This window comes from Haemaphysalis longicornis, unplaced genomic scaffold, assembly GCF_048455015.1.
Source record: "Haemaphysalis longicornis isolate Haplotype H1 unplaced genomic scaffold, Haemaphysalis longicornis Haplotype H1 scaffold_10, whole genome shotgun sequence".
In the NCBI taxonomy this organism is placed as follows: Eukaryota; Metazoa; Arthropoda; class Arachnida; order Ixodida; family Ixodidae; genus Haemaphysalis; species Haemaphysalis longicornis.
Window position 1 is genome coordinate 21743559 of NW_027526204.1, and position 288358 is coordinate 22031916.

General features: G+C 48.0%; 3 protein-coding genes across 8 annotated transcripts; 2 read left to right on the forward strand and 1 right to left on the reverse strand.

Moving 5' to 3' along the window:
- The first annotated feature begins 17794 nt into the window (after positions 1–17794).
- Positions 17795–182138, forward strand: LOC144157653 (choline transporter-like protein 1). The gene is made up of 19 exons (XM_077688469.1): positions 17795–18119; positions 25861–25922; positions 41342–41455; positions 56691–56839; positions 59834–59893; positions 83481–83559; positions 83672–83735; positions 90326–90434; positions 115810–115933; positions 118719–118766; positions 122749–122820; positions 123460–123591; positions 126897–127003; positions 136634–136777; positions 157433–157545; positions 166597–166763; positions 173239–173331; positions 178597–178689; positions 181999–182138. The coding sequence occupies exons 2-19, from the start codon at positions 25881–25883 to the stop codon at positions 182062–182064; spliced, it is 1776 nt and encodes a 591-aa protein (XP_077544595.1). The 5' UTR covers positions 17795–18119; positions 25861–25880; the 3' UTR covers positions 182065–182138.
- Positions 182139–213413: 31275 nt separating this feature from the next.
- On the forward strand, positions 213414–257648 carry LOC144158291 (uncharacterized). Of its 3 annotated transcripts, none has more exons than XM_077689093.1 (12): positions 213414–213690; positions 217899–217999; positions 218060–218116; positions 221179–221297; positions 222579–222674; positions 227354–227480; positions 229531–229815; positions 232343–232384; positions 232454–232510; positions 236777–236850; positions 236922–237135; positions 257275–257648. In XM_077689093.1, the coding sequence occupies exons 1-12, from the start codon at positions 213653–213655 to the stop codon at positions 257478–257480; spliced, it is 1416 nt and encodes a 471-aa protein (XP_077545219.1). In that variant the 5' UTR covers positions 213414–213652; the 3' UTR covers positions 257481–257648. The 3 variants fall into 3 exon arrangements, with proteins under 3 accessions (XP_077545219.1, XP_077545217.1, XP_077545218.1); XM_077689092.1 differs by adding an exon at positions 215673–215764 and having other exon boundaries at positions 213415–213690; positions 232343–232510; positions 257275–257647; XM_077689091.1 differs by having other exon boundaries at positions 232343–232510.
- Positions 257649–260349: 2701 nt separating this feature from the next.
- On the reverse strand, positions 260350–274971 carry LOC144158290 (uncharacterized). 4 transcript variants are annotated; one of them, XM_077689090.1, is made up of 5 exons: positions 274673–274971; positions 272535–272680; positions 271599–271661; positions 268619–268703; positions 260350–264734 (listed from the first exon to the last, which is right to left on the reverse strand). In XM_077689090.1, the coding sequence occupies exons 2-5, from the start codon at positions 272659–272661 to the stop codon at positions 263675–263677; spliced, it is 1335 nt and encodes a 444-aa protein (XP_077545216.1). In that variant the 5' UTR covers positions 272662–272680; positions 274673–274971; the 3' UTR covers positions 260350–263674. The 4 variants fall into 4 exon arrangements, with proteins under 4 accessions (XP_077545216.1, XP_077545215.1, XP_077545214.1 ...); XM_077689089.1 differs by lacking the exon at positions 274673–274971 and adding an exon at positions 273368–273474 and having other exon boundaries at positions 260352–264734; positions 272535–272693; XM_077689088.1 differs by having other exon boundaries at positions 260353–264734; positions 272535–272693; positions 274601–274971.
- Positions 274972–288358: the final 13387 nt, after the last annotated feature.

Genomic DNA, 288358 nt, shown 5'->3' on the forward strand with positions numbered 1-288358 from the left:
TCCGCAACCACATGCAGCATATTTTCCGCGCTTTCACACCTCGACGTCGCTTCGCGTTGACGGCGCCGGAAAAATGGGTGGCGACGTGAGCTGACGCGGTAGCTACGTCGACATCTATGCTCGCCAGATGTCAGCGTCGACGCAGACCCAGCAAGCATCCGAAAGTAGGTGGAATCATCCGGAATCCATGTTCATCTCCAGTTTTGGGGTCATTACGTTCACAGAAAACATTCATTGTTTAGCCTGCTCTAATCGACTGCCTTGGGGCAAATTAGAAGCGATATCTGTTGGAAAGTGCGTATTGCTTTGTGGCTTACTTGGTTTTCATCAGGGAGATCGGGAGTTTGCGATAGCTTTTTGTGAAATAAATACGAAAGCTATGGCCACATCGCTTGTAGCGTTAGCATGGCGGGGCTTGTCTGCAAGATCGGTGCGTAACCAACAAAGGTTATGAACCTCAAAATTCACGGTACATTCCGTTCCATCCCTGGCTACCGTAGCTTTCGTAGGGGGATCGATGATGTGCGATAGGTTTTCTTGGCTCAAATAAGGGAGCTTTGGTTACGTCGCTTGTAGTATTACCATAATTGGCCTCGCCTCCCAGATTGGTGAAGAAGAAACATGCGTTATCACTGCCCAAATTAATCAAATACAGCCAGAAAAATAAACACCCCACAATGCTCGTTGGGAACCTCGGTTAGTATACCAAGTTCTGCATTTACGCTGTCTCCTTTCGTGGCGGAGACGTTCGGTATTGAGCAACTGTTTCGGAGGTCAATGGTTTGAATCTTGAAAATACTCTCAGAAATGCTTCTTAGAGCATTTCTAAGGAGCCATTAGAAGCATTTCTAAAGAGCCACAGCGCGTAGTCTATCGCCGTTCAAAAAACCTACGGGACATGTTAACCTCTTCCACGATCGCATCGCCATCTTCGCATGGTTCTGATGGAGCAAAAACGCCCGTGTGTACGAGATTTCGGCGCACGATAAAGATCCACAGGTGGTCAAAATTAATCCGGAGCCCTCCACTACGGCGCGCCTCATCGCCTGCGTTGCGTCGGCGCGATAAACCCCACAATCAATCAATCAATCTTCGCATGGGTGTTCTCCACGTCAAAAATCCCGTTGCAAAGTGTGCGCTTATATGACCACGTCACTAGCAGTAAACAGCACAGCTTCTGAATTTTTCTTAAAAATTAAAGGCGCTTCTAATTGCGATACGTCGAGTGTAGTATACCTCCTAGAATGTTCCATCTGCCCACTCCAGTATATCGGCCAAACAAAGACGTCTTTCAGGCTCCGATTTATAACCACCGAGCGCACCCACGTTCCTCTTCTGGAATTCCTTTTTCTAAGCATGTAAATATTCCCCGGTCACTCTTTCAAAAAAATTAGGCCCACTATACTGGAATCAGGCTTTGTTCGCATCAGGAAAGGGAAGTACGTGAGTCTTTTTTAATTCATAAATTTATTACAGTTAAACGCGGTATCAATGAAAGGGTAGGATAGTTAACGTGCTTCTTGCCGTGATATGCCGGTGTCATTGCATTATCCCTACTGGAACCATATAAGCAGGGCCACCAATTTCAATGCGGCTTTACCGATTTGTTTTATTGCATACGAAACCGATATGAAACATTTCCAATAACGATGACATCTTTGCTTTTATTTTATATATATATCGCTCCTGATGTGTTTCCCTATAAAGTGTTCAGCTGCCATCCCCCAACGTTATTATTTTGTCTCAAAAGGGCAGGTCTTGACCCCCCTTGATCCGATATTCCATACAAGTTCTGCATTTGAAAACGTCATGTTAATTCACACGCGTACGAACACTACGTGTGCTGTTCCTATTCTGATTCGCTACATGCATAGCGAGGGCCTCTGTTCTGGCTGTCACGGTGCCATAGGGTGCTTAAGGGGGTTCAACGCTGATCGACCACTCTCGACATGTCGTAGACACTTGTGTCATGGCCCGGGGGTTAAAAAGAAGGTCCCCTTCACCCCGAGTAGTCCGAATGGCGCTGGATACCACCCCGAAGCGCAGGAAACAAAAGTACCTTAACATAAATACCCCAGAAAGTGGAGGGGAAATAGCCCCGCCGGTAGCGTAGTGCTCAGCGCACCAGACCGGTATTCTGGAGGTAGTGGGTTCGGATCCCACACAGCGGGCATTTTTTCTCACTTTCTTTCTGTCTTTCCAAATTCTTTATGTTTCAATGACCTACCAAATCCTCCCCTTTGCTTTCCGGGGTTTTCTTGGCTGCCAACCATTATTTTGATATTTATATAGAAGGCCGGTTCCTCGGCCAAAACGTTATTAAATCTGTTCTCTTTTTTTACCGTGGTCGAAACAATTTTTGTGTATATTCTACCGGCGTCCAGGAAAACTTTGTTCATATATATATATATATATATATATATAGCCTGGAAAGATAAAAACTCACACAGAGCGCGAAAAAATAAAGTGAGGTTAGTAGAGACAGAGACACACGAGAAAGACGTAGAAAATAGAAATAAGTTTACTGACGTTTCAGGAAGAGGACTTCCTTCCTCTTCTCTTCCTCTTCTCTTCTCTTCCTCGTCCTCTTCCTGAAACGTCAGTAAGTAAACTTATTTCTATTTTCTACGTCCTTCTCGTGTGTCTCTGTCTCTACTAACCTTTTATATATATATATATATATATATATAAATCGAGAGAAAGATAAACTCACAAAGCGCGCAGAAATAGTATAAGTAAAGAGTCGGATACACAGCAAGAACAATAACAAACAATGTTTACTTACGTAGCGGCAATGGGACTTGCCTTCATCAGAGTAAAGTTACATGACCATAATCATGTAACTTTACTCTGATGAAGGCAAGTCCCATTGCCGCTACGTAAGTAAACATTGTTTGTTATTGTTCTTGCTGTGTATCCGACTCTTTACTTATACTATATATATATATATATATATATATATATATATAACGTGTGTGTGCGTGCGTGCGTGTATCGTTTTGCCTGGATGGAAGACGGCGTGTGGTACACAGGAGTTATGATGGCAAACAATAGAAGTTCCGTGGAGCTGGCTTAATATTGAGTTAAAGCCCACAGGGGTTCTATGGAGAACTAACTGTAGAAATTCTATAATCTTTTTGGTGGCTTTGATGAGTGGAAGCTTAAGAAACTTTTATGGTGAAGTCACAACAAAAATTCTACAGAGTCTTCGTTGAGGCGTTGAGTTGTTTAATTTCACAGAGCTTCTATGGAGAAGTGACTGTAGAAATTCTGCAGAATATTATTAGAGGTGTTGAAGAGTTAGCTCTTAATATATTTTTGTGGAGAAGTAGCTATAAATGTGTAGCTTTTTTATAGGGACAACTCCATAAGCTCAGAGTTCGTGATGTGTTTCTGTCGTGCTGCTTGTGACTCCATAAGATCTCCATAAAAACTCCTCAGAAATTCGCAATCCATTTTTGTGAGGATTACTTCACACGGCTTGATTAACGTCTTCGATAGCACCACCTCGGTAACCCGGACCCAACGAAATTAGGCGGTCTTATGGCAAAGATACGTTAAGGATTGGTTTGTACGGCGGGAAAACAATACGTAGAGACCAATTAGAAACAGCTGGCTGCTAGTGAAACGCCACCTTTTGCGCACTGCTTGTCGGGAGTGGGACTGCGTTTTCGGAACTGCTGAATACCAATTCGGGTGTGTTTAGCCGGCATTACAAAAGACTAATGGAGCAAGTGGTTCTGATAAATAGCGATTATAAACGTTCCCTCAGCTTTCTCGCAATTCTCAAGCTTACTAAACTAACTATAGATTAAATCGGTATAAATATGAATTACTAAGCTCACATGCCGAATTGTTTCGGTGTCTGCGCTTGTGTGACGCGGTGGCCTAGCCCCAAGATAGCACAACAGTATGGCTAGGTTCCGCTGTCTCACTTTTTCAGAGACGCTCCTCCGTTTTTTTTCTCCTGGCTCATGGCAGGTAGGCTACAGCCGCGGCGTCCGCCACTAGATCCCGGCTGTGGCTGTGGTTGCTGTGTTCGGGTCGGCACTCCGGCGAGTAACGGATGGCAGAATCTCTCGTTTGTCGTTCAAGAGACACGTGTGCGAATTCAAGTGACGTCGCATGTAGAATTGTTGTGGGGGCATCATTATCATCATCATCTTCATCATCATTATTAATAAACCCTTAAGGACCCCAGAGTGGTATTACATAAGTGGGGGACAGAGTCATCGTAGTACATATTCGACATAAGAAAAATATGGTTCGATACATGGTTCGATATGGTTCGATACAGAAGAATTCAGGATCGCACTGCAGAACCGATATTCAGCTCTTAACGCGGAAGCCGAGCTTACGACACAGGAAGTCAGTGACAACCTTACACTCATTATCAGGGAGTGTGCAGTAGAAGTCGGGGGCACTATGGCTGGACAGGATACTGGTAAAGTTTCACAGGAGACGAAAGATCTAATTAGGAACGGGCAAACCATCACAATCTCTACCGCAGTTGACAGAATAGAACTAGCGGAGCTTTCGAAGTTAATAAATAAGCGTAAGACAGCTGACATACGGAAGTATAATATAGAGAGGATCGAATACGCTGTAAAGAATGGAGGTAGCCTGAAAGCAGTGAAGAGGCGTCTTGGCGCGGGGAAAAATCAGATGTATGCACTTAACCCTGTAATGCCCAATGTATCATATAAGATACGCCATCTTTCGGATTTTTTTACTCATACCTGGTCATTCGACCGCCAAGAAATGCCCACTGTATCTTTTGTGATACCTCCGGAGCCTTTTTTCAAAAAACTATAGCTCGATAATTGGCTGCATGCGGTCCCGAAGACAGTTTTAAGATGGGTTCCTCCACCGTAAGCGCGTCCGGCGGTTCAGCACCTACTTTAATTGCGTGTATGAGGCACTTTTTTACTGGTTATATGGTAGATTGTATACCTACTTCATAGGTAGGAATACATATACCTACATGTAAATAGGTATGCGCTATATTATACACCTACAATATCTATGTAGGTATATATATACTTACTTTTTTGCGTTTATGATACATTTTGTTATTTTATAACCCTGGGGGAAAGGATTTTCCTTCAGCATTTCTTTATTGTTTGAGTCGCAAACTAGAATGTAATAAAGCATTAGAATATTTATCTATTGGTTTCATTGTTTGGGCATTACAGGGTCAAAGATAAGCAAGGCAATGTCATCACAAATAGGGATAAAATAGTCACAGTGGCCGAGGAGTTCTATAGAAACCTGTACAGTAGCCGGGACATCCAGGATAATGCCGAACGAGACAGTAGTTCAGAGGAGATAGACATCCCACCAGTAACGACCGAAGAAGTAAGGAAGGCTTTGAAAGAAATGAAAGGGGGCAAAGCACCTGGTCAGGATCAGATAACAGCACACCTCTTGAAGGATAGCGGAGAAATTGTACTTGAAAAACTGCCAAACCTGTATACGCAATGCCTAATGAACGCAAGTGTACCGGAATCTTGGAAGAACGCGAACATCATCCTAATCCATAAGAAAGGCGACATGAAGCACTTGAAAAATTACAGGCCGATCAGCTTGCTGTCAGTCGTTTACAAGGTGCTTACCAAGGTAATCGCTAACAGAATTTCTGCAACCTTAGATTTCAGTCAACCTAAAGAACAAGCAGGGTTCCGTAAAGGTTATTCAACAATGGACCATATTCACACGACCAATCAGGTGATTGAGAAGTGCGCTGAGTATACTGAACCCCTATATATAGCCTTCATAGATTATGAGAAAGCATTTGACTCGGTCAAAACCCTAGCACTCATTCAGGCATTACGGAAGCAGGGGGCAGATGAGCATTATGTAATAATACTAGAGGATATCTACAATGGGTCCACAGCTACCATCATCCTCCATAAGGAGAGCAGTAAAATACCTATAAGGAAGGGTGTCAGACAAGGAGACACAATCTCTCCAATGTTATTCACAGCATGTTTACAAGAAGTATTCAGAACGTTGGATTGGGAACAGGTGGCAGTAAGGGTTAATGGAGAATACCTCAGTAAGCTCAGATTTGCTGATGACGTTGCCTTGCTAAGTAACTCGGGGGACGAATTGCAAAACATGCTTTCCGCACTGGACGAACAGAGTAGAACCGTGGGCCTGAAAATTAATATGCAGAAAACTAAAGTAATGATCAACAACCTCATGGCAGCACAGCGCATTGAGATAGGTGGCGAGGCAGTGGAAGTGGTAAGCGAATATATCTACTTAGGCCAAGTTGTGACCCCAGATCCCAACCATGAGGCAGAGATAATTAGAAGGATAAGAATGGGGTGGGGTGCATATGGCAGACATTCTCAGATAATGAATAACAGCCTACCATTGTCTCTGAAGAAGAAAGTGTATGGCAGCTGCATCTCACCGGTACTCATCTACGGGGCAGAAACCTGGAGGCTCGCTAAGAGGGTTCAACTTAAATTGAGAACGACTCAGCGTGCAATGGAGCAGAAAATGATACGTGTAACACTAAGGGACAAGAAGAGAGCGGAGTGGGTCAGGGAACAAACACGTGTTAAGGACATATTAGTAGAAATTAAGAAAAATAAATGGACGTGGGCAGTGTATGTAATGCGAAGGCAAGATAACCGCTGGTCATTAAGGGTAACAGAGTGGATCACTAGAGAACGCAAGCATTGCAGGGGGCGGCAGAAAGTTAGATGGGCAGATGAGATCAAGAAGTTTGCGGGGATAAATTGGTCACAGTTGGCACAGGACCGAGGTAATTGGAGAATAATGGGAGAGGCCTTTGCCCTGCAGTGGGCGTAGATAGGCTGATGATGATGATGATGATGATGATGATGACATGGTTCATTAGTAAATTTATACATGAACTTTAATTTGAGAATTTAACAACTAAAATAATAATAAACTAGAAAAGGCAGCAGAGGCAAGTCGTGAGGATTATATATGATTAAAGGCTGAGGTGAGATAACAATTATTCTTTGAATTTGGCCGGATTGCGTTCGCGGACAAGTCTGGCAGCTTGTTGCATTCTTCGATGGAGCTTGGGAGGAATGACATTTTGAATGCGTTAGATGAGCCATGTAATCGTTGGATGCTCATGGAATTGAAGAGACGGCGTGAGTAACGGGATGTTGTGAGCAGGAGGGAAGTGCGGAGATGGTGAAAGTGATAATACAGATTGTGGAAGATGCATATCTGTCCAATTTCACGTCTAATTGTCAGGGAGGGGAGGGAGAGGGGCGCTATTATGTCGGTTACGCTGAGATGCCAGTCATATGTCAGTTTTACCTCTATGTCAGTTTTACCGCGAATCAGTGATCACTCACTAATCCAGTTTAGTTTAACTTTTCCAGTGTCACGCTTAAAAAAGCGTGTAAAGTACATCCGTGATTATGCAAAAGCGGACTACGACTCGATTAACGCGGAATTATCGTTCTTCGTTGACGAATTCTTGGAACATTTCACAAATCACTCTGTAGAAGAAAATTGGAATAATTTCAAAGCAAAAGTACTTCAATTAACAGATAAATATGTTCCCATGCGCACGATAAAAAATAATCGAGCACCCTGGTACAATAGGACACTATCTAAACTCGCCAACAAGAAAAAACGAATGTTTCGCGTTGCCAAGCGTACACAGCAGCCGGAACGATGGCGAGCTTATCGCCGCGTCAACTCGAATTACATTCGTGTTGTGCATGAAGCTAAAGATTTCTTCTTTAAACGAACATTACCGTCGATGCTCCGTACTAATCCGCGCCAATTTTGGCGTGTTATGGGAGGGGAAAAGGAGGACGATATCACTATCAGTCCTGTTGATGGCGACACCTTGCCTGCTTCTGACTGTTGTTCTGCTTTTAATGATTTTTTTTCGAAATCCTTCTCAGTTAGCGATTGTTCTGCTGATGCAAATGTTAGTGATTCTAAGTTTTGTTCAATGCCTCCTATTGTTATTGACCCAGTTGGTGTTTCTAGAGTGATTGATACCTTAAAGCTGTCTTCTGCTTCCGGTGTCGATAATATCAATTCAAAGTTTCTCAAAAACACCAAAATGTGTTCATCAATTATCTTGACTAAAATTTTTCAACAATCTCTCGAACGTGGCACTCTTCCAAGAGATTGGAAAATCGGAAAGGTGATTCCGGTTCATAAATCCGGTTCTAAGCAACACATGAATAACTACCGACCTATTTCTCTAACTTGCATCTCATGTAAAATCCTTGAACACATTATATCATCTCAAATTGCGGCACACTTGGACGGTCATTCCTTTTTCCACAGATCACAACATGGCTTCCGCAAACATTATTCGTGCGAAACTCAGCTAGCATGCTTTACTCATTCCCTCCATAGCATTCTTGATCGTGGCGCTGCAGTTGACTGCATATTTCTTGACTTCAGCAAAGCGTTCGACAAGGTCTCACATAAGCTTTTGTTTCTGATATTAAGTAAACTAAACCTTGATACTAGTGTACTTGCCTGGTTGCGTTGTTTTCTTACTAACCGCTTTCAATTTGTAACCGTTAATCATTTCGACTCTTCTTTGTCCCCAGTTCTTTCGGGAGTCCCACAGGGGTCGGTCCTTGGTCCGCTCCTTTTCCTAATTTATATTAACGACCTCCCATCTCGTGTGCATTCTTCTATTAACCTCTTCGCTGATGATTGTGTCATTTATCGTGAAATAAGAAACGCTAACGATTCTCTAGCACTTCAGTCAGACCTAAACGCTGTATCTTCATGGTGCAGCGAATGGGTGATGACATTGAACATTAATAAATGCAAAGTAATGCATGTATCACGCACCGATGCACCTTCCTCCACCTATACCCTACAGAAACATACTCTTGACGTCGTAAGCTCTTACAAGTACCTAGGAGTCTATATTTCAAATAATCTTTCATGGGATCCACACGTTACGTATGTATCAAACAATGCTAACCGCTTATTAGGGTACTTGAAGCGCAACTTTTCGTCAATTTCTTCTAGCCTCAAGCTACAACTCTATAAAACACTTATTCGCCCAAAGCTAGAGTATGCGGCCTCAATATGGGACCCAGCCCACGAATTTCTAGTTACCAGGGCAGAAGCAATCCAGAACCGCTCGGCTCGTTTCATACTGTCGAACTATCATCGCACTGCTAGTGTGTCTTCTATGAAATCAATATTGTTTCTGCCTAACCTGTCGTTGCGCCGCAAGATGCTTCGATTATCTTTGTTTCACAAAATTTATTTCCACGCGCATCTTCGCGATTTTCTTTTATCTGCCCCGTCTTACATATCACGCCGCGTCGATCATCGCTACAAAGTTGCGCCGTTCTCCTGCAAAACAAACGCATTTTATCATTCATTTTTACCCCGCACGGTGAGTGAATGGAATCACCTTCCTGAACCGCTAGTGTCAATACATGATAACAAGCTATTCAAAGCTGCCCTTCTTGCGCATTTTTCTGATGTTTCATAGGTCTGATTTTCATGTTTAAAACGGTAATATTTTCTTGATTGTTTTGGGCATGGTTTTATGTCCGCATCATATGCTGTGCTACTTGTTTATTGTACAATTTTCCCCACTCCACTCTGTAATGTCCCCAGTGACCTTGAGGGTATTTGAAAATAAATAAATAAATAAATAAATAAATATTTAGAAGTGATGAAGCGGGCAGCGCGGTTCTGAACTGATTCGATGGCATTGATTAGATACGTCTGATGAGGGTTCCAAATAGCAGATGCGTATTCAAGCGTTGTTCGGATTGAGGTCTCGTATGCCATTTCGCGTATGGCTGGGGGCGATAATGAAAGTTTTCTTCTAATGTAACCAAGCGCTTGGGATGCTTCCATAACGGGTTTTAGTATGTGGTCGGACCAGGTTAGGTTTGTGGTTAACAGAATTTCCAGGTATCGGTATGATTCTACTAGTGAAAGGCAAGTTGACATTAAAGTGTTTGTGTAATTAAGTTCGGAACCGTTGCCTGTTACGTGCATGAATTTACATTTGGATAAGTTGAGTGTCATTAGCCAAAGATAGCACCATTTTTGTCCCGTTCCCATTAACACGGGTGTTAATGGGAACGGGAAACGAGGTTATGCAAGATTTTATAAGAACTCAGACGCCGCCTCCCCTCCGTCCAATTCTGTCAGCCCGGTACATGGTGAAATAAGATTGACTGTGAAGCAGTTCATGGTTGGAGATGTAGCTGCTGAGCCAAGACTTTGTTACTACGATGACGTCGGTGTTGTTATCGTCAATGAAGGCTTCCAAAATTTCCTTTTTAGGAAGATAGCTCCTGACGTTGGCGAGTGTGGCGGTCAAGGTGTGACATGCTGGTGATGTACGAGGATGTGCAATGACAGGAGAGGATGAGGAGATGAACCCGGAGGCAGGGAAGCCTGCGATAACCACTATGCCTTTAACTCGATTACGGTATCGCTTTCAGCATAGTAAACAAACTGTTTCTTGTTGATGTGTAGCCTCTCAAAGGGAATTTTGAATTGATTTTTTATAGGCTCGGCGTAGAGATACAGCTTCTTTCGACAAGTCTGACGCGTGCTTAGTAATCTTCACGCGATGCGAACTCGGTTTCTTTAAGATTGGGCGTTGCAGACAAAATTTTAGATTTATCTTTGAAGCGGGCAAGATTTACAGTTATAGCCCGCTTTTTATTTTCTTGAAAGCGGCCTAACCTATGTGCACGCTCGATGTCAGAGCTATTTCTGGCGATTTCAAGCTTGCTTGAGCGAAGTTCAGCTACCTGTTTTTCCGATTCGTCCCACCTTTCTTCCTTTGAGTCGGCTATTCCGAAGAATAGCAGGTTCGTGCTCCGCAAGCGGTTCTCGGAATCATTGCATTTTTCACTGAGAAGTTTTAGTTCGGATGACAGTTTGGAAATAATTGGAACAGAACTGGAGGGCAGCACTTCGCTTGAGGGTGGGTTGCGGGGGTCGTTAGGCTTTTTGAGTGCATCGATTCCAGATGATAGGAGGGTGACTTTTTCGTGTAGGTCCGATTGAGCTGTGCGTATTTGTTTAATATGTTCTAACATAGATTTATGGCTTTCTTCTAAGTTGGAAATGAGTGTCTCAAGGGATTTAAGGGTGACAGTTGGGCCGGGGTTTAGTTCGATATCTCCTGAGAGGAGAAGCAGAATACAGGTGACGAGAGAATTGGCGTAAGAACACAGCAGTGATTGGCACAGTGACCTACGCCATGCATTAAACATGTCAGGGGGGCACGACAACGCTAACAGAAATGGGTCGTTTGAATGGAAACACGTTGATACCGGTAGGTACCTAACCTGCAGTGGGAACGGAATGTGAATGACCACGTTCACTGCGGTGTCGTGCCCCAACTGACACCCGATGGCCGGTGCTCTAAGTAGTCGATACGGATCCCCTGTGGAGATAGTGGCTTGTCGTTGGCAGATAGCGTGGTGCATCCGAGCCAAAACTTGCGGATAACGGTTGTCGTCGTTGTCGACGGACGAGGGAGAATGCCAGGCTTGAAGGGGCTTGAACGGGCCGGAACCGGGCACCAGAAACGGGCTGTTGTGGCTGAAGGGCAAGGCCACTGTTGCCGTCCATAACAGGGGGACCTGCAGTGGGAACGGAAGGTGAATGACCACGTTCATTGCGGTCGTGCCCCCCCCCCCCCCCCCCACAGCTTTGCTTCCATTCACAGCTTTGCTTTCCAACCCCCTTCACAGCGTAGATTAGAGCCAATTTTTTTCTTGTGTGGCTGGAGCCTTTCCGCGGGATTTCGAACGTGCCATTTTTTTCTTGCGCGGCTGGAGCTATTCTGCATTATTCCGAACACGCCATTTTTTCTTGCGCAGCCTCTTTTTTCGCTTACTGTCGTAAAAACCAACCCAATGAGCGTTACCAACTGAAGGAACGCGGGGGCTGCCGGTTATAAACGTAGATTTCGCCCGAAATGTATCTGCAGTTTTCTTTGCGCTAAACAAAGGGGAGATGTATGACAAGCGCCAGCGGTTCACGAGGTTGGAACAGTTATGACTATTTAAACCGCGTGGTTTTCGAAGCCCCAGCGTACCCAGTACTCAGTATCCTGACGACGGTACAGAAGGCTCTAGTTGGGTCCGTTATCTCTCTGCGCCGTCTGTTTCCGGCAGTCGCATCGACCGTTACCGAGCTACGACGACAACCCTGGACATCGAAATGTCTGTTTCTGGAACACACGTGTGTAGGACGTACCACCAAAGAGTTGCAATGGATCTTTTACATTAGCACATTAGCAGTCGGTGCAGTGAAAGACCGTGAAAAGAGGTATTGCTGCAATGTGCTTTAGTCTTCTCTTATGAAGTCATGCTCGCATAGAATGGTTTCAAAACCCTTGGTTTCTAAACCAAAGTGTCCCGGTTGGACGATGCAGGCTTCCCATGTACGACCCTGGTAGAGGTGAGAAAAACACTTCTCCAATAGACAAAAAGAAAAACGCGCAAAAGGGTTTCAAAAGAAGGTGCGAAGCCAGTGGTGGTACCATACATGCATGGTAGCCCCCAATTTGAAAAAAAAAACGGGTAACTAGGTACGGAATACCTATAGTGTTCTCTGCTCCTGTGAAGCTGAGACAGCTTTGGTCTCTCAGTGCAAATGAGAAAACCAGGAGGAGCGGTTGTGCCAAACAACATTCCAAGTCCTTTGTAAAATGCGCGAAAGGCGTCGTGTACGAAATTCCACCGAGACCCGGATACGCCTATATTGGCCGAACTGGGCGCTGCGGGAACGATCGTGCAGGGGAGCGTGAGCGCACATTGGGAGGTATAGATAGTCGAACTAACTTGACGGAGCATTGCAGAAATTGAGAAAAAAGTTGGTGCAGGCCACGCCTGAATGAGATTTAGATTCCTGGCCGGGGCAGCAGCGATGTCGTGCGTGAAAATATGGAATCCTTTTTGATAAAGAATGCGCACGATTGCGTGAGTGACACATGCTTGGCGTTGTATAAAAGATAGTCTGATTTGTTAAAGTCGATAGGCTGTGACGATGGAACATGCTCTTTCAATTCGTTTCGTATATGCATGCTCGGTGCATGCGCCAACTTTGTCTTATATTACAGGATGTAAGCCCTTGAATAAATCAGTAGGTTAGTAGGTTAGCAGCAGGTTAGTAGGTCAGTAGAAACCAAGTGTGTCGTCCTTCTGCGCAAACCTCATAGCTTTTCAAGCCTCTAAAGTGCTCCGCCCTTCAAAATTGGTCGCCATCCCGCTCTGTGAAAGTGGATGTCCAGCAAAGCTGATGGAAAGCACCACGAATAGCGGTGGAGGGGGGTATGAAATGTTTCTGGTCGTCTAGGCGGGCTTGTCGCTCCCGCTAGGCTAGTCTCGCTAGATAAGGTTACAGAGTATCGGCAGCCTTTTCTCCTGTTCTTTCGTGCCGCCGCCATGATCATTGGTCAGTTCGCATTACGCGACATTTTGTTACGCTGCGACGGTTCATGGGAGCCGTCATTTTGTTGTTTATGCGTTTTAGGGCCCTATTCTCGACTGTACAAATCCACAGTTAACTGTGAATTTTCCGGAAGTCTTTTCTTACTGGCTTTCAATTTTGGTCTTGTGCTACCGGTTGACAAAGCGTTTAAGTGTGCTTCCGTCATTTTGACGTTTCATAACGTTTGCTGACACCAGTTCTAAAGTTTCTCTTATTTCTCGTTACTCAAGGTCCATAACACTTGGCCGGAAATGAAAAACTAGACTAAATGCAGCGGACACTACAACGTACGTCTGTCATTGCTATTCAACAACAATACGGCTTGTATGTTTCGCGCTCTTTGTGATTGTGTATGTCCCGCACTCTTTGTGGTTGGCTGAGAAGGCTGTACGTAATTTAAACAATTGGCAGGAACGGTTGCGTCACACATTGGCAACTTCAGCCTGTGCAAAAGTGACGTAATGTTACCTAGCAGCTTGAAAATGGTGGCTGCTGTCGCCGTGAAATAGGCGAAAACTTTCACCGACCTTCGGCGCCGTGAAAGCCCCGTGAATCAGCAGAAGGCGCTTTTTTGCATTACGCGCGATTTAAAACATGTTTTGTAGTCTAGTGCTGAAAGCATGCTTTGCAATTCGTCCCCCGAGTTACTCAGCAAGGCAACGTCATCAGCAAATCTGAGGTTACCGAGGTATTCTCCATTAACCCATACTCCCACGTGTTCCGAATCTAATGTCCTGAATACTTCTTGTAAACATGCTGTGAATAACAATGGAGAGATTGTGTATTCTTGTCTGACGCCCTTACTGCTTTCCTTATGGAGGATGATGGTAGCTGTGGACTATTGTAGATACCCTCTAATATTTTTACATAATGTCCATCTACAATCTTGTTCCGTAGTGCCTGAATGACTGCTGAGGTTTCGACCGAGTTAAATGTTTTCTCATAATCTATGAAGGCTATATATAGGGGCTCAGTATACTCAGCGCACTTCTTTATCACCTGATTGATCGTGTGCATATCGATAGTAATTCTGCGTACATCATCAAAAACAGCATTTCCTCGCATCTGCTATCTGTGACGTTCAAGGAGGAAATGTTCAATATTTGAGTATTTGATTTTAATTTTTTGCAAAACCAAGGGGAGGCTGAGACGAAAGGCGGACGACGCCTGACAGGGGCCTCAGCCACCCGGCATTGCGTGTAGTTGTTCCGCTCCCTGCGAGCACTAACGTATTACAATGGAATGAAAACCAGCGGTATACACACATGACACAGAAGAAAACGACGGGACAAGCTGGCACTAATAACTGCATGGACACTTGAACGACTAGAAATACCTTCCGGCAACAGCACTGCGCATGTGTGAAGAGTCATGCGTCGCATGAACGAAATGTTATCGAGCAACCACAGCGTTTAGAAAATTAACCTCTTTGCTAGACAGGAGCAGTGACGTGTCACTGACTCAATTGTTTCCCTCCATCATCATATAGAAAGCTTGCAACATTTCCCTTTGGGTTCTTGTACTTCCCCGGCCTAATATTGTAGCGTTGCCAAAGACAGGAGTGCACCCGCAATGCCTACACTTTGGCAGATGAGCACCGTCACGCGTGGAAAGGGGAGCCTTGTACTCTCTGAGGCGATCATTAATACAGCGGCCTGTTTGACCGATCTAAGCTTTGGCACACGGGGATAAGTGGACGTGATAAATCACACGTGTAGCGCAAGGCTCGAATTTCGAAACATGATTAGTGTGATTCATGCCGTCCCCTTATCCGCATGCATGCATGCGGCGCTGGGTCGTATCGGGCAACGTGAATGGTCTTACGCCCGGCTAAGAGAAACGGTGCGTTCGCCCGGCCTCCTTCTGCGAGCGTTGCACGGAACCGAACGGCTTTGAGTCGTGGTCGGCAATACAGCTAAATCAAAGGTTAACCAAGCGAAACCAAGACTCAACCAGGCTGAGCTAAGCTTTTGCTTTGCATATCCGAGGTGAGCTGAGCTAAGCCACTGCCATTTTTTCGAAGGCTGCAGTTCCGGTGAGGTCGGCTTCTTGGTGTGCCGCCTCGCACTGTTTGGAGACGCAGGCTGCCTTCTTTGTTCTGTCTGCAGACGTTGTTCTTGCACTACCTTGTCCTCTAGAGGAGTATTTGGGGCACTCAGTGCAAGGAGTGGGGAACACCACTCCGGGTGCTTCGCCCACTCTAGCATGGTCCTTAGGGCAGGGGGATTAGATGTCCCATCGGCGCCAAAGGCTTGTGATCATGTGAGTACGCAGGCCGGCAGGCCGGCGCCTTGTTGGCTTCTGGTTCGTAGGGCACGCGCACGCGTTTCAAAGGTCAAACGGTTGATTCATCAGTGAGTTCATTGCTTTTGTAGCGTGAGCTACACTGGCCGAGGTTGAGCAGTTTCGCACGGCTCCTGGAGAGCCGTGATGAGCATGCGCCAGGAACAGTGACGTCACACGGCCCACAGAACGTTGCTCGCTGGCAGGCGTCTCTCACACACCCCCCGTTCCAACGTCTTCGCCGACCTCCGTTCCGCACGTAGCGGCCCGGTCCACTTTGTGATCATTGGAGGGGTGGCCGGGTGTGGAATCAATTGCTCGTGCATCGCAGCAACACCGGCGTGCGCCTCCGGAACGAGCTTAGCTCTGGAGCGATTGGTGACGATGCGCCGGAGTCCCTTGATAAATGTACATGTGTCGCATAATGCGTATTTCCGTGTGTCATTGAAGCAGCTGTAAGTATGATAATCATGCTAATACTAGACAACGAGGAAACCTAAGAATAACCAGCTGTACCTTGGCTCGCGCTACGTATATCCTGGCATAGCCGAGCTAGGCCACTGCTAATTTTTGTTTTGCTTTTTTTGTGCGACGAACTAGGGAACGGATAACTTCTTAGAATAGCTGATTTATCTCCCTCGCTCTTTCTCTCTCTGTTTCTCTTTCGTTTTTTGAAGGTTGTGAAACTCAGTGATCTTAACTACGCAACAACTTTTCATGCCCGTACGTCTTTGCTTTCTCTACACGTATGCATGTCCGAATTGTTGTCTGTATTACTGTCTGTATTCTTGTTACGTGGGTACTATTGTTTTGTCGCCACCCCTTAAGTAATACTTAGCAAGGGGCCCTTAAAGGTATAATAAATGATGATGATGTCGAAGATCGTTCTGCCCGCTTCTGCCTTGGTCAAGTTTTTCTTCGCTGGTAACATATATTCAAGTCAGCACCACCTAGCCACTCTTTCATCCTTACCCAAGGCCAGCATGTTCCGGTTACTTTTGCCGCGAAGCAAGTGTAAGGTCAACAACGTTGCACTTTTTACCGATGACGCGTGCGTGGCTTCGGCCTCAAAAATAACTCACAGCAAAAAGTTGGAAGGAATACACGAGTGCTGGCAGCTATCACGGCGGCCCAGCCTGCCTATCTGGATACATTAAGCACACCTGCTGCGCTGTGAATGCATGCTTTGAGGGTGGACCACTTCGCTCCGGTCGCGTTGACCTACGGAGCCCGAGATGGAGTTGCCAACGTGCGTGCCGACATCTGGCCGGACCAGTCAAACGGTTGCTATTGCTTTGCCCGGCAGCCAACGCCATACCTTGGCAAAGTTGTCACGGCTCACTCAAATTCACTCACAAATTTATTTTCGAATCGCCAGTCACTCAAACTCAGACTCATAGCTGAGCTGCATATGTGCGCTCACTCAAGCTCAAACTCACAATGGGCGCAAAACGCAGAACTCACTCGGACTCAAAACTCAAAATTCACTCGGAACTCAAAATGTACTCAAAGTCAAAATTTACTCAGAACTCAAAATGTACTCAAGCTCAAAATGCAGTCAAACTCAAAATGGTCTCAGAAAGCACTCGGTCTCAGTCGTACTCAAACTCAGTCGGGCTGAAACTCGCTCAAGCTCAAACTCACCATTCCACACTAGCCTCGCGCTCACTCAAACTCAAACTCACGGGTGAGTTTGAGTTCAAACGAGTCTGAGTGAGTGGACTAATGAGTGAGTCCACCGAGTTCTGGCTAACGCAAAATCTGAATTGCTGGTACAATCGAAGCCCCTGTGAAAAAAATGTACCCGCGTTGAAATAGGGGTTCTTTTTAGTGGCAGGGACCGATGATTATGTGGCTTCATGACGCGTCACTTTCCAAAAGTGGGGGGATATTTGAGGCCTCAACGCTTTACTACGTACCCAGTGAACTCGTATAGTGTGTAAAAAATGTAGCCCACCCGGGCGCCTTTCAACCTCTGCGTGGGTGGGAATGCGGCAGCGCCGCTCCTGGTGCGTGCTGAGCCCCTCGCGCCGCCGAGAGAACGATTAAGCGGAGCCGCGACCGGGGCTCGCCGTTGCCCAGCCGCAGTCGACCCGCTCGACGACGCGGTGGCCGCATCTCAGGCACGCCATCTCGGACTACAAAGGAACTACAGCTACCGCGACAAGGACCGCCTGTGCTCCACCCATTGGCAAGGCCCGCGCGGGGTTTGCCTAGCGCACGCGCCCGCAGGTTATGCACCGGCAGCCAGCGACACGCCACTCACTGCCACCGGTTACGACGCGCGCCTCGAAAGCGTCGCCGCCCCGCGGGTACGACAAGGCGCCGGCGACGGAAGGGCTGTGATACGCGCTTGTATACGCACCGTGGTGGTGAGTGGTCCTGCAGTCAGATTATTTGCATCTACCATTTATGAGAACCCCGATTTATGCCTCCTTGGAGAACTGTGTACTGCCTTCTTGCGGGCTTTACACCTGTCTTCCTTGTTATTTCCGAAAACACACTATATATCCAAACGCCGCGCGTAATTGAACGTCTAATGCTACGGGCGCATGCAATTGCTGCTGCCCACAAATAAAAAAATTCGCTACGCCCTTTAGTTTGAACTTCCTACGCCTGTTGATATTTGTTGCCAAATTCCCATAACCAAATTCATGCCGACGTCTGTCACCGCCGGTTAAAATCTAAAAAAAAACTAACAGCGAAGATTTAGGTTTCGGTGTGCTGCAATTGGAATGCACTCTCGTGTTCGATGCACAAGATGCATGCTTCTGATTTATAATAACCTGATGGCCACCATTGAGTGTTCGCGTCAATCTGCACTCTGCTGAGTAATTATTGACCGCACTGTTTGGCTCTAATGCGGAACTTTAATATCTTTTTGGTGTAGGAAGTGTGCGGGTTTTACCGATTGACTGAAATTACAAACGTGATAACTGTTTTGGAAACCTGAGCAAATTTCATTGGTATGGAATACTCTGATGCTCTGATGCTTTGTTTGAGGGACATAGGGACGCTACAATTTTTCCCCCAGGTGTTAGCAGTTATGCTACGAGTTTATTGACACAGGTTGCTTGTGCATGACATCGCACCTACGCAAAATAAACGGAGAGTACGGCCTGGTTGATTGGTTTCTGGCTATCGTATTTGTTGCATATAGCTCGGTGGATTCCTTATTTGACTGAAACTGCTTACGTCCCTACCTATTTTCAGCTCAACTGTGAGGTTGAGCACTATGGACCTGCTTCCGGTGGGAGGTACAAGTTCAATAAAAAAATTAGTACGCGATGAAGCAGCGTCAAAGAAGCTGTCATCGGTGCGCATATCTGAAAACCGGCATTTTAATAGTGTGAAACTTAGAAATGGCAGGTAAATCAGATTACGAAGCCCATTTAAAGGGAGGGCACTTTAAGCGGTAGACATGCAGAAATGTCGACACAATAATTACACCTCACCACAACGTGTCCTGAAACGCCTGATAGCACTGCTCTCTCACTTCCACAGACTGTATTACACCCCATCGTCCTTTACAGCAACGCACATCAAGACCGCGAATTTCATTTTTTCCGCCACTCGATCATCCATTCAAAGTCCGCCCCATGTTTGCACGCACAAATCTTCTTCGACAATCGCCGCTATTTCTTGCCATTTATAATTGCAATAAGCTGCCACCACAAATTGCATGTATTAAAGATCATGACTCGTTTGTCAACCATTTGAAGGCAGTTTGAACGTGCTTGTTTGGGAAAGTAGGGCTGTTGTGCTTTTGACAAGATTCACTACGTGCTTTGTATCGTGTGATTTTCAGTCTTGTGTTCCTTTTGTTAGTGTTTGCTAACCCCTACTTCGTGTTCAAACTCACGCTTGCTGTTTATTTTGAGTAACTGTGTTAAGATGTTTTAACTAATTTGTAGCTCCTCCATCCCCGCACCCCTATGCAATGCCTGCAAGGGCCTTTAGGGTATTTGAATAAAAAAAAAGGACCCCAGGAATGCGGCGAATCGGTTGCAGGGATCAGATCCCTAGGCGCACAGGAGAGCCTGGGGATGACGTTGGTGATGATGCGTTTGTTAACACTATCGAAATACTGAGCGGCCTGGTCATGATGATACAAGGTTGATTTTTTACCTAAGTAACGCCAGAACCAAAAGTAATTCAGCCCTACATGACGAACTATAGCTGCCACTATTCCCAGAAAAGAATGCATGCACACAGTGAAAAATCGCAAGGTCGCTAAATGTTCTCACGTACCAGAGGAGAACGAGTGGCTCATTGAGTAATGTTTATTGGACATAATACTGCGAAAACACAAGCGTCAAAGAAGCAGTCACCAAAGTGACATGCGCAGTTCAGCGTTGGCAAATACAAATTCCCCGGCGTTTGCCCTGCAAGCATTTATCCGGGAACGCCCCTTCCAGAGGCATCTATTAGACCGAGCGCATTAACGACCAAACAGGAACAGTCTTACTTAGCGACTACCTTTTCCCTATTAGACAAGACTTCCAGGCGGGGAGTGCGACAAGAGGAAACGGGCGCTAGCCTCAAGACTTATGATACGATAACCCGGCGCGGACTCGAGCTCGAAACCAAGTATAACCAAAACCGATCGCAAAGAATAATTCGTCGCAGTATATTTTGGACACAGCTCGCGAAACCTTACTAAGCCATAGAGATATCTTTTAACCTATTCCCATTGTTGTGTGATCTGTGCACGTAGTTCAGTAGTATTGGCAACCGTTTACTTGAAGAGGTACATTACGTTGTGGTGGCTCAGTGGCTACGGCGTTGAGCTGCTGAGCCCAAGGACGCGGGTTTGATTCCCGGTAACGGCGCCCGCTTTTCTAATGGAGGCTAAAAGCAAGAACGCCTGTGTGTGATTTCGGACCACGTTAAAGACCCCAGGCTGTCAAAATTAATCCGGAGCATTCCACTGCGGCGCGTCTCATCGCCTGCGTTGCGTCGGCGAGTTAAACCCTTTCTTCCTTTAATCAATCAATCAATCGATCAGTCAGTCAGTCAGTCAGTCAATCAGTCAGTCAGTCAGGCAGTCAGTCAACCAAGCAGTGGGCTACACTTGCACTTTTTGCAGTGCTCAGAAAAGTGGCCACCCGCATCGTTCACAACTGTCCAGTTGTGCTCCCTCGTTCGCTCATTGAAACACCTTATTGTGCAGCTTAGGGCAGCAATTTCGTACAGAAGCTCATGCTGCAGTCTGTTTAGCGAACAGCGAACCACTTTCTGTACATTTTGCCAGGATTTATATGGTATGGCGTGCACCGTGGTATGACGTGCACCATGTTTTTCTTTTCTGCCTTTTCCTATTTTGTGAGAGCTTCCTTTTGGGCGAATGTTCTGCATGAGAAGTTCGGACACGCTGGAGGTCAGAAAAGAAGGAAATAAAAAAAAGAAGGAAATCCTGCACAATGTAAAGGAAGTGTAGTAACGATATGGTGTAACTGTGGTTATCAGTGTCCCAGCTAAGCTATCAAAAATATGCCCTTTGACGAAAAGGAATAATAAAAAATCTGAACGGTTTGGCAAAAAAAAAAAATAAACACGCGGTTCACTACACAGACTGCAGCGTGGAGGTTGTGTACGAAGTTCTCCAGAGCTGCACAAAAGTGTCTATAGGGCAGACTGTAAGGTATTTCAATGAGAAGACGAGGGAGCACAACTGGACAGTGTCAAACAATGCGGGTGGCTATCTTTCTGAGCACTGAAAAGATGCATCTATAGCCCCCTGCCAGATCACACAGTTTTTAAGGTACGCAATTGCGCGGAACGCTTGAGCACGAAATTCTTGAAACTCATTTTATCAACATGCCGGAGATAACTACATTAGTACTCCGTCATATACTCCGGCTTTCACATGAAGGAGAACCCTTTTAGAAATGTGGTTCACTTTGAAGTCACATTGTTTTGAGTTTGTTGCGTGTATAAGGAGCGTCGTTTCTCAGTAAAATCCAGTCGGAAGTTAGGCACTCTGCCCGCCGCGGTGGCTCAGTGGCGAAGGCGTTGTGCTGCTGAGCCCGAGGTTGCGGGTTCGATTCCCGGCCGCGGCGGCCGCTTTTCTAATGGAGGCGAAAAGCAAAAACGCCCGTGTGTACGAGATTCCGGCGCATGTTACAGATCCCCAGGGGGTCAAAATTAATCCGGAGCCCTCCACTACGGCGCTCCTCATCAACTGCGTTGCGTCGGAGCGTTAAACACCTACAATGAAAATCAAGTTCGGCACTTTGTTGTTCTACGTGTTTCGTCTTCGTCCCCGTTTTACTGCGCCGTAGTAATTACTAAGCATAACATACCAACTGAACCATATCAAGCTTTTATAGCTTTAAATTAACCTTGCAAAACAAATTCGCGCATGTAACCAGGGAGAACGAGCATAGGGCAGGCATGCTAAATGGCAACCTAACAACGGCAATCTCAGAGTCTTCAGCAGCTGAGGGAGAAGGCGCATGGAGGAAACAAAGTGGAAAACTAACTCACAATATTCACGCATCTCCACGAAGTGAATCATGAATTCTTACCGTTATTCTTACCGTAAATCACCCGTCGCATTGCCACTAGCATATGTAAATGAGTGACAACGCGTGTGTACAGTATATACAATTACAACCCGATACAATTCAATTTATTTCAATATAATCCGCTACAATCCATTTCAATCCAATCCAATGTGATACAATTCAATCTAATCCAATCCAATCCAATCCGATACAATCCAATCCAATCCAATGCAATCCAATCCAATCAAAATCCAATCCAATCCGATTCCATCTAATCCAGTCCAATGCTCCTCGCGCATGCACAACACTACACGGACGCCAAGCGTCAGACAAAGCAAGGTCCGAAGGTGCTTCGCCCCTAAAACAACATAAATAATTTACAAATGTAAGAACATCAAAATGCCTTGTACTATTGCTAGTACCGCGGATCCATTTGGGTTACGACGGCTCTTGAAATCGATGAACAAATGTAAAACGAACGACATTGTTGCTACAATATTGTAGTGATCACGGAAACGCATGAAAAAGTTGGAAACATGGAAACAAGTAAGAGGGAGCTAGCTATCGCTACAGACGGAATTTACGCAATTAGTGACGAGTATGGTAACATTACGCACAGCTTAGACGATGTGACGAAAGTAGCTGAACAGTGATACACCAGGATGTACGCCAGCTGCGTCAGATCAGGGAAATCTACTGAGCTCACAAACTTGGATGAGATGTCCAACTGCTGATAAACGACGAATTAGAAGGTGTAAAGGGCATGAAAATAAGCAAAACTGCAGGTGACGACGGCATAATCGGTGATCTTTTAAAGCAGCGAGGAGATATTGTACTGGGAAAGCTTGCAAGCCTATTTTGAGATTGCTTAATGAATTAAAGGAGTTCCCATAGCCTGGAAAAACAACATAATCCGGATTCACAAGATGGGAGATTGAAAAACCTTAAAAATTAGACATAGCAACCTACTCTCAGTTGTACACAAGCTGTTTATGAAAGTAACAGTTGACCGCATAAGTCACACCTTATACTCCCAACAACCCAGATGACAGTCTAGGTTTCGGAAAGGATACTCAAGAATCGATCAGATCTATGTCGTTATGAAAGTAGTAGAATTATGCGAAGGGTACTCCAAACACTTTTACATGGCATTTATAGCCTTTGAGAGAGTGTCTGACTCAGTATACTCCTCACCTGTGCTTGAAGAGTTAAAAGACCAGGGAATAGAATACGGGATTCCTAGACGGCACATAAGGGGTACACGGGTAACGATACTCCTTCACAAGGAATGCGACAAATTGCCGTTCCGAAAGGGCGTACGACAAGCAGATACCATCTCGCCAAAACTGTGGACAACATGTCTGGAGGGCGTAACCGGGAAGCTTGATCGAGAAAACGTAGGTTTACGGGTTGATGGAGAACACTTGAGCCATTTGAGGCTTTCAGGCAACATAGTGTTGATAAGTGAGTGCTTTGAACGCCTGTGAAAAAGCCTGGAAGTTCTAAAATCCAAAATAATGGCCACGGGGCTAGAAATAAATATAAAAAATCAAGGGTAATGATGTATAACTGTGTCAAAAGCGCCTTATTCGACATATGTAACGAAGCTCCTGATCAAGCAGGAGAAAACAACTACCTCGGACAAGTTGTCAGTGGTGACTCAAACCACGAGAAAGGCATCCGGCTCAGAGTAGGTATGCGTTCGGGTGCACCGGGCAAACTCTCCAAATTAATGAAAAATGAAGTTGAGATAAAGGTAATGATAAAGTATATATGACCCTTCATTACGTCGGAAGGGCCTAGGAAGAAAGATGCCAAAGCAGTCTGACGGGCACACCAGCTCCTCGGGTACAACGCAGCAGCAACCAATAGAAACATGTAGTTGCAGGCAACTGCAGCAACCTTGCTACACACACACATACGAAAACAAAGATTTTGTGGTACAGCACATACAGTTTCGAGCATGACAACTTTCGTACATTTGAAGTTTGACAAACTGCGCACTGCATAGCAGCCAGAAAAAAAGAAAAAAGGGAAACAAAAATATGCGCAACAAGCAAAGCCGACTTCATAGGTTGTGTTGGAAATAGACGTCGTTCCCTGTAAAATAAAGAAGCATACCGTAAATACTCTTATCTATCCAACCAGCGGCCTATGTGACTCATACCCTGACACAGCATGATTTTCGGTGCAACCTTTACAATTTGTTGTGTATGACAATAAAAATAACAACAACAAAAATTCGTATATGTAAAATGGTGAATACGAGAAGAAAAAATACTGCATGACAAGCGTTAACATGGGCATGTATTCTTACCTCTCCTAAAAACGTATTTCGGAGTTACTCTAGGGGATGAGATTTATTTGAAAGAAGCGGCAGCATGGTATTGCAAATCGTAATCCCGGCGAGAATTAGGCACCTGTCAGTGTTTCGTGTTTCCGAAGGCATAAGCAGGTCCAATGACGCATAGGCCGGCAAGTGCGCACACATTATCACACCCCTTTTTTGGTCTCTTTTGTGTACGTGTCGATCACTTTCTGGTGTACATGTCAAATACCTTTGTAATGTTATGCATTTTAAACTGGTGAGCCGTGTGCGCCGTATAAGCAATATCGTTAATGGAGAGTAGCACTCTCTGAAGCCAATTTTTGCTAAGTTACCACAGTTGTTGTACCCCACATTAGTGATTGTTCAGATGAGACATAAATAATGGATTATACAACCGCAATTTAACTTATTTGGTAGTAGGTAACGGTGCCGGCTGATGATTCCTGTAATTTTAGAAAGCTTATAAAATACTTCATTAACATGTTCCGCCCAGGTTAAGCGACTGTTGAAGATAACAACTAAGAATGTACAACCAATGCATCCTGCCGGTGATTACATACGGAGCACAAACTTGGCGCTTTACCGGCCAACTGGAAATCAAAGTAGGTCAGCTCAACGGGACGTGGAACGAATAATGATAAATTTGATAGAATAATGATACAATGATAGAAGTTGATATAATAATGATAGAATAATGCTAGACAGGAAACAAGCTTCTTGGATCATGAAGGAAACTCGAGATGAAACCATAGTTTCAATGAAGAAAGAAATTGGCTTGTGCTAGCCATGCAGTGAGGCGATGTGACAACCGGGGAACCATATGACTAACGGAGAATACCGTGGGACGTGTCTAGAACAAAGGGAAGGCTGATAACTCGATGGATGGACGGAGGAAGATCAGAGGCACAGAATACACTCGATAGGACTTGGTTGCTGGCTAATTGGTTCATGACGCAAGAAGTAACAAGTGTGTGCAAAAAGCGAGGATGAAAACAGAGAGACCGAAGCCTTGTCCTCTGTCTTCATCTTCGTTTTTTTTTTTGCAGAGACTTATTACTTCGTGCGACTGGACTAGAGCCGCGCAGGAAAGGAGCGGTTGGAAGTCAGTGGCAGATGCCTCCGTCTTGCAGTGGACCTATCTAGCCAGTTCATGATTATGATAAAAGGCCTGTTGGGAAGCCCTGATTACGGCAATTCAGCAGCGAGAGAGCGCGGAGCGCGCGATGAATATGCGGCGCTCAGAGATCACTAACAGATACTTCGCGTACATTTCAGCCCCGCTTGCCCCAAGTGCGATGGATTGTTGCAGGCCGGAAACAAGGACGCCATCGACAGCGGTAATCATTTAATCATTTCAAACACGTAGAGCTTAATGGCAGATGTGATTAGTTATTTTATTTATTTATTTATTTATTTATTTATTTATTTATTTATTTATTTATTTATTTATTTATTTATTTATTTATTTATTTATTTATTTATTTATTTATTTATTTATTTATTTATTTATTTATTTATTTATTTATTTATTTATTTATTTACATATACTGCCAGTCCCATATAGGGATGATTGCAGGAATGGCAGATACATTATGAAATGACAAGATTTACACAAAGGATACTCAAAGAGTAACAAGTAAAATATTACAAATAATGAGTGAGACAAAACTGACATCAATACATTGTACGAGTACATCAGTACCATACCAATTAAAACTACATCAATACCAAGTAGTACTGAAAGAAGAATAGTGAGCACTTCAAACAGTGGACAACTAAGTTCATCATTACAAAGACCATAAATAACATTCGAGCAGGGATGAAAAGGTTTCCAATCATTGACTGCTGGTTATACTGATGGGTAAATCATTCCACTCTATAACTGCTAATGGAAAATAATAATATTTGAGGCAGTAAGTCCGGCACTGATATTTATTCAGAGTCTGTGAATGCCTTTGTCGTGTTTCCCTTTTTTCTGTGTATGCTATATAAATTGAACTGTCCATGTTCAGAGGTCAGAGAACTAATCGATATAGCAATTTTTGACGTGCAAGTTCAGCGCGGTTTTTTAATGCAAGAGACCTGCTTTTTTTAAGTTCTGTGGGTGAGTCTGTTATTCTGTACTTGTTGTAGACAAATCTTATCGCTTTTCGTTGTATTCGTTCTTGGGCATTTTTGTGGTTGTTTATAAAAGGAAACCACGTGACGTTTGCATATTCTAAGACGGGTCTGATGAATGTTTTGTAGGGCAGAAGATTTGTTTAATCTGGCGCGAACCGAGACGTCTACATGGCCACTGGCACATCATTGCTTATTGTTCTTGTAATATTGTTGCAAGATAAAAGTATCAGCTCTTACCACGATTTAACATTGGTAGTACAGTTCACTGCTGGATGGGAGCTCCAGCTGGTTCCGTAAAATGAAATTGTTCTGGTATTTTTCGTCATCATCTTTGAATATCGGGCCATTGCTGCTAGAGCAGTCAAGAAATTTTCAAAATGCACCGTGCGCAAAGTTCAAAGCGTACTGTTACGAGGCAGCAGCACGGAGGTCGCAGGAATCATGGATGGTGAAGCGATGAGGATGCAATACACAAGCGGATGCAATGTACGTGCACTTCGGTCATTGGAGCCAGAGCACAGCCTTTGCGCCACCCGTCTCCATCGTCGTCGTCGTCGTCGGTATCCAAGCTCGCCATCCGGTTCTTTTCCTTGTCGTTAAAACCAACAGCAATAGCACGGCAAACCACACTTTCAGTTGTAGTTCGCCCATACGGGATTGAAGGCAGCATAGAACCAGTTTGAGGCAGATAAAACAGCCGAAACAGGCAAGAGAAAAGAACAAGAGTAGATAGTAAGCAGAGCGTTGAAAGCCACCCACCCTCGTTTGAATACTAGGAAATGACTAATGCGGTATATCGGCTGCGAATATTATTTATGTATTAAATCGTGCTTTTTGGCAATGTCCGAAACTCACAGCGGTGAGGCCCTGACATGCAGGACAAGCATACTGGCACAATGTTGTTCACGTGTACATAGTTTTAGATTTGCCAATCGTAGTGCAAAATATTATTACTCTAGACTTACCGATCGTAGTTATTTTCGAGATAACAAAAGTTACGTAAATACCCGTGATCTCAGAAAAACTAAACAATGATTTATGACATTGAGAAAAACCTTCTCCTCCCCTCCCGCAGCAACAATCTTTTCAGTTTTCTCCGTCCTTTAACCCCAACTTCCTCACCCCTTTCCCTCTTCCACTCAGCGATCCCTGAACCGTCGTTTCCCTGCGCGTCACAAACCGAACAGGCTCGCCACTCCATTGACAGACAGACCTACATGCCACAATTATTGCGTTAGGGCTGCCTCAGCAGCTGCTCTCACATTTTCCACTAATACGAAAATAAACGGTGTTATTTAGTGTTTATTCAGCACGGTGGTCCAAGCACACTGTTCCGAACTCAGTCGCGTGCCTGCCGCAGTTCCCGTGCGAGCCAACGTGCTACTTTATTCTGGGCGGACGACGAAGACAACGAGCTCATCGAAGGTGCTTCGCATCGGCTGTGGTTGAAGGATCAAACTCTGGCGGAAATCAACCTCACTGTTCTGAAACAACGCTGCTATTGTGTCCCTAAGTACCCAGGGGCATGTCAATACCCAACTTGATATCGTAAGTGCATTAGTGTACACCTTGCGGCCATTCCAGCCATCGAAGCGGCGGCCGCCTCGCTAAGCCTTACGTGCAAGCGGTGCGGCTTTTTCCGGACCTGGACAGTCACATCGCACCAGATGGCGAGTGCGTCACGGTGCGCTTTCTCTGAAGAAGCAATTATGCTTAGAAAGCCTATGGCTAGGTCTACCCGTCAATAAACATCACCACAACCACCACCTGTATGTATATCACATTTGTTCGGGTTCCTTCGCTTTACATCCGTCTCGTGCAACCATAATGGCGTACTTGCGGACGCCGCATACAGAAAAGAGTTTCAGCGGCCAGCTTTCAAGAAATGTGTCTAAAAACGTAAGCGGGTCTAGTGGGTGCTTTACGCTGGAGCATAAAGCATGCAAGAAAAGTGGCGCTGAACGTTGGAGCATAAAGCACTCAAGAAAAGTTGCTAGTGTTAGCGTATGGTATCGCAGGGGAAGTTGCAGTAGGTTCAACGTCCTTCTGCAGTGAATGTCCTTGCACACGCAATGCGTGGGAAGGGAACTTGACGACGTGCACACGTAGAGTTCTGGCCGAGGAGCTCGGAACAAAACGTTAATTTGTTCTGGAACTTTGGTATTTGAAATTTCTTTGCTTATTTATTTTTAAATATTCTTTTTTATTTATTGTTGTATTTTCTAAAGGTATGTATCGCTAAACGCAAGGTAGCTTACGGAAGGCTTTTAATGACCGTGACACGAGATGAAGCAGGTTCAGCGACGCACAGCTGTCGTCTTCGTCACCAGTGTGTTGTGGTTCGGCAGTCACTGGCGGTGCTGCTTTCACGCTGCTGAGCCTGGCGCACTGTCAGGTTCCTTTGACCATTCGCGTCGTTTACAATTTATTTATTTATTTGTTTATTTATATATATGTTTGTTTATTTATTTATTCTTTTATTTATTTATATATTATATTTTTTTATTTTATTTATTTGAAAGAGGAGCTGGTGGTGGTTTAGTGTGGTCGCTCCGATTATAATTACACGATTTTGTGGCAGTAGCCGCAACGACACGAAAGTGGCACTTTCATTTCCTCGAAAATACCCGAAATTCCATTCAAGTCGTCGGTTTCCTCGTCAATACATTCTTATGAAATAAGCTTGCTGTTGAAAACCGTGCAGTAAGCTTAGCGCTTCAGGTGGAACAACTGCTGCCTCTTCTGGCTACACTCTGTCCTCATGTATTTCTACCGGACGCGATACGCCGCTTCACAGCTGCGGCGACGCCCCCACAGGGCATTTCCGTAGGCCGTAAGCGACAGGCCCCACAGGCGGCCGACCATACAAAAATGGAAACCACAACAGGCACCGGCACAAGTGAGGATGTGGGGTTTACTGAACAGCAACGCAAGGGAGGAATCGCCGATGGTAGTGCAGACGACGCAGATTACACAAGTTCGAAGCGCTGACGCAATGACGACGATGGTCTTCATGCGGCGTGGTCATTGCGCAAAGATACGCTTGAGGCTTTCAGCGGAGTGTGGGAGAAGCCACGCAGTGCTCGGCAACGCCAGATAGAGAAAATGACTCTAGCTATGCCCTCCCCTTAATGACTGTGTGACGAACGTCGTGAGCTTACCACACACGTGTTAATAATCCATGTGATGGAGGACACCTGCATAACGTCATCACCAGTTCATCTCCTGCAGCCGGCTATCTAACACCTCGCTGGAGAGCCCCATTTGGCCAAGTACGTTATGACAAAAACTAAGAAGTGTTCCAAAAGGATTACTGCGACCACATGTGACTGTGCACATGCCGAGCCACTGCTACGATAAGACGTTATCCCGATTACGCACGACATGCGCCTCTGGACTCATGTGTATCAGCTTCCTACCCAACACATTGTATATGACACGCGGTGTCATATACAACTGAGACCCCTAAGCCGACAACAATTAGCTAACGAGTGTTATTAAAGCTGATGGCGTAGATATCTTTGCTGCACGCCCGGGTGGTAAATCTTATTTCGATTATGCATGCGTACATTTCAGCGCTTGTACATTTCGATACATTTCTAAAGGTGCTAATACACTTTGATTTTCACATTGTTTCCCTATTTGCAACTTACCATGGTTTCTTGATCTGCCAACTTACCACGGAGTTGTGATCTGGAATCTTCTGCCTTTAGATATTAAAACTAACGCCAATTTTACGAGATGTGTAAAATAGTTTTTAGTGATGGAAAGTATGCGTCACCATTGTAGCCAAGCGGCATTTCTTTAGTGTTGTCTTCTCTTGATGTGTGTAATGTGATTTCCCACTGAAATGTTTGACCCGCGTACAATGTCATGAAGCGTTTACTGCATGGGCCCGGATACTAGCCAGATTGGCTAAGGGCCCAGATGGTAAAATTGTATTGTATGCAAAGAATGAAATACACTTTCTTTCTTTCTTCTTCTTTCTTTCTTATGTCACGTGCAAATTTACCACGAAAGGTCATTAATCTTCACTCATTGTCATAGGCTAAGGCATAAGGCCTGCAGCTGTCCTTCCACAACTGTTATCTGTAGTGAATGTTGTTGATACCTTGAGCTGAAGGATCCAACCTGTGCCGTTGAATTCTTCAGAGCATTGCAAAAAAATACAGACACATCGCAACTACTCTAGCCTGCCCAGCTCACACTCACATTGTCGATGAATAAAACTCGTCAGCAACAAAACCGCTTTCAAAACCGTTTGCGAAACGGTGATAGCCAACAGCGAATTACACACCCCGTTGGCTCGCCCTTACAAGTTCCGTTGACAGCTTCACCCATGCCAACAAACAACGAATTTTCCCCCTTGCTCTCATGTTTTAAGGATGATTACAAGTCCCAAAAACATACTTACCAATATCAAAATAGCATACCAGAAACACACTATCCTATTCAACCCTACACGACGCTGAAATCTGCCATCGGCTTTGAGAGCGATCCCATATTTGCGCATTTATAACGAGCACAACAAAAAGCAGAGACACGATTTGCTGAGGAGATGGCAGCTCTTCAGGCGCAATTGTAATTTGTCAACCACGAGCAGCAACTGAATGACGTAAAGAAACACCAATACACACAGACGGAATCTCTCCATCAAGCAAGCATCAACCAAGCCTCAAGCACGCAACACCCTTGCAAAGCAACTATCCACCCCACCTGTAAGTTCTCGGCGCCGGGTTGAAACCTAACCGGACGAGACACAGTTTCGGGTTGATTTATAAGCCCGCAATCACCGCAAAATTATCACCATGCTACAAGAAGACACAAAAATCCCGGGCCATCTCCACTAACGTGAAACGTGGGGAGGGGCGAAGCATGCAGTGTATAAGTGTATTCTTGGCGCCTTGGCTTTTTTACCAACGGAAATGAAACAGTTAGGGGGTAGAGGTATACAGGTTTTCTGTAAAATTCTCATGTCTTTGAAGCATGAAGCTCTCTAGCGTGAGGCGTAAACGAGTGCCCCGGTGTTTTTAGTACTTGGTACGTCCTAGAGCGAGGTGTAAAGGAGTGTCCTGATATTTTAGTTCCGTGACTACATGAGAGGACGGTTACGACGGCGACGACATGAGACGCCGACGGCCCGAGCCCCTAAGGGGCTTCACCCATAAAAAGAAATAGAAATACTTTATGTCGAACGCCACCAGGAAATGCAATGCATGCGACAAATAGCACAACAGCCAACTGAGACTGAAGATTCTGAAACACATTACCATGCAGTTAGACGTGACTACCGGTCAGCACCTAGCACCTACACCTCATGGCTTCGTATAAATCGTATTCCCACCCTGACGTTCTTCAACGGAACTGCCATTCCTTCAACTACAGTGCCGCAGAGCCTGGGGAACTTTTCCGGACAATAGGTCAGCCCCTCGCACTCCTGCTTCAGGATACAGGGGAGGTATTACGCCAGAAATTGCACGCTGTCAGTTGAGCTAAAGAAAAAGAAATTGACTTGGCCTGGTCATGTAGTGAGACGAATCGAGAACCGGTGGACAGTTAGGGTAACAGAGTGGATACCAGGAGACGAGTGTACAAAGGGAAGCCCAACAACACGAAGGAGGAATGACATCGGGAAATTCGGTGGGCAACACAGGAATCGCCCGCCGCAGCACAGTAGCTGTTGGAAGTCAATGGGAAAGGCCTTTGCCCCAGGGTGGGCCTGGGTAGGCTGTTGATGATGGTTATGATGAGGATGATGAGGATTTCAATTGAGGCTATTTGTAATGGGGACACTAAGAAACTTCAACTGTGTTGTGCGAGTCATTTGCGTGTTGCCTACAATTTAATGAAAAATCAGTTGCATTTTTTCGTTCGAAACAGTCACGCACCAGTCTTTTTGAAATGCTATTTGATATTTTCCTTCGAGCACCAATTGTGAATTACTTCCAATGATGTATTCGCAATTTGTGATCCTTTATTGTTTTCACTGAGCAGTATAACATACAATCGCCCGCACACAAGCGCACGGCTATATTGGAGCCAGCCACGCCTGCTGTTGTGTTTACTTATGGGCTGTCGCAGCGCCTGGCCGCATACAGCTGTATTACTAATTTAGAACCTATTTAAAACGTTCAGGCGGGGACTAATTAAGTCCCCGCCTGTTACGTTAACGTTGAACGCAAGACATGTCACGAAATACCCCCCTTACGTCGCGTTCGCGAGAAAACCAGGCAGTTACTCATTTCGGGCTTGTCTACGGTCGACAGCCGACGACGATGCTCGACGACATGCTACCAGATTTTGAAGACGACAACATTAACACCGACGGCCAAGGACACCTCCTTCGGCGGAGGAGCCCCGCCAGCTTGCTCGCGTACGTACTACGGACCAGCAGCTGGTGGATGCCATACTACACCCTCCGACGCCGACACGCCGAGTATCACCCAGGTGATCTTGTTTGGGTTTCGACTCCAATTCGATGACGCGGAATAAGTAAGAAACTTCGGCGATGGTATTTCGGGCGCTACTAAACGCAACAATATGTTGCACAACTTATCTACGAAGTCTTCCCCGGTGATGATTCCGGCACATTGCGAAGACACCCCGGCCCGATGTTGTCCATGTAGTTCGCCTCAAGCCTTACTAATCAAGGTGACGGAGTTCTTATGGTTAGGACTTCCATTTAAATTTAGCATCGGTTCGACTCCCTCTTAGAGGGGAGGGGGGAAATTACGCAAACCACACCTTCTGTTGTGCTTACTTTCTTACTTTTCTGTTATCTTTGGCGTCTCGCCGGTCCCAGCTGTCTCATCAAAGTTAAAAGTGAAGCGCGCGTTGTCGTCTGCTTCTTTTGTATGCCGCCCAGGCTGTCGTATTTGATAGCAACAGGGTGTCACCATGAGGTAATTCGAACAGAATATTTGTCCTTTATCATCTATGTTCTACTGTTCTACACACGTTTCGATGGTTCTGGAAGTATTAACGGCTAAAGATAAATGCTCGCAATGCAAGTATTGCGGCACTCGAATCGCCAACGCCAGGCAACACACTTCGCTGCGTTGACTGATTCTACGTCGGTTGTGTCTCGCTACGTTTGCTTCTCACATCTGATGTTCACTATTGCTGAGTAGTCTTGTGACAAGAACGTTCCGAAAAGTGTTTGGTTTGGTTTGTTCTTCAAGCTCTGCTGTAAAATACAATCTCCAATTTCTGTCTGTGTTTTCATGATGCATTGAAATTGCCTATGTTTTGTTGCTTTGTTTCCATGAACTTGGTGACGCTTGATGCCGTGATTTCCGATTTTAAATTTGATGGCCTAACCTTCGCTTTACATGTAGAAAATCTGACTCACATGTTTATACCCTTGTTTTTCTGTATGAACAAAAGCCACGTTGTATTTTCTGTACTTCAAACGACTTATTGCCTTACCTGCAAAAATCCATAAGGTGATCGGCAGTATGTTAAAATAAAAATAATAAAAATAATATACATTTTGAAGAAACATGCGTCCCCTTTGACTTCGTGACAATATCATTAAAGGGACACTGAAGTGATATGTAAACATTGTGGGATTACTTGCGTAAATTGTAGTCCGGAGTCCCCAGACCATGTTTCGACCACCCTGGGCGCGTTTACGCGATTTTATTTAGTAGAAAATTTAATTCGAAAATGCTGTCCTCCTCTCTTTACGCTCGCCCATTTTCTGCGGCGTTTTCGTGTGACGTCGAGAGGAGCCGAGCTCGCAATTGGCTGCGCTACTGCACGGCTCCCCTGCCTTCAGACAGTCAGTCGGCCCAGCGTTTCGTCCGCCGGCCGGCGACGGGTCGTCGCAATTCGTTCGCTCAGTTGAAACGAAGCCAGGACACGTTTGTGAATGGTAGAATCTGCCTTTCTTAACTTGGTTAGTTTGTACACTGTATCTAGCTCCAAGTCAAGGTCGCTTCACACAAGCGCTGCACAAGCGCACATGCGAAGTTTCGCTGACTGGTACGCCAGTAGGAAAATATAAGGCCTCTTGAAGGCGGGATAAGAGTCAGCGAAGTCAATATAGGTACTAAGGAAATAAAATCAACTGATATTTTTACCGTACAGCGTAAAACTAGGGTGCGGGAAGTACTTTTTTGCGCTGGGCGAACAAGCACAGCGGTCAGCAGCACGACTACGCATCTGCGAACGCTTTTCCGTCTACGAAATGCAATTGCTAGACGTGAGCTATTGTGGAAACTCGGGCGACGCTTACTGCACGAGCGCAATACAACAAATAGTCACCTAAGCTGCTTGAAATGCCAAAACTAAATAAAAGTGTAAACTGTTTGTACAATATATACCCTATATTACCAAGGCCACCGGAGCCCGCTCCGTGGCCGAGTTGTTTGGGGCGCTAGATATGCAACTGCAAGTATTTTGCAAGTCAGGAGTTCGAATCCCCGCGGGTACGTGCTTTTTTTTTCTGTTAACTTTTTCGTTTTCCGCCGATGTTTTCTATATTGAGTTCACCTTTTTTTGGGCCGCAACGTTCATGGCTCCACGAACTAGTTCACAAAACGCGCGCAGGCTGGTACTGGCGCGCTAGCGAGTTCTCGTTGGCGTGCTGTTGCCATAAGCACCTACTGCTTGCAGGCAGTGGGCACAGGCCAGAATGAACAGACCCTTGGCCTGGTGCGAACACGCTTTTTACGATACAGGCATGACGGAAGCAAGCTCTAAATATGGGGGAAAAGCGCATGACATTTGGGCGTCTGCGGGTACGCGGAGGGCGTTCATGCACTGCGTAGGTTTCGGCTAGTGAATGCTACGATTCCAAGCCGTCCTAGGAGGCTTATCTTTATGCATTTTTACAGCTGACAACATGGCAGAAGCGCGGTACGATGATTACTGAGTTATTGAGAATGCCCATCCAACAACGCCAACAGTTGTGTTTTACAGAACCGAAACCGAAACCGAAACTTGTTTGGTTGCTCACCTTGGGCATCGTCTAATCACGGTGCCCGCTCCTCCTAACGTCACAGCTTTAGTTGGCGCGGCCGCCGCAAACCGCGCATGGTAGTTTTTCTTCTTTCGCGCTTTGTAAAATAATTACCGATTTGTCAACCGGATAAACGATGAAAAGTGTGCTAATTTGAGCCAGTCTACACAGTGCAAGCAAAAACGGGAGCTTGACAAATTCACTTCAGTGTCCCTTTAACACAAGTAAAAAATATTTTTGGCCCCATATCCACCCCTGCGTTACACCAGGAAATACCGCTAATTTGTAAGAGTGCTGACCATTAACATCAACAAATCGCAGTCTGTTCGACAAGTACTCTTGAGTGGAAGAAATTATTTCCAGGTTTACACCAAGGTACATGGCTTGCTGGTAAGCTTCTTGTGGCAGACCTCACAGAAGGCCTTTGGCATATGCATTGGAACTACGTCAACTTGCATTTTCGAGTTGATGGCTGCTGCGAGCGGGGGTGTGAAGCGTACACTTAGGGCAATAGCAACAGTACACGTCGCTGTTGCAACTACCCTACGTTCCAGCGTTTCACACCCCATCTATGCAGGGCCAACTATACCCGACCACCTGCCGCGGTGGCTCAGTGGCTAAGACGTTGCGCTGCGGAGCACGAGGTTGCGGGTTCGATTCCTGTCCGTGGCGGCCGCTTTTCTGATGGAGGCGAAAAGCAAAAACGCCCGTGTGTACGAGATTTCGGCGCACGTTAAAGATCCCCAGGTGGACAAAATTACCCCGGAGCCCTCCACAACGGCGCGCCTCATTGCGTCGGTGCGTTGAATCCTCCAATCAATCAACTATCCCCTACTGGTGCCCTCTTGAGTGAAGCCGTGGACAGTTGGGTCAGAGTAGATACCCTTCTTCAAAAGCCATGCTGCTGACTGTAAAAACACGCATTACAAATAGGGAAAAATTTCCAGTCTCAAGACTGCTTCCAGATCTGTAACAATTGACTGTTTCCAGGTTTGTAACTGTTTCCAGATTTGTAACAAACCATTGTAACAATTTGAAGTGCGACTGACTATTTTTTTTGAAGGTACGTTGCGCTTGCTGTGTACAGAAAGACTTCATGGGAAAAAGCACGTAGACTTTCACGAGAGGACGGCGCACTAGCAACTGATTTATTCGGAGCATAACAAAAACATATATAGAAAACACAGAATGCAACAACAAATTCCAGATAGATGGGGAGCGGGAGTCAGAAGGGTGAAATATATTGCTAAAAAGAGATAAAAAGATAGCGGTGGTCGAAGCGGGTCCACGTGCAGTCATTAGAAAGATGATTCTAAAAACGTAATCTCACGCTGGGTGAGCGCAATCGAAGGGGTGCTCACGCATTCACCCTCACGTCCTGAAATCATTGAGAACGCTTCGTAAATACGTGAGGGTGAATACGTGAGCACTCCTTCGTTTACGCTCACCCAGCGTGAGATTAAGTTTTTAGAATCATCTGTCTAATGACTGCACGTAGACCCGTTTCGACCACCGCTATCTTTTTACCTCTTTTTATTAATATATTCCACCCGTCTAACTCCTCCTCCCCATCTATCTGTAATTTGTTGTTGCATTTTGTGTTATCTATATATGAGTTTGTTTTGTTCCGAATAAATCAGTTGTTAGTGCGCCGTGCTCTCATCAAAGTCTACGTGTTTTTTTTTTTTTCGTGCAAGTCTTTGTGTTCACAGCAAGCGCAACGTACAGTCATGGACAATTCAAGTGCGAACCGCAAAGCGCATGGCCGAAGATACCGGTGCCGTCACCTGGCAGCGGCCGTGGAAAACTCACGGACATGCGCATTTGAGATGAAGGGAGAAAGGCTGCGTGTCCCACTCCGACATGTTGCCCTCTGCTCGCTCGCATGCTTGCTTTGTCGCCGCGCCGCAAGAGCGCTGAAAGCTGAGCTGTTAGCGGGGCGGCGCAAGATAGTAGGCAACTGCGGTCACTCAGCGCTCCGCGCCCACGATCGGCCGCTCCCCGCCTTTGCCAGCGTCACATAGCTGCGCGTGCGTGGCGCAGTGACTCGAACAAACCACGGCCATTGGGACTGGCCCGAAGCCATGTTTAGTGCAGTCACGAGTTGATCCTGAGGAGTCGCATGCATGCAACAAGACCAAAAGAAAATAAATTAGCCCATTGGCAACGACGTCGTAACTCGGTTTATTTGGGCCAGGTAGCAGCCGCACAGTGCCGAGGCATACAGATCGAAGCAAGTGCTTTGTGCCAACAACAACAAAAACAAGTGAGATGACGGTGAGCGACAACCCGAAAACTGCCAATTAGCCGTGGCATTATTCCAAAAAAATGGTAAAAATGCAAGTGTGATTGCAAACAGTCGCCGGGATAGGCAGCAGCCCCTGGACAACAAAGGCAGTGGCGGCAGCCATTTTGAGACACTTCAATACTTGGTGAAGTCCCCCTTGGCAGACACAACAGCCGCCACACGTCGAGGAATGTTCTCGAAAAGGCGCGCCGCGAAGTCGGTAGCCCGGAGGCGCTGCCACTCCTCTTTGATAGCTTGCCACAACGCGTCACGCGAGCCGCCTTGTAGCTGTCGGCTGCTAAGGGACTTCTTCATTGCTCCCCCACGTTTTCAATTATGTTCATGTCCGCCCCCTGTGGTGGCCACTCGATCACCATCACGCCTCGCTCGTCCAGTAGGTGTTTTACTGACCGAGCCATGTGTATCGGGCTTCGATCGTGCTGCAAATAATACAGTCCATCCGCGAATGGACCATCGAGAGCGTAGGGCATGCGTAGGGTATCACCACGCTGTCAACGATGTCCTCGTAAGCAGCCGCGTTGAAGCGGCCCCCGATACGAACTAAGGGAGCGAGGCTATGGCTTGAAATCGTACCCCACACGCTAACGGCGCACCGGCCGCTACTTGAAATCCGCTGCGGGTTGCACGACTCGAATCTGAGGTAGAAATAAAATCGCAGTAGGTTAGTGCCGAAATCGTTCGGACGTTTGTTTATCTCTGTGCAATTGTCGACAGATGCACCCGACGCATAATTTCGCTCCGGGAAAGGCAGTGCTGTAGGCAGCTAAATGACTGCATATGCTCCGCCGTCGTTTTTCCTATTGCGAGTCACAAAAGAAACTTGGCGCCCAAGCTTGGGAGCGCAATAGTTCTGACTGCTGGCGAGGGCTACGCCGAACAAAGATATGAAATAACTGCACTACAAAACGCGTGGTGAATGGCAACAAACCTCCACGTAAACGAACATGCAAGTAACACGAAAGCTTGTCGTGCCTGGTCTATTAATTATATTCGCGCTATCCCTGTGCATTCTATTACTATTTGGTTTTAAAATAAAATGGAAAACATTTGCATCACTCATACCTGGTGTACCCGGCCCTCGAAATGCGTTGGCGCTGGTCCCAACGGCTTGAAAATATGGAATTCGTCCATGAAGAGAACATAGCTCCAGTCTTCCGCCGTCCAGGTTGCGTGGTCTTCTGCGAAAACCAGTCTCGCAAGCTTGTTCGCTTCAAATGGCTTGGGCTTTCTAGCAGGGACACAATTTCGTAGCCGCACATCATGTAAGCGGCGTCGAACAGTTTTCGTGCTTGCCGTAAGGTCGAGTTCACACTTGATTTGTTTAGACGTCAGGGACGGCTTTACTGCCGCGGCGGCCACGATTAGCATGTCTTGCTCACTTGTGGTAGCCCGTGGTCTGCGTCCTCGGGAAGATTCTCGATCCGGCACTCATCGCGGAACACTTGCAGGATGCGATTCACAGTGCATAGTGGTCGTCCTGTGACTTTCGCAATATGGCGCTGCCTAATACCTTCTTGGAAGAGGTGGATCATGCGCAGTCGGTCTTCCTCCGGAATGCTTGGTATGGTCGGTTTCAAATGAGGGCATGGCTGACGGCCTCTTCGCATTTTATACAGTTTTGTGAACACGTCACCCTTTTGCTGTTGTCGCTGTACCCTACGCCCTCGATGGTCCATTCGCGGATGGACTGTATTATTTGCAGCACGATCGAAGCCCGATACACATGGCTCGGTCAGTAAAACACCTACTGGACGAGCGAGGCGTGATGGTGATCGAGTGGCCACCACAGGGGGCGGACATGAACATAATTGAAAACGTGGGGGAGCAATGAAGAAGTCCCTTAGCAGCCGACAGCTACAAGGCGGCTCGCGTGACGCGTTGTGGCAAGCTATCAAAGAGGAGTGGCAGCGCCTCCGGGCTACCGACTTCGCGGCGCGCCTTTTCGAGAACATTCCTCGACGTGTGGCGGCTGTTGTGTCTGCCAAGGGGGACTTCACCAAGTATTGAAGTGTCTCAAAATGGCTGCCGCCACTGCCAGGCAACCGCCACTGCCAGGGGCTGCTGCCTATCCCGGCGACTGTTTGCAATCACACTTGCATTTTTACCATTTTTTTGGAATAATGCCACGGCTAATTGGCAGTTTTCGGGTTGTCGCTCACCGTCATCTCACTTGTTTTTGTTGTTGTTGGCACAAAGCACTTGCTTCGATCTGTATGCCTCGGCACTGTGCGGCTGCTACCTGGCCCAAATAAACCGAGTTACGACGTCGTTGCCAATGGGCTAATTTATTTTCTTTTGGTCTTGTTGCATGCATGCGACTCCTCAGGATCAACTCGTGACTGCACTAAACATGGCTTCGGGCCAGTCCCAATGGCCGTGGTTTGTTCGAGTCACTGCGCCACGCACGCGCAGCTATGTGACGCTGGCAAAGGCGGGGAGCGGCCGATCGTGGGCGCGGAGCGCTGAGTGACCGCAGTTGCCTACTATCTTGCGCCGCCCCGCTAACAGCTCAGCTTTCAGCGCTCTTGCGGCGCGGCGACAAAGCAAGCATGCGAGCGAGCAGAGGGCAACATGTCGGAGTGGGACACGCAGCCTTTCTCCCTTCATCTCAAATGCGCATGTCCGTGAGTTTTCCACGGCCGCTGCCAGGTGACGGCACCGGTATCTTCGGCCATGCGCTTTGCGGTTCGCACTTGAATTGTCCATGACTGTACCTTCAAAATTGTGTTACACCAACTAGCCCGACATCAAGCTTTACTGGACTGACTGTTAAATGCCTTTCCTATGTATGTAGGTAAAAAGTACCTTGGCGTTTTTTTTTTCTGGGCACGGCAGTTGCTCAGATATTTTCCTTGCTATTTCTGGGCTCTTTGAGCTTTCTATCCCCCGTTGTGTCCCAATTCGCGCCCTCCTATGATTGCCCAGCGGCGCACACAAGCCATGCGGCGTATGCGGGCTGGATAATGTTCTGTATTTTGAAGTCTGAATAAACATTACTATTATTATTATTATTTGAAATTTCTCTTTATCCTTCCTATCAGGCAGTAAGTAGGTATAGCGCCACTATGTAGCGAAAACGTGACATCTTTTCTGTAAAAGCATGCTACCGACTCCGTATAACGTTTTAGAAAAGCGTTTCGAATGTTTTGCGCGTTCGGGGACCTTTTGTCGTCTCGTTTTATCAATTGCGTTTTATAAATCCGTTTATAAATTACGTTTTATAAATTACGTTTATAAATTACGTTTTATAAATATATTTTGGGTTACTTTTGGGCGAATTGTGGCGGCGGGGAAAGGAATGTTCATCTCTCTTCGAAAACTACTGATTTCGTGTTTCCTGGATCGTGGTTACATCATTGCAGTCAATACCGGAAGCCAACGAAGATGGATCGCCGGATTACCGACAACCAGAACAATTGCGGGAATGCAAGGATGTCCTCTCGCTCATGGTCTTCTCCGTGTTCGCCGTGTACATGGTAAGTGTATGGCTGCAACACCCGCGCCGTCATAGAATAACTACTCCTCGGTCCTGTCTGCACGTTTTAAGCTTATTTTTGCTTCATAGGTTCATTGTAATGAAACACCCTGTAGCGTGTACACAAGCACGCTTGGGAGAATGCCTGTTCAGCCCAGCGGAAAAAAGAACTAGCGACGGACATTTAGGGCCCTTCTGCTACTATGAAGATGGCAGAGGACTGAAGCCGACATTTACACTGAAAATTCCCTCATCTTCCGCCAGAAATAATAAGGCATGCACGAAATGCTGTGTCACGCACTGGGAAGCACCGACATCGCGGCGATAACATCATGACCACGACACATGAATAACGCCGCTGGCATTTCCAGTAGTGGCTTGACTGAAGTGTTTCACTTAATTTTCGGCGCATCATCTAATGCAGATGAATGCAGAATGCATTCATCTGCATGAATTCCTTCATCTGCCAGAATGCATTCATCTGCATTCATCTAAATGAATGCAGAAAAAACACAGGTGAACTGCTACCATATGTCTCCATTCACACTCTGGACTGTTCATTTTCATTACCACGCTCCGTAAAACAGCACACCATGTTCAATTTTTTTCAGCTGCTCTTCGGAACTGTTTTAATGGCCGAAATATCTCTTTGTTGTCAAGCATCGACACACGCACAGAACAGCTGGTGGCCGAAAGAGCGGAACGTTTCTCCTCCGGACCACTTGTGCGAATACACGCGGCGCCCGTCCAGAGCCTTATAAACGGGGCGAGGGGCAGATGACAGACGATAGTGCAGTGACTTGCCCTACCGGAACGCGGGTCGCACTCGGCGAGCGTCGCAATAGGAAGTTGTCGACAGCCAGCCGCACGGGCCAATACATCGATCTCCGCTCGGCCACACTGGCGCCCTGGCATGCAAGATTCATTGCCTGCTCCAGCAGCACAAAACATCCATTACGGACGAAAAAGAGACAGGGGGCTTCGTTTACCTCCTTTTTTGGGAAAGGAAACAGCAAGAACGGCAGAGCGCGGGGTAAAACGAACTTCCATTAGATTATCATGTGGCACCGTGTGGTGAAACGAAACACAAAGGGCACAGCGAAGATCACTTGTTCGAAGCCATTGCCGTATGCAGGATGTCATAGCGGAGGCAGACGGGGAAGTGGCCAGGTCCTAAAAGAATGAATGAATGAATGACTTTATTTCAGAGAGGAGGCTATAAAGCCCTGTGGGTAGGGAATGGAAAAGAGGATTGGGAAATGCAACACTAAGTTGTTGTAGTACATTTAAGTAGAAAGAGAAATGGTGAGGACGGAATATGAAGCCGCGAATGAAAAAAATTGCCCCGCATTTCCCCGAGGGGGAGAATGTAAAAGTGCGAATGCACGGTTGTCGGCCCGCTTGCGGCGCTTGCGCTCGGCCCCCGCAGCCCACCGCCTCGCCGCCTTCTCTTCCATCTCTTCCATCGGGTTTGTAGTATCACGTGTACACCACGCAGTTATCAAGCCGCTATAACGCCGCTGAGTCGCCAACGCACGCCGCTGACGACGTAGTTTGAATGCGTTAAAGATATAAGGCGCGTCACTAACACTGATATCAGCGTCGCGTCCGTGGCTTGGTCGGTAGAGCGTCGCGCTGCGGCCGCAAAGTCCTCGGATCGAAACCTGGCGCCGGATGCTGTTTCTTTTTTAAATATAGAGGAGCACTGCGGACGCCGCCGCCGCCGCCGCCGGCGGTGGATGGTTTGGGGTCGCTTATAAAGTGCATTCGCACTTAAAGAAAAAATAAATAAATAACGCAGGAACCAAACGAACGAAAGCGGATTGGAAAGCAAAGAACTTGCGCTTCCTATTGGCGGTGAGCGCGACCACGGGCGGCGGTGGGAAGCGCGCCTCCGTGACGTCGCATTAGCGATTCTCGCATTTGTCGTCTGCTTCACTCGGGCTCGCTCTTCCTGCTGCTTCTTTGCGCTAGGTTGACGTCTGATGCTTGTCCGCACCACATTTTGCGTGTGTGTAACTTTTTATCATAACAATAGACTTCAAATCGCCTACACTAGCTCAAGGCGTGATTTAACGCATAGTTTTCGATACCGCTACGGAAGAAACATTGCCAGCGTCGCCCCATTCTTTGCGAAGCCGGTCTTGTGCGCAGCGCGAAGAGTCGGTGCTAGGCGTCGGCTTCTGTTGCAAGCAATATTTAGAACAAAGGGAACAGCCAGCTGCTAGTAGCCGACAACAGTGAAAATACAAGACCAAAACAAATTCTAGGCCTTCGCGGCTGTTGGCTTTGGCAGAAGGCGTTACGATTCCCGGTAATCGCACGTAATGTAAAGCAGTCTTTGCAACCTTGACGACCCCTAGAAAGTATGGTATCACATCACTTTACGCTGTCATGGCATGAACGTGTGCCGACATGCACTATGGGTCACAAAAACTGTAGGATGAGTTCGAAATAACCCACTGTGTGTATAGGCGCGTGCTGGTTATACAGGCCTCTAACCAGTATGGAGGTTTATTGAGCAAAACGAGCCACGTCTACGGTAAAAATACAGTAACACTATGTCTCTGCGCAGCTGGAGGAATATTTCGTTACATTTCCCACAGCCATATCTACTCAATATTCAGATATGCGTTCCAGGAAAGTTGCACTCAAGAGAAGTAGGAGGTGGAGGAAAAAACTTTATTTAACCGTAAAATCGAGATGGTTAGTGGGCCGGGTCATCAGTCCAGGACAAGAGAGTAAGAACAATTTTCTTCTTTACGCCTGGAAGTAAAAGTTGGAAAACAATAAAGAGCTGCATGTAAATATTCATCGGTTTCGTTTCTTGTTATATATGCACGTGCACTATTTATTGCGTTCGTTTGCGACTACATCAAGCCTTCAACACCGTAACCATCTCGTAACTGCTCAGGTTGAGAGTCAGATCGTTATGATAACAGTGGTTACGATGGAAATTCGGGGCACAAAAGCTGCTTTCGAGTACTCTGGACAACGTTGTCTGAGGCGCGATCGCGGTGGCGTAGCGCAAACCTTCTTTTTGTATTTGGATGTGAATAAACAGCTCACGCTGCAACTATACATTTTCTTGCATGCAGCCATAAGGAAAGCCAATTTGTGAAAAAGGGAATGTATGCCATGTTGGCGGGGAGATGTTTGAGTGGCGCCCCCTGGCTCTGACGTCGGCTTAGGGACTCGCTCCGCTGTCGTCTGCTACACTCCGCTTGTGAGGGGCAGCAGCGCCTGTGCTACAAATCGCCCGCTTTGATGCTGTAGTGCATCAAAAAGCGTATTTCTAGTAATTCAGGTATTTTTTACCAGTCTCTCGCACATCAATAATTTCAAGCTGTATCCCCCACAAGTTTGCAACACACGAGGAGAGACAGAATAACTTTCTTCAGAGCAACGGTGGGAAGATCGTGTGTAACTTGTCCTTTCTAGCTCATACGTGAGGTTCAGCACTCAGAGCTCCTCGATAACTATTCAAAATGCGTAGGCTTCCATACAGTATTTTCGGGATGCTATTATGAAGACTGAACAGTCTAATGCTACGTGCCAAGCAGAGGGCTCCTACACGCGCATTGCACTGCAGGAAATAAAGCGAGAGAGAGAGAGACAGAGAGAGAGAGAGAGAGAGAGAGAGAGAGAGAGAGAGAGAGAGAGAGAGAGAGAGAGAGAGAGAGAGAGAGAGAGAGAGAGAGCGCTCTTTATTTGAGGAAAACAGAGAGGTCTGCCGGCATGTTAACGCCTACATGCTACTCTGCAGGGTGGGGAGAAGGAAGTAAAGTTGCAATAGGAACTAAGGAGGAAGAGAGAGGAGAAAGAGGGATATAAAAGAAGTAAAAAAAGGAGGCAGCGTGTGTGTCGGGGACCGCCAGTGCGACACAGGAAAAGTCTATAGACGGTTGCACAGTGCAGGAGCCGCCTATTTCTTTCGTTGTTGACTTGCATCAGGTTGATGTTTTTTGTTTTTGTTTTACTGTGCCCAACACATTATTTTTCCGCACCGTCACAGACGTTTATTAGTAGGTTTTGGGATGCTGGGGAGGATCACAAAGATCGTGTGGATATTTTCTTCAGGCTGTGTGGCAGACATTCCCTTCTTCACAAATTCTCTTTCGTTATGGCTGCGTGCAAAAGATGCATAGTCTGTGCGTGCGTTGTTTATTTATATGCAAAAAGAAGGCGAATGTTTGTGCTACGCCACCGCCATCGTGCTCCAGACAACGTACGTTGTTCAGAGTATTCGAAGGCGGCTTTTGTGCTCCGAATTTCTACTGTAACCATCGTTATCATAACGAGCTGACTCTCAACCAAAACAATTATGACATGATTACGGTGTTAAAGGTTTGATATACTAGCTAACCAATGCAATAAATAGTATACGTGCATATATTACAAGAATCGAAACCGATGAATATTTCAAAAATCTCTTTATTGCTTGCCACTCCTTCCACGCGTAAGAAACAAATCCTAGACGACACGGGATGGCGTTCTATGAATCAAAGAAAATTACTCTTGCTCTCTTGTCCTGGACTAAGGACCTGACCCACTAATCAGTTCGATTTTACTGTTAAATTAAATTTTCCCCTCTACCTCCTTCTCCTCCTCCTCCCTCTCCTCCTCTGGAGCGCAGTTTTCCTATGACGAATTTCTGAATATTGGGGAGTCTGTGAGAAATGTGCTGAATTTCCCTCCAGGTCTAAACAAACATAGTGTTACTGTATCTTTACCGTTGACGTTACTCCTTTTGCTCAATAAACCTCCATACTGGTTAGACGACTGGTATAAAACCAACACACAGTGGGTTATCTGTAACTCAGCCTACAGGTTTAGCGGCCCATGGTGCATGTCGGCATACTTTCATGCTATTACAACATAAAGTGATGAGATATAATACTTTCGATCGTTCGGCGAGGTTGCAAAAACGGGTATTTTTATTCATATGACTACCGGGAATCGTAATGCCTTCTGCCAAATCCGACAGCCCCGAAGGCCTGGTATTTGTTTTGGTCTTAGATTTTTGCTGTTGTCTGTTATTAGCAGCTGGCGGCTCCCTTTGTTCTAAAGATTTCTGAACACTGAAGCTGACGCTTACTCCGACTCTTCGCGCTCCGCACAGGGCCGGCTTCGCAATAACTGGGGCGCGCCGGCAATGTTTCTTCTCGAGCGCTATCAAAAACTATACTTTAAATAGTGCCTTCCGCTGGTATATGCGACTTAAAGTGTTTTAAGTGCAATGCACTTCTTAAACGACCCTGAACCAGCGTCCACCGGCGATGTCCGCGCACGTGGAGATGGGCGCGCGCAGCCTGGCCGCTGACATAGCACATACCCACGTGGGGGATTGGCCAGGAATCTCTTCGTCTTCCTTGGCAACGGGGGGAGATGGGCGCGCGCTGCCTGGCCGCTGACATGGCACATACCCACGTGGGGGATTGGCCAAGAATCGGGCGTGAGAAGGGCTAATGCACCTGCTTAAAGGAGTACTGACACGAAATTTCAAAGCTGAGATCCGCTCTAGCAATTAAGTACAACGACAACACAAATAGGTGTCTGTGAATAAATGCATCTTTCTTTCTTTGTAGTTGTGTGTGTGTGTGTGAGCTCTCTTTCGCGAACATTACCGAACCGCGCAAATTCAACTCGTGCATTCGCACTTTCACATTCTTCCCCTCGGGGAAATGCGGGGATTTTTTATTATGATAAAAAGTTACGCACACGCCAAATCTGCTGCGAAAAAGCATCAGACGTCAACCGAGCGCAAAGAAGCAGTTGGGAGAGCGAGCCCGAGTGAAGCAGACGACAAATGCGAGAGTCCCAAAGCCGACGTCACGGAGGCGCGCTTCGCAGCGCCGCCCGTGGTTACACTCAACACCAATAGCCTGAAGAAAATATCCACACGATCTTTGTGAGCCTCCCAAACAACCCCGAACCTGTTAATAAGGCGTTCGTAACGGTGCAGAAAAATTAATGCGTTGGGCACAGAAAAAAACAATCGTCTGATATAAGTCAACGAAAGAAATAGCCGACAGCCGCTTTATTTGCTGCTGTGCTATGTGCGAATCGGGGCCCGCTGCTTGGTGCGTAGCATTACAGACTGTTTAGTTTCCATAAGAGCATCTCAAAAGTACTGTTTGGAAGCGTAGGCATTTTGAATACTAATCGAGGAGCTCTGAGTGTTGAACCCCGCGAATAAGCTAGAAAAGACGAGTTACACCCGATCTTCTGACCGATACTCAGAAGAAATTTGTTGTCTCTTTCATCGTGTGTTGCAAACTTGTGGGGGATACAGCTTGAAATTATTCAGATGTGTCAGATGCCGGAAAAAATTATTTAATTATTAGAAATTCGCTTTCCAATGCACTAAAGCATCAAAACGGGAGATTTCTAGCGCAGGCACTGCTGCCTCCCACAAGCAGAGTGTAGCAGACGACAGCGGCGCGAGTCCCTAAGCCGACGTCACAACCACGGGGCGCCACTCAAACATCTCACCGCCAATAGGCAAGCACTGCACATCATTCTGATGGTTTGTTGAGTTCTCTTTTCTTGCAAAATGGTTCTTGCAAAATGGTGCAAAACGGTTGGCGCCTGAAATGCGAACAGCCGCCGAGGGCATGCAAGCGGGCTGCACCACTAAGTGCGAAAAATTATTACGGGGACGTGAAGGCCACAACCTACTTGATCGTTCTGTGGATCTCCTGTTAAACCTTTATTTATTTATTTATTTATTTATTTATTTATTTATTTATTTATTTATTTATTTATTTATTTATTTATTCAATACTGCGGGGTATAGGGGGCACAAGCAGGAGTAGAGGTGTACACAAATTGTCACATTGACAGTATAAATAGACATCAAGGGTAAATATACAGAAGTTCATTGCACAAAAATGCACAGTGGCTGGACGTGGTTCTCACATGCCTGTCTAATGCAGGCTTTCAGCTGAATGCCAAGAAATGTCGTTTCGCATGGAAGAGCATCAAAGTGTTTTGGCATGTTGTTAGTAACGATGGCGTGCGACCAGACCCGGACAAGATAGCTGCTGTTGCACACTTTCCTCGCCCCTTGCACCAGAAAGACCTTGGCAGCTTCCTTACCTTGGCGTCATATTTCCGACGTTCCGTTCAAACCATTTCTTCCCGCCTTCACTAGCTCCTTCGAAGCGGATCTCCTTTTACTTTGAACGATGTGTGCGAAGAGGCATTCCAAAAGCTGAAGTCTGCATTCACGTCAGGGCCAGTCCTGTGCCAATTTGACGAATCGAGGCCCACCATTCTCCACACGGATGCTAGTGCACATGGTGTCGGCGCCGTCTTTCTCCAACTCAATTCAGGCCACCGTGAGCGGGTTGTAACATGTGCTAGTCGTTTCCTTACACCTGCCGAAAGGAATTATATTATCACAGAGCAGGAATGTCTCGCTGTTGCTTAGGCGGTCCAGAAATTCCGTCCCTACCTATACGGGCGCCCCTTTACAGTCGTCCCGGACCATCACGCTCTCTGCTGTTCGTCGTCACTGAAAAACCTGTCACAATGACTTGGCTGTTGGACCTTCCGGTTGCAAGAGTACGACTTTGCTGTGCCTTACAAATCTGGGAAGAAACACATTGACGCGGACGCACTTTCGCGTTGCCCACTGGTGACATCCTCGGGCAGCGAGGCTCCGCCTTCATATAGCAATGACTTCCCGTTGCTCCGGTTGACAATGTCATTCCTGACCTTCCCTGAGACCTTGGAACCGTTAAACGTGGGGACATATACTGTAGGACACTCATCGATCGCCTGACCGGATCTACAGAGCCACCGAACAGCCTGTATTTGTGCCATCAACTTTAAGTTCAAGCTCGTGCGATACATACTGTACCGGTGCAACTACCATCCTTCGGGTGACAAATGAGTCCCAGTCGTACCGTGCTCACCGCACTCAAGAATCTTGGCGGACCTGCATGAGGACGCGACGGCAAGCCATCTGGGCTTTCACACGACATACGATCATGTCCGTAGCCGCCGCTTTTGGCCTGGCCTCTCCACCAGTGTCGCGCGATACCTGGCTTCGTGTAATTCTTGTCAGCGGCGCAAACGCCTTACGTCTTCTCCTGCCGGACTTCTCTAGCCACTACCGTGCTCATCCAAGCTTTTCGAAGTTGTCGGCATTGACTTGTATGGGCCCCTGCCTTCAACTGCTGCTTGCTACCGTTGGACAATTACCGCGTTTGACCATTTGAAGCGATATGCCGAGACAGCTCCCGTTAGCTCTGGCTCCACACATGAGGTTGCCGACTTCCTCTTGCGCACAATACTGTTGCGCCACTGCGCACCACGTGTTCTTCTGAGTGACCGCGGTACGGACTGTGTCTCAGTATCCTCGCAGAAGTACTTCGCGCATCTAATACAATTCACAAGATAACATCCACCAACTGCCCTCAGACAAATGGACCCACTGAACGGTTTAGCGCACCTTATTTGACATGACACCTATCTACATCCAGCCTGATAACCGTAATTGGGACAATTCTCTTTGTCACATTCGCCTATAACACCGCTATTCAATTACTACTGGGCACTCTATGTTTTTTCTTGTCTTAGGCTGGTAATCTTCTTTTCCGCTAGGCGTGCTGTTCTTCAACCCAGAGTCCCCCTCTGATTCCTTGTAAGGAAGCTTTGTTTCTCGGCAACAACACTGCCGTCAACTCGACAGACAGCGTACTGAAAGTAGCCAGCCCGACCGTGAAAGTCGCTATGACGCGACTCACCGTTCAGTACATTACAGACCCGGCGATGAGGCATTGCTGTGGACTCCCGCGCGAGTACCTGGCCACCCTGAGAAATTTGTGCATCGTTTTTTTCGGCCGTTGCATCGTTCTCGAAGAAACGTCACCGGTAAACTACCGCATCACACCAACCATGCGCAGTAGTAATCGCCGCTGTCATGGAACTGAAATAGTTCACGTTTCCTCACTCAAGCCGTTCACCCGTCGACACCTGCTCTTAATGGCGACCAGGAGGTCGGCTTCGTCCGAGAGGGAATTAGTGGTAGAACTGCCAGGTATGCTCCCCAGATTGTCTGCTTCACACTCATCTTCATTTTACCGGTTGGGAAATTCTTCTACTTCATCATCTCCCTATCATCATCATCATCATCAGACATTCGGACTGAAAGCTCTATCGCGGTTGCTCTAATAAACCGTTCTCTGCCGTACCGTGCCTTCGCCTCACAGTATATTGAATAATAAACATGAGACACGCCAATTGGTATAGCTGCATGAACAACAATATTTAAATATGGAACATTACTGGCGCTTTTCTGTTGTAGTTTTGTTGCAGAATCATACATTTTGATCGTATTCGACATGTTTTCCACACAGCATTTTTTAAAATCTCTATAGAGTGAGTGAGTGAAGGTCTTTTATTAACACAAGGAGGGCCCAGGGGCCGGAAGGGGGAGAAGGGGTAAAGGGGAGGGAAGAGGTGGTCACGAGGTGATGTTCATTTGAAGATCCTGGAGAGGAATAGTCAGTTCCTGAATGCACACATAGGGGTGGTAGACCCCAGCTAAACTACTTTTGCGAGGCCACTCTCGAGAGCGAAGCGCCCAAGGGCAGCAAGGAAATCGGGGTCGCTGAGTGTCGTGGGAGGTATCTCGCTTGGATTGGGTAGGGCATTCAACAGGATGGGGCGGAAGGATTGGTACGCAGAGCAGTGCCAAATAAGGTGGGTCAGGTTTGCTATTGTAGCTGTCTTGCAATATGGGCAGTAGGGCGGACGATCGCCGTTCGGGTGGTGCCATTTGCGTGTTATGTGGGGAGTCAATGCAGCGTTCGCGCGAAATTTGTTAATAAAAACTTCGGCAGGACGAGTTAGGGATGGGGCGTTATGCAGGAAACCTACAGGAGTGGCAGCGGCAAGGCGGTTGTGCCTAGCCTGCCGAGCGTGATCCAGCTGTTGCCTGAGGGAGAGCGGGGGAGCAGGGCTGTCAACCAGTGGAGGAGTTACTCGAAGACTCTCCTGCGCTGCCTCATGGGCAGCCTGGTTGCCAGAACCCTGAGCCATGTGTCCCGGTATCCACGCAACACGTACAGAGGTACCATTGCGAGCAAGCAGACTAATCATATGTTGAATCTGATGAACCAAAGGGTGATCGGAGAAGGGTTTCCGGAGCTCACGTAGCGCCATTTGGGAGTCAGTCAGGAACCGAATGCGGGGTGGTAATGGGGCAGACGTCTCGTATGTCAAGTGGTCGAGGGCTGCGAGAATGGCATGTAGCTCAGCGTCCATTATAGAAGTAGTGGATGTTTGTCGAGTTCGAGCGCCGTCTAAACTAGGTATACCTGGACATCACCAAGCCAGTCCCATGCGACTAGCAGACACGCTCGCGTCTGTGTAAATGTCTTGTTCATCAGGGAGTTTAGCCTCCAGAGTGCGAGAAACAGCATGATGGCGAACTCTGGATAGGGATCTTGGGACGCCTATGCGTTGCACGTTGTCAAACCCTAAGGGCCGTTTCCATGGGGGAGGGGGAGGCTGCGGCAGGGTCTGGGGGAGCGCCATTTGCGAGTCCCAAGCTGTAAGAGCCGCACCCTGCCAGGTCAAGGAACGGCGATCTTCGTGCAGCTGTCGGGTTTCCTCGAGGAGCAGTTCGAGCGGGGGTACCGGGGCTGATTGATTCAGGGCTTCCGTGCGGGTATGGCGCGGAAGTCCAGTAATAGTGCGAAGAACGGCCCGATGAAGAACGTGAAGATGCTTCATATGCACTTTGTTGAGCTTATAGACAGGTGCGCCATACGTAAGTCGACTCATTGTTACTGCTCGAGTAAGCGTAAGGCAGGCTGACTGGCATGCTCCGCCGTACTTGTTAGACATGCGCGAAATGAGACGAAGCATGGGTTTCCAGTTGCGCTTAAGCTGGCTGATCCAACACTTAGCGCTATTGTTGCTGGCCAACGGGACTCCTAAAATACGAATTTGCCCACTTTTAGGGGAGACTGGCGTGTCGCCGAGGTAGATGACCTGGCGTACATCCGGTGGGAGCTGATGGCGACCATGAACAAGGAGAAATTCCGTCTTTTCCGGGGCAATCTCAAGTCCTAGTGTCGGAAGGGTTTCATTGAGGCTGTTAGCGGCACCTTGAAGTTCGTCCAACATGTGATCCGGGTCAGAAAAGTCGGCGGCTTCTACCCAAACCGTGAGATCATCAGCGTATATTGCAAACCGAGCGGCAGAGTCCCGTTCGAGCGTACGAGCAACCCGGGCCATGGCTAGGTTGAAAAGCACAGGCCCCAGGATAGAGCCCTGGGGCACGCCCCTATCCAAGTAGTAGGTCCTGGGGCTCCATCCCGGATACGTGCTGCTAAGACGAATGGGCCGGTTCTCAAGAAAATTGCGTACCCAGTTTTGGGCCCTCTGACTAGGGAATGCATGAGCTAGCTCCTCGAGAATAGCAGCCTGACTAACGCGATCGAATGCTTTGCGCATGTCAACTGAAAGGACGTAGTCAGGGTTACCCGCCCCGGAGGTGCGATTTAAGACTCGGCGTAGCAGCCAAAGACAGTCATGAGTACTCAGATTTGGACGAAAACCCGTCTGCGCCGGATGGAACCATGGTGAGACATACTCGAGATGATGTTGAAGGCTATTGAAGATTATTGAAGAATATTAATGAGGCGTTCTATGAGTTTACAAAGCACCGGGGTTAAGGAGATCGGTCAGAGGTTAGATATATTAGTAGAGTCTTTGTGCGGTTTTGGTATTGGATGAATATGCGTAAGTTTGAGTTGTTCTGGAACTTCGCCAGTGGCCCAGTAATCATTAACAAGGTCCAAGAGTGCGGCAATGGTGGAGCCATCTAGATTACGAAGGTGTTGCCATGTGATGCCATCATGTCCCGGGTCCGAGCGTTGTTTACCCTGGAAGAGCGCAGCCTGAAGTTCGGCAAGAGTAAACGGCGAGTCAAGGTCCGCGGAGGGGGCTGGGATGGTGATTACTGGTAATGGCGGATGCTGCTGGAGGGAGGCGTGAGGGAAGAAAGTCGTGATGAGCTGATGCTCGACCGTTGTTGGTGGATCTTTGAGGGTAAGAGAGGCAAACAGAGAAGATTTCGGTTTCGTTTTATTAGAAAGGGCCCGATAAAGGCCCCACAATTTATATAGCCCTCTTTCCTGCCCTAGCTTGTCGCAGAGGCTGTGCCAATGCTCATTTGATAGTACTCGCTGGTATTCCCGGATCAACTTGTACTGGCGCCGTAGCTTTACAAGGTCTGAATGGCGTTTCCCGTTGTGGGCATAACGGGCAGTGAGTGCATGCGCCCGTTTCCATAGGTTGGCCATATGAGCGTCGAGGGCTGATGTTGAGGAGTCGCATTCAATATCTTCAAGTGCACTATCCCGAGCCGTTTGAATGGTATTGATGAGCGTCGAGAGGGTTATCGGACCTGCGAGAACAGCCTGTGCGCGGAAAGCCCCCGAGTCCGTGCGTGTGAGCCGTTGGCGCGTGCGAAAGCGTTTGCCGTGTAATGTAATGAGTATGGGGAAATGATCACTACCCCACGTTGTGGAGTAGGGGGCCCATTCGCGAACGATGCCGTGAGACGCAATGGTGAGATCAGGGGAGGTGTTCCGCTGGGAAGGATGGAGGCCAATGCGGGTAACAAGAGTAGGGTCGTTAAGAATTTGAAGCCCGCAATCGTCAACCATGGTTTCCAACCGAGTTCCCCGGCCATCCGTAGAAGGGTAGCCCCAAGTGGTGCTGCGGGCGTTGAAGTCGCCACCTATGAGCAAAGGAGTTCGAGGAAACTGAGACACCAGGTGTTGCAGCCAATTATACCGAACATGCGTTTGAGAACCACTAACCGGGCGGTAGTAAACCGACGCCGCAATCAGATCTTTACCGTCCGGGAGCCGAATGTGCACGATGACGACCTCGTGATCCTTCGAACACTGCCCAGGAACACTGACACGGCGGCATCCAAGATCTGAACGAACCAGTACAGCTGCTTGTTCAACTACCAGTGGCGGAGAGGGTGGGCGCTTTTTGCTAACGTGAGTAATGGCTGGTTCTGTGAAGGTAGTGTATCCTCGAAGAGATGGAGGAGCGCGGGTTTCTTGAAGGAAAATAAGAAAAGGTAAAATTTGGGAGACACGAGCGGCGAGAATAGGTCCGGCTTGAAAGTAGCTGCGGCAGTTCCACTGTAGAACTCTTAGGGATTGCTTCATTCTGCGGTCGTATCGCGTACTGTTACCTTTCTTGGTGGTTGCTTGTCCTCCTCCGCAGTTATACCTGGAAGGTACTTAGTAATGTACCCGATCATGGCTGAAGTTTGCGTGGCGTATTGGTCAGTAAGCACACGCAGTTTCTCCATATCCGCGAGACGTTCGCGGCGTTCCTGCTGGAGGTCGGCTCGGATGAATTTGAGAACTTGCATGAATTCTTGCGCTTCAGAAGGTGGTTGGGAGGTGGGGGTGCGTTTGCGACTAATGCTACGGTTGCGCCGAGAAGAGGCTGTAGTAGCCGAACGATCCCGAAGGGCCGACTTTTTTGGAGGATCTGCTGTTGCAATGGGCACCGCTGGCGTCCCCTGCCGCGCGGCGGCGAGTTCCACTTTGAGCTGCCGGTTCTCCTCGCGCAACTGTTTCAGCTCTGTGCGCAGGTCGTCGAGCTGTCTTAAAATGTCTTGATTGACAAGTCCGTTTGTGTTGGACGGCGTCGAGCCTTCCATAGCTGGGCAAGAAAGCGGCGCTGCCTCATCTGTGCGGGGGCTGCAGGTGCGTCCAACAACGCGGTCCGCCCACGTAATACCTTCCTGGATACGCGAAGTACTCCGCGGAGGGGTAGCTGTTCGACTGGGACATTTTGGGTCGACAGCCAGGTGGCCATCCCTCTTGCACGCGGCGCAAAAGAGCGTGCGCTCGCAAGGCAGCGTCTCGTCGTGTGTACGGCCACATTTTTTACAGACAGGTTTTCGTGGGCAGTATTTAGACATATGGCCAACCGTGTGGCAGCTAAAGCACACCATCCGCTTGGGTTGATAGGGAGCCACTTTGACGATTGCCATGTAGTACTTCACGACTCGTGGTGGTGTGGGGGAGTCAAAAGTCAAAACTGCCCGATTAGCTTTGCCAATGCGTTGAACTGCTAGTACATCTGCTTGCTCGCAGCGTATCCATTGCAGTATGTCTTCGTTGGTGTCGTTCGACTCGACCGTTATGACGCCACGTGATGTGTTAGTGCGATTTGGTAGGGGTTTGAGCTCAATGGGTACAGTAACCTGACTGCCTGCGTGCTGGAACTGAACACAGTTAGCTGACAATAAGCGTGCAGCATGTTCCTTATCGTAAAGAGTGATCTGAATGGAGTTTCCAGCGAGGTCATACCTATGCGTGGAAAGTTCTGCTAATTCTAAGGTAGGGGCGGTGCCTCCGATGAGAGCAGCTAGAGCTTTCTTTGGAATATCGCGAATAGAGGTTTTAGAGAGTGGCCGAAGCAAGAGCAGTTCCCGGGGTCTACTCACCCTGTCGAAACGGGTGATGACACTTTGCTTGGCCGGCTTGCGACGGGTGTTCGTTACCACTTGTTAATACGTAACATAGCTTGACACGTTTTAGTGAGCGACATTTGATCGTTCTAGCAGCGTAGAGAACCAGGGAATTTAAAGTAGTAATAGTGACTGTCAAGCCTTGGTTACCAGGATGACGTTGCTAACGCCACAGGCGGGAGATGCTATGCCTAGTGTCACTAAATAAGGTATAAGAATACCGCCACGGCGGCACACAAGTCAGCAACAGTGGCCATTTTAATCTTTATCAGTCTTGCGAGATTGCTGCTTCTTCGGCCTCGCCGCTAAGTTCTACCGGGTCGTTTGTTAACAACACGGCCGAAGAGGCATCAAAACTGCATCTTCGGACACGCTTCTGCTTCTGAAATGTTGCTACACGCCTTATCTTTCATTCGCGTTCGGAACGATATCAGTCGCGCGCAGCCGCAGAGGAAAGCGGTAAAGCTAAGTCTGGCAGAGTTGACGGACTAAAACGCATAAACAACAAAATGGCGGCGCCCATGAACCATCGCAGTGTAAACACGTGATGCGAACTGACTAATGACCAAGGCGGCGGCGCGGAACAACAGGAGGAAAGAGTGCCGATACTCTGTAACCTTATCAAGTGACACTAGCTGTGTCGATGCACGCGAATGGCGAAGTCTCTCGCACTCAGTGCCTGCCGCCCCGGGTGTCCTCCGCGCAGCTATGTGTGGCGATAGCGGCGGCCTCGAGGCGAGACTACGCGCGGCTGCTGCACCGGTCCGACAGCTTCGGCAACTTGTGCGGCTTCGACAACCGAAAGGTGAAACTCATCGGCGTGCCCCTCTCCGGACAGGACATGCGCAGCAGGAAGTGAGTGACGCACATTCCGCAATTTGTCGCATGCTTTGTTAGCAGGACAGTACACTAGCCGGCTCGTCGACACCCTATGGCACTGCAAGTTCTGTCGATAAAATTGCTGCAGAGGTATTGCTTGATCAAGCAAAATAAGTTCGTTTAAGCTCTAATCATTCAGTACAATTGCTTGAATAAAGCAAACCATCGCTGAGAAAGCTTGCATAAACTAACAAAACGTTAATCATACCTCTGTATTCTGTTAAACGTGCACGTACTCATGGAAAACACACTTGTTATGTTAAAACACTTCTACTGACGCCTCGCACAGTCCGTTCTAACGTATCATAAAACCAGCTTCGTCCTTGTGCTCATTGACCAGCGAAGCCTAAAAGAGGTGGTGTGTATCTTGAGCTGTATCGGACGGGTACATTGAAGTGTTTCTAAACCGAGTTAAGCAATGATGTGTCCCTTTACGCACACTTTCATGCCGGGCAATGAAGGCACGGGCACGTTTGACTGGGGTCTGTCCGAATGTCTCTTTAAAATGCATGCTGCTTCTCCAAAGGGCTACCCCGAACAGTAGGGTGCAGCCGGCGTTGTAGCCTGCAAACGCGGCGTGGGCCCCGTCTTCCGCAGTGTTGCTTACAGAGTGGCCGTGGCAGACTACCTCTCTCCTCTCTCCCACACACTTGGCGCATGCAGGCCAAGGAACCACACCTTCGCTCTCCTCTTGCCCGTTCACACTTGTCGCGTCTGCAGTCCACGACGCCGCCGCGAGAGCCTGCGTACAGTCATGGACAGATGAAACGCAATTACGAATATATGAACCGTAACACACAAATTGAGCGACTTCTGCCCTGCAAATCAGATTTAAGAGTGGCTTAATTACAGCAACGAAGTTGGGAAATGTGTCTTTTCAAATGCACCGATAGAGCACCGTTATTCAACCTCTGCGAACAGTATTTCTCAATTTTTCGTGTTATGGTTCATATTTTTCTTTTCGCACTACATTTGTCAATGTCCCAGCACGTGTAAATCCGAGGTGAAAAACGCAGACTCGGCTCTTCCTTCTAAATCATCTTTAACTTCTCGCGCATGCGCACTGTTTTCTGTGAAGGAACCGATTGGGCGCTACGGACGTTTCGCCCAGGCATATACAGCTTCGCTGTAGAATAACCATACCCATTGCTCACAAGCTACACAGCGCACCTTTTTCTCAGCGTCAAACGGTATCTGCCGTAAACAAACTGAAACGGTACCTCCCGTAACGACAGTACTGAGATATTTATTACACGTACACTTGGCAACACCTTCTGGAAAATACCGTATAGAGAGGAATGTCACCGCTTTACCAAGACGTGACCATCATGGCTACGTCGTCTTGTTATGTGGCGAACGCCCAGACCACCTGTAGTGCGCTGGATCCCTGCTCTACGGGAAATGGGGAAAGAGTACGTAGGAAAGGAAAGGGAGAAACATCGGCGAACACGGAAGTAATAAAAATTAATCAAAGAAAGTGTACTTTTGAGGCTGAGAAAAGGCGCGCTCGTTGGAGGAGGGGTGCTGGCCTTGTCGGCCAATCTAGGGGAGTCCCTCGTGACGTATACGGGGCCGTTCATGACGCAGCCACGTTGAAAATCCTCGTCAACTGAAAATATTTGCCACCCTAGGAGGGCCACGCATGGCTCTGCGTGCCGACAAAGGATGAAATCAGGTTCTGGCACAGGCCTTTGGTGAGGTATGAATTCCCGCACGTTGGTCAAGGTGCATTTCCTCCTGTGGCGAAAAGAATAAAATCAAAGGCGTCATAGTAAAGCATGTTGTTGGGCTAGTTGGTGCTGCATAGTTACAGGAAAAACTGCGCAAATGGACGGGACGGATGAAGGACGACAACCCCGCCGCAGACTCACAACTAGTTTACTGAAACAAATCCTCCGCACCCCTATATCTTTACGCGCACATGCGCACGTTGCGTTCGTTTAATAACAAGACAGTCTCGTTTAGAAATTCATATTCACTGGAATACAAAGATAGGGACGATTCGATAGGGACGTCACCGGTGTTTACATTTACGGTGTTTACATTTACGGTGTTCACCGGTGACGTCACCGGTGATCACCGGTGTTTACAAAGGCGTCACCGGTGTTTACATTTTTCTGAACGCCGGGGGAAGGCTGCCGCTGTACCAGAAATGCTATACTGCCTCTTTGATGGTCATCTCTGCTCTCATATCGTATATCGCTCACCTGATGCTCACTTTGTGCTCCCATGCTACCTCCGCATGCAGTTCTCACCCGGTTTTAGAAAAAGAAAACAGGTTCAGAACGCGCAGACCATCTTTTAATTTTGTCCTCGGCATAATTGTGGCTCCTCACACACTGAGATCATGCAACCATCTTACCGAAGACATTTGAAGGCACAGATGGCCCATTCTTTATATAAAGCCAGTTCTTCTCATAGAAGTGGCTGCCCATGATTTGCAAAACCGGAGGGTGAATTCTCACTTGCATATCCAGTCAAAGAAAAGAGCACCAGTCTAGTGTTCCCGGAAACTCCAACCTAGTGCAGAAAAGAGGCCCCCTCCACTGACGGCATTCAATGCTTCTCGCTATATACCATCCAGTCATTGTAAATTTTCTTGTTATTAGGGGCGACACCCCTTAGGGGCTGGTGCTGTTGGCGTCTCCTTTTGTCGTCGTCGTCGTCGTAATCATTGTCTCATCTAGTTACGGTTCTAAAACACCGGGAAACTCGTGTACGTCTTGCTATGGAACGTAACGCGTGCTAAAAACACACCGGGACACTCGTTTATGCCTCGCGCTAGAGAGCTTCGTGCTTCAAAGACCGGAAACGTATACAGAAAAGCTGTATACTTCTATCCCCCAACGGTGTCATCTCCGTTGCCAAAAACGCCAAGGCACCAATGATGCACTTATACACTGCATGCTTCGCCGATCCCCAGGTTTCACATTAGTGGAGATGGCCCGGTAATTTTTTTAACTTTTGCAGGCTGCTGGAGAAGACTTCTGAGTCAGTCTGGATGTGCGTGGAAAAGTGCCCAAAGGAAAAGTGAGTAGCATTTCTTGATAATGCAGATTACAACAATTTGAACTTCCTGTTGTTAATTATCAAATCCACATTGCCTGAAAAGGTGGATTGCATTGATGCAAATTCCGCGATTAACAAAGCCTTCATGCGTCCTAATAATGCTAAGATCTGCATATCATAACGGTGGAGGCCATCACAAGAAAAATAAAAAAACTCGGAAAATCCTCTTTAGGATTCATCAATGGCGAGACGCATGCTTTGGTGGAATTGTGCTAAGTTTGTTCGCCATGACCTTTGTTTGGCTCAGTTTAAATGAAGACTGCCTGCTTGGTTCACCATCGCGCATCAGCCCTTACCCTGCGCTTTGCATGAGCGTCTCTAGAACAAAGGAGAGCCGTTCACTACACTAGAATTGCGAGGCGGGAAAAGAACGCTGTTTTCTAGCCCCAAAACACAAACTGTAGTATCCCTGCATTTGCGGTCTTCATCGCATTCGTGGCGCAAATCATATTCTTTCGGTTTGTATTACGGGACTTGACCGCGGGTTCTTGGGCATGCTAATGCGCTTTGTCACATCTGTGTGTCCCACGTGTGTCACATCTGTGGGAGAGATGTGAAGGCCTGCGAGCAAAGCGATCGTGGATTGCCAGTCCCAGAGAACATTCAGCGGCAAGTTCGGAAATAAATACGAGGGGCACCAGCCGTGCCTCGACAAAGGGAGATGCGGCGCAAGGTCTGCTGCTTCTCCAACCTTGCACCACTAGTGCAAGCCGCACCAATTTTTTTATTCATACTCCAAACGTTCCTTGACGGGCTTTTCTGTTGAGACTTCGCCTTTTAGTGAAGATGCACAACACCCGTAATTTTATTAGCGTCAAAACACTTTTGCAAAATTTTCTTTTTTCTTTCTTTCTTATTTTTGTTGTTAAAAATTCTGTCCTACCCATTATCTCCATTTTAGGCAGCCATAAGGAATGAATGTGTTACTTCCGCCAATTATGCATTTTTTTATGAATGCAGGGGCTGGTTGGCGCACGTACTTGGCAAAGATTTTCCCGAATTAAAAGACAAAAGTCAGGCCGCTGTGGTGCAGAAGTTCCATATGAAATTCCTGATGCCTAGAGCTGTGGTTGGAATACGGATGTTCACAGCGTCGTCTTCTTCTCTTGATCTTCCATGGCGTAATGCGCCATGGAAGATCTTGTACCAACATAACAACCCTAAATATTCGTTTCCTACACAACCATCAGGGCAAAAGCGGGAAATTTCACTCCGCCGAACGCACAGCGCGTTCGGCGGAGTGCGTTTAAGCCGAACACACAGGCAGGCTACTTGTAAGTTGATTGTCATATTTTTTTACTTCGAGTTTTTGCCGCGCGGAATATGAGAGGCGGTTTAAAGATGGTAGGAAACAAGAAAGTAGAAAGGCAAGAGAAGGAGAAGAGAGTAGGGAGCCAAGAGCACAGATGGTCACGAAACCGATAAGTTTTTGAGTCTACAGGTATGCATGCAGTCCCGTTGCGTGCAGCAAGTCCATCAGCGACCTCTCGTATTTATCTTCCTGCCCCCAGCGGTTGTAGTCATCCGGTTTATCCCACCGGAGACCAACCTTGCTGAGCGCATCGTCTCGAGCTGTCCTTGTTCCCACGCACGTCCACAAAAGATGCTTGGCATCAGCTTCAACCGCCGGAGACGGACACTTGGGACACGATCCTGGGTCGTCTTGTGAGTGCCCCCAAGTCCAAGTGACGAAAGGTGTGAGGGCCACCCCAGCCCGAAGCCTCCTGAGAGAAACTTCCTCAACCTGGGAAAGATTAGGGGGCCGGCAGAGCACGTGGCAGGGCCGGCAGGGCACTTTAGGGCACGTGTGTGCCTTCTAAAGAGAGATTTCTGGGCTAAGAGGCGGGAGCGCAAATCACAAGGAAGGGGGATAGGAGAGCATTCAGGGGGGGAAGAAGAGCAGGAAATATGGTCCGCTAATTGATTCAATATATTCTGACCGTGCCCCTGTAGCCAATGTACACGGATCGTTAGCTCTGATGTTTTGTGGAGGCTGTGAATCCCCTGGCAGATCACAGGTGGCTTCTATACTTGCTTCAGATGCTTCACACCACTGAGTGAGTCTGTGTATATATGCACTTCCGTGATGTTATGGAGTGCACTTGCAGCATTGTCTGGGTCATGTACAGCCTGGAGCTCCAGTATCAGCGGCTCCGGAGTGTCGGTAGTGTAACAGCGCGAGCCTTTGATTTCCGGATGCGTGGCACTGACGAAAGCAGTCCGTCCTCCGTCTGGCAGAAGAGCGGCGTCTGTGTACAGTAGGCAGTGGCCTTCAGGGACTGTGGTATCGGAGGTTGGCGCTGGCTGGTCACGGCGACGAAGCTTCGTCGTCTTCTTGGTTGTCCTTGTCGTGTTCCGGATGGTGGAAATGGTCTAATGTTGAAGTGACGGGGGACTCATCACAAAAATATGAATAAAGTGGTGTGACCACTAGAATATACAAACGCTTGAGCTTCCTTTCTTCTTCGTGTTGGTTTATAAGTTCCATTATAGTATTGAGCTGGGCGTGTTCCTATAAGAGGGGTATCGGGGTAAGACGAGGATGTGCCATGATGGCGCGCATAGCTTCTCTTTTTATAGCCTCAAGTTGCTCCCATTGTTGCATGGTAAGTCTGTGAAATTGTGTCTGGTAGAGTAGGCACGGCTGGAGAACAGCACGTACAAGTATTTTAAGCCACATCTGTGCGGGCTCCTCCAGTACGCGTTGCAATCCGGCGGATCAAGTGCAAGTTTGTCGAGGAGTCCTTCCGTGCCTTTCGAAGCCAGTGAATACCAGAATCCGACTGGTGGATCAGAAGTCCGAGCACCCGCAGCTCTTCTTTGGCTGGCACGGCAGCTTAACCAATATTAAGTTCAAAGTTACCCTTGGAGGTTAACTTCCTTTCTGACTTATTAGCCACTTCTCAGCTGGGCTTCTAGCCTTCTCAGCTGGAATTTCTAAACCGGCTGATTCCGCAAAGGCATGAAAAACATCTAGGGCTTGCTGGAGATGAAGGCACTGTAAACCAAGATCGCGGTTTGTGGACCACACTGTGACATCATCCGTGTAGATGAGAAATCTCACGAAAGGGACGTCTTGTAACTTCCATGCCAAGGGTACAAATACGATGTTGAAGAGCAGCGGTGCTAGCACGGAACCTTGCGGTGCCCCACAATTGGATGTAAACAGGCCCACCAGCTTCCTATCCACTAGTACAGAAAACGTCCTTGAGCACAGAAAGGAGTATACCACTTTGTATACATGAAGAGGAATCCCTTAGGACTGCATGTTTCTGAGTATTGTCCTGTGGTCCACGTTGTCATAGGCCTTAGAAATATCGGTGGCCCCCACAGTCCGCACAAGATGGCTGTGGGGTGAAACATGCAAGATATCTTCAGCCAGAATATAGAGTCCATCCTTTGTACCTAGGTGCGGTCTGAAGCCAATCTGAGCAGGATGGTATTTCCTGTTCTCCAGCCACCAGGATAATCGAGTCGCCACTATTCGGTCAAATATCTTGCCTATTGTCGGTGTCCAAGAAATAGGTGTTAGTGCATTCTTACCCGTGGGTGGTTTTCCCTGTTTGGGCATAGGCACTACCACGGAGTGTTTCCACTCGGGTAAATAACACCTTTCTCCCACACATAATTCAACGAACGGAATAGTGCGTCCATGGCCTCCCCCTCCAAATTCTTGAACAGCCCATACGAGAATTCATTATACCTTGGAGAAGAGTGTGCTTTTGATTCTTCAATGGCCGCGAAGAGCGCGGCCATCGTAAACGGTTCGGTTATACCGGATACGTCCAGTACCACAGCCGACGGAGGGGCGGCCGGAGGCTGTTGGTAGTTGGGAAAGGAACTCGCGGCTGCTCTGTCCGCAAACTCCTCTGGGCTGATGTTGAGAGCCAGGCGAATGCTAGCTGATGGGTCAGCCAGGCTGCCTTTCCTCTCCAGGGCTTGGAAGGTCCGCCATCAGGCCTTGTTTCCAGTGCCATAGCCAAGGCCAGAGCACCAGTCATGCCAACGGCGACGTGACAACTGCTTCCCGCAGCTTCACGCTTGTGCTGCGATACGGTTTGCGTTGACACGAGCGTTGAGTTGCGTCGGGTGGCGATTAACAAAAATCTCTGCTAGCGACGCTCTGCCCAAAGTTTAGGGAGGTGCATATCGGGCTTCGGTTGATCCTCCTTCCTAGTGGTATGTATAGTGCTGCCGGTGAGTACGGACTGCAGCGTAGAAATTAGGTTTTCGGCAGTTAGTGAAGAAGCTCGTTCGTCAGAGCCGACTTTGTCCCAGTGAAGAATTCTGACCTGGAGACGAAGTTTTTGTAACTCCTTCTTGTGCAAGCCAATCAAAATTGGAGAATGGTCGCTCGCCCAAGCGTCTGGCTCCGATTTCCAGGAGGTATTCCCGGGGCCAAGTCGCCACGTAAGGTCCGGAGCATGAGACCGAGTTGAAGGGATGGTAGGTACGGCGGGAATGTTCAGTAAGGAAAAGTTCATGCTCGTGAAGGTGTCATGAACCTGCACTCCTCTCTTGGAGTCTTGCTGGTAGCCCGATAAAACCTCCTCCACGAGTATGGGAGTGCCTGGGTACATAGCCCTGATGTGGTGGAGCCAACCCTGGTTAATACGTGGTCTGCATGACATCCCATAAAAAAACACGAAAAGAAGTGATGTTTTGGCTGGGTGTGTTAAAACTGCCACCACCTCTTGCTGTTGCTTGCACTATTTCTGAAGATTTGTGTTTGAGGAACAGTACTGACAATGTATATTGCCGCTTTTCGAGGTGCATTGCCAGTGCGATTATCCGGGATGGAAGGACTGTGGTAACCAATGAAGTGAGAGAGAGCGCAAAACTTGTTTGACTCCTGGAAAAGGGGCTCCAACACATAAAGTTTACGAGAGTGAATTTTGGTTTTTAGTTCTCCTAATTTGTTCGTAAGGCCTCTGCAGTTCCATTGCAGGATGACAGGTGAATGGCTTGAAGGACATTTAGCCATGGTATAAGCTAGCTTGTACAAGTTGGGTCAGCTTGGATAGGGTTTGGAGTAATATTGTCCAGATGGCTTGTATCATTGGGGGTTGTCTTTTGAGCATTGAATCGCATCCGTAAATGCACATTTTGCGAACCTTGCAGTGCACGAGTTGCAGCCCGTTCTTTACAGAGACCAGCTACGTGTGCCTTCCTTTGGCGGAGTGTCTCAAGCTGTTTAGATAGTTGGGCTATGTGGGCATCCAGGTCTTCATCTACCAAAGCAGATTCAGTCAACTCCCAGTTATCATGGGGCGTACGTTTAGGAGGTCTCCGAATAGGAAGGTTCCTCATCATCTTATACAGCAGAGGGCTCGATGGTTTCCAGGACTTTGAAGCGATTGTTTACTGTAACCCTCGCTGAACAATTTTCCCGACGGGGAGCGCGGGCTGTGGCGTGCTGTTTGGTCGGGCTCTTTGTCGACGTTATTTCGTGGTCATGAGCCTTGCAAAGCCCGCAACGATAGCGTGGCTTGCCGTCGGCATTTATTCTCTCTGCGTCTACAGTTGCCTTCGGACAGTAGTTTTGCTGATGAACTAGTTTAAAGCACCTGCAGAAATACATGACTCGTGGCCGATAACGCTTTGGGTGCAGTACAGAGCCATTGTAGTAGAACCTTTCCGGTATAGTAGAAGAACCTTGTACGGTAACTAGGTAGGTCCTGCTTCTACCCATACGCGGGACAGCCAGAACCTCATTTGTGGGGGACCTCAACTAGCGTAGAATGGCCGCAGCGGAGTCATTTTGGACATGGTCGTACAGGACGCAGCGCTGCACATTGAGCCCTGAGGCAAAGAGGGTACTGTCACGGCACCACCACTGGAGATCGGGATGCTAGTAATATCACATATCTTGTTAGCTTCATCCAGGCTGGCAAGGTAGACGGTTATATTCTTGGACACCTTATGGATCACGACCCCTGATATCCCTAGGTGCCTAGGCACCGGTCTATCCCTTGTTGAACTAATTTAACGGGGATAGTGGTGACATCAAACCTGCTGGTCGGTTTAATGTGAACCCGGAATGAGAGGTCAGGGGGTTGGGTTGGGTAAACAGCGGCTCGAGAACTGCTGCAAGGAGGAGCGGGTGCGGCGCTGGAAGCATCTGGTGTGGCCCTCACCTTCTTAGTGGGCGGCGTATCCTGTGCGGGGACCGTTGCGTGCTTTGCTCAGGGTGCTGGCACTTCATTTCCAGGCACAGAATGATCATAGTCCATCTCCTGGGTATGTTCCGATGAGGTGGTGGGCTGTTGAACCACGGGGTCTTCCATCACTGGTTCCTTTGGTTTGGACAACTGGGTGCCGGAACGGCTTGGCTGGTTCAGTGACGCTGAAGCTTGCGTGCAGAGGGACACGAGACTTCTACAGCAAAGCCCCCCCCCCTCCTTCTAACCCCAACGGTTTCATCTCCACGAACAAAAATGCCAAGCGCCAAGAATACGCTTACACACTGCACGCTTAGCCCCTCCCCAGGTTTCACAGGAAATTACCTCCGCGGGTGTAAATGTGCATAAATTGATTTTACAGTCGCCCACATCAGTGCCAGCAACAGCCGAAAGTTTATTGCGCACAATTGTAAGAATGCGTGGCTACTATTTATTGCCACGTCTTAAATGCAACTCAATCATACTCGAACTCTGTCTCACTGTCCTCTGAAGAAGAAAGAAACAAGCGCGTCTGTACCGGTGGCTGCGGCATTGTCTCCCATTCAAAGTCTGGGTCGTCGTAGGGCACGTCTGAAATGAGCAACAACAGGCATCGCTGAAATTCATCTCGAAAGTCTAGACATTCTGTCGATGAAAATAAGAGCACATGCGAGTAAGAACAAGAATAAGAACACACTTTGTTGCTCGCAAATCGAGGCTATAGACAAGTCTAAGCAGCTCCGTTTTGTGCTGTCTCCGCCTTCCGTCGTATGCTGGTCCTCTAGGATGTCGTACATCCATGGTTGACATTCCACGGTTGACAATTATATGTCCTTCGCTAATCGCGCCTCCCGAGTTCCTACCTCCTACATGCTTGATAATATTGCCATTGGCCTCGTCTATACTTATACATATTGGGAATTCACTTACAGCCGGACCTGTCATGGCATTACCACATAAAACACACCCTTGGTTCCGCTAATCGCTCTTTCGGTTTTCTTAAGCGTAACTTTAAACATGCTCCTTCTAACATTCCTAAACATGCCTTTAGTACACTAATACGTCCTAAAATAGAATATGCATCAGCCATTTGGGATCCCCACCAAGCATACATAATAACTGATATTGAATCTCTGCAAAACCGTGCAGATCGCTTCATATATTAAGACTACTGACATCATTCTAGCGTCACAGCACTAAAACGTCGTGTCGAACTACCGGATCCAGCACATCGCCGCCGACTAGCCGCCTATCATAAGCTTTATCATCATTTGTCACTTCAATATGATTTCTTTGAACCACCTCCCGTAATTTTTGCACGCCGCGACCATTCCTACAAAGTTAAACTCGTAAATTGCCGCTCATCTTCCTTTGCCCGGTCTTTCATTCCACGTACCATAGTCGATTGGAATAATCTACCATCATATATCTCCTCTCAAAAAAACAGCGTAGAATTTCAGGATCTAATCCAAGAGCTAGTCCAACGCTTTCCTCTCATAGTGTGTTTTTGTTTCCCTTCTTTCAAAACGTGTTCTAATTTGTTTTTTCGCCCCGTACTTTGGATTTTCATTTTTCTTGTTGTGCTGATCGGTGGTACATTGTGTTCGCGCTAGAATTTCAACCATTTGTATTGTATTCGTGTCTTTTTTATTGTTATTATGTATTGGAAGTTTGCATTATCGTTCTTTTTAGGGTCACAATATGTGTAATACTTCATTGTCAGTTTGAATATTCCCTTTTTGTTTCTTTTCTCTCTGATTTATTTATTACTCTTAAGCAATATATGTGCAAATGCCACCCCTCTATGTATTGCGCCCAACCCACTGGGACCTTTAGCGGTATTGTGAATAAATAAATAAATTTCTATGACGTCGCACTTTCCCTCGTTTACGTGTGCCTGAATAAAATGTCTCAAAATCTCCCAGCACGTCAAAGGTCACCAACTCTATACATTTTTGTATCCGAATCGTATATACTTTTCTTCTGCCGAAGTACGTTTGCGGGCATTATTCTCCTCCGGGGAAACATTTCATTCACTTGATTTTATTTTATTACCTTAAAGGTCCCCAGAGGATCATTACATAAGGGGTGGGGTTACAAAAAACGTACAAAAAAGCCATGAAATAGTTTGAAACATGGCTTGTGACGCTATGCATAAATGTTGATGGACAGGTGATTGCTGCAATGTGGTGAGGGAGGTCATTCCAGTCTTTTGCTGCACGAATAAAAACGTACGTCAACCAAGGAAGCCTGCCCCAAGGAAGTATTGCTTTCTACGCGGTCGGCTTAAATTGTTGGTCATTTTTGTCCTCATACAGGCATTCTTCCTTCGGCCCCGAGCTGGTCCACGTTATTGAATGGTGCTTTATTCGTGGCCGTAGTGACAATACCCACCATATAAGTCCCTACTTGTGGCACTTCCGTCTGCTTACGTTATTTAAGGGCGAAAGCCTCGCCGCACTCAACAACTTCTTGGCTGCAACATCCAGTTTGCGTCTCTTTCTCCGCATTTGATTCACCGTTTTAGAGTGCGAAATGTATCAGCACACGGCATACATTCCCCGTAATCTGGTGCGCGATAATGTAACGGCGATCACACAAAGGCGTCACGCGGCACCCACTACTTTACAATTGTGAATTTTGTGAAGCAGGCACATCATGTTTTCACATCACCGACTCCTGGCCAATCCTTTAATGCGGTATGTGCCATGAAGAGCAAACGACGACCACTTTTCTTTTATCATTGTATTTTGTTTCCTTCTGTTCACCATGTACCATATCTTCCAATGTACACCACTCCCTCTGTAATGCCATTTGGCCCTGAAGGTGTAATTAGTAAATAAATAAATAAATAAATAAATAAATAAAAATGAAATAAATAAATAAACTGTGGCAACGTGCATAGATGGCGCTGTGGTAGAGCATTGGGCTGCTACTGCGGAGACCCGGGATTAAATCGCATAGGATCCTTTATCGGTTTTAGGGCGCAGCCCTTTGGCGGCCGTCTCTTGGCTGAGCCGCGTTGTGGGCGTAACTAAGTGAACGCGATGGCAAGTGAAAGAAAAAGCGAAAGATGAAAGAAAGCAAAGGAGGAGAGTGTCGTGAAATTGCGAGGGGAGGGCGGTTCGCCGTGGCTGCGCGAGCCAGCGCTCTACGAAAGTGTGCGGTGGGGGAGAGAAGGGGGCAGTATGCTGTGCCCGCACGAGGCACTCGGCGGCGTGACCCTTGGCAAAAACGGGAGGGGGGCGTGCGCGTGACTATGATGTGCGTTCGCTTAAGACGCAATTCGCGGTCCCTTCCTGAGAATCACTTCGCGCCGCCGACGCAGAGGCTCATCATCGCTGCCGTAGAGACAACCCACGAGTGAGTGCTGCCTCAGTGTACTGATGCGGCGCCCAAATATCGCGTAAGGGAGTATGGTAATCGCCAGCCACTTTTTAATTTACTTTTTACAGCGCCGGTAATTTTCCTGACCGTACAACTACAGCAACAACAACGACGGCGGAGGCGACGGAGGCGGGTTTTCGCAGAATGGGACCCTTTAAATACAAAAATGCATTGACCATACAATCCACGCTGTCAAGGTGAAACCAGCGAACGTGCGTTGGCGATACAAAGGTGCGAAAGTGTGTCTACATGTACAAAACACTTTAGAAGAATTTGTTCCTGTGCCGCGGTGTCGTCACCGTTTCGACGCCAGCAGTTGCGCTCGGCGGCACGTGTCCGCTCTTCCCCCCGTGGCGAAGGGTAAGGGCGACGTTCGGGGCTCGACATCGGTGCTTGGCGTTGCAGGCCCCTTCTGCTTCACTCCCAAAACAGAGACGGTTACATTCGGCAGCAGGGGCTCGCTCTCGTTTTGTCACCGCATCGTCGGCCACATGTCCATTCCCTCCGATGCTCTCGGCGTTGTACCTCGTACGAATGTACCATCCGCTTCGAGACTGTATTTCCCTTTGTTTCTCGCAGATCAGATCCCAAGCACGTGACCATGGCGCGTTGCACTGAGAGAGTACCCACCGTTTCGTTTCCCTTTGTGGCTGTCGCCCATCGCTCAAGGTTTCTAACACGGAAGCGCGTTCCATGCTTTGGAGAATTTCCGCTCGCTAACTTGCTTGATTACACTGTGTACGACCGAAAACGTCAATTTGGGGGCTAATTTGCTGTACCCCGCAAAGGAGTTTCTTGAGAGAACCAGCATTACGTGGCAGGGATGGACTCGTATGGCAGTTGTAGAATTTCGTATTTGTGAGGATGATAAAAATTTTTGGGATGGAACACAGCAACTTGACGGACTGCCGTTCGTCGGAACTAATGTGCTGGTGGCGCCCCACTGCGCGTCCAAGAAGAGAAATATGACTTAGTAATGTTGACGTCTGGGCTGGTTGGTTCAACATATTACATTTTACAGCGCAAAAAAAAAACACACACACACACACACAAGAACAAGTAAGGTACATACGCAGTGCTTACTTCCAACGGATACTTTCTTGACACGGGAAACATTTATACATGCAAGATATCGTGACACTACAGCATAAAAGCAAATACAGCATAAAAGCAGGCAACAGCGGGCAGATAAAGTGTAGTGCATTTAATATCTCGTTTATCTGCTTTTATGCTGCAGTGTCACTATATTGTCGCGAAGACAAGGACGATGCAGTTGTCTTGAATGAGAAACACGTTTATTGGAGCGAACTTGTGCTCCCCTAACAACTCAAAAGAATACAGAGGCGGCGAAGCAGCGGTCAACAAAGTGACTTGCACAGGCGGGTGTCGTCGAATCGAATGCTCCGGCGTCCGCACTGCAGGCTTTTTATCTTTCGGCGCGCGTGGTTCTCGAAACGTCGATTCGCATCGAGAACATAGTAGATCCAAGAAGATTATTCTGGGCTGTTCACGTTAGATCGGAATGCTCTCCCTATCACGACAGATAACACATGCGGCACAGAAAGAAAGAATGGAACACGCGCTTCCCTTGGCGCAGAGATAACACAGACCGGCGCAGCCGGGCGGTAAAAGCAAAACACAAATAAACAAACCAAATGTATGGTTCGCGGCAATATCTTTATGTATAAATGTTTCCCGAGTCAAGAAAGTATCAGTTGGAAGTAAGCACTGCGTACGTACCTTACTTGTTCTTGTGTGTGTGTATTTTGCGCTGTAAAATTTAACATGAAGAGAAGCCTAAGTTTCACCCATTTGACCGATCACGGCACGAATGACGTTCTCGGATGTTCCGCTGACGAGAGCGTCTATTCCGCATACATCAATGGACAATAAGACTTTGAAACAAACCGACAAAATCCAAAATGGGTGACCCCGACTAAGCGGGGAACATTGCTATATTCCAGCAGCTGGAGTGGCCTCCTACGAGTTTAAACGTCGAGATAACCCCCTCCTTCATTGTTATCCTTTCTGTTACTTGTGGGTAGGACCGATCTTTTTCCTTTGATAAAATTTGCTCTGTTGATAAACAATATGCGTTCTTCAGGCATACTTCTTGGGTACCGACAACTGAAAACAATTATATATAAGCTTGTCAGGGCCTGACCGGCTTCTGAGCGCGACAGTAGGAGCAGAAAAAGGCATACTGGTAGACAGAAAAAATGCGGAAAACCAACAAGGCGCAAATTGCCTCGAAGATTCCTGGCCAACGACAAAATGTTGAAATTTGATTTTTGGTAGACAAAATTCGTCCCAAGTTTGACGTCACAAACTTGCGCTTGAGATGCGCAGGAGAACAAAAAAAAAAGGAAAATGTAACCAGAAGTGGCCTACTTTTTCACCGATTCGTTGCGCTGAACTGAGATTTCTCCATTTCATTTTTACTTACTGGCGCACGCACCAACAAAAGGGCACACACGCAGGCGAGAAATAAGAGATAACAGAATTGTTAGGGGAAAAGCACATACCCAACAAGCTTTTATTTCCCTTCTGGCTTCCTTGTCCTTATTATAACACTGCATCGCTGTGCAACCTGAGCTACTCATGTGTGGTTTTTCTAGCCATTTTTTTGATGACCAGACGCCAATGTGCTGTTTTTAGGTGCATCTTCTTTTTCGTCTTTAAAATGCACACCCTCACCGATTTGTATGCATGCGGCTCTCTTGTTACCTTAGAACGGGAAGCAAGTGGGCTGGTTTGTGCTTGTTCAAAACGTGGAAAGTTGCGCGGATTAACGGGACGCAGAGGATGTCTCTTCTACACTGTGTCCGGTTAATTCGCGCTGTTTTCTACGTTTTTTTCTCTTGTTACGTTGCGTGTGTCACGTGTAAACACGAGTAGTTACTTTGCTTTCATTGCATTGTAGTGCTGATCCCCTCCTGCACTACTTTCGCACAGAATGGAAGTATGATAAGCAAGTAAATAAACAGTAACAAAAATGAATACATGCCCTGAGAAGAAATTCTTGCTGGGCTAGTTGGTGAATAGTTGCCTTGATTTGAAGCGCAACAAAAAAAACATGGACGAAGAACAGATTAGACGACACAGGCTTTCACTTCGAACTATTTTATTCGGCTACGCATGTGCTTATATTCCGTAGGAAAAGCGAGGGATGGAAAGAAGGAGCGTACACATACAGAGATGATAACAAAAACAGATAAGTTTACAGCACGTATTTCAGAAAACCCATTCCGCTACTGTACAGCGCAATCGAAATATTAATGACACAGGCATTCGCTCTCTCCCTAATATAATACGCTTCGGTAATTCCCTCGCCGCCCTGTTCTTGCGTTTGTTTAGTGTTCTTATCTCTTTGAACCGTGGCTCACAACCGCAGGCACGAGAGCGGGTGGGTTTTCTGGGAAGCTGGCTGTAAAGATATATGTTTTTGTCATCATCTCTGATGACAATTTCTTGCCCTCTTTCTCGCCCTCTCTTTTCCTAGAGGGCGTAAGCGCGTGCGTAGCCGAATACAATAGTTGGAAGTTAGCGCCTGTCTCTTCTACTCTTTTCTTCGTCCGAGTCTTTTTGTTGCGCTTCAAATCATGGCGAATATATGACCCGCTGATATGACACGGAACATTCCGACTGAAGCCCACAAGAGGCCTTCGAAGGCCTTAGCGGAAGCCTGGTGTGCGTCCTACCTGCGGCATCGGGATGGCGGTACTGGGTGGCTCCCTCTGTGGGCTCCCTCCGCTGCGGATTGGGCCGAGCTGAGGAGCGGAGCTGTGAAGGCTTCGTCGCGTAGTAAGGAACTCCAGAGGATATCGCACCCTCGGTGCCAGGCATCATCCACCAAAGTCTTGATCTCGTGAGAGTCACTGCCAATGAATACAACGACGACGTGCTCTGTAGGCCAGTCTTAAGCCGAGGACCTATTACTTCCGTGTTACTCTCGTATTCCCCGCCCGTGCGATGCTCACCTTTGACCGGAGGTCTCGTCGTCTCCCTTTTAAAAAATCTCTCCGGCGTGTAGACCGGGAGCCGTGGCGGTGCCGTCCTAATTGCGTCCCCATGCCTTAGACGGTGGCGCAGAGAAGTTGAGCCGTTGTGTGCAGTCTGCGAGCGGTACCTTTTGCTCGAAGCGGACGTGCGGTGCGTGGACACGTAACCCTGCGACGGCCAGCCGCGCTCTGCTTTCCGCGTTGCTCGCTTGCTAGAGGGGACCAAAGCGTGAGGGGAGGATGGCTGTTCTTCACGCGTACGAATAAATGGTGCATACGGTCGTACTTTGGTTCCTATTCCTTGGTAGGCACCACTGGTTGCTTGGACATTCGCCGAATCATTGTTGCCACGCTTCCTATCGAAATGGAAGGGCGCAGAGGCGCCCGCGGCGTGGTGCGTATCTCCGCTTGACTGCCCCGACTTGTGGTTGGCATCCGGAGCAAGCTGAGCCTTTGGGGGCGTCACAGAAGTTCCGGCCGAGCGGAATTCGTCTGCGGCACGAGCAGTCACCAGTTCCTTGAAATAGGAGGCCAGCGTCGGTTCCTTCCAATCGATGATCAGCGAAGGCGTCTCGATCTGTTCCGTCGTGAGCATATCATTGCGCCCGCCTCCTGGTGTGCCGCTCGGCCATTGCCACTGCCAGTGAGTGACCTCGGCGCCATCGTCCGCTAGCCGTCTTTCGTCGCTGCTCGGTGTTGACGAAGCGGGGAACAATGCCTTGTTGCCTGGCGTATGCATGTATCGTACGGATGTGGCGACGGTGATCAACGTGATGGCAAGAGGTAAGAAGATTATGCAGCCTGTCTTGATCAAGCGGTGGCTGTCAAGCAGGCCAGGCGCAGTGGTTGAAATATTCGGCTCCCATCTTTGTCGGTCCTGTTTGACGAACGCTTCGGTCGATGTTGGCCTGATCATCTTCTCTTCTTCTTCGCCTTCCACATACCCCACCGCTGCATTCGGGGTGACTGGTCGCGCGAGGAGGCTTTTGCCAAAAGTCGCCTAAGCTGACACGAACGAAATATTCAGCCATGCTTCGTCCTGAGGAAGACAACCTCGAATCACAGCATGTTTGGGGACTAAGAGCATAAAGCAGTATATTTCTTTTTCTTCTGTTAATTCTTTTTACTGAGGGCGTGGTCGCCATTTCTCGCTAAAAGGCTAATCCCCCGCGACGAAAATTACCGGTTCATAAACACTTTGCAGGCAAGCGCTAAGACCTGTTTCAAGAGATAGCGAGAGAGAGAGCCTTTAGTAGAAAAGGATGACCACTGGTCACGATGGACGAAAGGAATGGGGTGGAATGGTAAGGGATAGTAAACAAATGCTGGTCGTGCTCAGTAGAGTGAATAACTGGGTCAGTTCTGCAGGTAATGGGCCAGTTCATGGTAATCGCAAGAGAGTCAGGAGGTCGTATAGGCTTGACAGTTCGTTCGATGAGAGACTCACTCAAACACCCCGCGCTAGACCGATTTTAATTGAGTAAACTGCAATTTCAGATACTAGTCGTTATCAATTTGTTGTGGATGGGGTTGTGGTTGGGGGTTTTAAATGTACGGTGGCTGGGAAAGGCTGGACAAAACCAAACAAGGTGTTTGAGATCGGATGCAGTGGTGGTATGGCCGTAAGGACATCCGGGGGCTGGTGTGGGGTATAGCACTTGCGAAGTGTTCTGGGTGTGTAGGCTACATTTGCCATAAATGTGTTCATTGCGATTTCGCCTGAGCGAGGAAGAGGTCCTAAGCCTCCGAGGTAGCCAGCTGGTAGTTTTAGGGGTGAAGCAGATTAGGACCTGGCTTTGTCCTAGGATTGGCGTCCGTGTATACAGGGTGTGCGGATGCGCGAGGAGCATTGGATTGGGTTGGATTAAATTGAATTGGATTGTATTGGAACTGTATATACTGTACACACGCGTTGTCAATCATTTACATGCGCGAGTGGGCAATGCCACGGGTGATTTCCGGTAAGAACGATTCCCAGTGCTTCGCCCACTCGTGGAGATGCGTGAATTTTTCTCTTGGACGGGTGCGTCGGCACTTATTGTGCTGGTGGATGCGCTTCACTGGGGAGGGTGAAGGTGACCGCGATGGCCTTACCCCAGGAACCAGCGGAGATTGGAATAGCGAACTCTCCTGAGCGGCCTCATGAGCCGTCTGGTTGCTTGAAGAAAATGGTTCATGGCCAGGTACCCAGTCGATGGGAATGATGTATTGTTCCGATGCAGGAGCGGAATTTAATAGAGAATTTCATCGACGCCAGGATCGGTGGATTTATGTGATCATAAAGCTGCGACGGCCTCGTGACAGTCTGTAAGGATGCGAATGGAGGGCGGTAGAGGCGGGTCGCAATCGAAGGCGATAGCTGACACGACGTGGTTAATGGCATATAGCTCCGCATCGGCGCTCAAAAGTGTTCTGCCAACTACAGTGGTGCGCTCGTGTATTGGACATTTCGGCGCCCGTTAAAGAACACCAGATGGGTAAGATGAATCCGGAGCCCTCCACTACGGCGCGCCTCATCGCCTGAGTAGCGTCGGCACGTTCAACCCAACAATTAATCACTCAAGTATGGTTGTGTGACCTGAGAGAACGAAGGCCCCAGTACGTGTCCAAGCAAGGCCCTCGCTGTCATGGTTTACGCTTGTGTTTGTACGTTCATTCTGAAGGCGATCGCTTTGGAGGTGTCGGATTCGCCAATGTCGCAATGATGTATTACAACGCTCTATAGGTATGCTATGGGCAGGAGTGTCAAGTTCTGGTCGCCGCCAGGGTGCTATGGGGACTCGGTAGCCGCGAAGTAGCGGTGGTGCTCTGGCGTCTCACACGGCTAAGGCGTGTCCCTGGTGTGTGAGGGGTCCTTCGAAGTCCGTATGGGATTTGGCTTCCTGCATGATGGCTACAATAGAAGGAACAGGTACAGCTTCCACAAGTTTACCAATGGGTGTATGCTTTGGTACGCCAATGACTGTCCGGAGGGTTACCCGATGTAACACTTGAATGGTGTTCGCGTGGGTCTTGCTTCGGTAATAAGCCGTTGCGGCGTGCGTGAGGGTGCTCGCAGTGATAGGGAACTCGACCATCTTGACTACCCTGACTACCATCAGGGTAGTCATCTTCAGCGTAACCATCAGGGTAGCCATCTTGACTACCCTGGCGGTAGTAAAGATGATTTTCTGCGATGCTCCACCATATTTATTAGACAGTTGACGGAGGGAGCGTATGTCATACAACAAATGCAGATTATTTGCACGTGTAGAACCACCATTTAGACGTTTCAATTTTCTCCCTATACGCTAACAGGACATCTGGCTATTCGACTATCTAACGTGAAGCTGTTTTCACTTCTTGCTGGAGCTAACACACATGTTTATGAGGCAAATAAATAAACTTGACTTGATGCTGCTACGTTGCTGTCACTTCTAATAGAAACAGCCGTAATCATAGAAACAGAGCGGCCGGTACTGTTGCCATCCCAATTAGAGGGAACACGGAATCGCGCGGCTCGAGGTACTTCTAAAGCATCCTATCGGCGCCTCGCTCAAACACCGCGCATGCGTGTAGAGGGGGCACGGAGGGTACAGATGTCGCGCGGCATCAGGCGGCAGCGAGGTGTCTGCTACTTGCTTGCTCGCAGTGCTACCGAAGCAGTGCACCTTGCGCATGGACATGAAGTGCAATAATAAATACTGCGGCACTGGAGAAAAATATTTAAGGATTTCTTTTCTGCGCAGACTAAACGGAAGAACAAATAGCCTCTTCCTACCACGCGCATCGTCATTCTGCAGAGACAATATCGTTAGCACGAGCCGTCACTGCGAAAGACGAGACACGTCCCAGCCGCCTTGGCGTGGCAATGACTTCAACCAAAGTGATGTAGAGTGGCACTGACCTACTACAGTGCCATTCCTCGACCATACATCGGTGCAGAGCAGCATCACTCACGCACTCGTCGCTGGCACAAGGGTAATAATATTTGGTCTCATGGCTGAAGTAACGTGAAGTGCTCCACAATAAATGGCAGATAAAAACAATGCATTTCATAAAGGGCTTCTCCGGATTGGGACGGCAGCCTCTGCCGTTCAAAACCACAGCATGAAAATCATGCTAATGGGAGGACCCTTAACAGCGGGTGATATCACCGTCCAATTGCGGCAGGCACCCTTGATAGTAACGATTCATACAGGTAAGGTACAAGCGAACCTCCGCTTCCCAAATGCTTTAACTCTGGAAGCACTGCGGCGCACGTCTAGTCATCGGGGGCGATGGCCTGTGCAATAAAAACGGAACCTTTGTCAGTTCCCCGCCCGTGTCCCTTTTTAACAAGCAGTTTGCCTATTTTCAAGACAATATTCAGTAAGAAAGCCGTAACGTGTCCATGCGTGTGAAAAGATTGGTTTCGTGGGTATTTGATAAGCCAATCCGCGCCCAGGTCGATGAGCGCGTGTGTCGTTCCCTGTACGTTTGCGACAGTTGCGTTTTATATGCTGCGTCTGAAGGGGGCGCAGTGTCGAGGTTTTATGTTCTCGTTTCATTAAAACTCAGTTGGTAGTAATCGCGTACTGTGCAGTTCTTTACTTCGTCTTGTGTTTTTGTGCTTTTTTCACCTTGTCTCGCAATTAACTTTCTTATCTCTCATTTCTCCTAATCATGCGTCTCAGTGTTAAGCCGTTTTCATGCGCTTCCAGATATTTTCAATAATGTTGAGGCATAATGCTTTCAGCACCTGTGCCGTTGTTCAACGCCAAATTGGAGCATGTAGGCATTCGACCAACCTCTGTGTTCATATAAGTCTGCTAGAAAAGGAAGTGCACATGTACGCAGGGGAAGAACCCATTTGTAATATGTGGCACGACGACGACCATTCGCACGATCATAGAGGAAGAAATACTCAGGAGAGGCCCCTAGGATACCAATGCATTGCAAAACGTGTGGAGGAAGTTAAGTAATTTTTCTTGAGCCCATAGACAATGTTGCCTAGTTTCTTACAGCTGCGGTGGTTAAACCTGCCAAAATGCCACGGACATTTTTTTACGGCGCTTTGACTGTGGCTTCCTCGCAACGTTGGCAACACAGCGCGGCAGCCGCTGGGGCGTCGTCGTCGTCTGTAATCTGTGCACTACAGCTGATTTCGCAGCGTTTCTTCTGCTGCCATTTCTTTTGTGGTCTAGTGTTCCTCGGAAAACAACACCCGATTGTTAGTAATTGGCGTGGTCGGTGAGCATAGTTGCCGTTATCTTGCGGCGATATCTCGTCGATTCGCGCAGTGGTTTTCCATCCTTATTGGTCTGCCGGTGAAAAGGTGCGCGTTGGCAGCTTCGGCAGCGTCGACCCACTTTTAGCAACGATTTGCTTCTATTCTCAACGAACACAAAACAAAGTGAGGCAGACACGTAACGATTCTGTTTTGCTCGACAAATAGCGCATGGGCGAATATACTTACCTGTGAACCGCGAGCGCGGCCGGCAACCCGGCACGCAACAGTGAGGTCTCTTGCAAACCACTGCAGCCACTTATTCACGTGAAGTGAGATTAGACAGTTTTATTTTCACGAGTGTACAGAGTTCATGTAGGCAAACGTGAAAAGCGTACGTAGTTCACGCGCATGTAGTTTGCAACTCGTAAGCGACGCTCGCCGCGCGTATGCTGCCTGGATTCCTAGCGCCATCTATGAACAGACACTGCAGTAGCCACCCGTGATCCCATAGAGATCCTGACTCTAGAGGGAAAGTGCGCCGCTGAGCCAATGCATTGGAACCGTACGACTTAGTACACTCTAGTACGACTCACAGTGTCAGACATGATACAACGATTTAAAGGTTGCCAGCTGAGCTTTTGCTTACTACAAACGGCGAAAGCGATGGGTATCAATCTGACAACGTGCTGTTGTGGCGTTTCCGCGTCCGGCTAGCGAAGCATGCCGGGAGAAATTGTAACATGGCGGCCAGCTGGCCAGGCGGACTTTGTGTAGGCGGCGTCGACAGCATTGTGTAGTTTATTTCCTGTGGGTAGGTAACCAACGTGTTTTCGGTTTAGCGTGGCGTATAAGTACCTAGATTATTTGAACAAGATGTGGCAACGCTCACACAACACTTGCGCGCAAGCTCGAATGCGACTGATCGCATGCGCGAGGACGCCAAGGAATCAGCTGATCCGTACTGAGACGCACAAAAAAGTGAATCTCCGTCATGATCTCCGTGCATTTTTGCGCTGCGCTGTTCCGCTTTATTTGCCATTCTGTGACATTTTGTGAGGCGCTCAACGCTGTTCAAACGAAGTGAAATGAACTGTGGCTTTAGCTCAATTTGAAACCTTTATTGACCGCAAAAAAATTACACCATCTTGCCGTGAGGAACCCCAATGAGGATGCGAAGCATGGTGGCGGTTCCGTGTGGTTCCATTGTGTTGCCGTTATGTTGAGTGATCTGGGGTTTACTAGCGCCAGAGGGAATTCCGCGTCCGGGTCCACACCGGTGGCAAAGGCACGCAAGTACTGTTGTGTTACGGTGAGAAGGCGGTGGTTCTGGAGGCGCCGAAACACGTCCATCATGTTCTTGTCGATGTTGTCGTCTCTGTGATAGAACCGGTAGTCTCCGTCAGCGTTGTTGAGGTAAAGGTTGTTGACATTGGCGCACCGGCTGAGAGCAATGTACACGCCCTCCTCTTCACAGCTTTGTCTTCTCCTTCTTTTAAAGACGATAGTCTTTCTTGGGCTACTTAAACCCAGAAATTTAGGTCTGTCTGTATGTCTGTATGTCTGTCTGTCCGTCTGTCTGTCTGTGACTCGATTCAGCCACCCGGCCAAAGCAAAACAACGCCTGCGCAATAGTCTTATATAGTCACAGCTAAATCTACCCGTCTATATGCGGTGTAGGGATACTTGTCAACATTGTTGAAGACATCACGCAAATATGAGACAACAAATCAACACAGAAGTGATATTTGCAGTATTCCTTTATAAAAAAATCAAACATGCTTCACTTTTGCGAAATTAAATACTTCGTCAACTGCAGAAACAGAATTCACTCCGCCGTCGCCTGCTGTCGCCTGTGCCACTATAGCTTCTGGCGCCATTTTAAGAAATCAACCGGCAACAGTTACGCAAGGTTCCACTAGATAGGTTCCACGTTCTGCTTGCAGCGCACGTGGAGTAGGGAAACGCGGTTCTATAAACGTTGAAGTAGGGCGCCTCGATTAAAGGAGCCATGAAGAGAAAACACAAGTTTGGTTCATTCAAAAGATTGTCTCGTTAAAATCATACTGACACCACTTTTAACGTAAACTTCGCTCAAATAAGCTACATAATTAGGAAAAACGGGAATGGTCATGCGACCCACCAGCTCATTTCCCGCAACAGAACCTGTGATGTCACATGAGCTAAGCTCTGCGATTGGCGGAGGCTGGCAGAAGCAGACGCAAATTAGGTAGAGCTTACAAACTAGACGAACGAGCGATTTGCGCTTAAATTTAGGGCACATTCTTTACAAAGCAATAAGAATGATGGGACAAACAGTGGAAGTTACGAAAGCACATGTAAACATAGAAGTACTGATGCGTTCTGCTGTTCGTACTGCGCACAGCATGCTTGGTTTAGCTGCACAGCACTACGGGGCGCAAGCAACGGTGTCTTACGTGACCCCATTTGTCGAGCGAGCACTGTTTCAGGGAACGAATATTTTCTCCCAGAACAAAAAACAGGCCAGGTTTAAATGCGGGCAAAAACAAACCAAACGCTTGCCACGGTATGGTGGCGCCATCTAGGTTACGGAACGTAAAGAAACGCGGGAACAAACCAACACCGCTGTACAGGGTGGAGACAACCTTTGAACGGTCCCGTGCCGCCACAATTGGGCCAACGGGCTCAACGCGTTATTCTTTTCGTTTCCCACGAGACCTAGCAACGCGAAACAGACAATATGATTCAAACTTCTTCAGTAAACCGCGTTGCGGCGATAATTTTAGCGCGGTTTTGACACAATGACTTGCTTCGGCGGCGAGCGAGCAACCGAAAATGGCGGCGCCAGCGTATACGTGTCTCTACCCTGTATGGCGGATGCGTGAATGAAGGTATTCTAGGCTGCAGAGCGGTCGGTTCCTGTGATGTCATTTGGGACCACGAAAACGCACGATTGAGCGGGAAAATCAAAATTTTAACCTAAATTGTTTAATTTCTCAGTGAATAAAGCACCGTTAGTTAATGTTAGTGTTAATGTTAGTTAATTGGGATGCCGAAAAAGATAAAGGCCATCTCAGTTTCTGCCACCCCTGGCCTGACAACTTACTTGCACAGGTGGTCTTTGCGCGCCTCCCAGTGCCTAATTAAAAAAACGTAAACTTAATTATGAACACCCTGTATATTGTCGTTATTGGCTCACGTCTGATAAACAGCACGCCACTTGTTGTTTATCCGGGACGAATTGGCAGCTGCTCGGCAAGGCCGAACCTCAGTCGGCAACGGCAACGGTTGCATGTTCTGCGGAAGCGGCTGTTGCTGTTTTCGCGCCCATTTCCGCTATAGGGCGCACCGATGCTCCTTCAATTCCCGCTCATCTTGCCCCGAGCAAACGGCACGCGTCTGTTTGATAGGAACCTCTGTTTTCAGCGAGGGTAGAAGCGGTGCCAAATAAATCGTCGCCTCCAGAAGAGAATCCCCCGGGGATCCTAGCCATACATAGCTTCGCTGAAAAAAAAAAAACACTCTCCTGCCGACTGGTCAGTACTCATCAAGAAAAGCGATAGCTTTGCTAGGTGAATAGAACGAGGGAGGCCGCAGGCCCAAATCACGTGCCCGCACAATTTCCCGGGCTTATATTATCTCCCGAGAAAGAGAGTTCCGTCTCTATCTCGGAGGAAAATTGAATTTCTCAATGAGGACTCACCGGTTGGTAGTTGCTTGCGTGTTGCACTGAAAGAGTTTTAAATCGAATTTCTCAAGGAGGACTCACTGGTTGGGAGCTGCTTGCGTGTTACACGACAGTGTTTTAGGTGCGAAGCAACTTAGGACCTTGCAATGTCCGTCCGTCCGTTGGCGTCCGTCCACACAGCATTATGGAGGAACGGTTCAAAGGGAGTCGCAGAAAAAAAAGGAAACCAGCACCGGCAAGATTTGAACCACTGACTCCCGCAACCCGCAAGGAGTCTAATGTGCTACCATTAGACTAGGCCGTCAGACGTAAATTTGAGTAGAAAGTACGTACTGAAGTGTACAGCGATCTCGCAATGTTCGTTGGCGTCCGTTGGCGCATTATAATCGAAAAATATGTGAGTCAAGCAACCTAAAAGGGTACAAAACACAAAAAAATCACACATCTCCACGCCGTGAACGATGCCGAGGGTGCGAATTACTGGGACGCGCATTGTCTTTCGTGTGACGCTTGTCATTTACAGTGCATTTACTGCACCTCAAAATCATTTAAAACTCGGAGTGCATCAGCACGCATGGACGATGACGCTCATCACACAGGCAATACACAACTTGTGGCCCAGTGCTTCGCACCCTCGGCATCGTTCACGGCGTGGAGGTGTGTAATTTTTTTCCTTACCTTTGTTTCTACGTCTCCTGATAGTGGGATATATGCGCGTGAAATTTAAACTTGTTCCCTTATTCTGCGCTCTGTGGTTTTCTGTCTGTTCTTTTCTTACATTTTCACGCATCGTTATCAAAAGGCCAACTAGCCCCAATGCGACGTTTTGAAGCGCTGCACTAGTCGCCGCACTAGCGCACTCTGTTGTTGTCCCTCGTAAAGTGCAGCACTTCAAAATTTCGCCACTTGCCAACTCGCCCAAACCACTGTTCTCCTAGCCTCTTAGATAGATGGCTTTGATGCTCTGAAAATGACGTTGGGCCTCCTAGCTATAACGGAAATTGTTGTGTATTGATTCCAGCCTAAAGGTAGGCTGACAGAAAAGTCATTCTGCTAATGACTGCAATTGCAATGTTGAACAGAACGAACGCTACCCGTTGAGCTACCGTTTCATGGTCTGGTTATTTCCTCTTTTGTGCAGGTTAAGCCAGCTTCCCGGCCTCTGCCCGGCGCCAGCCACTGAGCTGCGTCAGCTGGTTCTCAAAGATTCTGACGCCCAGGTACGTGATAGAACTATAGTTCTTTGCCGGCTCCACTCGGCACGTCTGCAGCCGTACTCGACGAAGGTAGCCTCTATAACAAAGACATGTTGCCCTGTTCTTCTTTTGTCAGATACTTGCGAGCGATTTCCTGTGGCAGCTGGATGAAATGTCATACGTGGTACTGACTGGAATAGGTAAGTCTTCAATCAAACCGATTGTTTGCAGAAAAACGCTTATAGTCTGATTCTTGAATAGACGAGCGCATAGTGAAACGCCGTAAAATTTGTCACAAGTAAAACGTAAGATTACTCGCCTGTAAAGAATACTAGCTACCCCATTAATCGCAATCGAAGCAAAACCAAAAAGTTCCCAGCCGAAACCTTCCTTTGTGTTGAGTCTTCCCAGCGAGGCACAGTGCCCTAGATACGATGGGCGTGCTAAAGCACCCCAGATTTCCCCCCTTTCCCTAACACAACACAAAGGGCTTCCCTGGCCAGCGCGAACCCGGACACGCAACTGAACCTGGTGACACGAGCGACGACAGCTAGTGGAAGCGTAGGAGTACCAGAACAGGGATTCCTTCCAGAGAGCGAAGCCCATAACATCAGCTTGGGCTCGACAATTAAAGACTTGCTCTATCCCTCTCTTTTTCCAGCAAAAAAAAAAAACAAAAAAAAACGATAAGTTCGATAATCAAGTGTCTCAGGAATGCTTAAACAACGCGCCCTAAGAGCACAGTCCTGCCGACAAAGTTCTCATTTCTCTTGGGAATGTGCTAACCACAAAGATAATTTGGTAAAACAATGCCGCCGCTTTTAATATGACGTTCTACTGGCTTGAGAAATTCGTGCGTTCCCTTTGTAGGCAGTTACGCGAGCAAGCCATAGAAGGAAAATTGATGAGCCATTCTATTCTGTGAAGTTGGGAGGCCGGCGAAAGTGAGACGACAGAATTGGGAACAAAGACACAAACTGCTGATGAAAGTCTACCAACCTTTCTTTGACATCATTCAATGCAGGTAGAATGCAGGGAATTCTGGGATAGATTCGTGGTGCATAATCGAGGCACTGTAATTTTACTCAGTCTTTAGACGTCCGCAGGCTTGTAAAGTTTTGTTGGGCCCGGCATCCGGGAGTCCGGAGTATACGCGACCTTCCCGTCCCGACAACAGCGGTGAAGTGAATCTCCAGGTGAAAAATAGCAACTTGTCCAGTCAAGAAAACGCGGCGCCATATTAAAGCCAGAAAGCACGCAAGCACACAAACAAAATTGTACACACGACAGCGTCGCGCTTCAAAGACATTTACGCTGAAAAACCAGCGCAGGAGATGGGACTCAGCAAGGAGCACACAACAGCACCTTTGCTGTGTTTTTTCTTGCTTATTGCCATTTTTGGCGCTCTTTCTTAAGCACGAATGTATTTTATGGAGGGATACACCAAGATTTCACTGACGTCATATCCCTCTCGAAAATGACGCCAGTACATCTTTGCCGAAGCGACCCGCCAGCAGAACGTCGCTCGACAAGCGCACAAACACGTAGGCCGCCGACCCGGAAACCATGTTCAGCGGCAGATTTCGCGGCACCCTTTCGCTTTCGTGTTTTACCGATTCCTATGACCAAGGAATCAACCACAGTTTTTTGAAGCTGAACTGCAGCAACGAGCCCATCAGTACACCCTTCTCTAAACACAGGGGCAGACTCAGGAGTATTTTGATTACGCCCGTGAAAAACCTGAGAACCCTTGCCATAAGCACCTTCGTGGTAATACACAATTTTACAGAGTATTTTCCTTACCCACGAAAGATTCCTTGATATTACAAGCGCAATTACGATTCCTTGAGAACTAACGTGAGTTCTTTCTTATCGTATTTTGGTGACTACAGCCAATACGGAGACAAAGAGAGCTTACAGTTCCTATTTTAGGATAAACTATTTTCATTATCAAATAACACTCTTGCACCAAAAAGGCAGAAAGATCGTGTCGTAAATCCTAGGTGAACAAAGGGTAACGTATGTCAATGAGAAGAAAGGGTGGAATGTACAAAGCATTTGGACGAAAACACAGTCGTAGCCAACACAGGAACGAAAAGAATTTAGAACGCAACTGAAAAAAGACGTCAAGCTTCCAAAACGCCGATATTCATCATTTCTAGCGGATAGCTTGAAAAAAAAACACCAAAAAGGTCTGACGTTATATTACAACTGCCAAGAAAGGTCCTGTTGGCCCTCCTGCTATCACGGACAACGGCCAATCACTGTAAGATAACTTCACTAAAGCCGAGTGCACTAACAGATACTCTATTCAATACTTCGCGATAAATATTCTTTCGCGACTCACACGCTTCTACAATTGCCAAATATGAATGACATTTTCCTTACCCAGCAGGATATGACGTTATTACTAAGTAATCTGAATTCTCACACCGTGCTTTGCTCGATTTCGCCGTGGGTGTGAGATTTTTCGATTTCGCCGTGGCTGCTAGCCATCTGCAATCAGCCATGCCCATCAAGCGTCTGCGGAAACACGTCATCGCTGCCATCCGGAAGCTATGACAGCCAGAACGAGATGCGAGGGCTCCCCTTACTCTGGAATATATGGCACAGCGGAAACTGAAGTGTCGAAAGGAGGAGAATGATACTACTGCGGAGACTAAAGAAAGGACAAGCATTTTTAGTAAATGCCGCGTCTGCGCAGAGAACTTCGTTCTACGCCCTGTCGGTGGTAGTATGCTCGGCCGACAGGTCATGAGCCGTGCCCGCAACTGACGCCATCACACCGAGGCACCTGTCCACCAGAAGATAAAAAAATTTCAAATTTCGGCGATTCACGCGCCGAAGCCCCTCCTGGCACAGTAGTAGAGCGCACCGGATTAATTTCGATAACCTGGAAAGATTTAACGTGCTCTGAAATCTTGACACACCAGGGTTTGTTTTTTTATTTTGTGGTTCCACCAGGGAAACTTCCGCCGCGGCCGTGAATCGAACTCGCGTCATTTGGCTTAGTAGCGCACTGCCGTATCGATTGATCCACGGCGGAGTCTTTCCACAGGCACTGACTCCGGCACCAGCATTGGGTCACCAAAGTCAAACGTGGAGCAAAGGATTAACGCCATCTCCCCAAAACTAAGGAAGGAAAACATATGTAGGACATACGAACTAAAATAAAACCCAATATATTTATTCTAATTACACGACTTTTCCAACTGTTTTTCGTTATACCAGCGGTTTATCAAAAGTTCATAGCGCAAGCGAACTTCAGTCCCCCCGTTACGAAATAAAACGGGAGCATCCCAAAGCTGTTTCGAACACAGCGGACACTTTAGCAATAGCATTCTGTAACGTAATAGTCGGATATTTGATATAAGAGGCGTTCTTCATAACTTCAATCTCAACGCTCTAACCTTTATAATAAGAATACGAATAAGGTTATGTCGGGCTTGGCCTAGCCTATGGCAACGTTCAATGACAGGACAGTCTATGCCCATGTTTTCAGAGAACACTTGGGGTACTGTAACCTGTACTTTAAGCGTTAAACTTTACACTTTAAATATTTAAACGGTAGTTTAAACTTTTCACGGCTTTTGTCTTCATCTTCATTCATGCCATATAAGATTAGGTTAGGCCTCTTGCGATTTTCGAGATCATTGTTTTTTGACCGTAGTTCATTAGCCATTTTAGTCAGTGCTGTAATCGCACTGCTGGATGATTCAGATGAAGAGAACTTTCAGGCTCAGAGTTAATATAGGATGATTCAAATGCCATGGCGCGAGAATCTACCGCATCCAACCTAGCGTGTGGTGAAAGTTGTTAATATCGGGGACATCTTTGGCCACTTGATTCTGACGGACGAGTAGTTTAGAAAAGATTTCCTGGACAGAGGTTTTACCATTCCCGAAAGCGGGGATGGAGTCATTGTTAGAGCGAGTCTTGGGTACTTGGGCATTCCCATAATTATTGCTTGAATTAGAGCGACAGAGTTTAGGGCCGCCAGGATTTAGCTCGACATCCCCACTCTGGACAGACGCAGTAAACAATAAACGACATGAGAGCACACACACACATGTTCGTGCTGGAGATAGCATACCTGCAAATTAAAGGCGAAGCAGTTCAGCATTCTGAGGGCGCTGCTGCAGCCTTGCCCACAGAAGAGGGCGACCACAGTCGGGGGCTTTGTGGCCTCCGTTGGGAACGTAAGAGACCAGCATCTTGCAATGATTGGCGGGTCAAGCTGGTCTTGCATATGGAACACATCGGCCAAGAAGTCGCAGTACACACCGCGGTAGTCACACATGCCGTGAGCGAGCAGTCCATACGGAAAAGGTCCATGCTGACCATGAAGTTCGAAATAACAATAACGCTGCAGTAGTCTGCACATGCTGGAAGCGGGTGAATACACAGGAGTGTCGATTTGAGGCATCCAAGCATCCGAAGATCAGCAAAATGCAAACAAAGCGGTTAGGAATTCTGGCGATGCTGTTGCAAGCTAGCGCACTGCTACACACACCGCTGTTTTAAGCACCTCAAACATTGCTAAGACACAATTGTAACACGCTAATCATGTCCTCAAGGCAAGGAAAACCTTCGGATACCTCAGAAGAACTCTCCGGAAATGAACGCGCGGAAATTAAGCTATTAGAATATAAAACAAAAACAACATATATGAGGCATGTATTAGAAGATGCAGCAGAAGTTTGGGATTCCTATAGGGAAACTAATATTAATAACACAGAAAATGTACATAGCAAAGCTGTTAGGTTTATTTTTAGGTCTTATTACTGGCGTACATCGCCATTAGGTCTTTCACAGACCGCAAACTTGGAAAAATTGCAGGACCGACATTACGGGGATCGGTTAAAGCAAGTCTATGTCATATCTTAGTATAAACTCGGCGTATCCAAAACTAAAAAAAGCCGATTCAACGGCGCTCAACACGGACGTACCACTAAAATATGTTCAGGATGTTTTATATGTAGTACACATGGTTTCAAACAGTCCTCTGGAGTTGCGTTCCTAAAGGAACTACCATAACCAATCGTTTTCTTATGTTTGTATTGCGGTAAAAACGTTGCGAACTGTTTGTCTGTCGTTTCACTTTGTTGATTGATTGATTGTGGGGGTTTAACGCGCCGACGCAACGCAGGCGATGAGGCGCGCCGTAGTGGAGGGCTCCGGATTAATTTCGACCACCTGGGGATCTTTATCGTGCGCCGAAATCTCGTACACACGGGCGTTTTTGCTTTTCGCCTCCATCAGAAAAGCTGCCGCCGCGGCCGGGAATCGAACCCGCGACCTCGTGCTCAGTAGCGCAACGCCTTAGCCACTGAGCCACCGCGGCGGGTCGTTTCACTTTGGAGTGAGTACCTTGTGGCCCTAGTTATTAAATTATTTCGGAACGTTTGTCATTACGATGTCTTGTAAATAGGTCTTACGCACGTACAACTGTGTATATAACTATGTCGACATTGTATAGCACTGTGCGTTCTATAGTCAATGGAACTGTCTTTGTAAACGCTATTTGTTGGTGACTGTTCTTGCATCGCCTTCACTCACTCCTACGTAAAGCCTGGTAATCAGGCTAGCACTAAATAAATAACATACTCAAAGCAATACCAACACAATGTTATCGAGGTTTGTGACGCAAGATTCGAGGCCGAATACAACACCAAAGCGTGTTGCCATTTTGCTGCACACTCCACCAGGCTTCACGAGTTACATGTTGCCAGAACACCGGGGAAAATTGATAGAGCTGCGGACAACACCACTTAGACATCACAGCAGCTAGGCAACCTATCATGACCGCGCATGTCTATGGCCAGGCTCTGCAGTTGGGTGTGCCGGCTAGCCGTGAGTTGTTGAGGCTAGCTGTGAGTTAATGAGTGTGCTGGCTAGCCGTGAGGTAATATTGAATGACGCAAGGTCCGCATGACGTTCGGGCAGCGCTATATAGGATGACCCAGAACCAATTTCTCGGTTAGGGTACATGCTTTTCACCTCATTGACTGCGTTTTCCCACTTACGTGACCCGATCTAACTGCAGTCTAGTTTGGTTTCCTCATCGGTAAATGAGCCCAGCTGCTACCACTCCTGTTAAATTAAGGTCGTACGAAGGGTGTGCCTGAGCGCATAAAATTCATGTCATGTGACTACGCTTTGTCTTCTATTTATTTTCACACGAAAGTGTTTTATTGCGGGATTCACGGGGATTTCACCTAAGTCATATCCGTCACGGAAGTGACGCCAGTACCGCGAAGCAAGCGGCCTGTAAAGGGTGCACCCCTGCATAAAGGGTCTTCTCTCGGGGAAGCAACCCTTAGTGCTTAACAGTGCGTTATACTTCTGGTTGTTCGTTTTCGTGCTTCTATATTTTTTTTTCACGAGAGCGTTTTATGCCGGGATACGCCGATATTTCACTGACGTCATATCCGTCACAGACATGACGCCAGTACACCTTTCCGGAAGCGACTCGGAAGCAGGACGTTGCTCGCCAAGCACACCCACAAGAAAGCCGCCGACCCGCAAATCATGCGCAGCTGCAGATTCCGCTGCACATCTCACTTTCGTCTTTTACTATTCCTATGACAGAGGGGTCAACCACAGTTTTTTGTATGTTTTATTTTCTCCTTTCATACCTTTATAGCAGGTTTACAGAGGGAACGTCTGTGTAATAAACTTCAGTTGTAGAAACGCTCTTTTGTCGTGTCCTTTCACAGTCCCCGGGAAAGGACACTAGGCCAATCGATCAAATTGCTCAACATGGCACATGTGTCCCGTCCACTGACAGGTTTCACCGTGCTGTGGATGCTGTGCCTCCGGTTCTGGATCAATATCTACTCCTGGCTCATCATGATGGCGTCCGCGCTCAGCACGCTCGCATTCACCACCACGCTCTGGTAAGTGCCCATCACCTCCACGGGGTACACAGCCGCAACAAATTTGCTTACTCTCTCTTCTTATGCGTTTTTATTGGCATGAGCGTATTACTGTATCCAATAATTGGGTGCTACTTACAGCTGTGTACAGTTAAAACCCGATGTTACGAAGTCACCGGAAACCGGGAATTTTTTCGTTAACTCGAGAGCTTTGCAAAACTGGTACAGTCATTTTACAAGCATTAAATTCCATAAATTGTGTGTTTGTGTGTGTACGTGTGTGGTACACACAACAAACATTTGTGTGTTTGTTGTGTGTACCACGACATCGTAATTGTGGCTGCCGCGGCAGTCGCCGGCCGATGATTTAGCAATGCGCTAAAAGTCCACGGCAAATATAATAATATAACACTACGGGTTCTGGTGGAACAAATTTATTTCCTCCTGGCAAAAAAAACCTGGGATTTTCGCCTGCGTGGGATTCGTTTGCATACGGCGGAGATACTTTTCGTAGCGCACAAGCGCGTTCAACGCGTGCTCGGTTCCTTCACGAGCCCCGGCAACGCGCCTAAGCAAGCAATAGCGTCCATCACCCGGCCTGGAGCGGCCACAGGAGCCTCAGCAGTGTTAGTAGTACCACTGATTGAAACTGGGACTAGCGAGTTTGTCTCGTAGAGCATAGTAAAAACAAAACTACACTATTCCCTCGTTATAGCAAAATCTCTTTACTGGAAATATCGCTTTATTCAAAATTTTTTTCTGGGCACAACCCAAGCGCATGCATTTTAGGCCGCATTATTCGAAGCGCACGAAGAGCTGTACCCGCTTATAGCGAAGTGGCGAGCGGAGGTGTGGCCAGTTGGCAGCGACCCAGCGGCGAGCCGCGCTGTCAAAATGGCGAGTCAACGGAAGCTGGTGTTTCTCCGGCGATTTTCTTGAGCCGGTCATGCTCAATTCGCGCCATCCGACTTTAAACAAACGGCCCATATCTATGCCTGGCAGGGCCATTGAATTTTGTACGGGCACTCGAACCGTCGAGGTAGCAGTGTCGTCGACAACGGGGCGCCGAATAATTATTGTTTTGCAAACGTCACGGCTGCACACCTCGAGAAAAGATTGCCCAGTGATCACGCAAAGCCCCTCGTGCAAATTCGGTCACTTTTCATGATTGCGTTGTGTAACCACAATGAGCGGATAATCGTTATCTGATCTCAACAAACACAACCTCAGCCTCGAGCCACAAATTTTGCCGCGCTTTCCAGCGCGAAACTATCGTAGCGTTCCGTGACGCCTGCACCACCCCTATAAAGTGGTCACTGGCTTCCCCTCCTCATTCGCTCTCCAGTGTGCGATGCGTTCAGGCTGAGAGTCCCTGCTCTCGCTCGCCTTCATGTCAGCAGAGTCCTTACTTAAGGACTTAAGGACCCTGATGTCACCTTCGCGCCGCCCTGCTGCCAATTTCGACATCACTGCTGAGGCTAAGCTCCTCCATCCTATATTCCCTGCCTTTTTTTCAACTAAATAATGTTTTGCTTCACTGAATACATTGTGCTTTGATTCCTCGCATTTGCGGTGAAATTAAAGCCCAACTGTTTTAGCTTTTCTCTAGTGGTCGCTCATAAAAAAAACACCGCTTTTAACGAAGTTTGTCGCCGTCCCGCCGACTTCGTTATAAAGATGCGTTACTGTATATGCCTCGATTTTATTCTGATGTAACGCAGTAATCTTCGGGGTGTTCTGACGAAATACTTTCGCCGTCGCTCCTTTTTTATAATGTGCCTGTTTCCCCAAATACTTCGTAAAATCTTGAATGGTCCTAAATCTAGTTCGTTAGTTCAAGTTCATGAAATCTTTTACCTGTATGGGCATCTGCGGGTGAATCCGTATTTGTTCGTTAGATCGGGAAATTCGTAAGATCAGGTTTAGTTAGATTGAGTTTGACGGCGTGTAAATTTTCAGCACTGCGAACAATGCTGACTGCTTCCAGAGTGGGTCAGGCCGATCCTGCTCGGCAGAAGAAACTAGACGACGGCAGTCACCCGTGAATGAAGGAACGTCAGAGTGCTGCCTCCAGTGCTGGCAACGTTAAACAGGGCGGTAAACGTGTTCAATTAAAGATGAACTTTCTAGGATAGGGACCACAGACCAACCCTTTTCCCCATCAAGCAAGACCGCCGGTACCCCTTCGTGCGAGGTTTGAAACGCATGCTTCGCCTAAAGCACAAAACAAGATTGCGAAGTGCTGCAGGTGCTCATTACAAAACATAAGTAAACGAATAACACGGCGTGTTTCGCAGCATTATGTTCTCATGAGTGCATTGCCCAGGTGCCAAAATAAAACGGCACTCAAAATATTAAAAAGTATGTCATCTCGCGTGGTAAGGTTTCAGGCGAAACGTGCGGATGTTGTCAGGCGAAACATGCGGATGATGTCAGGCCGCATGCGATGTCGGGGTGTCCCGCGCTAACCGTCGGGAACAATTTAGACTAGTCGGCCAACACGTTGAATATTGTATGGTCTGAAATACCGGCGCAGTGACCTGTCGTTGAAACCGCGTCACTGGGTTGGGATTAAAACTTTCAAGTTCACTAGAATGATGCTTGGCGTCTCGTCGAGCGAGGTTACAGCGTCCAGAATTTACGAGTTGCTCGTCCGTTGAGCTAACCTGGGCCAGCTGGCGGGATCCGTTCCCGCGTTGTAGGCACGCTTGGACGTACGCTTTGAGGTCGTTGACTTTTACGTGTGGCCGCGTGCCGTCAAGCATCGTGGTCGGCTCTCTTCCGCAGACAAGCCCGAACGCAGACATCTGCGTAGTTTCCTTGATAGCTATATTGCACACGAACGTGCAATGAGGAGAATTTGGCCAACGTCGAACAATATGAGTGGGCGTACATAGGCCGCATATGCTCGGTTCTTTTGTTTAGGTGTTCATTGATGTCGCTCGTTTGGGAACGGTGTACGCCGTTTTTCTTCGGTGATCCGTACTGCTGCAGCGTGGACGTCTTGCACTCGCTTTGGAAGGAAAGCCATTCTGCGGTCCGTGAATGGAGTGTGAAGGGCTCAACGTGGCAGCACCGCTTGGTATATAAAAATTTGTAGATAAGATAGCCGGGGAAAAACGCTTCGTAGAATGGCTAGATAACCTCCCAAGCACTTGCGCACGTTCAGCTATGGGCATCTGTTCGTGGCTTCGTTGATAGCTAGTTGTATTGTGCGTAAACGTGACGAAAGGGAGAATTTATTCACAAGTCTTATGTTCAACGTCGACGTTCTTAGACAGCACATGCACGACAATCTTAATCAGGCTGTCGGGTAGACAGCTCCTTTGGGGTGGTATGCTGTTGTTCTTCGGTAATCCGTGTTGATGTTGCGTATTTCTGCAGTTAAAGTCATTTCGAGATTTGCATTCAGTACTAAAGGAATCTATGTCGGAGCTTGACTTGGTGGATGAAGTTGCAACTTCTTGTGAGTCCCCTTGGGAAGAGCGTCGGTTTCTCTGTGCGCAGTGTGTAGCATGGGGATACAACAGTCCCCTTCTTGACCCCTTACGAGGGGAAGGGGCCTATACAAGGTCTTTCTAATCTCTTGGCGGTGTTTTTTCTCATGTTTTTTTTTTCAATTCTAATCCGCCGGCGGTGTTTTTTGGCAGTCACGTCATTTCCGCGCGTAATGGGCAAGATCGAATGTAAGGCGGCGCCAGTAGTATTCCTTCCTAATCTTTCAGTGTGCGTGCTGTGCCAAGGTGTCCGAAAGACGAGTCCGAAAGACGAGTCCGAAACTCTGCAGTGAAGAGGAGAGTATAAGTTGTTCGTGTGGCGGGGTCGATGCATTCTTCTCGAGGACAGAGTAGTTATGGCAGAATGCAGGTAACCATCGACTGAACGCTCTTGGAGGGCGATGATACGTCTTTCAGGTGGTTGATCATGACGCACACTTCGGGGTCGCCGCGCTGCTTTGCAGCTAGTTCGTTCTTTGTAACGATCCCAAAACATTAGCCGTCTTCTTCAGATTCTTTTTGGGGGTGAGTGTACCGGGAAAGCCGTATATAGGCAGTCGGCGTCCAAATGGCGCCTGTCGGACTTTCAGACGATGGTAACATCGAATCCTTGGAGGCGTAAGCCCCATCGCCTGTGACGGCCAGGAAGATTTTATCAAATTGCTGAGCCTAAAGTGGGCATGAGCCTAAAGTGGGCATAAAGCCATGTCGCAACCTTGAACAAGTCCTTAGGCAAATGTAACGCAAAACTTCACTACATGCGTAATATTTGCAGTGTTACTTTATCAAAAAAATTACTGATGCTTGGTTTTTGCGATAGCAAATGAAATACTACATCAGCGGCAGGAAACTGTCGCCTGCGGTTGCCCGCGCTACCTGGCAGAAACGAAAGGTTGCACTAGATAGGTTTCACGTTCCGCATCGTTAACGCCCACAAGCAGTGATACAACGCTTCGACGCGGCCGACAATAGAAGAGAACCGCCTCAAAAGTATAGTAACCGAGATATGCCCATGATGTTGTGACACTGATGGACACGAGAGCCGAGTATTTAGTGAGGAGCGAATCTTTCGTGTCGAAGCTGGAGATGGTTACGACCAGTTGGAACCGTTCACATGCCCACGCAGCAGGAGACCTTCTCGTTACGCCAAGTAGAAAGCCCACACCGTAAAAAATGGCCGCGTATCTGCTCCTTTTGTTTTAAATGTCGACGAAAGACGACAGTCGAGTGGTGCCCCTGCCAAGGAAATACCTCCCTTCTTTTAGATGCGACGCTGAGAGCATCTCTTGTCGGCGGCCCTGTCCTTCCTGCGTGCGTCCGTTGTCGTCGGCGTCCGCACTCTCCTCCGCTCACCCCCTCTCTTCTCCGATAGCGAACACTCTCTCGCGAAGGGCATTGGATTGGATTCGATTGGATTGGCTTGGCTTGGCTTGGCTTGGCTTGGATTGGATTGGATTAAAGTTGATTGTGTTGCATTGTGTTGCGTTATAGCCGCGGCAGACGCACTGGCGCCGGTGCGTGCCCAGGTGAGAGCGAACACTCTCTCTCAACATCTGTGGGTGTGCGGCCCAGCGCGCTCTCACTCCGCCGGTGGGCGGCGCTGCGCGCGGTGCTGCGCATGTGCAGTACTCTCTCTCTCCGCGGTCTCCTCTCCTTCGGGCGCGCTGCGCATATAACCCGTGTGCCGCTCTCCGGCGCCCTTTCGGTCGACGGTTGCTCTCCGCTTGCGCTTGAACCCCTCAGCGTCGCATCACACCAGGGTTCCCGCGAGGGGAGGTGGGCGTAAATTTTCCCGCTCACGTATCATGCTCCTCCTCTCAGGTCTCGTTCCTGCCAAGATAACACGCTAGAGGTTTGCTCAAGTCAATTTAAATTTCTTTATAATTTGATGGTTTTAGGTTGATCTATTTGACGTAAAAATTATCTTTTGGGCGCATTTATATTCATTTTTCTCATTGCAATACCCGTCTTGGTTTTTTTTTTGTCTGGAAAGTAAGGAGATAGATGATATACGCCTAAACTTCATTTGCGGTTTGACTTTGATAGACATGGTGGGTCTATTAGGTGATTCTAAGCGAGTGTGTCTGTTGTCCGCGTGAAAGGAATGAAACTTTTCGTTTATTTTGTAGATGGTGTGCGCGTCGAAACGGCGCCGGCTGCCCCTGAGAGGACGGCGTCGGAGTATGCGAATGAAGAGCTCTTCAATGAGGCCAAAACAAAACACATTTTTTTGATTGACCCGGACAAGTATATCAGAAACAACCCGCCTAAAAGAATGCTCACGAAACGTCACCTGTGGGAGGCCCTAGCGGAAACAGTTAACCACGTTTTCCCAGGATGTATCACGCCTTCCCAAATGGAAAATAAATGGCGCAACTTGGACAGGCGGTACAAGAAGCTTGTCAGTTGGAACAACACGACGGGTAAGAAGACGGAGAAGCGGACGTTCGAAGAATGAGCACGTTTATCAAAATAGTTTTTCAATGGCAACACATCGACAATGCGTGCATACTGGCAGGCATATATTATTCAGTGAAAATAGAATTCCTGTAATTAACGCACTTTGTGTAGGAAAAAAAACCGGTGGTATTGAACCTTGATTTTTAAATTATTTAATTTAAAAATCTTATAAGCTGTTGCTTATTTAAGCAACACCTACAGAACACGGCAGTTCGCGCTTTCCTCAAAATCCAAGCATGCCCGCGGAAGAGACGAATGTAAATTAAATTTTTTAAGAGATAGGTTTTCTTTCACTGTTGTCAGTTGATTTCTTTTTTTTTTCGTATGCATTTACCATCGCATTTCCCATTACGCATTTACCCGCCGCGGTGGCTCAGTGGCTAAAGTGTTGCGCTGCTGAGCACGAGGGCGCGGGTTCGATTCCCAGAGGCGGCCACTTTTTTTATGGAGGCGAAAAGCAAAAACGCCCGTGTGCACGAGATTTCGGCGCACGTTAAAGATTCCCAGGCGGTCAAAATTAATCCGGAGCCCTGCACTACGGCGCGCCTCATCGCCTGCGTTGCGTTGGCGTGTTAAACCCCACAATCAATTAAGCCCAAACCCATTACGAATTTTAAACCCCTAAAAACTGACTCATTTTTAGGGGTCTCAGAAAATATTTTTTTCTGCTAAACATATAGGTTGGGCACTAATTGCAGCACTTAAAATGCAGATGATTTAGCGCCCTTTTCAACAACACCAGTTGTTGAGATGTATTCATGCATCATAGTTGCGAAAAAATATGAAATCTTTGTAAATCTTGAGAAAATGATAGAAAAAGGGTGGTGTTAGCAACCACTCAAAGAAGAAAAAATTCGAAATATACATTTTGTTCGGAAACATTTCAAAAACACGTCCTATAAAAATGTCGAATACCGTGCGACAGTTTGTCAGAACAGTTTGTCAGATATAAAAAAATTGGCTCCAATTCACGCGGTGAAGGTGGTTGGAAAACAAAGCCGTAAACGACAACTACAACCATTGCCCATTCGATGTCACTTCAATTTACACATGTGGCTCTGCAAAGAGTGAAACCAGAGATTCCACAAGCCGTTACCTGGAATTTGCGGGGGCGGCGTCACCAACGCCACAGCGTCAGCCACGGCCGGGCTAGAGCGGCGGACGACACCCCTCCAGCCCGGCCGTGCGTCGGAAGGCAGAAAACAGAAAGGAGCGTCTTTCGAAGGGTGCGACAGCGGAACCTATTCATCCTGATGTGATAGCTCGGGACTACACCACCGGGCGTCACAAGTGCAGACACAGAAACAATTCGGTATGTGAGTTTAATGATTCCGATGTCTGATTTAGCGGCTGGGCGTGTGAATGGTATAGACTGGTGAGGTCATAAAAAAGGGATATCTCACCTTTTCCTCTTGATGGATCCTCGATGAAGGTGGGAGAGGGTGGTGAAAAATTTTTTGCACGCAGTGGGGTTTGCTTTCCGGTTGTTGGCCTGCTTTTGTTAATGGTTTGAAATGCTAGGGTCAAAAAGGAAGAGGTTAGTGCCGAGAAAAGGGGGCGGCGGCTGTCCCCTCGTCTGTTTCATATGAACTGTCAACTGAATTGAGTTGGCGACGCCCGTTTAGATAGAATAATGACCACATTAAGAGATATATTGGGGGGAAATTCGAACTGATGTTCTCTGCCTCCAAGAACGGACCTTCAACATTGACCACCATACTGACACTACAAACAGTTCCGGTACGTCTTCTGGAATACGTAGACAGCCGACTGAGCCCACAGACTCGAAATGACAGAGTTGCAGCCCACGTAATGGTCCCCCATCTCGCCGCCCGCGCTAAGCCTAGTCTCCAGGCCTAGCGACACCGTCGTCCCTGCCATGACATCCACCGCTACAGCGCCGGGCCACGGTGAACCGTCGACATCCCCTCAGCCAGCACCAACCACCGTCAACATGGAATTCGACGAGCTAGGTAGACGCACCATTCCCCACGATAATCCTAAGGAAACGGTGCTCGCTGCCCGACACAAATTGCCTGACGCCAAGCAGCCACATCGCTATCCACCGGCAGGCACAAAAACAACTACAGCGACGTGCGTAACTGCGCTGCCACGCCTCACGGTCAACCACTACATAATCATTTATCTACCACGATCCGGTCCCAATATAGCTGTCTGGGCTCCCGCACGCTTGCTGCAAGTCTTGCTGGAGCAAGTGCCATGTCGAGAACGCAGTTTATCAACAAAGTCATTGTGGAAGTTCAACAGGATTTCAACCTCTTGGTGACAAGTACAGCCAATGCCCAGATAGCAACTCTGCTAAGCAAAATAATGGCGAATAACCTCGGCAGTGCCAACTACGACCTTGCACCGTACATGAAACCTCCGCCCAACACCTGCCGTGGCGTGATCCACGGTCTGAAAGAGGACATCACCCAGGACGGCCTACAAGAACTTCTGGAAGCCAACCGTCCGCTCCTCCTGCACGCTCGGCTCATGGGTCGCACCACGTCTGCCCTCCTGACGTTTAACGGCCATCGGCTTCCCAACTACGTTCGAGTGGGTAGTGCACTTCACCACCGCCTAACCTACCGCCACATCGCCCAGGTTTGTCAACTCTGTGGTGACGTCGGACATCGGCAAGACATCTGCCCCCACCCGGACTCACCGAAGTGCCCCGCTGCCACGTCGCCAACCCATCCCTCTAGCATAACTGTCAACCTACGTGCAGACTATGCCAACAAGCGCATGCCACCGCCAGCAAGGATTGCCGGAAATGCGTCCTGCTCAGACTCGGCCCGAAACGGGTCATCTCATCGCCTCCATCTGAAACGACGAAGACTGCCCGCCAGAACACCCGCCAATACAAGACGCTCACCAGCCCCGCACCCGGCCTCAGCAAGGTGAGCTAGTCCAACATCGTAGCGCAAACTACACTGCTCACGACTTCCCCCCTCTCCCACAAATACTCACTACCTCCCCGACAACTTCTCAATAAACTCCCGTTGCTCATGACTTCTCCCTCCTCCCACCCATATCAACCAGCCCATCAGAAACACCTCAACAAATCTCCCTCTGTCCCAAACTTCATGAAGCCCTTCGAAACATCCAGCAACAACAAGCTGCCATCAGCGAACGCCTCAATTCTTTGGCGGCAGCTGTAGCTGCTATTCATAGCCCCTCCTTATGCGCCAACCCACCCACAACTCTCCCACCACAGACTTTACAAGCCGAGCATGCTGCGGCCATCCTTGAAGAGAACATACCAACACGAATAATCCCCCTCATTAACCAATGCCTGGAAAAGGCCATCGGCGACTTCCAGTCGACCATCACAACATCCCTGACTTCTATTCAGAAGATGAGCGAGGTGCTTACTGCCCGCATCACAAACATTGAGAAGGCTCTCTTACCAGCTCTTCCGTTCACATCTCACAATCCAAGAAAGCCAAACTCCAACCATCCAATACGCACGATCCTATTGCCCTAGCCACTGCCCTCCCAACGACGATGTCTAACTCCCCGGCCCTGACAATCTAATAATGGAATTGCCGATCCTTAAATACCAAAAAAGCTCAATTGGGATTTTGCATCACCCTACCCCTCCCGATATCGTCGCCCACTAAAAAACCGACATGCCTGCCCCTGGAATTCGTGGGCACACGGCCTACACCAAAGACCCCTTACACCGCACTGCAATACAAGTGGCCCAACACCTCACCTTCCGAAAACATAGCCTAACCTCCCCCTTCGCCCACACAGTTGTGGAAATTCTTCTAATTTGGCGAAACGAACCCAGCGTTTTGTTCTAAATGTATACAGAGCACCTCTCATTCCTCTGCAAGCAATCGACACCCTTGTGGACGACGCCAAGCGGCATCAAAATTATTTCTCTCTGCTCGCCGATTTTAACGCCCCGCACTACTCTTGGGGATACTCCCAGGCTACAAAAAAGGGAACAGCCCTCTTTTACGCCACCCAGCATCACGCTCTCGTTCATTACAATGACCTGGCCACTTCAACCAGACTGGGGAACAGTGTATCACGCGACACCTCTCCAGACCTCACATTCGCAGCCAATGTAGGGCATTTGACTTGGCAAAGGACTTCAGACACCCTCGGAAGTGACCATTACCTAATTCAAATCGTGATACCTCAATTGCACACCACCCGAAAAATTGGTTTCACAAAGCTACACGGGTCCGCCAAACGAAGCACTTGATGCCCCGTTCACCCACGTTGAACTCCAACAAGCCCTGGGACGCCTCGCTCGCAATACCACCCCGGGTAGGGCGGGCATTACCAACAAGCTCATTCGAAACCTCGTTGATAAAGCCCAAGAATCCCTTCTCACTCTTTTCAACAACCACTGGGAAGCAGGCAGCTTGCCCCCTCAATGGCGTCACGCAGACATAACCCTAATTCCCAAACCGCACAAGCCTGTTACCCCCACCATCTGCGACCCATTTCTCTAACATCGTGCCTGGGAAAACGTTTCGAACACATGGTGCATTCCCGGCTTACTTCCTTCCTCGAAAAGTAAGATCTCTTTCCCCATACCATGTTTGCATTCAGAAATCACCTGTCTACTCAAGACTTGTTCATCCAACTAAAAGAGCAAATTATCGACAACCTTAGCAAGAATTACCCCAGCACCATCCTCACCCTAGACGACCAGGGGGCATTTGACAACGTGAAGCACGACGCCATATTACAAGGGCTCCTTCACACGCAATGCGGTCCTCGAACCTTTGACTACGCGCGCCTTTCTTACTGACCGAACTGCAACTATCCGCCTTGGGCCATAAAAGCACTCTACTTTCAAAACACCAGCCAAAGGAACTCCCCAAGGGTCGGTCATTTCCCCCTTGCTATTCAATCTCGCCCTCGTTGAACTACCTAAACAACGTTCCACCGTACCGGAATTACGCCACGTCTTTTACGCGGACCATATGACACTTTGGACAAACAAAGGCTCGCAAGGCTACCAACAAGATGCTATCGACCTTACCATCCAGTATCTCCCACCTCGTGGCCTAACTTTTGCTCCCAAAAAGTCCGCTCTCTTGGTACTCCGCGCCAGAACACGTGGTCGACCCTCGAGCACCACACCAAATCCTCAAGTTACTATTAAAGATGCACTGGTGCCGAAAGTGAAAACTCTGCGAACTCTCTACGTGCCGTTTCACGCAAATGGGTCTGCAGCAGCATTCTTGCCTGATATGCAGGGCACGATATCGCAACTTATCCATCTCATCCGGCGAATCTGCAGACACCAACATGGCCTGAGGAAACAGGACACTTGCCATCTCGCCCACGCCCTACTTCTCAGCCGCCTCACATACGGCACCCCCTACGTCTGTCTCAAACCTCAAGAACAGAGCAAGCTGGATGCACTCATTCGCTGGGCTTACAAGATCACTCTAGGCCTTCCAGCTTTCTCCGCCTCACAGAAATTGCTTCAACTAGGGCTGCATAACACCCTCTATGAACTCCTTGAAGCGCAACAGACAAGTCAATTGGCATGCCTGCCCTCACTCCTACCGGCCGAGCTGTCCTCAGGGCACTAGGTCACCCCACGCCGAACCCTAATAACGAGCTTCACCCCCTCCCTCCGAAAATCCGGACCAACATCAAGGTGGCACCAATTTCACGTCAAATGCATCCTTTATACAACCCCGGCCGACGCAAAGCCAGTCTGAAGCACCTTCAACGGAAGTACTCCTGAGCCCCGGATGCTCGCTATAGCGACATCGCCCAAACCCCATCACACCCCCGCTCGACCCTAGCAGTCATGGGCAACGAGGGCACCGTTCTCAACGCCGCTACCTTCCTTCATCTCACTTCAACCGCTGCTGAAGCCACCGGCATTGCCCTCGCGGCGGTCACCCACACACCCACCACGCACTTTTCACCCACCACCCACCTAACCATAATCACAGATTCTCAGAAGCCTGCCAACATTACCTCCGTGGAAGAGTACCCCCGGCGGTGCTCAAGCTCCTGAAGGCCATTCCAGACCTACCCACAATAACCATCATATGGACTCCGGGACACGCCTCACTCCCTGATAATGAAGCAGCACATGCTGCGGCCCGCGAGCTTCACTTCCGGGTGTTCCGTATAGGCCCAGGTGGCTCGGACTCTATGACGGCCACTATCCATCCTCTTAAACCCTGCTTCACCTACATCTTAACACGCTACCGGCACGCTCGCCGTACGTATTCTCCGCCCCACCCTACCCTGTCCGTCGAAGAATCACGAATCTGGCGCAGACTACAAACTGGCACATACTATAACTCCACCATCCTCTCCCACATCTCCCCCTCACGCTTCGAGTACAAGTGCGCGGACTGTCAAGTTCCAGCCACCACTGTCCACCTCGTCTTCCTGTGCCCTCAACACTCTGTTCCTTTACCTTCCCCTACCCCCGAGCAGTGGAAATGCGCGTTGACCAGCTCGGACCTGTAGGAGCAGCTCAGACTGATCCAGGGGGCCACACGAGCAGCGGCAGCGCGCGGCCTCCTGAACTGTGGAGGCCACCCACCGTTTTAGATACGAAGCATGTCAAGGTCGGGGCTATGTCCCTCCCTTGTCTCGCCGTCCACACCCCCACTGCGCATTCTCGGCTTGCTGAACGCCCGCTGGTGTCTTACCCTTTAATGGCTCCTGGAGCGACAGTGTTGTCGGTGTCTTCCTGGGCCGCCACGAGACGAGCACGCTTCCCTCTACTTCTTACAGCCGTATAAACCAGGTGTGCACACGCGCTGCGCGCTACTCACTGCGCATGCGCGTCTCTCCTCCATTCTCCTCCTACCAGCCGCATAAACCAGGTGTGCGCACGCACTGCGCGCCGTTCAGTCTGATTCCAACCCCCGTCGTCGCCGGTTCTGGTACGCTGCGGCCACACAAACCAACCCGCACTGATGCTTCGCATCCTCCTCGGGGTTCCGCCCACGGGAACACGGCGTAATGTTTTTTTAATAAACTTTTTGCCTCCGCCCCTTATTGTGTATATTCATCAGGCAGTCACAAGAAATCATAGATTGGGTTAAAATTCAAAATGATACTGCGAGGGCGTGTGGGAAACTATATTCAAGGCCTAGACGAGAGGATTCACGTGAGACAAAAATGCTTTATGGTTATATCATGACCTAATACAGTCAAACCCGTTTATAGCGAATTGCAATATGCACCGCGATTAGTTCGATATATCCAATAGTTCGATATAGCCGAACCCGCCTATAACGAACTTATTGTTACAAGTTCGCAATCCGCGGGAGCCCCCCCCCCCCCCCCCCTTCGCCCTCCCCAACTTCACCATCCCCACATGCAGAAACGAACACAGTGAAGTAGCCATTACCGAACCCAAAATATTCCATTTATTCCAAATAATAAAGCTACTTCCCACCGGAACTGCCTACTTTGCAAAGAAAAAAGCGGTGATTTTTGTTTTCACTTTCGTTTTGGCGGCTTCAACTAGCATAGCATTCTCTACACGGAACATTGTTTGCACCAGTTCGAGTCCGCGTCCTCCAAAATCTAAGAAGCATTGGCGGAGCACATCGACTGCGAAAGCGCTTCATTATAAGCGTCGGACGGATTTCACTCGAGACATCATCGCCAACGTGGGGGAGCTCTTCCCGCAGTTCACTGATGCTGCTGTCTTGGTCCGGACTCGCTGACTGCGCGGGTTCCGTAGTGAGTCCCGCTCGTCGGAAACATTTACGGAAAGTGTCGGGCGTCACGTTACTCCGCGAGAGGCGCAATGTCTCAGTCAAAACTCTTGCTCCGTGGTCGCGGCCAATCCACATCTCAATCGCCGCCCCGAGACCATGCATTTCGGCGGCCATTCTAGGCGCGCAGAGTTCGATATATCGGATGTGAACTTCGTTATAAGGAATATTTTTCCCATGTATTTTCGTAACTGAATTATTTTTGTTCGATATACAGCATAATTCGCTCTATCAGGGTTCGTTATAGCCGGGTTTGACTGTATAGGGTAGTTATAGATTGGGTTAACATTCAACTTCATAACGTAGGGCGCGTGGCGTATCAAGTTAAAGGTCTCGATGAGGTGCATCACGTGGGACAAATCCAAAATTGCTTGAATTGCATTGAAAACGAAAAACTGAAAAATTGAAAATTACGTTACTATGGTGTGCGGGGCATTAAATTGAAGGTTGCGATGAGAGAAATCACAGTGGGACGAAAATGCGGTATGGCTATAATATGAGATAGTCTTGGTTAGTCATTGTTTAGATTAACAGTCAAATTGATGCCGTGTCTAGCATGTGCTGGGTATCAAATCAATGATCCCGATGAGGGGAATCACGTGAGACAAATACAAAAATGCTTCCTCGTTATAGTCATGAGATGGTCATGGCGAGTCTTATATTGGGTTAAAATTCGAAGTAAAATTCGAAATTTACGGCCTTGATTAGGGGAATTACGTGGGATAAATAAAACAAAGATTTCGTGGTTGTAATCATAAGATAGTCATGGTGACTCATAGCTTGGGTTAAAATTCAACGTGAGGCCGCTAAAGCATTGAAACCTTCCATTGAAAAGAATTGAAGGTTTCAATTAGGGGAATCACGTTGAACAATGCGCCCTGTTTACAGTCATGAGTCATGGTTATCCAATTTTGATTAAAATTCCAAAATGTTAGGGTAGGGTGTGTAGGGTATCAAATTAAATGTCTCGTTGAGAAGAATCACGTGGGGCAAATATAAAAATGCTTTCTGCTTGTAGTTATGAGATAGTCGTGGTGAGCCATGGATTTAGTTAAAATTCACAGTAACGCCACTGGGGCTTGCTGGATATCAAGGGAAAATCTCGATGAAGGAAATCGCGGGGAATAAATAAAGAAATGCGTCCTCCTTATCATCGTGATATATTCATGGCTAGTCATACTTCCGGTTAAAATTCAAAGTGATGCCGATAGGGCGTGTAGGGTATCAAAATATTTTCATGTTTTACCAGCGCAAATTAAACGGGACCGGAGAGGAGTACACAACACGAGCGCTCGTGTTGTGTACTCCTCTCTCGTCCCGTTTAATTTTCGCTACTAAAACAGGAATGTATACCAACTAGCCCAGTTCTCGACCTTGATCAAAATATTTGTCTCGGTGAAGGAAGGTGGATCTAATGCAACCATTGAAAATCATGGCGCCGAATAATGACCAGTTCAGTAAAAAAGTTTTATTCAGTGCCCCATAGATATAATTCTTCTCGTTAATTGTTGGTCCGCCATCTTGATAGCGTGGTTGGTTCGACACATTACAGCACTCAACATCCGTCAAAAAGGCTGCGCTCCCATGAAATAGCTTAGGAACTATTGGGCTGATATATATTGCAGTTCATAAAGCATCAGTTACGCCTATGAATGGCTGGCTTAATCATGCATTTCGTTCACATTCGACTCTGTATGTCCCGTGCAGTCGCAGTGTGTGCCGCTAATATTGCTTGCTATAATCTAGACTGATCTCCCACCGTCTAATGATTTTCTGCTGCGTTACGTAAAAGTAATTCAGATGACCCAACTCGACCGCATATGGATCAGCTGCGGAATAAAAAAATATATCTGTATAACAAAAAGAAGCTTGTACAGTGGAATCTCGACAAACAGAAATCGGTTCAACGGAACGAACGCTTCACAGTTGGTTGGTTTTGTATTAAGTAAAATGTAAAAAAATTTGTTAATCGGAACTCAAATTTTCTGACCACCGCGTAAACGGAACCGAAAACAGATTCGAAGCCGCAACTATTTGCGCAAGCGCATTGAGATCGCGGTACCATACCTGTTTCCCCCTCTCATCCCGGGTATTTTCCGGTTTCCTTCTCCGTCGATTTCTGATTTTCTCTAACTTTTTGTGGGCGTTTCTGACTTTGTGCGGTGTCGTATGGAACTTTCGTCGCGAATCCAGCATATGGTGACAGCGCAGAAACGACCGCACAATGTGCTTGCGTTGTCCAGGGAAATGGAGGTAATCAACGACTTCGAGTGTGGTCGTTCACAAACACGGCGCTTGCGACGTAGTACGCCGTCCCCAAAAGTAGCCTGACGAGACTAATGCCGTTGAGAGCGAAGACGAGGAGGAAGAGCTCCAAAAGGAGACCACTTACTCTGATCCAGTGGTGCTTCGGGCAGTCACCGAGGGGCTAGTATTTTTTTCGTGTCGAAATAGTAGAGAAGGCTATTAATGTACCAAGGTTTTTATGGGAAAGGTACCTACGTTGTGTATTTACAGTTTGCTCCTTTTTTTATCACAGATGGTCAACCCAGTACACCGCGCACGCCGTGCTAAATCTAGGCTAGCGTGCGGATACTTTTGTCTTCGTTGTTTGATGGTTTTTCTATCGTGTTGTGTCAACTGATGAATCAGAGGGGTGCTTAAGGCTTGCTGCTTAAGGTCAATGTTTCTGCTTTTTTTTCTTCATTTTTTGCTATTTTTTCTATAAAGTTCTGCATAGCGAGCAAACAGCGTCGTGCGTGCGCAAACATTTACGTTTTTTTTTTTTTCCAAATTGTACCCACGAAGCACACATGACAGATGTCCTAAAACTCCAGTCAAGTCAACGGAAAGCGTGCAAATACAGGATTCGTGACCGCAATTCTAAGAAAAGCACCAAGCCACACAGCGTCATTTTACTGCGCGATCATTTTAAAACTGCATACTGTTTTGCACACTGTACACCGATAAACATAAAATAATTACGGCTTATTTACATTTCCAAAAAAAAAATCAAAAATCAAATTTATTTTTGAGTACAGGTATACAAGCATATTAATATACAGAAGAGGGTCCCAGAGTCCGCAGACTGTAACGGGACCCTCTATAAAAACGCACAAAGTGAGTTTGTCGGAGCAGTGATTAAGAAATAAACATGAGCGAACCTACGGAAGAGAGAAGAGAAGTACACATAACTGCATAGTATTATGATTAGCAAACATTGGTTTAAACTAAGTTACATATAAATGCACAATATTTGAAGCAACAAAACACAATGTAGTGCAAAGCCGTAAATGTAGACGTATAGACAAGTCAATGGCAATAATAACAAAAAAAATACAGTGGAAGTCGATACTTGAAGTTAATTACAACAAAAAATTTTTCAAGGAAGTTTTAAAGCTTGTTATAGACGATAACGATTTTACGGCAAAAGGGAGGCTATTCCAAAATGATATTGCAGCGAAGCAAGAAGTTTTCTTGCCGTAATTAGTATGCACAGTCGGTAATAAGAAGTTGTTATTTGCGGCAAACCTGGTGACATTTTTAGTCCTTAAACTATTGAGATCAATGGAATCGTATGAAATATAACTGTGAAGTAACTTGTAAAAAAAGACGCCTAAATTGTAGTGAAATAAATTGTTTAAAGATAGAATTTTATTCTCATGAAGCAGAGCTGAAGCTGAGGAACGATGTGAACTGCGAGTGATAATGCGAATACATTGATTTTGAATGTGTTGAACTGATGAAACGTGGGAAGAGTAGGAGTTACCCCAAATTATTTACATCCACGTTACAAACAAAAAAAAGAACGAAGAACATTTAAGCAAGTGTGGTTCCTGCTAGGCTCCTTTTACAATTTCCCAAACCAAGATCATGTGCAGCGGCTAGCTGGTGTTGTTTTCCTATAAGGATCATGTGCACCGACTCAAGAGTGGGGAGACAATGTCATTGTGTCATCTGTTTGTTGTGGGCTTTCCATACTGTAAATAATTACCACATGTGTGCTCTCGCATCCACGCATGTACCACGAACGTGTGGAGCGCTTAAGTATAGCAGACTATAGGAACACAAAGGAAAAAGCAAAACCGAAACCACATGTGAGTCGAAATGCAAGTGCGAAATAGAAGTTCGGTGCGCTTGAAGCAAAGACAGGCACGAATCAGTACCACACGAAAGCGTCAACTCGCCGGAGCGTGCGAGCAACGCCAAACGAGTCCCGGTAAAGCGCGCAAACGAAGCGCGTGTGAGAAAACACAGAAAACAACGGAGAACGGAAGCAAATAAATAACGCAACCTGCAGCCTGCAAAAAAATGTTGAAGGCCGAGCCCCGCTCGGTCCTGAGAAAATGCGTCGCACCTTGCCCGGGCAATTTCAGTGCATTAATTCACACAGTACACATGATATGCTTTTAATAACTCTACTCAAGGCAGCGAAAACGATCAACATTGAAAACTGTAATTATAGGAGAAGCACCATATGGCGCACTTTATAACGGGATCATTTTGAAACTGTACAGTTCAGTGGTACGCTAACCATTCATTAACATAAAACAATTACCATATTACGAATGCACATGTACAACTTCATTAAAAGGGCTGCCCACGTCTTGCAGACGCAAGATATTATGAAAAAGGGAGAAATTCAACAAATAAAAGCAGGGTAAAACAAAACGAAAATATAAAATCTTTGTAGCAATCACATAAATTTATTAGGGGTATAATCCCACAATACGCTATTGCACTATCCTTTCAAACCGCATGGCCCATGGCCCTTCGGAAATATGAGACGGCCGCAAGCATATGCCCTCTCTAAATTACAAACAAAAAAAGAACCAAGAACATTTAAAGATCAGCGTAGTGCAAGCTAGGCTGCTCTTGCAATTACACACACAAAAGTATCATGTGCAGCGGCTTAAGAAACATCAAAGCCGAACGTGAACCACTCAACAGCAACATAGCAGCAAGGCGCGCCGCCTCGGGACCTCCTCGGGCGGGGCACACCAGCGCCACGCGCGGCGGTTAGCATGTTCGGCTTCAAGGGCGCTATGGGGAGAAGGCGGCGCTTTTTCCACTACCGAAGTATTCTAGTTCACTATAAAGAAAACCCTCCAGCGCTAATGCTAAAGATTCAAAGACAACCTACTCCAGAGAGGTCACCGCGGCCGCATTCTCTAGAAGCCAGTATGGATAATTGGAGACTTGGCTGCGCGTGTGCCAATTCTTCACGAGACGACTTGCAGATCACGTAACCACTGCTTGGACTCGATGTCGAAGAGCTGGGGGAAGTATACAATGCTGAGGAGGAATTTGCTTCGACCGGTCGACGCGATGAAGGCGACGGCCTCTTCGATGCATATGATAATTGGAATCACCGCAACTTAAGAAATAAACAATGATGCTGAAACTTAACTATGTGTCCGACAATGCTCACCTGCAACAGCTTCGCTATTCAAATAATGCGCGTGATGGCAAGCTTCCCTGAATTTTTTTACTTCGTTTCTTGTTCGTATCCAAGGCATGCCGTCTGCTCATGTGTTCACTACAAATGAGAACCTCCCAAGTGTGAAGCCCCATATCCGGTTTGGGATAGCTGTTGAGAACCGCACACCACAAATTATCTACGCACCGAAGCGGAGCCTATAACAAGCTCGAAACCTATGCAAACTGAAGATGTTCCGTCCCGGAATTACCCACGTTTGTATAGTAGAGCTTGTATATATCAATGTTGAGACTGCTGCGTATGTCAAATAGGTATATCAAATTGATATTTAAGGTTTTAATGGGCCGAAGCCGCCACTGGCCAATCAGGCGCTCCGTAGTGGAAGGATATGGATAAATTTGGCTACATGGGTATTGCTAACGTCCGCTGATATCCCGACGCACGGGCGTTCTTGCTTTTTGCCTCCGTCAGAAAAGCAGCCATGTACCCCGCCTGTGACGAAACCCAGTACAGCATAGTGCAGTACAGTATACGCGTTACTGTACAACTACAACGAGGTGGTTAACGTACTGAACGAGCTGAAATTAGCTTTGTGAAGCTGAGGTCTGCTGTGACATCAGGCTTGGACCGTTGTGCAACCCCTCCGCTTGTTCCTCCTTCCTCTCCTCCTCCTGGTAAGCTCGATTTCAGTGGTTTTGGGTATGTCTACATATTTCTACGGGGTTGGTGTTGCATTGTTTGTATCACGATCGAAAATTAAAGCCCTTTACCTATCATTGCAGTCTTATTTGAATATCGTTGTCCGCTGTTGAGACAGTCCTCATCTTTCTAAAATGCCAGTAATTGCTGTTCAATACTTTTTCCTGTCGACACCCGTGTCAACATCTCTCTCAATTAACAGCAGTGAATTCTCCCTCAAGTTGATTCTTTAAGATATCTCGGGATGATGTATACCGGTCATCAAGAATGGAGCCTTAATGTAGCTTTTAAAGCCGCTAAAAGGGGACCCTAGGCGCAGAAATAAGGGAACGGGCAGAGGTTCCCTTCTCGCGATGCATAAAAAGTACGCCCGCCCTATTTTACTGTATGGCCGCGTGTTATACTCCCGGTCTGCAGCGTATAAGCTTCGTCGTTTATTCTGCAACGCCAGCAGACCTCAGTTCTCTTTCAAGTTGTTTAGTAAGGCGCCAAGCTTCCACTCTGTATTTCTATCGCCAGGACGCATTGGTTGCATACGTTCTTTTCAGTGATTGAGGGAGCTTACTCTTCGTTTTTTGTGAGTGCTTGCCGAGTGCACCACAGCCCATACCTATTCTGCGCCGGATTTCTTTTTCGTGGTTAGGGTAGGCGCCGACAACTTCTCTAACCTAGATGCACTCTCGTACTTGATCTAGCGCTTCGTTATATATGCTGACAGGTCACTTTCAAAATGTTCATTCAATATTAATTACTTTAAATTTATATATACTTGTTGTCAATGCCACGGCCATGCTTTCTGAAGTTAGTTCCTGAAGCATATTTTGACAGGTGTGCTGCATACTCGCTTAGCAAGACCCTGTTGCCTGAAAACCTGAAATCGCTTAAGTATTCTGTGTTTATCCTTAGACTAGTGTTTTCCCAGCCGAGCTTGCTGAATACACCCTCCAGACGTGGAAACAGTTGTTGCGAGATGGTATCACCCTGTCCAACGCGTTTTCGGCTTTGGAAGTTGTCGCTTTGCTTGTGAAGGATTACCGGCCTGTAAGTCCTTTATGTATGTTGTCTAGGCGCGGTATGCGGATCTCCTCTATTCGATGACCTTTCAGTGCTTCCAGTACTTTTGCGGTGCTTACCAGATGAAAGGCTTTTTCGTAGTGTATAAATTTTATGTAACTGTGTCGGTACACTTAGCTGATTTTTCAATCACATGGTTGATGACTTCGATGTGATCCATTGTTGAGTATCGTTCCCTAAACCAGCCTTCCCTCTGGATTTTTTTAAAATCTAGGCTATCACTTATTCTGTGAAGAGCTTGTATACAACTGAGACTACGCTGATGGGTCTCTAGTTCTTAAGGTCTTTGGTGTCCCCATCCATGCGAATAAGAATAATGTGGGAGTATTTTCATGCTATGGGCACTGTTAAAGTGTGTGAGTATTCCGAAGCGAATGGAGCCATAGTACAATATCTCCGTGCTCCTTTGAAGGGACTCTGTAACACTTCTGATGAACGCTTCTGGAAGGACTGAGAAAGCGATTGTTATTTCCAGCACGGAGCGGCCCTGCGTGGTTTGCTCGTCGCATCAGATACGCCTTCCCTTCCTGCTTTGCTTTTGGGGCTATCTAGTGGCTAGCCAATGCGTTCACAGCTGTAACTGAAGGAAAGCCTGCCAATAGCCGCTACACCGCTGTAGTGACGTAATTCGAGCAGCCAAAGAACGCCAAGACCGGGAAAGATAGAAAAGGATTTTGAACAGATTTAAAGGTTATCTTATAGGGAATAGGCAGTAATGTTTTGCTGCGGTACTTTGCAACCCCCAAGTCTATGTACTGGATGTCCCGTTTGACTACGTTCTGAGAATTTAAGATTACAAAACAAGTTGAAAAAAGCTGTTGCACGTCCTTTTAAAATAACGACGGTTAGGCCGCTCGTCACCTTCAGCTTTCCCTTTTTACATTCCACTGAGAGCATTTTCTGCTTCGCCTTTGGTTACTAGTGCGACATAGCGAGGTAAGCGTTTACGCTTAGTAGTTCTCGCTTGTCTAACGTAGCTGACGTAAAGCCTGGTGTAAAATTGTTCCGCTGCTTTTAAGTGCGAAGCACTTCTTAGTCGGGCCTACTCCTGCTTCCACCGCCGTCCACCGTCCGCAGCCTAGCAACGGAGCTAGCTACCGTGCCTAGCAACGACGCCGGATTTCCGACGCGTGAGGGCGCTCGCGTAGCGCCTCCTCTCCCCCCTCGCCTACTCTCCTAAAGCCCCTTTACTACTCTCCAGCTCGCAACACCCTCTCTCGGCGCGCCAGCCAGGCCACTACACTATATATATAAAAACAAAACAGCATCCGGCGCCAGGTTTCGATCCGAGGACTTTGTGGCCGCAGCGCGACGCTCTACCGACTAAGCCACGGACGCTACGCTGATATCAGTGTTAGTAACGCGCCTTATATCTTTAACGCATTCAAACTACGTTGTCAGCGGTGTGCGTTGGCGACTCAGCGGCGTTATAGCGGCTGCAACAACCCTTAACGGTCCACTTTAGCGACCACAAGGCGGTCGTAATGACCGTCGCATACAACGACAACACAAACAAGTGCTGAAATAAATACTGTCGTTTCACTTTACTTTGCGTGTGCGTGTGTGTGTGTGTGCGTGATTACATTCCCTCTCGAACATCTCTCGAACATGCACGTTAATTCACCAAGATTTCCGCAGAGGGACAAACGAGGCGTGTTAAGCCGAACGTGATCACGAGGGGGTGTTAATGTAACTAACGGGCAAAATGCCACCAAATTTGAGCAAACTCCCCCTCATAGCATCACCCCGTGCTTCGCACTTCCTCATACTCCCCTTCGGGGAAATGCGGGGGAATTTCGTTTTATTATCTCGACCGTGTTATGTGTAATGATAGCCTGCTCTTCTCTGAGTGTACGTTCTAACTTTGCCCACAGCGAGCTTCCTCTTTCTCCTTTTGCCAGCATTTACTTGATGACCGTCATAATGTACGCACAAATGTCGCTTGTTTCAATTATCTTAATGACTTTCAAGAGCTTGGATACTTCAGTTTGAACAATCGTACTTAACATCTCCATGTTCCTAGGTTTTTGCATTAGTTCCTTCGTTTTATGAGCTAATTTTCCTTTTTTGCCAGTTTTCTAGTTATTTGTGCAGGATACGTCTCCCACAGCTGCTGCTGATTTTGTGATTGCCGTTGTTGGGTTCAACGGATTTGAATTGGATTAAAGTGGCTTTACACAAATAACTATGCTAAATTTGCCAGCAAAAATGCCAGGCGATGTTTGTAGCATTTGTAGTAATTTGCCCTTCGACTAAAAAAGGGGCCGTGAACTTTGCGCAATAAAATTTTGCAAAACAAAGTAATTTACATTCGAATGATGATTGAGTAATAACAAATCAGTTGCTGTCAAAGCCTGCACTAAAGGTTACCGCCGAAAAAGTTGCGATAGTGTAGAAGCTTGTACGGGATAGCGCGGAAGCCTCTGTTTAAGAAATAGATGCGCAAACATAACGAAATAGTAAATACCGTAAAACGTCACATGACGAAACTTGACCACGCATTTATGCCGTCGAGAATTTCGACATCTAATAGCGGGCGGCGTTTTTGCTGCAGGCGGTTCGAGAGTATTTCGCCTAGCCTACAAGGTACGATTGGTAGCCAAGGTACGTTTGGTATTTTCTTTTCAAACAGGAACTGATGCGATCACCATGCGGTGTAAACATGAAGAAAGCATCTCTAACCTCCAATAAGGCTGTGGAAAGGAGTGTCCAGGACAGCCTGGGTATATGCTGCCGTTGACAAATAATAACTTGCTTAATGGCGCCATTCCATGAACACAATACGCAAAGTCCACCCGTACACTGTTAAGAAGCTTCATTGTTTGAAATGCGATAGACACGTTTACATCACCAACTGATCATCGCGATGTCTTAAATTTGTTTTGTTTACGTTTTAGTGTGCGGATACCTTCAGGTAGTTTGCATGAACAGGAATATTCAACGTCTGTAAGACAATTGACATCTTCATTGCGTTGTGAGCCCAACAGTTTGCTGAGGCGTATCACACCAGTGGAAAAAAATCAAGCACGCGAACAAATTACGAAAGTGGTTCAAATGGGTTTTGTCTAAAAGAGAAAGAGAGAGAGTAAACTTTATTCAGTTTGCCAGCTGTCTTGCTTAGTCGTCGGACGTGAGCCCTTGGGATCTGGAAGCGTCCTCAGCCAGCTGGACAGCCCAGAGTTGATCTTCCGGGCTGGGGTCATGAGCAGCACGGTCTCCCACTGCTCACTGTTAATGATTGTGCGGCCATTTGTGATCGCCTGCGGACATTGTAATAACATCTGCGCCAGGTCCGCTCGTTGCTGACATCTATGACACTCAGGGGAGTAGCGCCCTGGGTAGCAAGAGCTATACACAAGTGGGTTTGGATACGAGTGGGTCCGTAGGAGTCACCAGACCACCCACTGCCGCTTACTGAGGGATGGGTGCGCTGGTGGGAAGCGGGCCCGGCATAAACGGTAATGACCTGTAACGTCGCTGCATGACAATAGCCTGTCCCTGCGTGACATGGGGACGAGTTCCGCATCGAAAACGCCGAATGCTCGGTCGCTAAAGTCTCGAGAGGCTTCGTGCGCAGACTCGTTCCCTGCAAGGCAAGAGTGGCGGGAGTCCAAATTAAGTTGCCCTTGCCTATCTGGTTTTCGAGGTGGAGACCAGAAATCAGGATTGCGGTCGCCTCCCTTGATATGTGTCCTCGTGAGAAAGTTAGAATGTCTGATTTTGAGTCGCTAATGATTGTCTTAATTTTTGTGGATGAAACCATCGCTAGAGCAATGGCTGCCTCTTCTCCAACCACCGAGTCCCTCGTGCGGACAGAGCAGGAGGTGATGGTGTTGCCCTGATTGTTGACCACCGGTCTAAAAAAATGTCTATCACCAGTAACGCGTACATAGTACTACTGTAAAGATCAGTACACTTCGCGCTGTGATCATTCCTTGCGTACGCAATGTTCTATTACAACACGTTTATGTCCTAAACAAGAGAAATGGTTCGAGAAAAACTTTCCTTCGGACGACGACTTTTATTTGTGAATGTGTTCCTAACAAAAAGTCTTAAACTACCAAAATTTTTGCACCATTTTCTTGATTAAAAGGCGCCACATGTGCATTAAGCGAAGCTTACCGCCAACCGGACTTGCTAATGAACTACTACATCCCGATCAACGCAGGAGATAACTTGCCTTAGCATAGGGTGCAGCAGGCAGTGCGCTCCCTACGTCTCTGCATGAACCATGGTAAAATTTTCTGAACAGCATGTACAGCGTTGGAGTTTTATTTCGCAGAAAAGGCCTTGGTTACTGTTCATAATGCTATGTCTGACAGAGGAACAACCATTACGGGGGCCATTTTGATCAGTGGGCCAAATCGGTGCTCACGCAGAACCGGAAATGTCCGCTATTGTTGCCGCTGCACGGACTGTGCTTTCGGGCTTTGTTTACCACAAAGTAGCTGAAGGCGAAAGGCGCGGTCGGTGCGTTGCTGTGTGCGCAGGCTGGCGTGGGATAAGGAGATCCAGCTCTACGAGCAGCCACCCGACGAGGTCATGGCTGTGGCCAAGAAGGAAGAGCGAAGCAGCGCCTGGCTTGTCGCCCTCATCTTGCTCACAATTCTCACGGTGCGTGAACAGTATTGTAACGGCTCATTCGGTTCAGAAGCAGCGATACTTCGCAAAATGCCAGTCGGGTTCACACCGAGCGTTGCTAGATGGTTGCTCAAGAAGCAATTAGCGAATCTCATCAAGACACTCGCGGCCAATTGACGTTATCCTTCTATGAAGCTTGAATAATATGATTACTAGGAGTTGATTATCACGGGGCAATAAGACGCACAGGAAATATGAATGCAGTCTAATGGGGCAACAACTGTACCTACTCGCACCGCCGAACACTGTGCCATAGCCACTAGCGGAGTGGGCCTGAGGGCCTGGTGCCGCTACACTAAATCGCGGCTCACGCAGACAGAACCTTCCCGCGCCAGTGTTTCTTATTTTTATGCTGTTGACAAATACACCCGTACCGAAACAAAAGCCTGCCCAGAGCAAACGATTAGCATCTAAAGAAAAGCCGATGACTTTGCCAGAGCAATCACTAATGTGAATGCCATGGTGACGGTCCTGCAGGATAGAATCAACATCACTCATCAACATCACTCAAGAAAAAGCTACCTCTTACATCCTGCTCCTCATTGAGCACCTTCATATCCACCCGAGATTGGGAGGTAATTGCCCAACTCTTCTTAAATGAAACTCCGTAGCGTCAAAAAAATAAAGCACAGTCTTGACGACTCTACCTATAAAACAATTATTCTATCCCTCACGCCGCATCGCCATCCTTCTATAGGAGGCTCGAAGAACCAACTTTCACATCCCTGAGATACGTCAGCCACTTAACCTACAGGTTTGTACATAAGGCGAAAACGGTCTCTAGGGCAGAAGGAGATGTTTATCCGCTCCTATGAAGTGGAGGCCCTCGTTGACACGACAGATGCCGCACTTCTATGCAGGGGATCATGGTAGCTCGCATACAGGCAGCTGCCAGCTCATGAAGCGTCTTGGTATCGGCATTCTACAGCCCAGAAAGAAGCCAGAGCACAAAGTGGCTGACTGAGTGGATGGGAAAGCTTAACATGTTTCCCCCAAGCGATCACATCATCATAGGCGGGGGTTTTAACGCGACACACACCACCTGGAATAAATAGCGGCAACTCCCTGCGAGACTACGACCTGCAGGCTGCCATTGCAACGTATGATTTCTACCTTCAGAATAAAAATTAGGGCCTTCCATAACCAGTTTGCACGTGAAAGGAATTGACTTTAACTTTGATATGCATTGCTAGACGAACCTCCGGTTCTTGACTGGCACGTTGCAACAGACGCTTGGGAGAGTGATCCCCACCCCATACGTGCACACGGCCAATGTTCACCACCTAATGGGAAGCTGAAGCACCACAATCAGCCAAGGTCATAAATTATACCGTGCTCATCAATTGCAGTATCGGTGCCCCACAGCAACGGAAGACTTCCCTTGCACTGCCGTGCACTTAATCTATGGGAAACAGCAGGAACTCGCGAACAGCGAGCTATACCAGCCAGAACACGTTTGACCAAGCAGTAACGCGGTAGTCTTGCAGTTTGCAGCCTATGGGACTCCGGTGTCGCCACGTAGATGCAAATGGTTTTCAGCACACCGCTTTCCCTCATCGTCCAGCGGACAGAACGAGCTGATAGTCGGCGCTCAGTTTGCCCGGGCCCGTGCACTGCCGCAGAACGTCACCGTCCGCAGTGCCTCACCTGGGCCGCAAAAATCCGCTGATAAGAAGAACAGCGAGCGATCCTGGACGTACTGCATTGGGACAAGTAGGAATCAACGCATTTGTTAGGTTTTTCATTTTTATTGTTAGGTTTTTCATTTTTAGTGGAATCCCTTGATTTCGCTTTTGTGCTAAATTCGGCGGGCTCCCTGTTTCATATGATGATGTTACGAAAAAGCGTTTAGTCATGGCCGCGGATATAAGCGGAGGATATACGTAACCGATGACTGTTTGGGGAAGCTCACCTCGCCACAAGACGACCCAGCCGTAAATGCGTGGTGCTGACTGCCGCATGCAATTTTGCGTTATCAATATTACTTATTGCGTGGAATGACCGTAACATTTATGCCACATTGGCTTGTTCAGGGTAGTGATCAATATCCCTGATATGAAGCGTAACTGGAGGGCTGTCAGGTATGAGTGCTCCGCTTGATTATGAAACCACACGAAGCCGATTTACATTGCAGTGTGAAACCGTAGAATGAGCATCTGAACGAACGCTGCTTACGGAGTTACTGTTAGTAAATTTCAGGGCAGTGTAATTACAATCGGATGCGTGTATATATGCCGGTTTCGTGAAGCCACCTTGTGACACACACCTGGCGCTTATGCCGACCGAATGTACCACAGTAAGATCGCGTCAGAAGCATTCGCATTCTCGTAAGTGCACCACGTTTGCGAACACAGTGACTGCTCCACATAAATATGCATTTCCAACGCATACAAACGGAAAATATCAGTCGCGAACGTGCCTCAAAAGCAACGGCGACAGTGGTGAGCGGGCCGGCAACTCCCGCGACCGCTTTCGAAACGGGCCGCCAGGGGGATTTCAGTGGCGCCCCTACAGGCAGCGCTCGAGGTATGGCGAATGGGCCTAAGTTGTTCAGGAAACGAGGCAGGTCTCCACTGCTACAAAAAAGTTGAATCAACTCCCTTTCTGAGCAGTGCCATCGTTATGAAGACTAGCCGCGCTTAGATTTTATGGTTCAGTATTAGGCAATTTTTGGTACGAGTAATCGGAAAATGTGCACCAAATGCTGCTGCAGGCAACGCTTAATGGTTGGTCCTGTCAAATCTGCTTGTTTTTTCAGGTCGTCACACTACTGATGATTGCAGCTGTAGTCAAGAAGGCTTCCTTGGTAAGTGTTCCCCGCTTTGCACCCCCGTTAGACTTTTAAAAAAAAACTACTTTTTCTCGAAGGGGTCCTAATATAAAGGAAACTAATGACCTATTCATTCTAGCAACTCTCAACACCTGCCGAAATTGGCAGAATTGGCAACCACCCCGTCAATTATATACCATGCGAATTACACAGTAAAACAGAAGGTAGGCTCAACGTGTATTCAAGAGTACACACAATAAATACAATTCTGCTAGAGGCTGAGGCTATCCAAGCGAACACACCATTCACATCCATCTCAGCATTGAAAAGAAAAATGGCCTTAAGCCACACATTGGCCCATAACCAATGCGAGCCCCCCGCCCCCTCCCCCCCCGCCCCGAATTAACACAGAAATGGTAGGTAAAAAATCAACACCTTTCACCAAAAACCGGAGGAAGCACACCGTAAGTGCATGTGCAAGCAATCTCCACAGGAACTAAAATATTTAGTTCGCGCAGTTGTTCACTACGGACGTCCACCAACCCGCTTAGTTTGCCTGCTCATGTGGGTAATATGTTTTTCGGGCGAAGCATTTTCGGACTTCGCTTTGTCCGGGGCTTGGCGTACGTGTACACACTGTTGCGCATGCGCGAGGAGCATTGAATTGGATTTAGATTCCATTGGATTGGATTGAAATAGATTGAATTGAATTGAATTTGATTGAATTAAATTGAATTGTATCGGATTGGATAGGAACTGTATATACTGCACACACGCGTTGCACTCATTTACACGCGCGAGTGGGCAATGCCAAGGGTGATTTACGGTAAGAACGATTCCCAGTGCTTCGCCCACTCGTCGTGATTCCCTTCATTTAGATGCGTGAATTTTTCTTTTCTGGGCTGCGCGTCGCTTGCATGGTTTTTTCCTCCAGGCTGTGAAAGAACAGTACATACTCGCGATGTGTTTAGCTCAGCCTGAACTGAATGCCAGGGCGCCACGACACTACAACCAAGGGTCACAAAGATATGCAAAAATGGTCGTTTCGAGTTTTGTATCTGGGTAAATTCGAAGCAATACTGAGTCGCACGTTATCACGACTGCAAGTGATGTCCTAGGCCACAATAAAAAAATCAACAAAACATGCAACACCCTGTAGTTTGATGGTAGGAGACCAGCAAAGCTGAGGTTAAACAGAATTTTGACGAAAAGTGTGAACTCTTGGCGGAAGTAGCGCTACCGTTAGCCGTTCCCTGATGCCATTCCATCTCGGTAGATGGTCTCCGATCTGAGACGTTTGACGAGTCGTTCGTGGTGGAGAACCGTGGTGGGGAACCGGGATCGCAGTATACGCTTTGTGCACCACGATGCACGTGGTAGGGCCCCTTGGAATGGCCTATATCATGAAAGTTTTGCATGCGCTCCCGGCTTCTTTGAAGAGCCAGAATAGCTGTTGCGGTGCTGAGGGGCTATAGATATAGTTGGAGATGCGACCATTTTTTTTTCTATTACGAAAGCCTGTGCAGTTTCATTGTACGATCATGAATGTGTCTTCTCGAGTTTTGCTTGCGGCTTTCCGCTTCGGGCGCTTAGACATGATTTAAGGTTCTTGAAATTTAGGAAACACGTCATCCTCCCAGTCCTAATGGTGTCTCTAATGGAGGCACCAGCCGTTTTGGAAAAGGGGGTAGAGGCCAAACTGAGTTTCTGCTAGCCTGGGGCCTGGCGAGGCAACGGCTTACACCTACGCGAACCCGGTCGCCGGGATCGTAAGTGGAAACGGTTGTCCCCGAGCTGTGTGCTGACCCTATCCTGAACGATGCCGAAAACGGGGTCAGTCACCGCTGGAATTTTCTGCGGAACATCCAGCTGCCAGAGCGTGACATAGGATGCTCTGGCCCCTTCGAGAATTTTGTTTGGCAATTCTTCTATAATGAGTCCTAACTTTAGCAGCCGATGTGATGTTCCACTTGTGGCACATGTAGTACAAGTGTGCAGTCTGATGATTACAAAGCCCTAGATGCCCCGAACGTGACCAAGACGCTGTTATCCCGCTCAGACTTCTCAGATTGCTGCATTGGCTCCAAATTCCGATGGTGTGTTTAGGGCTCCGCGAGCCCAGCAAGTTTCGTTTCGAACTCCTGAATTTCTTTTGGAAGAATTTCGCCTTGGAGCAATAGTTCCGCGTTCCGTTTCTGTAGGGCGGCTTCGGTTGGGGTTGTGGAGGGGGGGATTAGAAGAGAGAGCCTCGGAGATATAGCCCTAACGCAAAACCTCGCCCGGTTTCTGGCGTTTGGCAGTTTTGGAAAGTCTTCAACGCTTAGAATTGGCGCCCTCCATCCGGTCACTGCTCCGGTGTTAGCATCTGCGTTTGCATTCTTAGCGTGAAAGTCTTTGCCACGTTTGCAATTAACTTGCTAAAAGTGCTTCAAACGCTCCTTTCTTCGTGTCTTTCCTTGTCTAGGGACACTCAATTACACATTAGAACTCCCTACGAAAGCGTTGTCGGTGACCGCGTCCTTAGAGCACACAATACAGAAGCTGTTAGGGTTGACCCCCCCAAAGTTAATATTATCATACCTTAAAATGTTGCGCACAGCGTATTATTCGTGGTGTTAGGGATCATTATTGGGACAGACGGAAGTTAGGTTTTACATTTGTCTTGGTTGAAACAGAAACTTGAAAATCAGAACTGGCTAGAGCGCAATTTGTATTTGCCGACGACTGAGCAAAGAAGCCAGTTTTTGCAGGCAAGATGTTGGGAATTGTGTTTACAAATATCGACAGAAGGGTACAAAAACCAATGGTGGTGACAAGTGCTCTATAGCAGTAATCGACACGATTCACCCACTGAGCCTTCAAAGTTAATTCCCCGAGCACTTTCTCATATGGTGGCACGTATATTGGCCACACAGGATGGTGTCAGCGGGATGCTGTTTAGACGGGGCGGTGTCGCTTTACGAGAACACGGTAACGCGCTCAAGGCAGTGCTAGCGGCGCACTCGAGCTCAATTAAACAGTAGCGGTGATTAGGGGTGAGAGCCAGCGCACGCGGGGAGTCGCGAAAGCAGATAATATTTTCAAAATCATAGCCACACTTCAGTTGCACTGTAAAGGACGTGACGTTGAGGTGGCCTTCCTAGAGAAATCGCGTGTAAAAGCGTGTGTGTCAGATGAGGTTTTGGAGCCTTGCGTGGATTTTTTTTTGTTATCGTCATTAGGGAGGAAAGGAGAGGCAGTAACTGTTTTCTAACTCTTTCGATATTAGCCTACTAATTACCCTGCGTTTTCACAATAACGTTTCACGGCCCCCTTGCCTTTCTCACTTTGTTTTCAAGTACGGTGCCTATTATCAGCGTTTTCCAACTGGCCCGATTCTCTGCCCTATTGCAGGTCGTCGTCAATCACCAGCTCTTCCTCGTAGTTCGGGTACCGAAGCATCGGTTCAAAGTATTCCAGGCCGTCAGCTTTTATTTCCGCGTGATCGTCATCACTGCTCTCTACGCCGAACATACACACTGAGGTGGCTTGGCCAGTGCCAGGAGCAGCCATGAGAAGCTCACCGCCTTCCTATCCGACAGTTTTCGCTTGGCTCCGACGTTCCACCTGGAGTTCACACGACCCCACCCCAGGGAAATGGCCAATGACGTGTCACCTTTCAGTAGAACTCCCGATTGGGCTGTGACGTCAGCACACCAGCAACACATACAAACTCAGGCTGCTTACCGCATCACATATCGCCACTGGCCACAACTTCAACACGTCCCTCACACCTTCACAACTGAACAATAAGTTATACGCACGTATCGGGACTGCAGAACAGGAAGCTCAGCTGGCCACGTAGCATTTCGCTATGCCGTCGCCTCATGTTAATCCTTCGATCCTAGAATGCATCCTCGCCATGTCAGTATGCATTAGGTGCTCTCTTGGGCAGTGGTCGGTGCGCACGAAAATTTGGCGCTGCCCAATCCTACCCTTGCAGTGCGATGAGTTGGGATCACTATCTTACTGTTTCCAGGTTGTCCGTGTGTTGGAGGAAGCAGGAAGAGCCTTAGGAGATGTGCCCGCACTTTTCCTGCAAGCCGCATTGGTGAGACCCCTAAACGGTATTGTACACGATATTGGGTCACAGTACTTTCTCGCTGACATGCTGAAACGTGTCTGTAGGAATACCAAATATGACGTCCACAATTAGCTGAAACATTTAGGTAGTGTACTGGTATTGAAGTGTCAATGTAATACACTTTATTACACCATTTAACTATTGAGATTGTCGATCCCACTCTCAGTAAAGAGAACGGCGTGAAAATGTGAGGCTATGGTGCAGCGAATTCTTTTTCTTTGAAGGCAAAATTCGTATGCTGCAAGAATGAAATTTGATTATTGGTCTAGGAATATACTCGTCCTTTAGCTTCATCACAACTAGGTGCACTGACTTTTAGATTGGACGCGGCTATGGAATACTATTTTACTACACTTTCGTGGCAACTCGATGAGCACAAGGAACATGCTTTTGTAAAAGCCTAGGCCTGTTTTTATATGAGTCTACAGGCGTTTGTTTTCCTGTCGGGTCATTCTAGCAGGAGTGGTACAAAGGCTTCGGTAATTTTGTCAGCGCAAGCAGCGCAAAAGCCGCATTGAGTTGGCGTAACTAAGATTGCAGTGATGAGGACATCAGAAAGGTTTTTTCATCCGCGATGTTTCCCCTCCTTTCTGCTTGTGCCTGCAGACGGCGGCTGCTATTCTGATCGTGGCTGCATTTTGGCTGCTGGGCCTGGTCGCCATTCTCTCCGTTGTCCACCCTTTCATCGATGATTCCGAGGAGCGGACGGTCGGTTTCGAAACAGACGGCTTTTTCTTGGTACTTTCTTACAACTTTTATTCTGTGCATGCTTTCTTTTCAGGTTTTATGAAAACAGATCGTCGCAGAAAATGGCTCTTATCTTTCCACCCAGTGGTTTGAATCATAATAGAAAATATTGCCTTTCTGCCAAGCTGATTACTTGGATATCCTGTACATTGAGAAACCCTACCACCTTCATCCATGTCAGTAAGCATCATGTGTTATGCTTTATGCCTGTGTAGACCTGGGTAAGACTGGTGGAATCGAGTACGTTGAGTGCACAGTTTGCCTAAAATACTCCGATCTCTGCTGCACGCAATGAAGAAACTTGCAGTGAGTAGTGGGGCAGACAATATAATGAGAAAAGTAGAGCAGGACATGAGTTTTGGAGCCCTGTCGCTCCTAACAATTTTTTGATCGAAAACAGTGGAGTTACTGAACTTAGAAAAAAAAACAAGTGGTCATTTACTAAATATGTCTGAAAGGAACGCGAACACCAGGTATCAAGCAGATTTTAAACCAACGCAAATTGGGTTTAACGCACTGCAGTGTCTGCATATCAGGATGCCTGTCCAACCGACTTTCTCTTCAGTACTGTCCTCTGCGCGCCAAAATCTGATTGTTTTGATGCCAGGTGGAAGATTGTTTACGAGTCATTTCTAGCTATTGCATCACAATGTATGCACTAAGAAGCGAATGAGGACGCAAAACACGAAAACGCTGTTTTTCGTCTTGCCCTTCGTCCTCGCCCTTTGGCCCATGGTATGCGAGTTTGTGAGTATGTGAGTTTGGTGGGCCAGAGCATTGAAAGAGAAAATTGGCCAGTACGGACCGTAAATAAGTTCCCTTGGAAAAAAGCGTCTGTCGAGACGATGCTGCGCCACTTCTGGAGCTGTGCGCCATTTAGGTGCTTCTCATGGGGATCGCCATTGAAGAGAAAAACTCAATGCAGACACCGGCTCCACTAAGTGTTGCCTGGCGAGTGAGAACGCGTGATAAGGTTGCCTTGAGCCAATGCAGGTGCTCTAAGAACGCATCCACAGAGAGAAATGACCGTCCGCATAATTGTAGAAAGATTTAGTTGTTGCAATGTGTTCCGGCTGGAAGTATTAAAGCTATACTTTTCCCACATCTAGTCCCCCGGAAATCGAAGGCACGGCAACACCATGGCCAATCTTCAAGCCATCGCCGCTCTTCCAAAACAAATGCAACAACTCCAACGGCAACTGCATTTCCAAGAACAGCTGATTCAGAACTAGGAGCAGCAACTTCAGAAACCGGAGCGGCGATTAAAAATGAGCTGCCATCGCCCCGGGATTCTGTACGGTGCCGCCAGGGCGATGCTTAAGTCATCGCTCTCAACGCAGGCCATGGCTAACCCGAATGTCTGGCTCTTCGCCGTCGAGCATCTACCGTTTTATGAAGAATCACGTGAAGTGTGGTCGGCAGAAGTCGAGGCTTATTTTTCGCTGGCATGTATCTCCAATGTCTGGCCGCGCTACGCGTATATCGTCACCCGTCTCGAACACCGCTACCCGACTCAGCTCAGCGACATACTCGCTAGTCCTCCGGCTAACGGCAGCTACCTGCATTTGACGACGCAACTTATCCGACTGGCTTTCACTTTCGGAACACCACAAAGTGCATCACCTACTTCAGTGCGAAGAGCTCGGTGACACCATGGCATCCCAGTGTCTGTGATAAATGCGTGCCGTCGCCGCGATCACGCGGGCCCACGACTTCAAACTTCATTGCGTACCGCCACACCCACAGGACAGCTTCAGATGACTCTACCGCTAGACAAACTGGCCAAGGTTACGGGCCGAGTCCTCCAAGCCTCTCTGCCATCATTACCACACATCGCCCATGCGGTTGACTACCTGAAGCCCACCCCGTGCTCATACGCTGTATGGAAGACATCACCCGTCGGCTGCATTCGATTCAAAGCTCCTGTATCAGCACCCGAAGTCACATCCCGACAACCGCTTACCGATGCCTTAATGCCTACGGCAACGTCGGCTCATCGCATCGCAATGACAATGGCCAATGCCGCGGCCTTTGTCGCTTCGCCGGCAGGGCCCGGAGATGTCAACCACCATTTTAAGCCGAACGTCAGGAAAGCACCAACGGCATCCTGTGGCTTCGAGCTGCCAACCTGTTGGCCGACGCTTTTGCGACCGACCAGGTCACCTAGCTTCGGTTCCTCATCGGCTGTGGTTCCAACACCCACGGATATCAACAAGCTTTTCTGTACGACAAACGTGCTTGCACGTGCTTTGAACTAAGTGCGGATAATAATTCGAGCATGAGGACCTGCGGCTCACTCCGCCGAAACATCCATCTCGAAGACCTGCTCAGAGACTTTCCGCGAAATTTTGTCATCACAGACGGAGTAGAACCAATCATTGGGTCCGACTTGGCGTACTACCATATCCCACCGGACAGTCGACATGACCGAATTATGTCGACATGATTAAGTCGACATGAAGAATACAACTAAAGAATACAAAAAACAACCAGCTTTTTTATTCTTCAGTTGTTATTTCTTTCTTCACGTGTCTTTCTTTTCGTATTTATTGCCCGTTCAGTGACAATAAACTCAGTTGTTAGTCAGCGCCCTGTCTGTGTGCCCTTTCTGTAGTCCTGTTTCCAGTGCTGTTTTATAGCTCAGTTATGTACCAACTGGCGCGCCTACAATCTGTGTTACAGTCATGAGTACAGATTGAGTACGGGTACACGTGACGACAAATGAGTTTGAGTACAACTGAGTGCGATTACAAATAAGTACGCGATAAGTGAGTACGAGTAATTTTGAGAACAGACGAGCTTTTTCAGTTTGGGTGAGTACAGAGTGAATGAAAAAAAAAAGTTGTGATTGAGTTTGAGTGAGTTATTTCTTTTTTGCCGACCTATGTCGACCACAAATCTATCACCTACGCCTTCTACCAACGCCGCAATCAGATGACACCATACGAGAAGAACCAACTGTCTATTGTCGTCTAATTTACCACAGACGCCCAGCGCATCAGAGGGAAGAATAATGTGGTCGCCGACGAACTCTCTCTTGTTTCCCCTGTCGAGTTGCTAACCGTGACGTATACGCAACCATGTTCAAACGCTGCATTTTGCGTTTCTTAGGTGCCTACTAAAGACTAACACATTTAGGACTTTATTACGTTTACATCGGGCGTTCGAGAGGCCTAAATTGGGTGCGTTAACTAATGTTTGTTGCTCAGTTAGTGCGTTGTGCCACCAAACCCGCCACACGATATGTCGTGCTTCCCTTGCTCACCCGAGACAATTTCCTCCCCTTCCCGTGAAAGCTCATGTCTCCAGTGTACGCGCTGTTCTTCCTGTGGCTGGCGAACATCGTCATCAGCTGCCAGCACTTCGTCGTCGCCAGCAGCGTGGCCAGCTGGTACTTCACGAGGTAAGCCCCCGGAGTTGCATGAGGTTTGCCATTTCTGGCACACGAGTACTCTGTGACCATACAAATGCTCGGAAATTCAGACGCAGTTGGATGAAAACGAAGAGCGAGAGAGAGAGAGAAAGAGAGAGCTTACGTAGTTTACATTTCATTTTTAATAAACCCTCAGCTGTGGATAGCTTCATTGCGAGGTATTCCTTCGTTGCGTGCGAGAGGCAGATTGAACCTGTCCTTCTGCAACAAGCATGCCAAGTGAGCGCATACAGATCTGAACCAAGACTTATGGTTAGGAGGACATACCCTGGCGTCACTCACACGGCGGGCGTGAATAGATAGTCGGCATTCTTGCCAGATCACAAATATTCTGAAGCTGCACAGTGCAGTTGTGCGCAACTGTGCACAATTGAATTCCACCAACTTTAAAGATGACTGAGAAAGAACACATAATAAAGGATGTAGATAGTGCTTTAAACAACCATGACCTCAATTTCATCATCATCAACAACCCTATTCGGGTCCACTGCAAGACGAGGGCCTCCCTCATTGACCTCCACCCATTTCTGTCCAGTGCTGTCCGTGTCCATTCCTTGCCCCCGAATTTTCCTATTTCATCTTTCAACAACACCAAAGCCCTGAAGTCCTGTGCAGCTAAACCAAGCATAGTGCGCGCAGTATCAACAGAAGTACGCATCGGTACTTCTATGTTTCCGTGTGCTTTCGTAACTTCCACTGTTTGTCCCACCATTTCTAAAGCTTTAAAAAAATGTTCCCTAAATTTAAGCGGAAATAGTTCGTTCAGCAAGATTATATGCCTTGCCCAATTTGCGTTTGCTTTTGCCGCCCTCCGCCAATCGCAGAGCTGTCTGGTATGACGCCATAGGTTCTGTTGCGCGAAATGAGCTAGTGGGTCACATGGCCATTCCCTTTTTTCTTAATTAGGTAGCTTATTTGAGCGACGTTTACGTTAGAAGAGGTGTCAGTATAATTTTAACGAGGCAATCTTTTGAATGAACCAAACTTGTGTTTTCTGATCATGGCACCTTTGAAAATACTATATTATTTTGGGAGAAACTCATTAAGACTGTTATTTTGGAAACATTTGCAGTCATACATTGTTTGAATAGCTCAGAAATGTTGTATGCTCGTACCTGCGAAAATATTGCCTTCGAAATGTGTTCGTTCATGTTTCCGCAACAGACAATCAGCTACAACTTTCACGGCGGCAAATTACCAGCTTAGTCAAGATGCCCGGGCGCTGTTAACACATACTGCTACTCCGAAAAAGAACCGGGAAGCACACTTTTCTTACCTCAAAGTAGCGTGCTTACATTCTGGGTTCGTACTGGTGTAAGTATGTTTTTATAGTTTCTCGCCGGCACTACCTCTGCCACTTTCTTACACTGAAGCGCATCTGTAGAATCATGAACTAATGGATCGAATTTCAAGTTTCCAAGCGTAGCAAGCGAAGCAATGCGAGTTTCGGCCATTTAGGGGAAGGGGGGGGGGGGCATCTACCTTGTAGACATAGCATTGTGAAGAAAGCAAACCAACAACGGCGGTTAAGAAGCCGATTGAGATGCTGATCCTGATTGACATGCTAAGCTATGACCAAAAATCCGACTGAGATGCTTGTGTTTCTCCCATATGGACATAACCGCCCCACGCTGACATTGATTCCCGGCGCTGGCTCCTCTCTAGTATACTTACTAAGAACCTTTATTCTCATCTACCTGCCTCAGTCGTAGCTTCCAACTGGCAGCGTTGACGCATTTCTCCGGGCACTTCATGAGCACGGCTGAAGCGTCCGTAGAACACATGCAGACACGCGAATGCCTTCGGATGGTTTCGGGTGCTTTGTCACGTCACTTTTGGTTCTGACATCACGAGATTTCCTTCAGGCGCAGGGAGCACCTATGCCACTTAAAAGAATACCCGTACAATCACCTGACAACTCATTGTGGATTATGTACATCCTGTGTAGCCATTTAGTAGGCCACGGCTACCGCGGCCGGAGCAGGCGCGCTCCACAGCAACTTAGCTGCAGTTGCTGCTCTTGATCAAAAACGGGAGGGCAGAACGTTCGCTCATGACCTCACAGTGTGACTGGAGCGGGAACAAGTGCGCCGAAAGTCTGGTTTCTGAGCCTAAGCACTTCGCTCTGGGGGGCACCAGTATGAACTTCGTACCCCGCTACTTCACGCAATGACGGTCACCCTTCACACCCGTAAGTAATGGAATGGCCCCCAATATGTCTTCCGCGTGAATTGTAGACACCGAGCATGTTCACCCGAATCCACAGTGTTCAGTTTATGTGCCTTCTCTCCCACGAAACATCTTTGTCCGTCTAACTTTTTAGATACATATGTCTGTTTCTTCTTGCAATGTTTGCAATTCTTCAGCGTTGATACCCCCTTGTCACGAGGAAGATACTTTACCTACGCGTAGGAAGAGGAAACGTGCTCTGTATTTTGAAGGGGAGAGGAGTACGGCAGTCGTGGGCGGTATATGAATTTGTGAGCTTTTTTATCGGCTGCCCCTTTAACTTTCATACTCCCGTGTTTAGGTGGAGTTGTGATACTGCGATATTGTGAACATGTTTCGTTGCCGATGGCGGAATCTTTCGGAAGCGTTAATTTAGTCTGCCTATGGTCAACAGTTTAATGGCTTGTTGGGACTCCTTGATAAGTTATAGCTTATGTTCAATATATTGTTTCGCTAGTTTAATTACCAAGAGGATGGCTCCAATTTCCGCACCTTCTGCTCTAGTGTGTAGGAAGTTCGTGCCGTCACAAAGGGTGCAAAGTAGTCTACTACGATGATTGTGGCCTTGCTGCTTTCATATGCACCCCGCTTGGGTGTGAACTCTGTTTTCGCTGTTTTAGGACTTTCCTCTGAGATATTTGATTTTGTATTGTGCCTGTCCTTCTCTTGGTTTAGAGCACTGTCTTTCGGAGAAGTACTTCCCTACTTCCAACAAAAATCAAACTACAGATTTATATTGTGTTTTATATGTATTGTGCCTGTCCTTCTCTTGGTTTAGAGCACTGTCTTTCGGAGAAGTACTTCCCTACTTCCAACAAAAATCAAACTACAGATTTATAATGCGTTGTTCGCATCTCATGTAAACTATTGCAGTTTAGTCTGGCTAACTACTACTAAATCAAATATCAATAAGATTTTTATTTTGCAGAAAAAGGCTGTCCGTCACATCGGTAGTCTTGATTATTTGGCCCCTACACTACAACACTTTCGCACGTATAAGATAGTCACGGCTGAGAATATGTACAATTTCCGTATCTTACGATCATTTTACAGGTCTTCACCAGCGTTCACACAGTTTTTGACAGTTTCTTCCTTAATACAACGCAGCAACCACCCTGTTAACACGCGAAACAATGATATTTGGCAAATTCCTTGTTTTCGCACAGACTACAAAAATCAAATGTTGCAACATAACCTGCCTTATATTTTGAATAAATTTGGAGCACTATGCAATCCTTCGTTAAGGGAACTACGGGAAATGTTTGTGAATATGTAGTTTTAATGTTTAGAAAGTTTTCCTGTTTTTTGTACTTTTTTTTGTACCTTTTTCACTATTGTACATGGCTGTGTATTTTGCTTATGCATTTCAATTGCTATTTCTTTTTTCATCTGAAGTCGCTTTTTGTTGTTACAATGGCATACGTGCTTGTAGCGTTTTTACATTTACTCCTATCTATAACATGCATGTAATTTGCCAATTGCACGCGCAGTGCTGACTGATGTATCTTTTTTTTTGCTGCCTTGTACTGGCTGTCTGGGCCCCCGTCAAGCTGTTCCCGCAGCTTCTAACCCAGGCAGCCAACCAGTATTATCTGGTGAATAAAACAAATTGAATTGAAAATTGAATTGAATTGAAAGTTTTATGGAGTGTCGCATTCTGCAAAGAGGTGGCTATCTTTCCGACGAAGGTCCGGCCCGATTTCGCTTCTTCCAGCCACCACATTTGTGCAGGGATAGTAGCTTCCTGGTTTCTTTAAAGGAGTTACAATGGCCTCATTTATGAACCTTTCTGGTTTCCGTGCAAATTGAGAGGTTGAGGGCTGCCTTGCGGCTTGTCCTAATAAAAGCATTTGTTTGATTTTTTTTTTCGCTGTGGAAGAGCAGTCCGTACGATAAGTGCCTCATGATCTGCGGCTGGATGAGTCTTATGGTTTTCTCTTCTCTTATTTGTCCTCTTCTCGCTATTAGGCGTTTGTCATTGTTGGACAACTAGTGAAATATGTTTCGTTTCTTGGCGATTTTGAGTGCGGCTGTGCCACTTGTAAGTACGGTCATGCGGAAAAGGTGACGGTAGTGGCGACACCGCGGACCCCTAGCCCATGTGGGTTGGACTCACCCACGCTTTCGGCTGTGTGTGGCTTTGCCGTGTCCGGGAAAAAGGGCATCCTGGTGGTTGAGCCAAAGCGAGGGTTGTTTTGCACCTTCATGGCCCCCTGGCAGAGGCAACACACCACTTCGGCCCCCGCTTCCCGTAGACGGTGCCCCCAGTCTGACCCGACCTTGGGGGAATCAGCCAGTCACCTTTTCCTGTCCTCTTCTATATTCTTTTGCTTTCATATTGTCTTTCCTAACTCTATCCTGTCATCTTCTCTCTTCTTTATTTCTCCGTTTTTTTCTCCAGGCGGCGAGGGTTAACCCTGTGTGAAGGCTTCACCCTAGATCCCGAGCATAGGGTTATAGCGGCAACGTACAGTTAGCGTGCGCTGCAAAGTCACGTTCCCTTGTTGGGCTCCGTGGTGGACGACTGGCCTTGCCGCCGAACATTTTCGATTTTTATGGTTTCGTTTTCCTTCCCCGCCTCCCCCCCCTCCCCCGCAAAGAACTGATCGGCCCTCAAAAAGGGTATGCACCGATGTACCGCAACTACAAAGACCAAGCACTAGTTTCTCATACTTCCTGGTACTACACTCTACCTAAGAGACTAAGCCAATGAACAAACAATCAGTGTTTCTCGTTGCGAAAAACATAGAGAACATCGTTGGCAAAGATTACAACGCCAAAAGCTCGCATCCTGTGACCTCCTCGTTGAGGTAATGAGTAAGAATCAAAGCGAGAATCTGGTTAAGCAGGATTAAATCGCTGACCTGGCCGTAATTGTAACGCCATACCGCACGCTGAACACAATTCAAGGTGTCGTATCCGAGAATGAGCTGCTGCATGAGACGGAAGCTGACCTCCTTGAGGGCCTGAAAGACCAAGGTGTAGTCGCGGTTCGAAAAATAACCCTACGAAGAGACGGAAAGGAAATCCCAACCAAACACATCACCTCAACTTTTGCATGTACCACCCTGCCTGAGACGGTGTAGGCCGCTTTCATCAGGTGCCAGGGGCGGCCATACATTTCGAACTAGAGACGGTGCTTCAAGTACAAAAGTACGGCCATGGCACTCAAGCATGCCGGCAAGTTCACATGCGCCAAGTGTGGCGACAATGAACACTCGTCTGGTAGTTGCCAGAGCACAACAACCATGTGGCCGAACTGCAGCGGTGCACACCCTGTATACGTTCGATCGTGTCCTACTTTCAAAAAAGAAAAGGAAATATATATTACATATTGAGATTACCGAGAACGTCAGCTTCGTTGAAGCGCGCCAGAAACAGAGGTTGTTTTCGGCAGCCTCCTATGCAGATGCTGCCCGCCTGGGGTTAGGGCGGCGTCTAATTAGTACAGCGACGCAGTGTAGCACTTGCTACGGCGCCGCCGTCTCTTCCCCCCACTGAGCGGCTACCGATCACTTCTGCAATTCCCGCAGAGGATCTGGCTGCCGCTCCTCCTGAGCTGCCTTTGGTAGCCCAAGTCGCCACAGAACCCGCGGATCCCATGATAGTGGCAATTTCCAACACAACCGGAAGCCATGCCGTGCCTCTTGTTCCATCACCCACCTCTCATATCCCTGATTGTGAGGTGAGCATGGATACTGGGGGGCCTGCTCCCTCTTCCACGTCTGACGTGCCGGGATCCACGCCACCAGCGTTGGCGACCCGCCGAGGCACCAATCGGCTTGGTGTGCGCCCCAAAGAGCCCGACTCATCGGCTGCTCGAGGGGCAACGCCTGAAGCAATGGATCTTGAGCCATCTCCTCCACCACCTGAGGTGCTGACGAAGCGGCGCCTGTCTTTCGAGCGCCAGAAAAAAGCGCCTAGGGATTACAGGCCCAACAAGAAACAAATAACTTTTAACAAAACACATATACACAGGTACCCATACCTCAAATCAACAGTATGACTCAAAGCATAGTACATGGAATTGAATGATATGAATCAGCCTCAAATGAATCATGAAATGAATCAGCCTCATAGTCAGCTCTCAAACTCATTGACCCAGTGTAGCACCTGGACCTTCGATTGGCGACTGGTGTTTTCCAAACAAGCCCGATAGGAAGCCTGTACGTTGAATCGGATATGTGGTCACTGCAAAGACAGCGTATCTACACAGCCTTGCTATATGCGGTCAAAACAACTTCATTCCAAAAGCATCTCTCAAACATCTTAATACATGATACATCCACTACAGGTCTGTTCCTAAAACTACCCTCTCTTGCGGAACCCTATGTAATGTCCATAAAGACTTTGGCATCCGACATGGAAATTTCGTTTAAAGATACTTACAAAACCAGCGTTACTTATGTCCTTGCGCCATGAAAACGGTTTCCGGTTGCATGCGACATGTGATTTGCTAACACAGACAAGAACAAAGCTCCCTGTGCTTTAATACACTAACACTTTTTAAGCCTTCAAAACAAATACCAATGCACAGACTTTTACACAGACGCATCTAAAACCAACTTTGCTGTTTCTTGTGCTGTTTGTGGACCCCACTACACTGCCTCTGAGACACTCAATCCTAACACCAGCACATTCACATGTGAAGCCCATGGTATTTTGTTGGCTGTAGAACGTATAATACAACACCAAATACACCGCTCAGTCATATATACAGATTGCTTGGATGGAGCGACAACCCTGCATTCTGCAAAGTCTCACAAAAATGCAGTGCTTAACTTTGTTTTAAACGTCATCATGTCAGCCTAGGCTATGGGCCTGGAAATCACTATCTGCTGGGTACCTGGACATTCCAGAATAGCTGGAAATCAGGCTGCTGACAAGGAAGCAGCTGCTGCAGTTCTCCGGGATGATATGGACATTATACCTGTACCGTACTTCGACCTCAAAAAACTCCGTAAAATCTCGCAGAATCGTTGGGATAAGGAAACAGAAAACCAGCTCCATTCACTCAAACCAACAATAGGAAGACATACTCCAGGAAAGCTACACAGATGCGTTGAGGTCGCACTTTGGCGACTAAGGATTGGGCACACATATGGCACTCACGGACACCTATTAAATGGTACACCACGTCCAAACTGTGCTAGATGCGGAGAGGCTCTTTCTCTAAACCATGTCCTAATTGAATGTAGAGAACATGAACGAGAAATGCGCAGGCACTTCGCAGATTTATACACAAAACACATATCAAAACACCTAGCAAACTTTCTATCGGACGAAGCAATTGTCAAGCTCAAAAATGTGCTAGCTTACCTTGCGGATGTTGATTTTTAAAGGAAATCTATACTGTGTGTAACCGCAGCCTGCCCTCAATGAGGAGGACAGTGCTGAAGGCTTGTAATGTGATGCTTATGGGGCCTCGCCTTTTTTGCCTTGGCAAAACGATCTCCCCGAGGCACCCGGTTTGGAAGCCCTCAGGTACTCGTGCTTCCTGAACTGTTTTATATCCACTCGTCATCACTAACCATTGGCCCTATACACCAATTTTAGACCAGCACCTCTAACTGAAACTTGAGCACTCCTGTTGGTGCTCTTTGGCCTAGCAGCCCTTGCGCCATTAAACCACACCATCCTCAAGTTTTACGTGACCTTTCTTCGGAATGCAAATCTTACCACTTTTTGATGTTTTTTAAACTTTGCCAAAAAAAATTAGCGAGGGTGGAATCGATGAAAAATTTGAAAAGTTCTCTGATTAGACGCTGTATTCTGCTTTTCATTTCTTCATAGGACACATATTAGCTCGCGTCTGAGTATATTCTTTGCCCGTATTTTTTTATCCGCTGGCGTTTATCTTTTGCTGCCTGTTTAGAAATGTTGCACTTTTGGTGCCGGCATCAGTTCCGCTAGGTGACGTACTTTGGTGCAGTTTGAATGACTTGCGGTTGCGAATTGCCACCGTGTGTGCCGAGGATGCTAGCAACGTCAGTTTAGAATGAACTGAGCAGGTGTTGCGCTTGTTGAATTCACGTGACCCTTCTTTCGTACCCGTCGTACTATCATTGTCCACCTTTTCACGTTGCGGTTTCCGCTGCGTTGAATTCCACTTTCGGACCAGCCCTCAACTCAGTGTTTGCTTCCGGTTGGCAGCGGTGACGTATTTCCGGGAAAGCTTGATGAGCCAGGCTGATAGCGGACAGCTAAGGTCTACATCAAAATCTAAAAAAAATGATCCTAAATACCCTGATGCACGAAAACTACCTGAGAGATTGTGAATGCTTCGCGCGCGTCTAGAATGAAGAGTGCGTTCGTGAACAATTCACCAATAACCTTGCCTGAAAGGGAAATTTGTAAGCTCAACATGTGCATATTAAGTGCCGTTAAACTGCGTACACTTTTGTTCGCATGTGTGGGTTGTCATATGTTTCTTCAGAGTATATAACTGGCTGGCTAAGATTAAAATTCAGTTGTTAGTGTGCGGTGGTTTTCACTTCTTTCTTGTGTTTGGACTCTATTTTTCCGCGTAGTGTTTACCGCTATGAATTCAAACCGCCCACCCTGCTTTTCAGTGTTATTGCGCCAGGTACAGGTGCCATGAAACGTAATTAGAACATGATCACGTAAACGTACTGAACATTTTCCTTGCGGAAGCTGCCTCACTGCGTTAGTGCGCGTTAAAAATGCCCTCAATACTAGAAAAATCTACCCGTAAACCAGGATCGGCTGTCATAATACCAGTATGATGGAATAAGTTCAGGCGCTAAGCTACGGAGACAAGGAGAAACACGTAGGCACAGGAAGGGGCCAGAGTATGACAAATTTTTTGGGATATTCACAAATCCTTGTTCCAAATACTTGGTGCCTGTTCTCTGAGCACGCGTGTACAATTTTGCGGATGCATTAATGGTTATTGTTCCCCACAGTGTCTCCAGCGAGCCCTGTTTGCTCCTTAAATTCTAGGTACTGGGAAAGCTGACTGGCTCCATCCATAGATTTAAAAACCAACGTGCGACCATTTCTTGTGCTGCACAGCCAGTGAAAATCCATGAGATAAGGTTTGGCTGCAGGCCACCAGTGACTGTGCAACACCGGCTCGTTAGAGGAAATCTCTCTCGCTCTCTCTCTCGCTGACTCGCGAAAATTGCTGGCAGCTGGGAAAACTGGACGCAGTGCACCATACTTGAGTACTGCTGGACGCTACGGGCCCCACTGAGAGGCTGAAGGTCCCTTGCGTTGTAGCGTTCCTTATATGTGGTGTTTGTCGCGCTGAATAAGCAAGGCTAGCACCAGACAATGGCACTTAGTCAATCTATAATACCTTCACGGTGCAGTAAACAGTAATGGGTAGACACGATGTTTCTTGTGCAGGCACAAGACGCAGATGAGCTCCCCAGTGATGCAGAGCGTTCAACTTCTGCTCGGCTATCACCTCGGCTCGGTTGTCTTCGGATCCCTGCTGCTCGTGTTGGCCGACCCGCTCAGGGCGCTAGTCTCACCTGTTCGCTTTATCGTGTAAGTACTGCATCCACCAAACACTCACAAACGCATTAAGTCGCTTCTATTTAAGTCACTTCGTGATATGTAATCACGGAGCAATCGTAATTCACCCGAGATTACTTACCTACGCCACTTCAGATGGCCGCATGTAATACACCTTTGATTCTCCCTTCTTCACTGAAATCTGGTGCTTAAAAGTTGCATCGAAGGACTGAGACCCGTAGAAAAAAGCTATTTAGAAAAAGATGGCAGGTTTGCTCAGGCTAAGAAACAAGCACCACAAAGAGGTTGTATGGGACCGAACGAAGGAAAAAAAAAACAATTCAAGACTTTTGTGTTCTATACACGGTTACCAGTTTTCGTGTGTAGCTTTCCAACACTGTGATATTGTTTTTGCATATTTGTGGAATGTGTATGAAAGAGGGCTGGCAGACGCAGCTGGTGTATGCGAGTCACGTCACTCCTTTATTACAAGGCTCTCCTAATATGTGACGAAAAATGGCCAGTGAAGCACGGTGCAGTGCAAAAAAGTACGAAGCGGAACACGTTTGATTGCACATTGCTATAGAGTACTTCCTACCTCGTTAGAGGAATGAAACTTGGAAGGACTGGATCTTTATTTTTGCAGAACAACATGGGGCCGTCCGTTTCTCTTCCATCGCAGGCATCTTATGTCTGTGTGACACACCAACACAAAACGATGAACCAGGGGCCGTGAGACGTTGATATTTAAATCCCCCACAAGTATAACAACCATGTTCATAAGAGGCACGGTCACCCCACTTGCTTCACCCTTACCCTCTCGGAAAAACCTGCAACCGGTGATGTGCGCGTGCTTAGAAGTAGAAGAAAACATATGTCGCTCCGAAAGCCCTTCAAGCTGAACAAGAATCACAAGAATCATGTCGGCGTTTCAAGCGTGCAAACTGTCTGTCATCTGAGAGGGATTCGGAGCAACTCCACGAAGTGAAAATTAAGGCGGTCACGGCTTTCCGTTGTTTTTCGACCGTTCACGCTTCTTTGCGCGCCGATGCTTCCTAATTTTGCTGCTGTTGTTCGTGCCAGCGTACGACATACATCCGTCTGATAGGCCTGCCCTTCACCGTAGGAAGTCACCGACTATTTCAGCCTGTGCGGAGCAGCGCCAGGAAATGTGACTTCACCTGTCCTCCCAGCAGTGTATGTTTACATTTTCCCGAGTCCTGCCTACACGCCTACACGCCGGAGCGTTTCAAATAGTTGCGTTCGGCTTTTGCTGTCTACGCAAGAATTCGTAAAAAGGCGATGCTGGTCGCCCATTCAATCGACGTTCAAGAGTTCGAGCGTCTTGTGGCAGTACGGCTTTGCAATCAGCTGTGGGCGTCCAGCCGTTCACCATCGGCCGACTCAGGTGAGCGCTTCTTTTAGGAGGGTTTGCAGTCTGTTCGCCTACTGGCTACTGAAAAGGTTGCTTTCTGCTAGCGACGTTTGCGAAATTCTTAACTGCACGTTCTCATCATCTTGCATTATTGTCGCTGTTTATGCTCCCCTGCTCGCGTCTGTCGCCGATCGCGAGCTGTTGAGGGATTGTTGCATGTCTCGGAAACTCATTCACATGGAAACCCGTCTGGCCCATGGCGTTATCTTTGTCTATTTTTCAATGTGGCGTCAATAACATCACTTGTTATCATCTACGACCTCACTAAGCAACGAGTTTCGTTCTAACTAATGTTAATGTCGCACTCGATCTTGTGTGTAATATAAACGCGGAATAAATCTATGTGGGAAGTTAGAGTGTGAAAGAACTCGGTTGGCAAGATTTTAGTGTGTGCATGTGGTTCGTGAGGGGGTTGTAAGACGCTGTTTTAGTTGGTTTAACCCCCTTACGGCATCGAGCAATTTGCTTGCCAGGTGTGCCTGCCAAGGGATCCTGACTTCGCTATGTATTTTCCTATTTATTAGTGAAGCCTATCGGCGTTCAAAATCTGATGGAAAGGCTGCGGGAACGACAAGGATAACAACACAAGGTAGGAGCACGGCTGATGTGGTTGTCTCTGTCCTTTTCCTTGATTTTCAGTAGTCGTAGAGTATGTATTTACGGCTGTGAGAACGTTGTTTTACTCTTCATGTTCCACTTCTTACGCTTGCAGCGTGTACTGAGTGCAGTCTCCGTGCTCCTAGCCTGCCTGCAGCACTCATACTGCCATGTGCGCAACCTAATGTGTTCCCAACCATGTCTGGCTTGTAATTGATGGTATACTTTCGACCCACCTCTGGCTTATCACTGTGTATACACTGAAATCGAGGGTTTGCGGTAACGCGGTAGTTGATAGCTATGAAGACAGCAATGTGTGTACCGAAAATCAAAGCAAATTATTTAGGTCAATTTCAAAACCGACCTGATCAATGTATCTATTACAAACCGAAGTTTAAAGTACAACCCTTTTAATATGTAGCGATACAATGAAGAGGTAGCGAGGTCTCTTGCATTGTTTATTTTCTCCCTTCTGTTTTTTTATTTTCAAAAAATTAATAAAAGATTGCATCAACTTTTTTCACACTTTTTTATCAAGGAGTACCAACTAGCTCGAACCCACGCGTTGAGAAGTGGAAACTGTGTATTGACATTCAGTGCGGGTGAGGTAGACCCAAAACAAAAGTATCATGCCGTACATCAAAGCTTCTTCCAGTACAAAGAAGCATGTAGAGTTGAGCAGGTTCATGCAGTAAAAGTGTTTACTAATATCATGTAGTTCGGTATGTGAGAACCCCTTTACAAAAAAACATGGTAAACTTCTCACCCGTTTGTGCCTTTCGCATCTATCTCACCGCCAGTAGTCTTCGTGCTACAATGAAGGATTTTAATATTATGCACTTTTTTAGCTGCTTTATAAATTTTGGTAAGTTGTAGTTGCAGTGGTCACAGCTGAGCGGAGATGCATACTTCTTGTGAAAGAAAATAGACATCATTTGAAATGCAGCCGTTGGGCTACGAAGGAAAACTGAACTTTTTCGGAAACTTTGCAGTAAAAAAACATTTGTCCTTGCCCTTACTGCTTGTCAAATGTTTTCTGCGGAGGAGCTGGCTCCGTCTTCGGTGTTTCCTCAAAACCATTTTTCCCAGATGCCTAGATGCGTGTTTCAGTCGAAGTTGTACATTATTTGCAGTTGTTTGTTTTTAAAAACTCCAGATCATGTCTGTTACCATAATTGTAAACCGTGTCGACGTCGGGTACTCGGACATTTGAAATGCTCGTTTTATTGTGATTGGCTGAATTTGGTCAAAATTGATCTACTTCACCGGCTGTAATCACTGGCGTGTCACGCATGTGGGAAACCGTGCGTGGGCGCTCCTTTGAATGTGCCACAGTGTCTAGGTTACGTTGCGCTAGATGAGAAGGGGTGATTCGCCGCTCTGGCGCCCTAGGAGCAGAGTAACGACAACAAGATCTGTTTTATGTTCCAAACTCTTCACACTGAACGGAAAGTAATATATCAACGCCACACACTCACCCTTACAGCAGCCTACGATCTATCGCTCGCCAGGCAGGGTTGAAGTCGTCGCGTCACTAGGTAGAGCGATAAAAACTTGGGAGACTTGCAATTGTACCGTGATGGACCAAGCTGCGTGGGTATGCTGCTGAAAGCCTATCGCTCCTTTAACTTCTATCACCTGTTTAAAGACAACAGAAGGAATATTTTTGCAAACAAATTTGCCGTGCGGAAGCAAAATTCAAGTGTTTTGTCGCAGGGGCAGTGCGATTCACCAGCCCTTGTGCCAACTAGGCAGTGGGAGCGGTTCGAGCACGGCGCTACTCGGGAAACTGCCTCACATGCACTAGCTGCTACGCTACCATCGTAACTAAATTTGCGTACGCTTGAAGAAGTTGTTCAATGGCAATATATTCATTTGCGTACTCAACCGTGCATTGAAGGGCAGGTGGGTGGACATTCGTGGTCGAAGGCGACGGCAGCGTCGGCCTCTTCCACACCGCTTCACTTTCATTCACAGGCACAGTTTCATTCTCTCGTGATACGATGATCTCGAGGGCAAGGACAGCGCCACCATTGACTTTCAGCGCGATTACTAATAGATCTGTAAAACTACGGCGGAGAATGGGGTTGAAACAATGGAGGCGACGCACGCCGGTATTTAGTTCTGTGCCATGCGGGCACAATGCAGATGCGCAAGCGCAGACATGGCGGAGTGTTGCCAAGCGAAGAGACCGCCCTCTAAGATTTCCTGTGAATGCCATCTATTGGGTCGCAGTCCGTTATTTGTGCAAGGTTCTTCACTGCTACCGGGACCCGTTTATTAGCGCAGTCGTGGTGTGGAATATGGTAGTCCTCCGGAGATAAACCATTGTTTCAGGGGTGGCTGGAGCCACTACGCTGATGGTCAGCTCCTACCCAGGCTTGGTTTGTGACGTCGGTATCCTGGCAGCATCACACCGAGCTTGCTCGTCCCAGAGCTTGCAGAGTCCTCCTGGTGCCTTTTCCTTGTTCTTTGCCCCGCCTCCTTTTCATATTGAGCTTCGTGCTTATTGTATTTCTGTCCTTGCGGAACCTGCTTATTGGGCTCGAGCCTGTGCGTGCTGGTGAAAAGAAGTTTTGGGCGAGACGGGGATCTTACCTGAAGATATTCCTGTTTTGAAAGTGAAGTTTTCTTGGCCTCGCTGATGGCGTTCAATGTGGCGATGTAACGAACTGCAGAAAACTCACCTTTACACAATGTGTTTCACAAAACGATGAGGATTATAGAGACAGCGAAGAGGCCGACACCCTCTGTAGAGTTTTCTGATTTTTCACTTCAAACAAGGAAATTTTCCTTTCATGTTCAAAAAAAAAAGCCCGGTGATAGTTTTCCCGTTCCCGCGCGGTGGTCGCTGATCTATCTTCTCTTCCCCATTACCCCTTCCTTTTCCTGTCCCAACCACCTTTGTACCACTACCCCAAACCATATTTCTACCCCCTCCCATTCCCTTTCTCTCCCTGCGATACATATGTGGTGCAGGCTGGGAACCTCTTTCCCTCTCACAGTCGCATCACCCTCGCTGCCAGATCCAACGACTTCTGCCTCATTTTTTGGGGGCTCACGCACAACCCCCGCTGCCCGCCCGCTTCGTCGTCCTCTTCTTATGGCTGTTATAGCGCGCGGTATTTCGCGACACGTCCTTCGCCGCGGTAAACGCAACATCCTCCCGGCATCCTCCCCACATCCTCCGGACGCCAAGACTGTGGCGGCTCTTAGCATAACGGTGACGAATGCGTCCGGCTTGCACGAGCCGTTGTTACCTGCATCGCTTGTTTTGTCGCCGCCTCTAGGGTTTCATAGATTATAAAAGTAGGTTGTCGCGGAATGTTAGTCGGTACTCGCTTCAAGATATGTCTCGCAGAGTGGTAAAGTGTGCCGCCCTAACCCGTGGTCGCACTTGAGCCATGCAGCCGTTCGGCAATGACGAACCATATGGCCCTGCATCCCACACTTAAAGCAGCAATGCTTTCTGGAGAGCTGTCGGCGCTTTTTCTGGGTTGATAGTGTGGTCCGGAAGTCGCGCGTTGCGTCTCCCGAAAGGCCACAGAGGGGCACGTACTCTGCCCAGACAATGATGATTTGGCACCTGGCGATGAAGACCCTCCCACCAGCGCTAGCGCGTAAGTTAGCTGCGGCGGCGTCACGTTGTGGGTTGTTGACAATCTCCTTGAGGTAAGTTTGTCGTGTAAGACGCGACTCTCCCCTCAGTTTTCAACTTCACCTGCACCAACCTGAGTATTGCTTTTACTTGATCTTTTCGGGACACTGCTGTAGAGTCCGCACCGGCCGTGTCCGTCTTCGTGCGCTTAGGGTAGAGGATGGCTAGATATTCCTGCAATGAGCGCACCAGCGCCCGGTGCAGAAAAAACAGCGTACTCAGCAGATGGCGTGCAAAGGCTGTCCTAAGGCCAGGTCGTGAACTGAATATGCTCGTAGAAGTCTAGCCGCCGTGATACTTGTGAAGACGACTCGATCCGTTATATGGAGGCCAGGCTGTCTATGTGATCGTCGACTAGGAGTTGTTTCCTGCCATAACGCTCCGTAAGTACATTGACGGCAATTTCAGGCGTATCCCTTCGATTGCATGCTTCGCAGGGCCGGTGAAGTAAGTGTTCAGATATTAAAACTTTTCGGTATCTTTTAGATCGGGATGAGTGTGCATGGTTACCTCGTAATGCTCCCAAAAGCCCTGCCACTCGTGCCCCTTACCGTTGAAGACAGGTTTGAAATTTTCGGAAGGGGACACGTAGACTCGGTGCTCGGGTCCTCTCAAGAGCTGCGCGGACTTAGCTAACAAAATCCTAATTAACAGTTCCGGTGGCGTTGCCAGGCCGCCCTCTAAGGGTACCCATACATGACCGCAGCGCCAGTCGATGCACGCGCGTTCACCGCTGACCGAAGCCTGCTAACCCAGTGGCTGATCTTGTGGTAGTCCAGAGTGCCTGCGACTTCTTCGTCGAGGTCCTCCTCATTGCCAAGAGAGTCCGCGACCTTGTCTTCCAGCTCGGCGAGATCGGAGTCCTTTTCTCGAAGCCCGTTGAAGATTACCTGAAGCGCGGACGATAACGGTTCAGCTTCGTCCGCGAGGATCTCGCTGGCCGCGAAAAGAAGTCGGGTGGTTGAACCATGAAGATTCCCTCGACGCCTGCTGTCTTCATCCTGGGAACGGTGTCGGTGCGAAGGATATGGGCCTTCTCACGGGTTTACGCCACCAAAATGTAGTGACAGTGAAGAGGCTGACACAATTGCTGCCAGATGCAACAACTTCTGCCTCCTATATTGCGTGTTCACGGGTTGGTTGGTTGCCTGAGACCATGGCATATACCCATGCGAGGGATTGGCCAAGAAGTTTTGTAACTAATCAGGATGTGATCTTATTATTTTAGATCCCAAAATTAACAAAAAGGAAATACCGAAGAGATTTTTATATGTGTATAATATGAAACTAGAGCCAGGAAGAAAAATTAAATGAATGGGAACGCTTAGCTGGCTATCAGGGAAAGCGGCCTGCCGCCGCAACATAAGAGTGAAGGGCGGACACAACATGCCGGTGGCAAACTCCTAGGGCGGAATAGCCTAGTGACAGAACCTGGGCAGCAGATAGCGAAAGGTGGAAAAACCTAAAGGGTGACTCCAGATGCGTGCGGTAAACGCTGCTGCCCACCCGCTTCGTTATCCTCTTTTTCCGTACTTGTTATAGCGTGCGGTATTTCCCCCGTTGCCCTTTGCCGCGAAAACTCAACAAGGATGATAAGCGAAAGCACATCACGTACCCAAAAAACGCTTCCTGTGGGCGGAATCAAACCTGCATCCCTTGCCTTATGAAAGCGTTGTCTCTCGGAATGCGCCATTCTGATATGGAGAAGCAGGTTAGATTTTGGACTTCGACTTAGGTTGCAAGGAAGAAAGCCTCGAGTTAAAAAGGGGGCTTTAACATTTTTGGTAGACATCTCGCTAAAAGCACTCCGGGAAGCACCATAATGCAATATTCTTGGTGGCAAAATGCCTGGGTGAACCTCCCCCAAACTATATTTTAGGAAACGTGTGAAGATCAACGCCCCCCGCCCCGCCCTTCTGTTAAGATGGGGCTCTTCACGGAAGGTCCATTTGTGGGCACTAGATTCAAATGTCATGTCTCCGTCCTGTTTATGGGGTTGCGACAACTCCCCAGAAAGACTGATTGACCTTGACTCGGGACAGCCACGCAGCAGTGTTTTCCTTAGTAACCTCTTGCCAATTAGCAGTACCATTTCTAATTATGTTACTTCAACTGTATACCGTGCAGTACAGACCACTGGATGGTAGTCAGTGTCGCAGGAAGCAGTCCTCTAGTGCCGACGTTGCTATTTATCTGTACCACCCAGCCACGCGCCTGGTTGTCGAAAGCAAAGTGGCCAGTAAAACTCTCAACCCTTCATTTCGTCCACTTGGCTTAGTTTCCGTCCCCGTTTAGCTAAGGTTCAAAAGCAACTGGCATGCTCATCAATTGCTCGCTCTCCTGTCCAGTTTCACCATGCTTCTCCACGCTTTCCGTCTCTGCAGCAGCTATGTGAAATCTGTAGTTGCCAGTTTCATCACTGCCTTCAGTCTCTGAAGCTCAACCATTGTCGTCTTCTAACGACGATGCTTGAGCGAGAGGCTTTCCTCTATGGGAATCTATAATGTCGTCTGAGCTTGGACGTTGTCTTGTTGAGCTCCAACTTTGACTCGTATGCAGTTTGAACTTTTTTTCGCACTGGTTTTGAATTTGACCCTTCGCCATTTCATTTTGCATGAAGAAAGCTTCGCATTCAACTTTGTCGTCATTAGACTTCAGGGTGCACGATTTTTTGTCTGGTTCTGGACGTTGATACACCCCTATTCAAATACAAACTGCCTCCACCATTTTGCAATGTCGTCATTGAATAGATGTCGGCTTCCCAATGCGAGGGCCCAGGTTTGATTCTGACCAGAGGAAACGTTTTTTCTTCAGTTCACCCACCATCATCTTCATCGTCAAATAAAGTTGGCTTTCCTGCAGTGCAATATGGACGCAACATACGCCATGGGTGAGACATAAAAATATTTGCTTTAATAACAGGGGTCTTCAAAGCGCTTTTAGTACAGTGAGTGGCAATCAGCACCTATTTGTAACTATACAATGCTGAGCAAGCACCGTCTGGTCCTTCCCGTCTGGTGCAAGCGGTCTTGTCAACCAACACATCGAGGCGCCCTTGACATTTGTGTGCTCTTTTCACTTATCCTACTAACTTACCCAATAACTTCTGTCGCTTTCCAGAGTTTCGAAAGTGACATCTGTATTCAGGGTTATCGTTGGGCAGATAAGTGCCTGTTACATATTTTTATTAGAGGTTTTAGTCAGGGAGCATGCTTGGCAATCTTGCGCCAGCAGCAGTATAGGGCCTTGCTGCATTTTCTGCAGGTAATGTAATGCCATGTCAATTAACACCCTGCACTGTTCATGACGACTTTGCTGTTTTCTTGGCTCCACTTTCACGAAGTGAAAGTTCGTACCTATTAATGAGCATCCATTTACAAATGCTAGGTATCTTCATTGCCACCTGAAAGTAACATTTACAAAGTTTCCTTAGCAACAAAGCATAGGATAAAACACTTAAACTAAAAATGGCAGATTTGGCACACTTGTACATTTTAAAAAAGGAGTACCCACCGGAAAATAATAAAGCGCACAGAAAAAGTACTAAAATTGACAGAACTGTTTGTTTGTACCTTTCTTCTTGGGTTTAGTTGTTTTCCGCTGTGAATTTGTAATAAAAGACATGTAGGAATGCAATTACCTTTTTTTGCACAGAACTTCGTTTTAGAAGGAAAACAGTTTTTTCTTCATAAATAGTCAAGTTTTGGTTAGCAATTCCCTTTCTTACAAGGAGAAAAAGTTGGCACTTTTGATTTAAAAGATGTGAGGTAAAAGAAGGGTCTACTGGTCACTGTGGTGGAAGGCCGCAAAACAGTTTCTGTTTCCCCGCAGCAGGTTTACGCAGCACGTTTCCACGTTTCATTCATTCATGGCCTTCCCGAAGGCTGGGATTTTGTACTGAACATACCGCACATAGTACACATCTGCACATGCATAGGGGTCAGTCTAGGTGCCAAACTTCAGTGACGCGGCGCTCAATACTGACTGACTGCAGCTCATTTCTTTAGTATTAGCTACTTATACAACATGCCATCCCATGTCATCAACTGAGCAAGGACAATTTAACGAGATAGAAAATCAAGAAAAGGTTGAAGTAGGATAACTTTGTATTCGGGGCCCTCGCTTGGATATACAATGGAATTTCAATAATTGGTTCTTGGAATGTCCGATGCAATCTTTAATACGAGGCAAGCACTGGATTCTCGAAGGGACCCGACAGTGAGTTGCTTCATGTCTTATTTGTAGCTGCATAGTGCAGTTTCACGCACATGAAACTTTATGGCCAAACTCCACAGCATTGGTTTAGGTATAATCTGCCTTGGCGGATGGTGTCCTGTCGGTGTAAGGATATGGGCAGGATTCCCGTGTCACTGGCCGCTGCTGGGGTGCAGGAGAAGAAAAAAAAAACGCCTGTGTGCCAAGATTGCGAAGGGTCATATGTGGCCTCAATTTACCCACAGCCTTCCACTACAGTACCCTTCACAGCTATCCCAGGCTATGCCACGTGAAACCGCAAAATTGAATTTTGAAGTCTACAGCTAGGCTGTGCAATGCATAAGTCCAGTATAGTTTACTCTTGTGTATTTGAACTGACGTCATTCGTCATTGAGGTTTTATATTTATTACACCATATCAAAGTGCGCAGCCAGTGTTGAATTGACGAGCATCGACCAATACAGGTCGAAAGGACCAAATGCTCTCTAGCACAAATGGCAGTCTTCACATGTGTTAAAGTACGTAGTTACTTGACGCAAAACAAGGCCAATGCAGAATACTAAGAGTTAAATTTCGCCTCTCCATCTTCTTGGCGAACTGATGGAGGCGAAATAGTGATGTTCTTTTGATGCGCGAGCCGAGAGGACGATCTCGACTCGCTCCGATGACCGACGACCGATGCTTGGAGCGGGTGAGGGATGAGGACTGCCTTCTTTACTGGATATTAGGTTTATTTACATTATTTACATGACTCCAACTTTACATCAGGTCAGAGTGACGGTTACATTGTCACTGTGACAGCAGCAGCCTGTTCGGCCGAGATCTATATACTAAACTAGATCCCCTCTCGACCGACCCTCGACAAAACCCAACACGCTGGTTTTGATAGCAAAAACCCCGCCTCCAAAAAGGGGTGTTCAAGAAAGAGAGAAAAACCTTTCAAAACAATTATTACAAACCATTGATTGGCCACAGGAACCAGCCAATCACACACATGTCCCCACCTGCGGTCACGTGACCTAACGCTCTCTCCTACACACTCATAGTGCGTTTCCCACGAACGCCATAGCACCCGACAAGCAAACACAGGACATCTGTGGCCTAAGTGGACACACATTACGTTCAGCGGGCGGCATCTGCACAAAAGCCAAGCTAAGGGCCCGGAGCGGTCCCCGCGCGGCTGACCTCCCTCCGCGCGACGCCTCCCACGACGTCGTGCGTCTGCGCCCGCGGCGGGACAATGAGGGTTGCTAATTCCCTCCCAGACTAAAGGGGCGCCGCCGGCCACCTGAACAGACCACGGGGAGAGACGCTGCGAGCCGAGGCGACCATCGTCGAGGCGAACGACCCGTCGACGAAGAGCGCCCGCCGCCGGAGTCGAATATTTTCCAAACTTACACTGCGCGCGCTTTCAACACTAAGAGATACGATCATCTGGCCTCCCGTCAGCTTGTTATGCCGAATGACCCAGCCCCCTCCGGCGCGACAGAGGTACTCAGGCTAAGCACCCCCGTCCTTTGACACACAACAGGACGGGCACAACACACGCTCTCCGCGGCTCCGAACTTGGCGTCCGTGCGGCTACAGCGGAGGCGACGCCAGTACATGGGCCACCGGCGGCCTTCATTAATTACATGCGGAGCCCGAACTTAACACCTCCGCACTAAGAATGTTGTCTGTACACTAGCTGTACGTACAACATTAACTCTCACTATTTGTTATGTCTTACTGCAGAGCCAGAACTAAAAAAAAAACAGATTCAAGCCGTTACGCACGTACAATACAACGCGAGTACAATACAGTACAACAAAAAAAATTACCCCGCTACACACCAACCCAAACAGCACAACGCGCCGGCCAACTGCACCAAAAACGGATACAACACGGCATACTCAGTGCCTTTGCCTAGCCATGGCTTACCCAACATCAAACAATAAACGAAGGCGCTCAACTACAGGGCCTGTGAGAACAAACTCATGGCACCCTCTACCAATAAAGGCAACCAACCCCACGAAGCGTATAAATGTTACAACTTGACAACGGGATGAATGACACCATCCATCCTTAACCGTTCAGCGCATGTAGGAACATTCTTTCACTATAATGAAAGAAAAAACAACACCCGAACAAAACCAAACGTACCAAATGAGGCTACTCCTGTACAAATAAAAAAAACGTTTAAGGAAGTTCAGCGTCTCTTCACGCACTCGCGGACGCCGGTTCATTCAGAATGCACCACAGATTGTTCATCCCGGTTGCGGTGCACTTGCTGTCCACATGCGATGCACTGAAAGTTTATTTTTCAGCACCTCAGACACTAGTTCGCACGCAAGCGCCACAAGGGGGCCCCACTTGCACATTCCATGGCCCACCATGACCGCATGCCAACGAGTGCAAATAACGAGACACTCGCCTTTGTGCCCAGGGGTAAACTCCCTACCACGCTGTAACAGCGGCTCGGCTCTACTTCTCAAGGAGACAGTTAAACCCGCCAAGCTGCGCTACCGGTAAATCACACGCCTTACGACAGCTGAACACAACCAACACATGCACAAACAAAAAAAAACTAACAACAAGGGGGAGAACTAAAGTACAGGGATAACTAAGAATAACGCTCGTCGGGGCGATCCCTGCGCACACACAGCAAAAAAATTTCCCCGCATTTCCCCGAGGGGAAGAATGTGAAAGTGCGAATGCAGGAGTTGAATTTGCGCGGTTCGGTAATGTTCGCGAAAGAGAGATCACACACACACACACAACTACAAAGAAAGAAAGATGCATTTATTCACATACACCTATTTGTGTTGTCGTTTTACTTGATTGCTAGAGCAGATCTCAGCTTTGAAATTTCGTGTCAGTACTCCTTTAAGCGGGTGCATTAGCCCTTCTCACGCCCGATTCCTGGCCAATCCCCCACGTCGGTATGTGCCATGTCAGCGGCCAGGCAGCGCGCGCCCATCTCCCCCCGTTGCCAAGGAAGACGAGGAGATTCCTGGCCAATCCCCCACGTGGGTATGTGCCATCTCCCCCGGTTGCCAAGGAAGACGAGGAGCGCGCGCACCCGCAGCTGTTGCTATGTGGACGGACGGCGGTCAACGGAATTCAGGGTCGCTTATAAAGTGCATTCGCACTTAACACGCTAACAACAAAGTGTGCGCCAAACAACACTGAACTGTTCTATCTAGCACTGTACACTATTCAGCGCAAACGCCCCTTTCCACGGCGGCACACACCGACCGTCGCACGGAAGCTGATTCCGTTTCATGCGCCACCAGCTGATCCTACACGAACCCTGGTTCGGCTCGCGGTGTCCTGTGCTCCCGGGAGAGAAGGAACACCCTACTCGGCGGTAGCGCGTACGACGATGTCGCACCTGCGCCGCCACACCTGCCCCGGCATTCCGCGTTCTTGGGCCCGTCGGAATCGTCCTACGCGCAAGACGCCGCGGTACGCCTGCACCTTCATGCTTTGCGCACGGAAGCTCAACAATCAGGCACGCCGTTCCGCTGCCCTTGCATGCCCCTTGTGCTGCCTCGGCGACAGACGGCTGTACATTGCGCGCCTCCACAAAGAGAATTTCCGGAGCTGGGACAGCTGTCTCGCGCAGTCCCGTAATCTCATCTCTCGCAGTGGCAACGCTAAGGGGTTTCTCTACAACTGGAGTGGTTTCAGCCCCCTCAACTGCATTCCCACTCTCCTCATCCTGTGGCGTTCGAAACGCCCATGATGGAACGAACACGGTGAAGACATTGGCGTCCTCTTCGAGGCCACCAATCTTGCGAAGCTTCGCTTTTTCATAAGCGATCTCCGCTCGCCCTTGGGCTAATTGAGCGCTAAGCTCTTCAGCTGCCCATGCGGACGGGCTACCTGCGCCCCGGCTACCCGCTAGCCTTGCTTTTTCTAAAGCGTGCTGGGCATTTTTGAGAGCTATCTCCGCTCTCAACTCCTCCATCTCGAGCACAATGGCACTAACCTTTCGGTCGGTGCCGCGGCATCCCGTTAACATAGTGGCCATGGTGAACCCGGAGAAACAAATCAGGGCCCACCTGTGCTCGCCCCGTGTTCGGCCGGGTCGCAGTGTCGCTGATGCAGCAGCTCGTGGACCGATGCGCCGCTCTCGCCGCTGGGATGGGCCGTGCTCCCTGGGCCAGAGCCCACGAGGCCTCCCGCTGAGGTGTCACCCCGTTCAACCGCGGCTTATGCCGCCCTGGGCCAGAGCCCACGAGGCCTCCCGCTGAGGTGTCGCCCCGTTAAACTGCGGCTTACGCCGCCCTGGGCCAGAGCCCACGAGGCCTCCCGCTGAGGTGTCGCCCCGTTGAACCATGGCTTACGCCGCCCTGGGCCAGAGCCCACGAGGCCTCCCGCTGAGGTGTCGCCCCTTTGAACCATGGCTTACGCCGCCCTGGGCCAGAGCCCACGAGGCCTCCCGCTGAGGTGTCGCCCAGTTGAACCATGGCTTACGCCGCCCTGAGCCAGAGCCTACGAGGCCTCCCGCTGAGGTGTCGCCCCGTTGAACCATGGCTTACGCCGCCCTAAGCCAGAGCCCACGAGGTTTCCCGCTGAGGTGGCGCCCCGTTGAACCATGGCTTACGCCGCCCTGGGCCAGAGCCCACGAGGCCTCCCGCTGAGGTGTCGCCCCGTTGAACCATGGCTTACGCCACCCTGGGCCAGAGCCCACGAGGCCTCCCGCTGAGGTGTCGCCCCGTTGAACCATGGCTTACGCCGCCCTGGGCCAGAGCCCACGAGGCCTCCCGCTGAGGTGTCGCCCCTTTGAACCGCGGCTTATGCCGCCCTGGGCGAGAGCCCACGAGGCCTCCTGCTGAGGTGTCGCCCCGTTGAACCACGGCTTACGCCGCCCTGGGCGAGAGCCCACGAGGCCTCCTGCTGAGGTGTCGCCCCGTTGAACCACGGCTTACGCCGCCCTGGGCCAGAGCCCACGAGGTCTCCCGCTGAGGTGTCGCCCCGTTGAAACGCGGCTTTCGCCGCCCTGGGCCGGAGCCCACGAGGCTTCCCGCTGAGGTGTCGCCCCGTTGAACCGCGGCTTACGCCGCCCTGGGCCGGAGCCCACGAGGCCTCCCGCTGAGGTGTCGCCCCGTCAATGCTTGGAGTTGGGCTCGTTGTTGGTCGGAGCCGAACCTTGCGTTGAATGAGTCTCTCCGCTATGCCCCACCAGCTCCAGCCGATGGTCGTGGTCATCCTGTCGACTTCGCCAGTTACATTTCGCCTCTCCATCTTCTTGGCGAACTGATGGAGGTGAAATAGTGATGTTCTTTTGATGCGCGAGCCGAGAGGACGATCTCGACTCGCTCCGATGACCGACGACCGATGCTTCGAGCGGGTGAGGGATGAGGACTGCCTTCCTTACTGGATATTAGGTTTATTTACAGTATTTACATGACTCCAACTTTACATCAGGTCAGAGTGACGGTTACATTGTCACTCTGACAGCAGCAGCCTGTTCGGCCGAGATCTATATACTAAACTAGATCCCCTCTCGACCGACCCTCGACAAAACCCAACACGCTGGTTTTGATAGCAAAACCCCGCCTCCAAAAAGGGGGCGTTCAAGAAAGAGAGAAAAACCTTTCAAAAAAATTATTACAAACCATTGATTGGCCACAGGAACCAGCCAATCACACACATGTCCCCACCTGCAGTCACGTGACCTAACACTCTCTCTTACACACTCATAGTGCTTTTCCCACAAACGCCATAGCACCCGACAAGCAAACACAGGACATCTGTGGCCTAAGTGGACACACATTACGTTCAGCGGGCGGCATCTGCACAAAAGCCAAGCTAAGGGCCCGGAGCGGTCCCCGCGCGGCTGACCTCCCTCCGCGCGACGCCTCCCACGACGTCGTGCGTCTGCGCGCGCGGCGGGACAATGAGGGTTGCTAATTCCCTCCCAGACTAAAGGGGCGCCGCCGGCCACCTGAACAGACCACGGGGAGAGACGCTGCGAGCCGAGGCGACCATCGTCGAGGCGAACGACCCGTCGACGAAGAGCGCCCGCCGCCGGAGTCGAATATTTTCCAAACTTACACTGCGCGCGCTTTCAACACTAAGAGATACGATCATCTGGCCTCCCGTCAGCTTGTTATGCCGAATGACCCAGCCCCCTCCGGCGCGACAGAGGTACTCAGGCTAAGCACCCCCGTCCTTTGACACACAAAAGGACGGGCACAACACACGCTCTCCGCGGCTCCGAACTTGGCGTCCGTGCGGCTACATGAAAGGGACACGGGAAAGTAGCTACCAGCGGAGGCGACGCCAATACATGGGCCACCGGCGGCCTTCATTAATTACATGCGGAGCCCGAACTTAACACTAAGGCAGTAAAATATGTTCCACAAGGTGCAGTTAACCAGCCGGCAATTTTTACAAGCAGCAGTGCAAATAAGCAAAATACCTTTTTCCAAAGTTTTTTGGAACGCAACTTTTGCCCTCTTGGAACTGCTGGCCAATTTAGGGACCTTTCCGTTAGTTCAGACAGCAGATAGTGGGTTTCTAGTCAGTGGGTCACATGTTTTCTTCACAGCAGGTAGTGGGTTTCTAGTCAATGGGCCACTTATTGATTTCGCATTGATAAGAGTTTTCAAGATTGTGTATTATGAACGGTTACAGTTGCTTTATATTGGGTCTTGAAATCCAGCCCTGTGCTAATTGCATCCCTGTGACAAACCGATACAGGTGAGGGTCTAGATGCATAATACAGCGAGCACGAGGTGTCGGGTTCGATTCCCGGCCGCAGCGGCCGCTTTTCTGATAGAGGCGAAAAGCAAAAAACATCCGTTTTTACGAGATTTCGGCGTACGTTAAACATCCCATGGTGGTCAAAATTAATTCAGAGCCCTCCACTACGGCGCGCCTCATCGCCTGCGCTGCGTCGGCGGGTTAAGACCAACAACCAATCAGGCATAAAAGTGCGTTTACTGTCAAGCCATGCCATGAAACTTTGAGCGGAAGGAACATTTTCAAACATGAATTCACATAATTTCCACTGCAGCATAAAAAATTGATTCTCCCTAGGTTAAAAATGCACACTTGTAATTATGCAGCTCCCAAGCAGTACATTACGATCAACCAGCACTTTGCCGCCTGGCGGAGCTTTCGACCTCTCACAGCAAAGCGCACCAAGCAATACAATCATCTAGGGCTTGATATAGTTGCTACTTTTATTCGCTTCGAAATGAAAGCTGTTCGACACCTGATTTTCCTACAAGGACGTGGTGGTTAGACAAGTGGGACAAACTGGAAAGCTGTCGGTGAAAATTATGATTAGCATGAATATTTCAAAAGGGACAAGACCACTTTGTCTTGGGGAGTTTTTTCCAGAAAAACCACGGCACTTGGCAACGAAAAGAGCTGGAAAAGAAAACATAGGAAGGCGTCACGGCTCGAGGAGGGTGTTTCTCATGTTGTGATGAACAGTTCATAAATGCTCTGACTGCCCTTCATAATGTACATCTAGTGCCCAGATAAGTTTACCGGCACTGTGTTGAAATTGAAGGAAGGTGACAGGAAAGCCTCTGTAATGTCGTGGGCCCAGTATGCTATTCCTGTTCGCACTGGCCAGACAAAAGCCAGAATTACTGGTCACTTAACTATGTGTCTACACTAAGAACTGGTCACTTTCTTTGTTGTTTTCCCATAGTTGATGATATAACATCTCCCACAAAATCTATGCACCACATCAGTTTATCACAGATGGGTAGGGGTGCATCAAATTATTTTATACGTGGAAGCATTTGTTTATCTCAATAAACAGTTCAACTCGCAGGAAGCAGTTTTATTTTGCATAAGGCATTTTTAAGTGCAGCATGGCCCCTTTCTTAAAAGGGTGGAAAGCTGGGCGAGTTCATAAGGTGACATTTGGAAACAGCGCAACACGCACTAGGACGGAAAAAGTAGACAAGACGAGCGCTCGTCTTGTCTACTTTTTCTGTCCTCGCCCGTGTTGCGTTGTTTCCAGATGCCCCTTTCTTTTTGTGAACCTCAGTCGTACTATCGATTCGAAAATTTATAGTAGGAAAGAAAACACAACAACCGAACGGAGAACACAATTTAGCGCATGTGATATCCCTAGCTGTTCATTGTTTTGATACTCGCTGACAGGCTTGTAAAGTTTAAGCTGGCATGTATCAGTGGGACAGTTTAGTTTTGTGTAGTGGTGTAGTCAGCATATAAGAGGCTATTACGGTTGTATGATAAACAGTTAGGAAGAATAATAACAAAAATAATAAAGGCAATTGCTGTTGCACTCCCAAATGATGTGATTTAGTGTGGGATTGCTGCTGCAGGCTTGACTGTCTGAGCGCCGTTTTCCTGGGTGCATGAGGTTATCCCTGTAGAGGTTTGTAAAAGTATTTGCTTATAGCTGTCTCCAGGAGGTGGGTTCAATTGCATTTATCTGTTCTTTGTGGTTGATTATATTTTTGTGGCTATCATGAGCGCCTCTAGCTTTTCCCAGTGGCAATTGTGAAGTCATGTTAAAAGCGACCTTTTGGCAACCGCCAGGTTGATTAATTTAGCGGCAGGGGTGTTACAAGCTTCGTTTCCCACAAGTCCCTCGTGGCCGGGGTCTAGGTGAATCTCTGCGTGGCCTTCCCTGGATCTTGTTGAACACGTTTGCCCCAATCCCTCGAAATATGCCGCTGTCAACCAGTTACTATCCTCACCGATTCGCAGAGAGCCTGCCGAAACTACCAGATTGGCCGCATTTCATTATCAGCCCTACTCACCCTCCAAAACTGCTCGACAACCCCCGATATCTGCATCGTCTGGGCTCCTGCACACGCTGCCATCCCCGGCAATTGAGCGGCTCATGCCGCGGCTCCCGATGTGATACACCGAGCCATTGCCGACAGTGGCCAATGTCTACCCCCTCAAGATAAACCCCACCCACTAAGCGGCTACACAGATTCTCTCCCATTACAAGCAAACTCGCCGCAGCCTCCCACCACCACACTGGCGCCTCTCCCGAGAGGAAGCTACAACTTGGTGGCGTCTCCAATCAAACAACTACCCACATCCTACCCGCCTCCACCTCATCTTCCCCACCCAACAACCTTCCCTCTGCGCTTACTGTCACCAGCCTGGCACCCTCTACCACATCATATGGGAGTGCCAACGAACTCCAGACTTGCCCCTCCTTTCCAACCCAACCTTCCAGCAGTGGAGGGCTTCCCTGGCCAGCCCGGACCCGGATATCCAGCTTAAGTTGGTGACCGTAGCACGGACCGCCAGCCGAAGTCAAGGCATCCAGGACTAGGGACGCTTTCCACGGAGCGAGGCTCACACATCAGCCTCTGCTGGAGAAATAAAAATATTTTCTATCTCTCTCTCTCTCTCTCCCCCCTCTCTCTCTCTCTTTCTCTCTCTCTCTCTCTCTCTCTCTCTCTCTCTCTCTCTCTCTCTCTCTCTCTCTCTCTCTCTCTCTCTTGTTTTCACTCGTGGCATTCTTTCTCTAATAACAGAGGCGAAAGCCACAACTGGTCCACTCGGTCCATCTTTATTCTGCTGGAGCCACGAACACGAAGTGGTGTACGTGTAGCATGCTCATCTCATGTATGTTTGGCACTGCGTATGCGACTTGCTGTTACCATGCAAGTGCCACATTTTTCGAAGTTTTCTTTCAACTCGCTTACCTTATGTTATTTGCTGTGGGCCGTTGGCCATTTGAAAAGCTGTTTGCAACGGAAGACATGCAGGTCATTTACTGAATGCAATAAAACTAATTTTTACATTTCTGCAACAGGTGGTACAACAAGAACGTCATGTTACATCTAGCGCTGGTGTGAACCGCAGACCAAGTGCAGCTACACACTATTTAAAAAAAAATTATGAAATACTTTACAGCAACCACGGCCAATATTTATATAAGCGAGTAATATTCTTTAGGAACACACAACAGTAACTGCTTTCTGCTTCGTCAGGGGTCGTTAAGCTTTGGGGCTCCTTGACGGGCTCCTTGACGTGGGGTTCTTGAAGGGCTTCTTGAAGCTTTCTGACAAGTATTGCACTAACACGGCATTCTGCAAGGCCACCTCATCAAATAGCACCTAGGTTTTGCATACGAAAAACAATTGAGAAAATTAAGCTGCAAAGCGGTGCTGCGTGACTTCCAGAAAGCTAGTGAGATAAATATTCCGAGTATGATGAATTCCAGAAAGGAGACCACGCCAGGGGTCAATATTGTGGTTTCTTCAGTCCTCATCCCTTCTTTGAATCGTCACGCTCCACCGATTTTTATTAAACTTGGTGCATTGCGCCAAACGAACCCCAGGACTTCGTGCGAAGCAATTATCAATTAATATAAAAGAATTTATTTAAATTTGTGCTGTTAAATCATCGCCTCCACTGCGTGACCACTGGTGCTGTGCCAGAATTTAATGCTCCGTCGTCACTAAACAGATTTCGATACCTCTCACGTTGAGGAGTAGATCCAGCTCTGAGAGAGTAGATAAAGTTCTGTAGAGTAGAGACAACTCTGACCAAATTGAAAATCTTTCGCAAGCTGATATATATTTGGACGTAAGGTTGGCTTTAAAGCAGTGCGTTTAGCGATAATTTTTCGCTCCTGTAGCCAGTGCCAACTGTACGATGCAGGTACAGAACTTTGGTTAAGCCATTGGAAATGCTGAGGTCACGAGGAATTAATTTCTGCCGCTTTTCTCCGGAATAACCATTTACACGCCTGCAAAGCCTGAAGGGTTAGGTTGCGATGCCGACCTGGAAAATGCCGTTTTTTTTCTAAGCTGGCGCCGTATTTTCGTTTCAGCTCGAGTGGCAGTGGGCAAGGGAGTGCGTCGCTGGCAAAGTTCCTCCGTCCTTTCTGCAACTGCCTCGACCGTTCCCTGATGTACGTGAGCAAGCAGGCCTACATTGTCATGGGTGAGCGGGCCAGTGCCCCTGTTCTATTTATTTTAGTTATTCTACTTACATTTCTTACATTTTCTCGGCGCGCCTAGGAACATCCTTACACTGATCTGTTAGGAGATGTTTAGTCGGAATTCTTTGTAACTTAACCACGTGGTAACCATTGTCGTTCATTGCACAAGAAATATCACGAATGTTAGCTCGGGGCAGGTGGGGAGCAGGCGACACGGCAGTGTCCTTCTGGATAACAAAAATATATATACCAGAGGAAAGGCAGAACGGGATTAGTAGTGGAGAGGTGGTAGAATTCGGGCTCATTTGAATTCCGTAACTCTCAGCTTCAGCTCACAAAAAAGATCAATCGGACAAGGAAGACAAGCTCAGGCACTACTTCCAACTGAACTTTAATAAACGAAGGTAAAATATATACGACTGAAAAGACAGCTGACTTAAAATACAGTAGAGATTAGAATTACAAAAAAGATTGTAATACCTGACCTGCTTGATGTTTTCTCACGCGTGTGAGTCACTACCATGACCAGTTCTTTTTAAGAACGCTGCCTCGTGTTCTGACAAGGTGGGGCACCCCTCCAACACGAAGTTGTTCGGAGGGAAGCGTCTATCTTTAGAGACGATGTGGTGTCAACATTTGCAGTGCTCAAAGATTGCCTGAGTCCGCTCGAGATAACGCACTAAATGCCAGAAAGTAACGCATTGAAGTTCTTGGACATCAGCCTCGCGTTTTCAGACGACCAGGTTGAGTTGAGGTTTCAGTTGAGTTGTTTAAGGCACGCCCCTCGAAACAAGTAGGCCCTGTTACCTATTAACTCTGCCCACACCAAACTAGTGAAACGTCCAGTAGCGACGATGTGGTTCACCAAAGCTCTCAAGATGTCCTCTGTTCACCAGAAGAAACCGCTGTAGAGGCGCAGGTTTGTGGGCTAAGACAATCAGGACAATCAAGACGCAACAAGATCACGCTTGGTATATTCATAGACTACAGTAAAGCATTTGACTACCTAAATCATAACAAAATGCTTCATAAGTTGGATGCGTATGGTGTTCACGGTGTTGCACATGCTCTGTTTCAATCATACCTTTGTAATCGGATGCAGTGTGTTGCAATTGAAAACTTTGTTTCATCGCAGAGCAAAATATGTTCCGGTGTACCACAGGGGAGTGTTTTAGGTCCCTTTCTTTTTAATGTTTACGTCAACGACATTGTTAAACTTGATTCAAGTGTTGACTTTATACTTTACGCAGATGACACAAGCCTCTTTATTTCAGGGCCAGATGCAAGTGACGTAGCAATTAGGGCAGAAAAATGTCTGTCAGAACTATCCAGATGGTCTAACTCAAATGGTTTAAAAATAAATACGCAGAAAACAAAAGCTATAATGTTCAGGGCCAGGAAAAAACAGGCAATGTTAAATAAGCAGCTGACACTTGCGTCTGCCCCTATAGAAATTGTCAGCAGACATAAGATTCTTGGGGTAACTTTTTCTAATGATATGACCTGGACATGACATGTGCAGTCCGTAACGAAATCTTTATCATCTGCATCGGGAGCGCTAGCTAGATGTCGTCCTTTTTTCCCAACAAAAGCCAAGCTGCAAATTTATCATGCCCTATTCGCTTCGCATGTCAATTACTGCACACTTGTTTGGTGCACGACTACAGATAAAAACATAAACGCAATTCACCTTTTGCAAAAGAAAGCACTGCGTAGTATTGCCAATGTCCCGTTTGCGCACACGACAAAGACGCTGTTTACAAGTTATAAGATAATACCTCTTCCGCGAACATACGAGTTTCGTCTGCTTTATTCTTTTTTGTTCTCAAACCAGAGCTTCAAATCATTTTTGCACTCAGTGTCTGGGTTATCCAAAAATGTTACGGGTGTAGGAACTAGATGCAATGACAACTGGCTTGTACCACGCCGACGCACTGACTATGTACTGCAATCACTCGCATACTCATTACCTGTTCTGCTTAATACGTGTAAAAAAAAAGGTGTTGATATTGGAAGTGTTACCCGGAAACAACTGGTGGAATACTTTCTAGACGACTCGTTGCGAACAAATCATTGATTGATTGATTGTGGGGTTTAACGCGCCGACGCAACGCAGGCGATGAGGCGCGCCGTAGTCGAGGGCTCCGGATTAATTTTGACCACCTGGGGATCTTTATCGTGCGCCGAAATCTCGTACACACGGCCGTTTTTGCTTTTCGCCTCCATCAGAAAAGCGGCCGCCGCGGCCGGGAATTGAACCCGCGACCTTGTGCTCAGCAGCGCAACGCCTTAGCCACTGAGCCACCACGGCGGGTCGTTGTGAACAAATAAGTTGTAGACATGTCTTTTCCTTGTCGAGTGCAGATTTTTAGGTATGAGCATACGATTTTATGCTATTTTTTTATCGCAAGTACTTTAGGTTGTAAATAGACCATTTTACGCAGTACTTTTTATTGTAAAGATGCTGTCGTCCAAGGGTCGTCAGGCACCCTCAAGCAGTACGCAACTGCTTTTCGCCTGATGTAACCCGAACCTTGTGTTGAAGCAAATAAACGTTTGATTTGATTTGATTTGATCAAGGCATTCTGAGCGCGTCATTTTGGCAGTCTGTGAGCTGTCCGCAGGCGGAAGAATTTACCAGTCAAGCGAATTGAAACCAGTGCGCGTGGCGCCAATAGGCGGCGTAAGGGGGCTGCTCGGCCATAACTGCATGGCGTCGCTCATAGGCTAAAGAAGAGCAGAAAGCTGGCGTTCGGATTGCCACGTCCGCACCAATGAAGCTTGTGGGGCTCTGTGGAAGCACTTGTGCAGTAGTAAAAGTAAAGGCGCACTGTAGCATGGGGCGTCAGAAAAAGCACGTCGAATTTGCAGCGGTGTCGTGTACCGTGATCCGTAGGCCTGTGTAACGGTATGTAGGACAGGCGGCATGGTGTGTGAACTTCAGGCTACGCGAGTATCAGAAAAACAGAAAAGAAAGAAATGAAGACATCTCCACTCACTGCAGTAAATGCCCCGGGTGCGAGCAGTGCTTTAAAAATTCTGTCATATTGTTTCATAAATTCTGATTACCACACGTGTTGGATAGTAGAGGCGGCTGAAATGCAACTAGGTGATTTCGATTGTTGCAGTCCGACATCGGTAACCTCGTCGGGAAAGGAAGCGTCGTTCTTAAAAATAGTTTGTCATGGTAGTGAACGACACACGTGGGACATCACAATGTTTTTCAGTATTCTAATATTTTCTGTATCTCCTGTCAGCTGTATTTCTTGCTGAAATATATTTCAGCCTCGTTCCATTAAGTTGAGGTGCAAGTAGGGCCTGTCTTTGTCTCCTCTGTGCGTGTTATTTTCCTGTGCGCCTCAGCTGGAAATAATGAAATAGTAGTGAGCTCGATGACTGCAACTACCCTAATGACAAGCGATTGTGTGAAGAAAAGTTTGTTGTCTTCTCGATGGACGCCTTGGGTGTAGGTAAATCCTTAGCCCTTTATACCTGATTGCATTCTACCGGTAAAAACCTTTCCCAGTGTTCTTGACATCGGACATGTTCAACGCTTCATATCAGGAGCACTAATCCCAAGAATGTGCACCCTCCGGTCTTCTTTTCCTCTGTCTCTGTGCGTTCAAATCAACAAGATATGCATACACTCCCAAAATAAACACACAAATTGGCACATACTGATGGCTAGCTTAAATACCCCGATTGCACGACTTTCTCGGGACGGTGAGAAAGCGTCGCAAAATGCGGGCTTCGTAACAACTGAAGAATTAAACCTATACAGTCAAACCCGTTTATAGCGAATTGCAATACGCACCGCGATTAGTTCGATATATCCAATAGTTCGATATAGCCGAACCCGCCTATAACGAACAATTGTGACAAGTTCGCAATCCGCGGGACCCCCCCTCCTCCTTCCCCTGCCCAACTCCACCATCACCAAATGCAGAAATGAACACAGTATAGACATTACCATACCCAAAATAATCCATTTATTGCAAGTAATAAAGCTACATTCCTCCTGAACTGCATACTTTGCAAAGAAAAAAGCGGTGATTTTTGTTTTCACTTTCGTTTAGGCGGCTTCTACTATCATAGCATTCTCCACACGAAACATTGTTTGCACCAGTTCGAGTCCACGTCCTCCAAAATCTAAGAAGCATTGGCGGAGCACATCGACTCTCGAAAGCGCTCTTTTATACGCCTCGAGATTCGCGATCGCTGCGCCGCCTGCTGCCGCTTCTCCGCGGCGTTTGCGGGATTGGCGCTGCGTGGCTGATAGGCGGTCATGCAGTGTTTTGGTTCTCTTTCGCTTCTCTTTGCCTTTTCCCGCACTAAACAACTTGTTATGGTGACGTCTGTAAGCTAACTGCACGTATAGGGCACTTAAAAAAAACAGCTGCGTCTTGGTAGAGCGCTCTAACGCCAACAAGAGCTACCCGCGGGGAGGCGGTTCTGCGCGCTTCGTGGCCGCTCTTGCGGGCGTCGGCGACGGTAGCAGCATATCACCGCTGTCACCTTCGAACACGTCAGCACAAGTGAATTCTATTTATTGTCGCCTCGTTTAGACCTCATATTGGCACCGTTTTGCAGCGCAGACAACAAATGCGGCTTTGCTTCTATGTACGTCGTAGTACAATATGATTCGGGGATGTGATAACCCAATAGCTGACAAAAACTTGTGCCTTTTATGGGAATATAAGCCACGCGAGAATGTTAATACACCCAAAGGATGTGCAGCGTCAGATATGTGCCCGCTCATGCCTTATAGTAAGAACCAAGGTATATGTTAATGAAACCACGGGAAAATCAATGGTCTGCAAGTCAGGAATAGATAGGATAGTCGTACGGGAATGAAAAAAAAAACCGAGTGCAGCTTCTCAAATGCTAAAGACGTTTGTTTGAGCAAGGTAGTATCCACCAGACCAACTAGATGCGAAATGCAGTGATATATCGCTAGACATGGGGGGGGGGGGGGTGGGGGGGGGCGGGGGGGGGGTGAGGAGGAGGACGCTCAACTATCGTTGTTTACAAATGCGGAGCGGTGAAATTAACGAATGACCCTTTTAACGTTTTTAGTAATCACACACACAATTGCTGCGTGTTCACTTTTCGTTTGTTTTTCGCCTTCAACGAACGGCTGATCACTCGGCGGACGCATTTTTTGAAGAATACAGGGTAGGCAGTTCACAAGCGATACGAGGTGTCGTTGGAAGAGTTGATTGATTGATTGCAGGATTTAACGCGCCGACGCAACGGAGACGATGAGTCATGCCGTAGTGGAGGGCTCCGGATTAATTTTGACCACCTGGAGATCCTTAACGTGCGCCGAAATCTCGTACACACGGGCTCGTTGGAAGAGTGTCGTATCTGATAAAGGTTCTGATTTCGGTTTATGCTAGATTCTGCAGTCTCCCCGTGTCATATGACGATGTTTCGAAGAAGAGTTTGGTCGCGGGCGCGAATTACTCTATAAACCTACCTTCGCGCTTCTCGTGGAGAATAAATGTAACAAATGAATCTTTGCGAGCGCTCACCTAGGGACAAGACGACCCAGCATTAAATTTGTCGTCGTGTGCTGACTCCGGAGTGTAATTTTGCATTATCCATCGTACTTCTTTGGTACAATGTTTGTGAAATTTATGCCGCATTGGCTTTTTCATGGTACTGATCAATATCTGCTGTGATATTGGCAGGCGTAACTTGCGTGCTGTCAGGCATGAGTGCTCCGCTGGATTTTGTAAGTGCACAAAGTCGATTTACATCATAGTGTGTATGGCCGCAACATGACCATCGGAGGAAACACTGCTTACGGAGACACTGCCACTAAATTTCAGGGCAGCGGAATTGCAATCAGCTGCATGCAAATGCTGGCTTCGGGACGCCGGCCTGTGACACACGCCCGGCGCTCATATAGATCTCACTAAGATCGCGTCATAAACGTTTATACTCTCGTGAACACACCACGCTTGCAAACAGAGTGCCTGCTCCACGTTATTTGGTATTTCTAACGCGGACAAACGGTAAATCGCTGTCTTGAACGAGCCCCAAAAGCAACGGCGACAGGGGGGACCGAGCCGGGGACTCCCGCGCCTGCTTTCGAAACGGGCCGCTAGGGGGATTTCAGTGGCGCCCCTACAGGCCGCGCTCGAGGCGTATAAGCGTCGGACGGCTTTCACTCGCGACATCATCAGGAACGTGGGGGATCTCTTCCCACAGTTCACCGATGCTGCTGTCTTGGTCCGGACTCGCTGACTGCGCGGGTTCCGACGGGAGTCCCGGGCATCGGAAACAGTTACGGAAAGTGTCTGACGTCACGTTGTCCGTGCGAGGCGCAATATCTCAGTCGCAACTCTTGCTCCGTGGTCGCGGCCAATCCACATCTCAATCGCCGCTCTGAGACCGTGCATTTCTGCGGTCATTTAGGCGCGCAGAGTTCGATATATCGGATGTAACTTTGTTATAAGGAATATGTTTCCCATGTATTTCGCAAACTGAATTAGTTTTGTTCGATATATAGCATAATTCGCTCTATCCGGGTTCGTTATAGCCGGGTTTGACTGTAACTGCAGTTTTGTGCCATGGATTTGCGAAAACTTCAGCGTAAACTACAAACTAATCTTTTGCATGGCTTCGAAACCCAAATCGCCGAAAAAAAATAAATGGGAGAAAAATCATGCAGTGCGGGTGCCAGCCACTTTGAATTGAAACAAACCTTCTACCGCAGTACACTGCCGCCCTTCCGGCCAGGCAGCGCGAATCGTGGCACACACGATCGCAACAAACACTTGTGGAAGCCTCAGCCTATCAGCGTAAAGTCGTTGGCGGTTACTGCTGAGTGGGAGAAATAAACTCATAGATAAAAACTTGTGGTCATGGACCAAAGGATTATTAAAAGCGTAAAAATTATCAGTGGCTTAGCTCGGCTGTGCCAGGATATGCGTGGAGTGAGCTAAGGTTCAGCTGGTTGTTCTTAGGTTTCCTGGTTGTCTACGATTAGATGATTATCATGCTTACTGCTGCTAAACCATGTCCAATCCAATCCAATTGAACCCAATCCAATCCAATAGAATCCAATCCAATCCAATTCAATTCAATTCAATTATATCCAATTCATTCAATCCAATTCATTGCAATCCAATCCAGTCGTGGAGGCGGTGGCTGTGACGCGCCAGCTGTGTGAGGTGAGACGTCACTGCTACTCGCGCATGCGCAGCACGCCTCTCCAGAAGCCAGGCGAAACTGCTCAACCTCGGCCAATGTAGCTCACGTTACAAAAAAGACTTTTCGGCTTCCATACGGAAGCCTTGTTCTCTTCACGCTTCATGCTTGTTCAGTTCAAAGCTTCATGCTTCGGGCTTATTCGCTCAGTGAACAAAGGTTCCGTACGAAGCCAAACGTCTCTTTTGCACTTTTAATAAACCCTTGGTCGGTGACCACAAGTTTTTAACTATAAACCTTTTAGCCGACCAGACGAGATTTCGTCAAATCTTATATTTCATCTGCTGCGCACTGTCCCCGTTAACACTGCGCAACAAGGGGAGACGCCAACGAGAAGTCGGGGAAAGCGATTGTGCAGGGGTGCGCGAGGCTGCTGCAGGGAAGTGAAACGAATTACCAGGAGGTGGAGAAAGCAATGCAGGACAGAATCGATTGAGCAGGCTGAAGGTTCTGCTGAAAAGGCCCGCGCCCCTTTTATTTCGTCCGCCGGTCAGTCGCGCGCTTCCCGTGAGTCGCCGGATCACGTGGGTCTGGAATAAAACACTTCGCATAACCTAGGTGTTTAATGCATTGTTTGTACGGAGACTCGGCTAGATCGTCATAAAAATGTTCTTACTTCCTTCTCACCTTCCCCCCCCCCCTCCTTTATGTAATTCCTGCACAGGCCTTTGAGATATTTAAATAATAAAAATAAGTATCAACGAGAACTTTCACTGCATGACAATGTGAGCTACTTCTCAATGCTGGACAAAAGCCGTGAGTGACTCCACGATATTAGCCCTCAGGGTTCTTAAAAATGTTTAGCGCAAACAACTAAAGACGGTACACAAGAAAGGAGACAGGAAGAGCGCTAAGTTCAAAGTTTCACTACACTCATTGTCTTGTGTACCGTCCTTGGTTTTCTGTGCTAAACATTTTTAAGAATCATGAACCAATTAGCCCCCCAACAAGTTTTCTTAAATTACCCCTCATGGCTTCCTGCCTGCTGGAATCCCATTCAGACGGCAAGAAGAATTTTTTATTAACCGGGCCTACTCAAACGCGCCATATACCCCAGATGTAACCCGCAAATGGTACAACCGTGCCACTTCCCTCACATCGGCACCCAAGTGTACCTTTTGTGGGCAGGCTACAACGCCTAACCTGTACCATTCAATCTGGCACTGTACGACATTCGACAAGGGCGGAGCCGCCTTGCTTGATAAATGGCCACTGCCATCTGACGCTCAGGCGCACTTACAGCTACTTCGGATTAACGCACCCGTCTTCGGAGCATTAGTCCTATACGCACTGGAGAAGGGTCTCTACAAAGCAGTACAGAGCGGGCCTGACTATTTTTTATCCGGCGCACAATAATGAAGACGCCCACAAAAGGACCTATGATCCCACAATGAACTTTACGGGTATTCTCATACATCATCCACTCCCTACTTACCTACTTCTCCCAAAGGGCTTCGTGCCTCCTTTATAATAAAGCAACTCGACGCGGTGGCTTAGTGGCTAAGACGTTGCGCTGCTGAGTACGAGGTCGCGGGCTCGACTCCCGCCCGCGGCGGCCGCTTTTCTGATGGAGGCGAAAAGCAAAAACGCCCGTGTGTACGAGATTTCGGCGCACAATAAAGAAAAATTCCCCAGTAGTCAAAATAATCCACTACGGCGCCTCATCATCTGCGTGGCGTCGGCGATTTTAACCCATCAATCAATCAAATAAAATCAATTAAAATAAAGCGTATTAATTCATTCATTCAGTTAGACCCTCATGGTACCGTGTTTCTTCCGCTCAGTGTGCTCTAATTCTCGCATTCTATCTACCACGTCTCCCGTCCAACGAGCAGCGATGCGTGGTCTGAGCTTCCGCACCAGTGGGCGGCGTGCCCTGAGGCTCCTGCGCCGCCACTGCCAGCACGTCTCCAACCTGCAATCTGTCGCCGGCTTCCTGCTCTTCCTGGCCAAGTCAAACGTAGCCTTACTCGCCGTCTTCAGTGGTCTCTGGATCATAACGGTAAGCAGAGGTGGCTGCGATACATGCACATCGGTCGCCAGGCTCTTTCATCCCCGTTTGCTCATGTTGGTGGAAAACAAAAGCGCTCAAAAAACAGGGACGAAGGAGGACGTAGACAGCACGGCGCTTACTCGCAACTACTCGTTTAATGAACAACATACACATATGTAACATTCAGAGTAGACGTGCTCGCCGCGTCTAATCGCTCACCCCGGGAGTTTCCGTCATATTCGAGTATTGTCTTCCCACCGAATGGCGTGCTCACACGTAAACACGTGATTTAGAGACGTGTTGGGCGTTCCCCTCAAAGACTCTTCATCTCCTCCCCGCCGAAGTAAACATGCCTAAAAGCATTTCACGGCCATTTTTGGCGCTAGTAAACTGGCGCTTTTGTATAAACCGTGAAGAACTCTGAATTTATGTATGAATAATTCTGCTGCTCTTGAATGTTATTTTGTAGCAGTTTTAGGTATGGCAACCTGCGTTTTGATGGAATTGAATGCGGAGTATTTCATCGCGATTCGAATCCTCGACGAAACACAAGTTACACGTAAAATCGCTGTTGAAAGGTTTTGCTTGATGTTTGCAACATCATATGTGCGAAAGTGATGGTTATGTCTAGGTGCGCGCTGGATGCAATCAGAACTTAACACTTCGCGAAAAACAAGTACTTATTATCGTCCCGAGGCGCAGTGGTTCCTAAAGCGTAGCTATCGGAGCAATGACGAAAATTCCGGCTTTTTAGCCGCCTTACTAAAAATGGACACACTGATGCCGCGGTAGTTCGTTAGAGCTTCCCCGCATTTCGCCCTCGGAACATTGTTATTGCCTGTAGCATGGATTGAGCCACGACGGCCGCACTGTCAGGCTTGATAGTTGGGCAGCTTGGGCGTGTGATGGTCATGCATAGACAAGATTGGTATGTTACTTACGTCTGATCTTTTGCTGGATCATTTAATCATGATTCGATCCATCCTTATGCACGTACTCAGAAATTTCGGATATTGAACGCTCCTTCAGGAACGTAGTAAAACGACTTTATGCATGCAATATTTCGGCCATATTCGCTGCTATATTTATTGAAGCTTCCCATAAAACTAGAAAGGGAAGCGCTTAAAGTCACTCTCCTATCCCCCTCGTGAATGCTTCCCATACAACTAGGAAGCAATTACGGGGGGAGGTTGAGGAGGGGGGGTAGACAGAGGAGTGTGCATTTAACAGTTTGAACTTGTTAACCGTGATGGTTTTCATCTCGATTAAACTTACTAGAACCAGATTTGAAGCGTGACATTAAATGCTAGGTAAAGTTTCAACTTTACCTTGCGGTGATGGAGTTAGCGAGCTTTTACGAAAATGAGAGTAAGAAATTTGACGTCTTGAAGGAGCCCTAACTTAACACGGACAAAAGAAGTAAGTAGAAGGACCACAGCGCTGCGGTCTGCCTACTTCCTTCGTCTTGTGTCAGTGTCGACGGTGCGCTACATCAACATTTGCCAGAGCCGCTACGGACTAGCGCAGTTGTCGCTTCTTTTAAAGTGACAACTCGCGTAAGTCGTCGCACCTGCGCAAATACTGAGGAGAATTTCGTTTACGTTTGTAAGCATAAAAGAAAATTCAGGTCACCCAGGAGGGTCTGGCAGATAGCTCAGCTAGATTTAAAAGCTCGTGTTGCTCGCCGTGCGCATAATGGCTCACTGATAAGTAACGACGAAATACAATCCTTGTGAAGCGCTTATCAATACTGTATTCATTTAAAACTTGAACGCCCTTGTTTTCAGAGCTCAGTTCTCTGGCGAGTGCCAAGTAGACCACTGGGCCCGAATGTCTTCTTCATGTAGACAGAAAACTGAGACTGGCACTAGCTAGCCATTATCAAAATCAAAATGAGTTTAAAAGCCTGTTTTTCATCCTATTGCCATTTTTTTATGACGGCGCGTTGTTTTATTCACGGCATCCTTCAAAATATTGACATTTTGGATACGCCTGCTGAGCAGTGGTCGAAGGTGCACTTCTACTTCTGCTTTTTTGCGTCCTACACGAAGAGGACCATCTTGGGTTTTTGTTCTTCTTTTTTTTTCACCTAATACATGCTCGAATGTACGGATCCTTAACCTATTGGGTAGTAACAGATCCATTAAAAACATATAACAAAGTAATCGGGGATTATGCTGCGTAGTCACATGTTTGAAGGAAATGTATATGCACAGGTGCCCCAAAAATCTCGCAGGCAAAAAAAAAATGCTTGCCTGCGCTAACTCACGCAGACTCTGCATGTGACCTCCGATATCGTCTGGCTCAGAAAATAAATAAATAAATACTCTGATCCAGTGACGTCACTTTGCTTTCAACACCCACCTGTTGTTTTTGTTGGTTCAGAAATATTCAACCCCATACAAAAGCTTTTTGTGTATTTTAGCAGCGGAGCTGTTTTGGCCGGCACAAATCCGCCCGTCGCACCAAAACACCTCGAAGCCTCAAGAAAAAAATGTTAGCGAGGTCCCGGCGATCGAACCCGGGACCTTTACGCCACCAAACCGGCAACGTAACCACCGGGCCACCACAGATACCGGAGAGGTACGGGGTTAGCAGCGGCGGGGAAATCACATGTGCGGCGCATTCGAACAAAAAAAAAACGCTTCCCGTGGGCGGAAGGCAACTTGAATCCCTCGCGTTATGAAACCGGCGTCTATCCAATTGGACTATTGTCGCACTCTAGGCGCAGAGCATTTGCTTTGGGTTGGTGGCGCAGGCGACACATTTGGGTTGTAGCGCGTGTTAACGCGGTCCGCGCTGAGAGGGATGTCATAGCCTGTTGACGAAACGATCCCTGCATGCCAGACATGGAGAAATTTCAGTGATAAGTTGGCAAGTAAATCTGAGGTGATGAAATATGGAGCGGAAACCTGGTTCCTCGTTAATAAGTTGAAAGAGCAAACTTAGTTGTGCTCGACGGGTCATTGAACGAATAATAATGGGAAGAAAAATTCGGAGCAGGGAACGAGCTTCCTGTATGAGAGAACAAACTGGTCTTAGTTCAATTAAAGAAAAAATAATGGAATAGGGCTGGCCCTGTAATTAGGCGAAATGGCAGTCAGTGGACTACCAAAGTGACGGAGAGGACGCAGAAAGATGGATCGGAAAAAAGAAAGGCGAATTACTCGATAGAGGGAAGAAATATGGGAATTTGAAGGCAAAGAAGGGAATCGAGTGGCGCGGACAGGAGCGGTTTTGAGGTTGATGGGAGAGGCCTTCGTCCTGGTGTGGACCTGGTAGGCTCTTGCTGCTGATGATGATGAATCAGCCGGGTCTCCAATGGGAGAGGGGCTCCCAGCTCTGCTGTTTCTCCAGGCTTGCACTACTAGTGCACTCTGCGGGAGTTTTTTGTTTTTGTGCTGATGATTGTGACATAAACCCCAACGCATCTACAAAATTGCAAGCCCGGCCAGCATTGCTCGTTAGCTGTAAGTGTCTAAGAGTAAGCGTTATCAGTCGGCCTGAGAAAAGTAACTCCAGGACTTCGTAATACCTACTCCTACCTCTGCTTGCAACAGAGACTTGGAAAGAGCCTTTAGAAGCACTGAAGCGCTTCTTGCAACACGTACATGAGGCAACCCTGGTGGTACGACCCCTGAGATTGTAACAAGCTCCGCTTCAGTGAATTTCCGGCTTGTGGGCGTACCTCGGCAAAACAGGGTGCCACTCACTCATACTCACACAGAAAAATAAATTTTTCCTGATGCACTCACTCACATTCACGCTCACCAGTCGGCCTCACTACACGCACCCACTCACGCTCACCACTCGCCGTCACCACTCGCACTCGCAATCACGCTCACCACTCGTCATTGCCACTCGTATTCACTCACGCTCAGCATTCGCCGTCACCACTCGCACTCGCAATCGCGCTCGCACTCAGCACTATTCTTCTCCACTCGCACGCGAGTGTGTGCAGCAGAACCCACATGAGTCCGGAAACCGAACAGTATTGTAGCGCGTTTAGGTGTCATAAGACCCTCAGATCATATTCTCAAATCAACACGCCACCAGAGAATTCATTTTAGGGTACCATTAGCAGGAGGTCAGTGACGACATATTTCCGAAGCTAATAGCAATCCCGCCATTAACAACCATCCCAGCGAGCGACGAATAGCCAAAAGCGAGTACAAGCGCCATAGTGGCACTCACCGCGGTAAGCCCCGCAAATGGCGCGAGTAGCGCGAGTGCACTAGCGAGTGGTGACGGAGGTCACGGCAAGTTGCACTTGCACTCGCGAGTCGTGAGCGGGATTCCCCGCGAGTTGCTCTTGCACTCGCGAGTGGTGAGCGGGGTTCACTGCGTGTGGAGCTCGCACTCACACTCTCCAGTCCAAAACGATGGTGAGGCTCACTCACCACTCACTTATCAGTGGTGACTGGGGGAGTGTGAGGGCACTCGTGAGTGACTCTGTCGACCTATGGTTTTACGCAAATGTACTATTATGAGCAATATGAAAGGGAACACAGGAACGCGTGGCAAACAGCCTCGAAACAGACTCGGAGCGATACGCGGATGGCGCTGTAAAAAACGAAGGGGGAAAGGAGGGTGCTGTGCCATTAACGTTTGGCACTCCCACCGCGCTGGCGTTTCTACAAAGTAGCAGCTTAAGTAATTTAGGCGATGATATGGTGTCGTCCGAAAGCCGATAAGACGCACGGCGGGAATGGGAACAGTTGTTAGAACAGCGTCCCCCTTTCCACATTGTTTCCGACGGCGGCCGCTGCGTATCACTGATAGCTGGGTCTGAGGGTGTTTGCCACGCGTTCCTGTGTTCCCTTTCATATTGCTCATAATAGTACACAACGACCCCGAAGGGCAGGACGTTAAGGCAGACGCCCACGTTAAGTGGGCAAACGAAAGAGAGTGTATTTTAGCAGCGTATTGCAGGCGTTTGTACAGTCTGACCGTAGCCCCCTCGTGGCGGATAATCAAATCACCACGATCATGAGAACTCCAACAAACACTGGGGCATGTAGAAGTTCACAGACTAACACAGACAAAAGCTGATGAAATACTGCACAGATTCCTTCCCTGCGTTTCTTGTCACGGAACTCCGGCTACAGTGTCATTCAGGGACAAAAGCTGCCGCTAGGATTTCCGCTGTCGGTACGGGGGCAATGCGTGCCCGAGCCACCCTCGCGCACATTGCTCAGACGAAGCTACTGCGCCTGTTCAAAGCAAATGTTCAGAAATAACTAATATTTAGTTTAAAGGAGCCATGAAGACAAAATACAAGTTGGGTTTAATAGAAAGACTGCTTAGTCCCGATAACAATAATGCCAATATCATCGCAATCTTCGAACAAATAACGGAGATAATAAAGAAAACGTGTGAAGCAGTCGCGACCCCCTAGCCAATTTCCCGCAACTTTTCTATGACGTCACGGAACCTTGTTTGTGTGATTGGTGGCCGCCTAACTGACCTGTCGCGACGACACATGATTGGACGTCTGTAATGGGGCCTCTAGTTCCATTTGACCGCATCACAAGAATGCTAACGTGCAGCTAACGCACTGAAAATTATGTTTTATTGTTGGCCCATGTGACGTCATTCTTGCTCATAACACGTCACTGTGGCGCAAAATTTGAAAGTTTTTAAATACTTCTTCCTTTTTTTTTATTTAAAGAAACATATTTTGTGGCTGTAATGAAGCGGAGTGAGATACTAAATCCTAGGTCTTTCAAATTACACGAAGTTGTATTTTCTCTTCATGGCTCCTTTAACATTCCATGCGGTTGCTCTATCTGGGTGTGAAAAAGTTTGTTTTGTCTACCTTTTCACGATATCAAGAGTACGATGTACCTAGCCATGCCTACGCACCAATATTAAATGTACATTCTCTTTCAGGAGTTTTTTATCTCGTGCAAGGGATTGTAAGACTCAGCTTCGTTTAAGCGCATGTTATTGCTTGGTCTTGTGGTGCTGCCGATGCCTTAGAGTAAGAAATTCGCAAATTTCAAGCTCGCCTCGAGACTTGTGGCAATGCCGATCACGCTATTTATATGCATCCATCCATCTACGCCGCCGACGTTCGCCGCATTGAAGCACTCTGAGTGTATCCAGAAGGCAAAAATACCGGGTAACCAAAAGCGAGTATGCTGCTTCGGGCTCCTCGCAGGATGCGATCGAAATATGTACATAAACGGTACACAGCCTTTCACAACACCCGTATTACGACTCCACCTGTATGCAACTTACTAGTAAAGATCACGATGTGATGGTATTTCTCGGGGAATAGCGCATATCCAAACAGCGCTTAAGTCTGCATAGATGTGGCGCTGGATTTCAGGCATTATACGGTGACCTCATCACTTACTTATACATGTTAACATGGCAAACACCATGCGTTCTGGAGGTCACATGCTGCATTTAATACTTTCACTGCATGTGAATACGTGTCAAATTAGCGGCACACCTTGATTATGTCCCGCATGTCCAGGAATCGCCTACGACGGTGTACGTGTGGGCTCCCCTGATGGCAGCTGGCTGCGTCGTGTATTACGTCGCCGACAGCTGCATATCGCTCTACGAGGTATGGAATTCTTCAAAAGCGCCTAGGCGGAGATTGTTCGCCAAGCGGTCCAGGAAAGAGGCTCGGTCCGAACCCATTCCCAACTGATGCTGATTATAAGGCTCGAATTTGGTTTCTTTCGCTGCGCTTGTTGCAGTTTATTTATTTATTTATTTATTTCACATACCCTAAAGCGCTGTAGAGGGGAGCGGGGTACATAAAAAAAGACAGAAAATGTAGCTGAACATAACTGCGCCACAAAAAAAACTCACACAAAAAACACGTGGGCTGACATGTTGCAGTGGTAATACAAAAATTGACAAAACAGCAGCACTGCAACAACAACCCATCAATAATAGCATAAGCAACGCGAAACCGCACACGTAATATAACAATATGAAAATTAGTCATGCCGCATCGTCGCCCAAGAAATAGGCACATAATGTCTGACGAAAAAGACAAAAGTCTGCTATCTGCGCAATTTCGCGGGGTCGACAATTCCAGTTATTGGACGTATTTGGAAAAAATCAATAAAAGAAGGTGTTCGTTCGTGCGGTATTGTGTTATCCCGACTTTATGATGGTGATCTATACGAGCAGAGTGGTACGCATGCAGCGAGATAAGATTGTTTTTAGGTGAGGTGTGATTATATATCTTGAAAAAGAGACTAAGGCGAAAAACTTTCCGACGAAGCGACAGGCAAGGTATAGACAGCGCAGATTTCATATATATGACACTAGCCGTGCGGTTATCATTTGATACGATAAAATGACATGCGTTGTTTTGTACAAGTTCAATGGCTTGATCAAGATTAGCGTGACAGGGATCCCATACCGCAGCAGCATACTCAAGTTTGGGTCGAACTAACGTTTTATACAAAAGTAGTTTTAATGAACCAGGGGCTGTGCTAAAATTCCTACGCAGGTAACCTAGTATGCGGTTTGCACTGCTTGTTATGGTCTCGATGTGTGGTTTTCACGATTGGTGGAAGTTTGGTGCACGCCCAGATAACGGTAAGATTTTACGCTTTCTAAGTGAATATTGTTTAGCTTATATATTGGCGGATCCTCATTCGGACGTGAGACGTGCACTATTTTACATTTATCTGAATTTAGTTCCATCTTCTAATTTTTGCACCCAGATGCAGCATGATTTAAATAATGCTATCTAAATCATGCTGCAGCTTCAACTTATCGTGATCATTATGGATTTTGCGATAAATAACGCAGTCGTCTGCATATAAATGTACGTGAGAAGAGACACAGCAGGGTAAATCATTAATATAAGCAAGAAAGAGTAATGGACCTAAAACAGAACCTTGCGGTACACCAGACGTCCCTTCAATTAGAAGGGAATCATGGTCATTAATGGTTACATACTGTTCACGGTTTGTAAAAAATCATTGAAGCCATGTTAATATTTTTGCGTCTAAATTTATTCTACGGAGTTTTATCATCAGTAATGCATGGTTAACCTCTTCGAACGCCTTCCGGAAATCAAGAAAAATGCTATCTGCCTGCGAACCTTTATCGAGTATGGCATGCAAGGAATGAGTGAAAACGATTAACTGGGTTTCATATGAGCATGATCGACGGAAACCGTGTTGAGCGGAAGAAAAAAAGTTGTTTGATCTAAAAAGTTGAAAATTTGAGTGTACAGTACGTGTTCCATAATTTTACATGGTATACAAGTCAACAAAATTGGTCTATGGTTTTGTGGAGGGTGCCTATTACCAGATTTATATTACGGGACTACTTTGCCTACTTTCCATTGGCGTGGTAGGATGCCATGGTGAAGTGATTGCTCAAATAGCTTACTTAGAAATAGAGAAGAGCACACTTTAGTCTGCTCCAGAAATTTAGAATTTATGCTATCAATTTATGCGTTTTGCGAGATTCGATTATCTTTATAATACCACAGGGCTCAATATTAACACGAAACATGACAGCACATTCACACTCAGAAACATCACAAACTTCGGGCACACTCGATGGCGGGAAAAATTCACGGGAGAAGACATTTAACAATAAAGCACCCTGCGTGGGCAGAACAGGCTCACCCGCATCGTTCATCAAGGAAATTGTATTGTCTTTTTTCGAGTTAACAGCATTCCAGAACTTTTTGGGGTCATTTGACAACAAGTTCAGTAACGTTTCCGTTATGAAATGCTTTTTAGCGTCACAGACGGCACTGTTATATTCCAGTTCCGCTTTGCGGTATACCTCCCATTGATCGATCGTGTTACATAGCTTTGCGGAACGGAACAACCGTTTCTTTTTATTGCATAGGCGTTTCAAGGTGTTGTTAAACCAAGGTGCTCCCGGGTTCGAGCGAATACATTTTACAGGCACATGTGCATCGATTAATTAATTCACCTTGTTCTGAAAGAGGTCCCAATTCTCCTGCACACACCGCCGTTCAAACCATGCTAAATATGTGTCAAAATAGCTGCACATCGCTTGGTTTATTTTCTCGAAATCTGCCTTACTCTAATCGCGGATTTTTTTTATGACGTCAACACTACGCGGGACGCAGGCAACACAAAAAAATTGCAGCATGTAGTGATCGCGCAACCCGGGCAGATATGAAATACTACTTACAAGTTCTGGGAGCGTTGATAGAGTTAAATGTAATGTGTTAGAGCAGGTACCAGTACATCGTGTGGGTTGCTTAACCACTTGAGTAAAGTTCAAGCATGTGCACAAATTTAGGAAGTTTTGGCCGGCGGATAAAAACGGATCAAGCACAGGGTATGAACCGGACCAACAGATGTCCGGGAAATTCAAATCTCCTATCAAAACAATCGGTAAAGAATTAAAACGGCATAGAATACTATTATTAACATCATAAAGGTCATCAACAAATGCCGTGGAAGCATCAGGTGGGCGGTAACAGGCGCCTAAAACATTTTTTTTTTTTTGCTTTTCAATGTAGCACAGACCCAGACGCTTTCCGAGTTGTAATTCACGTTTATTAGTAGACGGAATGCTCTTAGATACGGCTATCAACGTACCGCCACCGGTCCCACCGGATCCCTTCTTGGTGCGAAATTCGTTCCCTGGAACACGCGATGCGTGCATAGGTTAAAAAGCATACGGTAAGCAAGCAATTTGTCCGTAGTCAATATGAGTGGTGTACCTGAAGCTTGGAGTTGCTAACGCGGAGTCACATTAATTAGGATGTAGGAGGGCAATTCATAAAGACGTCCAAGGAAATTTTTATACCAGCCTTACGCCGCCTGGGAAAACGGTTTCGGGAATCAATTCATTTTTGCTCTATTGAGCCCACCTGTACACGAATATTTTTCAGTTACATACCAGCAAATAGTTTAAGGCAAAGTAGCAGCAGATTCACGGGTACACATACAACGCGAAAGTTTGCAAGTGATTGGACCTGGCACGATTAACAGTCCACTCTTGTGGTGCGTTTAAACAGCTAACCTTAAAAGTACGCGTATTAGGCCACCTTCATGTTTCTGGAGCCAACCACGTGTTCAGCTTCAAATGTAATCTAGATACGAACAACATTTACTGTTTGCCCACTAACGGCACGCACTATTTCTCCGATCCTGATTAACATAAGCGTCGTTGCAGAAATAACATTGAGCGCAGCAAAAGACACGGATGATAAACAGGATGGGTAGGACGGCAAAAGGATAGGCCATTCGCCAGTAACAAATTATTAAGTACTGCAAAACCCTCCTGCGTTATACATTTATGAAGTATTAGAAAGTGGCGGACAAGCGCCACCGTACATTTAATGGTGGCATTTGAAATGCTTGCGTTGAACGCGCACTTCCCCACACACAACTGTTTTAGATGGGATTCATTTAGAGGAGGGGGCACGCTGCCTGCTCAGTTTTCTATGAAAATATGTCCTTGAGACCACTCGTTATTCTTTTTTTTCCATCGTGTTGAAAGAAAAGCGGTGCTCTTCGCTCCGTCGTGGTTGGACGCCTTTTAGGGTGGATACAATTAAAAGCGATTGAGAAGGAATTTCCATGAGTTTCAGGGGTTACGTCTAGCACAAACTTCAAGTTAAACTACTTTAAAATCTTGTTGGTATTTGTCATTTTTTGGGGGGAAATCGCACACAGTGCATGCAGACCTAACTTGCAAATGTTGCCCCAGTAATAAACTCGACCTAGGAGTATTTACAGAATGATTACAAAAAAGTTTTAAAGAAAATTTAAACAAATTACGGCGCTTCTTGGACCAGTTTTCTGAATTTTCGCAGACAGGACCGTAACGCGAATGTTTTCTTTCGACATCAGTCAAATCACCGATACTCTTATTACACTTGTTCATTTAATTCAATATTTTCCTACTGGTAAAAGACATTTTCCTCTCTAAACAAGGACTTAGGGCGGTGATTGTTTGATTCGTAATATTGTATGCACCTCGAGTGGGTGAAAACTCTGTTTTCGTGGTTTTAGAACTTTCCTAGAAGAAATTTGATCCTGGTTTTTCGCCTGTCCTTGTGTAGGTGTGGGCCACTGTCTTTTGGAGAGGAACGTTTTTATTCGGAGAGGAACTCGCCCAACAACACGCCTTACGCGGTGTTTCGTGTGGCATCGGCTTTGATTCACCCGCGAGTTACTAACCTCCCTTGGTTTGGGTCCCAGGAGCTCTCTTTATTTTGGTGGCGCACCGGCACGCCGTTTGCGGACTTTAGCGGCGTGCACGCTTGTGACAAGCTAGCCAGGCAACGCTTTCCCCTCAATAAGGGGGCCCAGATTCCCGACATGCAATGGTGGGTATTTCGAAAGACCACGGTGCTGCCTGGAGCATTCGCGGAGCCGCTCTTTCGCATGTGTGCTCTCGCATTCTCCAAGTGGCCGCGGTATCCTGGGTGAGCGGCATAGCTTACTTCCTTTGCGCAAGAGCAGCCCCACCACACTTGGAGTCATGATATTCTGCTTCAGTTTGCAATTTGATACCTGTATGTCGAGTTAAGATCCCGACCATACCTCGACGGCAATATTGTACTGTCAGTCTGTCATCACTAAACTCAGTGAAGCAATCGCTCGACATTTCGAGGCAATGCATTTCAGCTGTTCCTGGAAAAAGATTAAAATCTCAATTTGTTACCGCCCTTGCCTGGCGCTGAGAGGGCGCGCAGTTATGGGCGGTTTTAACCTGTCCGGGGTGCTTTGGCGCCGAGCAGTGGTGCACAGCACTGTGGTTTGTGCTTTGCCTTATTTCCTTTGAACATTTCAATCTCCAACGCAGGCGTGTATAGTAGGGGCAGACAAAGGCGCCAAAACAGCTGTGCTCTATGTCGCAGGTAGCGATAGACACCCTGTTCCTGTGCTTCTGCGAAGATTGCGAGCAGAACAACGGTGTCACGAGACCTTTCTTCGTCACAGATGCGCTCAAGGTAAGGGTAACCGTAAGCGAGCAGGCGGCAGCAGCCAGTAATGCTGCAGTAGATGCGCAGAGTGCTTTACTATTTAATGTTTTAACCACCGAAGCTACATCTGGAATCGCGCCTTGGAGGCGGGCTCCATAGTAATTCAGGCCACCTGGGAATCTGTCACTCGCCGTAATTACGGCACACGTGCAGTTTTCATTTTTCGACTCCATCAGCAGGACGGCCGCCGTGGCCGGGATCAAAAACCCCTATCTTCGCTCGGCACCACAACGCCTAAGCCACTCAGCAACCGCAGCGGGTGCTCATCAAGTGCAAAAATTAAATCATCACAAAATGACACCATGCTAATATTTCCACAAGTGGCATCACGGAGATTAACCCGCTTATTAGATGCCTGCTTACTAGAACCTTGCTTGTTAGATACTGTGCAGTGGGCAGTGGTTGGTGTTGTTTACAGGGCATTCGATAAGTGATATGAAAGTTATGTCACTATTTCGCCATAGTCACTTTTCACAGCGCACTGCTTGTGCGACCTTTTTTATTTTGTTATTTGTGAATACCCTCAGGGTGAATACATTGAAGAGGGGAGTGGGGTACGAAATACAACAATAACAAAGCGTAGCAGCGTAAGAACAAAATATGTAACAATATACATTGTACAGTGGCTCAAATTGCACGTACATGTGATAATAACGGCAAAATGTGCTTATACAATGCACGCCGTTTTGGTAAAGGTAAGGTTACACAACGGTATTAGGAAGAGCTGCATTAAACAACTCGGAATGAACGATTGCAGCGATGTCACGGGGAAGGTGGTTCCAGTCTTTTGACGTTGTCGGGATAAATGATTTAGAAAAAGTTGTTCTATGGCATGAAATTTGGCCTACTTAGTGGGAGTGGTCAAGACGTGAAGATACATATGACGGCGTGGTTATAAGAAAGTCGTGAAAGGTATCGTGATAAAATATTTTATGGAAAAGGCAGAGCCGAGCGATTTTACGACGCGTGGTGAGCAACGGCAGTCCCACGTTCAATTTCATTGTAGACACACTGGATCCGCGCTGATAATTAGAAAGAATTAAACACGCAGAGTTGTTTTGTATCATTTCTAGTTGAGGAATAAGTACTTCTACGTGAGGGTCCCATATCGATGAAGCGTACTCGAGTAGGCTGCTGAAAATGGATTTGTAAAAAAGTAGCTTGATAGATGAAGGAGCAGACTTAAAAGTTTCGTTTAAGATACCCGAGCATGCGATTTGCTTTGTTAGTGATGAAGCCAATATGTTTTTCCCAGAAAAGATCTGTTGTTATGTGAAGGCCGAGATATTTGTACGATGAGACTGATTCAAGAGCAATGTCATTCATGTGATACGAGGACGTGATTGTCGAAAGACGTGAAACCCGCATGAATTTACATTTTTTAACATTCGGCTTCATTTGCCACGTGCTACACCAGTTGGAAATTTCATTCTTGCCACTTTGAAGAGCTTGAATGTCGTCGTTAGTTGCTATTTCTCGGGAAAAATACAATCATCGGAAAATAAATTAATCGAAGAGGAAACGCAGTTAGGTAGGCTGTTTATGCAAATAAGAAAAAGTAAAGGGCCGAGGACGGTTCCTTGAGGAACGCCTGATATTACGGAGGCAAGCGATGACCTAACGACGTTAGCTGCGACAAATTGTTGGCGATTACTAAGGAAACTTTCAAGCCACTTTAATACGTTAGTTTCAATTCCAATATTTCGGAATTCTAGTAGAAAACCGGTGAGAGACCTGTGAGAGACCTGTACAATAACCGGCTCATGATTTGCTTCTGGGTGAGTCTTATCGTTTTGTTTTTTTTTTCTGTGATTGCTCCTCTTCTCGCTTGTAGTCGTTTGGCAGTGTGGGCCAACAACGGAAAGATTTTGTTTTTTGGCAGTTCTGCGGTAGGTTCTGCTGCTCTCTAGTACGGTAATGCCAATGATTTTCACGTGTCTGTTCACTGGGATCACATTTTGACCGATTTTTAAAGCGAGGCTTTTTACCTCTACCCCGTAAGGGTTCTGTCGCGACAGTTAGTGTCAGGAGAAAACCCCCTGATAACAAATACAAGAAGTTACTAGAACCGCCAAGAATCAAACCTGGAACGAATAGAGAAACGGGGCGAGAGCCCGCTGTCATACCGATTGAGCTACGAGCCCACGCGGAGATGGGTGAAACAGACGGTGAACTCACCGAGCACAACTGTGGGCTTGAATGTTACATGACAGCGCCAGGCGACCTCTTTCGCCACTGTGCACTCCACACACGGCACATGCAGCGGCCGCGTGCGCGCCTTGCGGATGCGATAGAATAATAAAAATTTGGGGAAGCTTACACCAACGCATGGCATCTCACTTCTCCTCCGCTTCTGCCGGCCATCTCTTCGCTTCCGTCGGCGTCCGCACAGACGGAGGAGACGTAAGATCGTCTAACAAAGGGTTTGAGTTTCTTTTATTTTATAAAAAAAAGTTTCCACTCATCTGCTCCACAAATACAAACAAATAACCACTTGTCGTAACTTATGCATTGTTTTAACCTTAGCAAAACTATATCTTTGAATAATAAAAGGTGGGGTTAAGTGCATATAACTTGTCTCTGGTTTCCTCCTTTTTATAGCCACGTGTGTGAATTCAAGTGACGTCGCATGGGTAATCTTTGTGGGTGTCGTTTCTTGCTTCGCTTTCCAACCACGTTCACAGGGTGGATTGGCACGCATTTTTTATTCGTTTTTTTTTTACTATACCTCGCGGCGCCAACCGCTTGCAAAACAAATCGTGCGACGGAGGGATTACGGCAAAAAATTCGAAAATTTGTGCAATCCCAGGCTGTATTCTGCGGTTTATTTATTAATAATACACATAATAGCTCGTCCCTGCTATGCCTTAATTTTTGCACGCCTTATTTTCGTATGTATGCCGCACTTTCCGGGCGGCAGGCGTTAAGCTTTTGCTGCGTGGTGTAGGTATGTCAGACAATGTTGGTGCCGGAATCAGTCCCGCTGGGCGACGTACTTTAATGTGGTGGCCGGAGCTGTGGGTAAAGCTGGCGGCCGTGTCTTCCGAGCGTGCCTCAAACGACGGGGCGTAGACCGTTGTGGGCCTACGTCGCATGAAGCGTGCCAGTGTAGCATCACTTGTGTTCGGTATAGTCACTGCTTCATAACATAAGAAAGACAGTGTCTGTGCAAGAAGACGGCAGAGGCGTCTGCGTTCGCTGACCACTTGTTTCGCCCCATTGATTCATGTTCTTTTCGTATGAATAAGGCAATGCTATTTTGGTTGCTTTTTTCAGGCATTCATGACCGAAATCAAGGATAGCCACCCAGACATCATGACGACACCAAGAGCCATAACTTAGTAGGACAACAGAGCGCCGGATTCCCGCGTAACCCACAACCGTGGGGCATGAAATAAAGTTTAGGCAAAGTTTGAGCCTCTACGATTTTCCTGCGCTGTCGCATTGTGATCTGTACAAAACAGTTTTTATTGAGCCGCACTTTTGTTGTGTTCCATGAACCCTGTAAATACTGTATAACTTTACTCTCACCTTAGTTTAGAAGAAGCAATGCTTTCAAGTGTGTTCCTCTTGAAAGTTCTTTCTCATGGCCTCCTTGCACAGCAATCAACTAAAGCAGCCTCAGCTATTGACTGAAAGCTTGAACATTGCGTGCCAAACACCCCTCTTTTTTAAACCAACACACTACATTTTTTCTCAAAAAATATTTTGACGTTTACTGCGGTCTCAAAACCCTTTCGTTGCCACACTTAGCTCGAAAAAAATTCAAACACATGAAAACCCTTTAAAAATACTGTACTTAAGCAAAGTGTTCCAAATTTGTAAACTTTTCAAAATATTCTTAAATAGATAGGAAGTCAGAGCTATATTTGTGGTACATGTGCTTTCTGGTCTTTTTTCTCAAGTGTAGACCAACTTTGTATCAAAATATTTTTCTTTTATTTGGCTCAAAGCATACAACTTACCTGCTGCAATTCCTACAATCTACAATTTTTAACTGGACGAAGCGAACCGCCAAAAGATTTTAGGTGTGACTGCTTCGTGTACTTTGTTAACAAAACATCTTTAGAACAGTGAATTCCCGCCATTTGAAATGCCGAATTCTGCCAAAATGTATTTTTGTAGTACTTTCGGACGCCCAATACCAATACAGGGGATAATCCCTTGAGTAGCGTACATATTTTGCTTTTACTATCAAAAATTAAAAACATTGAGGTTTCTTTAGCCGCAGAAAATTCTTCAAGTCTCGCCCTCCAGCGTTTGTTTAGCGTATCCGCCTGTCCCTGTTCTTGTGCCTGCGTCGCTACGCTGCAAAGTGCAGCTCGCGGAGTGATGCCGGGCCGTAAATGATCTTACGACCCGCACTTAACCAAGCTGTGGTGGAGAAGTATGATTGAAGATTTATTTTTTAATATGGAAGTGTTTTATGGCCAGGTGTACCCAGATCTCACCGGCGTCATACCAGAAAAAGTTCCGCTAACGCGGCTCCGCCCGGATTCGAACCACGAACTCCCCGCCGCTACGGGAGGTACATGGCGCTATGCCAACTGTGTTATAAATTCAAGCGCAAGTAGGTTTACGAACGCGCCTTATATCTCCCACTACTTTCTTTATTCGGATGGTTCTGCCGTATAGGAGAGGCGAAGGGAAGTAGTTCATCATGACGCTAATGAGCGCCGACAGTTCGTGCCTCGATGCCAGTGCCTTGGTGTATGCGGGACACGGGTGAATTGAGGCACGCTCCACCACCTACTGCTTTCGGTGTCGTTTTCGGTTCGGTTTCGTTCGCACGGCTTTAGATGCGACTGCATCTCATTCACTCGCCTTGTCCCTCCATACGGCGTTGTTGTCCGTCCACACCACTCCCCCATTCTCCTCGCCGCGCGAGCTGCGCTCTCCGCCTCTCACCCCCTCTCCTCTCTGATAGCGAACACTCTCTCGTGAGGGGCATTGGATTGGATTCGATTGGATTGGCTTGGCTTGTCTTGGCTTAGATTGGATTGGATTGGATTAGGATTGGATTGGATTAACGTGGATTGTGTTGGATTGTGTTGCGTCATAGCCGCGGCTGAAGCTTCACGGCACGTTTCACGCGATGGGAGCATCAACCTAACGAAAACAACAACGCAACCCCCTATGCGTCGCATCTACACAGAGGTTCCCGCGAGGGGAGGTGGGAGTAATTGTTTTAAGGGGCGGTGGTTTCCGTCTGATCTACGCAATGCTCCGGCGCGCGCAATCCAGTGTCTAAAGTTGATGCGTCTGACGGTGCCATACCGACGAAATATAAATGGCGATGTGCAAGTTCATATGGATGCTGAACAAACGCTCATGTGAAGGCACATTTCACTTTCGTGTTTTACAGATTCCTATGAAAGAGGCATCAACCACATTTTTCTGTCAATACGAATGCACGTACCAGAGACAGAAAAGGAGTGCGCATGAACAGCTTCGAATATTTAAGCAAAGGCACCCGCAAAATTCTTCCAGCCATAGATTTTTCTGCGTAACAGCGAACTTTGACGTGAGAGGAACTTGAGCCAAAGGAAGCCTATCGCTTGCCATTACCACCGCACGCTTCTGCGGCTACGTTAGGATACGTCTTGCTCTTTTCCAGCTGCTGCCCTATTTGAAAGCACAACGCGTGCAGAAATACGACGTAAGCAAGTATGCATACAGTGCAGGAAAACACAGCCTTCGCCTGTCTCAGCGTCCATTTCCGAACGTCATAGGCCTACCCTGCATCAATTCATCGTCCGTGGTATATGTTCTATTCATTGGTGTGGCACGCAGAGGGGCCACCCTGCCTGTGTGCCGCCATTTACGGGCCGCAAGAACCCCGCTCCCACTCTCTACCACTCTGTATGGGAGTGCCCGCGACCACTAGGCGGGCTCACCCCTACGTATACGCGGACGCGGGAACGCTTTCCGCATGACATTGTTTGCCTGTGGTGGCAGGGATGCGCGTGTAGCCAATAAAAATTATCTGTGCAGGGAAAGGTTGTTAATGTTCTCTTGCGGAACGCCGCCACTTTGTTGTGTTAGGTCCGAGCGGTGCGGAGGGTGCCTTGCGACCCCGGGGGAATGCCTCTCTAGTTGTCGGGGGTAATTACCGCACTAGAGAACGCAAATTACGGATTCGTGCTGAGGTTAACGTAGCTTCGACATCGTTTGAGGGGACAGACGTGAATAAAAAAAGGCGCACCGCCGCGTCTGGTGAATTTCTATAGTCCAAGGTACTTGGAGAGGTTCAAATTCGTTATCGGTATGGAGTGTCGCCATGACGGCGGAGATATGCAACGAGGGAGTGACAACTGCCCTTTATAATGGGCTCACCGTGTTGATGAATACACAAATTTTGTTGCCGTTGGACATATATTTTAAGCGCGCGCGCCGTATAGGAACAATAGCATTGAAGGACTCTAACAATGCTTTAGAGAGGGCGTACGAGGGTCAATTAACAGGGCTCAGACTTGATTTTAATAGGTTGGCTTTTATTTGTTGTGTGGTTGTGTTTTAATAGCCTTGCAGTTTATGAGTGAGAGAGAGAGAGAGAGAGAACTCGTTAGGACAGGACAGGTGAGCTCTGCTAGCGGAAGTGCTTCCTACCGAAAATGCGGAAACTTTTTGTACCCAAAGAGAAATCACTCTTGTTTGCCCCAGGGTGCAAGAAAGGGACGCAACTGAAGCCTTGCGCCCATTCGTTCACGAGATGGGATGCGAGCTGCTGTTGCTGGCGCAGCGCCCAATCGCGGGTATTACTCGATAGTCTCGCGCACAGCGCACGTGTGGAACTGTCAAGAGCAATCCCGCAATGACGCGCAGGAGAAGAAGATGGATGAAGAAGAGAGGCGGAGAGATTCAGGTAACTTCCGGAACATTTTTCTCGTAAATGCTAAACTGTTACCTGCCCGACTGCTTAATAGTCTCCTCCAAAGTTATTTGGCCTCCATGCAGCCAGGTGCTGTAATATACCCAGATGCCTCTCAGCGAGAAAAAAAATCCGGTATAGTTATATTTTCCCTTTCCCTGAACTGGTCCTTTTCAAATCGTCTGGTTGATTTTATCCCCGTTTTCTACGCCGAATTCCTGGCAATTGTTTTGACACTACGACAGCTGGATGAATAAACTATATTTTCAAATATAATTTCAGATTTTTTTTCCGCGTGTTTAGCCCTTCTTCCCCGAAAGACAATCCCCTTCTGTGGACGTTTCGGTCGCTCCTGCCACCTCATCTCTCTGAAATTCACCTTCTTTGGGGTCTTGGGCATGCGGGCCTCATATTTAACGATAACGCAGACTCTCAACAAGGATCGCACTCTCTGGGCCTGTCGTAGAAGTTGTGGAACCGACACCTTAATTAGCTGCTGCTAGGTACCGTAGGTTGTTAAAACTTCGATAACAGCAAAAGCCAGTTTTATTGTCTTTAAGAGATTTTAGTCATCTAACGAGAATATATTCATAACAATAATATATTCATAACAATAATATATTCATAACAAGAGAATATATTCATAACAAGACTGTTCACCGCCTGTGTCGTCATTATCAGGACGAGACCCCGCCTCTTGTGCAGACTATGTGTGTGCGCAGAAGACTGCTCTTTGTATCTGTCTACTCCGTCATATCGTTCTTTTCTTGCGTGTATGATACTGCGCGCGTGAGAAACAAACACACTGTTACGTTTCTTCTTTAGTTTTACATTCCTGCACTGTTTTTGCTTGCAGTCCCCTGGTCATCCTGCAGCTTGTGCCTAACTTGCATTACTTATCGTGTTTTGACTGTATAGATTATTCCTTTTCGTACGTGTTACAATGTACACCCAATCCTGTTGAGGGCCTTTTGTAAGGCTGGCAGTATTCCTGAAATAAATAAATAAATAAATAAATAAATAAATAAATAAATAAATAAATAAATAAATAAATAAATAAATAAATAAATAAATAAATAAATAAATAAATAAATAAATAAATAAATAAATAAATAAATAAATAAATAAATAAATAAATAAATAAATAAATAAATAAATAAATAAATAAAATTCTCGTGGAAATTAGAATGGTGTCCTTCGCGCGTCTTCAAAGTAAAGTTGACTGGTGTCCAGACAGCCCATACGAAATACGGCGCTGAAGAAGAGGATCCTGAATATACAAACGGGGATTCGAAAAGTCCGGTGTGTTCCATTGCTGCATGGTATTCTTGCGTGCAAGGGGGCGACTGTGGTTGGGATTGACCTTCACGAAAGCCTACTCCTTCCTCATCGGGATGGCCAGCAGCGCCCACTGTGGCGCCTGCGGGGCGGAAGAGACTATATAACATGTGCTGTGTCGCTGCCTCGAATACTTGTCGGAGAGGAGCGTGCGATTGGACAATCGACCATTTACGGTGGAAACTATTATAAGTCATCAGTCTTTACCATCGACCTCGCAGAAGGCGACGAAAGCCCTTTTACGTTTCCTGAGTCAAACGAACTTGCGTGAAAGACTATAGTGCCCTAAACGGGACTAGAGTGCGCGCTTTCCCACTCCTATCTCTTCCTCTTCTCCCCCCCCCCCCCTTTTTATTCCGTGAGCCCCATTCCCCCAGTGCAGGGTAGCAAACCGGGCTCTACACCTGGTTGACCTCCCGGCCTTTTCTTTCTTTTTTCTTCTTCTTCTTCGCGCGTCTTAGAGGTTATTATTACAGCCCTACGTTGTCGAGTACCCCAGTCGAACAGGTACTGGTACAGGCACGGCCGCTGGATGAGAGGCGCACTGACCTTGCGTGCGCTCTCATCCAGCGGCCGTGGTACAGGTAACCAGGTTCTGGCGCGAACAGCTTTGTGCAGGCATTGTAACGATGAGGAATCTGTCGACCACTACCTTTTGACATGTAGGCGTTTTTCCCGTCTCAGACGTCAGTTCCTGAAGCTGCCGCTTTGCAGTCTAGGGATATCCCTATCAGTGCCGGCTCTACTATTTCTCGGGGCTTCTGAAACGGGGTTCAGCCGTCGGGATGTATGCTCGGCCCTCCCGCGGAGCATTGGAAGATTCTAACTTAATGGATCCACTTTATGATTGGAATTGTTTACTCCAAATTGGAATTTCAAGTTTCCTTTTGTCTCTGTCGTTTATGGATTCAAAACTCTTACCAACCGGTCTAAATGAGCTTTTCTAAGCGCCTCGTAATTAAATAGGAATTCTATTTATACCTAACGCAGCAGCAACAACAGCAGCAGCAGGCAGGTGCGGCGCGAAGACGCCGGATTCCGGAACAACAGCCACGGTTTACGTGACCCAGGGCACCGACGTCACTACTCAAGCCCGGGCGGGAGCGGGCCGACAAAGCTTCGGCTCCAATCTTCCGACGCACCACCGACCCACGCTTTGACGGCTCCAGAGGCGACGCGAGTGTCTTCTGTCAGCGGCATCGAACCGTCGTCATATGCTACGACGGCCCCCACGCCGGCAGAAATCACATCGCACGTCACGACGACAGCACGAAGTGCCTACCTTTTCGACCGCTTCACAGCCACTCTGCGATTTCAATTCGGCAACGGTATTGGGTAGGCCTGTTTATGGACTCTGTGTGAGACCATGTAGATTATAGTATGAGGCTATTTAATAGACCTCTCGATTTAATTCTAGGTTTTTAGCATGGCCGAGGTTGAGCAGTTTTGCCTGGTTCCCGGAGAGCCGTGCTCCGCATGCGCGAGGAGCAGTGACGTCACATGGCGCACAAAACGTGCTCGCTGCCCGGCGTCTCTCACACACCCCACGCGCCCGGCGTCTTCGCCGACCTCCGTTCTGCACGCTGTGGCCGGGTCCACTTGATGATCTTGCGACGGGCGGCCGGGTGTGCAACCGATGGCTCGTGCGTCGCAGCAACACCGGCGTGCGCCTGTGGAACCAGCTTAGCTCTGGGGCGATTGGTGACGCTGCGCCGGAGCCGGGTGATAAATATACATGTGTCACATAACTCGTATAGCGTGTCTGTGTCGTTGAAGCAGCAGTAAGCTTGATAATCAAGCTAATCCCAGGCAACGAGGAAAGCAAGAACAACCAGCGGAACCTTAGCTGACGCTACGTATATCCTGGCATTTTCGAGCAAAGCCACTGCTAATGTTTTATGACCTCTTCTTTTTCGTGTCTGTGGTTTTCTTTGCTGTGTTTTGTTTAATTAGGGATGGGCAGTTTTTGTGATAAATGTCGCTTGCCAAGCTTGCCTTGCTTTCCCATGTCCTTCTCTGAAGGTCGAGACACGTGACAGGCACAGTGGTGAATCCTCCCACCCTATTTAGAACTTGAAGGTTCGGGTATAAGGAACGCTGAGATGCAGACCATGCAGACCTTCAGGGCCTTTGTTTACATCGGGTTGAAAAAGTAAATTTGCAGAGAAGGTCGATGCCATGCACAGATGGATATGCTTCGCGAGAGTCCTGCCACTTTGCCATCTGCTCACTTTATCCAGTTCGAGAGATAATGACAAAACTATGCTTGCGAGATAAAGAAAGCTGTGTCTTGTTACGTGGGTAGTGGCCAGCGCTGGCGGCTCATCAGATGGAGTATTACGTTCTATTCCCGAGCTGGCGCTGTGATGATTTCGCTGATTTTGCACACAAGCTCACTGCGCTGGTTGGACAGCCTTCGTAGAGCTTGCAAAGCACCCTGCTATTCCAAGAAGATCATTCACTGCCGGGCAATATTTTCGGTAATAAAATGAAAGGCAGCCCTATAGCCGCTAGTTCGGTATCAGTGGATGATATTTTGTTGCTGAGTTTTTTATCTTGATTGCACACTGTAACGAAGGAATCCGCACGCCGATGGCGGATGATTCAGCGGTAACTGAGCCGCCCGCATAAACGGTCGTGTGGTCTCCGTACGCGGTAAATATATATTTAAAAGTGAAAAACCGGCGCAGCTACGGCCATAGACGACCTTTTGTGGACCACGTGATTATTGCTTACAAACCTTCGGTTGTTGATGTGGCTAATCAGGGTTCTTTGTGTGTTCTGCGAAAATTAGTAAACACATATTTAAAATGCCGTTCTCTCATATAATTTGAACCCCACACACACAGGCATTGTGTCTGACGACATGGGATTAACAAGTAAATGCATCGTCATCACCGCCCTCTTGACGCGCACATTGGTGGACTTGGCCCACTGTTCATCCTATCCTTGGCATGGTAGTATCGTTCGTGACGAAGATTTACGATATAAAAAACAATGCCTGCTGACTTACTGGCGTCTCGTTAGGAGAAGACAATAGGACCTCAATCAAATCGCACTGCTCATGTTAAGACAGACCGAATTTGAAGCAGCCTATTTCCAAAGTAGGGAGGGCTTAGCCTAATGGTGCCTCATATTTTGAGATTCACACTTCGCAGTTTCGTGTGCCACTCGATTAATATTGTTTGTGATAATTTTTTCCGGTCAGGCTGGACCCAACATGAGTATATATTTTCATTGTAATCTCGTGAAACACATTCTACTGGTGAATCCTCGATTTATACATACAAACCCATTTCTTAAACATAAAAAAACGTGTATAACAATATATTACACACGTACTAAATGTACCGTGTTTCTTATACATGTGTTAGGAATAAATTTTCATTTTATTTTGCGATTTATCAAAAATTTAGATAAAAAACAAATGTTTGCACATTGCATTGAAAGAACCCACTCATCCTAAATGAGTAGGTTCTTTTTCGCTGTGTTTTATAATGTAGCTTTTTATCAAAACTGCCAAAAATTCTTATGAACGAATAGGCCTTCATTTTCTGCACCATTTCAGGTTTGCCTCTTTGGAAAGTGCGTAAAGTGTACACAAATAGCAGGTATGCAACCGTGGGAAGAATGCGAAAAACTATAACTGTAAGAACTCATTCCGCATTCTCGATATAATACTTATGACAACAATAAGACAAATAAAAGTGTGAAAGATGTGATGATTGTTTGCTGAAATGTTCTATGTGTACAAATTCACCTACACGATAAGTATTCTGTTGTGGTCTTAATGCATGTAGGACGCTATATAGCAGTCTCTGAAGCAATGGTGCGTTCGTGCATGCTGAACCAACGGGGTTATCAGACATTACTTAAGCAAGCTCCTTAGGAAACCTTGAAAAACAGAAATTGCACGCATTTGCGTACATACAAGTGGCCGCGTGCATTGCCTTGGCATGGACGTGAACTGGTACCAACGCGAAGGACTTTACAGAAATAATATTGCGTAAGAAGGCGAGATTTCCATCTATATATTTATTGTGCGGGAAGAAATACGCTAATTCGATGTACTTGTTTCATGCCGAAATAAAATTTATAATTCTCGTCGCCCCATGTTCTAAACGAATTCTATCTATCGGGTGTCACACGGAAGTATTACCGAGGGTTATTGAAGGAAAATGACATCGTGGGAAAATATTGTGCCCCACAATAGAACTCTTCAGTGCGCTCAAGCCTGCTTACGTGCTAGCTCTACGTATTAAGGACCTATTTACGGTTACATGGCTCTTCCGACACTTTCTTCTCTGTTGCTTGATCATCTTTCGGCGATGAATCATTTCGACAGGCTCTCATTCTGCTGCACCGCTTTTACGACTGTTTATTCCAATACATTTCTTCGTCCTAAGCGCACGTCGCGCTTGCAGGCAGATGGGCACACACCACAGCCAGTCTAGAATCAGGGTTCTGCGCCGGGATGATGATGGTGGTGATGATTACGGTGCAGCTTTTGTACGCCCCATATCTGGACTTATTTACAAGAGGAAGGGCAGCGTCACGACCCGAAAATACGATATGTTATAAACAACCTTAACTCCGCCTCACCTGGCACATTCGACGGTAAAGTTTGCGCTCCATAACAGCATCCCGTACCGTCGCAATGTCTGTCTTGACGGTCCTGAGCTGTTGCTCGTTGTCCCCCAGCAACTGCGCTCCAGTGTACTACAGCAGCTTCACAACCTGCCAGCTGCTGGGCATCTCGGCAACTCTCGCACTTATGATCGAGTACTCCGCCGATTCTTTTGGCTTGGCTTATACCACTCCGTACGCCGGTACATCAGTTCTTGCGATCAGTGCCACCGCAAAAAGGCACCAACCTCGCTTCCAGCGGGTTAGCTCCAGCCTCTTGACATCCCTGCAGAATCTTTTTTAAGTGCGAAGCACTTCTTAGTCGGGCCTACTCCTGCTTCCACCGCCGTCCTCCGTCCGCAGCCTAGCAACGGAGCTAGCTACCGTGCCTAGCAACGGCGCCGGATTTCCGACGCGTGAGGGCGCTCGCATAGCGCCTCCTCTCCCCCCTCGCCTACTCTCCTAAAGCCCCTTTACTACTCTCCAGCTCGCAACACCCTCTCTCGGCGCGCCAGCCAGGCCACTACACTATATAAAAAAAAAACAGCATCGGGCGCCAGGTTTCGATCCGACGACTTTGCGGCCGCAGCGCGACGCTCTACGACTAAGCCACGGACGCATTTTTTTTTCTTTATTTCCAGACAAACACCGCTGTTACAAACATAATACACAACAACAAAACAAACCCATTACACTAAGACATAAAATCACTGTTCCACTCTAGGGTACAGTGCTGACTACTAAAATATTTTCATTTTTGTTAGCTCCTCCATTTGTGACAACCAGTCTGGAACACATTGGCGTGCCTTTTGAACTTCAAGAAAAGAGAATATGGCCTCTCGGAAATACTCATTTACTGGCCGCGCATCAATGTCCGAGTGGCGGACTGCCATTCGGCATCTCCATATACTGTGCAGTCCTAGTAACATTACTAGATCTAGAGGAACGCCATCATCATCAGGTTCAACGGACAAATACCGAATACCATGGACATCGATTGGCAGATCTTTTTTCAGCGTACGTTGCAGCACATCCCAGAAGAAGACCCCGTCCCAACAGTCAATGAAAACATGTTCAATGGTTTCCGGTTTGTTGCATAACCAACACTGTTCACCCCACGGCATAAAAAGGCCTTTTTCTTGCATCCATGTTTTCACAAGGAGTGTCCCGGTGTGTAGTTGAAAGAAAAATGTTTTACATCCCGGTGCAACTGGCATTCTTTTAACCCGTTTTAACACATCTCGACCCGTGCCAGCCGAGTGAGCAATTCTGTACATAGGAACGGGAAAAACAGTGTCACAGAGATCGTTATACAGTCTTTTCCTAGTCACTGCGTTCAAATACTCTAACGAAAACCGTGCGCATAGAAAACGTAACGAGTCCACAACTTCTTTTAGATAGTCACGGATACCACCTGGCATACACAATGTCGTAACAGACAACTCAGGCAAAACCCTGCCTAATCTCACTTGGCAAACGGTGCGCAAAAAGGGATCCTTTACATCCCTCCAAAACAGAAAGCGGTTTGCCAACTGACGTAAAAAGAGATGCGTTAAACCTAACCCCCCTTCCCGTACACGTCGAAAGAGATTTGTACGACTCATCCTCTCCCAGGTTGATCCCCAAACAAAAACTGCGAAAACACGATGTAACTTTTGGACGTTTGCCCGTGAACAGTGGAGTACCTGTAACACATAAGAGGACACCCCTGCCTCACGGACCTCTGTACTTCTATACGCCTTCCAACCGCTTTGTTAACGATAAGTCTAGTTGTACAGTTGTTATAAGCCATGCGCACACCCTCTAGAATAACTGATCCGATGTTACTATGTTCCAAAACCGCCATAAGTCCATCGTGGGGCACACGATCAAACGCCTTTTCTAGGTCTACCTGTAGCATTGCGAAGCCTGTATGCGTCACGTCACAAATCTCAAGCACACTCCGTGCCTTGTGTATATTCGTAAAAATTGGCCTGCCTTTAATACCACATGTTTGATGCGGCCCCACTAAGATGCTAATTACGGTCTGCAACCTTCTAGCCAATATTTTCATTAGTATTTTATAATCAACGTTTGTTAAGCTTATGGGCCGGTACGATGTGACTTGGCGGAGTTTGACAATATCATCTGTTTTGGGAATTAAGATCGTGTGGGAAGCCGAAAACGATGGTGGAAGCGTTTCTAACATATACGCTTCTTCAAACACAGCAGTTAACACAGGGGATATGTCATGTTTAAAAGCCTTATAAAAAGCAGCACTCAGGCCATCTGGGCCTGGTGACTTTCCCAGGTTTAAGTTGTCAATAGCTTCCTTAACCTCCTCAACGGTGATACGGGATTCCATAAGTGACTTTGCTTCATCATCAATTTTTGGCAGGAGTGACACAAATTCACTTTTAAACTTTGCCAGTTCAATAGGGCTTCGAGAAAACAAGGTCCTATAGTGTTCAAAAAATTCCCCCGCATTTCCCCGAGGGGGAGAATGTGAAAGTGCGAATGCACGGTTGTCGGCCCGCTTGCGGCGCTTGCGCTCGGCCCCCGCAGCCCACCGCCTCGCCGCCTTCTCTTCCATCTCTTCCATCGGGTTTGTAGTATCACGTGTACACCACGCAGTTATCAAGCCGCTATAACGCCGCTGAGTCGCCAACGCACACCGCTGACGACGTAGTTTGAATGCGTTAAAGATATAAGGCGCGTCTAACACTGATATCACTGTCGCGTCCGTGGCTTGGTCGGTAGAGCGTCGCGCTGCGGCCGCAAAGTCCTCGGATCGAAACCTGGCGCCGGATGCTGTTTCTTTTTCAAATATAGAGGAACACTGCGGACGCCAACGCCGCCGGCGGTGGATGGTTTGGGGTCGCTTATAAAGTGCATTCGCACTTAAAAAAAGCACGTTCAATATCTACTTTTTCACTGCTAATTGTGCCATTATATTCAATTTCCGTTATTTCGTTACGGCGAGCGTATCTTTTTTCCGTCCCCAGCGCTCTCTTGGTGGGCATTTCGCCCGCTATGAATTTTTCCGCTCTCGCTCTGACAAGCGCTGCGTGATACCGCTCCGCATCTATCTGCTCAAGTTTAGCTTTTGTGGCCCGTATCTCTTCTTTAAACGCCCCCGGTGCTCGCCTTTCTTCAGCAACCATCGTCTGCAACATAGTGCGCAACAGGCTTTCTTGCTTTTGTTTCTCCTTTTTAATGGCACTTGCCCTTTCGATTGCTCCCATTTTTATTTGTTTGAAGTGTTCCCATTGAACGCCGTATTTTTCACTGCTGCACTTTTCTATTTTTTCCAAAGAGTTTCTTACTCGTTCCATAAAAATATCATCTTCTAAGAGTTTGTCATTTATTTTCCATAAATCCCATGTAAATTTCTTGGTGTTTTCCTTTTTACTACCAAAGCAAAAGCAAACTAAGCAGTGGTCGGAGAACGAAACAGGGGATACGGTATAGTCACAACACGAAGGCAGCAATTCGGCTGAAATGTATGCCCTATCCAAGCGGGCGTGGCTAGCCCCTTGAAAATGTGTAAACTGGACATCTTTTCCGCTGCCAAAACAATCTCCCACGTCTTCCAGACCGAAATCATTCACAATTTCGCATAATAATACAGTGCTTACATCACGATAAGGCGTATTGCTGGTTTTGTCCCATTCCGAGCAAACACAATTAAAGTCACCCAGTAACACTGTATATCGTTCGCTGCTGCAGTATTTTCCTATTTCTTCAAAAAAATCGCGCCTTTCTTGCACTCTAGTTGGTGCATATACACAAATCACTCGCCACTGCTCTGATGATAAAGAGAAATCACAAAATACAAAGCGCCCATTTTGGCATGCTGTTACGTTTTCAATCACCACCTCTAACGACTTGCGTATCAGAAGAACACAGCCTGCCGACAGTCCAACAGCGTGGCTAACACATACATAGTAGCGCGTTGTAAAAGGCCGCACCATAACGTCGGTCTGGTCCTCACTTTCGACTTTCGTTTCCTGAATGGCGATGATGTCAAGATCTTTCTCCGTTACAATGCGGTACAGTTGATTTTGTCTCCTCTTAGCTGAGAGTCCTCGTACATTGAGGGTAGCTAATCGAAATGGCTTATGGAAGGACAACATTTAGGGAAACCAGACCGAGCGCATGGCGCTTACCTTAATCTCACGCCGTATGATGTGCGTTGGCCTACACGTGTTCACGTAATCTTAGTGCCGCCTTGTCCAGGCGACAACCCTCCTGGCTTGGCTGCTGCTCGATGATTCTTTTTTCCCCGTACGGCCTGCCACGGCGCCTCTGGCTTTCGCTGGTTGGGTTCCTCCCCAGCCTCTGGGCCATCTTCATGACGGCGCTTGTTTGGCTGCACCTCGAACTCCATTATTGCGCTCTCAGCTCCGGTAGTTTCAACGCTGCCCCCTTCTTGAGCGGCGGCGTCCGCCTCCCTCGAGAAGGCAACGGGCAAGGCCACTTCGGGAAAGGAACCGAGCAAGACAGTAACGACACAGGGAAGCATCGGGCCAGCAGCCGACTCTTCTCTGGAGGCGGACGCCGGTGATTCAAAAGGGGACAGCCTTGAGAAGGCAACGGGCAAGGCCACTACGGAAATGGACGCGAGCAAGACAGTGAAGACGCAGGGGAACATCGGGCCAGCAGCTAAGCCACGGACGCGACGCTGATATCAGTGTTAGTAACGCGCGTTATATCTTTAACGCATTCAAACTGTAATATAAGGCTGTCCTGCAACAACCCTTAACGCTCCACTTTAGCGACCACAAGGCGGTCGTAATGACCGTCGCATACAACGACAACACAAACAAGTGCTGAAATAAATACTGTCGTTTCACTTTACTTTGCGTGTGTGTGTGTGTGTGTGCGTGATTACATTCCCTCTCGAACATCTCTCGAACATACACATTAATTCACCAAGATTTCCGCAGAGGGACAAACGAGGCGTGTTAAGCCGAACGTGATCACGAGGGGGTGTTAATGTAACTAACGGGCAAAATGCCACCAAACTTCAACAAACTCCCCCTCATAGCATCACCCCGTGCTTCGCACTTCCTCATACTCCCCTTCGGGGAAATGCGGGGGAATTTTTTAAAGCAAAGCTTTACTACTTTCGGCCATTGATTTCGTGGAGGATGCGTAAGTGAACTTTTTGACCGGAGACACACCCCCGGCGACACACCCCTCGAAGCGCATCGTCTGATTCAGCGGGCACGCTGTTGGCGCCTGCGGGCGCCGACAGCGGTAGCCACCGCCGCTGCGGACCACCGCCGCTGCGAACCACCCCCGCAGCCTCCCATGCATGCGGCGCTGGGTTGTTTCGGGCAACGTGGCTCCCGGCGAAGAGGAACGGCGCGTTCGCCATGAATGAACGCCGCGTTCGCCCCGCCTCCTTCTGTGAGCGTTGCACGGAACCCAACGGCTTTGAGACGTGATGATGATGGTTGGATGTTTATGGCGCAAGGCCAACTGGGGCAAAGAGCGCCAAAACAATAGTCATATATGAGGGGTGAAACCTTAAACACTAAGTAAAGTCAGCAAAAACAAAAGTAAAATCACAAAACGACAATGAGCATGGCTGGTGTACAGGGCCAGATTTCATTATGCGTGATAGGAAATGAGGTTTAAAAACTTGACGTCTGACAAATACTCAAACACACGTTTCACGGAAACAATGGCACCGTCACCTAGAAAAAACGATGGATATAGGGGAATATGTTGTCTGTAGAGTTCTCTGAAGTGTTTGTGTCGTGTTGTGTGAAGTGCCTTGCATGTGATTAGTATGTGCACTACGGATAGGGCCTCTCCGCACCTGCTGCACTGAGGTCTAGAAGATCCCGTCAGCAGATACGAGTGCGTTGCATGCGTGTGCCCTATCCGCAGCCTACCCAAGGCGACTTCCGTGTGTCTGTTGTGTGAGTCAGCTGTGTACTGTTTCAAGTGTGGCTTTATTACATGTAGTTTGTTGTCGGTTGGTTGACTCCAGTGTAGTTGCCATGTGTTACGAAGCTGTCGTCTGATGTGTGCCTTTAGGTCGGTGTAAGGTACTGTTGTTATGTCAACTGTGGTCATGAGAGCCGCAGCACCAGCCATTTGATCAGCGGTCTCATTGGTAGGAATCCCACAGTGACCTGGTACCCAGCATATGGTTATTTATAAATCTGAAGTACATGCAGTCATTATGACCTTTAAAAGAACATTGATTACATCGTTTTTTGACGACCTTCCTGATGACAATGTCTGCACAACGCTTAGAGAATCTGTGTAGACGATGGACTTTGGAATCTTATGTTCGAGGATGTGATTTGAAACGAGTAAAATGCCATACGCTTCTGCCGTGTAAATACTGCTATGAAACTTCATTGTTTTGATAACTCTAAAATTTGGTCCGTGCGCTGCACAAGAGACAGAACAACCAGTTTTCTGCGCACCTGTACTTGTCCTGCAGGAACAGGAAGTGCTGCAGAATTACATTCCTGGGTACCTTATTTTTTTCTACAAGAGTGAATGACAGGTCGCATTATACAGGACGAAGATGCCATGGTTCGATGAAATTATGAATGGGTGTCTTGTGCGTGTCTGAAAGGGGGACATTGAGTGCAGAAGCCTCCTCCCTAACATTGAGAGGGAACGGTAAGGAAATAGATGGCCTGTTTAAAAAGAGTTGTAAATTTGATGTATCGTTCATGATGGTATAAAAGGATGGTTGGTCAGATACACGATCTTGGATGCATACAACAGGTCAACATACTCCCGCTGATGCCCTAGGTACCATTTGTCGCACTCGACATAAAGACTTTCAACAGGGCTAGTGCGGAATGCCCCACATGAGAGGCGAAGGCCAAGATGCAGCACTGGGTCGAGCATTTTCAGTGCTGTTTTTATAGCCGACCCATACACGACACTGCCGTAGTCGAGCCGAGACCCCACCAACGCTGTGTACAGGCACAGCAGGAGTTGTTTGTCGGCCACATAAGATTGATGTGAGAGGACCTTAAGAATATTCATTGTTTTTAAGCATTTGCGTTTGAGCTGTCTGATATGTGGGATGAATGTAAGCTTTTCGTCAAATAAAATACCTAAAAACTTGTGCTCCTTGTTCACAGGAATTGGTACATTCGCAAGAGTGATGTCTATGTCCATGTGGACGCCACGCCTCCTGGAGAACAGAACACAAGAGCTTTTCGCGGGATTAAGAGTAAAGCCATTCTTGTCAGCCCAGCCGGCAAGTTTCTTGACGCCGAGCTGGACTTGACGTTCGCAGATGGACAGCTTACACGATTTAAAGGATATCTGCACGTCATCTACATACATGGAATAAGAGATTGTAGGTGGCAGTGCCTTTCCAAGAGGGTTCATTTTTACTATGAAGAGAGTGCAGCTCAACACTCCACCTTGCGGCACGCCACTTTCTTGCACGTGAACATTTGAAACTGCACAACCAACTCTGACGCGAAAGGTTCTCTCCGACATATAACAACAAAGGATGTTCAACATGTTGCCCGCAACACCGATTGACTTTAGGTCACTGAGGATACCGTACCGCCAAGCGGTGTCACAGGCTTTCTCTATTTCGAAAAACACCATAAGACAAAATTGTTTATGCACAAAGGCATCCTTTATATATGTTTCAAGAGCTACGAGTTGATCGTTCGTTGATCGCCCCGCCCTGAAGCCTGCCTGGCAGCTCTCGAGAAGACCGTTGTACTCAAGGAAGTACACGAGCCTGCGATTTATCATCTTCTCGAGTAGCTTGCACAGGCAGCTGGTCAGGGCAATGGGTCGATAGCTAGCAGGAGAGGAAGGGTCCTTCCCTTCTTTCAAGAATGCTACAACTACGGCCTCCCTCCAAGACTTTGGAATGTGCCCCGAAAGAAATATCTTGTTGTAAAGGTGAAGGAGTGTTACAAGAGTGTCTGTGTGTAAGGGCTGTATCATTGTATATGTAATGTTGTCTGGGCCTGGAGCTGAGGGTTTACACGTACTTAGAGCAGCCCTCAGCTCATGTAGTGAAAACAGGGAGTTGTAAGAAGTTTGTGATTTGTTGTTGTCGCGTAGGGACTTCTTTTCACAAGAGGCTTTATGTTTCAGGGAAGTGTTTGTGTAGTGTGCAGAGCTTGACACGTGTTGAAACTGTTTTGCAAGGGTGTTAGCCTGATCTTCTAGTGTGTTCCCAGTCGTGCTGACCAAGGGCAGGCTATGTGTATGTGGTCCTTTAAGTTTACGGATTCGTGTCTATACCTTGCGTGTGTATGTGTATGAATTTACGGATGTTATGAAGGAGCACCAACTATCCCGTTTTGCCTCACGGCGCATGCGCTTTCCCAAGGCCTTTGCTCTTTTAAAAGAAATTAAGTTAGTCGACGTGGGGTACCGGCGAAGGACACCCCACGGCTTGTTCTGGGCCACTCGCGCTAGCCTGCAGTCCTTGTTCCACCAGGGCCTCCTTGGGTTGCGTGGGGCACCGGAGGCTTGGGGAATCAACTTTGCGGCGGCGTCGAGGATGTGCGCCGTGAGCAGTTGGGTCGCCTCTTCTACGTGTAGGTGTTATATGGATGTGTAGTGCAGTTTAGATGTTTCTGTGAATGTACTCCGGTTTGCTCTTCCCTCATTGAACCTTTTATGAGAGGGGGAAGTGTTTGTGCCTATGCCTATTTATGTCAATTTGGTGGGGAAGTGGTCACTACTATATAGGTTTGTGTCCACATGCCACTCAAGAAATGGGAAAAGAACTGCAGAGCCAAGAGCCAAGTGAAGATGTGAATAACTGTTTTGTCCTATGTTATAATATGTAGCTTGGTTTTTGTTAAAAAGGCATGCTCCCGATGATGTTAGAAATTTTTCAATTAGGCGACCTCAGGCATCTGTGCGGGAAGAGCCCCAGATTAAATTATGTGGATTGAGGTCGCCTAAGACTAAGTACGGTTCAGGTAGTGGATCTATCATGGACTCAAAATCAGTGTTTGATATTTGGTAATGCGGAGGGATGTAAAGGGAGCATGCCGTTATTAACCTACCATAAATAATTGTTCGAATCGCGACAGTTTCAAGCATGGTGTTTAGGTGGATGGTGTGACACGCTAAGGATTTTCGGGCTACTATGGCCACACCACCTGAAGAATAAGTGTGAGTGTCCCTGTCTTTTCGAAAAACCAAGTAGCTATTCCAGAAGTTAGTCTATTTACTATTTAGGTGTGTTTCCTGAAGACACATGAGAATTGGCTGATGTGAATGAAGTATCTCGTACACATCATCTAGATTGTTGATAAGGCCTCTACAGTTCCATTGAATGATGTTGCCTGTTCCCATTATTTACATTTAAGAATGACTTGAGTGTGTGTGTGTTCATGTGTCGTCTTCCGGGGCTGTTACTCTGGGATTAGGCTTTTTAGGCCTGTCTGTAGGCTTGGAAGTTGGTGGCCGCTCCTTGCGCTGCGTTGCAGGCAGGAACGGCCCGACATGCATCTTGTCGTCGGAAGTCCGAGGGGTGCCCGACGGACCGGGGCCCCCGGACTTGGCCCCCCTTCGGGAGCCCTTCGTTTGAGCCGCCACCGCCGAGGGCGTCCGGGGCACCAGAGGTGGCACGGGCGGTGCGGTGGCGGTGGGAGCTGGTGCGGGGCCCGTGGTGTCCATCACCTCGGTACCCTCCAACGCACTGGAGGACGGGGAGACAGAGGCGGGAGCGGCACCGGTCCCGACAGAAGTGGTTTGCACCACAACCGCTGCTGCCTGAGCAAGCGGCGTGGTGCCGGGTTGGGCTGCGTGAGGCAACCCAGCGGGGGGCGGGGGACAAGGTCAGACTCGCTGAACTGGGTCCCTGTGGACACCAGACGCCACTCCGGCCCCCGGCGAGCTGCGTCGGCATACCTCCCCAGAGGGAAAGAGGCGAACCTCTTTCTCGCCTCTGGAAAGGTGATGTTCTCAGTGACCTTAATGTTTATGATATTTTTAAATGCAGAGCATTTCAGTAACTCACGATGTCACCCGCGTTGTCCCGTTGTAGTCCGCACCATTGTTGTCCGCACCCCTCCCCCTACACTATATAAAAGAAAATACTATCCGGCGCCTGGTTTCGATCCTTCGACCCTGCGGGCGGAACGCAATGTACATGGTGCTCTACCCACTGCGCCACAAAGCCGACACAGAATGGGACGCCACGAACGCGCCTTATATCGTTGACTCATTCAAATTACTGCTGACGAGCGCTCTCTCGTCACCAGTTGCCCCAAGTGCAACCACATGAACGTAACGCAAACTACTTAACGTCGTGCGCCCCCGGAAATGCTCTGCATTTGATCGTGCCCCTCGCGAGGGGGATGTTTCACTGCGTCGTCATGCGAACAGTTTGCCACGCTTGAGTTTCAGTTCTTTCTTTTCTGGGGTGCCGACGAGCGGGGTGCCTCGCAGGGGTGCCTCGCACTTCGCCGCGGGAGGATCCGCGGCAGGGGCGAGAGAGGGCGCTGGCGTCTCCGCGGCCGCGTCTATTTATGGCGTCTATGACGGCCGCTTTCTTTTTTTTTCTTGCCAGACAAAAGATCATCTGTCTATGGGATATGCTGTTACGCTACACTCTGTACTACCTTATCTTCGGTAAGGTAGTCCTGAGTAAAACGCGTGCAGTTCAAGAATCGCCTTTGTGCCAAAATTGGGCACCAGGACATGTCCTGGGCAGTTCGCGGATGGCCATGGCCGATAATCGAACAGTGTCACTTGGAGGGCGCACGCTACCACGCACATACATGAATCTTGGGGCACGTCTTGGGTGGGTACTGTACGTCCATGCGTGCATGTTTTGTTTCCCCCTCGCACCCAGAAACGCGCCGTAACAACCACGCCTTCATTTTGTTTCTTTTTCTTACTCTGTTTTTTGTTTCGTCTTCACGTTGGGTGATTCATCTGTTTAAATGCGGAGCATTTCTTAGGCTCGCGATGTCACTCGTCGATGTCGGTGCCGTCTACACGCTCACTGCGCATGCGCGTCGCGTCGAGGCGCAGGTGCGCGTCTCTCCCCCGTACCCTCCTCGCTCTCAACAACAGGTGCGGTGGTGCGGGAGGAGTGCGTGTACCCCGTGCGCTCCGTCGCTATCAACAACAGCTGCGGCGGTGCGGGGGGGAGCGCGTCTGTGCGCGCATGCGTCGTAGCTACCCGTGCGCTGCGTCGCGCTCAACTGTAACGGCGGCAGGGCGTGTACACGTCATAACGGCGTGGTGGGTGCGTGGAAAGTTCGCGCGCTTGTGTACGGAAGTGTGCGCATGCGCGTCTCCCCCCCCGTACTCGTCTCCCTCGAACGCGGGCGGTGTGTATATAAGCGGCGGAGCGCGCGTTCGGAATTCAGTCAAGGGCGTCTTTGCTTGGCTTTCGCTTTACTTGACGCTTTGCTTGACGGCACCAAGCAATAAAGACAGACTAACTTTATACTCCTTGCCTTCGCTTCTCCTTCATTCAATAAATAAGAATAATAAAGAAGAAATAACAATTAAGCATTCCCAAATCATACCCAATTACGCAACATTCACGCGATACCCCCACCACTCTGCGACGCATTTACTCGAGTTCCCCCCGTGGAAAGATGCGGGCGGGTTTTTTTCTAGTTGGAATTTTTCGCACTTGCGGGAGTGTGCCGCATGCGGCCCCCCGCAGTTCACACAAGTGAGGGTTTCGGATGGGCAGTTTCCGCTCGGATGATCGTGCGCCGCGCATTTTGCACACGTCGTTCGGCCACGGCAAGAGTTCGTACCGTGCCCGAACCGCTGGCACTTAAAACAGCGCCGTGGGTTCGGGATGTACGGACGTATTGAGCACCGGATAAAACCTGCATATATATGTTGTGGGAGATCTGCACGGTCAAAGGTCAAGATGATGTGCTTGGTGGGAATCTCCTTGTCGTCTCTGCGGATGGTGATGCGTCTCACGGCAGTGACGCCCTGATCCCTCAAGCCGGCAAGGAGATCCGCATCCATTTCGTTCAGGAGATCTCGCTCGGATATCACACCCTGCGAGCTGTTGAGGCTCCGATGGGTTGTGACCCTCATGTCTAGATCAGCCAGTTTTGTCTGAGCTAGAAGCTGTGTGGACTGCTGCTTGTCATTTATTTCGATGAGGAGTTCACCAGACCTTTGTTTTTTGCACTTATACGATTTTCCTATTATGGCCTCAAGATACTTGGCGATCAAGAAGGCTGACTGAGATGCAAGAGGGTGGGTTGGATTGAGGGACTCCATGACAAGAAATCGAGAGCAATGATCTGGTTCAGGAAATGTTAAAGATGGCAATGGGGGAAACGATACTTCGGGGCGGCCGCTTTTAGGGGGCCGATCACGTTTGGGGGGAGGGGGGGTTAGACAATACCATAAAGCATAGTATAAAAGCAGGGAGACGGGGGTACTTTCTCCTTTGACCTTACCCTGGTAGTCAAAGAGTTCCCGGAGCTCCCTGCCTGGTAGACAGGCAAGGAGCCCATCGGCCGGAGCTTGACCAGGGCTCCGACGGCCACCGTTTACGGCTTCTACCCTTCACCTTTAAACACCTCGCCGTGGTTGGACACGGCTTATGTTGGGAGCTCGGGGTCCGCGGTGTCGCTGCTCACCGTCACCATGAATACTCAAGGTGCCCCGTGCGGGGGCTTTGAGACGTGGTCGCCAATACAGCTAAATCAAAGGTTAACAAATCTAAAGTAAGGCTCAAACAGACTAAGCCAAGCTTTTGCTTTGCATATCCAAGGTTAGCTGAGCTAAGCCGTAGCCATTTTTTCGTATAGGTCTTGACCTGCATTCCCAGGATTTAGGGGCACGCGCCGCCGAAACCTGATTGCACACTCCCCGGCGCTCAGCTCCCCGGCGCACACTCCCCGGCGCACACCCAAAGGTGCACAAAACAAACGGCCGCCGTTTTCTAACGAAGACAGCTAGGATAATTGACTCGGGCGTATCCATAGCATGGCTCCAGCGGCACGCTGTGGCAAACTTTTAGGCATGTATGACTAACGTACGAGCTTCCGATGGCGTCTAAGCTTTTTCTGCTGTTGAATATGAGAACAGGCTAGATTTCAGGCTGTGCCGCATTGGTTAACACAAAGTTGTTGGCGCCCAGAAAACAGTTAGGAAAAATGCCTCCTGGGTTTGAGTACTTCAGGTTGTGGGCTACAAATCATTTATTGTATATCCCTTGCAACGTTGTTTGTCTAGCTTCCGTGCAACACTTTTCACGACCGGGATGAGGCGTGTAGCCACAATCTTTGACAAACTGACGCAATGTAGGCCCCACCCCCTTTCTTTTTCCTGCGAAGAGCGCAGAGGAGTACCTGCTAAGCCGTTCCCGTTTCGCTCCGCTGAAGCTGGTCGAATTATGAACACACAAAAAGGAGGGTGAGGACGAATGGTCCCCGCTAGCGTCACTAAATAAGCTAAGCCTTTATTTAGTGGTGCTAGTCCCCGCCAAAAAGAATATGCGTCGCCACGCTCCCATCAGCAGGAACGCGCGTTCCGCCCTTGGCTCCTTGCGCTTTAAAAATCTTTCATGATCTTTTGCGAAGTACGTCAGACCAAAAAACTTTGGGACAGACGGTGGCCAAACTTTTGGTAGTCCACGTTCACATAGTTCCGGCACTGTTCTATGGGTATTTCGCTCAGAGAGTACTATGCAGTGAAGTTGTTGCTCTATGGTAAAAAATGTAAACACCTAGTTTTAAAAACAGCCACAAACATCGTCACGCACTCGCAAATCACCACCTGGAAACTATGTTCTCTTGAAGAAATGAAGCCAACCCGGCAAAAATAAACTGAAGCCGACAGTTTAAGAATTTGTGGCTCCAGTATTATTGGTCTGTGTAAATAAAATGCGCTAAAGTAGTAAATATTTGGAACTGTTAACTGAGTCTAAAACAGCTCGGAGTAATGTATCGTTCCCTCGTTTATTATAATACTCAAGGTATTATCATAAGCTTTTATTATAGAATTATTATAATAAATACCCACTTTTGAACCGGCCTTTCGGGATTGCTCATCTGTTACGAACCGGCTTATTACCAACCGCCCAATGCCGAAACGCCATGTGACGACAGGCCTTATCCCAGAAAAACTAGAGACTACAGCTAGTTTTTTTTATCTCGCTTGCTACACCGTAACCTTAGCGGCTCCTGGGCCTGCTCCCTAAAAACCATCAGCCAATTTGCAAAGTGCCTGAGAAACAAAAAACAGAGAAAAAAGGAACTAAACAAGAAGGGGGTCATCCAGAGCCGCCCAAGGTATTCCTATGCTGATTTAATGTGGAACGGGTTACTTGTTCATGCTCTTGGTTTTTTTTCTGTTTCCTCCTAAATTTATTTTCTTTGTTCTTGTTCTGCATCTAGCTTTACAGCTGAGATTTCTGCATCGGGAACACCAGCATCAAATAGTGCTACACGCATGTGGAATGGAAGCGACATATATTTAGAGCTTTTGCTGACCGAAAAAAGCGTGGTAATAAAACATAAACAGATTATATGACGGTTTTAGAGCGTATAGGCTCAAATTCCGTAATACGCTACAGTTGGGAGGGGAAGACTAGAGCGAGTAGGATATTCGTTTTAACACTGCCCCACCAGCGCAGTGATCATTAGAACAGTTTGCAGAGACAAACAATTCAGACATCAGAGAAACATAACAACGTTAGAGGAAATAAAAACATCTGCTAAAAAATTTCCTAAATAAACAGAGTTTCTGTGGACACCAACGTCGCTCAGTACATGCATAGAGAAGCCGGAGAGAGTTAAAAAGACGAGTGCGAATTTTGGTGCATAAAACGCCTGAGTGAAGCTCTTTCGATAAAACGGCTTTGATATAACATCCGTCGATCACACGGCGGGGGATGAAAGGCCGCTTGATAAAACCGGGTTTGATAAACTGTCCTGACACTGTCGTCACATTTCCTTTTGTCACAGAATGTTTAGTTGCAGGTCTATTTGTTACAGCGGAAATTTCTTGCAGGGTGATTCACCGCCGTGGAATAATTGTAGCCCAGCACGTAATTTCGTATTCTGTTCAGTGGGATTGTAAGCAGCTGGTCATCTATTATTTTTTGTGCTCTGTCCTCTGAGTTCTAATATAAAATGGTATATAATTGTTACCAGAGGAGTGAGTTCAATATCTTCGAACCTGTACGCCTGTGCGTTGCGCTTTCAAGGCGTTTTATTTATTTCTCGCAGATATTCATTTGAGGGATGTAAAATTACTGTATTCTGGAAATATGTAATGTGGCTAAAATACAAAAATATTACAGGGTGTCAAGTGCGTGAATAAGACACGAACTCCTTCCCTTTGATATTATTACTGTTTGCTTTCGTTTCATTTGATGTAATAAATTTGTGTATTTCAATCAGTTGAATATTTTCGGGTGGCACAAACACCCAGTGACACTCTTTGCTATTTTACATCGACCTCACCTTTTGGCCTGACCTGCCACCAGGCGGCACTGCAGTGGCTAGTGACCCAAACAAGCAAGATATCTGCTAACCGGACACAGGTGGCCAATAGAAGCACGACAGGTGAAATATTCTATACCGAAGTTTTGGATTGGACAAACGCAGAAAACAATGTTCCCAAACATACGGAAACCGGGCCGGATGGAATAGTGATTATCAACCAGTTGGTACCAGCGGGAAAGGCGCACTTGTATAAAGCCATCGAGCGCGCTATAAAATCTGAGGGTATTTCAACGCAATCGCGCGAAAGCAGAATAAGTTTGATCTATAAAGGCAAGGGAGAGAAAGACAAGGCGAGCTCGTAAAGGCCAATTATAGTCATGTCAGGGCTCTATAGATTAACTATACAAGCCATCAAATCCGGGTGGTTGAAGTGGGGAGAAGTAACGGTATTTTAGGGGAACTGCGAAATTGATTTCAGCCGGGTTGGCGCTTAGAAGACAATATTTTCGCATTAACCCATGCCATCGAAATTTCGGCAGCACATGGCAGACGAACATGGCTAATGTTTCTGGACATAAACGGAGCCTAGGACAACGTAAACAGCGGATTGTTGTGGCATGCACTAGAAGAAGAGGGGATTTGATTAGAATTTGTAGGAGGGCTCAGAGCAATATAAGAGTGTAACAAGGCGCATATCACATGGGAAGGGCGTACATGCACAGAGCCCGTATAGACTCGAAGAGTTTTAAAACAGGAGTGCGCTCTTTCGCAATTGCTGTTCACACTTTACGTTAGAAGAATGGAAAGACAATTGGAGGAAAGTTGATTAGGCTTTGACTTCTCGTACCGAAGGAATGGAGAGTTAGTGCAGCAATGAATCCCGGGATTTATGTACGCGGATGATATAGTGCTGCTGGCAGATAATGCGAAAGACGTACAAAAAGTGGCAGAGATTTGTGGTGATGAGGTGACGTAACTAGGGCTACATTTTAAACCACAGAAATCTGGACTCCTGCTGTTTAACGAGGAAGCGAATGCCAGCAAGGATTCAACAGGAAGTCATACCATTAGTAAATCAGTACAAATACTTGGGGATCTGTCTTAATGAAGGAAAAGGCCACCTGAATTCCCTTGAAGAACACCTCTAACTGAAAGGGAGACGAAAGGCAGCAATAATGAACGATATAGCACTTTGCGGATACAACAAGTACGAGGTAGTACGAGGCATTTGGAAAGGTATAATAGTGCCGGCGCTCACGTTCTATAATGCCGTATTATGCTTAAAGTAAGATATCATTTCGGGACTCGAGGTTAACCAAAAGGCAGTCGGCAGATGATCACGGAAATCTCAGAGCAAGACTACGAATTATGTGGTACAAGGCGATATGGGTTTGGCTTCATTTGAGGCGAGGGAACCACAAAGTAAAATACGTTTTGTTGAGCGGCTTGGACCTTTACATGAGAAGTGGGCAGCCAGAGAGCACAGGTACCTGTACCTTAAAAGTGTGGACACCCAATGGCGGATGAGGACGCGAAAGCTGGCGACTAAATATAACTTGACCGCGGTAGATAAACAATGGGGGGCAGTTAAAAAGCAAGTGAAGGAAACAAAGACGCGCATGTGGGCGGGGATAATCAAAAAGAATGAATCATTGGGAATCTATAAAACAAGAGATCCGGAAATAGAACTGTTATGACAACAATAAACGCAGTGCGCTGCTCTTTGAGGCCCGGGCTGGCTGCTTGAGAACTTGAGCTTACATGAGCAAACATTCGGCCCAGGATGAGACATGTGTGGGATGTGGCAGGGATAAAGAAACAATGGGTCATGTTGTAATGGAATGCCAGAAGACACAGCCAGCTGGGAGAAGGGGGAAAGTCTTAATTCCTGAAGCACTGTGCTTCGCAGCTAATGGAAGCAATAACTGGTATGCAATATGTACTACTGACCAGAGGCTAGATTATTGGTGGAGAAGAAGCATGGAAGATATAGATAAAGTGTCATCCCAGCCAGCGTAGCGGCAGGGCATAATTGAAAAGAAACACGAGTTGAGGGTTAACTAAATTTTGTTAAATGACTAAGATAGGCTACATGGCGCATGCCGTCACCTCAATACAAAAGGGAGGTCACTAATCATCATCGTCATCACATGGCTAGTGAGGTTATCCCAGCGGACGCCGGTGGGGCTGTGCACGTGGAGTCGAGGAGAATGACCGAGCAACTAGGCCTGGAGGCAGCGATCAGTATAAGGGCAGCAAGAAGAAACTGACTGATGTGAAGTGTTAGACGGTAAACTGTGTGGCTAGGACACTCATAGCATTGTCTAGTGAGGTAGTTTGCCCGTTTCGAAGGGAAAAGCCATAAAATCGAATCCGTATCCGTAGCGCCCCAACATACATTCGTTTGTATGCGATATATGAAAAGCGGTATTTAAAAACTTTTACCCAGCTAAAAAAAGTGTGAACCTCCGCTTCCTTATCCCTTTATGTGTTCTTTTTTTAATTCACTAGTCTTCACTAGTCCGTGATGATGACCATAGGCGTGTGCAGAGTTCTCGATTAGAGGGGGCAAAGTCTTACCGCTGCGCCCCCCCTTACAGCAACTCCTGACCTCTTCCCACTGAAGGCCTAGGGGTCCGAACGCAGTGCAAAGAGGGATGGTTATAAAATTTTTATTTCAATGCGATGGAATTGCAACACATACAAAATATTTCTCATCAGAAATTTTTACTTTAATGTGCTACATTGGCAAAATATGGACCAATTTGGCGCCCCCCTTCAGATGATTAGGGGGGGCGGCCGCCCCCCCTGCCCCCCCTGTGCGCACGCCTATGATGATGACGATGATTAGTTGCTTTCCCTTTGAATCGGGGCATCGGTTGTCAGCAACTGACTTGCCCGCGTTATTACGCTTACTTGCCCTAGTCTTAGCTAACCTAAGAGATTTGCTTCCTCCCCCATCTCCCCCTCACCCCTGCTTTAAACTCTCATCGCCCCCCCCCTCTTCCCCCCTCCTCCCTCTGTTCAAAATTCTCATCCGTATGCCCGCCCCTCACAATTTGGCGACACTCTCCTCCTTTGCTCTCTTTCACTATTCTCTCTCTCTCTCTCTCTCTCTCTGGCCATCGTTCACTCGGTTACGACGACGACGCGGCTCAGCCCAGGGGCGGCCGCTAAAGGGCTGCGCTCTAAAAGGAAACGTATACCCGCAACTGCGGGGTTGAAGCTCCTTGCACGCGCTTCTCGCCATGCGGGCATGCTTTTTTTTTTCATTTGGCCAGGAAATATGCTTGCGGGAAGCGAAATACTGTTGTTGTTGGAAAGATGCGCTTCATCACGCGGTTGTTTTTCGGCTCCTTCATAAACCTCACCAAGAAGCACGCGGCATGAACTAACGCGAACGCTCTCAAGCAGATGCGTCCCCACACCGCGCAACGCGCGTTTACGTCGTACATTTGAAGTTGCCAAAAGAACCGCAGTCAGAAAAAGTAATATACGCGCTGCTATTGTGAAGAAAACAGTCAGGATTCTTAAGTATTCGGTTCAGCACTCGTTGGCAAAACTGGATTATGCCAATCAATAACAAAATGCTTGAACGACAAATGATAGGCCAGGATTCATGAACTATCCATTTATTTAAAAAAATTTATTTGCACAAGGCTGTGATGTGGCGTCTGATGGTGTATCTCAATGATCAGATTACCTTATCTCATTCTTTCTCATTTAGTACGTGAAGGGCACGCATGCAGGGCATCCAAAAGTCAAACAATGCATAGTTTCTACTGTTTGATGGATCCTGAAATGTCAAGCAAGAAAAAATTGCCCATTAAATTTATATGATTCGCAAAAGAGGGCGATTCGACCAGAAGACAATTTCTTTTTTATGTTGCATTTCTTGCAGTGCATTTATTTACTAAAAAATGAAAAAATCTCACCTTGAATGTAACGAAGCTGTACGTAACCTCCATGACTACCACGACGGTTTATTTCCACGATTGCAGCCTATTTGCTCCTTCATCGCTGCCGCAACGACCTCTAGTGCATCATTATTGCTATAAGTGTGAGCTTCTGTCATTTTCTTTTTGTAGTGATAATCATTGGACATCACCTTTGAGTGGCGCACGCTATGACGCGTCTTTCTCGTTCCGGGCAAGTGTTGCCACGATTACGGCGAACGCTGGAGTTAGTTTTTTTACTAATCTCAGTCAATCTCCCTATGTGGGCTTGAACAATCTCCATAAGTGGGCTTGCCTTGAAAAAGGTGCGTCCGGGATGGTGGGCGGTCCCCGCGAGGCACGCACACACGAGCGCTCGGCCTTTTTATGTTTTTTTAACTGCCGGGCGGTCGCCACAATGTTTAACAATCGTCCTAAGTGGGTATGCTTGGCTTAACGAACGTGCGCAGGGGACGCCGGGCGGGTGTCGCGAGGCACGCACACACGAGCGCTAAGCATTTTCTTGGTTTTGTTAACTGCCGGGTGGTCGCCGCGAGGCTCACGCTCACGTGCACGCGGTGGAAATTTCTTGGTATGGTTATATGCGGACACGAAAAATTATGATTCGCAGAACAGAATCGCTGTTAAAAAACTTGAAACAATATCCCAAGCCAGTTCAGCAACTTGTACTTGTCCGGAAATCCGAAAAAAGAAAGCGAGGCATCCAACAGGCCTACATTTACACGGGTACAATGCAGGAACACCCCACACGTAACGACCTCTGCAGAAGCACGACCAATGTTTACAATATTCAATTAATGGTACTCACAGCAAACAAGAAATCCTGAAAAATGCATGAGTCCAATATGACAGTTGTGAATTCAGGCCCACACCAGCATGACGTGCATACATAACATACACCAGCATGACCTGCACCAGTGTTGCCATACACCAGCATGAAACACAGCATGACATACACAATATTTAAAAAGATGGAGGCAATGCACTATTACCTACAATACACAGCTGCTTCTACTCACTCTCTCACCAAGACACCAGTCGAATATGGTCCAATATGCTTCCAATGGCATGTAGACCTCCTTTAGTGACACCGCAACATTGCCTACACTGAAAGCCCGCTTGTTCAACCTACCAGAACAGCGTCTCCAGTACGACGCCAGTTTGTCAGTAACAGGAGCGTCGCACCAATGTTTATGGTAGGTAAAACTGCAAAGAGCGAAGCACGGCACATATTCACTACATGTGAATAAATAGGGCTAATTTTGTTGAATAAACGTATGTGGGGTACACAGTGTATACAAATATATCACAACGGGGAGCTGCTTCTATTGATTTACTAGTAATTACTAAAACAGAACAGCCACGGGCATGTGGATTGTCTCCTTTAGGAACTCCATGACACTGACCACACCTAAAAACCTGACTGTTGAGCAACTTACCTGAACTCTCTTTCTCTTTCACAACACACGTGCCACAGAACATCTTCATCAAATAAAATCAGGACAAGCAAAACAAAGCATACATCACTTGCAAATGACAATATCGTGCTTGCATTGGCGAGTCGGTTTCCGAAGCACACGCTACCAGGATAGGGTGTACAGCCAAGGGCGTCAATGGTATCAAGCGACCATTGCGATGAAAGCTAGAGTTGTGGGTTTGATAGACCCTACCAAAAAAATTGATTAATGCATTATTCACGCTAAAATATTTTACCAGATAGTCTGATCAACGCACGTGAGCGCATTGAACCAGAAATCAAGCTCCCCAAAACTCTACGTAAGATTGCCTCACGGTGACGCCTTACATCATAACAGACCGCTCGTGTAATGCCATAATTAAAACCACACGTTTGAGGTGGCAACAATTAAAGGCTCCGGGTTCGCTTCTCTGAAGAATCGCGACACTAAGTACATAGCGTTCCAGCCACATCGACTACGCGAGTGTCTGTCTATCGCACCATCTGTACAACCACACGCATAGACGATGTATTGCCTAAAAATGCAAGATTATGAATTTAACTGTTCCGCGTGTGAGACCTCAGAGCAAAAATGAAAAAAAAAAAAAAAACGCGCACACTCTCTCTCTCTCTCTCTCTCACACACACACACGCACGAAACGAACTCGCAATGCGCCGAATCACTTGCGCGCACGTTTGCATTAATCTGCGGCAATCGGATATGCGGTGACGACGTGTTTCGACGTGCGGCGTGCGGCACCACCGCGCTTTCGTGTTTGAATTTCGCGCTGAGGCGTCCTGAAAACAGACGACGCGTTTCTGTTGCTATAGTAACGGGGCGCATGCGCAGAGAGTAGTGGGATGAGATCAAGTGCGAAAAACCAGTTTCTCTTTTGATAATATTGAAAAAACTCTATGCCAAAAACCACTCCGTTGGAGATTCACCTTGCAGTATCCGGGTTTTGTTTTGTTGGCTGGGACCTTTAGTGGCCGGACTTGAAATTTTTAATCGGAAATTGCTTTTTGTTTCCCTGTATCCGGACATAGCCAATCCATTCCAATCCACCCTATAAGCCCGCCGTTGTTTGTCATCTGTCATTTCGCCTTGTTTGATATCTCTGTCTCTGTGTCCTCGTTGCGACTGTGTTCTGCGCTGACTGTTTACTCTGAGGCTGTGGCGCGTTTTGTGCGGGTGATTTTTCCCGGAAGTGGCGGTGGACGCTCACACGTGTGCCCGCATCGCCCTGCGCCGGCCAGTGCTCGCGGGTCGTAAGTGTGCGCGCACATGTTTCACAAGTTGGTCTGCCCGCCACTTCAGAAAAGGTTGGTCTGCTTTCGATCGCCTGCATAGATGGAGGGAGCTGCGCCTGTGGCCCTCCACCCCCGCCCGGCTTCTTCGCGGTTTGTTTTCGAGGGACTACGTGTTTGCATATCGCAGTGCCTATCCTGCGGACCCGACCACACGCAAATGCTCGGCTTTACTTTGTGTACCATTTGAGGTGGGGCTGTTCGGCGTGTTGTGTCGGTGTTGCGGATCAAAACACGGTTTTTTTCTTCCCTGCTGTCTGTGCTGTCAAGGGCCCGGTTGGTGTCGCGCTCCATTCGTCCGGTGAACGTTTTTTTTTCCCCTTTCTCATGATGCAAGCAAGTTTGGACGAAGTTTTCATTTTTCGGTAAACTCCAATCGGCAATAGCCGATTATGAGTGTAAAAGAATACTTGTGCGACTGCCGCATCTCTTTCTTGGACCGTGGCGGAATAGCTGTCAAAGGCACTGTTCATTGTCCTAATGATCCGGTATTTTCGGAACTTTTCTAACCCCTGGGACCGAGGTCTTTCTTTCCTTGATGGCTAACAGCGCGAAAACTGAACGGAAACGCGAAAAGGGGGGGGGGGGGGGGGGGGGGGCAGTCAAAGAAGCGCTGTTTTCGCCCAGTTTTCGTGCTGTTAGCCGTTATGAAACAGTACCAACTAACCCAGCTTAGAACACTCCTGCTTTCTTTCCTGTTGCGTTTTTTTTTTTTGCTTCGATCCAATGTGATTTTATCTCCCTTCTTACTTTTTAGGTTTTACTTCCCTATTTCTCCCTTTCTTTTCCTCCTAATTTTCTTCACCCCAACTGAAGCAGCAAGTGGTAGGGCTAACCATTTCAGTATTCATTGAAGAACAACACTAGCCAATCCATTACAGAAATTTCCCTTCATTGCATAGGGGGATAACATGCACAAACATACCGACAGTACGAGGACAACGCATGGAAAAGCAGAGAAAGTGAGACCGTGAGTAGGTATAATAGTACGTCCTTAGAATAGGCCATGATCTTCGGATGGAAACCCGCCGCGGTGGCTCAGTGGCTAAGGCGTTGCGCTGCTGAGCATGAGGTCGCGGGTTCGATTCCCGGCCGCGGCGGCCGCTTTTCTGATGGAGGCGAAAAGCAAAAATGCCCGTGTGTACGAGATTTCGGCGCACGATAAAGATCCCCAGGTGGTCAAAATTAATCCGGAGCCCTCCACTACGGCGCGCCTCATCGTCTGCGTTGCGTCGGCGCGTTAAACCCCACAATCAATCAATCAATCTTCGGATGGAAGCTGTCATCGTCTTGGCCAATTACCTCGAGTGGGTATGTGGCAGTGGTGGTAGGGTGTGTTGGCTGAGCTCGTATATATGGGCATCGGTGCACCAGCCATGAGCTTGTGATGGTAGCTCACCACCCTCAGGGCGTCTCCATTGCAGCAAAAGGACTCGGATGGCAATTTTCGCCCAGCCTTAAAATTCGGCCTCAGATTTGTGAAGCAAGCACACGCAAAAAAAGGAAAAGAGCTGAGTTAGCATGACCCTGCAGATTGTGCACCAACCACACACACACAAAAAGGTATTAGTAAACCAGACCAGATTTCTGTGGAGCGTACTTGCAAAAAGCGCTAAGCTAAGATGGCCTAGGCTACTGCAAATATTGGACTGGCTGCATATTTGGGGACCAACCACCCACACACAAAAAAATTAAGCTTACAGGACCAACCCCACCACGATCCTGCTCCTCAGAACAAAGCCGAACATTATCCTGTGGTCTGTCCGCAGAAGAGGCACTGCGTCTGCTTTTCGCCCTCCCTCGACCTGATCGTTCGAGGCAGCAGCAGCCGGCCCCGCTAAGTGCCAGGCTCGCACGCATGGTACGGTTGGGGGAGCCTTTCGTGGTTGCCACGGTAGGGGAAACTGCCGTGCCGAGCGCACTGCTGCTGCTGCTGCTGATCAGGCTTCTGAAAACAGTCAGCATTACCCGAGGTGAGCCCTTCGTTCCCCGTCCAGTGATTCCATGCCTACTTGCAGCACGGTGGTGTAGCACGCCAGACGCCCTGCAGCAGCTATTCACGTCGTCTTTGCTGCCCTCAAGTTTTACGGTAGGTATTGCTGACAATCGATCGCAATGTCAGTCCTCATATCAAGATTCTTTCGGCTTTGCTTTCGGACACAATGAACACGAGTGCTTGGTAGCCCTGAACAGTCTACTCAAACAATGGAATGAACTTTTTGTTTTTGCATAGTAGCGTCTCTAGTTTGTTTGACCATGGATAGCAAAGAAAGCTGGCACTTTTCCATTTTGTGTATGTCCAGCTTTGTGTGCGAACTGTCAGTGAAGCGCTTAGCCCCATTCGTTTCAGAAGCAGTGCATGGCAACGTTGCAGAGAAATTTCTGTGGTGCAGTGCACAGGCATGGCTCTGCGGTGGCATGCACCATGGTTGCACCGTCAGCAGTGCCACTGCATGTTTACAACGAGCGAGGTGCAGGCGTAGTTGCCTGCTCATCATCTTTGCCTGTCATCCGGTACCACTCGGAGTTTACGGCCATTTTGGTTGCGCCGAATGCATGAGCAACGACGCAAAGTTTATTTTGCGTATTTTCGCGCTTGACATACAATCGTGCAATACGAACAACGGAGTGCATGGCTATCAGTACATGCCACGCATCCTGATGTGGGGCCTGTATGCACAGTAAGAACAAGTTACGAGATTTCATGAAAAAACCTTGGTATGCAAAGACCATTGTTTTTCCATCGTTTGTTGGGTGCTTTCCACGAAATAAAAAATAAGGAAATATGGTAGTGTGCACCGCTTTCATTCGCCGCACCAGTGAAGTTAGATAATGCTCACGTGAGCCGTGACCTAACTCGGTGGGAAGACAAACCAAAACGCCCACACGCGGAATGATGGTCTTTCCATACCAAGGTTGGACACGAACTCTCGTAACTTCTTTGTACTGTGCATACACTGCCTGTCGCCAGGATGCGCGGCATGTCCTGAAAGTTGCGTGCTGCATTCTTCGTATTTCACTGTGGCACCATTGTACATTTTCATGCAGTCGTTGCAACTGCCGGTAGCCGCCTGCCAACCCACAACTACGGCACGCACTCACAGCACCAACTCGCTGCACCTTTTTTTTCTTTAATGCCGTACTTGGGCACAGCACAACAGACAAAACAGTATACTGCCAAAACTTCTAGCTGGCACTTGACCAACAGAGTAAGGGCTACAATTGTTTCATGTCTGTTAGTGTTTCAAACACGATAACCATTCCAGAGGCTTGGGCTGAGCCCTCCACACTTCAATAATCAGTCAAACGGACTGGGAAATGTCCTCTTTGGACCATTTTGCATCGATGTGGTGATGGCGTATGGCCATGCGCGATTTCCAAGTGCCATGCACGGCAAGAACTATCATGGTCATATACAGTAAAAGCCCGTTAATTCCAACTCTGTTAATTCGAACTCTCGCCCTGGTCCTGGCACAGCCTTGTACATTTCAATGGGGGAAAAGGCTCCCGATAATTCGAACCCATCGGTATCCAGAACGGTTAATTCAAAATATGATCCCCTGGTTTTCATTGCTTTGGGCAGAAAAAGTCGGCCCAGAGTGATGACAATGTGCTGCAAATCCAAACCAAATTTACTAGAGGTGCAAAACAACGGAGCATTAAAACAACAGCGTGGCGCACACGCTACGCTCCTGCAACAGCTTATTTCTCGTCTACAGAGGCTGCCACGCCGCCGGCACCAGCGCTCCGGCGCATGCCATTATTATTTACGAAATCACGTGCCACAAACATGTAATAGTGCCTAATTCGCGATAACGAGTCCAGAGGTGGCCTCGTTGTGACCTGCCTGCGTAGTGTGGCGTGATTTCCATTCATTCTGGCACCCGTCCACTAATTCCAACTGCGCTTAATTCGAACAATTTTATGGTCCCCTTTGAGTTCAAATTAACGAGCTTTTACTGCAGTAACCCGTCCTCTCTTTGAATGGGTAGAAACCTGATCCCTGCACCTCCTGCGTAGTGGGTGCAGTAGTTTTCTGCACCACGAGTAATCGAGGGACGCGGTGCATGGCACCATTCCTGGAGCGGCCAACCGAGCGCTTTGGTGCAGCGCACCAAGCACTGGTGCAAGCATTGTGGGGAATCGCGTCTGAATCGAATGGTGTTCCACTCGCCGTTGTGGCCGTGCCGTGAATCTTCTGCTACTTGTGCTTGCGCATGCAGTGCTGCCGTGGCGGCGCTGATGCTGGAGGAGCAGGCCGGGGCAGCCAGGCCTGCCGCTGCGGTGGGCAGCATCCCGAGGACACAGGCCAACGCTGCCTCAGGTGCTGCACCTCTTTCGCGGCGGTTTTCGGTGTTCTCTGACGCATGCATTTTCTCCCCAGGTGCTCAGTGTTCCCTCAGGCTTTCCATCAGTGCCCAGTCAGGAGCACAGTTTCCCGGTCAGTACCTGCAGCTTTGTTTTTTGTTCCTTACGAGGAGTCGACCACCCTCATGTTATTGTAAGGATTACATGCCCAAGTTTTGGTTCTGTGCTTTCAGAGGAGTGCTTACACCCAATCCTGAACCCTAAAAAAAAAAGAATCCTTCGTAGTTTGTGAAGGTGCCTTTCAGGAGTTTTCATGGCTAGCCGTGGTGGGAAACGCATCAAAAATCAAATTTTAATTGGCCCGGCTGCGACCTGCCTTAGATTGCCAGCGCCAGCGAAATTGCCATCGGAGTGGCAAAAGACAGCCCACACCCTGAGAACCGGCTGGTCCTAGACGATGTCGGGTACCCCTTCCTGGAAGCGTTAAGCACTTTCTTGCACTGCTGTTGTTGGTGGTCTCGTGCCAGGCCAGGTCTTAACGACACTGCCAACTTTGGCAAAAATGGCAAAAAATTAATGCTATGTTTTCAGGAACCATTGCAAGGCAAACATGAACAGAAACAAACTCAAATGTGTCTCAATTAAAAAGTATACCTCATAGATAACATTTAATTACACAAATTTTCTCATTACTTTTCCAATTTCCCGCGTCTTGGTTGCCGCCGCAAGCTTGGGCAGCCCAATGCAGACCATGTGAGCTCACCACAGACGGTTTCGGAAAAGGCATGCAACGGCACGGGTTTTTCATTTACACCGCAACTTGCTGTTGTGTGGCCTTAATAGGCTCCGGACAGCCGAGTTAGCCGGACAAGCGCATCACCAGCCACGGCTGACCTGCACAACTCTGGGTCGGTCCAGCTGCTCCGACCGCCTTCGCGGAAACGTGTGCCATAACATGATTTCCATGCATACCTACTGAATACTGCAACAAAGTCATGCAAAAATGTTGTCGAAGGGGGAAGGCTGCAAATAAAATGGGGCATTGATAGTATGCTGTCGCCTTGCTGCGGAGCCGTGGGTTGACACAGCTGGGAAGTCTCTGTTCAAGGCTTTGCATTCTCCCACGGCTGGTTCTCCTTATTTTTATTTTGCAGATGCCAAGCCATGAGTACAAAGCGAGCAGATTACATGCCATGTATGGGCTGCTTGGTGCGGGCTGGTTAGCAGGTGGTAAAAATACACAAGTGTGCTTTAACTTTGGTCTCAATGAGGACCCCCAAACACAGTTCTTGCAGCTTAGTCTGTGACGCAGCGGTTCTACTCTGCTTCAGCTAATATTTCACGTGATTATATCGCCGTATCAAATACATGGAGCCACATATTGGGTGGACTCTTCAGGCATTGACGATTGGTTTGATTATGAGGTTTAACATGGCGACACTACACGGGCGATGAGGTGCACCGTAGTGGAGGGCACCGGATTAATTTTGAGCACCTGGGAACGTGCGTTGAAATCTGGAACACCTTTCACTTTTCGCCTCCATCAGAAAAGTGGCCGCTTGTGGAGCGCCTAACAAAGCCTCGTCGCCTGCCCATTGACGCATCCCAGCCGCCAAGTCGCCAGGCTCAGATGTGTGACTAATGGGATCTTCGCCCAGTAGCTTTGAGCAGTGCAACTGTGTTAAACAGAATGTCTAGTGACCTCTTCCTATCTTTGATCCCTTGCCTGATCTGCAACTCCTGTCCGGTTCGGGAATTCTCGTGGCAGTAATCGCGGTCGTTAAAATGTCAATGGTTCCCTTTTGCCAGCTTCTCAAACGAACGCAAGGAAATCCTCCTAAAGCTTACATCGCTTTCAGCTAGTATGGGGTGACCGACGCATTTGTATGCGTCTTCTCTGGGCCCGCTTGTTGGGTAAACACAAAAGCACAGCGAATAACAAAGAAAACAACTGAAGATTCTGTGACATTACTTTTTTAAGCGAGCTTTGTAGTGCTTTCATTGTGTAAGGGCTTGTTTGTTGTGGACAGAGCTACACACTGTGGACAGAGCAATTGTGGCCTGTGTGTGTTCCTCCGACTATGTCATCCTTGCCATTTCAAATTAGTCCTGTTCCAGTCCGCTGCAGTTAGTAGCAGCCAAGTGTTGGGGAACACACTGGGGCAGTCTGCATTGCCCTATAACCAGCTGTCTGTCACAGCTGAGATGAACTTGCTGTGCCGCGTGCTCGCAGTTGGGACCCGTATTTTTTCTATTCTGGCACCTTTAATCTTTGAGTGGCCACGTGTTGGCACAGCGCCGGAGCCGGGCGGCCTTGTTTGCGTTGAGAAGGCATGTATTTTTCAGCCTGGCTTTCGGCCCCCCAGGCATCGTCTCGATGCCAGTGCTGTGGACAGTGCAACCTTTCAAGTGCCCAATTTTGATCCACTGTAGCAGCCGCCCACAATGCAGCCACAGTTAAGGGGGGGGGACACTGCTCTTTAAACAGCTTCCTTTAATTGTTAGGTAAATTCTGTGAAACTTGTCTGTCTTGCTGCATTTTTTTCCCACTGATTCCAAATATGGCATTATTTTTTCAGTCGGCCAATTGTTTACCAAGATAATTAGAGACAATCAGCCATTTTTGGAGTAACAATAGACAAAGCAGTGCTGGTCATAAAAGTGTAATCTTTACATTTTCCAATACCATGAACCCTGGTGAGTGCAATGAGAGAATCGGTTGTTTTTGATGCACTGCTTGGAACTAATTTTACAGCTCATTAAACCTTGGTGGCACCAGCGGCAAGGAACCATTTTGAATGGCCATTTGAAACACCAAAGTTTAAGGAGCTGTAAAGTTAGTTCCAAGCGGTGCATCAAAAAACCGATTCTCTCATTGCATTCAGCAGGGTTAATATAATTGGAAAATGTAAACACTACAATTTTGTGACCAACACTGCTTTGTATACTGTTCCTTGGAAAATGGCTGATTATCTCTAATTATCTTGGTAACTAATTGACTGACTCAAAAAATGGTGGCATATTTGAAATCGGTGGAAAAAAAGCAGCAAGACTGACAAGTTTTACAGAGTTTACTTAAAAATGAATAGAAATTGTCTTAAGAGCCACGTCCCCCCTTAACGTTTTGACAGTCTCACTTGCGTGTTGTCCTTTCACGAACATGCTGGCTCCCGCCCTGTGTGCCTACGTTTTCAGATGCTCCGGGCGCACTGCAAGCAGAAGCGAGGAACGCGGGGGCGGCACTGCCGAGGTTGGTGAAAGTGGACATTGAGCTGCCACCCTCTTCGACTGCACCACGGAGAAGAGCCCAGTGGGTAAGGCAGTGTAAGCTCTCATTCACACAGCCGTTTTTCACCCCGTCATGTCACCGTCACGTCACTGTCTCCCGTATGGACGACAGTTTCTCAGGCGATTTCTTGCCGAAAACAGTGTGACGGTGAAGGGAAGCCAAGCTCTACCTTTCCCTTCCGTCAGCATGATGGGACCATGCCCCGTGGTAAACCAGCCAATCAGAAAACAAATTTTTACGGCTAAATGTAAAAAGTGAGCACACGTAAAAGTCTAAGCCCTTTTCTTTACTTTTCAGATTAAGCACGCTCAGTTCTAGGCCAAACTGATCGCTAGGCAGTCGACCCTGTACACTGATGGAGAGCTCCAGTACGAACGCCACTCCGTTTACGTCTCCGTCGTGGTTTCTTGACGTGACGGTGCCGTGACGGAGAAGGTGACGGCTGTGTGAATGCGGGCTATCTCTATGCAATCACTCCTCTTGGCCCGTGTGCCATGTTACTTTCATAGCGTGGGGGAAAGAAGAGCTCAGGGGGGCCCCCATGGGTGTGCAAAAGTGTGGCTGCAGAAGTGGTGCGGGTGCTAACAGCCAGCCATCGGAGGTAGGTGGCAACGGCAGTGACAGTGAAAGGCCGGGCCACTGACACAGCCCAGCCAGTATGCAACAATGGAGTGGGCCAAATGGAGCAAAGGAAACGAGTGGCAAAGGATGAAAGTGTGAGCAAAACACCAAAAAGTGTGGACATGTTGAGATGTTGCTTCCAGCCTTGCTTGACAGGTGGTCAGGGCCCTCCCAAGACTTTCTTTCCTCCGTGTTACAAACTGTGTCTCAATGAACGCATGGTTTACTGGACACTCCCATGTGTGTTATTGTAGTCCAGACTGAGAAAAGGCATCCGAGTATCAGGGCATGGAAAGCTGTCGCCAGCTCTGTTTTAGGGGCAAAGCACCTTAAGACCGAGGCTTGTCCGGCGTGTGTGCTCACGGCACAGCACCGTGTAAATCAAAACATCTGTGAACGAAAGGTTCACAAAAGGTTAACAAGAACAAAATAAAAGGTTCACAAAAGGTTATAGAGAGAGAGAGAGAGAGAGTGCTCCTGGAGAACCATGTTCTGCATGTGCGAGGAGCATTGGAATTGGATTGGATTGAAATGGATTGCATTAAATTGTATTGGTTAGGATTGGAAATTGTTTTAGCAGCAGTAAGCACTCCCACGGGTGATTCACGGTAAGAACAATCCCCAGTGCTTCGCCCACTTGTCATGATTCACTTCGTGGAGATGCGTGAATCTTTTTTTTTTTCAGGCCGAGGCAAATGAAATGGAAGTGAAAAGAAAAGCAAGGGATGCGCTTTGTGAAAGCATCATGGAAGACTTCTGCAATTCAAGTGCAGATACAGAGGTTTGTGTGCTTTATTACATGCTTTGGGGCCACACAAAGCAAGTCAGCTGCTTAGGCTGAGCTTAGGCTGAATAAGGCTGAATTCCTGAGCTTAGGCTGAATAAGTGAACTGACTGTTGCTCAGAAAGCACAGTGGAAAGCTGGGCTAGTTGAAAATGGTTCATGACTGGAACTCATGGCTGGAACTGGACTCGTCCCGTTTTTGTGCGCAGTGCTTGCTCAGCAACCTGCATTGCAGTGGCTATTTTGAACACCAGCAAAGCGGGCAAACATAGAAGCTGGCCGAACAAAAATGATCAACCCAGCTGCAGTGGCAAACAGTAGCCGCACGAAGCAGACCTTGGACAGAGCCAAGTGACATCTCACAGCACCAGATGCTTGGTGTTCGAGGGTTTTGGTTTGGAAGGTGCCAGGTGCGACTGAGTGATTGTGATGATCAGGTTAGGGGGAACTCACGACGCGGATGTAGATGCCAGGAGCAAGAAGATGCGACGCGGTTTCGGTGAACGAGGAAAACGAACATTTATGCGGGACGGCAAGTTAGGGCAAGGGCAGACGCTAACCAGGAGACGTACACTTAACAAAAGTTATAACCTACTGTTCGACGGCATTAAACTAGCGTAAAGAGGGACATAGTCCCCACACAAAAGTAGGATGCAAGGTTCTCGTGACTAGAGAGAGTCTCACGTGGCCGATGCACGGAGACGTCGTTGCGGAGCTTGAAGGCGCGAACGACGCAGATGTATTCAGAAGTGGCAGCCGGATGTAGGCGCAGCTGCTGAAGATGCGAGGGCCAAGCAGCCAAGATGCTGTGGTATCATCAGATGAAGAGGCGCACTGGAGGCAGGGCCACAGCACGGCGTTGCCAGTGGTGACGTGGTGTCTGGACGTTCTTTACCAATGGTCGCAGAACACCTGGGTCCCCGCCGTCCTAACGACAGGCTTCCGGAACCCTCGGACTCGTCGCGAACATCGATTCCGCCAGGCAATCCATCCTCCGAGCCCACTACTTCTTCCTCCTCGTCCTCCTCTTGCCTTTTTCCCGGTCCCTTCAGCGCTATCCACAATGACGATGATTTCTGTGCTTGCTGATCAGAATGCGGCGACAGTTTGTGCTGGTCCATTCCTTCTGTAGTTTCGTTTTGATTTGTGGCATATCACCACAATACCCCCCACTTCAAGAAAGTTGCTGGGGTGAAACCACACACACTTTCAATGTCCAGAAATCAAAAGTAAATAAAATCAAATTCACGACCAAGTGTTTTGACACACTTTGTCCCAAACAACGCATTCATGTACATGTACAGCACAAAGATTTAAATAGCTGTGAGTCTCAAAAGTTCCTGTAAACACTTCCACTGAATTGCGACAATCCTCGGTGTGTAAATCAAAAAGGTCCGGGGTCAAAGAACGTTTCCAGGCCAAGGTGAGCACTCCTTTTTTTTCCTGCCGGTCACTTCTTATTTGACCTTCCCCTTATACTTCCAGCATCGCTGGCCATGAAAAGCTTTCCTGGAGAGGCACTTTCGGGGTCTGGTCACTTCCAGCTTTCTGGTGCACCCTGTTACTTTGCCAAAGCGCCTGCGTGCTGGGAGGATTTGTTTTTGTTTCCTGCAGTTTGTCTTTGTATACAACATGCTTGAAGCAAAACGGCCGAATGTCCGACTAGAAGTTTTCACTTGGTCACGAGTATATCTTGCCCGTATTTCCAGAGGATTTGCCGCGGGTCCTGCGGAGCTTATCTCGCGCAGCTTTACCAGACTCGCTTTACGGCGGACCTGCATGCGAAGTGTATTCCTAGGGCATCTCCTTTTGCTATACTTTACGTTAGTAGGCTTGACATTTGCACTGCTACTGGTCATGGTCATCTTGTTTTCTCTGTGCTTTCCTTTATGCTTCCGCGCTTTCTTGACATCTAGCGGAAGTACAGGTTCCATATAAGCTGGGATGGATTCAGCATTGGTGCATTCGCTCGCCGAACCTTCACCGGATAGTGCGAGAAGCGAAGAATTGGTTTCGCTTGCGGCTCGGCGATCACCTGCTGCACTCTGTACCAGAACCTGAAATGGTAGCATGTCGTTCTTAGAATACAGTATATAGGGCTCATGAGCCGTACTGTCTACATGGTGTGCTAGTTTTTCTTCGTCGGGTTGGAGCTCCGGGAACACTGGCTCTTTTTTTAAGTGAACTGGCATAAATTCGCCATCAATTCTTCCATTCTGCATAGGATCTGCCACGCCATTATAAGTGGTGGGAGATGCCGCCTGTCCACAGACACCAACCCACTTTCGCTGCAGTTGGGCCACCCGTGCTTCCAGTTCAGCAATCTCCTTCTCTAGTGCTGCTGCCCTTAAATCGTCTAGTTTGGCTCTTAGCTTCGCACGCTCTGCCCTTTCAGTCTCTCGCTGTGCTCTCAGTTTATCGCGCTCGGCTTCAACCCATTTCCGAAGTGCCTCTCTCTGGAGCCCTAACTTCAGTCCCTCGGCGGTAAGCTTTTCGAGTTCCTCGATTCCCATGGTTGCAATATCAAGCTCTGAACCTTTACTTCCGGTCATGGTCTCACTCTCCAAGGTGTTAGAGGAGAGTCCTGTCGCGGACGCCACTTGTGATGATCAGGTTAGGGGGATCTCATGACACGGATGTAGATGCCAGGAGCAAGAAGATGCGACGCGGTTTCGGTGAACGAGGAAAACGAACATTTATGCAGGACGGCAAGTTAGGGCAAGGGCAGACGCTAACCAGGAGACGTACACTTAACAAAAGTTATAACCTACAGTTCGACGGCATTAAACTAGCATAAAGAGGGACATAGTCCCCACACAAAAGTAGGATGCAAGGTTCTCGTGACTAGAGAGAGTCTCACGTGGCCGATGCACGGAGACGTCGTTGCGGAGCTTGAAGGCGCGAACGACGCAGACGTATTCAGAAGTGGCAGCCGGATGTAGGCGCAGCTGCTGAAGATGCGAGGGCCAAGCAGCCAAGATGCTGTGGTATCATCAGATGAAGAGGTGCACTGGAGGCAGGGCCACAGCACGGCGTTGCCAGTGGCGACGTGGTGTCTGGACGTTCTTTACCAACGGTCGCAGAACACCTGGGTCCCCGCCGTCTTAACGACAGGCTTCCGGAACCCTCGGACTCGTCTCGAACATCGATTCCGCCAGGCAAGCCATCCTCCGAGCCCACTACTTCTTCCTCCTCGTCCTCCTCTTGCCTTTTTCCCGGTCCCTTCAGCGCTATCCACAATGACGATGCTTTCTGTGCTTGCTGATCAGAATGCGGCGACAGTTTCTGCTGGTCCATTCCTTCTGTAGTTTCGTTTTGATTTGTGGCATATCACCACAGTGATTTTATTATGAGAGCTGTTGTGGGTAGTACAGTTGCACCTCGATACCACGGTATAGTGGAAGTCGTAAAAAATGACGCTTCCCTTCATTATACAGTAAAGGCTCCTCAAACCACAAGGGGCCACCATCTCAGTTCGAATTAATGAAAATATTAACGAATGAAAGGGGACAATAACAGCAGCACACTGCGATTAGGAAACAGTACCACATGTCAGCACTTTGATGTTTAAAAAAGCCTGTGATAGCGGCCTGTCTTTTGCCCTTAAAGCTAACGGTCAGCACTTTTTGCTTTAACTCTTTCGTTACGATGGAAGAATGACTGATTTTCAGCGCTTCCACAAAAGATTTTTTGTCTCTTGAGCTACCTGGCATGTCTAGCATTGCTATACATGAAATTGTAGCTTATAGATTGCTCTTTCCAACACATAACAGCAGTTTTGTAAAAGGTACAAATATTTACAGTTTATAGATCTTTGCACAATGTCCCGAGTGCTAGCAAAGTAGCAGTAATCCATGCCGGCAACACTGTGCACCACCATCATGAAGGAAGCAAGAGGCAGCAAACCGTCCACAGTGGTGTATTAAAATAAAAGAGACGCTTTATTCCCTGCTGGGTGGTGCATGTGTTGCCACCCCCTGCTTAGTGCAGTGCATTGGAGCCTCTTGAGTATTATGGATAGCATCCCAGAAATGTTTTAAGTGGAGCCTATGGTGTTTGAGTACCTATAGGGGAAGTCTGAGAATTGGACCTGGCAAAGAGCTACCAGAGATGAATTAGTCTGATGTGGTGCTAATAATTTGTTGCAGAATGAAGCTTGATGGTGCTTCGAGCTGTCAAACTCGAAACTTAATTGTAGTAAAGCAACGACGCTTTCCGATACACTCAAGCATCAAGCATGCACTCAAGTTTGGACTCAAAAACTGGTGCCCGCACAAGAGATGCATAGCAGAAGGGGGGGCGGGGCCGGAAATCCCAGAGCAGAATGTAAATAACAGGACTAAGGCCAAGGAGAGAGGACAGTCCTGTTCTTTATGTGCAGTTTTTTTTCTTAAATATGTAACACCAAGTGGTCCAACCACAGGCTGTTCCAAAGCTGACATCAGGGGACGCCACTCGGAACACCTCAGCACCATTACTGAGAATATAAAAACATGCCTTTCAGTGGGCATTGGTACTTACACGTTGTGACTTGGTTGTATCGAGGAAGATTTATTCATTCTGAGTTTGTTATATCGTGGTTTTGCAAAGTGTCATGAGGTGTTTTATTGGTGACATGATGACTGCTGAGGCTTGTAAAGCATCACGGCAGTTCTCACGGCTGTCCTCATTTGCAGGCGACAGCAGAGAGCACGGCCCAGACAGATGCGGCTGTGAGGGCCGAGAACGAGCAGCTCCGGAGGAAGCTGGCGGTCGCCGAGCGGCAAGTTCGCCGCCTGACAGATGCCCTGTTGGATCAGATGGGTGGGCACTGCAAGTCTCGGGCAGAACAGGCCCTCTCATTACGGGCAGCATGCTTGGTGTGTGCGCAGTGCGTGCTGATGGCCACTTACTCAGCTGCTGTGTGGCACAGATGAATTGAAAGTGTTGCAGCGTACCGCTTAACCTACTCTCTTGAAAAATAAAAACATCCTCCACCTAGTCACTGAACAGTCTTACACCCGAGCTCAGCCTTGTTTTAAAAAAACCTAACTAAAAACCTAGTGGTTGTAATCTAATGTTCTGCATAAACAATACAAGTAGAGGTTTTTGAAATAAAAGGTGTAGGGGAGATGGCATCACCAAACCCCCTGTAACAAGCAAGCACAGCAAAGGCTTCTGCCAAATGTTTTGTTTATAGGCTGTATGCAGTGGCCACACGGCAGCGCTACCTGTACGGCGACTGCATGGGGACGGTTGGACGGAGGCGTGCGTGCAGTGGCTCAGATAACGCAGTTTGCTTCGCAGTAGCACGCTACCGTTTTTGTGCACAGATTCTACTAGTTTTTCAAGTTGCCTCAAACGTCCGGGGCTGGAATTACGAAAATTCACCCACCCAGGCTTGCAGTGAGCCTTATGTTGGGATGCCCCATACCTTTACTCAATCGAACCTGTCATGTAGGGTTTTGACCGCATCCGTGATCTCACGATCATGGCAGCCGAAGAACCCTCGCATTACCTTCCAAAAGGTGATCACATTCATCCCCGCAAAGGCGGGCACCAAAAGCAGGCCGTTGTGAGAAACACGCTATCACTTAATTTTCATTTTCGCATCTATTTCGGAGCTTGTCCTCTTTTGACGTTTCCTTGTAAATAACGTGCATAGCACCAAGCAAAGCAGCCGCATAACAAGAGTTTCAGAATACACATTATCAACTTTATAAATTCTTACACATTTAGAAGCTACAGTCTGCCAGGAGGGGGGTCGCTGCGGTAAAACTTCAGCCCCCTAACAGACCACTGCGCACGCCTACGGGGAGGAGAATAGGAGAGTTGGGAAGCGAAAGCCACTGACCAAGTCAGAGAATAACAATTGCCATTACGGGCACACTACAGGAGTGTTGCCCTCCGAAGACGTCAATTGTTATTCTTTGACTTGGTCTCTGGCCTGCGCTTCCCATGATGTAGTTTTTGAGGTGCCAGAGACAGGCTGGCCATGGATATTCTTCGGCGGCCACTATTCCACTGAGCGGGAGAGGGGCACTTGTGGCCCAGCTAGCAAGTGGGGAACGGAGGAGCGCATGTGGTGAGGAAGAGGGGAAGGCGGCCGTGGAGCTCAGGGGAAGGGCTCCTCTTGCCCTGTGCATGTGAAGCTGCAGGGGGCCAGTGCGTGGGCGTCAGGTGGGCGTATAGGCGTTTCCTAGTCAGCACAGCCAAGCCATCTAGAGGAATGTTTGAAGCTATGTCCACGTGCATGTGGCCCTCAATTTAATCGTTCAGAACCGCTTGGTCTCGGAGTGTAGTAGTTCCGGTCCTACGTTACTGTTACTGCTGTTCTGTAACAGAATCCTGTTACTGCTTTTTTTCTTTTCATTTTCAAGGGTATGTCATATTTGAATATTAACATTTGTTATCACGCATATAATCTATTTGACATCTTTACGCATTACAAATGGGATTTTGGGTATTTTCGTTGCCTTTTGGTCAGTTTCAGCTACTGCTTCTTGTAGTTTTTTGTGAGGTTGCCCCTTTTTAGGTCGGTGATGGCTATTTCTTTTCTATGTTTTTCTACACCGTGGTTTTCAACCATTGCAGGTCCATTTTGGCTTGTATTTATTCCAGTTCGGGTGGGTCTATATGCTTTAGTGATATAACCCCCACAAGCAAGCTCAGCTGGCGGCTGGCTGTACTGACTAGGAGGCGCATATATGCGTCAGGTGGCACCCACCTTGGGCAAGGGGCTGGTGCTGCTGGAGTGAGCCACCTCAGGGTGGCCCGGGTGGATCTCGCCGCTGCGTCCTGTGTAGTGGCATGCCAGGGAACGAGGAACCCTGCAGCAGCCCTTGGTGAGCTCTGCCCCCCCTTGTCACTGCAGAAGCAGCTCGTGCAAAGGCAGACAGGCGGACGTGCCGATGCGCGCAACAGGCAGGTGAAGGAGGAACTGCGCAGTCTGTCGGGCCCTCTTCTCCCGACACAAGTGAGGTTCCGGTCCCCGTGGCTGCTGCGCGCAAGAGTGCCGGGAATCGAACCTCTGTTCCCACTCATACTACAAGTCTTCCAAGCCAAGTCTCACAAGCTAATTCAAGTCTCCCAAGCCAGTCCCACAAGTCTCCCAAGGTTGGGGAGCCTGCTGCGATTGAACCGACGTGTGCTGAGCCAGGTATGTTGTCGGTGAATGGGAATTGCAGCCAAATACAGAAGGACAACCGTCCGTTCTGGATTTGGATTGGCGCTTGATGGCTTGTGGAAGTTGCTATAGATTGAATCGTGCAGGCAGTTTCGTTTTCGTTTTGTACTTGCATGAACGCATTTGCTTGCCTAGGCTGCCTATGCAGGGTGTTTGAAGAAGCGTTCAAAAATAGGTTTCTCCTTGAACTGCATGCCGTGTGCACACTGACGCGCCCTGAGTGGAATGTTTTACAACCAGAGTTGCGAATTGAGTGAGTTATCAATTCGTTGCCACCACATCGAGCACGAAAACACAGATGACGGCGCTGTGTGCGGCGAAATTGTCTGCGAAATAAGAGTTGCGGCGCTGCTCATTTGGCAGAGGAGTGTATTCTCAAAGCTGATGATTGTTGCAAATTGCTTGGAACAGCCACACCTCTCGTGCGAACGCCGGCTCCTACAGCGTAGACCAGGAGTACGGCAGATAATAGGAAGGCTGCTTGATGAATGTCACTAATTCAGGGCAGAATAACTTCTCCAAAAATTAATCGGTTTCTTTTTTTAGGAGCAGAAATCTATTCTTACTATTAAAAACTACAAGCCTCGAAACTTTTGCAAACAGTTGTTGGAGAAGTCCACGTCCCGCTGTAATTGGTGGCAAATGGCAAATGTACTCCGTAAACCTCCTCGACTCCGCATTTGTTTTCTATTCAAACGCGCCGTTTTATTTCGCACAAAACCTGTTTTCGGTTACTAACTTTTTTGTTTCTCATGTAATTTGTAAACAGCGAACCGGGCAATAACAGTTTTTTTGGGCCCACGTGGCAGCAGAGGGCGGACCCACCAACTGTGAGAAGTTGAGGCAGCTGGTGGCCAATTTGAAGCTCCTACTGTGCCGAGCCGAGGAACGAACGTGCTGTGCAATACCACGGCGATGGCCAGACTCCTGCTTTCCTTGCCTGCTTGCCCTGCGGTGCAACTTGCCGGTGACCTTGGCCATGCTCTTGCCTTTTCCTTTCACTTAATGCTTGGCCGTGTTACGTGTCTTCCCACCTCATCTCGCGCATGCGAGGCGCAGGTCTGGTGGGCTAGCGCAACGCTGCGAAGGGGGGTTGGGGCACAAAGTAGGCATTTCTTTTTTTGAGAAACTTGATATGTCAGTTCGGGGTTCCCAAATTAAGTGCAGAGTCCTCCTGTATATTGTTGGGGCTGAGGGAACACACAGCAGCTACAGCGCCAGCCACCCTGACACACTGACAAGTGGAACCCGCACATTGCCTGGCATGGCCACCAGCACCAACTGTCAAGGGACTGGGAACCCACCCGCCAGAGCAGACCTCTCTGTGCAGAGCTAGTCGTGCAGGAAAAGAGCTGCTCCTGTGGGCGAAAATGGGACTGAGTCTTCACCAGCGGTGCTGCGGAAAGCCACCATCGAATGAAGGCCTCGATGGTAAGGCAGGGAGGTCAAACACTTTCCTGGCCCTGGGCACGCCGCTCTGTCGTACAAGTGGTCAAGCCGCACCCTTATCAACGCGTGTGTGTCAATTTATTTATTTTTTTTTTTTGCCTGAAACCAACAGCTCTGAGAGCATTGCTAAATGTGCCACGACAACGTCAGAAGCCATGGATGTGGACACTGAAAGGGTCTTGAACTATTCCCCAAAAACAAACCACAGCAACTACATTCTAACACACACGCTTGTTTCCAGTAGCTCGAAAGTTTCTCCTGAAAACACTAACATTGCCAGACACGCAAGTGTGTATGCATGAACTTTCCAATCTCGGGCATCGTCCAATCACATCGCAAGAAAATTTTGCAAAATTTTGCATCACCGCTGTAGTTGTTGTGGCCCCTGCAGTTGTCGCATCATATCTTTTCTTTCAGGCTTCATAAATTAAATACAGCTTTAGTAACTGGATAAAGGCTGAAAAAAAATTCACGCATCTCCACGAAGTGAATCGTAACGAGTGGGTGAAGCAGTGGTGATCGTTCTTACCGTAAATCACCCGTGAGAATGCTTATTGCTGCTAAAACGATTTCCAATCCAATACAGTTCAATTTAATCCAATTCAATCCATTTCGATCCATTTCCAATTCAATCCAATCCAATCTAGTGCTCCTTGCGCATGTGCAGCACAGCTCTCCAGGACCCCTCTCTCTCTCTCTGTAACCTTTCATGATCCTTTTATTTTGTTATTGTTAACCTGTTGTGAACCTTTTGTTCACAGATGTTTCGATTTATGCGGTGCTGTGCCGTGAGCACGGACGCCGGATGCCGGACAAGCCTCGGCCCTAAGGTGCTTCGCCCATAAAAGTGTGTTTATTATCACCCGCCTATGCAATGCCAGGACAAACACAAGTTTGGCCAGTGCACTTGAGTGTCCCTCTAAGGGTGGGATCTGAAGAAAGCAGATGCTGAGCAGGAGTGGGAGTGGTGTAAACAGCAGTGCCTGCATTCCGTGAACCCTGCGTTTGCACAAAGAGGGTGCCTTCTCAGCTTGTTCCCGCTCTCTTCCAGGCAGCAGCCCTGCCGCTGTGGAGCGGCCAGTAGGTGCCAAGGGTGAGTGCCATGTGGGTGTGCCCCATGCACACCAGCAGCAGCAGACGGAGGGGAGGGCATGTCGTGCAGGTGCCCTCCCAGCCCCAGCCAGCCAGGACATGCACGCAGGGACCCCAGCGCCCACAGGTGAGCCTCAGGACCTGGGGCCACCGCAGGGCCACTGCAGCCTACTTGCGTGCAGCTGCACGTGTTGCACCCCTTTCGCCCAGTGCACCAAGCCACCGTATTTTCATGCATATAACCTGCCCCTGCATATAATCCGCATCCTCACTTCCAGCCCGCCGGAAAAAAAAAAAAATCCCTCGTGTACTGCCCGCACATTGAAGGCTGCACCAAAACCACTGCTCAAGCAACACATCACACACTATGCAGACAGAAAAAGCGTATATTTAGCAAGTAGAATACACTGACTGCAAGGCGGAAGTCACAATTCACTCAGTGTCACTGCTCTCGCTAGTGCTATCACTTGAGCTGCAGTGCTCACTGTTCTACGCAAGGTCGTCTGCGGTTCCACCCGTGTTGTTATTTCTCCCTTGTCCTTGCATGTTTTGCGCAATTGCTGCCCCTGAAGGCTTAGTTAGTCTTACTGCGTTGGAGCTTCACGGCTACTGTTTTTCCGCGCATTGCCGTGAAGCTGCACTAAAGGAAGAATCCTGCGTATTATCTGCACCCCTACTTTGCCACTGAAATTTTCGCCTTTTTGGTGCAGGTTATACACGCGAAAATAGGGTACTTTGTATTGCATGCTGATACCTATGTCTCACTTGGTGTTCACTACATGGTGAGTGGGGAAGTCTCTGGAACAGTGCGAGGCCCACCCTCTGAAAGGGGATTTTTTTTCCCTGTGGACGCTGGTATATATGGAAGACCTTAAAACTCTGTATCAGGGGAGTTTTTTCTTTTTCTCAACAGGCTCCCAGTTTACAAGGTGTGTCTTTCCAGGCTTAACAGGGTGGCTTTTCGTGCCATTAGCACAACCTTTCAGGCAAAGCCTGATCTTATGGTAGTCATGCCCTGTTAATCTGGGCAGCCCGCAGTGTGGATGAAATTTCCAGCTCCAGGCCATGCATTTCAGCTCCGTTAATAGTGGGGCTCATGTTTCGTACTGTGAATGGCCTGTTAGGGGACCAAAGTGGCACACGGGCATTTTTGCAAAAAATTGCTGGTAAAGTACAAAGGCCGCGGCGTGTTGTCGGAATCCTTTCCACTGCCCCCGCCTTTGAGGCAGGCTTCACCAGCCAAGCAGCAGCCACTGCTCTGGGCAGCATTCCATGCATGTACTGTGGTGTCACAAAAGCCTGGCAGTGGAGAAACGTCTGGTAATGCCACTAGGACTCGGTGTAGAAGGAGAGGTGACTTAATGGGGCCGGCGAGCGTGGTAAAATTTGGTTCGGCACGGATGTATACACTCATCGGGTGGCTATGCCTGAACGGGGGCTGTTGGGACTTCCTCTTTGTCGCCTCTTGCAGCAGACGATGCTAATCATCCTAGCGTAGCGGCAGGTTTGTACAGCAAGAGACCAGGCACTGCACTAGACGAACAAGGCCGAGTGCGCGACGGACCGGTGATGATTACCGTATTTTCGCACGCATAATCCGTCCCTGCATATAATCCGCACCCCCACTTTCAGCCCACCGGAAAAGAAAAAAAACCCTCGCATACTGCCCGCACATTTGAAGGCTGCACCAAAACCACTACTCAAGCAACACATCACACACTGTGTAGACAGAAAAAAGCGTACCGTATTTATTCGAATCTAAGCCGATAGTTTTTTTGAAATACTGATATATCAAACTCCAGGGTCGGCTTGGATTCGAGGATTTTGAAATACGCGCCAATTTCCAAGTGAAATAGCGCGCAGCTAGCGCCACCCAGAAAAGAAAGTATTGTAGCCATTACTAGACGAGCCAGTAGCCACTTAAGGGCCATAGGCCGCCATTTTGAATTGTGCGGACAGTGGCCTGCGTGCGGTGTGGCGTTCGGTTTTGACAGCGCAAAAAGAAGCTGTGCCATTATAGTGCCGCTTTTAAAACAAAAGTTGTTTTAGCAGCGGAGTTGTCGTCGAACGTTCAAGCCGGGCGGGACTTCGGCGTAGATGAAAAAAATGTCCGTCGTTGGAGGACGCAACGGGAGGGGATATTTGCATGCGCCGCAACGAGGTTGGCAATTACCGAACCACGAGAATGCCGTCACCATGAAATGGAGATGGCATTGGCTGACTTCGTTCAGACGCAGCAAGCGGCTGCCCTTCCAGTAACAACGGAAGTGCTCCAGGCAAAAGCAAGGGAGCTTTTAAGGGAACGAGGCTTATCGCGGGCACACTTCAAAGCCAGTCGGGGCTGGCTACAGAAATTCATGAAGCACTTCGGCTTTAGCCTCCGTCGTCGAACCTCAATCGTCCAGAAGTTGCCCGGTGATTTTCAAGAGAAACTGATTGAGTTCCAGCACCGCATCTTCATGTTTAATAAACGTGTTTTCTTTTTGTGAACGCTGACCTCGCCTTTTTGTTCGGCCTACATTCGAGGTAAGTTTTTTTTTTTTCGCGCCTTCGGACTTTCGGGGGTCGGCTTAGAATCGGGGCCGGCCTACATTCGAATAAATACGGTATATTTAGCAAGTAGAATACACTGACTGCAAGGCGAAAGTCACAATTCACCCATTTTCACTGCTCTTGCAAGAGCTATCACTTGAGCCGCAGTCGTCATGGTTGTACACAAGGTCATGTTCGGTTCCATCCATGTTGTTTGTGATGCAGAATTTATGAAGCTTTTTTGCACGATCTGACCTGGAATCGCCCTGCCTCCCTCCATGCCTTGTCCTTGTATGCTTTGCACAATCGCTGCCATGTAAGGCTTAGTCAGTGTTACTGCATAAGAGCTTCGTGGCACAACGCGCATTGCCATGAAGCTGCACTAAATGAAAAACCCCGCATATTATCCGCACCCCTACTTGGCACTGAAGTTTTGACATTTTTGGTGTGGGTTATACATGTGAAAATACAGTATGACTGGGGAAAATGATGTTCATCACAGTGAGCAGCGTAGACTGTCCACCTCAGATCAAGTGTCCTCTCTGCCAGGATTCCACTGTTGCGAAACGCGTCTTGCTCACTCGGGTCAGCCACCAAAACCTGCCGTCTACCGGGCACTTTCCCTCATCGACGTTCGATGACCCGGCGTGTCCACAATAGCGAACTATGCTGTCGCTGGGCAATACCCATTTCAGCAACCTCGGGGCCCCTCAAGCACCAACTGGCCACCAGAGTTGCGGACAAAAGCATTGCTAGGCATGCAGACTGAGCTCTGTGTTCTCCAGGGGTGTGCCTCGCATCATTGTCATGCCCATTGTGGCACTGTATTTGCCGTCTTCAACGAACCACGCGATGCCGGATTACAAGAGGGGAGCACACATGTATTCCCAGCACCTTGACATCGAAAAGACAGAGGGGGCTTCAACTCTGGGTGGATTGCCTCAGCGGAGGCCAGCTAAAGCTCACCTGTGCAAGAGAGAAACGTGTCTCTCGGTGTGTGTGCGTGGGGGCGTCACTCTTAGAGCCAAGGATTTTGGGATTGGTGCATTCCTGACCACAGTCGACAGGAAGGGAAAAAAGGGACGGACCCTACCCGTCTATTTATTCTCGCATGCGCAGGAGCACACTGCCTGTTCGTTTAGATCAAAGTGTAAATACTTGTATAAAGTTTTTTTCTTTCTCCTTCAATTCTGTCCTCATGACTGCCCCGGCACGACACCAACCACGGTCCACTTTAACCACGCTTCCCCGGTTAGCAACAGCGCACCTGGTTGTAGCTTCTAGATGATCTGTTTAAAGTTTGCAAAAAGCACTGGCATTCCTGTCATTAGGACATAGCAGTCTTCTTAATAAAGCAATTGTGTCGTCTGTCCTGGTGGCCTTTTGTAGGCGAACCAGAGATGTGAACTTGCATGCGTGACTGTGTTGCTAGCCCAAGAAGGATTGAGGCAACTGGTTGCATGGCTGCAGGTAGCGTGGGAATTGGGTGAACTGGGAAACCCGCGGGAATTGATGGCAGCGGCGGGGGTGAGGTGGGGAAGATCACGAGGATGGCTGTTGGTGAAGCACATCTGCTGCATGAAAGTCTGGGCCCACCCTGGAATGCACAACCAGAAGTGGGCCCTCGAAAGAAGTGGTGAAGAGTGCTCAAATGTTGCCTTAGCGACAGTCTGTACGCAATGAGCAGATGTGCTTCCTGGGACCGCTGCTTTGCTCGTATGCTTGGCTCGGGTGGTGTTTGGGCTACGCTTACGGTGCTTTTGGGTTAAGTCGATGTGCTCGCACCGCCGTGACGCCCGCCTCGCAGCAGCAGTGTTGTGGGTGGGCGTGGATAGCAACAGCAGCTCTCCTCCTGGTGCAGCCGACGTGGCGGAGCCGCAGACCAGGCAGCCGCCCCCCGCCCCCAAGAGTGCCTTCCCGGTGGTCGACGGCAAGGTGACTGCTTTCCCCGTGGGAGCTGCTGGGTGGTGGCCCATGGGTGGCAGCGAGGCTTCCCCTCTGTGCAGGTGCAGGTGGGGCCGTCCAGCTGGCTGAGTGGAGCACAGTTTGAGCATGTCATGGACAGCTCGTCAGACGGCCGGTGCGTCCAGAAGGTGTCCAAGTACCTGTGGCCCGGGGGTGAGGCCGCACAGAGAAGCCTGACCGGGGAGCCTCCCCGCACCATCAGGGGGCGCCAGGGAAAAGTGGCCGCCTCACCCGACAAGATCACCATCGTCAAGGGTGAGTCCCTTCCCCACTGAGCGGCTGGGGGAAGGTCCCGCAGGGGGAACCAGTGTCCTCTCACTCAGCTGTTCCCCGCCCAGCTGCCTCCTTTTCTGGTGCTGCCTATTCAGAGGGAGCCGAAGCACAACAGATGTGTGTGGGGAGATTTTCACTCAGGCAATTAGACTAAGGCATATTTTTTCTTTCTTTTTTTTTACAGCACATGTCAGCTTCAGCATGGCAGCTGTGTCAGCTGCCATCGTTTCGCAAAAGATATCGCGCATCGCGAACACATAGAATAAACCAACAAGTGTGTCAGCAGGCCCAACAGGTGCATTGCTTGCATTTGAGGAAAGTGCCTCTGGCTTAGCTACCGTATTTTCTGGTGTATAAGTCGCAGTTTTTTTCTCAAATTTTCGTTGGTGCGTCTTATCTACCGGTGCGACTTATGTATGAAAATAAATCTGGTTCTCGGCGGCCGCGTGCAGCCACCGCACGTTAAGAGACGCAACTCTATGGTCTAAATGAATCCGAAGCCCAGCACTACGGCGTTTCTCATAGCCCATATGTCGCTTGGGTACGTTAAACCAAAGAATTTGCAGCTTTTTCTAGTCAAAAACAATGATAATGGCCTGCGACAACCGCGCGCCACTTCCTGCCATGCGCAGTAACTACAGTTCAGAATAAATTCATAGTAACATTAAACTAAGTTTCAAAAACAAAATGCAGCTTATAAGTTATGACAGAGCTTTGCGCTAAACCAGGTAAAAGGTAAACGTGCTGCTAATTTTTTAAATGACAGCTTGCTGATAAGTTTTGATTTTCGGGTCGCTTCCGCCATGTCACTTCCGTCCGCCATGACACCTTTATGGCGGTGATTTACGACAGCACGCAAGAAGCGTGCGACGTTTGGAGAGATGGCCAAATGGGTCTCTCACTCTTGGGACTCCATTTCTACAAAAACAGTTTTAGCCAGGTTCATAACGGCCGGAGGGATGCAGTCCGCGAGTGGTGACGATGTTGGCAAAAAAGACATAAGTGAGTCAGCGGTCGACAGCGATGCGCTGGCGGAACTCCCACTTGAAGTTGCCGAATTATTTGTTAGCGAGCCGGAGGAAGAGGACTTCGATGGTTTTGCCTAGACACTGTCTGTAGGTACATGCCATCTGTGTGTATCAATAAACTATTTTAGAGAAGTTAGTTCTGTCTAGACTTTGGACGGTATTGCACGTGTCTAGCCCTCCTTACTGAGGAATGCTTTCATAGGCGGCGGGCGCCGCAACCATGTACTTTCGCCGCACTTTCTAACAATCTGATTCATTATGAGTTTACCTAATTAATAAGTGCATCTTGTACACCGGTGCGTGTTATACACCGGTGCCACTTATATACGTTTTTTTTCGGAAAAACTGTCATTTTGAGGGGGGTGCGACTTATACAAAGATGCGACTTATAGACCGGAAAATACGGTACTGTAATGTTTGTTCAGACGTTTGAACGCAAACCCCTTGAGGATTGTCCAAGGTCACCAGCAGAGTCCCTGTCACTTATTTGTTAATGCTTTCAACAAATAATCCTTTCAACAAATACTAGTACTTTTTTACTACAATAAGTTGGTTTCCTATAAACTTAATGTGCAACAAACTCTATTGTCGAAGGGCTTTGCAGTTGCAGCATTTGCTGTGCGATCTGCCTTAAAGGGACACTAGAGACAAAACCAGAGTTGGTCTAAATAGATATACAGTTGAACTTAGATATAACAAGCCTCGATTTAACGAAATTCGCGATATAATAAATTTTTTCAAGTTTTCTATCAAAATTTTGCTAAATGCTTGCATTTTTATCTCGATTTTACGAAGTAATTTCGTGTGGCGCGTCCGATTTGAGAGAGAGAGAGAGAGAGAGAGAGAGAGAGAGAGAGAGAGAGAGAGAGAGAGAGAGAGAGAGAAAATGACATTTATTGAAAATTTCCGGCGGGGAGGCGGGTCAGGCCACGCAGGGCCTCGCCACCCCCTGTCTATGTACTAAGCAGACCCCGAAGCTATGCCTGCGCACCGGTTCAAGCTACTAGGAGAGTCCCCTCCCGAAAGAGGGTCTCCTTTTCGCCTTTGCCGGGCCAGAGCAGCCTCGAGCCGCTGGACTGCCAGCAGTTGCCGCTCGTATTCGGGCGAGCTCACGAGTCCTATAATGTCCGGTGGTAGCTCTTTTGGGCTCCCCACTGCACTGTGTCTTTCACATCCCCACATGATGTGGGCCAGGTCTGCAGTCACCAACGCGCACACACTGCACACCAGAGGTCGGCAAACTCACTCATGAGTCCACTCACACAGACTCATTTGGACTCAAACTCACGCATGAGTTTGAGTTTGAGTGAGCGCGAGGCTAGTGTGGCATGGTGAGTTTGAGCTTGAGTGAGTTTGAGCCGAGTGATCACGACTGAGTTTGAGTCCGATTGAGTTTGAGTCCATTTTGAGTTTGAGTCCATTTTGAGTTCTGAGTACATTTTGAGTTTGAGTTCATTTTGAGTTCTGAGTACATTTTGAGTTTGAGTCCATTTTGAGTTCTGAGTACAATTTGAGTTTGAGTCCATTTTGAGTTCTGAGTACATTTTGAGTTTGAGTCCATTTTGAGTTCTGAGTACACTTTGAGTTTGAGTCCATTTTGAGTTCTGAGTACATTTTGAGTTTGAGTCCATTTTGAGTTTGAGTTCATTTTGAGTTCTGAGTACAATTTGAGTTTGAGCTCATTTTGAGTTCTGAGTACATTTTGAGTTTGAGTTCATTTTGAGTTCTGAGTACATTTTGAGTTTGAGTCCATTTTGAGTTGTGAGTACAATTTGAGTTTGAGTCCATTTTGAGTTCTGAGTACATTTTGAGTTTGAGTCCATTTTGAGTTCTGAGTACACTTTGAGTTTGAGTCCATTTTGAGTTCTGAGTACATTTTGAGTTTGAGTCCATTTTGAGTTTGAGTTCATTTTGAGTTCTGAGTACAATTTGAGTTTGAGCTCATTTTGAGTTCTGAGTACATTTTGAGTTTGAGTCCATTTTGAGTTTGAGTCCATTTTGAGTTCTGAGTACATTTTGAGTTTGAGTCCATTTTGAGTTCTGAGTACATTTTGAGTTTGAGCACATTTTGAGTTTGATTACATATTGAGTTTTGAGTACATTTTGAGTTCTGAGTAAATAGGAGTTTTAAGTCCATTTGGAGTTTGAGTACATATGAGTAGCCTAGCAGGCAGCTATGGTTGGCTGTTAAGTTTCATGCGTCACTGTGGGCTCGGAATTCAAGTTACCTGCGGGTATGGCACCAATCGCGATCTGCATGATCGGTTGGGAGGGAGGTGGTGTCTGATTTTTTTTAGTTTCTTGTTGAATTTTTATGGCCATAAGCACTTGCTGTATACCTAATTTTCGCGGCTGGGCGCGTGAGTGATAATTGACTGGTGAGGTCATAAAAAAGGGTTGTCTTAACTTTTCCTCCTGACGGATCCACTAAGAGCGTGGGAAAGGGTGGTGGGAAAGCACACGGCGGCGCTGGCGTGCTGGTTGTTCCCCTGCTACTGTTAACGGCTTGATATACTAGGGGTCACAAAGGAAGAGGTGAGAGCCGGGGGGAAATGGGGGCGGGGGCTGTCCTTTCTACTGTTTCAAATGAATTAGCTGAATTGACTGGGCAGCGCCTCTTAAGACAGAATAATGACCACATTCGATTGGGTGAAAAGTGAAACTGATGAGGCTAAGGCGTGTAAGGTATCAAATGAAAGGTCCGGATAATGGAATCACGCGGGGTAAATAAAAAAAATGCTTCCTGATTGTAGTCATCAGGCAGTCATAATGAGTCATAGATTGGGTTAAAATTCAAAATGACGCTGCGAGGGCATGTGGGGAATCAAATTCAAGGTCTCGATGTGGGGAATCATTCGGGACGAACATGAGATATGGATATATCATGACGTAGTCATGATAAATCAAAGATTCGGTTAAAATTCAGGTTCATGACGCTAGGGCGTATCAAATTAAAGGTCTCGATGAGGGTAATCACGTGCTTCCTGATTATTATCATGACATAGTCAAAATGGGTCATAAATTAGGTTAAAATTCACAATGATGCCACTGGGTGTCTGGGGTATCAAATTGAAGGTTCCGATAAGGAAAATCACGTGGGACAAAAATGTGGTAGGGCTATATCATGAGATAGTCATGGTTAGTCATTGATTGGTTTAACGTTCAAATTGATTCCGCTAGGATGTGATGGGTATCAAATCAATGGTCTTGATGAGCCGAATCACGTGGGAGAAATACAAAAATGCTTCCTGGTTATAACCATTAGATTGTCATGGCGAGTCTTATATTGGGGTAAAATTCGAAGTGACCCCGCTAGGGAGTGTAGGGTATCAAATTTACGGTCTTGAAGAGGGGAATCACGTGGTACAAATAAAAAAAAGGCTTCGTAGTTCGAATCATGAGATGGTCATTATGAGTCATAGATGGGGTTAAATTCAAGGTGAGGCCGCTGAAGCATGTGGGGCGTCAAATTGAAGGTTCCAGTTAGGGGAATCATGTCGGACACCTAAATAATGCGTCCTGGTTACAGTCATGAGTCATGGTTAGTTTGACTGGTATGAATTCCATATGACCCTGCTAGGGTGTGTGGGGTATCAAATTAAAGGTCTCGTCGAGGGGGTCACGTGGGACAAATATGAAAATGCTTTCTGGTTATAATTATGAGGATATCGCAAAAGGTATACAGCAAAATGTACACACTCACTCACACTCTCACTCACACTCTCACTCACACTCTCACTCTCACTAACACTCACACTCTCACTCTCACTCACAGTCACACTCACACTCTCACTATCACTCTCACTCACACTCACACTCTCACTCACACTCTCACTCACACTCTCACTCACTCGCACTCTCACTCACACTCTCACTCTCACTCACTCGCACTCTCACTCACACTCTCACTCACACTCACAATCACACTCTCACTCACACTCTCACTCACACTCTCACTGTCACTCACACTCTCACTCACACTCACACTCTCATTCTCACTCACTCACACTCTCACTCTCACTCACTCGCACTCTCACACTCACACTCTCACTCACACTCTCACTCATACTCACTCTCACTCACACTCTCACTCACACTCTCACTCACACTCTCACTCACTCTCACTCTCACTCACTCTCACTCACACTCTCACTCACACTCACAATCACACTCTCACTCACACTCTCACTCACACTCTCACTGTCACTCACACTCTCACTCACACTCTCACTCTCATTCTCACTCACACTCACTCACACTCTCACTCTCACTCACTCGCACTCTCACACTCACACTCTCTCACTCACACTCTCACTCACACTCTCACTCACACTCATACTCACTCACACTCTCACTCACACTCTCACTCACACTCACACTCACTCTCACTCCCACTCCCACTCTCACTCCCACTCCCACTCACTCTCACACTCTCACTCAGTCACACTCTCACTCACACTCTCACTCACACTCTCACTCTCACACTCTCAATCTCACACTCTCAAACTCTCACTCTCTGACTGTCTCAATCTCTGTGAGGCCATGTGAGTTCTGAATTCATTTTGAGTTCTCAGCCCATTTTGAGTTCTGAGTTCATTTTGAGTTTTGAGTACATTTTGAGTTTTGAGTCCATTTTGAGTTTGAGTACATTTTGAGTTTTGAGTACATTTTGAGTTTTGAGTACATTTTGAGTTTGAGTACATTTTGAGGTTTGAGTACATTTTGAGTATTGAGTTCACTTTGAGTTTGAGTACATTTTGAGTTTTGAGTCCATTTTGAGTTTTGAGTTCATTTTGAGTTTGAGTACATTTTGAGTTTTGAGTCCATTTTGAGTTTGAGTTCACTTTGAGTTTGAGTACATTTTGAGTTTTGAGTCCATTTTGAGTTTTGAGGTCATTTTGAGTTTGAGTACATTTTGAGTTTTGAGTCCATTTTGAGTTTGAGTACACTTTGAGTTTGAGTACATTTTGAGTTTTGAGTACATTTTGAGTTTTGAGTCCAAATTGAGTTTGAGTACATTTTGAGTTTGAGTACATTTTGAGTTTTGATTACATTTTGAGTTTGAGTACATTTTGAGTTCTGAGTACATTTTGAGTTTTGAGTCCGAGTGAGTTCTGAGTTTTGAGCTCAATGTGAGTTTGAGTTTGAGTGAGCGCAGATGTGCTGCTCAGCATTGAGTCTGAGTTTGAGTGAGTGGTGATTCGAAAAAAAAAATTGTGAGTGAGTTTGAGTGAGCCGCGCCAACTTTGCCGAGGTATGCTGCACACTGCACTTTCGTAAGTTCCAGGGCACACGTGGCGTGCGAGCGCTGGAGTCAGCACGGATCCAGTCTGTAGTTGACGGAGGAGGACGGCTTCGCCCCTCTTGAGCCTCGGGTGATGTGGGGGCAGGGCGCGTCTTCCCGCACGATGCCAGTGAAGAATGTCCCCGTAGTTGGTCAGGGGCTCGATGATCTCTGCCGCAGACGATGGGCAGGGGGGCACCGCTCGGTGCGTGAGCTCGCGTGCGATGGCGTCCGCCTCCTCGTTGCGGTTGACGGTGCCACCCGCAATGCCCCCCACGTGTGCGGGGAACCAGCGAATGTGCGTTGTAGTCTCCTTGCGCTCGGGGAGCAGGCTCGCTGCAGTCCCGCACACGGCGTTCCTGGCGTAGCTTGCTACTGCGGTCCTCGAGTCGCTGAGCACCGTGGTGATTGTGCGGCTGCTCGCTAGCACTAGGGCTATGGCAGCCTCCTCTGCCTGCGCGGCCGTTCGGGCCTTGATGCTGCAGGCGTTCAGTAGTGCCTCGGTGGTGGCTCGTACGACCACCACCACATATGTGTTGGGGCGGTCGCGGTGCTTGGCTGCATCCATGTATACTGCCCCCTCGTCACTGTTGTGTGCCCTGGCGAGCGCTCGGGCTCACGCCGCTCTCCTCTCTGCGTTCCTGTCCACGGCAAGGGGAGCACCTTGATCTTGCGAATGATGTCGTCCTCTATGGGAACGGTCCTATCTTGATGTTGGTCAACTTGAGGTGGGTTGATGCCCAACCTCTGGAGGATGGCCCTGCCGGTCTTGGTGGAACTGAGGCGTTCGAGCTGGGAGACCCGCTGGGCTTCACTCACCTCGTCCAGGGTGCTGTGTACCCCCAGTTCGGCAAGGGCCTGGTTACTCGTGCTGTTGAGCAACCCCAGTGCTGCCTTGTAGGATTTGCGGATGGCCACATTGATCCTATCCTTCTCCTGTTGTTTCCAGTAGTGGAACGCACCAATGTATGTAACGTGGCTCATGACAAATGATTGCAAGAGGCGCAGCAGGTTAGCTTCTCGCATTCCCTGTCTGCGTGTAGATATTCGTTTGATGAGACGCGTTGCGATCCCCATCTTGGTGACCATGCGGTCGATTGCGGTTGTATTGCTGCGGCTGGCTTCGATGTGCATGCCGAGCACTCTGATGCTTTGCACGTGGGGTATGACTGTGCCGTCCCCCGTGCGCAGCGTGATCTTTTTGGCGTCCTCCGCTGCTCGCTTGCGGAGGCGCCCGGGCGGTGGTAGTATCAGCAACTCCGATTTCTGCGGAGAGCATCGTATAGCCCCTTGTCTTTCAGGCAGTCTTCGATGTTGTCGATTGCCTCTTGTAGTGTGGATTCAATGTGGCCGTCACTACCCCCCCGGGGACCCAGAGGGTAATGTCGTCTGCATAGATGGATAGATGGTGTACTTGACTTGAGGGAGCTGGTTCAGGCGTTCGGCGACTCCAATCATCACCAGGTTGAAGAGAAATGGCGAGATGACTGCGCCTTGCGGAGTGCCGATGCTGCCCAGCTTCCGCTCTTACAGTTGTAGGTTTCCAATCTGTAGCATCACCGTGCGGTGTGACAGAAAGTCCCTGATGTAGTTGTAGGTCCTCTCTCCGAGCCCCAGTCTGTTGACTTGAGCCAGGATCGCAGAGTGGCGTACCTTGTCAAACGCGCTCTGTAGGTCTAGGCCGAGGATGGCGCGGTTGTCCCGGGTGTTGACTGTGGTGGTGTCCATGGCTTCGTGCTGGATTAGCAGCATGGCGTCTTGCGTGCTGAGCTTCTCTCGAAACCCTAGCATCGTGTGCGGGTATATGTTCCGGTCTTCTAGGAACCTTTGCCACCTGTTGTTTAGGACATGTTCCAATACCTTTCCCGCACACGAAGTGAGGGAGATGGGGCTCAGATTCTCAATGCCGGGTGGCTTGTTCGGCTTTGGTATTAGGATTGTTCTGGCTGCCTTCCACTGCTTGGGTAGTGTTCCGGCGCGCCAGCGCTTGTTGTAGTAGTTGGTGAGGGTCGTTATGGCCTCGTCATTTAGGTTTCGCAGGGCCTTGTTGGTGATTTGGTCAGGGCCGGCTGCAGACTTGCAGTTGAGGTCTTGGGCCGCCTTGCGAACCTCCCACTCTTCAATATCCTTGTCGAGCACGGGTTGGGCGGCCCCTGGTAGTCTGTGCGTTTCGCTCGGGGTGCTGGGGAGGTAACGCTTGTTCAAGCGTTTACACATCTCCTCTTCTCCGAGTTGCTTGGTGGTAGCGTAGACAATCTGTGAGAGTTTGTGCTGTTGGTAGTCTTTGCTCTTGGATTCGTCCATCAGGTGCCTGAGCAGCTTCCACGTTCGGCCAGCGTGTAACTGCCTGTCCGCTTCATTACAGATGGTGTTCCATTGTTGGGCGCAGAGCTGCCTGCTGTATTTTTCGATGCTGCGGTTCAGCTCCGCTACCCTCTTTCTGAGGTTGCGGTTGTGCCTCTGCCGCTTCCATCTCTTCTGTAATGCTTGTCTCGCCTCGATCATGTGAGCGAGGCGAGGGTCCATACGCTGAATGGTGTCTTCCGTTTCCACCTCTGTGGTAGCCTGCGAAGTTGCCTCTACCAGCCTCTCCGCACAGTCTTCAATGTCCGTGATTTGGGTGCCCAGGCTCATTTCGCGAAACCGGTGCCAATCCGTTAGCCTGGGTTTGATTTTCTGGTAGCCAGTGCCTCCTTTTGCCAGGGTGGGGATCTCTACCTCGATAATGTGGTGGTCACTGCCCAGGTTGTGGCCCGTGTTCTTCCACTGCACGGGTCTGCCATCTGGCAGCCGCACAAATGCCAGGTCAGGGTTGGTGTCCCGGGCAACCGATGTGCCGATGCGGGAGGGGTTGGCCGGGTCAGTGAGCCGGATGAAGCCCGCGTCCGTCGCATCGTCCAACAGGTCCCTTCCCTTGGCTGCCGTGATGCCATATCCGAGTTCCTTGTGCTGTGCATTAAAGTCCCCGCCGATCACTATCGTGTCGCTGGGGGCTGTCTTCAGTGCTTTATGAAACAGGGCTTTGAATTTCTGTTGTCTGTGTTGCGGGTTGCTGTAGGCGTTGATGAAGAGCATGGTTTCAGTCTTCTTCTCGCCAATCACCACCTCGGTCGCGCAGAGCTCGATTGCCGTGCTGCGGCCGAGAAAGTGTTCGTGCTTTATGAATGGGATCCCCTTGCGGACAAAGGTGCAGACCCCCTGTGCTGCTCCCGTGCCACATTCCCGTGCGCTGGGAGGGCTGGCGTGAGTGCGGTATCCCGGCAAGGTTGGTGCTTGCTCCGTGTGTGTTTCTTGGACCATGATAATGTCAGGGGGAGACTCCATGGACCTCAGGTGTTGCTGTAGTACGGCTCTTCGGCACTGGAAGCCATTGGCGTTCCAGTGCCAGATCTTTAGGCTTGTCTTGGTTGGGGTGGGCATGGTTGTTGTTGCGCTCCGTTGTTGCCGTGGTTGCCGGTGGCTGCAGAGGGAGCTCCGAGTTTCTCGAACAGGAACTTCTCCAGCCGGTCGAATCTGGCATTCATTGTGTGTTCGAGAGCGTCCACGCATTTCTCGAGCCTGTCTACGCGTTCTGTGATACGTCGAATGCGGACCGCACAGCCGATGCTGCACGGTGTACTCGTAGTCAGTGTTGTTGGGGACGATACCGAAGAGATCCTGTCGGCATCGTCTTCCATGTTCAGAGACCCTTCGCTCGCTTTCTCTGCGGTGGCTAAGGCGTTGCGCTACTGAGCACGAGGTCGCGGGTTCGATTCCCGGCCGCGGCGGCCGCTTTTCTCCAAAAGCAAAAACGCCAGTGTGTTCGAGATTTCGGCGCACATTAAAGATCCCCAGGTGGTCAAAATTAATCCGGAGCCCTCCACTACGGCGCGCCTCATCGCCTGTGTTGCGTCGGCGCGTTAAACCCTACAATCAATCAATCGCTTCCTCTGGGGTGGCGGGCTTGTTCTCTGGTTGTTGCTGTTGCAGGTGTTTCAGCGTGAGGGATGGAGGTTGGGGTACCTTCCCTTGGACCTGTGGTGTTGTTGCTGTAGTCTTCTTTCCTGTAAGCAGGATTTCTTCTAGTTGCTTGGTCAACTTGGCGATCACGTCCTGCTGTTCTCACACCATTTTCTTCAATTGTTGGATCTCGTTCTGAGGTCCTTTTGTACTCCTTGAGCGGGAGCGTGCCTTCTTCTTGGCGCCGCCGCCCGCTGCCGCTACTGCGACCCATGACGTGTTGGCTCGCGTCACACCATCGCGCGATCGGCTTCTCGTCCTATCGCGGTTCGCCGCGTAGCGGGTAGCAACAGCAGCGGCTGGCGTTCTGCTGCGGCTCCGCTGCTGACGTTGGTGGTTTCCGAGAGGAGCGAGTTCGGGGAATTCGTCCTTTCTAGAAAGCCTGACTTTTATGGCGGGCTGAGGCTTAGCTTTCAGCCTCTTTGCGGTTCCATTGCCGTTTCTTGACTAGATGCGGCGTCTTGAATTTGTTCTTGCAATTTTTCGCGCCCGTTGGGTGCGGGCCTCCGCAGAGTTTACAGTGCGGTTTGCACTCCTCTTCGTGATTTTGCCCCTGGTTGTGCTTGCCACAGGTGAAACACACTCGGGCGTTTGGGTACGGGCAGACATCTTTTCGGTGTCCAATTTGCCCGCACGTTCTGCAGACTTCTCTGTGCTGTCGGTACAGATAGCACCAGATCAGCACTCCCGCGTACTTTATGTATGACGGCACCTTGTTGCCTTGAAACAGCACGATGACCGCTTCCGAGTTGCCAATTCGGTGAGCGTCAATCGCCGCAGTATTGAAATTGTTGAGTACATACCGGCGTATGTCCTCGGGGGTGTCGTTGATGGAAATGTTTCGAATCACACCCTTGGCTGTGTTCTCCGGTGCTGCGTGATACACGAACACTACAAAGACTTGATCTCCCATGGTGATGGCCCGAATCGCCGAGTAGCACTGGGCCCGCTCTGCGTTCGGGGTGCTTACCACAACGATGTTTTGAGCGATGTTGGGACAGGCAATGTCCTCCGCAAAAGCTTGCATTTCCACTCCGGCAGCCCTAGCAATGGCGCTCATAAGCTCCGTTGGTTAGTAACGAAGGTGGAAGGGCTATGCCTTGATGTGTTCTTTTCTATAAAGACACACAAACCGGAGCAACCTTTTCGAACTATAGTTTCTGAGAGGGGAACGTGGTAGGTAGTGGTTTCTATGTTTTTGCAGAAGCAGCTCGAAAGGTTGAGAGTTGAAGACCCCTTTAAATTAAGAAATTCGGAAGAAATCATTGAAGAAATGCGGCTCGGAAAGTTTGAGGGGTGCACAGCTTTCAGTGTTGATGTAGTGGACTTGTACTACTCCCTTCCAAAACGAGAGTTAATGAAGTGCGTAGAAGAATGTATAAGAGACAGCAACGATGAGTTAAAGTTCCAAAATGACTGTGGTCTGACCGTAGAAGGATTTTTGTATCTGTTGTTGTTTTATTTGCAATCGACGTTTATCAAATGGGAGCTAAAGGTGCTCCTTCAAAATGCAGGCGTCTGTATTGGTTCGAGGGTCGCACCAGTTCTTAGCCAAATTTTTCTGGGGAAAGTTGATGTTAACTTGGAAAAGGTGCTTGGAGGCAAGTCCGTGTCGCAAGGTACGTAGACGATTATTTGGTTTTTGTGCACCGGAATGAAGCATCAGTGAAATGTGAAGGTATCGTAAAGGCGTTCGAAAACCACGGTATGGGACTGAAGTTCACCAAAGAGCTTCCTGCAGAAGGTAGCTTACAGTTTCTAGATCTAGCCATAAATTTCAGAGAACCACACATGCTGGAAGTACAATCCTAGGTCGGCTAAGCCGCTTTTTAATTATGCGTCTGGGCATTCGAAAACAGTAAAAAGAGGCATCGCGATGTCTACCCTCGGATCAGCATTAAAAAAGTCATGCCACCATACTGCGGAAAAAAGCTTTGGTGATCAGGTAAGCCGCCTTCAGGCAGCAGAGTTTCCAAACCATGTTATAATTTCGGTGTCTCAGATCTTAGTCCGAGAGATTAAGCACGGAAGAAACGAGGTACAGAAGGAAAAAGAACGGGGGAAAAAAATGAGCCGTCATGCCTTACATGCACAAGTTGGCACACGGCCTGAAAAATGTTGGGTCAAGATATGGTGTAGAGGTTATCTTCTCAGCAAAGAACAAAATAGGCAGGCTTTGTTCGATGGTGAACAAGAGTCGTCCACTTGGTGTCAGCCAGAACACGTGCGGTGTCAATCACAAGCGAGCCGTTGTGCCTTGCAAATTAAGTGTTGTGTACCGCATTCCGCTGTCCTGCAAAAGAGTGTATGTGGGGCAGACGGGGCGTTGCCTGAATGTCAGACTAGGAGAGCACGCAGGGACAATGAAAAACCGCACGTATGCAAATCTGCCCGCACATTGTAAAAAGTGTGAAACGCGTGGATGTGAATCACTTTTCGCTGATACCGAAGTGCTCTTCGAGCACAGAAATCAGAAGGTTCGGGAAATAGTAGAGGCCGTCTACATTAACCACTATCAAGATGACTGCGTCAGCCAGACTTCCATCAAGCTCCACGAAAAGGAAGCAAAGATAGTTGGGCATATGCTTGCGTGAAATGTCAATTACCCCCAACGTGCGTCTTTTAAGTTGGAATGTGTGCTTGTTATTTAATCTTTTAGCGTATTACGGTGTGGTGTCTCTTTAATCGTATGTTGTTCCTCTGCGCATGTGCACACTTGCGTGTATATATTCTTCGGGTTTCTAATAAAAACTAGTTGAGAGTCAGCGCTTGTGTTGTACATCCCTCCGTCTTTCGTCCTGTTGTTTTGCGCGCTGTGTGTGTTTCTTTCAAGAACTCTATGGTGATGGGTACCTTCGTCAACGTGTCGACGCTGACAAGGCGTGTCATCAGGCATTGGTTGGAGCTCGTAATTCGAAGCGTCGTGATGTTTTCTGCGATGGCGGATGAGCTCCGAGATATCTATGCGGACTTGTCTTTATCCTTGCAATGAGGAGGTTGTTGCTGTCATGCACCGCAAGTCATCACCTTGTAATGAAGGTGTCACACTCACCTATGACACGGCTACCGTAATCTACTTACACTGCAGACGATCATTGCAGCGAAGCGAGCGAGCGTCTAGTCTGCTCTAAAGCGCAGTTTTCTTTTTTCTTCGAGCCGCCCACGCTGCACGGCTCTGCCCCCTCCAAGTGCCCATCGCTTCGTGATCGTCTGCTACCTTGCCCTTGCGGGCTGCCGAACGGGGACATTTCTGCGGGGTTTACCGTAGTGCCATCCAAATTACGCACGGAATACTTTGTAATTTGAACATTATGCCGGCTTCTAGCTGAGGATAGTGGTGTGAGCAGCAAAGAACAAAGTAAGCGATCACTGTGTTGGCAATTCCGGCCGATGATATGCGCTCGTCACGCATGAAAACAAACCGCCATACATCTCCAGCCCTTCCGCTGACATCCTGGCTGTCATTCCTCGGGAGGGGGGCGCTGAAACTCATTGTAATTGATAAGATCAGGAAGAACGGGAAAACGATGAGATATGGGGAGCATACACAAAAATAAAACAGATTTATCGTCTGCTACCGAAGCATGTGTGCAGTGTGGCCAGACAAAAAGATAGCTATCTGTAGTTGTGTCCACCTAGCTCATGTCATTTTTTGTGCTCCGCTCAACCAAAGAGAGTAATATTTCTTAAAATGCCTACATAGTTATTCAACAGAAAATAAAACGTTTTAAAGCTATATTTTTGAGGTGTACTTTCATATCTTCAATAGAAATTTGCAATAATCTAGCCTCCAGATGTCTTTCACTCCTCCTTCGAAACTGCGATCTCGAGGGTCGCTCGAAATGGAGGATTTCCTCGGAGGATCGGACTCACCATATTTATGAAATACGTTGAGATCTCGAGTGGAAATGTTGCCGTTTCCTCCACTCGACCAAGAGGAGGAAACACATGGAGTGGAGGAGGGATTCAGAATACGGGGTTAGTGTTCCTTCTGGGAGAGCCCGCTGCATGGCACCCTGGTTGCTCCGGTGGAAAGTACCGCCCGGGGCGGAATGCTGGGCAGCGGAGTGTGGGACTGGCTGAGCAGCTGGGGCAGGCGCGGTCGGTGAGGCTTGCCAAGCCCGAACAATCGCGAGCTGTGCCGCAATTTGGGGAACCCTCAGACAGCCTTGACAACTTGCACAGGTGCCAAGGACGTGTCCAGTGAGTGGATGCCAGAGACAGCGCTCAGCGCGCCAAGCTGTGATGTTGTGATGCACAGAATACGTTTTACAAGCTACATTATTGGCCGCTCCACTCCGGCGGTGGCCAATAATGTACAGAAGTATCTGAGTGTATTCCTAGAGAAGGGAAGCGCGGCAGGGGGTGCCAGAAAGTTAGATGGGCAGATGAGATCAAGAAGTTTGCGGGCATAAATTGGTCGCAGTTAGCACAGGACTGGTGTAATAGGAGATCTATGGGAGAGGCCTTTGCCCTGCATTGGGCGTAGATAGGCTGGTGATGATGATGATGATGATTGGCCATGCGTAGGTGTGTGCATCAAGGTACATAATTTCTGCTCAATGCCCATGCGATTCAAGCATGCAAGGCTATGGGCATTAGTGAAGAAACAGTGCAAGTCAAAGTTGGTGGGGCACCTTCTCACAATACTACGACCATGCAACAAGGTCGAGAACTGGGCTGGTTTGTATACATTCAGTATGATTAAACAGCGCAAACTTAACAGGACAAGACCAAAGTACACAACACATGTTTACCCGCCACGCTGGCTCAGTGGCTAAGGTGTTGGGAGCACCCTGCCAAGCTTGTCCCGTTATTTGTCTTTGACGGGAAGGTGCTTCAGTAGCTCCCAGACGGCTGCCCTCCGTTTCACATCAAATGCTTTGATTGCATTTTTCCTCATGTTTGTACCCTGTACACTTAAATAGGTGGGAACTGCGTCGCTTGCACTGTAGTGAAGCCGCTGTCACGAGTTGTGCATTCAGGGGAAACGCTCGGCATGAAAAAAAAGAGGCTGTGTACATTCTCAGAATTTTCTGTAGAACCTGTAAGCATTCTTACGCCTTGTTTCTGTTTCACCAATTTCCTTGGTGGCATCAAAGGAACGTATCAACTACAACGTCCGTTTCTTTTTTTTTTTTTTGAGTTAATCGCGTCAGGGTGTGCGATTGGCATACTCATTTGTGGTGAATTAACTTAGTTCAGTATATTTATACGTGTATAGAAAGCGCAACCCTGATAATACGACTATCAAGGGACCGCGCGAAGGTGTCTATGACTGTGTACGGTTGTGGTTTGGGTAAATGCCGACCTAGTAGGCAGTCTCAAGCAACAGGTGGGCTAAGAACTTATTTAAACTACTATGTTTAGCTCGCTCTCAATTAGTTTGTGAACCCTTAGCTGCAATCCAGTTTCTGAAAGAAAAAGCAGAGCCTATTTTCTGCCCCCTCCTGTCTATGGCGTCCACGCTAGCCCACCAACCTTGCACGCGAGATGAGCTGGGAAGGCCGACACAGCTGAGCAAATTGAGAGGGGCAAAGGCGAGAGTGTGAAACTGCCAAGGCCAAGCGAAATGAAGGATAGCACAAGGCAGCAAAGAAAGCAGCAGAGCGACAACCTAGCTTTGAAAGACACTGATAAGCAGAGAGCAGAGACAGGGGGAGAGAGAGCATTGCGAAAGGGAGAAACATGGATCGAGATGGCGAGGGAAGCAGGTGACTGGTCACCATCGTGGCGTTGCGTCGCATGTGTTTTCATGGGCTCGATGGGAGCTTCGAATTCACGGTCCACCGGTTACCTGGACTTTGACTTATCGCAGTTGGTGCGTTACCATTCTGCTGCCAAGTGGAGCCATCGAGGGTTAACTCCCACCCGCCAGTAATCGCCTACTTGCTTGCGTCTCTCCACCAAGTGTTCTGGCCTGCCTGCAGACCTTTGTAGTTCCAGCAGTGTCAAATGGAGGTTAAAGGGACACTGAAGTGAATTTGCCAAACTTATGTTTTTGTTGCATTGCATAGACTGGCTCAAATAAACACACTTTTCATTGTTTATCCGATTGATAAAGCAGTATTTGATTTACAAACCCTGAAAGAAGAAATAATACTGTATGACATTTGCGGTGGCTGCAACAACTAACTGCAGTGACACTCGCACAAGATGTGATGTCCATTGCTCGATGCCCAAGATTAGAATTCAGAGCAGTTTCAGTTTTGGTTCTGTAAAACAGCACGCTTGGCATCCAATGTTATCCTTGGCTGGGCATTCTCAATGCCTCATTAATCAGCATACCACGCTTTTGCCATGCTTTCGGCTGTAAAATGCGTCAGGCAATCGCAACAATCACTAGCCAAGGCGTACGCAACGGATGAACGGTCTCTGCATCACTGGAGATGCTCAAATGCGATGGGCTTTGCCCTTGCCTTTGGAGCTTTCCTGGCTCATACCTGTATCATAAGAGGCCTCAGGCCGACAGTTGGCTGATTCGGGACTGTGGCGCGAGCGGTACCTGCTTATGGCAACAGCGCGCCAACGAGAACTCACTAGCGTGTCAGTGTCAGTCTGCATGCGTTCTGCAAATGCGCTCGTACAGCGCAAAAATGGTGAATGCAGTATAGAAAACATTACTCCTCAAATACAGAGAAATCAACTAAAAAAACATGCACCGTCAGGGATTCGAACCTACAAATTGCAAAATAATGCACCTAATGCTCTAGACCACTCAGCCAAAGCCAGTTCCACTCGGGAACAAATTTAAAGTATATATTGTGTAGGTTGTTTACGTTTTTATTTAGTTTTAGCATTCAAAGCATCTTAGAGGTATATTCCTTGAATAACACTCGTGCAGTAAGCGTACCCCAAATTCCCATTACTGGAATTACTGGAATCGCTTCACATACAGACAATGCAACACGCTGAACAGGAACGCCGGAAACCTGAAACCTGCCGCCAATCCACGCAAGTTGCCTGTGCAGCGTTGTGAAACGTACTTAATTAAGGCAATTATTTCCCTTCAAGATTTTATTGTGACCAAGGCTTCCGTGTGGAAACCGAAACGTTAATTTCCTTCTAAACTTTCGAACTAACTTGTGGTCAGCGTCCTTGTCTTTCATCAAAATGCATCCCGACCAGACGGGCGTCCATCACACCCTCGACTTCAAATTCCCACAACTCTAGTGAGTACATTCCTTGGCAGAAGAGCGATCACGAATGTGTGGTCGTGCTAATGACCGCTGTGCTAGTTCAGTTTCTTCTTGAAAGAAAAGGTTTTCCTTTGACACGACATAGCTGATAGCCTGCTTGACTTGGTTAGGAGAAGTCTGTTCACAGTAAAGGCATATTAGGGTGACTCGGGCACATTGCAGGATGAGGTGGTGCCCACACTTGCGGATAGCGATGATGCGACTGCGTTTGGTGGAGCTGTTACCTGGCTTGTATGACTTCCTTGGTGCGTCCACCATTTGCACTCGGAGAAAAATAGGTCACACTAGCGCAATGAGAACAGGTAGAAATCACTGTAGAACACATGCTACTAACCTAAAGAGTGCCGAAAGCATTGCGGGTTGCAGGAGGGACCAAAAATGACGAACTCGAGCACGCTCTTTTCAGCATGTTATTGCAGAAAGAAATACAGGCTTGCTTTCATGCTGCGACACTCGCACCCCGGCCCAACAATTTCGCTTCTTTTCACAGAAGTTCTGACGCCTCTGAACTCCACGCTGTTTACCACTCGTTGATAGAGGTACAAAAAGGCTGCAAGTCAGCCTACTGTCTCGCTTACCATGTATACCTAATACGCAGATTACTTGCTTTTACAATTCAAACACGTTTCTCTGCACTCATGAGTCCCACACTGTTCGTTGATTCATTCACACATATGCTGAAGCCACTGACAAAAAAATCGGAAGTGCATGGGAAGTTGCTCTCGCCATCGTTGGGAATGCCGGATGTAAACAAACGTTTTGTTTTCGGCTACATCAGCCTACTCCATGGTCATAATTGTCTATCTGGTTTTGTGATGGCATTGTGCAACGAGGAAATTAGTTCCGAAAGCGAGTGGATATGCTGTCGCAAAGCGACGAAAAGCAGCAGCCAGCTCATCGCTTTGTGATGTCGCACAATGTGCTGGGTTGCAAGTGGGAATGGACCTTAAAAATCTCTCGCGCATCTCAGCAACTGAACATCCACTGCGAGCAGACGGTGGCAACGGCGAGGAGCAGGTCGAAAGTCCCTGCATTCTAATAGCGTGGCCCCCTCCCACTCAAGGCCAATGAGATGTCAGCAACTGAGTGACGTTGAGTCACTAGCCGGCTGCATCATAAGCGCCTGCCTGCCCAAGGCCATCAGGGCGTTCCTCCCCCCGTAGCGGCGTTGCCCAGAGCTTGGTGGAAGGGCTGCGATAGACTTCTCACTACAGCCTGACCGAGGGAGTTGTACACATACGTACCATCTGCAGGAGGTGAATGTGCTGCTAGCAGGCAGTGTGTGGCAGCTTGAGCTCTGTGTCTTGGCACTTGGCAAGTCTATTTTATTGTCGTTTATCATTTTCCTGTCTGTTCATTTTCGTTGTTGTTTTCAAACAATTTGTTCCAACTAACTTTCAACAATATGTTGAAACTTATCGCTTGTCCGTTCTTTGCCTTGTCCTTTCTGCACTCTGTGAAAACCATGAAGCAATATGCCCAAACCTTTTCCCCTTTGCCAGAGTGACGTCGTCACCTCATCTGTAATTATTGGGCAGACTCCTGTCACTGTCGCTTGTGAAGCGAACTGCCTCCCGCCATTGTCAGCTTCCTGCCTGCCGCCTTCACTGTAGTTGACATCTGGAGTGTACACCAACGTATTCTTTTCCTGTGTGGCACATTTTTGTCACCAGGGTGCAGCTCTCGCAGCACTGTGGCGATGTTCAGGACGTGCTCAGTTCCCCTGAAGGGGCTTCGGGATTAATGTGCCCACAGCGGTGAACTAAGGCGTAAAGAGTAAATGGGACATTGTAATTTTGACCCCAGTGTCTGGCATTTGGTAGTTTACATTTCGGCTAACATCAGTCGGAGCAAAGTCCTCATGTTCTTAAGGGGGGATACGCTGGTCTTAAAACGGCTCCTTTTAATTTTCAAGTACACTTTGTGAAACTTGTCAGTCTGGCTGCTTTTTTCCCACTGATTTCGAATATACCACTACTTTTTGAGTAAGTCAATTAGTTCCCAAGATAATTACAGATAATTAGCCATGTTCGGAGAAACAATAGACAAATCAGTGTTAGTCATAAAACTGTAATATTTATATTTTCCAATACTATGAACCCTGGTGAATGCAATAATCGAAGCAGTTTATTGATGCATCGCTTAGAACTAATTTTACAGCTCATTAAGCTTCAGTGTTTGAAGTGGGCACCCAAAATGGTTCCTTGCCACTGGTGCCACCAAAGTTTAATGAGCTGTGCAATTAGTTCCAAGCAATGCACCAAAAACTGCTTTGATTATTGCACTCAGCAGGGTTCATAGTATTGGAATATATAGATGACAGTGTTATGACCAGCACTGTTTCTTCTATGGTTTGACCGAAATTGGCTAATTATTTATAATTATCTTGGTAACTAATTGAGCAGCTGAGAAAATAATGGCATATTCAAAATCAGTGGGGGGAAATCAGCAAGACTTACAAGTTTCACAGAGTTTACTTGAAAATAAAAGCACCTGTTTTAAGACCAGTGTCCCCCCTTAAAGGACATTAGACGTGCTTATTTCTGCGGATGCCTTGATTCTGTGCATGCCGGGTGCCCACGCTGTCGCCCCCTCCCCCTTCTACCTGCAGAGGTGCTGGCTGCGTACATCGAGCGTCACCCTGGGGCGCCTGCAGAGCTGCGGCTGAAGCGGGTGCGCAAGCACCTGCGGTCCTTCTTCACCGAGGCCGCTCGCAGGGGCAACAGGCGGCAACCCAGCACGCACGCCGCAAAGGAAGACCACACACAGTCATCGCCCGGCCTGGCTGCTCACCCAAAAGACCAGGGCACTGCTTGAGGCACCATCTCTCCACACAAGGCCCCTCACCTGTGCAGACCCATTTCATCGTGTTCTATGGGGAATGGCTCCATTGCGGACTGTTTGTGCTGACCACCGACACTTTATACAGGGTTTCAGAGGAGTGATCAAATAAACACAAGTGGAGAGCCACTGAAAAGCAGTTGAGCCTCTAAATTGAAAATAGCAATGCCACCAGGATGGAGCCTTGTGGCAAGGCCATGTCTGAAATCACAGAGTTGAAGTGAACGCCTGAAGTGCAAGTAACCACAGCCCCACCATGATGGTGCCCTTGTAGTAATGCCCATGTGGATAACTTCACCGACAGTGTGTAGTATGTTTAAAAAATTACACCATCTTCCCGTTAGGGAACCCTGAGTAGTATGCGAAGCAGCCATGGGGTCGACTGACATTCCCATTAGTTTTCAGTTCGTCGTTTCTATTGGCGTTCAGCTTCGCATGCCTTCGTTGTATCAGTAGCTTCTTGACGTAGTTTGAATGAGTGAAGGACGTAAGGCGCGTTCATAGCACGTGCTCCCGTCTCGGTTTGTAGCGCAGTGGGAAGAGCGCCGCGTACCTCCCGTTGCGGCCAGAGAGTCATGGGATCGAAACCGGGCGCTGCCTAACTACCGTAAAATACCGACAAGCGCCCCCCCCCCCCCCCAAAACTTGTAGATAATTGGCTTAGAGATAGGGAGGGGGCCCTTATTTGGATCGGGCCCCAAATTCAAGATGGCGGCGATCGCGAGAAAGGCACTGTAGCCTTCATTAAAAAAAATGTTTATTTATGAGTCATGACACTTCTAGGCAATGCTAAAAACGTAAATTTTCACGTTCACTTCAATCACTGTGGTAAATCTGCAAAACGATTCTTCAGAATTCGATCCCAAAATGAGGTTCAGGCCCTCAGTCTGCAGCTCGTCAGGGTCCTCGGGGACAACGAAGTTTTGTTGCAGCAAAATTTCGTAGTTCTTATCCCACTCACGTATCTTTTTACCGTCCTATTTGAACACGCGAGAAGTGAGGTGCACGTTTCTGCCATTTTTCCGATGCCAGTCCACTACTTCGAGCTTCCTTTTTACCGTGCACGAATGCATAGTGAACAAAGACAACCACTCCGGAAAAAATGGCGGCGATGACTGGTAACGCGTTCTCGTAGCAGCAACGACTTGGATTGTATTGGATTCGGCATCGGCTTTGAACACTGTGGCATCCAAAAGCCTGGAAAAAAAAACGCTTTCGGAATGGCGGGAAGTGGGAGGAGGCGCTTGCTTGGTCGTGTACAGAAATTCTAAGTTCCGGGAAAATGCTTTGGGGGCGCTTCCATGGGTGGGGGCGCTTGATCGGTATTTTACGGTATTTCTTTTTACAGCGGACTGCGCTGACATCAGCCCAAACGCTGACGGGGCTGAAGAGACGCGCATGCGCAGTAGAGTGCGGACGGCGGACAAAAAAGTACCACATCTAAAAAAGTACCACAGGTGATGGTGTCTGACAGCCTTTGTTTTATCAATTAATTAAAGTGTCAGTGCAATGCTTACACGGGTGTGTAGTCGAACCCCACAATAACAAATCCGCCGGGGAAAGCCAAAAAAATTGCTCTCCAGGCTCTGCAGCGCACTGCAAAGTGATTTTTCTCTCAACAGTTGGAACATTCCTGCCCATACGTCCTTTGTTTGTGTTGTCCCTTGCATCTGTCACACATTTGCACCACTGGTGTTGCTTGAGGACAGGTTCCACGAAAGGTACTTGTTCCGGCTGTTCCCACACTTTTTGCTCTTCAGCTGCGAGTTGTGCCGTTTGACAGGATTGGTCTTTCCTATAGTGAAGTCTTGTTGCAGCAAGGGCTCCCCGACTTTCTTGTCGGCAATTCCATAGACTAATTGGTCTGGTATCATTGAGTCTGAGGGAGTGCCAAAATTAGAGGACTGCACCTTGAGCTGTCACACAAAGCAACTCAAATGGCTCACCGTCTCGCTGCATTCCTGCATGAAGGATGTAGCGCTCGTGGGTGTCATTTGCTGTGGGAGTGCAATGCTTCTCGTATTTATCAGCCAGCAAGCCGTCGTTTGTTTCCTCTGCACTACTGCACGGGAAGGTGTTGTAAACTTGTAGGATACTTGCCTGGTGTTTCTTTGAACATCGCTTCTCAGATGGTTCAGTCTATGGAAGAACAATTGCAACCACTGCCAAAACTTGTGCCAGTTGTCAGCGACATTTCGCATGGATTGCAGCCCATCCGGCGGTCATAGTCCTTCCATGCCGAGCAGCTGCTGGTGGCGTCCCACTCCCTCGAGCAACAATGGCACTTCTTTGTCTAACAGCATGTTGCGCATGCCTGGGCAGTCATGGCCAAACAACGACCCGATGAAACGGGCATGCGAGTCACGCCGGCTGTGCTGTCTATTACACTAGTGTTTGCACTTTTCACGGTTGCCAGTAGCCCAGTTTTGGGAGAATGTACGCATTGCCCGTTACACCACGCTTAGCTTCTAAGCTAGCCCAGCGTTTCTCTTCAATGGCTTTCCCACTCGCTTTTTAAAATGTCTAAAAATTTACTACTTGCTTCATTATGGTATGATTTTTTTTGGCAAAACAGGAGAATGGGCTGAGACGTAGTTTCTAGAGAAAGGAATTAGGTGCTCTGTTTCCCTGTACCACCGAAACCACTTCCGCACTGCAGAGCCTACCAGAATGAATACATTATTTCTATTACGTGCTTATTGCTTCACAAATATGTTGTCAAAGCACGAAAAGTTGCAGCCTGCAACTGTAAATGCACACCTTGTAGCAAGATGCCGTTTGAATTGAAAGAAGAAAAAATTTGCAGTTATCCACTCGGAAAATAGATGATCATGGAAGCTCTATAAAATACACGTCGCACACATAGTTAAAAAATACATTTTGTTCATCATTCGGTAATATTATAATGACTGATTTTGTGATTAGTCAATGAAACATGAAACTAGTTATATTCTAACAGACAAGCATGGGACTGTAGTGACTGGAAGCGTGTAACGCTTAGAACTTCACTGTTTACTGCCTAATTGTAAAAAGAAAATGAAACTTATCGCAATGATAAACTCGCGGGAGGCCAATCGACACATACTTTGCTGCGAGATAGTTAAGATAAAACTAGATTTGCAGCCGTTTCCTGTAACCGTACTCGTCTCATAGGTGTCAGACCTGTTGGAGGCTGACGGGCATTCTGTAACATCCAAAACATTTCCTGTCCTGGTTAGTTCGTTCACAGCAAATTCAACCGAGCATAATAATCGAGGCGTTTTTGAGGGTGAATAGTTACACTGTTTTGGCGGGTACAGTTTGGTAAAACAGGAGTTACAGGCGTTTTCTTCATCCCTGCCCTTGTATTGAACACGGACGGAAGTTTGTTAACGATGACAACTTCACAGTGGCTTGACAAGGGATAAAAAGCAAATTAAAGTTGGAGTAATGACAGTCACCTTAGTGGCCAGAAGACATATTTTTGTGGGAACAGTTTCGATAACACAAAAGTCAGTGATGCTCTGTAAGCCAATGACCATGTATTGACAATGGACGAAAGTCCTCTTAACGTTTACAACTTCACCGTGACCTAATTATAGCAAAGTAAATTAAACTCTGAGTAATAAGACAGTCATGCTACTGGCCAATTGTTTTGTGATTTTGTTTTGCTTCTGGACAAGGGGGGCATCGGTTGATCGGTTGGTGAGCTTTAAGGTGGCTTGGTCACAAGGGTTTTTCGCTTGCAGTGGAGAGATACATGGAACCAAAGCTGGATGATCCTAGCCATAAACAGCACCCCTCTAAAAAACGCCATCGAAATACTGAAAACGCGAGCATGCAGGTATAAATGCAAAGCTTCTAGGAACGTCTTAATTCGAATTGACCAACAACAACAACATAGACGGGGCAAATGACCTCAAATTAACTGCCAAGCAATTTTGTTTTCACTTCATGCATGGAAAATATGCACACCATAAATTTAACAATCAGTGTGCTCTTAAAGGGGCCATGCAGACAAAACACAAGTTTGGTTCATTTGAAAGATTTCCTCGCTGAAATACTGGACTGCAGCAGAAATACCGTCATCGTGCCACGCTTCCAAAATTTCATCACCTTGCTCTGCAGGAATGACAAAGAAGATATTCTCTTCTCGTTCTAAGGTCAAAGTTTTCATTTACGATTACAGTTTTTTAGACTGCATGCACGCAAGTTTCACTTGAAGGCCCTTGGCACTGCAACGTTGCATCCCAACGTGCAACTCGGGGTCGGCATGCTGATGGGTGGCCAGGTCGCCCTCCGTCACAATTCAACGCGCCGTCTTCACCAATGTTACCGTAGTGGATTGACAGGCAGTTGGCGTACGAATGTTTCCTTCCCGGTTTATAGATGGTCGTAACATCGAATTACTGCAGGCACGGGCTCCATCGCTCGACGCGGCCAGAGGCGTAGATGAAATTGGCAAACCAACACAGCACACGGTTTGTCACAACCTTAAATTGTCTGCCATACAAATGGGTAGAATTCAGAAACGGTCCATAAAGGGGCACTCTTTCTCAGAGGCTGAGTAGTTTCATTTTCGACAGATCGCGGCTGGCATAGGCAAATAACTTCGCAGCCGCTTTGCTGCGACAAGGACGGCACCCAAGCCTACATCACGGTGCCTGAGTGCACTCCCGTTTCGGCGTCTCTGTTGAAATAAGTGAGCACAGGCGGGCTTGCAAGCGCTGTTGCAGCTTGCAAAATGTTTCCTCTTGGGCTTCTTTCCAGCAGAAGGGGCTGCTGTCTGTCGTCAAGAGCGTGAATGGCCGTGTAACACGTGCCAAGTTTGCGATTAAGCGCCGATAATACGCCCAGTCCGAGGAATCTTCACATAACCTTCTTGTGCCTCAGGAAGTTCGCTATGGGCGACGTTTTCACCAAGTCAGGCAGGACTCCATCAATGTCCACGACGTGGCCCCCAAAATTGAGTTCCTGGGACAAGACATGGCACTTTTCAGGCCTCAGCATTAGTCCCAATGTTCGAATGGCCTCCGGCCAACTTTCCTCGAGCAAGGAGCTTGTCAGACCTTTGTCTAAAAACGAACGTTCTCAAAGTAGACTGCGCCACTTAGGCCAGCTAGCACAGTGTCCATAACTCGAAATGTCGCTGGTGCCATGCACAGCCCAAATGGCATCACCTTACACTTGTATAGTCTGTCAAAAAGTCCATTCCGAGAATCATGTTGCGAGAGCAATTAGGGACTATGAGGAGCCTGCAGGGTATGTAGTACTGTGTGTAGTGATGGGTGATGCCTAGGTTCTACTTGGCAAGGTGAGATGGCCTCCTGTCCAAAGTTGTGTTAACTTTGTCGGTTTTGACGCGAATGACCACTTTTTATCACCGAATTCCATGTCTTAGTGCAACTGTGTCAATCATCAATGGACCGCCATACGTCAGATGTTGTAACGTTGCAGGTGCACGCCTTTGCACCTGTGTTTACGCCGACCACAGCTTGTAAAATTATCAGACTTTCACGAAGCATACCTAACTTATTATGGTGAACCTCTGGGCAAAATGGTATTGCATCGTAGGTGTGTAAATCGCAAAAAATTACACAAAGGATGAAAGAGGAAGAGAGGAACTTACTAACTGGGATGTGTGGCCCTTCTAGCACTCCAGATGCTATCAAGTCGATCCCCAAATAGAAAGGTACAAATCGTGTGGACGTTTCCATTGATGACACGTTTGCTCACCGACAGGCTACTCTACTGGGTTTTGGAGAGGACGGCACAGCTTACCCCTCACCAGATGTCAAGAGATTACTCAGCATCAGCAGGAGAACATTCCCACTCCCACATACAAAACTCAAAACATCAGGAAATGACTCTGTGACTGCTTCAACCAAATGCACCCGAGCCAATATCCCTACGCCATTATTCAGCCGGAAGCAAATTCTGCCAGCCATCATGAACACTCAGGCGCATTATCCGAATTGTAGACTCGCTCCAGGATTGCGACCTCTGCTATTCCACACCCCCAAGAGCAGTGGACACTGCTGTGTAAACCTCCTTCCCGGGCCAGCCCACCCTCATTCAAGGATTCCTGTCAACAGCGATTTCCGATCGCTGCTCCCAATGAAGTTGTGTCCTCTTTTTGTGGCCAAACCAACCAAAGCCTGTTGCATATTCCTTTATTGTCCATCATCCTCTCACAGGCTGGGCACAGGTAAGCGAAGCTTTTCACTGCTGTGCAGTTTTTCATGCCTATGCATGTTCTGTTTATCGGCAAAGCCTCTGCTGCAGATGCTGCACACATAGGGCCTCTCGCCTGTGTGCTTTCTTTGGTGCTTAACAAGGTGCCCCTTCTCAGCGAAGCTCTTGGGGCACGCCGTGCACACATAGGGTCTCTCACCAGTGTGCACTCTCACGTGGCTGTTCAGGTGCCCCTTTTCCGCAAAGCTTTTCTGGCACACGCCACACACATGGGGTCTCTCGCCAGTGTGCACCCTTTCGTGCCTGGACAGGGACCGCTTGTCGACAAAGCTTTTCTCGCACACGTCACAGACGTAAGGCCTCTCGCCTGTGTGGCGCCTTTCGTGAGTAATGAGGTGCGCTTTTTCAGCGAAGCTCTTGTTGCATACTGTGCACGCGTAAGGCTTTTCCCCGCTGTGCACTCTGCTGTGCACTAGCAGGACGCCCTTGTGAGCGAAGCGCTTCTGGCAGACGCCACACGCATAGGGCCGCTCCCCGGTGTGCACCCGCTGGTGGTTGAGCAGGATCCCTTTCTGACTGAAGCTCCTCTGGCACACGTCGCACACGTAGGGTCTCTCGCCAGTGTGTAGCCTGGCATGCCTGACCAGGCTGCACTTGGTGGCAAAGTCCTTCTGGCAGATGCTGCAGATGTAAGGCCTCCTGCTAGGGCATGCTCCACTTACAGTGAGGCTCACACGCGTCGGGCTCTGCTCGCAAGCATCAGCCGCATCACGGGCCAGGTGCCCATTTGGAGGGACCCTGCAGAAATGGGCTTCCACATGCCCATCACTTAGCTCTGGTTTTTCCCCGACAGTCTTTAGATAAAAACTGAGGTGGCCGGGCTCGCTTCCACGGACGTGTTCCCTATTGTGGGACAGACCTCTCTTGCAGGACACGTCACCGGCCTCGACTTGCTCATAAGTGGCGAAAGGGGCATCCTCATATTGGCGTCCACACGAGTGCAAGGACTTGAGCTTCTCCCTGAACTGCTTCTTCTTGCGGTTGTTGGGCAATCTCCTGCAATACCAAAAGCAGAGAAAAGAAGAAATGTGACACGATAAAATGCACTGACAAGCAATTCAGCCACTCCTCCCAACAAAGTTTCTAAGCAAACAAATATGCAAGCACAACTACTCGTACAAAACATAAAAGCGCCTCAGCTTATCCACAGACTTGTGTTGTATTTCGAGAGCTTATGTTGAACGTTTTTAAAGACTCCTTCGCATCAAGCTCATGCTAGGGATACAATGTCACAAAAGTTACTAGTGAGCTGATCCCAGAGAAAACGTAGGCATGCGCTAACAGCAATAATTGCTTTTCTAGAAAGTACGAGGCTAATAGTCACTTGCATTGAATAATTTGTAACTTCAGTTGCAAAAACAGCAACCACGGGGCACACTCCACTCAGGCAAAATGGCCATTGATGTTATCTGAACACACAACGGTTCAATAACTTGATCAGGTAATACAAAGCAGTACTGAACGCAGACTTTAGCTATTGAGAATCACTTTGCATACAAACATTGGTGATCAAGAGCCACTGAAATGAGATGATTACATGGAGAAAGAGAAAGAATGGCCTGAACATATGCAGTGTCAACGATGAGTGAAATGGATTCACTGAAGACGGCTTCTCAGTTCACGGCAGGTTGAGGATATTTGCTTCAAGCGCAGTTCTGCGCCATAGTGTGGAGGCCTTTCCTTCTGCCCACAGCCTCAGACGTGAGCCCAACTGGGATCAGTTGAGTGGTGAGGCTGGGACTTACAGCTGCAGTCTCCCACTCTTGTGAGTCGTCAATAAAGTGGCCGGGATGCGTCCGAGAGCATTCTCACATTATGTGTGTGATCATGGCCCAGCCCCCACATGTGTCACACGTGGCGCTGTATACGTCTGGGTATATGCCGCTGTATATAACTAGGTTGGGTCATCATCATCATCATCATCACCAGCCTATCTACGCCCACTGCAAGGCCAAAGCCTCTCACATTAATCTCCAATTATCCCCGTCATATGCTAACTGCGACCAATTGATCCCCGCAAACTTCATCTCATCTGCCCATCTAACTTTCTGCCGCCCCCTGCCACGCTTGCTCTCTTTAGAGATCCACTCTGTTACCCTTAATAACCAACGGTTATCTCGCCTTTGCATTACATGCCCTGCCCACGTCCATTTCTTCTTTTTAGTTTCTACTAGTATGTCCTTAACACGCATTTGTTCCCTGACCCACTCTATTCTCTTGTGGCTCCTTGTGATTGGGAAGTTGAATGACCCCGTTGTTTCAGCCACAGGCTGAAACAATGGGGTCATTCCCTCATACGGAGCAAACCTGTGTGCACATGGAGCAAACCAGAATCCATAGATGACATCCAGCATTTTCAATTCCTGGCTCTGAAATTTGACCACAAGATGGAAGCTCAGAAATGTCTTGCGCTTCCCTTTGTGGACAATGCCTCTCGCCACACGAAAGTGCCTGTGCTCAAAGCCACGAAACTTTTTTGCCTCCAAACATCACACCCCACCTTCAACGAACAGACCTAGGGATCGTGCGCTCTGTCACATTGCAGCACAGAACAAGGTTGGCGGAACATCTGTTGTTTGACAGGCAGCAAGACCGTGCAACAGTCACTGACATGAGTTTTGCTATTCAGGTGATTTCAGCCATCTGGAATGGCCTGAGAAGTGAAGTGAGAAACTGTTCCAGAAAAGGAGGCCTTAACTGTGGTGACATGGTGGAAGAGGAGCCCCACATGGAAGACCCCAAGAAAGACAGCCTTGAAAATGAAGCTTGGACCTGCATCCAAGAGACTGCAGATGTTTTGGAGTCTTGAAGAATTTGTTTCTGCAGGTGTGGCCTTCGTGTGTTCTGAAGAGCTTACAAGTGATTTGATCCTGGCACAAGTGAACGGTGCATGTGCCCTGGAGGATGAACCAGAGGATGAGGAAGACATTGTGGGGTCAGCAATGGAAGCTGACGAGCCCCTGAGAGCCCTGCAAAGGCGTGCAGGGTGCAGTGTTTGACCTCCAGAAGTTGAGAAGCTGATTCAGTCTGCAATCTCCAAAAAGCAAACTACCCCCTGAATGACATCTTTCAGCAGCCTTGAGTAATTTTCTGTTGATGTGTTCGAACATACTTTGGTGGTGACATATAATAAAGTGATCTAGTATCACTCCTGAGTGTTTTTAGAAGTTTTGGACACAAGAGAGCTTAGTTACAAGACAACACAGTTACAAGAGAGACATTTCCCCAGTGGCCTTGAGTGTCCCTTGAAACAAGGTTTTCCTGTATAAGCAAAGCACCGTGTGGCCAGCGAACAACCCTCATGCTGTACCTTTCTATGGGTGGCAATAAAAGGCGAAGACAAAGTAAAAAAGAAATACATACTTCTACCCTCAACCATTAAGACTCATGTCCAGTTCATGTAACTGCATTTGTGTTAAAAAATAAGCGTGCTGGCGCAACGTCTTCTTCTCTTTGGCTTTTTGCCAACCCAAAGTTGAAGCAAGCGAGGCGACAAAAAATTACGCCCACCTCCCCTCGCGGGAACCCTGGTGTGATGCAACGCATCTCATGGGGGGTTCCATTGGCGTTTTCCATCGTATTGATTACGCTTATAGCAGGGATTCTCACGTGAAGGGGAGGTGGGCGTGATTTTCCATTTTCACCATGCAATGCACATGCAGTACACGTATGCTCAGGTACTGTCTTGACGAGAATGAGTGCCTTGTGGTCCATAAAGTGCACAGTTAGGGGCTCGACGATTGCATCAAGCAATCGTCGAGTACTGCGAAAGAGTTCAAGCGTAATGCGGACGACCGTCGACTGAGACCGTCGGAGTGCGGCATGCCGCTTTATATTCACAGCGCCCGAAGGAGAGGAGAGAAGGAGTACTGCACATGCGCAGCGCCGCCCACTGGCGCCTAGCAACGGAGTGAGAGTGCGCTGCGCCAACCCGCAGCTGTTTGGGAGAGAGTGTTCGCTATCGGAGAGAGGAGAGAAGGAGAGGCGCAGCTGTGCGGACAACGCCGGACAGACGCAGGAAGGACAGAGGGGAGAGCATGAGATGCGTTGCATCTAAAAACTGAACGGCAGGCACGTGCTTGCCTCTTCCTTGCACAGGAAGTTTGACTTCACAGGCCCATGTCACAGTAAGCAATGAAGGTTGCCGTGACCTTGCTCAGCTGCCATTAAATATGAGTGACACAATTGGGCCTCGTGAAAACACCAAGAATTCAAGCGTTTCCCGGGACGGAAAAAAAATCCCAGGTTTCAAGGCCTCAACAACACAACTTTCCATTTCAAGGGCTTTCAGGTACCTGTGTGCACCGTGCTACATTTGGACCGCAGATTAGAACTCACTTTGCCAACGTCGCTTCTAAGCACATCCTTGGTTGCTCTTGGCGAGTAGATGGAACATTTTGCAATGTGCTCAACATCGCGAAGTGAATACAGCAGCTTTGGGTCTCATGCTCCAGCTGGCGAGCTGGGTAATAAAGCCTTCCTATAGCCGCCATCTCCGTAACCAATCGCGCAATGGGTAGCTTAATGAAGCCTGCGGCTTAATGAATATGAAACCAGTTGGTTAGCTCATGTTCTGCATCATGCCAAAAACATAAGGCCCTGAGATTAGTCTTTCTTGCAGTACGACTTACTGAAGCACACCTGCACAATGGAAAATTTCAGGCTTCCACACTGCCAATCAATCGCAAACTACTCGCTCCGATTCAAAGCTGCTGCGACAGAACTGTCCCTCAATGACTAACATTTCAGGCACAACATGACAGCTGCATAAGCTGCGGGCCCACTGTTGTAGCTGTCGCACAGGGCCCAAGAATCAGCGAGCAGTTGCTGCCTCCCCACTGTGCATTCGGTTGCCTTCACATTCACACCACTTGACTCACCGTGGATGCTCTTGAAGTCTTACTGCACCACCTTGAAAAGCCAGGGGAGCCCTCTCGAAGGTCTTGCTGTTGTTGGATTCAAAACCTGGGGACAAGAAGAAGGAACCCCCCCTTACATACACACGCGGTAGCAGCACCATTTTCATGCAGTGGCAAGCCCGAGGCATTCAACAGCTAGGCCAGGCACAACAAAATGGCCAGCGCCAACGTAAGCCCAGGTGTTTCGGAGTCGCCAGGCATTCAGCAGGTAGAAGAGGCAGGAACAAGTGCAGCACAGTAACACATGCAAAGGAAGAAGTCTCAAATCTGGCATTAACATGTCCGTCCCTGCCATAAGCATAAAGGAAAGGCTGCGAGAAGCAGTGCAGCTCTTTTCCTATGCAGGTGCCCAAGTAAGTCACCGGAAGCCGCCAAAGAAAGCGTACGAGGGGAAGGGGAGTCTTTTTGGTCTATGTGAAAATCAGTGAGAACATTTTTTGGGTTTGGTCAATTGTGCAAATATTGAAAGTATTGTTACGTGGCAGCAGGATAGCGATGAGATGAACGATGAGATGGGGTGAAGCAATCTATATACATTATTTACAGCTGCCATTACGGAGCTCGCGCACGCTGCGCCCCCCCCCCCCGCACATCTTTCTCGTCGTCAACGTCATTGATGGTGGGCCATGGCACAATGGGGATTGACCCCAGTGTCCCATGACAATATCTTCCAAAACACAATTTGAATAAAATGATTTCACTGGAAGCACATGTGAATAACTGATTAAATATCTCAGAGAAAAATATTGCTTTGCTTCAAGGAAACTTCCAAAGAGCTTAGCGATATGTCTGCACATTTGCCTTATACATTCTAAGAAATGCTGTTTCAACTTTTCGCTGATGTTTGGCGTTACGTGGGGTTAATTTTTATGATCAAAGCCTTTCCACACCACCAACATACTACACACCACCAGTGTGCGCACCCACATCTGTATTACCACAAAGCTACCACCCTGGCAGGACACTCGTCACGGCCACTTCTGGTGCTTGCGCTAGCTTAGCTCCTCCGAACATAAGCGGCCACAGGGCTCTACCCTGGGTGCACTCCCTTTCTTGATTTACATTGATGATTTTCCCAATTGCTTTTCTTCTGCAAAATATCTTTTTGCACTTGGCCATCTTCTGTCGGACGAATGGCTTACGCCTTTGCTCCCGAAGCTAAAAGCTGACTTGAATAATATCATTACCTATTGTTCCACTAGCTGGTTGCGCACTAATCCATTAAAAGATAAATTTTTGCCTCTTGCCAAGAGAGAAACTGGAAATATTGGCACCACCGGCAGCCATACTATGAGCATGGATCAGCTGCCACTGACATCTATTATTCCCATGGCGAGGGGTGCAGCCACAAAAGGCGACAAGGCCGTCACTGCCAAAACTACTTGCCCCGAAAGTGCGCATTTTGCCCCTGTGCTTGAGTGCTGACCCAATGGGGAAAAGCCTCCACCCGTGACATTTTTTTAAAGGTTGGGCCATGCCAAAAGATGCCTTCCTGCCTGAAGTTATCACGGACACAAATGTGAAGGGCTGGGCACACGGGGAGATGATGGCTAGAACATTGCCTTCCAAAGCAGCCAGGCAGCGTTTTTAGTGTCATGAAGCGCCTTCTGGTCATGGACAGCATGGGCATGCACACAACCGAGCCGACGCTCAAGAGGCAAACAAGTGCTTCAATACCAGGAAGGACGACCCAAACTGCGCAGCCTCTGGTCTTTGCAGTTTCCCGGCTGTCTTGTGGCAACTGACTGAAGGAGAGCACAGCAGCCCAGAGACAGGGCTCATAAGACGCCCTTGATTCTTCAAAGCTGCACAGTGGGTATGCGATGCCTGGAGAGCAGTTTTGGAAACTGCACTAACTGCAGGGTTCTGCAAGGCAGGCCTACTAACCTCATCAGCACCTGAGCTCGACGAGAGTAGCGAAAGCAGGGATTCTGAACATGACACCCAAGTGAAGCTTCCGCCAGGTCTGGACAAGCTCTTAAAAGCATGTGGGGATAAAAACACTTCGAAGGCTTTGAGAAATAAACTTCTCATGCAATGATGTGGGATCTTCCATAAGGCATCACTGCACAATTTTTTCCCACAAGTTTTGTGGCTCAGAAGTGTTCCCACAGAGGCTAGTGCTCCGAGATGTTAATTGGATGGTACAGCATTTCACAATGTCTGTGCAACCACATGTTACAAAGCTTTGCTGCCACCAGTTAGTGAATGTAGGTGCAGCCACCAGTTAGTGAATGTAGCTGTGTCTCATCTAGTAATTTCTACCCTGACACTTGCGAAAAAAAATGGAAAGTCTCCTACAAAACGGTCTGTCATTAACAATCTGTGATGCTTTCACTCAGCCCCAGCTCGTTTTCAAAGCCTGCTGTGGCGCTTTTTTGTGCAGGACAGCTGCCACCCCGCCAGCTTCCACACTTTTCACCAGGCTCCAAAGAAACTGGCTGTGATCTCCATACACTCTTATCAATCGCATTTGGCACAAAGGGTGCAGGTAGAATTACATACCAGGAAACAACAAGGGCTGTCCCTTCCTCCGTCTTCATTTCGTTGAGAGGGATTTCCATCCAAGGATGTCATTCAAACCACCCCAGCTTGCAACACTTCTGCAGTGCACGAATCGTGGCACCTGTATAGCTCATTATTTTCAGTGGGGACACCAAGTTTACACTGTTATGCAGCCCAGTCAGTACTCCGAATAGGAATGCGCTCACCGAAGGATCGCCGTGCCCTTCAGGGTACTGTGTGCAGCTGAAGGACTGTTTTGGAGCCCGTGTCACTGGGAGGACAGTTCTTTGAGCAGCTCCACCTCTGGCGCTACTACGCGCAAAAGTGCATCATGAGTGGCATACTCTCTGCAGCATGATCCCGGCCAGACATTTGGGGACTGCCTGTCCCCTTGAGTGATATGTGGGTGATGGAAAAAACACTTGTAGGTTCTCACCTAACAAATCTGCTCCCGTCTGGGCTCCTGCACTGATGGAGAACCCCAGGGCACACTGGGTGGCTGCAAAAGACAGGTACTCGTCAGCAGATTCCTTTTATTGCAAATCACAAGTGCCCACCCCCCAGGCAAGCGTACTACCCTCTTGCCAACGTGAAAGATCCCCTTTTGCACTCCAAATGTCTAGCTGTTGCCTACAACATTCTGTACGACAAAAGAGAAAGCTGGGCTGGCTAATGTTTCCGTTTTTAGGCTAAAAAAAGACAAGGACGAAGGTTCATTACTATGGAAAGAAATTTAGTTTTGAGTAGCGCCTTGTTTTCGTCCATGTGTTTTCAAACATAAAGATTCATGTGCAGGATGCAGTTCTGTGTACATGGGTGAAGCTGGCTCAGAACACCGAGGGCTGATACCGCACCCGAATAATGTGACTAGATCGCACACAACTGCCTGAACATGGGAGGTCATCTGCTCGACTGAGATGAGGTGAAAGTACCAAGTATTAAGCACAGTCTACCTTCCCGACTGCTGCTTGAGTCCCTAATTATTCAGACAATGCCGAAAAATTCACGCATCTCCATGAAGTGAATCATGACGAGTGGGCGAAGCACTGGGGATCGTTCTTACCGTAAATCACCCGTGAGAGTGCTTACTGCTGCTAAAACGATTTCCAATACAATTCAATTTAATCCAATCCATCTGAATCCAATCCAGTCCAATCCAATGCTCCTTGCACATGCACAGTATGGCTCTCCAGGAGCACTCTCTCCCCCCTATCTCTCTAACCTTTTGTGAACATTTTGTTTACGGATGTTTCAATTGACACGGTGCTGTTCCATGGGCATGGATGCCGGACAAGCCTCGGCCAGACAAGTCAGTATTCCTCCAAAGACTGGACTAAGGGTGACAACCTTCAAAAAAGGGTGGATGCGGTACCTGCGGTGGCGATGATAATGTTGGTCTGAGTCCATTGGCTGCAGGAGCCCTCGCGGCTGCTTTCTGCGCCCGCAGCCATGACCCCGACATGGTGCTCCAGCATGAGCGATGTTGCCGCATGTGGCATGCTTGTCCCCAGTGCGGCCCTGTAAGTGTTTTCTGTGGGCGAGGAACACGAAAAGAGCGAGCAAATCAAAGCAAGATAAATGGGACAAGATTTGACTCATTGCCCGCACTATGCCCACGTGTGGACGAAGCCCCCGCCAAAGCCATGAGCGATACTCGTCTGGGCGAAACCCCAGCCAAAGCAGAAAAGAGCAATTTATCAGTAGCTGTGCGTGAATATGGCTCGCCAGTGAGCGGAGGTGGCTTTGCCAGTTGGGTTCAACACATCGCATAGCACGCTGAAAAATACAAAGTGTGAACTCTCTTCACTTGGTTAAACAACAAAATCCGTTAAATGCTAGTTTCGACGAAACACACCACCCACTCGTGGAATTGTTTCATCGCAATCCTGATGAAAACGGCTTACCGACAATTATCGCGCACTGGTGTTTCGTTGCTTTAAAAAGCCACACGGAGAAGCCTGGTGAGAAAACCTCGACAGTGTGCTCCGGTCGACGCCTACTTTCCACTCAAAGTGTGGCGCATTAGGACAGCACCAGAGGCTTCCACAGAAAACGTTCACAGCAGATATTAAGTCAGGCTCGTGACAGCACCGGTTGCACGGCAAAGCCGTCATCTGCACATGCAGGCCATGCGTGAGAAGGGGAATGGCACAGAGAGCCGGCGCTGAGGCACGGTCCTTTTACATACGCCAAATGGTCACTCACACTATGCTCAGCACTGTCGTCACACGTGCCGGGAAGATGGGCTCAGTGCCATGTAAGCGTCGGCCATGATCTCTCGAACTGCCGCGTGTCCGAGAAGGTTCTGGGGCGGTATTCTGGAGTTCGTCCATTATGAAAACATCCGTTTCAGATCCATTTTACTGACGTACATTCCGTGGTAGGCTGGCTTCGGTTTGACTTTTGCAAACACATTTTAAACAACGAAACCTCGATATATCTTGTGTTTATTTCAATTATTTTGCAAACATAAACAAAGATTTCTCTATGACTAAGGTGAAAATTTCACATGGGGACAAATGTAGAAAGATGGCAGCTGGGGCCAGCTGCTTCTTGTGGCAGTAAAAAATGCTACGGCTGCTCAGGTTTCTCGCGCTTGGAATACGCTTTTTACGTCCAGGAGAATGACTGTGTTCCCATTGAATAACCCCCTAGTTACGTATTTTTGCATCGACGCACTTGTGGCATGCTGGCGCGAGCTTTTCGTTGGCATTTTTATTTTTGGTACTTTCCCAGGGAAAACCTAGGTGAGCGGTCGAGATTTTCGTTCTTTAACTACGTCTCTGCTTCATGTCAAGTTACGAATGTTGAGACGCGTATGTGCATTCGTAAAAAAAAAAACAATAAAATTTATAAATTCGATGCCGAGTGCTTCTTGGTCGTCTGCTCGGCAGCGATCAAGCTCGCAGACGATCGTTTATTTCGCTCACGGCTCCGGCTCACGAAGGGATGCGACAGCGATCGTTTTTTTCGTTAGCGGCCGCTGACTGAAAGCCAATCGGTAGAGAAGAAGCGATGGGCGCATATCACTTTGTCCTCGGCACATCCTCTTGTGCTCAATGAAATTTCACTCCTCCTCCTCCTGCTCCGCGACACTGAGCCCGCGCTGCCACCGGCCAAGCTCACCTCGCATCTCGTCACACAGCCACCGCACAGTCCTCTTCGAGAGTATGGTTCTGCATCTCTGACCGGTACATTCATATAAGAACTGCCAAAATCCTCTGCTCCGAGAAGACGCGGCTCAACGCAGTAGCTCCGCCGTGCTTGCGTTGCATCACATCCGGGTGTTCCCTTTTAGCCAACACAAAACAGACAAAACCCCAGAATACCGCTCTTGCTGTCGCTGCGCGGGGATCAAGGCGAATAGGACGACTCTCACAACGGCTGGTGTCGCCCAAGAAACAGAGCGAGGTGTACGGAGGCGATGGGTGTACATACAAGACAACGGGGGCACGAACCAGCCGCTGCGTCCGTGTATACTGCTAGCCAGGCGGAATGAAGCAGACTGACCTCTTGTGAAGGCGTAGGTTCGCAAACTTGAGCCCCACCGAGCCCCGGTGATGGTTTCGCGCTGTCTGGCCGCTCACTTGTCGGCACAGGAAAATGGGAAGCGGCGGCGTGAGAACAGCCCTGAACGCTTTCAAAGACGTTCTCGGAAAAATCACACGCGAAAGCCCTACTTCGGCCACACCGGGAACGCGAAGCACAGCACAAACAAGCTACGTCCAAAGCGGACGAAGGTACAGTACACGAAAGCACAGCAATAAAACAGTGAACTAGAATTGTGTAGTAGTTGCAAAAGCGGCACAGGGAAACAGAAGCCATAAATACCAAAATCCGGTAGGGGCGCTAGTGTAGAATACTGGAGACGACGTAGTGTAGTGGATAGAGTGTCCGCCTTCCGATCAGAATGGATGGGTTCAAATCTCGGTGTTTTTTTTTTTTTTTTTTTGCATATGCACGGAGTGCACGAACAGTCGTCATAAAGCGCACTTACGAGGAGGAGCTATTTTTGCGTTAGGATTTCATACATTTTTTGATGCTCACTTTGCCGATGCCCTGCGGCGGCCTTATGGACCTTCCCCCTTTCTTATACGTGGAGACAAAGTTCGTTTTCACTCCCTCTCTCTCTAGGTGCCCTCCCACAGAGTCGCCCTGCGGCAAAGCCAACTTTATGCGCTTGTTTTTAATGCGGCAGGCGTCAAATACATGGGGGAGTTCGTGGCGGTGCGTTTATTTTTTGTTTACGTGCGTGCTGAGAGGTTCCAATTGCGAAGCGTCCTGAAATACGCGCTTTAAAGGGACAGAAAACCGATTTTTGTCGACTAGTATTCTCTATCCCAAATGAAAGGGCATCACTTAAAGCACCTTGACGAGAAACTGTTTTGCTGATAACGCCCTAGAACTTTTTAAATCGAAATTTTTAGATCTGTGAGCCGTATGTGTCCCTCTTAAAAATGATGCTGGCAACCATGACACAGAGTAACTCGGCAACATACTTTTGTCTGTATGCGAAGTGAAAAACGATATTTAAAAACTTGTCCCCAGCAAAAAAAGTGTGAATCGCGGGCTTTCCTGTTCCTTTATGTGTTTTTTCAATGCACCGGTGTATTGTGCACGAATGCGCCTTCTGTTGGGATAGACGATAGGTAGAATCTGGCTTCACGTTGCGTAGGTGGGAAGTTGGATTCTCCCCGGGCGCGACGTTTTTTTTTTTTTTTAAATGCGGAGCATTTCTTAGGCTCGCGATGTCACTCGTCGATGTTGTCGGCGCCGTCCACACGCTCACTGCGCATGCGCGTCGCTTCGAGGCGCAGGTGCGCGTCTCTCCCCCGTACCCTCCTCGCTCTCAACAACAGGTGTGGCGGTGCCGGAGGAGCGCGTGTACCCCGTGCGCTCCGTCGCTCTCAACAACAGATGCGGCGGTGCAGGGGGAGCGCGTCTGTGCGCGCATGCGTCGTAGCTACCCGTGGGCTGCGTCGCGCTCAACAGTAACGGCGGCAGGGCGTGTACACGTGATAATGGCGTGGTGGGTGCGTGGAAAGTTCGCGCGCTTGTGTACGGAAGTGTGCGCATGCGCGTCTCTCCCCCGTACTCCTCTCCCTCGAACGCGGGCGGTGTGTATATAAGCGGCGGAGCGCGCGTTCGGAATTCAGTCAAGGGCGTCTTTGCTTGGCTTTCGCTTGACTTGACGCTTTGCTTGACGGCACCGAGCAATAAAGACAGACTTTAACTTTGCACTCCTTGCCTTCGCTTCTCCTTCATTCAATAACTAAGAATAATAAAGACGAAATAACAATTAAGCATTCACAAACCATAGCCAATTACGCAACATTCACGCGATACCCCCACCACTCTGCGACGCATTTACTCGAGTTCCCCCCGTAGGAAGATTCGGGCGGGTTTTTTTTTAAGCTGCCGTTGGCGTATTTGGAAACTGAAATCAAATATTTTGGCAGAACGAACGCCTCTGACGCTGGCAGAATCGTCAAAGCTCCTTCACTGGGTCTGTTTACTGAACGCTGCCGTTGATTCTGGTCATGGTGGCTCAGTTAGCCACAGTGAGAGCAACCCAGCGGCGGTGTGCGGCGTGTCTTTAGTTTTGAAAATAATGTTTAGAAATACATATACAATTTAACCTTGTACAAATACTTGTGGTGAAAGGTTTTCAATACGTAAATAAACGTTTCAGCAGTTACTGTAGCTGCTAGGTTTGCAGGTCACGTGACAGGGACACATGTTGTAGTAGCAAGTTTCGACTCTACGAACCGCCACCCTACCGATTTCAGGAAGTTTGCTGCCAAATTAAAATAATTCCCGCCGATTTGTTTAGAAATTGCTTGTGGTTACCGGGCTATATAAAACGCTGGCTTTCATATGAGGTAGAGAACATATACGCGACAAAAATCGGTTGTCTGTCCCTTTAACCAGGCAATAGCTTAATCCTTTCGACCTGGTGGTGTCAACTGACGCCATCACATGAAAGTCCCTCTAGCGCATAAATAACGAAACCAAAACTTCCAGTCTTTTGGGAAATTGTTCTTCATTGACGCCTACTGCAATAATTTTATCCCTTGTTTATTCATCTAGGTCAGTATAGTATTAACTCTATGATTTTAGTGGAGCCCCACGCTACAAACAAGGAGAAGCTCTGGTGAAGACGAAATTACGACATTGAGGTGGAAAATATGCCGTTCCGCATTTTATTCCCAGAGTAAATGAGGGGGGAATTAATCATCAAGATTTTATCTGGAAATTCAAAAGATGTTCCATAACAGCCAAACTATGGGTATCGCAAGAAAATGACAAACCAGACGGAAGACCAGTTTGAGAGCCCAATAATTGGTTATGATCAGGAATGCCTCAATCAGCAAGTGTTCCACCTTTTGGGTTGTAGCAAAACTGGTGGTATGTTGTGCATCTTTGAGATGCAGATTCACAAATCTATTCAGTTGACGCTGAAGTACGTATACAAACTAATCAAGGGAACGGGCGCATCCACATGATTTTAACGTACGGTCGTAGTACACTTTATGTATACAAAAAAGCTGGAAAATTGATGACTACGTTGATATGCTAGTATCTTGTGAGTATTTCGATAAACGTGTCATGCCAGCTTAGTTAACAGAAAGATATTGTAAATACAAAATGGAAAACCGTAATGTGTATGCGAGTCTGTACGTGCACGAATTTTTGGACTCATTCTTGTTTCTCCCAGGGATAAAAGCTTGCACTGTTTTGTCGTGGCCCACATCTTTGCTCGTTTGGGTACCCACACAGAAGTTTCCTTGCCAGTTAGTTTGCTCCTGCAAGTCCTGACTTAGAACGCCAGAAAAAGTGACTTCCTACTCGCCAGTTCACCTGCATTCACGCCGGGAACGGGGAGCACTGACGCCGAGTTCGTGCTACTGACGCCGAGCTCGCAAACCCGGATTCCGTGGGTTCTAGCGCGCGCTAACATGGTCCACTCTGGGAGAAATGTGAAAGCCTGCGGACACAATGAACCGGGCCTGCCAGTCGCAGAGAACTTTCAGCGCCAAGTTCGCAAATCTATGTGACGTTCAGCATTCGGGTCTCCGAAAAGGGAGAGGGGCCGCCAGCTCTGCGGTTTCTCCAGCCTTGTACAACCTGTGCAAGCTGCGCCAATTTTTGCGGGCCCAGTAAAGCTCTGTTGCAACGTTATACTTACTCTTCACGAGAGCTGAATAGGGCTTCAATACGCACCTTCAAAGAGATTGCTCGTGTAACCCAAAATGCGCTTTTTTATAATAATATGTTTTAGGTAAACTAGTAACTGTGCCACCTTCAGGCCTCCGATAGAGAAAAACGTCGATATTATTATATATCGCAGAGTAACGGTGTCTGAAGCGTTCGTTATAGATTTCAGGGCATTTTTGAAGTCCAAAATAGAAACGAGGAAGCGTGATACTTGGGATGCGTGACGAGTGCAGCCCTGCAGCGGAAAATCGATCGGGAGCGACGCTGCCGACCGGAAAATACGAGCGAAGCAGTGGAAGGGCCTGCAGTGTCGCTCTGTTGTTGGATGTCTGCAGTGGATCACGCAACCAACCAAGCAGAGTTCCTCCTGGCTGGTGTTATTATCCACAGCAGTCTAGATGCAGGGCGTGTCTCCGGCGTGGCGCCACCGACACTCAGCTTTCTAATAGCAGGTTTTCTCTGTATAGCCTGTGGGGATCCGCTTGATCCCCTTTCCTCCTCCCGCGAGCGCGATGTTCGAACGAGCGCGTTTTCCCGCGCACGTGACGTCACCTCGCGGGCCGACGCGCCGGCGGGCACCGACTGTCCTGCCGCCGCGGTCGCTCCTCCTCGCCCGGGAACCTGCCTCCTCTCCCCCTCTCCTTATAAGCGCGGCGCGTGCGCTTCGCGCTCTCTCTTGCTTTTGCTCTGGGCTCTTGCTCCGTCTCTGGCCCCATGGATAGGGGAGATGGGGGAATGGAGGAGATGGGAGTCGGATACCGGGGCGCTCCTTGTCCCCGGCTGGCTCGTCTCCTCCCCGCCGCGCCGGCCGGTCGGGCGCTGTTTGGCCCTGATCGGACGCGCAGGGTAGGCCTCTGGTCACCTTGCGAGCGGCCCGCGTGCAACCTCGGCCATGGTCGCCTGTTTGGGCGACGCCGTAGGACGCGCGTCGTTACAGTGTAGTTCTTAACCCGGTCTTGGCGTTATTATGCACTGTACGACTCGGCCAATAAACCCCATGGTTCGTCCTGGCCCTTTGGAGCCTGTCGTCGCCTGTGTCGGTGAGTCGAACCCGTCGCGGCGTCTCCCTTGTGGACGCCGCGAACCTCTCTGGGGCATTTTGGATGGGTCATTTCCGGGCGAAGGGGGAACACCCTGAACCCCACTTAGCCCGCAAGGGACCAACGAGCCCACTTTGGCGCTCGACGTCTCGAACGAAGCTAGCCGGGGTCGTTTGTTATCCCGTAGCTAGACCCCAGTAAGCCCACAAGCCTCAATATCTTCATCCACCAATTGAGCCTTAGATAGGTGCATTGTCGCCTGAGATGGAAAAATTCCCCGCATTTCCCCGAGGGGAAGAATGTGAAAGTGCGAATGCACGAGTTGAATCTGCGCGGTTCGGTAATGTTCGCGAAAGAGAGATCACACACACACACACACACACACACAACTACAAAGAAAGAAAGATGCATTTATTCACAGACACCTATTTGTGTTGTCGTTGTACTTGATTGCTAGAGCGGATCTCAGCTTTGAAATTTCGTGTCAGTACTCCTTTAAGCGGGTGCATTAGCCCTTCTCACGCCCTATTCCTGGCCAATCCCCCACGTGGGTATGTGCCATGTCAGCGGCCAGGCAGCGCGCGCCCATCTCCCCCCGTTGCCAAGGAAGACGAGGAGATTCCTGGCCAATCCCCCACGTGGGTATGCTATGCGGACATCGCCTGTGGACGCAGGTTCAGGGTCGCTTAAGAAGTGCATTCGCACTTAAAACCATCTTTTGTCCCGGCTGTTTCGCGTGAATAGACGTCGACATTGCAATAGCTATTGAGCATGCACGTGAAGCGGTAGGTGTAATATGTGCTCGCCACCACTCTTCGCAAGCATGCCTGAGGAGAGGGCAGGCTACCGTGTTTTTTTCAGGGTGTGACCCATCTGTCTCGAGCTGTTCTTTCAGAGGAATTCCCCCAAGATTCTCATGTCTAAGTGGGTATTTCCCTGTGAGGTATGCTTGGCTTGACGAATGTGTGCCGGTGACGCTGGGCGCTCGCTGCGAGACACGCACACACGAGCGCTCAGCATTTGCTTGTTTTTTTAAGCTGCTCTGCGATGGCCGCGAGACACGTGCTCACGTGCGCGCTCTTAGCATTCTCTTGGTATTCGTACCTGGGTACAATTACGATTTGCAAGGCAGCTTCGCTGTTAAAACGATAAAATACCCATTCACCATAGCAAACCCCAATAGTAAAACCGACCATAGATACAGCTTCGCTGGCTTCCATCCGCAGTGTAAGATAAACTTTTAATTGTAGACGCAGCAGCCCAAAATCTGTCAAATAAAGCTGGTGACGCCGTGCGTAGACCTTAAGGCCCCTAAAAGTACTAAGGTAGCGCCATTCTATGATCTCGCCGCCTTTCGCCCTCACCTGCATTCCTTTCCTCGTCCGTGTTTTGCTATTTTCTTTTTCTCCGGCCAGCGCCGCCCGCCATTGGCCATCAGGAAAGTCACGTGGTATTTTTCTTCTGCCTCCGCCGCCGGGTCGCCTCGCCGATGCCGCGCCGGCGGGGACATTGCGCAACGCCGCCGCTGTGGCGCCATTTCTGGCTACCGAGCCCCGGAGCTTCAGTGCCGGCTTTATTGTAGGCGCCAGCTAATAGCAAAGTAAGAATTAGCTGCTCGTTCCGAACAAATGTCGCATCGGTGTCGCTTTATGTTGCTTCTCGGTGCCGATGTGTTGTGCCTTAGGCAGCGCGAATATCGTCAGGGAGGGCAAAAGACTTCGTTATTCCGTCCGGGAAACGCGACGCAGAAAGGAGCAAAGTTTCGTTGCACAGATTTGAACGGGCATACTTCAGGCAGAAGCTGCCATCACTCTTTTGCGAGGTAAGTTTCTGAATGTTTGTTCTTGCTGTGTTAAATTCTGCGCAATCTTGAGTGGTCGCTTACGAAGAAGTGCGTATTCCCTGCGCGACCGTCGTCCACCCTTTGTTCTGAGTAGGCATTGCGCGCAGCGGCGGGTTCGTCCCGTCGTAAGCTTTGCTTTGGATTAGAGGCCGTGTATTTGTCATGTTCGTGCTTAACTTCCAGCATAATTATCAGCGGCGTAGCATGCTCAGTCGGTTGTCGGTAGGTTTTCGTGATGCGAGAATTGTTCACCTGAATTCGCGCTTGTTTTGGCCGACGGCAGCTTGGGTCTGACCATGTAGCGTGTGGGTTCCGAGTGCGTGTAAGCTCTTCGTGGCGTGAAGTCATGTTTTGTGTGTTAGCGACCCGGGTGGTATTAAAATCCCGTTATTATGACATTGGAGTGATTTGCTGCGTAATATGTGCTTGGTCGCTGCAGCGCAAATTGAGGCTATTGCGAGAAAAAGAAATTGCGGCTGGGTAAAACAATTTAAGGCCGCCTAATCTAGTGACCGCGCCGTGACGTACGTTTGATTCGCGATTTCTGTAATCGCTTTGTAAAATTCGCGCACGTTTGAATGGGCCCTTGAAATGCATATTCGCACCACAACGGCTGTACGCTCTTTCTTCCGTGTATGCACAAAGGACCGTTAATTACATCTTACGTTTGCATTACACGTAATGCCGTACATTCCCAGTGTGCCCGCTTACTTCATCTTAGTAGTCAATGGTGCAGCGTATCCAGTCATTGCGATTTCAGCCAAAACAGACTGGACGACTATAATATTTTCAGCAGACCTATTTTTGTCCAGCAAAGCGCTTCGGGCTTAGTGTAAGCGAGTTGAGCGTGGACGCGGCACTGAGCAGATGCGCGAACACGAATTTGACCATGCTACGGTGGAACGGTCACTAACTCTCTTCTGCAACGCATTATTGCCTATATTTGCGGAGCGTTTGTGGCGCATCTTAAACTCGGTGGTGACATTTTTTCCCTTCTCAATAGGATTATTTCACGGATAAATTTGAGCAACGGATATTGGAGAAGCTTGGCGTTAAACTAAACCCAAATGCCACTCCCACCATTTTTTTCTCACAGGAAACATTTTTTTCTCAGCAGCACAAGCCACCTGCACGACGTCATTACGGACGTTTGTTCCAATAAAATATCTATTTGGTTGCACCAATTCATTTTTGTGATATACATTATTGTTTTCTCTTGTTCATCATCGTGACATTGGTTCCTTTTCGAAATTATGTCGTGTGTATTCCTGTGTTAGTGCAATGAACAAATATGCCAGAATATATCCCAGCACAAAACAATTCTGTCCAGACGCTTCCATTAATAACGGCTGTAAACGACTGCTCCCGGTAAAAAAAAACGTATTGCATGATTAATTAACTGTAGTAATTAGTTACATAATTTGTACCTAGAGGGACTCGATCTCTTGTTCGTATTATAAATAAGAGGCCACAAATCTGATTTTTCAGTTTACCCGATCGATTGATCGCAGCCTTCTCTGGCACCTATTCCCACAATTACAAGCCTGCGTTTTTCACTCGGTTCGCACATGAACGTACGGCCGCAAGTGCAGTTTAGTGTATCCTGCTGCGAAGTCGGGGAAGCAGGGACTTTTCACGTCGTTGTACGTGCACACACGCACAACAGCGTGTGTATATTTTTTAATCTATTCACAGCAGCCTATAACGACATAAGGTGAAAGAAACATCTATACGAAAACGGCAAAGCACTCTAAACTGCGCGGAATTAAGGTAGGATGTAAGTCGTTAGTGAAAGCGGGCGCAGAGTGAACGCCGCTGATGATTTACAACCATCGCAAGAAAGGCGAATGCAAGGACGCCAGCGCAGCGCTCGAACGACGGCATTTGCGAATGAAAAGGGCTCTGTGTACTGCCGCGAACCGTGCGCAAGCCATCTGTGCAGTGATTGCACGACCACAGTCACGCGAATACAAGAACGAAACTACCGGAACAGAGCCGTTTGAAATGTACACGCTCGATCCTTTCGCATTCACGAGCCATCCTGAGATGTTACAGCATGCCGCACACGTAAACAAAAACCGCGCTGTGCGTATGCGCCAGCGGCATCCACCCCGCAAATATCCCCTTCTAGACAAAAATATACAACAAAACACCCTCACTCAGTGCGTGTTGGTAAAACGGGGCTCTAGAAATCGTATGAATGCTACCAAAGAGCGATTGCGGCGTGAAAACAATAGCAAAATGTACGAAAAACTGCAGCGAGCGGCCCGAAGCATTGCGAGGGTGTCTGCTCTGAAGCAGCCAACAAAAATGGCGGCACCACCGCGGAGATAAAGGGACTGCGGCGCCGCGGATGAGGGGAAAGAAAAAAGAAAAAAGAGGAGAGCAACGGAGAAGGAGGGGGCAGTTGGCGCTACCTTAGTAATTTCAGGGACCTTAGTAGACCTTCGATTGAAAGGACACCTGGTGGCAGAACTCATAACTAAGCTTCTCAGCGTCGTCGGCTTCAAGTGTCCTGACCAACGACTTTCCAAAGCAAGGTGGTTCACAGGGACCAGTGGCATGCGTGTCAAACAATGTTGTTCGTGTGAGCTCACACAAGGCGATCTTATCGCTTAATTTATTGCATTGCTAAAACAGCTGCGAGAGTTCGGCCGTCTTAAGTTTTTTTTGACGCGCGTGCAGCTCCTATGAACATTGGATACCGGCAGTGACTTTGACAACATCGCTTCGTCTGCGCTGTTTTGTGCGTGAAGTTCCCCGAGTTGTGCGACGTCATTCACAACGAAGTAACATCAGCGTATTCGCCGCTAGTTTAATCCTTTTCAGAAACTTGGACACTTTCCTTGTACGTCGGGGCGTTGTTCCGGCAGCAGACGCTTTCTTTTTGCCGCTGCTTGTACTGACTAGCGGGTGGACTGTAACCAACGGTAAAATAGACGGCACTGTATCGTTTGCGAGCGCGCACCTCTGCGACATTCAGTAGTACTGTCCCTCCAAGCTCTGAAAAGTACCCTTTCCCACAACCGCACGCGCAGATATATTAAGACTGCAAGTAGCATGATTTTCTGCCGAGGATGGGTGCAGAGCACGCATTCTATCGTTTAGGATCGCCGGGAGTGCTAGAAAATCTCAGGTTTTTTTTTTGTTAGCCGTTGCAGTACGTACACAATAAGGCATTTGCTCCCCGTTTTTCCGTCGTGTAACCACAAAATCTCACTTGTGTGAGTGCTCAACGGCTACCGCGGGATACATTACCTTTAGTTTAGTGTTTTATACCTCCTTTTGATTACTATAAGGACCCAAAACACATTCCCAGAACACGTTGAAACACTGGGGCGAGCGCATAGGCTTCCGCATGGCTTTCTCCGGGTTATCATCTGCTCCACCGGACGCTGGTCAAGAAACCGCAAGGCGGCCAAACCACCACCACTGTTGAAGCGGCCAAGCCACCGCAAGCAGACATCGAACAGACGACGAGTTACGGAAGCTGCCGAAAAGGCCGGCAAGGAGCCGAAAATATCCCAACACCTCCGGGTGGCCGGTGCTCGAGCAGCTTCTTTTCTCTACCGCTGGAGGGCACTGCGGTCAACGGTCTCAGCGGTGTCAGTATGGCGACATTATTAAAACGACGAGTACACGTTTGTTTTGAAAGCTGTGCCCTCACGTAATAGTGTATCTTACACCGTGCTTCCATCTTCACTGATTGGAATGGCTCCGATTTTTTTGTTATTGCAGTGTTCCTGCCTGAAAGTTGTATTTTTTTCTATTTGCACCTTTCCAATCCCTCTTACCCAACGACCTGGAAATGGAGCCTGTGCGGTTGCAAGGGATCAATAAAAATGTGCACTGCCGGACACGACAATGGGAGGGATACTTGTCTCCTTACTACACAACTAAGAAGAAAACTTCGTCCCTGCAAGGAGCCATTACAAAGGATGAGAGGAGTAACACTAAGGTAAACGAAACCAAACCTGCGACACCGAAATGAGAGATGAAACTCGGGTGGAACATGTCATAGTTGAAATTAGGAGTCAGAAACACTTACAAGCGGTTGGCCGCCAGGCTACCACAGTGCATACCGAAGCAATATATGCTCCAAGGTAGCTACAAGACCGGAACTTGCAGTGCGATGCAGAACGGTTGTATGCGTGTTCATGGGAGGGCGCCCCACTCCTAAACTGACCTCAGAGATACCAAACGACTTTCGTTGACGAGAGCACTGCGGAGATTTGCGCTAAGAGAACATTTTGCAGTAAAAAAGTAGTGCTCTCCGGGAAACTTAGCATAGCTGCGGCTCGAAGACAGGCCGTCCACTCGGAAACTCGTGAGTCTTCCCCTCACCTATTGAGGCCAAACCGGAGAGCTGTCTGCACAGTTGTTAAAAGGAACAGCAGGATGATTCCAATTAATGGCACTGAATCAGCACTGGGAGCGTCTGGCTTGCACCCACAGAGAAATGGAATGTTGCCATACTGAAAGGAGGCACCAGAAAAGGAGAAGCCCAATAACCTGATAGAGGGATGAAAGTAGGAAATTTTGGAGCAAAGAATGGACTCGAAGAGCGAGTGGCAGGAATGGTTATTAGTTGACATATTATCCTGCAGTTTACATAAGAGGCTGTTGATGATGATGATGACAATTATGGTACTGATGATTATGACGACAAAGAGTGGGCAAACACACACTGGCTTTTCCAAGCGCCATTGCATTCAGTCGAAAAACAATGCGCCCGCGATTCGGCGACGGTTTCTTTCTTGCTCCACTGAAGACACCAGATCGATGACACTGTCTATAGAGGATCGTCCTCTTCGGAATCCTGTCATGACATCCGGGTAAATGTTGTTTTTCTGTTTTTCGACATCAAAGGCGCCTATGACAACGTGCTCCACAGTACGATTATGGATGCTCTAGAGATTGTGGGTGTAGGCGGCCGACTCTATGAGTGGATTTCCAGTTACCTTACTGGTCGGACAATCTTCATGTCCACGTCTGCCGGTGACACAGGACTCCACCAGGTTAATCGTGGTGTTTCACAAGGAGGAGTACTGAGCACCACCCTCTTTAATATTGCCCTAATCGGTCTCATGGACGAAATGCCTGAAGTCGTCAGAGTCACTATGTACGCTGACGATATCTGCATCTGGACTTCTGGTGTAACTCGACCGCAGCTGCGAGCCCGTTTACAGCGAGCCGCAACAACGACGTCTCGGTACTTGTGCCGTCAAGGCCTGAGTTTAGCGCCAGAAAAATGCGCCGTTCTTGCATTCACCAGAAAGTCGATTCTCCGGTATCCTATCATTACTGAGGGGACACTGATACCTTACGTCACGCACCACAGATTTTTGGGAGTGACTGCAGACCGCGGTCTGTCGTGGACGAAACACATCGCCTCGTTGAAGACTAAACTTGCAAGTCTTGTACATGTTCTTCGCTTCGTGGCGGGGATGAGATGGGGTCCATCTGAGAGCGCTCTTCTCCAGTTGTACCGGAGCCTGTTTTTGGGGCATCTTCGTTACAGCCTGCCAGCCATTTCAAACCTGCGAACTTCTTCCCGGCGCACATTGGAGGGTTTGCAAGCACAAGCCCTCAGAATATGCTTGGGACTACCACGATGTACCTCTACTGTGGGCACAATTGCCGAGGCACGTGTTTTTCCAATGGATGCACTTCTTTTGGGCGAACCCCTTCGAGTCTACCTTAGATGCTTCACAAGGCATGACCACCATCCATTATCGGCTCTTCCTACTACGTGTTCGAGAACTAGTTTTGCGGCAGCCATTTTGCAACACCAACATAAGATCCCATCAGGTTTCGCCCCAATGGTGGTTTCCCAGAATCCTCTGTGGGTACTATCAAAACCATCAATTTACCTTTCCATCCCAGGAATTGGGAAGAAGTCCTCTTTGCCATCAATAGCCCTCAAACAGTTGACTCTAGCGTTCTTGACAGACAAGTACGCCGGAACTGTACATGTATATACTGATGGCTCTGTGACTGCATCCCGGTCCACCGCGGCTGTGGTAATTCCAAGCTTATGCGTTACCCGAGGATTCACACTAGACCCCAAGACAACTTCTACTGCCACTGAGTTGGTTGCCATACGGGAGGCGATTCGTTTAGTCTCCCATGAATCACCTCAAGCTTGGACCCTGTTTTGTGATTCCAAGCCAGCACTCCAGGTCCTCAACGGAGTTATGAGGCAAGGACCTTATTATGCCCTTGCTGCGGAAGTACTCGAATTAAGCTCATTGGCACTGCAACAAGGACATGTCCTCACCATTCAGTGGGTACCAGGCCATTGCGGGCTAGCTGGTAACGACTGGGCTGACCAGGAGGCAAAGAAGGTTTCTGCAAATGCAGATGTTGTACATCTGCCCTTCGCAAGGGCGGACACGACCTCCCTTCTGTTTACCATTCTCCGCCACGCCTCGGCGAGTCACTGGTCCCACCCTGACAATCGTCATAGAAGACTACACCGCCTGGACCCCGACTGCAAGTTTCGATTACCTCCTGGTATTCAGCGAAACTACGCCACGGTGTTTCACCGACTACGGCTTGGCGTAGCCTTTACCCGTCGCTACAAGCACCTCATTGGCTTTAAGAGTGACCCCGACTGTGAGACATGCCATGTACCAGAGACTATTTCGCATGTTCTCTGCCACTGTCCACGCTATGCGCAACCTCGAGAACAGTTAGTGACAACATTGGCCCGTTTGGACTGTCGTGTGGTGTCGGAGGAAGTGCTGCTGGGACCTTGGCCAGACGCGAAGCATTCCTACAAGGCATTTAAAGCTGTGCTGACATTTCTGCGCAGCAGCGGCCTCTCAGAGATATTGTAGTTGAGGCCCGTCCCGCTTAACTTTAACACATACACCGTATCGGTATAGGCATCTTCTATACATAGCCCTTTATTTATTAAGTGCGAATGCACTTTATAAGCGACCCTGAATTCAGGCGACCGCCGTCCGTCCACATAGCAACAGCTGCGGGTGCGCGCGCTCCTCGTCTTCCTTGGCAACGGGGGGAGATGGGCGCGCGCTGCCTGGCCGCTGACATGGCACATACCCACGTGGGGGATTGGCCAGGAATCTC

What these genes read in the sequence shown, in the direction of transcription:
- LOC144157653 (XM_077688469.1), top strand. Translation starts at nt 25,881, where the DNA reads ATGGATTGTTGCAGGCCGGAAACAAGGACGCCATCGACAGCG. An exon ending in CCGTGTTCGCCGTGTACATG is followed by an intron (nt 41,456 to 56,690) that starts GTAAGTGTATGG and finishes TCCTCCGCGCAG; the next exon opens with CTATGTGTGGCGATAGCGGC. An exon ending in TAGTCAAGAAGGCTTCCTTG is followed by an intron (nt 118,767 to 122,748) that starts GTAAGTGTTCCC and finishes TACTGTTTCCAG; the next exon opens with GTTGTCCGTGTGTTGGAGGA.
- LOC144158291 (XM_077689091.1), top strand. Translation starts at nt 213,653, where the DNA reads ATGTTTCACAAGTTGGTCTGCCCGCCACTTCAGAAAAG. An exon ending in CACGGAGAAGAGCCCAGTGG is followed by an intron (nt 221,298 to 222,578) that starts GTAAGGCAGTGT and finishes TTTTTTTTTCAG; the next exon opens with GCCGAGGCAAATGAAATGGA. An exon ending in ACCGACGTGTGCTGAGCCAG is followed by an intron (nt 229,816 to 232,342) that starts GTATGTTGTCGG and finishes GCTCTCTTCCAG; the next exon opens with GCAGCAGCCCTGCCGCTGTG.
- LOC144158290 (XM_077689090.1), bottom strand. Translation starts at nt 272,661, where the DNA reads ATGCCACATGCGGCAACATCGCTCATGCTGGAGCACCATGTCGGGGTC. An exon ending in CATTATCATCGCCACCGCAG is followed by an intron (nt 271,662 to 272,534) that starts GTACCGCATCCA and finishes TGTCTTTTGCAG; the next exon opens with CCACCCAGTGTGCCCTGGGG. An exon ending in GACGGGAGCAGATTTGTTAG is followed by an intron (nt 268,704 to 271,598) that starts GTGAGAACCTAC and finishes TCTTGTCCCCAG; the next exon opens with GTTTTGAATCCAACAACAGC.